Here is a 288358-nt window from a genome sequence, read left to right as displayed (position 1 = left end):
TGTTCATCGATTAGAAGGCCCTCGTCCAGGAAACCGACCACGTCCCATCATTGCAAAGTTTGAAGACTATTTTTGTAAGTGTGAAAGTAAACTTTTGACTTCTGTATTCTTTGTTGTCAAGGTTGTTGTTGTTGTTTTATTGTTATTCTATTTATTTATTTTTAGTTTCCCTTTTTTCTTTTCTCTTTCTCACATCTTAGATCGGTTGGGTGTGGGGCCACTCACTTATTGAGACAAATAACTTATGTATATGCGAATTGCTTGTGTATCCCCTCACTCACATTCTTGTCCTATAGACTTTTATAATTTACATAGTCAATCCCGTCACGCTTCAGTTGTGCAGCTGGGTCCACGACCCTTGTCCTGCATGCTTCTTCTCCTGTCCTTGTCCTGTTCTATCTTGTCCTGTCCTTCCCTCACAGGGTGTAGCAGTACAGCCACATGCAACACTCATATCTAATGTTTCATTGTTGTATATATGTAATGATTTACTTTTCTCATCCTGTTTACAATTAGTGCTTTGTCTTTTGTCTTTGTTTCTCTCTCCCCTCTAGAAACTTTGTTCTGTTTGAGATTCTGATTCTCAATAAACATCAATTATAATACTAAGAAGCCACAGTGGAAGCTTAAAAACTCCACTGTGACACAGTAAAACTGTTCCGGCATAGAAGGGATACAGATCTTCCATTCTGCTTGACCTAACACCCGGACGGAACCAACAAACAAAATAAAAAGCAGCTGCCCTTTTGCCCTAGACGAAAAAAGTGCTCTTTTTGCTGCAGCTTCATCCATCAATATTTAAAAAAATAAATAAAATAAAAAATTCCCTCTGTCTTCAATTCCACCCAGTGTTTTGATATTTGAGTGACATTTATTTGAGTCCTTGGGAGAATATATATGTTCCTGCTGTTTGAACAGGGTGTGTAGACTTTTTATATCCACTATAGACTCCCTTCACCTCCTTTGTTAATAGTTGTATTATTGAGTGTGTTGACAGAAATAAATACAGAAGGTAAATACAGTGTATCTTTGAGTTTTTTCTTCCATCCATCCATCCATTTTCAACACCGCTTATCCTGGTTAGGGTCACAGGGTGCTGTAGCCTATCCCACCTGACTTCGGGCAAAACACCCTGAACTGGTCGCCAGTCAGTCGCAGGGCACATATAGACACAGACAACCATTCACACTCACATTTCCACCGTCACTGAGTGGGAACCGATCCCACACTGCCCGCACCAAAGTCAGGCAAGTGCACCACTACACCATCAGCGACTCTTGAGTTTTTTCTTAATTATATGAATAAGTTTTGAGTACCTACCCCCCAAAATGTCTGAATGTCCTTGTCCACCATTATACTTTGAACAGTTCTGTTCGTGTAACTTATTTGTTTGCTCGTGTGGCACTGTCCTTGTATCTTTTGGTGTTAATGTCTCCTCATTTATTTGAAGCATGTGATGTTGGAAGATGTTTGATTTGGTTGGATTTGTACTTTTATCCAGGGCATAATGTGCATTTAACATATACATTCTTCCATGCTTCCATGCTTGCTTTTGCTTGTATCAACAACACCTGTTTACCTCTATTTGGCATACAGTATAATAAAACAATTATTTTTACATTATGATGGATAATGTATTTTTCCATGGCAGTCTTTTCTGACATCTCAGAGGTGTAAAAATGTCGGATTTGTAAAATTTTAACACCCAAGACTCACTTCCCATGCCCTTTTTGTGTTCAAATTGTTGCCATCACCACACATAGGTTGGATTTAATGCCCAATTCTGATTTAATGCCTAAGCATGTGGAGACGTCCACGTTGCATTTAAATAACTGTAAGTGTCGACACCGAGTCGTGACATCACAACAATTGAGACTTACATTTTTCATATATGTTCATTCATTTATTATGTCAGAGCTTGTAAGACCTTGAAAGGCTAAGTTAAACACTGTTCACTTACCTATTTATCTGTTCATCTAAAGGACATTATTATGCAGTGCAGGAATCAGAATGCCCACGTCCTCAGGTGTTTTTTAATAGGGCGTCCATAAATCTTCAGCTTCACGGTTGTGAACCCAAATGGGGGCTAAAGGGGTTGGGTTGATGGGTGTCACAAACCTTAAGGGGTTTTAGCCCTTCAGAAGTTTTAATAGCAGAGCTTGACTATTTCAGCGAAGTACAGGGGAGAAAAAAAAACAAGACAGAAGTAAATAAAAAAAACCATTCAGGATTATTTGTGTTTTAGAATTGTGCATTAAGAGGAACATTGTACACATTCCATAACACCGTCTGGTTGTTATTGCTACTGCTATGATTTTCTTGTATTACTTGTGCTTTTGCTTTTCTGTTTTGACAAAATAAACTTTGAATCTATTGAGTTGTGAAATACGTTTTGAGTTGAATTTGTTTTCCCTTACAAGGACATGGCCTACATGGGGGCTATTTTTGTACAGAATTTGTCACTGCAACCATTTTTATAGTCTGGTTTCTGGTTTGTTTGCCAATAATACAATTACTTCTGAAAAGTCAAAGCCAGTTTTTCCAAATTGTTTTGAATCACCAAAAGGGTACAAAAAATTTGGATGTACACATGCTGGGACATTTATTACCTGTAACAAGAATGTTACTGTATATGTTCTTCACCATTTGTTAGTTAGTTAGTTAGTTAGTTAGTTCGATAGATAGATAGATAGATAGATAGATAGATAGATAGATAGATAGATAGATAGATAGATAGATAGATAGATAGATAGATAGATAGATTGACAGACACAGACAGACTGAGTGAGTGAGTGAGTGAGTGAGTGAGTGAATGAGTGAGTGAGTGAGTGAGTGAGTGAGTGAGTGAGTGAGTGAGTTACTTAGTAGTTCTCCCCAGAAGACCTCATGGAGGTATTGGTAAAAAACAAAAAGTCTTCTCAGCTGTAACATCACCTTAAAGACCATGTAAAGCCATTGTTGTGTTTTTCAATGTGTTAAAAGATACACTATAGTGCCCAAATTATTTGCTCACATGCCTTGACTCAGAAATGAATTTAAGTGACATCCATTCTTACCCCATAGGGTTTCATATGACATTGGTCCACCCTCTGCCGTTTTAACACCTTAAACTCTTCTGGGAAGGTTTTCCACAATGTTTAGGAGTGTGGTTTTCCACAATGTTTAGGAGTGTGCTTATGGGAATTTATGACCATTTTTCAAGAAGCGCATTTGTGAGGTTACACACTGATGTTGGACAAGAAGGCCTGGCTCTAATTTATCCAAAAGTGTTCTATAGGATTGAGGTCAGGATTGTGCAGGCCAGTCAAGTTCATCCACATCAAAATCTCTCATCTGTGTCTTTATGAACCTTGATTTGTGCACTGATGCACAGTTATTTTAGAACAGGAAGAGGCCATCTCCGAACTGTTCCCACAAAGTTAATATTAGTTTTGAGCTCCAGTGAAAGGAACTCTGAATGCTTCAGCGTACCAAGAGATTTTGGACAGTCAAACAGTTTGGGGATTACCCCTTCCTGTTCCAACATGTCTCTGCACCAGTGCACAAAGCAAGGTCCATAAAGACTTGACTTGACTGGCCTGCACAGAGTCCTGCCCTCAACCTGATAGAACACCTTTGGGGTGAATTAGGGTCGAGACTTAGAGCTGGGCCTTCTCGTCCAACATCAGTGTATGACCTCACAAATGTTCTTCTGGAAGAATGGTCAAAAATTCCATACACACACTCCTGAACCTTGTTGAAAGCCTTCCCACAAGAGTTCAAGCTGTTGTAGCTGCAAAGGATAGACCAACATCATATTAAACCATATGAATTTAAATTGGGATAAAATCATATGTGTGTCAAGGTAGGTGAGCAAATACTTTTGGCAATCTAGTGTATGTGCTGAAAACATGCAAACAACTGAATTGTTGAGATATATCATTTAACATTTTTTCACAATTCACCATGGGAAAGGCTAAAACAGGGGCACCCTGACGCAACCAGGTCCCAGCGTGAGTCGGCCCTCCCCCACTATGTAAATATTGAGAGCCCTCAGTGGCAATTGCCACTTTCTTATTGATAATAACATCCCATTTCTACCACTTCAGCGTACAGTCGGCCATCAAGTTATGTCTACAACCTGATAAAATGCATGTTCCCCTAAGTGTTATATGTTTTTGTTTTGTTTTGGCTAAACTATGTGTTTTGGCGACAGTGTCTCTGCCATGTGCATGAAGTTCGGAGCAACATTCCGGCAAACCCGATGTCTCCCCTGCCACCCGCCAGCGGCTAGCTGCCCCCGGTCCAGTGCAACGGTGTCCAACTCGCCACAGTCGTGCCCCCCACGGGCTCTCACAAAGGAGACACAAAGATACTGTTAAGTGTTTATTACGTGTGCTAGCTCACAGGCTAACTGGCTAGCAAGCTAATGAGGGAGCCAGCTTGCCGGTACGGCATCGACTCATCCAAGAAGTCGCCACCTCACTTGTTTTTTTTGTCGCGTGTGCATACCCATTATAGCGACACATCACGGAAAGTTAACTGTTTAATAAGCACGGCAACAGTCATCTTGTGGCTGTGTAAGCCACACACACGTACTTGATTGACTGCTGAAGGGGAGCATTCAACGGACACACCCACACAGCCAGTCAACCGCTGGTTTTATTTTAATTTTATTTTTTATAAATTATTTGGGAGATATTTTATTTTATTTTATATTAGATTTTCCGGGGTCCTTTTCCTGAGTCTTTAAACTGCATTCAGCTATTTGCTGGAGTATTATAACCTGCTAGATATTCCAAATTATTATTAAATATTTCAATACAGGACAATGTTGGTTTATGTTGTGGCAATTAGCACTGATCCTTTTACTGCCATCCATCCATCCATTTTCAAAACCACTTATTGTGGTTAGGGTCGCGGGGTGCTGGAGCCTATCCCAGCTGACTTTGGGCGAAAGGCGGACTACACCCTGTACTGGTACAGGGCACATATAGACACGGACAACCATTCGCACCCACATTCACACCGTCACTGAGTGGGAACTGAACCCACGCTGCCTGCACCAAAGTCAGGCGAGTGTACCAATGCACCATCAGTGACTCCTAATTAAAATGTCAACCTTATTCTTTTTTTTTTTAATTTTGATTTTCTTTTCGCCTTTGATTCTGCTGTTGTCCAATAATAGAGTAGAGTACTCTCACATGGTTTGTAGTGATGCATTTCAGTTTGCTTCAATTAAGAAGCCAAGGGCAAAAATGTTTCTTGAACAACACACAAACTTTTTTTCTGGTTTGATCTTGTGTTGATCTCGACCACATTACTTGAAGTGGTGGAGTCTTTCAGAACATATCCGTGTGCGTGTGAGGAGGAACTTCTGGAACGTTTTAATGAATCAATTTCAGGAGCTCTTTGAGAGCCATAAAACAACAACCGGCTGTAACCATGCATAATTGTTTTGTGAGTGACTCAAGAAGTACCATGTAATTTAATTCCTTTGGTCGAGACAAGAGTACCAAACATAAGTGTCAAGACAGTCTTAAAAAGCTTCCCCAATGACTCAAAGACCTTAAGCATTCCCAGTGCGGAAAATTCAGAATGATAATTGCAGTTCCGACACAGAGATTCACTGTTAAAGGGCGTTCGTCTTCAGTTGTGCAACAGGATAGAAACACACAACCAGTATAGGGTGTGGCAGAAAGGACAGATAGATCTTTTTGAAAAACTCACAAAAGAATAAATTGTATCTGTATAAAATTTTATTGACATCAATGTGTTCGTATTTAAATAGCATTTCACACAATCAAGTGTGGAAAACAACATCCATCATGTGGTGTCCGTTTTAATTGATGCATTTCTGAGGATTGATGGAAGCTCGCTTCCACTTTCTCCAACATTGCTCTGTTCATTTGGTCTGTGGTCTTTGGTCTTGTTTGATCTGTGTTACTTTGACCTCCAAACATTACTTTGAGATGATAAATAACTTCTTTGTGCCTGAATTGCAACGAAGACACGTGCCTATCTGACGTGTGGTTTTAGCAGGATGGGGCTACGGCCCACACATCCACAGCATCAATTTTCAGTGACCACCTCATTTCCAGGTTTGTTGACACTCCTTGGCCCCCTTGGTGCCCTGATTTGTCCATGTGTGATTATTTTTTTGGAGGGAACCCCTCAAGGCACGTGTGTATGCGCATAGACACTGGATGAGTTGGACCCAAATCAACAGAACAATTTTGGAGAGAGTGGAAGCCATTTTCCATCAACACCTTCAGAAAAGCATAAATGAAAACAGACACCAAATGATGATTGTTGTTGAATGAATCTCGAATGACGAAAACCCTGACAATGTCTGACCTTCAATATAAGATAATGATAATATTAATATAAAAACAATATTAAAAATATGTTCTAATATGGATGATGCCAATGATTGATTTGTAGCTAAACTGAAAAACAAACAACCTTGTAGATATCCTGGAGCTCAAGGAAATGTCATATCAGTGACTTGTAAAATTATCTCCATGCATGTCGTTGAAGAGTGACCTGCATGCACGCACACACATGCACGCACGCACGCACGAATGCATGCACACGCACACACGCACACAACCCAAAACACACACACACCAGTTGAACTGTCTACTCTCACTGATTGTGAGTGGGTGTGTGGTATTTCAGGCACAATGCATTACGTCAGGAACTGAATATAGATACCTAAAACGTCCACCCTTTGGAAGTCCAGTGAGATTGATCACAACTGGTATCGCCCTTTTCGGACAAACAATAGTGCTACCAGTTACATAGAGAAAGATTTATAATACAAATTTGGACAAGGTAACCTGTAAGAAATATATTTAATCCAAATTGTAAGATTTGTTGGAATGTTACAGGCTTTTTCAATTTTTATTTATTAAAAAAAAATTGTCATGTAGCTATGTGCTTAAATAGCTGCTTCTTATTACGTTTCCTGTATTTCATTCCTGCCCTCTAGAGGTTGTTGTTGATGTCACTAACAGCTCTTGTTGGTCCTTTTATTTTTATTTTTCTAAAGCTTCCACAGTGTTTAGACATTAGTGGTTTCTTTCATCTTCAGGACAGTCATTGTATTGTTGTATTGGCTGTGACCAAAGGTTGTGTAATGTCTGTGGTCGATTTTCTATCTTTTCTAAGACTGACAATTACTTGTTTTTCAAACATAGACATACTTGCTCACATTAAAAATGTGAAACTTGTGACATCTCTCTAGTGACATTATTACCATACTCTTTGCTGTAGCTTCGTCTCTGCGTTATTTTCATAACTGTTATTAATCACTACTGGCCACCTACTGTAGGTGCTTGAGGACTGCACCATTTGTACAATTGTCGCTGTATCATAATTATCGCACAACTCGTCACTTTAAATTACTTGACAACTCACTGCATCATTTGCAGAATTGCAAATCAGCATTTCCACATTACTGGTACGCTGTGTTTTTATGTCCTAAATGTATATTTTATCCTAAAAAGCTTCTTTGCTGTCGTACTAGAGTGTCTCCAACTACCGGGGACAAATTCCTTGTGTGTTTTCAACTTAGCTAACAAAGATTCTGATGATTCTGATAAGCAATACCATAATTTCTCGTGAATAATGCGCACCCCCCCAAAAAAAATGTCAAAAATTAATGGTGCGCATTATACATAGGTATAGGAGAAAATGAAAGACTTTCCCATTTTAATGTAAATGTATGCCGCCATCTAGAGATTATGAAAAAGATGTTCATTTAAATATGCCGCCGCCACCTAGAGGTTATGAGAAAGGTGTACACTTTCATTCTAATATGCCAATGCGTCCTAGAGGATATGAAAAAGGTGTAGCCTACACTTTCATTCCAATATGACAGGGCTACATCCATCCATCCATGCATCCATGCATCCATGCATCCATCCATTTTCAACACCACTTACCCTGGTTAGGGTCACAGGGCGCTGGAGCCTGTCCCAGTTGACTTCGGGCGAAAGGCGGACCACACCCTGAACTGGTCGGCAGTCACTCGCAGGGCACATATAGACACGGACAACAATTCACACTGTCACAGAGTGGGAACTGAACCCACGCTGCCCGCACCAAAGTCAGGCAACTGTACCACTACACCATCAGTGATACAGGTCTATGTATGACTGCATAATATCTATAGCTGTGCTCCTAAGTTTACTTATGAAATATTGTTTTTCTGAATTGTATTTTTTTTTTTAAATACGACTGATGACTGAACAACAACCATCATTAATTTATTTATGGTTATGTTTTGTTTGATGATAATGCTTTTCTGAAATGCTTGACAGTTTAATTTCAAATGCATTAAAATAAAACTAAATGTGTTTTGCCTGGCCCTTCATGTTTTCTTTAAAGAATTGTACCCGTCATATAAATTCTGCCTGGGTAATCAAACATATGAACACAACTGTGAGTTTTCTCAAAGTAGGGCTGTGAATTTCAAAATAAGAGTAAGTAAATAAAAATAAAGTATTACGTGTTCAAATAAAGTGCTTAACTTCAGAATAATTATTTGAAAAAATTAACAAAATACAGATAATACTTCATGTTTGGATCCTATGGGTAGAAGCAAAATCATGCATTATAAAAATACATTATACATAGGTAGAAGAGTTTTTCCAGAATTTTGGGGGTGCGTATTATACATGGGTGTACATTATACACGAGAAATTACGGTAAATGTTGATCTCATCTCATATTGGTCTTTGGATCTTAAACCTACGTTTCCCCCTTCCCATGGGCTCACCACTTGTGGGAGGGGCCATAGGGGTCGGCTGCAGTGTGAGCTGGGCGGTGGCCGAAGGCGGGGACCTTGGCGATCCGATCCCCGGCTACAGAAGCTGGCTCTAGGGATGTGGAATGTCACCTCTCTGGCAGGGAAGGAGCCCGAGCGGGTGTGTGAGGTCGAGAAGTTCCGACTAGATATAGTCGGACTCGCCTCCACACACAGCTTGGGCTCTGGTACCAGTCCTCTCGAGAGGGGTTGGACTCTCTTCCACTCTGGAGTTGCCCACGGTGAGAGGCACCGAGCAGGTGTGGGTATACTTATTTCCCCCCGGCTCGGCACCTGTACGTTGGGGTTCACACCGGTGGACGAGAGGGTAGCCTCCCTCCGCCTTCGGGTGGGGGGACGGGTCCTGACTGTTGTTTGTGCCTATCCACCAAACAGCAGTTCAGAGTACCCAACCTTTTTGGAGTTTTTGGAGGGGGTGCTGGAGAGCGCTCCCGCTGGGGACTCCATTGTTCTGTTGGGGGACTTCAATGCTCACGTGGGCAATGACAATGAGACCTGGAAGGGCGTGATTGGGAGGAACAGCCCCCCCGATCAGAACCCGAGCAGTGTTCTGTTATTGGACTTCTGTGCTCGTCATGGATTGTCCATAACGAACACCATGTTCAAGCATAAGGGTGTCCACACGTGCACTTGGCACCAGGACACCCTAGGTCGCAGTTCGATGATCGACTTTGTGGTCGTGTCATCGGACTTGCGGCCACATGTCTTGGACACTCGGGTGAAGAGAGGGGCGGAGCTGTCAACTGATCACCACCTGGTGGTGAGTTGGCTCCGATGGTGGGGGAAGATGCCGGTCCGATGTGGCAGACTCAAACGTATTGTGAGGGTCTGCTGTGAACGTCTGGCAGAATCCCCTGTCAGAAGGAGTTTCAACTTCCACCTCCGACAGAACTTTGCTCATGTTCCGGGAGGGGTGGGGGACATCGAGTCCGAGTGGACCATGTTCCACGCCTCCATTGCTGAGGCGGCCGACTGTCGTCAAGCTGAAGAAGGAGTCCTATTGGGCCTTTTTGGCCTGTGGGACTCCTGAGGCAGCTGATGGGTACCGGCTGGCCAAGCGGAATGCAGCTCTAGTGGTCGCTGAAGCAAAAACGGTGAGGCCATGGAGAAAGACTTCCGGACGGCTTCGAGGAAATTCTGGTCGACCATCCGACGTCTCAGGAGAGGAAAGCAGTGCACCACCAACACTGTGTATAGTGGGGATGGGGCGCTGCTGACTTCGACTCGGGACGTTGTTAGTCGGTGGGGAGAATACTTCGAAGACCTCCTCAATTCCACCGAAACGCCTTCCCATGAGGAAGCAGGGTGTGGGTTGAGGCGGGCTCTCCTATCTCTGGGTTTGAGGTCACCGAGGTACTTAAAAAGCTCCTCGGTGGCAGGGCCCCGGGGGTGGATGAGATTCGCCTGGAGTTCCTAAAGGCTCTGGATGTTGTGGGGCTGTCCTGGTTGACACGCCTCTGCAACATCGCGTGGACATCGGGGACAGTGCCTCTGGATTGGCAGACTGGAGTGGTGGTCCCCCTTTTTGAGAAGATCACACTGCTCAGCCTCCCTGGTAGGGTCTCCAGCACCCCCTATTCAGGGGTGCTGGAGAGGAGGGTCCGTCGGGAAGTCGAATCTCAGATTCAGGAGGAGCAGTGTGGTTTTCGTCCTGGCCGTGGAACAGTGGACCAGATCTACACCCTCGGCAGGGTCCTCGAGGGTGCATGGGAGTTCGCCCAACCAGTCTACATGTGTTTTGTGGACTTGGAGAAGGCGTTCGACCGTGTCCCTCGGGGAGTCCTGTGGAGGGTGCTTCAGGAGTATGGGGTACCGAACCCCCTGATATGGGCTGTTCGGTCCCTGTACGACCGGAGTCAGAGTTTGGTCCGCATATCCGGCAGTAAGTCGGACTCGTTCCCGGTGAGGGTTGGACTCCGCCATGGCTGCCCTTTGTCGCCAATTCTGTTCATAACTTTTATGGACAGAATTTCTAGGCGCAGCCAAGGCGTAGAGGGGGTCCGGTTTGGTGGCCTCAGTATTGCACCTCTGCTTTTTGCTGATGATGTGGTTCTGTTGGCTTCATCAAGCCGTGAGCTCCAACTCTCACTGGAGCAGTTCGCAGCCGAGTGTGAAGCGGCTGGGATGAGAATCAGCACCTCCAAATCTGAGACCATGGTCTTCAGTCGGAAAAGGGTGGCATGCCCTCTCCAGGTCGGGGATGGGATCCTGCCCCAAGTGGAGGAGTTCAAGTATCTTGGGGTCTTGTTCACGAGTGAGGGAAGAATGGAACGGGAGATCGACAGGCGGATCGGTGCAGCGTCTGCAGTGATGCGGACTTTGTATCGGTCCGTTGTGGTAAAGAAGGAGCTAAGCCGAAAGACGAAGCTCTCAATTTACCGGTCGATCTTCGTTCCTACCCTCACCTATGGTCATGAGCTGTGGGTCGTGACCGAAAGAACGAGATTCCGGATACAAGCGGCCAAAATGAGTTTCCTCCGCAGGGTGTCCGGGCTCTCCCTTAGAGATAGGGTGAGAAGCTCGGTCATCCGGGAGGATCTCAGAGTAGAGCCGCTGCTCCTCCGCATTGAGAGGAGCCAGATGAGGTGGCTGGGGCATCTGATTCGGATGCCTCCCGGACGCCTCCCTGGTGAGGTGTTCCGGGCACGTCCCACCGGGAGGAGACCCCGGGGACGACCCAGGACACGCTGGAGAGACTACATCCTTCGGCTGGCCTGGGAACGCCTCGGGATCCCCCCCGGAAGAGCTGGATGAAGTGGCTGGGGAGAGGGAAGTCTGGGCGTCCCTGCTAAAGCTACTGCCCCCGCGACCCGACCCGGATAAGCGGTAGAAAATGGATGGATGGATGGATGGATGGAGTATTGTTCTGTAGAAGCTGTTTTATTTTTAGAGAAAATAAAATGTTTATTTCTTTCCATCTTTCAAAGAAGAAAGGTACTACAACATGGATGATACGTTTTGTCCATACCAAATACACCGCTTTAAACTCTTAGCCTAAATATGGAGTGTAGCCAGCAGTCGACATTTAAACACAAATATCATTGTTTGCCCCCCCTCGTAACTAGAAAAGCAACAGCAGCAAAAGTAAATCTGCATGGAAATATTCTTCATCAGATCTCATAAATCAGACCCCCATCAGACACACGTTCCCTTGGAAGAGAAGACCACCAAGGCAGCCGTTTTCCCACCACCCAGTAAATTTACTATAATGTGACTATTTTCAAATGAAGACTGCAATAAACACATGCCTGGCCGGAGTAAACAGTGCAGTCAACCCATCATCTCATTTAATCACCTTGGACCAAACTATCTAATTTGAAATCATAAATCAATATAATAATAATAATTTTGAAAAAGTGAAAAGATCAGAGTCATTGCTTGGAGCAAACCCGGCTGAACACACTATGTACGGGCCTTAATATGTCGGGGGATAAACGCTGTATTTGGCAACTGTTCAGTGCGGCCGCGGCTGCCATTCGTGCTTACATTAGGCAGGCATGCAGCAGCTGTGTGGTGCGCGTGGTGCGTTCAGGGACACGGTGTAAACGGGAGTGAATGTGTTCCTTGGTTCTTTTGTAATACAGTACATAATTGTAAAAATGGATTACTAGGAATATTATTTGTATCATAACGATTCACTTAAAATACTATTTGATCACACTGTGATAATATTGAATTTGTTTTGTAATATAAGAAAACATAAGATAAAATATTTTGTTAATATAGTCAGCCAGAGCTGCTAGGAATGCAAAGTTATCAATGTCCTTTCATGGGTTGCATGTTTTTGTGTTGCACATTAAGGACAAAAGTCCTGTTTTTGCTTGAATTCCTCATTTTAAAAACCACCATTCAAGTTATTCATTCAAGTTTTCCCTCGTGTTTTTTAGATTGTAGGGTGAAAGCTTCAGCTGGCTACTGGTGTGGACCGAATGCATGGCAACAATGGGAAAATGAAATGCCAGTATTTTGAGGGTAATATCCCTTCAGCAACATATTGAAAAAAAAAAAACTATAAACGAGTTCATCTTTGGACCGGTGAACTGAACTTTGAACTAGTTTGTATAGAAAATAACTTTACCAGCACTGCAGTGATGGATGCTGTCAAGTTGAAGAAGAAGTCCTATTGGGCCCTTTTGGCCTGTGGAACTCTGTAGGAAGGAAGCTGATAGGTACCGGCAAGCCCATCGGAATGCAGGTCGTCGCTGAGGCAAAAACTTGGGCGTAGGAGGGGCTTGGTGAGGCCATGGAGGAGGAAGAAGAGCACATCAAAATGTTGTATAGTGGGAATGGTAGCTAGAGCTTGACAAAGTGGCTGGGGAGAAGGACGTCTGGGCTTCTCATCTTAGGTTACTGCCCCACTGACCCAAGCAGAAGAAAATGAATGGATGGATGGATGGATAATGATGAATGGTGGATGGAAGTCACAGTTTCAACTGACCCGCAGGTTTACAGTATTGCTCTATTACAAGGCAAGAACACATTTATGTTAAATTATATCTTACCCCATGTGTTAATAAGTTATGGAAAATCAAATCAGTGCATTTTCTACAGGTTGCTGGTTTTAAATGAATCCCTATTATTGATGGTTAGAAATTTAGTGTTATATTCCATCATATATATTTGTCTCCACATTGTTGTACTGCTAAAGCTACTGCCCCCACGACCCCACCTCGGATAACCAGAAGAAAATGGATGGATTGTTGTACAGTTACTACAGTTAACTGCTCTTTTGTCTTTCAGCAACCGAAACTGATGTCCTAATCTATATATTTTATACTACTGAACAGTACTTTTGATCTCCACTTGAACATTGCACTCCTAGAGGTCAGTCCCATTTTTAGTTAACAGATTCTCCAATGGCAGAATGGGAGGCAGATCCTTCAGCTGTCTGGCTCCTCTCCAATGGAACGATCTTCAAGTTTTGGTCAGGAAGGTGTATTTTTAGGAACAGATTGATAGTTAGGGCCGGCTCAGTCTTATCCTGAATAATCCCTGATCATTCTGAACATGTCCAAAAGCGTTCCTCAACCTCAGTATTGAATTTATGCAGAAGAATTACTTACTGTTAGTAATACTGACTTATTTACTGATTATACTTATATTGGGTTTTATTTATGTGTTCTTTATTTGCAGTCTATCTATTATGAAGTAGTGTGTGGCGATATAAGGAGAAAGACCCATTAAGAGGAAGACACCAACCTGTCCTACGCCTCAAGCATTACAAGAGGTGTGGTTGCTTTCCGGAAAGAGGAGTGTTTGATGGCCAAATTAATAGCAAGCATCCATAATAATGTATCCTCAAGGTTTCCACCTCCTCCCTACCGGAGGAAATAAAGGTTTAATACGACACTGACTCAAACATTTGTCACAAACTCATAATCACATAGTAACACGCTGTGCATGGTACACATACTGTATGAACCGGTTCCTTAATAACACTACAATTTTATTATTATTTCAAAACAACTATGAAAAAATGTTAAAGAGACCTCTTTGATGTTTTTTTAAACACTCATAATGTTCTCTGTGTCTGAGCAACAACATTTAGAACAACAAAATAATACACTGGAAATATTCAGTATCTGGTTGTCTTTGGTGCCTCAGCAAACATGTTCACCCAAAGGCTAAAGCCATGCCCCATTCTCTATCACCTGTCTGACCTGCAGGCTATCACCTGGCCATCATTGCTCCTCAAGTAAAAAACAGCAACAACAACAACAAAAACTATACAGTACAACTGAAGGTTTTAAAATGTTTGAAGTCGACAATTTTGGATTGGTTTACAACTCCATCACTTTATGCTGAACATTTTTATTTTCATTAGTAGTCTTCATTCACGTGCTGATGTCATCTGCAAAGTATCCAAAGAGTACGGTAGGGATCAATAAAGTAGACTCTAATTTGCTTAAGTACGATTGTAAAACCACAGAAGTTGCCCGGAAGGTCTCTTCCTCTTGATGTTTTTGTGATTACTTTCTCCAAGAGGTTGAAAGGACATCAGGATGAGAGAGAAGAATGCAAGAAGCAGTCCTTGTCCTTTTATTGGTTTGTTACTTAGCATTATGTTTTGATGTTGCAAAATTATAATTTCAGATTTTTTCTTTAGCTATAAAGTGCAGTTCTTTTATGGTCTGATGTGGAAACACTTTTGTTGTCCAATACACACTACGAAGTAGCAGTGAAACTACATACTACACTGACATTTTTAAACCTTAAGCACAACAACACAATTATAAAAAATAAACTTTGTTTTGCCCATTTATAGTGCATTGACATATTATTTGCAGATGACACCCACCCGAAAGGGAAAATGTCTGATCTCTGGGAACTTAAATTATAACAATAGATGACGATGGGTATTTGTCGCAAAATGTATGTATTCCATATGCATACATCCATCGATCCATTTTCTGACCCGCTTCTCCTCACTAGGGTCGCGGGCGTGCTGGAGCCTATCCCAGCTATCCAATTCATGCATGTTTTGGGGATGTGGGAGAAAACCGGAGTGCCCGGAGAAAACCCACGCAGGCACGGGGAGAACATGCAAACTCCACACAGGCGGGGCCGGAGATTGAACCCCGGTCCTCAGAACTGTGAGGCTGACGCTCTAACCAGTCACCCACCATGCCGCCATATGCATACATTTTAACATTAAATATTATATTATGTATGATAATACTGCTAAAGTTTTGTTAAGAGCCCAGTGTTGACCCATTGATTGACAGAATCCCCTTTTAAGAAATAACGTTATGTTCAATATATCAACACAGAATGAACCAGAGCAGTTGTGTGGATTCAGTCAAACACCTTCAGTGTGCTGCATCATCATAAAACCAACACACAATCCTCTGGTTCAGATTAAGCGCTCACTGATATCAATCACGGTTTTCAGGAATGTTGGTGAATATGCAGCAATGGAAAGTGGGTCAAAAATTCCAAGGTTTTGCTGCTTTACCAGAAATAAGAGAGTTCCCTAGCATTGGGGAAAAAATTTCAAACCAAATGAAAGGTTGATGTTAGTCCTCCTGATGAAATGGATTTACATATGTAAAAGTATATTTACAAACATATTTTCACCAGGTCTCCTATCAATCAAATGTTAACAATTTAGCCCTTGGGCCCCCGAGATATTTATGTAAGGTCCTCTGCGCACCAGAAGTGACTGAACTGGACAATTGCGCAACAAATACAGTTGGTGATTCCCTCCCACACATCAGGCAATTGACCCTTGCACATATAGTACAGTATAACCAACTTGCTGCAACTGAAAAATTGCAATCCCTGGTGTTCTTATCCAGAAACAATGTTTTTAGACTCCACGTACACTGTAATCTATTATTTTAAACTACAGAGAACATGGTGTGATGGTCAAGGATGAAGTGGTTTGCCGTGGCCGCTATATCTATATTATAATATTACAAAGAAAGGAAACTGGCGAGAAATAAAAGGAAAGTGTATGTGGATTTTTGAGAGGCAGTTGGTTCCATTCATTGCTTGTATTTGTGCATTTCCCAAACATAGATCGTCCAACACTTTACTTTTTCATCCACAAGAACAGATACAATCATAAACATACGGCTGTTGTTTATGGAAGCGTATACTTGGTATGTGAAAGCTCATGTGATATGATATGATATGATATGGCATTACTGATCACCAGTATCCAAGTTTTTAATCATAACAAAACTAGTAGCTGACGGTCGGCCTCATGAAAACTAGTGACCAAACCCCACACACTGCGCGGCAGACAGTCAGTCCGGTTTGGTGTGTGGCGGGTCTAAAGCTGATGTTTTTACTCTAGAGCAGGGGTGTCAAACTAATTTTTGTCTCGGGCCGTATTGTAGTTATGATTTCCCTCAGAGGGCCGTTAGAACAGTGAAATGTTTAATCACCAAATCATATTATTACCATTACACAACAAATTGAGGGATAACTACTTTTGAAATCAGAAGACAAGGATAATAGTTTGTCCAAGTATTGTTTAGGTTACTGTAGAAGAAGGGTTTGGTAACAGAAAAATGCAATATCTTCAACATTATTGTTTATTATCATGACAATTTGAGTACAGATTTTAGCATAAATCACGGAAGTTGACGAGCATGATTTGCTTTCGCGGGCCACATAAAATGATGTGGCGGGCCCCATCTGGCCCCCGGGCCTTGAGTTTGACACCTATGCTCTAGCACCTCAAGGAGAGTTATCAACAAATTGACACTGACAAGCAAAGCAATTTAAAAATGTCTTTCATCAATGAGGTATGAATCTGTATATTTCAGTTCATTTCACTGTGACTTTGAAGTTATCATTGTTCATTGTTCAACAGAAACTTTCTCATATTTAGTCTGTGTCTGGTGTTAATCTAAACTGCTTGAACTGTCTTTGGTGGAGGGGACGGGCTTACCTGGGGGCCCAGTTAACACCATCATGCACACGCACACGTCTGCATGCACACACACGCGCACGTTTATTTTACTCCTTCCAAAAAAGGAGCTGTTGAGGCTGCTGAGATTAGGGTGCAGGGAAAAGAACAAGCAGCAAAAACACAGTGAAACCGTTCGACAGTGAAACAAGACACCTTACTTTGTCAGAGCAGATAACATGAGGCAAACATGCGACTCCATCACAGAGATGATGAGGGATGGGATTTATTAAAATGACTGACTACAGTCTTACTGACAAAATATCTACTGTATATAACTATATAACAATAATGAAAAATATACACAAGTAGCTGCTAAATATTTAGATATGTAATTACATACAGCAAAATCAATGTTTGGTAAGGAACATCTGTTCACGTTTGTTTTAAAACTGCTTCAAGTCTAGCATGCAGGTCATTCCCTGACCACAGACCGTTCCTTTCCAGCTCACTCCACACATATGGCGGAGTTCAAAATAGCACATGCTGGACTGACACAAAAATATTTAAGGGTTCAATACCTCAAAGCAGCAGGATTAGCAGTTAGAATTGACCAAAGTAATTACACAAAGCAGTGGCATGCAAAGGTGTATGGCTGCCCGGGGGAACACAAAGGGTTCAAAATACTTCTGTAAATAGGGGGTGGGGGTGGGGAGCTAACACTTAATGCCCAAATCCATTTGGATGTTCCCTCTGAGTTGGATGCCCGGGGCAACCCCCCATCCACCCCGCCCTTTGCCAATCAAAACCCAGAATCTTTAAAGTGTAATTATACAAAGTAAAGCACAAATGGATAATTAACAAGTCCAGTTAGGAAGCAATAATTATTGCAAATCAAGTTCAGATGCTGTTGTGCCAATGTGTCAGACAACAGTTGGAAAGGAGAGGCAATTAGCGTTGCAACCCGTAATAAGGAATGGTTTTACACGTGGTGGGCACAGACCATTTACCTCTTATCCTTTCTGGATCTTTCCTGGCTAGTTTGGATTTTTCCAGTTCTCTCACCACTTGTGGTGGTTTGAGCTAGTAGCTGCAGGACACAGAAGGTTTGCTGTGTCTCCCTGTACAGCGATGAGTGTGGAGGAGATAGCAGGAGACATGCCGGTTCCCCAAGAAAGGTGTAGTGGGGCCATTGGAGGGCAACAACCAAAGTAGCATGACCACTATTTGCATCTGCAAGAAAGAACAGGAGGTGCAGCAAATTGACATCCAGCAGGGGATTGTGTGCATGTTTGTGCCAATTTTGCCCAAACAATCAGAAACAGACTCCATGATGGTGGTGTGAGAGCCGGACAGCCACAAGTGGGGCTGTGCTCACAGGCCGGCTGTGTGTTATATTTTCCAGATTAGACACAACGTGGCAGATGAGAATATGGTTCACCCTGAGCACATGACCTGAGAGAGTCTGCAGCTGCAATGTCCTACAACATGACAATGCTGGTGGTGGGTTAGTGACGGCCTGTCGAGGTATACCCAGAATCGATTGCTGATGTAGTTCCTTTTGCCATGCTCCTAGGCATCCAACTTGGGGGGCATTCAAATGGGTTTGGGCATTAATCCCCCCAACACCCATTGATTTATTGTATTGATGTACTATAGAGCGGCACAGTGAGCAACTGGTGAGCACATCTGCCTCACAGCTCTGAGGACCGGGGTTCAAATCCCAGCCCTGCCTTTATGGAGTTTGCATATTCTCCCCGTGCCTGGCTGGGTTTTCTCCGGGCACTCCGGTTTCCTCCCACATCCCAAAAACATGCGTGGTTGGTTGATTAAAGACTCTAAATTGCCTGTGTTTCTATGTGCCCTGTGATTGGCTGGGGACCGGTTCAGGGTGTAACCCGCCTCCCGCCCGAAGATGGCTGGGATAGGCTCCAGTACGCCCGCGACCCTCGTGGGGATAAGCGGTACAGAAAATGGATGGATGGATGGATGGACTATACTTCGATCGGAAAAATTTTTCGCAGTCCAGCAGGTAGGGAACACTGAGCAATATTTCTAAGACTCTATCAGGGCAGATGTTAAAGTCCTACAAATAATTACAGTGCACCTATGAGCAGCATGAATGCAAGCTTGTCACTAAAAATGTCACGTCATCAAAGCATTGCATTTATTTTGAAATCAGTAATGTTTGATGGCTAAATTATCCACTTGGTTTTGGTTCACAATTCACATCAATCAGACTTGATGTGAATAATACTTTTACATTGCCAGGTTTTTCTGTGGCTAAGTCAGTGTCTCCCTCCTTTCAACAATGCCGCACATTTACTTATCAAGTATGGTAACTATTTTTGTCCTCTGCCCTAAGCAGTAGTAGACAACCTCTGATGATGAGAGGCGATCCTCCACTTTCTGGGAGAATCAGAGTTTTTATTACCTGCAGGAGGTTCAATTTATTCAGTTGTATGTTTTAGTTTCAATGCATCTTCCCAGCCACACCCCGATGTATTGTTCCAATGATGTAATCATAAAATCTTGGTGAGAATCCGCACATTGATTATGTCCTTTGGGCGTTGGGGTTGGCCAACCGACCTGGGTCTCTAGGCCTGCGTGGTGTCCTCTGGCCCCTATGGCTCCACAGGTAGTGCCTTTGAACTATCATGTTCCATACAGCATTCGACCAAGGCCTTTGTGCTCATTCAATCCACACAGCAACTCTTGCACACTTGCAAAAAAAAACAATTTTTCTGGGAGATTCAAATATTTTCAAAACACTCATATTATTATTAATAATAATGCATACAACTTATGTACCGTTTTTAAATGCATTTAAATATGAGATGTCACATTTAGCCCCTATTTCTCCCTATTTTTGGGAGGGTAGACACTTTAAGTATGAATTTGCTAATATTATATTATTAACCACTATTATTTATACAAGGCCAGAAGGAAAAGGGGAGCAGTTGCAGCTGGTGGAGTTTATATACTGTGAGATAACTCTTTGTTAAAATGTAGGCGGCACGGTGAACGACTGGTTGGAGTGTCTGCCTCACAGTTCTGAGGACCGGGGTTCAATCCCCGGCCCCTCATGTGTGGAGTTTACATGTTCCCCCCGTGCCTACGTGGGGTTTCTCCGGCACTTCGGTTTCCATCCGCATCCCAAAAAACATACATGGTAGGTTAATTGACAACTCCCGTAGGTGTGAATGTGAGTGCGAATGGTTCTTTGTTTATGTGCCCGATGATAGCTGGGATAGGCTCCAGCACGCCCGCGACCCAAGTGAGGAGAAGCGGCTCAGAAAATGGATGTATGGATGGATGTTAAAATGTAGCCATTTTCTAAAATCATTTAAGTTCATTTTTTCTTCATTAATGTACACAGCCATTAATGTGCACCCCATATTGACAGAAAAAAACGGAATTGTTGACATTTTTGCAGAAAAACTGAAATATCACACAGCCTTAAGTATTCCTACCCTTTGCTGTGACACTCATATATTAACTTGGGTGCTTTCCATTTCTTCTGATCATCCTTGAGCTGGTTCTACACCTTCATTAGAGTCCAGCTGTGTGTGATTATACGGATTGGACTTGATTAGGAAAGCCACACATCCGCCTCACAGTTCTTAGGACAGAATCAGAATCATCTTTATTTGCCAAGTATGTCCAAAACACACACAAGGAATTTGTCTTCGGTAGTTGGAGCAGCTCTAGTACGACAACAGACAGTCAATTGACAGAGAACACTTTTGAGACATAAAGACAATGAGAAAAACAGTCATGAGTAAAAAAAATTTTTTGACAATTGTGCAAAAGCTGCAAGTGCTCTAGTACTTAGAGCAGTTTGAATGACTAATATAGCAATAGTCCGGTGCAATGACCATTGTGCGAAGGGCGCCGAGACTTCAAGGAGTGTATGCAAGTTTAAAGTGACTAGTAGCACGATAATCTGGGACAATGTCGATTGTGCAAATGTTGCAGATACTCCTCAGTCAGTGTGCAAGTGGTGCTGATGCTACTCTGGCATGAGTGGCCAGTATTGGTCAACAACAGATATGCAAATAGGGCAGCGTGGCGAGACTACTACAGTGAGTGCACGAGTAATGTATAATTGGCCTGACAGAAACTCAAGATAAAAAAATTGGCAGCATGTTGCACCTCTGTTCAAATGGCAGGTTTTTGTGATCTTCAAAAATTAGAACAAGATAATTTAAAACTTTTTACCCCCACTATTAGTTAACCTATAACCTGGGCAATTCAATTAAAAATATGTATTTTTGAGAGGGCTAGGAAAAAATAAACAACTGAGATAACCTGGTTGAACAAGTGCACACACCCTCTTATAAATGGGCATGTGGCTGTGTTCCGAATTGATCATCAATCATATTCAAACTCGTGTTAAATGGGAGTTACCACACAACTGCCACCATTTACTGTAAAGTCCCTCTTATTTACCCAAAATAAAGACATTTTTGCAGTCACATCTTACTATGCAAGGCATGGTCCGTCACCTGGTCCGCATACTTTCACTTACGAAACATCAATAGTCTCAGTCCATCCCTCACTCCCTCACTGCTACTGTGCTTGTTCACAGCCTTGTCACTTCCCTCCTGGATTACTGCAACTCCCTTCTGTATGGTCTTCCCCATAAATCACTGCAAAAACTACAGTTTCTCCAGAACTGGGATTATCACAAGGACCCCCTCCTCCATTCACCACATTACACCAGCCAGCCTGGGAACAACTCTACAAGCTTCCTGTCCAAAACCACATCCAACATAATATACTGATCTACACCTGCAATACCATTAATAACCTCACCCCGCCATATCTTGCTGACCTCCTTCACTTTGCCATACTCTCCCGCTCTCTCATGTCTTAGTCCGCCCTCCACATCACCATCCCTTCTGCACGTCTGTCCACTGTGGGGACCCAGTCGGAGGTTCTGAGCACTCTGGAGAAGGTCTTCGTCCAGGATATCCCTGTACTTGGCCGGATTAATCTTTTCTTCGATTTCAACCAGTCTCCCTGTCCCTGCAGCTGAAAAAGACCCCCACAGGATGATGCTGCCACCACCATGCTTCACTGTTGGGACTGTATTGGACAGGTGAAGAGCAGTGCCTTGTTTTCTCCACACATACCGCTTAGAATTAAGGCCAAAAAGTTCTATCTTGGTCTCATCTTTATTAGTCCCACAATGGGGAAATTTGCATTGTTTCATCAGAAATTGTGGATAAAGGACATATAAATACGTGATATAAATAGCATGCAGGAGAAGATGTAATTAAATTTATTCTTCTTACATGTACTTCTTTTACAAGAAGTACATTGCACAAAATAGAAACAAAAACAATTTTCCATCCATAAGCTATCCAAGTCAGTCGATCAGCAATGGTATTTGTTTGTTTGCAAAAAAGAGTGCTGAGTTTTAATTTTGACGTTTGCAATCTAATTAATCTGTTTAAATAGATTTGCAGTTTTTGTTGTTGTTTTTTTTGTTACCAGGGTTGAAAACAGATTTGGCAAAGGCGAATTAATCCATAGACAAAGATATTTTGATGATGGAAAGTCAAAATCGCATATAGTGGCTCTTTGATTTAGACTGCAAATAAGTCCACCATTACAAGACTGATGTTATAAAAACATTAAGATGACAAATTTTGCAGTCATAAATTAGTAACGATAATGATTATGACTGTGGCACGGAAATGCTCCTGACAAAAGTTTGACAATAGATAAGTGGTACAGAAAATGGATGGAGGGATGGAAATTCAGACAAATTTGGACAAATTGTTATGGAAGTGGAATTTTTATAGGTTGGCAGCTTTGTGGATGAATGGATGAATGTTTAAGTAACAGTGGCGTCAAAGGAATTGAATCATAGTGGCACCATCCTTGTGCAAGTCGCCTGCTAACTGACACAGCTGGAAAACAAACAAACAAACAAATAAAAGCACACCACTTTTTGCCAACTTTGATTAATCGCTGGACTTCACCTCATTTCCCTCTGGTGTCCACCTAATTCCCTGAAGATCAAATACTTGTCAATGGTACTCCAAGGTAAATACCAAGAAATTTAAATTAGCATTGTAATTTTATTTAACCCGCGACCCTTGTGAGGATAAGTGGTACAGAAAATGGATGGATGGAATTTAGGTCAGTATTATTCTAAGACAATTTCAGAGGAAGAGGAAGGAAGAGGTCCTTTTGTAACGTGAACAAAAGCATTTAATGTGACCTGATGCACCAGATGATATATCATCTATCATGGTCATGGTCTATCATGAAGGTTTAAGCAGGATCTGTGAACTGTGTGCCTTGCTTGCAATTGTTGATTTGTTTCAACCACTCTTTAAAAAAAAATGGACTCACATAAAATATCAATATACTGAAACATCAGGTGGAAAGTAGTGAATAGAAATCAAACACCCACACAGTTTAAGACAGCTGGAAGTCATTATACCTACCCCCATACTCACCACTCAAACACAATTCCTCACTCTCTTACTTTGATGGTGAAAGACTGCAAGAACGTTTGGAGAATGTTGGAAAAACATTGTAAAAGCAATGTTGCGCTGACAGAAGAAACAATGGATCTGTTCTGTTTTGTGCCCGATTTATCTGATTTGTACATGCACGCACACACCCACACACAGACACACACACGCACACACACACACACACACACACACTTTGTTTTAGCCTCTCTAAAACTTAAGCAGTAGTGTTTTTGAAGAATCTGTGTGGTCTTGTTTAATAGACACAGTTTAATACCAGTGTTAGATGAAAGCAGAGTCAGTGTTAAAATTGTAATGAAACAACATCTGTCTGATCTGAGGAGTGGGGGACTTTTGTCTCGTAGTTTTTTTATTTGACTGGTCCCTATGATGATTTGTCTCAAAGGCGCTGAGCTTGTTGGATGCAGAATGAACCACTTGATGTTTCAGTGCACATCACTGAAAAGTCTTGGATTAGGTTCCATATTATGTGGCTCCTTCAACAAAACCCAACAGCCCCTCCTCCTTTGGGTTTATACATCTGATGGCATGAAAGCTCAGCTCCTCACTGCACCCATTTACTAGTCTATTTCGGAAATCTAAAGGCTCAAAAACAACCAGATTACATTTGTTTGTGACATATCTGTCAATTCACACACACCTATAATGTGAATGCAAAATAGAGTGCGCCCCCACTATTTTAAAGAGCTCGAGACCAAGCCCTGCTCTGAATAGGGAAAAATCCACGAGTTATTGCATTCCAAAGGCTTACAATTGCCTATAGATGCCACATTATGGCGGCAATGCACTACTTTTGTCTAAACCAAGATGCCACAAGATGGCAGTAAAGCAATACTTTTGTTGCTTTGGCCTCAGCACACAACAGCAGCTGAGTTTTTCGGTGAATAATGGGGGGTAGGTTTCACACAAAAAAAATCTGGAAAATGTGCATTTACAAATGCTTAGCCGCAAATATGTGGATGTTCACTGTACAGAGGTATGTGGGATTGACTGAAGTTTAATACGAGTAAAAGCACAATAGGAAGAAAAGACCAGTGACACCATGACAAATGCTTCATTTTGGACTAACAAGGTCACAGAGTTCTTATTTCAGCAGCCGAAAGAAGCACATAGGCAGCAGGAAAACATGTAATGGCAGGCTATTTGAAGAAATGACAGAACAAATAGCGAAAACAGCTTTAAAAAGGATGCCTAAGGAAATCCACATTAAGACTCCTGTCCTAAGTACAAATAAACGAAAACATGCGAGTCGAATAGCGGTAAGCACATACAAAAACCAAAGTTCTGACAAATGTGAAAAAAATTTCCATTTGTGTGTTTGTGTTGAAAATTCTGTTCTTTGTTCATAGAGGATGGTACAAGATGTTATGCGTAAAATTATGGGAGTTTTTCTTGACCCATGTAGCTCCTTTCAAAAAAGTGAAAGCTGTCATACAGGTAACTATCTAACTTACAAGATGGCACCTACCATGGTCGCCTCGGTAAGATGCTCTTTAGTATTGTCTATGTTTTTGTATTTTCCGTTCATCTTTGGAGTCTCACTTACACAAGGGAAGACTTGCTATACATTAGGGAGTCTACCACGGACTTTATTTCATCAACTTTTGCAAGTTGATGAAATATTTTCTCCGAGTTACTCACCGAGTAAGTTACACCGTAAGTTACTCACCGAGTTACTTATCTTGAGTTTCTGTCAGGCCAATTATACATTACTCGTGCACTCACTGTAGTAGTCTCGCCACTCTACACTATTTGCATATCTGTTGTTGACCAATACTGGCCACTCATGTGCCTGAACACCATCTGCACCATTTGCACAATTGACATTATCCGAGATTATCGCACTACTAAAAAATAAATTGCCGATTAATAAATTAATCGGCATTTCCATGTTACTTGTAGCCTTTTATTGCTATTTTTCTGCTGTGTTTTTTATGTCTTTATGTGTCAAAAGTATTTTCTATCAATTGACTGTCTGTTGTCGTAATAGAGGGGCTCCAACTACTTTTTGACATACTTGGCAAATAAAGATGATTCTGATTCTGATTATCTACCCCTCTGTGAATGAAAGAAAAACCCACAGTGATCATAGAAATATTTTTTTCCATCCATCCATTTTCTGTACCGCTTATCGGGAAATTTAGAGTCTTCTTCAGTCAACCTGGCATGCATGTTTTTGGGATGTGGGAGGAAACTGGAGTGCCCGGAGAAAACCCACGCTGGCACAGGGAGAACATGCAAACTCCCCACAGGCGAGGCCGGGATTTGAACCCCAGTCCTCAGATCTGTGAGGCAGATGTGCTAACCAGCTAACTTTCAATGCGACATGGCATGTTTCCGCTCCTTCCACAAATGTTCAATAGTATCCATCCATCCATTTTCTGAGCTGCTTCTCCATCCATCCATTTTCTGAGCCGCTTCTCGTCACTAGGGTCGCGGGCGTGCTGGAGCCTAGCCCAGCTATCATCGGGCAGGAGGTGGGGTACACCCTGAACTGGTTGCCAGCCAATCGCAGGGCACATACAAACAAATTGTATGTGCCCCATTTGCACTCACAGTCACACCTACGGGCAATTTAGAGTCTCCAATTAAAGCATGTTTTTGGGATGTGGGAGGAAACCGGAGTGCCCGGAGAAAACCCACGCAGGCACGGGGAAAACATGCAAACTCCACACAGGCGGGGCCGGAGATTGAACCCCGCCCCTCAGAACTGTGCGGCTGACGCTCTAACCAGTCGGCCACCGCCGGCTGTTCAATAGTATTTACACCCAATTCCAATGAAGTTGGGACATTGTATTAAACATAAATAAAAACAGAATACAATGATTTGCAAATCATGTTCAACATATATTTAATTGAATACACTAACTACAAAGACAAGATATTTAATGTTCAAACTGATAAACTTTATTGTTTTAGCAAATAATCATTAACTTAGAGTTCAATGGCTGGTACAACGAACTGGCGACTAGAAAGATTGAGACACGAGGTTAAATGCAAGGGGTAATTAGGGTGAACGAGGCACAGGTAGTGAAGATGCTCTCAGGAGCAGGTGTGTATGAGACAGGGGGAAGACAACAACCGGAACACACACCCATGACAGATATAGCAAAGCAGCCCCAGAACATAACAGAGCCTCCTCCATGTTTCACAGTAGAGACAGTAGTCTTTTGTTGGTATGCTTCATTTTTGATGATCTGTCAAGTGATGTGCCTTGCCAAAAAGTTCCAGTTTTGTCTCATCTGTCAATAAGACATTGTCACAGAAGCTTTGTGACTTGTCAACACACAGTTTGGCAAATTCCACTCTCGCTTTTTTATGATTTATTCTCAACAGTGGTGTCCTCCTTGGTCATGTCTCATGAAGTCCACGTTGGTTCAAACAACGACGGATGGTGCAATCTGACACTGAAGTACCTTGACCTTGGAGTTCACCTTTAATTTCTTTGGACGTTGTTCTGGGCTCTTGTGTTACCATTTGTATTATCCATCAATTTGTCATAAATTTTCCTCCTGCGGCCATGTGGAGGGAGGTTGGCTACAGTCCTGTAGCTCTTAAATTTCTAACAATATGTGCAACCCGAGTCGCAGGAACATCAAGTAGGTTGGAGGTCTTATAGCCTTTACCTTTAATGTGCTTGTCTATAATTTTCTTTCTAATCTTCTGAGACAACTCTCTCCTTCGCTTCCTCGAGTCACTGTTTAGTGTGGTACACACCATGTCACTAAACCACATAGTAATTACTTGTCACCCTTGAAATAAGCCTGCTGACGGATTGCAAGTTTGAAGACACCTGTAATGCTAATTAGAGGACACACCTTGTATGAACATGTCCCTATGGTCAAATTATTTTCAATCTTTTCTGGGGGTAGTGTCATTTTTGTCCAGGCCTGTTTCATGAGATTGTTTTTTAAAATAGTTCTGTTGAACAACAAGTCAAAAGCAATGTTAAATTTTCATTGTTTAACTTTTATATTTTTTTAAAATGTATTTTTACTCTTGTCAGATTCAAGTTATTTAAGTGACTACTGTGGGTTTTTGTGTCATTAACAGAGGGGTACCAACAATTGTGTGTGCGTGTATGTAAAAAAATAAAAATTAAATTAAATTAAAAAGAATATATATATATATATATAAATGGAATATAACACGAATATTATGGAATATAAATGGAATTAGTTCCAATGTCTAACACCACTGCGACGATATGGGAACATTTTGGATTCAAACCAGATATACATGGTCATCCTGCTAACACCAACGTGCTGGTATGTCAAATTTGTGTGAAGTCGCTACAAAGACAGCACAACTTAAAACATCAAAGGGACACAATCCATTTTAAACACAACCATCCCATCCAGTTTCTTCAGCTAGGAACAAAAAACGCTGTGGGACATTTCCCGTTTTCCGTCAGCTTGCAATTATGGAACCCTTTGCCTAACACTGCAAAAACAAACGTGACAGTTTATATGGTGCACGTATGCTCACAATATATACAGTATAGCAGAAATTCTCAACCAGTGTGCCGGGGCACATTAGCGTACCATGAGCGCTCTTCAGGTGTGCCATGGGAAATTATAAAATTTTACAGAATTGCTCAAAAAAATTATTTATTTACATGAAATAATTTTCCTCCTGCGGCCATGTGTAGGGAGGTTGGCTACAGTCCTGTAGCTCTTAAATTTCTGAATAATATGTGCAATTGTAGTCGCAGGAACATCAAGTAGGTTGGAGGTCTGATATCCTTTACCTTTAATGTGGTTGTCTATAATTTTCTTTCTAATCTTCTGAGACAACTCACTCCTTCGCTTCCTCGAGTCCATGTTTAGTGTGGTACACACCATGTCACTAAACCGCAGAGTGAGTACTTGTCACCCTTGGAATAAGCCAACTGACTGATTGCAAGTTTGAAGCCACGTACGGCTTGGCAGGTACGGAAAATGAATGAATGAATGATTGGCAGTACTGTATATTGCTTGTTAAGGCAATCATGGCTGTTTGTACCTCTGTGCCATATGTTTAGTATTTGTATAAGTGCAATTTTTGTGAACAGAGTCTGAGTCTGTTTAATTTATATTTTTTATCTAATATATTTTATATATTGTTTACATTACAATGGCAATGTTCATTATTCTTAGAATTAGAATTCAAAGTGAATTGTTCTTAAAAAGGATATACTTGCATTATTATGCTCTAATTTCATTATATCAGTGACATAAAAACATCTACGATACTATAATTTGTCATGACTGTTTTTGGGAAAATATATTGTCCTAAACACATGTAATATATTGAGAGACAGCAAGAGCAATGGATAACACCAAAATATTATACAAACAGTCTAAAAATAGAGTAACAACTGTAATAAAAATCTGCAATATAGCGGGACCGCGGAGCAAGAACTGTGATATAGTGTAGGATTACTGTGATAAGTTGTATGGACTCATTGTTCCCGGGTAGGGACTCATTGTTTCCATGACATGTGCATCCCCGGACTCACATAGTCCATCCATCCATCCATTTTCTGAGCCGCTTCTCCTAACTAGGGTCGCGGGCGTGCTGGAGCCTATCCCAGCTGTCATCGGGCAGGAGGCGGGGTACACCCTGAACTGGTTGCCAGCCAATCGCAGGGACTCACATAGTCTCAAGTGTAAAATGATCTATGTATAATAACTCACTACTCTACTACTCTACTTTCTGTACCGGTAGCTACTTTTATACCTTACACAGAGAGGTATTTACAGGTTTGTGTAGTGATAATATGCTTGGATCTTTATTTTATTTGAATTGAAAACCGGCAGGGTCCAAAACACTGAGTCACCACAGCTTTCTAATAAAACCACTCTTAAGCTGAAATTTATATGGCAGTAAAAAGGTTTACCAGTCCACATAGACATCAGCACACGACAGAGGCAGAAAGGTCTGGCTGAAGTACCAGTTTAAAAAGCCAAGTAAAGAGAGGACCATCAGAGTGAAGAAATATACAGTATAAATGATGGCATAGGTTTGCAACATTGTTGGTAGATTTAATTTAAAATGTATTTTACTTTATTACTATTCACCCCTTAACCTGAATGCTGTTGTCTGCTGGGCACATACTGCGTAGAGCGCTCAATAAGGAAGTAGGGTGACGAGATGAACAGGAGCGGTGAGATCAAAGAAGATACATATGTTACTAAATCCAGATCACCAGGCTCCATTTTCATACCATTTCGCTTTGCCGGATTTTCCGAATTTGGATTTAGAATTTGGAAATTGCATTTCTCATTGTTTCATGAAAGGTAATCCTTGTTCTACTGGCTGATGATGTTGATGGGAAAGCCCTTTACCACCTCGTTTTTGAAAAGTTTAATTCAGATGCAATTTTCTGTGGTTCTGACAAGATGTCATATTCCTTGATTTCAGCATCCAAAATTAGTTTCATAGGATTTTGACACTATTGAAAGGTATATCGACATGACCAACGATTATTATTATTGTTTTCTGTGAAGTTTGCAGTAAATCTGATGATTAGCTTGCCCTCGGTGTGGTCGGGAATGAGATGGCTCGAGCGGATGCTGCCATGCAAAAATCTGAAAATAGCCTGCTTGAACGTCACATTTTAGTCCCAACTAGTAAGGAACATGCAAGCAATTTTCTACCAAAGAGTCAAGGTTTCAGTCATAAATGTTCTAATGATTGACACTGGTTTCTGGACAAGTCAATTTGTGCCGATTTGTGACATAAAAAGTGGCATAAAATCCTTAATCATTATCAGACTCTCACAAAGTGAGGTTCATTTCATTCGTGTTCAAAATCTCTGTTCAGTGATACGGCACAAGAAAAAAAAGTTACAAGCATTCTACAACTAGTCAACAGTGCACACAGCTCCTTCGTGTTGTACTAAACCTTGTGTTTAGTGAACTTAATACCGAGCAATCATAGTGCGAAATGCCAATTTGCATCACAAAACTTGTGTGTGTAATGAATGAGCTCGTCAGCTTGCAATAGGCTATTGACACCACAGATATACAGTATGTAGGTAGATACGACACGCCCATTTTGAGCTCCGTGCCGATGACGATGCTAAGCTAGGGAGATCAAAGTCGACAGCGCACTCCACGTGTGTGGACGGCAAGAAAACCAAATGACCAAGGATGCCGGTACATTGTGCTGCATACAGTTGGGTAAAACGGCGTACAATTATGACAAGGAAACTGGGAGTCCCTTTTAGACTTAAAAAAAAATAATAATAATTTTTGTTTTTGCTTTTTTTCTTTCCTCCAAATGTTGTACATTGATAGTATACGCTTTGGCGTTGACAAAACAGTAAGCCTCATGGAAATCAGTTAAGAAATGAGCAAGATATGACTTAATTTCAGTGTCCATGCATTGCCTTCGATGGGAACAACAACCTCGCCCACATGGCCGCCACGTAGGCACGTCAGTTCGTCGAGTTGCTACAGTGCACTGACGTATCTCGTGTTCATATCTATGATTGACACAAATGGACATTAGCACATGATTTACTGTACATGCTAGGTTTGTACTACTAAAAGTTATGTCTATTTATAAAAGGAGCTTTAATTTCATGTTTGGCTTATGTTTACGATGGTCGCTAACAGTGTTCATTTTTACAATTTGAATGTGTATTTTGAAATGCTTCATATAAGATGTAGCTTTGAATGTGGTATATTTGAATTTTGCAACAATAAGGTTACATGATTACATTTTGAGCTATTTAAGATGATTTAGGTTCAGCGTAATGGAATCAAATGTTATTTTTATGTTGTAAGATGTCTGTGATGACAAATAGTGATTAATTTTACAGTGAAGGGCTTGCTCAAATGGTAAAGAAGATTAAATACACTTAAAAAAAAAACATCAGTATGAACCATGGATGATTTACCAGGAAGTAGTTACTGTACAAATAGTCTGCCCACACAAATTGTTGTATGATTGGGACTGAAAAAAGATAAAAAGTAAAGAGAAATAGCAACTTTACTGGATTTTACTCGGCATCAGATTATAACAAAGGTTCACAAACTGTAGTAACACCTTGCCACGACCGGAAAACTGGCAGGATGGATGTTTGGAAGGAGAGTAGAGAAGTAGTCATTGGGCTTAAAGAAGGAATCATTTAGTCTGGGGAAGGTACAATTCATAATGCAAAGCAGTTTGGATTAAAAGACAACACTGTTACTGTCAATGGCGATGGACAGAAAATGTTGAAGGAAACTTTGAGTCTGTGGTGACTGTAACCTGAAGTGCAGTGGAAGACTTCAATGACATCACCGCCTTCCAACTCCTGCAGATGTTATAGTTAAATTAAGGTTAACGTAAACAGGAAGCTCTGTCACTGTGTGACACAAAACGTTTGCTGACAGTGGACGAGGCCTCATGGGTGACCATCATGAGTGATCATCACAATGGTCTACCCTCGATCTTCCCATTTTTATATCTTCCTCTTTCAAGAGCCTTTCATTGACCCTTACAATACCAAACATCATTCTACGACTATGTGTGGCATATTGTGTCTCTTGATTAGTGTACTCGTCTGGCTCCACGTCTAAGCAATGAAAAAGAGTGACATAATTTAATCTCAAACCAACTAGTCTTTGGTTTTACGTGCTCTAAAAAGCATGGGAAAGAGTTTGGTTTTAAATGCTCTAAAAAGCATTTGGTTTTACGTGCTCTAAAAAGCATGGGAAAGAGTTTGGTTTTAAATGCTCTAAAAAGCATGGGAAAGAGTTTTTAACCTGTACTTAAAAACATGCACAACATGACAACTTATTCCATTTGTGTGCAGCATAATAGTTAAATGCTGCTTCACCATGTTTGCTTTGGACTCCGTGCGCCACTATTTTACCTGAGTCTGTCAATCTCAGAGCCCTTCTGTGTATTCCATTAGGATTTCATTAATGTATTTAGGACCTAAACCGTTTAGTGATTTATAGACCAGTAGCAGAACTTTAAAATATATTCCAAAGCTGACTGGAAGCCAGTGTAAAGACTTTAGAATTGGAGTAATATGCTCTGACCTCTTTGTTCTGGTCAGAACCCGAGCCGCCACATTCTGAACAAGCTGCAGCTGTTTAATGCTCTTTTTGAGGAGTTCAGTCAGAAGACCATTCCAATAGTCAAGTCTACTTGATAAAAGCATGAATGAGCTTCTCCTGGTCTGCTTCGCACATGCAAGCTTTCACTCTGGATATGTTCTTCAGATTGTAGAAGGCAGTTTTAGTAATTGATTTGATATGACTGTTGAAAGTCAGGTCAGAATCGATCAGAACACCAAGGTTTCGGACTTGGACTTTGTTTTATAAAGAGAGTGACTCCAGGTAGAACTATTAACATTAACCATTCTGACACCCTGTTGGTTTGCACATGACCCATCGCACTTGCATACTGTGTGACACAAATCAAGTAACAAATCTAAGACAAGCCATCACACTAGGGCATAGCGAGAAGACGTATCGCCTAGCCTTGAAGATGTCCGTGGCAGAGAGCTCAAACAGAAAGTCTCAACCGAGTACCAGCAGCGACTAGATTGATAATCAGAAAATCCTGCCAGCCCTTGTATAACTGGAAGAATTGTTCAAAATAGCTGGAACCCAAAACAACTTGTTTTGAATGCGCTGCAAACTCTGCAAATGAGAGTATCATGAGCTAATGGGTTTCAAAAACTCACCGTCGAATTTGAAAAAGCATATTGCGGTAAGATGAAAATGTTTTATTATCAAGGGGGAGAAGATTTGAGATTTGATATTTGACTTTAGCCAAATGTTATCTGAGTTTATCTTATGGCCAAATGCAATATTTTAAATTAATTGCACAAAATTATAGTTTTCATTGTGATCAGTTGATTATTGACAAAATGTTGTCGTGACCGAGTAACGTGCATGCACTAGCTAATTGTATATTTGCTACAGTATGTTTGCTCTGGCTGGTACATGCTATGGTTTCCTGGCTAGCAATAGGCTATGATTCAATGTTGCAAGTTTGTTTGGTGGGCTCTGTGTCCATATATGTCGCTGAAACAGACAACGTAATGATAATGACAGACAATGATAATTTAACATTACGGTCTTGTGGCCTTTAGAAAAATGTTGTTTTTTGGGGGGTTAAAATATTCGTCAGTCAACATGTAGTCTTTCCGCTGCACTGTGGCTTGTGATTGTGTTATCATTCCTGCACAGTGTGACTGCACCGTCATTGGCTACGTCACTATTTTTGCATAGAAATAAACGCCACGTAGGCATGGGAGGAGTTGGATCTTTTATAGAGTGTGTGTGTGTGTATATATATATATATATATCTGTGATCCATATTGTTGTGCCATCTCCTTGGCTACCAGTGTGTAAACAGCACCCAGAGTTGTTTGAAAGGCAACCATCCAACTGAATCGCACCGTATAATCCATCTGTAATGACTCCGACCCAGTTGCCAAAACCTCCCCCACAACTTGATAAGATGCCTTCTTCCAAGTGGCCCTGCTGGGGGAGACAACCACTAGAAGACACCTACTGGACCTTAACTTAATTAGCAGGTCCTCTCGAAATATTTGGTTTACAGTCATCAAAGACTCATTTTCTTCGTTTGAACTGACAATAGCCAAATGGAACAGATTGACAAATAGAGCAATGAACAATTTGCTGAAATATTCCAAATGTATGCCTTGATGTCTGCGTCAGTGTGTCAACTTTAAAGGTGCAGCTGCGAGACTTTGAGAACTGTTTGTCTTGGTTTGAAGCCAAGCAACATGAAATGTGATTGAACCATAAGTAGTTGATTTGCCAAGACTAAAGTTTAAACAGTCACTCTCTGCTTGATATATGAGGAAAGAATACAAAGTTGGGAGTATTTTATATGAAGATATGATTCTTACACCACTTTTATGGAAAGGTTCGTAGACTAAATTCGAGTCAATGGGCGTGGTCTTGTCCGGTCCTGCATCCACTTAGACATGCCCCCTGGGTATTTAACCTCTGTCTTCCGCCTCCTCGCTCTCTTTCTTGGGCTTGCCCTCTCTTGTGTGTGTCCTGCTTTGCTACTGCATCTTCTTCGTCAACCTCCTCACAGAAAGACCACTCCCAAAGACCAGCTGATCTACGTTCGTGAGTAACACAACAGTGGTTGCCAGACCGTACAAGATTAATGCCTGATAATTTGGGGTAAAATACTATCTCCACACAAATCCCAATTTTGGAGTAGATTAACAAGCTGCAACCTCCATCCATCCATCCATTTTCTGAGCCGCTTCTCCTCACTAGCGTCACGGGGTGCTGGAGCCTACCCCAGCTATCATCGGGCAGGAGGCGGGGTACACCCTGAACTGATTGCCAGCCAATCGCAGGGCACATAAAAAACAAACAACCATTCGCACTCAAATTCACACCTACGGGCAATTTAGAGTTGTCAATTAACCTAAGATGCATGTTTTTGGGATGTGGGAGGAAACCAGAGTGCCCGGAGAAAACCCACGTAGGCACGGGGAGAACATGCAAACTCCACACAGGCGGGGCTGGGGATTGAACCCCAGTCCTCACAACTGTGAGGCAGACGCTCTAACCAGTCGTCCACCGTGCCGCTAAGCTGCAACCTATTCACGCTCATTTTTAGCCTAGCGACAACACACTATGTCCTATTTCCCTTTTCGTACACCTATTTTTCTGTTTTTCACCATTATTCATGTTTCCTTTTTGTAATTAGACTTTGTGTGTTTCCCTACAGATCCCTTGTAGATGTCATTAAAAATTCTATAAAATTCCACTCCTTGTTGTGTCTTCAGTTTAATAAGCCTCCGTCATCTAGAAATCGTATTTCATAAAATGTAGCAACCTTTAGATTATGAGACTGATAAAAGGTTTGTCGTCGCTTTCTCCTAAATTGTATACATATAAAAAGTGACGTGCTGCCCTTTGTGAGATTTATAATGCTAAGCATCAAATTACGCTAAACCGGAAGCAACGCAAGTGTTACGGGTATTGTCCAATGTGCTTGTGACAACAAGCTCAGTGTGCGTGGGCATGTGCCTCGATGTGTGAGCGAGACGGGACTGCGCAGGTGTCGTGCCGGGGGGCTGTGTGAAAAAGAAGGAGTGCGCGCAGGTGCGAGTGTGTTCAGTGGCAAGTGGAGTGACGGCGACCGGGGAAGAGCAGTGATTAGAGGAGGACCAGTTGACGGTGAATGTGCAGAGGAGCTAATACAGCCATTCAAGCAGCAACTCGGTGCTCCATGCATTTATTGTTGCCGCCACCCCGCTCAGCTGTGCAACGAGAGAAGGGAGTTAACCCCGAGGAGGACAACCTCGGCCCTGGAGAAGGTGTCTCCCCTGCGTCTCCCGACCACGGTCAGGTGACCGTACCAGGAAAGGTTAATACAAGCATCGCTGCTTCGACTAATGTATTTCTTAAATAAATTACGTTTTATCCAAACGCCAATATACGCTACACATGAATCTAGTCTAATCTCTGTTTAGAGATATATAACCACTAGAGGAGCATTGGTTGGATGAGCGCATGCAAACCAAGCCACCATCTTGAACCGGGACTCTATCGGTCATTTCTTCCATTCACTTGGGTTGAGGTGAATTAGTTTAGCTCCAGTAAATTAATCCTAACTCGTTGAATTCTTTACCAATTTTCACACAGATAGGTCTGTTACAAACATAAGACATGCAGTTATGATACAAAACGTGGTATTTTTATAAACAGAGCTTTCATAAGAAGTTACTTTGCTTACGGTCAAACTGCACCTAATAAATGAAGATGCCAGCAGAGTATTGTGTGGCTTGCACAAATGAGCGCAATGCCGAGAGAAGCGCATGAAAAATTACCTTTCACAAGTAACTTTGATAAGTACATTTGTCCGTGTTTGTCCTTGAGAATTAATTTGAATGCAATTGAGATTACTTGTCCACCAGAGAGTGACATGCTAACAGCCAAAACAGGCTCACATTAGGCTCTGTATGCAGAAGCTATGAAATCTGAACAAGCTGCTATCTATACTGGGTCTCAAAGTTTCTTTTTTAATTCCATCCCTCAAATGGATGCAAATCAGTGAACCCTTTCACTCAAGGGTTGTATGACGATATTAGGGGAAAGTGTTATAATTTTTATATTATATTGTAAACATACATTTAATCCCTGCTTACATTTTTTTTTTTTACTTGTTTTAGGTTTCCAAGAGAAAAACATATTAGGAGGAGTCTAGGGTTTTTTTTCTCCCTTTTTTTTGTCCTCGGTATCAAAATGGTTTGTACTGTATGGCATTTTTTTTTTTTTTTTTTCAAGCTTTCCCGATTATGTTTTATAATTCCAATTGGCATTAGGGTCATATCATTTTTTTTCAAGGAACCTAAACCTAACAATGATTTGTTCTACAAGCAGCACCACACAGGCTATATTTGCATTAAAAAATTACCAACCAGGGAGGTTATTATTATTATTATTATTATTATTGCCCGAAAGGGTAACGTGAGTCCCCCTTCCCATGGGCTCATCACCAGTGGGAGGAGCCATAGGGGTCGGGTGCAATGTGAGCTGGGCGGTGGCCGAAGGCGGGGACCTTGGCGATCCGATCCCCGGCTACAGAAGCTGGCTCCAGGTACGTGGAATGTCACCTCTCTGCCAGGGAAGGAGCCCGAGCTGGTGTGTGAGGTCGAGAAGTTCCGACTAGATATAGTCGGGCTCGCCTCCACACACAGCTTGGGCTCTGGTACCAGTCCTCTTGAGAGGGGTTGGACTCTCTTCCACTCTGGAGTTTCCCAAGGTGAGAGGCGCCGAGCACGTGTGGGTATGCTTATTGCCCCCCGGCTCAGCGTCTGTACGTTGGGGTTCACCCCGGTGGATGAGAGGGTAGCCTCCCTCCGCCTTCGGGTGGGGAGATGGGGCCTGACTGTTTTTTGTGCCTATGCACCAAACAGCAGTTCAGAGTACCCACCCTTTTTGAAGTCCTTGGAGGGGGTGCTGGAGAGCGCTTGCGCTGGGGCCTCCATCGTTCTGCTGGGGGACTTCAATGCTCACGTGGGCAATGACAGTGAGACCTGGAAGGGCGTGAGTGGGAGGAACGGGCCCCGCGATCAGAACCCGAGCGGTGTTCTGTTATTGGACTTCATGGAAAAGCCGTGATATTGGACATCACGGCTTTTCCATAACGAACACCAGGTTCAAGCATAAGGGTGTCCACACGTGCATTTGGCAACAGGACAACCTAGGTCGCAGTTTGATGATTGACTTTGTGGTCGTGTCATCGGACTTGGGGCTGCATGTCTTAGACACTCGGGTGAAGAGAGGGGCGGAGCTGTCAACTGATCACCACCTGATGGTGAGTTGGTTCCGATGGTGGGGGAAGATGCCGGTCCAACATGGCAGGCCCAAACTTATTGTGAGGGTCTGCTGTGAATGTCTGACAGAATCCCCTGTCAGAAGGAGTTTCAACTCCCACCTCTGGCACAACTTCACCCACGTCTCGGGGAAGGCGGGGGACATTGAGTCCGAGTGGAACATGTTCCGCACCTCTATTGCTGAGGCGGCCAATCGGAGCTGTGGCCGTAAAGTAGTCGGTGCCTGTCGTGGTGGCAATCCCCGAACCCGTTGTTGTACAAGCTGAAGAAGGAGTCCTATCGGGCCTTTTTGGCCTGTGGGACGCCTGAGGCAGCTGATGGGTACCGGCTGACCAAGTGGAATGCAGCTTTGGTGGTTGCTGAAGCAAAATCTAAGGGATGGGAGGAGTTTGGTGAGGCGATGGAGAAAGACTTCCGGACAACTTTGACGAAATTCTGGTCCACCCTCCAGCGTCTCAGGAGGGGAAAGCAGTGCACCATCAACACTGTACTGTGGGGATGGGGCGTTGCTGACCTCGACTCGGGACGTTGTGAGTCGGTGGGGGAGAATACTTCGAAGACCTCCTCACACCCCATGAGGAAGCTGGGTTCTCTGAGGCGGCTCTCCTATCTCTTGGGTTGAGGTCACCAAGGTGGTTAAAAAGCTCCTTGGTGGCAAGGTGGTGGATGAGATTTGCCCAGAGTTCCTAAAGGCTCTGGATGTTGTGGGGTTGTCCTAGTTGACACGCCTCTGCAACATCACGTGGACAGTGCCTCTGGATTGGCAGACTGGGGTGGTGGTCCCCCTTTTTAAGAAGGGGGACCGGAGGGTGTGTTCTAACTTCAGGGGGATCACACTCCTCAGCCTCCCTGGTAAGGTCTATTCAGGGGTGCTGGAGAGGAGGGTCATTCGGGAAGTCGAATCTCAGATTCAGGAGGAGCAGTGTGGTTTTCTTCCTGGCCGTGGAACAGTGGACCAGCTCTACACCCTTGGCAGGGTCCTCGAGGGTGCTTGGGAGTTCACCCAACCACTTTGCATGTGTTGAAGAAGGCGTTTGACCGTGTCCCTCGGGGAGTCCTGTTGGGGGTGCTTGGGGAGTATGGGGCACCGAACCTCCTGATACGGGCCGTTCGGTCCCTGTACAACCGGTGTCAGAGTTTGTTCCGCACTGCCGGCAGGAAATCGGACTCTTTTCCGGTGAGGGTTGGACTCTGCCGAGGCTGCCCTTTGTCATCGATTCTGCTCAGAACGTTTATGGACTGTTATAACTTTTATCTCTGCTTTTTGCAGATGATGTGCTTCTGTTGGCTTCATCAGGCAGTGATCTCCAACTCTCACTGGAGATGCAGACTCTGTATCGGTCCGTTGTGGTGAAGAAGGAGCTAAGCCAAAAGGCGAAGCTCTCTATTTACCAGTCGATCTACGTTCTACCCTCACCTATGGTCACAAGCTGTGGGTCGTGACCGAAAGAACAAGATCCTGGATACTAGCTGCCGAAATGAGTTTCCTCCGCAGGGTGTCTGGGCTCTCCCTTAGAGATAGGGTGAGAAGCTCGGTCATCCGGGAGGGGCTCAGAGTAGAGCCGCTGCTCCTCCGCATTGAGAGGAGCCAGATGAGGTGGTTCGGGCATCTGTTTAGGATGCCTCCTGGATGCCTTCCTGGTGAGGTGTTCCGGGCATGTCCCATCGGAAGGAGACCCAGGGGACGACCCAGGACACGCTGGAGAGACTATGTCTGTGGGCTGGCCTGGGAACACCTTGGGATCCCCCCAGAAGAGCTGGAGGAAGTGGCTGGGGAGAGGGAAGTCTGGGCGCCCCTGCTAAAGCTACTGCCACTGCGACCCGACCTCGGATAAGCGGTAGAAAATGGATGGATGGATCGATGTTATCATAGAAAATAATCTATTACTACCACCTTTCCTTTCTCCCTGTGTTGTTACAGATCATGAATATTTGTGGAAATGTCAGTGTACAATTTTCAGTCAATGCAATTACTTGGTCCTGCCTTGAGCTGTTATGATATTTCCATTATCATATGAATAATTTAATTTTTATTTTTTAAGAGTGAACAAAACTCTTCTTTTTATCCCATGCTTTTAAATTATATTTCTTGCACTGTACGCTGTTTTATTTGTATTTATTTATTTATTTATTTACTGTTTTAAATGTTTATAAGATGGTTTTTTTCTTTGTTTTTAAATGCTTTTAATCATGTGAAGCACATTGAGTTACCTTGTGTATGAAATGCGCGATATAAATAAATTTGCTTTGCTTTGCTTCGCTTTAGGCCGCTGTCAATCAAGAGCTTTGTGACTAAGATTGACAGCTTTTTCATGGTAATTCCTGAACTGCAACAAGTGCAGCATTCTAGCTGCACCTATCGATTAAGTCAGGATCACTTGGAGCTGCTTTTTAACTCAATCAGGGCATCTGGTATGGAATAATAATATATAATATTTTAATAATAATATTTTGATCTGTCATCATTTCATCTGTCATATATTTTCCTTTTTGGTTTTTGGTTTATTTTAAAGATGGATGGAAGAACAACCCCACAGCAGGACAATTTTAGGCCATTTTCCGCCCCGTGACATAATGGTTGGATGTGGTGTTGAACCAAGCAGGTCAGGCAACGTGGTTGCGCAGGCAAGACTGCGTTCCTGACTGCACTGGAGATGTGCCCTGCAGCAGCTGAAGAACCTCATGAGCTTACATTTTCCTTTTGCTATCATCCTTGATCATGAGCGACTGTATTTACATGCCCACCCATTTTGGTCTTGTTGAAAATGCCTTGCTCTATATTTCCGGGTTTGTTGTTGGACAGACTTGACATGTGACAGTAGTCATGCGAGCCCGGTGACAGCTGCTGTGCCCACATCATGTGACGGGTCTTAGTTCGATTTAGGAATAATGGCGGTCTCGTGGTTCCCGCAGAAGGCACTGTCAAAGTAAATAGAGAAGCCGCGTCACTCTCCAGACCTCATCGGCACAAGGCTTAAAGGTCTCTGCTGTTAGTTACATTGTTCATGAAGTTATAGGCACCGAGGATGTCTTTCAATGTAAATGTACCGGTATCAATGTTTGAAATTGTAATCAAACCTGTTTCATTTTCAATTATATGTAATACTGTTCTATATTGTATTATTATTTATATTAATACAACATTCTTATGACATTTTAAAGTACTAGATATTATATACAGTATACTGCATATACAGTGGAACCGCAATAGAACAAAATAAAAGGGGCAGTGTCCGATATAGCCGATTGTCTTTTACATTGAAGCACTTTTTTTTAGGCCATATGCACCCATATTACTGTACAGTACAAAATTAGTGTTTTGTAGGTTTTTTCATGGCCTAAAACACCCGGTACAGTACAAAATTTTTGCAAATAAATACAAAAAAAAGCTTGAAAATGTTTGAAAGTTTCACATTTTATCCAAACTTAAACAACATATGTATACTTATTGACTTTATTTGCATGTGTGTTCCTTGTGTATAAATAACTCCCCTGTCAGAAGGCGTTTCAACTCCCACCTCCGTCAGAACTTTGCTCATGTTCCGGGGGAGGCGGGGGACATCGAGTCCGAGTGGACCATGTTCCGTGCCTCCATTGCTGAGGCGGCCGACCGGAGCTGTGGCCGTAAGGTGGTCGGTGCCTTTTGTGGCGGCAATGCCTGAACCCGTTGGTGGACACCAACGGTGAGGGATGCCGTCAAGCTGAAGAAGGTGTCCTATTGGGCCCTTTTGGCCCGTGGGACTCCTGAGGCTGCTGATGGGTACCGGCTGGCCAAGCGGAATGCTGCTTTGGTGGTCGCTGAAGCAAAAACTCGGGCATGGGAGGAGTTCGGTGAGGCCATGGAGAAAGACTTCCGGGCGGCTTCGAGGAAATTCTGGTCCACCATCCGGCGTCTCAGGAGAGGGAAGCAGTGCACCATCAACACTGTGTATAGTAGGAATGGGCCGCTGCTGACCTCGACTCGGGACGTTGTGAGGCGGAGGGGAGAATACTTCGAAGACCTCCTCAATTCCACCGACACGCCTTCCCATGAGGGAGCAGAATCTGGGTTCTCTGATGCAGGCTCTCCTATCTCTGGGTTTGAGGTCACCGAGGTGGTTAAAAAGCTCCTCGGTGGCAAGGCCCCGGGGGTGGATGAGATTCGTCCGGAGTTCCTCAAGGCTCTGGATGTTGCAGGGCTGTCCTGGTTGACACCCCTCTGCAACATTGCGTGGACATCGGGGACAGTGCATCTGGAGTGGCAGACTTGGGTGGTGGTCCCCAGTGTGGTTTTCGTCCTGGCCGTGGAACAGTGGACCAGCTCTACACCTTTGGCAGGGTCCTCAAGGGTGCATGGGAGTTCGCCCAACCAGTCTACATGTGTTTTGTGGACTTGGAGAAGGCATTCGACCGTGTCCCTCGGAGGGTCCTGTGGGGGGTGCTTCGGGAGTATGGGGTACCGAACCCCCTGATACGAGCTGTTCGGTCCCTGTCATCAAGTCGTGAGCTCCAACTCTCACTGGAGCAGTTCGCAGCCGAGTGTGAAGCGGCTGGGATGAGAATCAGCATCTCCAAATCTGAGACCATGGTCCTCGGTCGGAAAAGGGTGGCGTGCCTTCTCCAGGTCGGGGATGAGATACTGCCCCAAGTGGAGGAGTTCAAGTATCTTGGGGTCTTGTTCACGAGTGAGGGAAGAATGGAACGGGAGATCGACAGGCGGATCGGTGCAGCGTCTGCAGTGATGCGGACTTTGTATCGATCCATTAGTAAAGAAGGAGCTAAGCCGAAAGGCGAAGCTCTCGATTTACCGGTCGATCTACGTTCCTACCCTCACCTATGGTCACCAGCTGTGGGTCGTGACCAAAAGAACAAGATCCCGGATACAAACGGCCGAAATGAGTTTCCTCCGCAGGGTGTCCGGGCTCTCCCTTAGAGATAGGATGAGAAGCTCGGTCATCCGGGAGGATCTCAGAGTAGAGCCGCTGCTCCTTCACATTGAGAGGAGCCAGATGAGGTGGCTGGGGCATCTGATTCGGATGCCTCCCGGCCTCCCTGGTGAGATGTTCTGTTCACGTCCCACCGGGAGGAGACCCCGGGGACGACCCAGGACACGCTGGAGAGACTACATCCTTCGGCTGGCCTGGGAACGCCTCGGGATCCCCCCCCCCGGAAGAGATGGATGAAGTGGCTGGGGAGAGGGAAGTCTCGGCGTCCCTGCTAATGCTACCGCCTCCGCAACCCGACCTCGGATAAGCGGTAGAAAATGGATGGATAGATGGATGTATACTTAGTGACTGTATTTGCATGGTCACTGATGATGTAGTGGTACACTCGCCTGACTTTGGTGCAGGGAGCGTGGGTTCAGTTCCCATTCAGTGACGTTGTGAATGTGAGTGCGAATGGTTGTCTGTGTCTATATGTGCCCTGTGACTGACTGGCGACCAGTTCAGGGTGTAGTCCGCCTTTCGCCCGAATTCAGCTGGGATAGGCTCCAGCGTCCCGCGACCGTAACCAGGATAAGCGGTGTTGAAAATGGATGGATGGATGTATTTGCATGTATGTTCCTTGTGTATAAATACCTCCCATGATCAAACTCATGCGAGGGATTTGAGTCTGAACTAGGCATCGAAGGACGTGACATATCGTCTAATGAGGAAAAATCCGACCGTCTCAAATACCAGCTGGAAAAGACCAACCATAACAGCATGAAAAAGGACATTTTTGGCATTTCCAACCAGAATTATCATACAAACCAGATAAAAGGACATCAAACTTTATCAAAATTAAATAGAATAACAGTGATGGAAGAGGGCCTTTAAAAACCTTACTCTTATTATGGAGATATCTGCATATTTGAAATCAACTCTTGTTGACGACAGAAATGTTTTATTGTCCTGAATGAATCACAATTACGAATGGTGTAACGTGTTTATATCCTCCTCTATTACGTTCCACTTCAAATTTTAAAGGTTGAACAAGTGGCTTGCTTCATAGCTGTGTAGTATAAATATACGAAAAACATACTTTCTGAGGTCCTCTGTAAATCGAATACAGCAAAAGCCAAAATGCCAATAAGCCAAAAAGCTAAAATGTGTATCCTAAACCTTTGCATACTGAAACGATATCACTCACTTTATTAGTTCATTGTAGATATTCATATAGTGTAAGGTTAGGTTAGGGTTTAGGTCCCAATGTTGCGTCCAATCATAGCATTTGACTCTTTTATGGACCCCTGAAACATCAGCTTTCATTTCATACACCATTTCCTTACTGCATCACATTGTATTCATGCATCAGGCTTCTCTGATAACAACTCTACAAATACAAAAAACAAAAAACAAAACAAAAGAACCATTTGTTACACGATTACCTGCAGAGATGTGATGCCTCTTCACTTCGTGCCTCAGCTAGACAGGAACCGCTATCACAGAGACCTTTAAATCATACAATGTGTTTCCCTGGAGACAGGATGAGTATTTTTCGTCAAATTAATCTAACAGGATGAAAATAACCTTCATTATGGCTGTACAAAATACCCCAAACTGGAAACATCTTTCTGAGTGCAGAGTCATGGGTCACTGTGAAGAAATGGCATACCATGGCTAATGGAAAGAAGATTATACAGTACTGTAATTACTAAAGTTGTGATATAAGAGATAAGCGGCTCATAAAATGGATGGATGTAAGATGTTACTTTTGTGGGGTTGCTTGGTTTTTCTGTTGTGGTAAGGTTGACTTACATTAACTAGAAGCATGCCATCAATGCAAACTGACATTAACACCGGGTCTAGCAGGCTGCTATAATTCATAAAATTCAGCAACACCATTACTTGACCAGAAGTCTTGCCCTGTAGCAGTGCAATATCATTTGTGGTCATCTAATTCTGACTGCCCTGTTTTGGGTGGATGGTAACTTTTAGCTTGTGGCTCGTTCTCTGTCGTGCAAGGCGCTGAAGGATACTGCGGAGGAGCCGTGTTATTTTTACTGGCATGCTTTTATTTTGAAGTCCGGTTACAGGACGTGTCACGCCGATGTTACCTGAGTGTTGTCAGACGTTGCTGCCTTGAGGAGTTAATAAAAACTTGCTTTGTGAAATATGCCTTTCCGTCTGTTGGACCCTTTATACAAAATATGACAGATCTGACTGCATCCGTGTTATATCACAACTTTTGTAATTACAGTACTGTATAATCTTCATTTGGAGGGGGGCACAGGGCCAGCCAGTCCTCTGTTGACCCCCCCATATATTTTATGAGCGTAAATTAGAAATCTTCATTATTGGACTCTACATCACTACCAATTCTTTGAAATGTAAATAAAAATGTAAGAAAAATAACTTGATTTCATTCCGTTTCCAAAACTGTCCATTAGCCATGGTATACCATTTCTTCCCAGTGACCCATGACCCTGCACTTAGAGAGATGTTTCCAGTTTGGGGAATTTTGTACAGCCATGGTGAAGGTTATTTTCATCCTGTAAGATTAATTTGAAGAAAAATGCTCATCCTGTCTCCAGGGAAACACATTGTATGATTTAAAGGTCTCTGTGATAGCGGTTCCTGTCTCGCTGAGGCAGGAAGTGAAGAGGCATCACTTCTCTGCAGGTAATCGTGTAACAAATGGTTCTTTTGTTTTGTTTTTTGTATTTGTAGAGTTGTTATCAGAGAAGCCTGATGTATGAATACAATGTGATGCATTAAGGAAATGGTGTATGAAATGAAAGCTTATGTTTCAGGGGTGCATAAAAGAGTCAAATGCTATGATTGCACACAACATTGGGACCTAACCTAACCTTACACTATATGAATATCTCCAATGAACTAATAAAGTGAGTGATATCGTTTCAGTATGCAAAGGTTTAGAATACACATTTTAGCTTTTTGGCATTTTGGCTTTTGCTGTATTCGATTTACAGAGGTCGTCAGAAAGTATGTTTTTTGTATATTTATACTACACAGCTATGAAACAAGCCACTTGTTCAAACTTTAAAATTTGAAGTGGAACATAACAGAGGAGGATATAAACACGTAACACCATTCGTAATTGTGATTCATTCAGGAAAATAAAACATTTCTGTCGTCAACCAGAGTGGATTTCAAATATGCAGATATCTCCATAATAAGAGTAAGGTTTTTAAAGGCCCTCTTCCATTAGTGTTATTCTATAAAAAAAATTATAAAGTTTGATGTCCTGAGAGTGCTGGAGCCTAACCCAGCTATCATCGGGCAGGAGGCGGGGTACACCTTGAACTGGTTGCCAGCCAATCGCAGGGCACATACAAACAAACAACCAGTCGCACTCACATTCACACCTACGTGCAATTTAGAGTCTTCAATTAACCTACCGTGCATGTTTTTGGGATGTGGGAGGAAACCAGAGAGCCCGGAGAAAACCCACGCAGGTACAGGGAGAACATGCAAACTCCACACAGGCGGGGCCGGGGATTGAACCCCGGTCCTCAGAACTGTGAGGCAGACGCTCTCACCAGTCTTCCACCATGCCTCCCAAAAGTAACTTCCATCCATCCATCCATTTTCTGAGCCGCTTCTCCTCACTAGGGTCGCGGGCGTGCTGGAGCCTATCCCAGCTGTCTTCAGGCAGGAGGCGGGGTACGCCCTGAACTGGTTGCCAGCCAATCGCAGGGCACATACAAACAAACAACCATCCACACTCACATTCACACTTACGGGTAATTTAGAGTCTTCAATTGACCTACCATACATGTTTTTGGGATGTGGGAGGAAACCGGAGTGCCCGGAGAAAACCCACGCAGGCACGCGGAGAACATGCAAACTCCACACAGGCGGGGCCGGGGATTGAACCCCGGTCCTCAGAACTGTGAGGCAGACGATCTCACCGGTTTCCACCGTGCCGCCCAAAAGTAACTTGCTATACTAAATTGTATTTACTATTTATATGGGTTGCTGAAACATTTTGTATTCCTTTGACTATAATTTAAAATGATAATACACACATACACTATTGTCTAAAACACAGTTTCATCCTCCTCGCTCAATATTTAGCTTTCTCCCTTTGCTGCTCTCTGCCCGCTCTCTGAAAATCAATGTTCCAAAGTCCTCTGGCTCTCTTTCGCTACCTGGCTCTCTCAATGTTCCTTTATCGTGCAGAAATAGGACATAATCTGTTGTTTTCATTTCATTTTGAACTGTAGCCAAGAAGCCATGGAGAGGAATTCCCAAGATTTCAGCAATCCAGTCTTTAAATTACGTTTATTGTATAACAGGGCAGGCTACTGTTTCAGGCTTGCCTGATTTTGTGTTGATGTAAGGTTAACTACAGTTAGCTATAGAAGTTGGCTGAATGTGCTCCTCTGACAAGACCCCTGGCCCCAACCAGGCCCCAATCAGTTAAACTGGTCTAGAACTGCTGCTGATTCCTACACTTTCAGGCTAGTTAGAATTAACTACAATGCTCAGTACAGGGTGTTGCATTTTGAGTCAGAGTGTGGATACCAATTTAATTAGTGCATTACTACTACATAGAGTTTATAATAGTTTTTGACAAACTCTGGTTGACATCTGTACATATAAAAAGTCTATCCACTAATTGTTTTCTTAAAAAAAAAGAAGAGGCCAGATAATATTACTGTTGCACTTCCAAAGAAGAACTACTTGTACAATAAAAAAAACAAAAACAAAAAACTGAATGTAATCAATCCTTGGTTGCAGAAGCTGGCAGGGAAGGAGGCTGAGCTGGTGTGTGAGGTCGAGACGTATGGCTTGGGTCTCTGGAACCTGCCCTCTTCCACACTCTGGAGCTGCTCCTGGTGAAAAGCACTGAGAAAGTGTAAGCAAGCATACTTATTGGGCACTGACTTGGTGCCTATACGTTGGGGTTCACGTCGGTGGATGAGAGACACAAACAGTCTACGCACCAAACAGTTTAGAGTCCTTGGAGGGGGTCCTGCTATTGGAAACTAGTGATTGCCCTGGAGCAAGTGCCATACGCATCCTCACCTTTTTGCGTAGTTGTTATTTAAGTCTATTTTTCACACAGGAAAACCCTCGTGCCGGTGATAGGTCGATCGTCGGAAATTAAGGGCAGTCTTTCCGCCCTATATGGAACCTGCTTTCATTCCAGCATTACTATAACCCATGCTGATATATATGTACTGTATGCAGAGACCAACATCATCTTTCATTTACTTGTGAAGTAATTATGATTGTCTTTGTTTTGAAAAGTTACTAAATACTGCCACCTGCTGTCCATCTGATGTCATTACCACATAGTCATCTTATCTCATATTCAACATAAGAATTGAGGCATTTAATAATTTTGAGATTCAAGCGAGTTAGTTAGAATTAACTACAAGGCTCAGTACAGGATGTTGAGCTACATGTTACGAAACAAAGGTGCTGCTGTATAACAGCAACATACTTTCCAAATTTTCCAAGAATATTATAATATTATTTTAAGATTTTCAGTCTACCTGGCTCATGTGAAACCGATTACAGCATTTGCTAACACGTCCTTTCATCCATGCATTGTCTGTACCGCTTATCCTCAATAAGGTCGCAGGTGTGCTGGAACTCAAGGCTTACACGGGAGTGCATGTTGACACTTGCACCCTCCCGCTCTTGCAGAGGTTGATCCCACGCCCTAATCCCAAATGAGTGTTTAAAAAAAAATAAAGAATCCCACTCACTCCCACTCCCACAAAGATCATCCAACTCTCTCCCAAAACCAAATGTTGAAATAATAATCCTGCCAAATTTTGAGTATTAAAAAATCCCGCCAGTTGCAGATGTTTATATTGTTGTTTTTTGTTTTTTTTGTTTTGTTTTTGTTGTCATCGAGCAACATTAGCCCTATCTATTGGTCTCTCTCACACACACACACACACACACACACACACACACAAACATGCACGCGCACACAGAAAGACACACGCACACACACTCTCAATAAGTCTGTTCTTCATTTGGCCATTCTAGTGACAAGAGCAAATAATGTTCCTGTAGGGTCCAACGCATTTGTTGTTGGTTTTTGGGCAGTTAAAAATTGGTGGCAAGTGTGTGTGGACTCCCACATATTATTTTTGTATATTATTTGATGTTCATGCTCATATTTCACTCTCTTTTTTTTTTAATCAGAAGTTTCTCACAGCTTAGTCTATACTTGAGTATTTTTTTTTCACTGAGTACTTAATTACTCACACTCAAGTAAATATTTGGCGGACTACTTTTTACTTGAGTCATATTATTCTAAGGTGACAGTACTCTTACTTGAGTACAATATTTGGCTACTCTACCCACCTTTGGAGGCGGAGTACTCTCTGAATTGGTAGCCAGTTAATTGCAGGGCAAACAAACATTGACACTGACATTCACAGTGACATTCACGCCTACTCAATGTCCTCCGCCTCCCCGGGACGTGGGTGAAGTTCTGTCGGAGGTTGGAGTTGAAGCTCCTTCTGACAAGGGACTCTGCCAGACGTTGCTGGGAGGATGGCCTTTCATACAATGAACTCCTTAAGTGTGTTATGGAGCCTAGCGTTAAAGCCACCTTCTTGCAATACCGACTTGATTGGATGTGACATGTCGTACGGATGAACCCAACCAGATTACCTTCACTCATCAGAAGAAGAATCATCTTTATTTGCCAAGTATGTCCAAAACACACAAGGAATTTGTCTCCGGTAGTTGGAGCCTGGCCCTGGCAATACAATTGTAATTGTATTGCCTCATGCTCAATGGTGAACAGGAAACAGGAAAAAGACCTCTCGGAAGGCCAAAACTGCACTACAAGGACCAGCTAAAATGCTCCCTGAAGCGAGCTCGCATTGACTCTTGGGAACAACTTGCCACTGACAGAGCAAGATTTCGGATGGCACAGATCCATATGAGAGGGCCAGTAAACAACAGGATGAAGATAAACATAAACAAAGACTTGAAAAACTGAACCAGCCATGCCACCACAACTATAGGCTGGGCCTCCAAAGCCACTTCCGCAATCAACATCGCCGACAGATGGCAACATCCTAACTACAGACGAAACCAATGCTCTGACACGAGCTGGAGCCAAAGACGACTCCCTCATAGTTTGGCACCTTCAGATTCACCTTTTCATGTTTTTTTTAAAAACATTTTTCTTTTTCTTTTCTTTTTTTTCGGGGTTGCGAACCAATACACGATTGGCTGACTGGCCCACATGACCGAAAAGCCTGGGTTGGGAAGATTGCAGAAACAACTCGTAGTGCACCAAGTCCATCCCAAGGCTACGGCATAGCCACTACACTGCAGGCAGGCTAGTCTAGGACCCGCACTCTTTTACTACGAAGCCACACTGTTGTAACACATGCTGAATGTGGTTTGGCATTGTCTTCCTGAAATAAGCAGGGGCGTCCATGAAAAAGACGTTGCTTAGATGGCAGCATACGTTTCTACAAAACCTGTATGTACCTTTCAGCATTAATGGTGCCTTCACAGATGTGCAAGTTACCCATGCCATTGGCACTAACACAGCCATCACAGATGGTGGCTTTTGAACTTTGCGTCCATAACAGTCCGGATGGTTCTTTTCCTCTTTGGCCCGGAGGACATTTGAAATATGGACTCGTCGGACCACCGAACACTTTTCCACTTTGCATCAGTCCATTTTAGATGAGGTCGGGCCCAGAGAAGCCGGCGGCGTTTCTGGGAGTTGTTGATAAATGGCTATTGCTTTGGATAGTAGAGTTTCCAGCGACCAGTTCAGGGTCTACCCCACTGTTTGCCCAGAGTCAGCTGAGATAGGCTGTGGCACACCTGCAACCCTTGTGAGGATAAGCGGTATGGAAAATGGATGGATGTCTCATATTCATCTTTTGATCTGAAACCCAAATGTCTTCCGTATACAACAAAAACAAAGTAATTGAACTTGCCATGCCAATACTTTTGGAGGGGACTGCACAGTATATACAGTATATGGACACTTGGACTCAGCACCTCTGACACAGATTTCTGACCCAGGAGTTGGGCCTGATCCTAACTATAAGTGAGACAGGTAAATATTGTACTCTGGTAAACAATCTCCCCAACTTTTGAACTGTAAATGAGTCAGAGCAGCATTCAGGAAGCATAAAGGCTAAGGCAGATGTTGTGTAGCAATTAGAAGATTCCAATTTTAGAGACATTCTTGCACCAGATAATGAACCCGGATTTGCGTTTCATACTGTGTTATCAGTGAAAGAACTACTTACTTTATTTAGATGGTAGTATCCACCATGAGCACTATGTGAATAGGTGAATGAGGTAGCATTGTAAAAGCGCTGAGTACTTTGAAAGTACAAAGGCGTTATATAAATGCATCCATTACCCTTCACTTAGTAGCCTCTCTCCACAGATGTCGATCTAAAGTATGCTTATGGAATTAAGTGTGTTTCCGCCACTGATTGCCATTTGCTGAAAGCATTCAGTGTCTTACCGTCTTCTACCTTTAACTGGTAGACTAAAGGCCCTGCTAGTCTTATCGTGCATTGCCGTGCAACGGCGGTGTATATCTACACATTTATTCTGCGTTTGCTGGCTATGTTTACCAGCTAACCAAAACTATACTAGATTAAACCCCAATGTAATATTGTATCGTTAGATCTCCTGAACTGTATAGGTTTTGATATCACCCTGGCCAACAATGTGCCATTGCATCGATGTGGACATTTCCATGAACCTTATGGTTCTAGACTATTAACTGTCAAAATAGCATATGTAACCTACCAATCAAAACTTGTTTCATTATGTAGTGTTTGACTTCTTAGCAATGTGCTGCTCTCTTTATTTTTTTTTTGACAAAGAAGACATAAGAGCCTCGACTAACCAAGGGCTATGCCTTTTTATTGAGTTGATGTATTACTCAGTATTATTTATTATTCAGAAGAATTTTCTTAAAGCAGAGCAAAATATAAATACAGGATTCACGTCGGCTTCAACATTTTAAAATCTAAATCATATTGTTGGTGAAGGTTGTGGCAAGCATGTCTGCTTCACAGTCATATGCATAATGTATGAGGGGACAGGGGATACATGTCCCCTGCACATTCTCAGAGGGCAGTTTTGGTCCCCTGCAGTTTTTTACTGTCCAAAAACAATGTACCACGACAATAAACTGAGAGTCGACAAACACTAGGACAACGTGGAAAACCCCTGCCATTTACAGCAGTGCACTGGTCAACAGTGTATTGGCTGGCCCAATCACATCGCTGAGATGTTTTAACCACTGACGTGAGATTATCAGTTTTCCCCACCGGCCAAGAGCAGTGCACTGTGCAATGAGTCTCGAGGAAGCAGAACATGTTTGCATGTGTCAGCGCAATGCCGTGTCCTGCAAAGACAGGCAAGTTTCCTAATCCTTGCAGAAGAATCTTCTATGTTCATGAGACACCCGCCACCACCTCGTAACGTTACCAGCAGTCCTGAGTCTGCTGTGACTGTGACAGGTGGATGAGCAGCAAAGAGAGTGACCAAGAGTCTGCAAGGGGAAGATGAAGAAATTATAGTTCTAAGCAGTGAGTTCAGGAACAGGCACTCATGTCTGTCAAATATCTGGATATGGCCTTATGGATTTAAAAGCCTCTAGCCAAAGTGCTTTGCAAATGTTTTACCCCGATACCACAGGAAAATATGTTTGGCTCTCCAAGTTCCACCTTAAGGCCCAACATTAAAATACAATAGCATAAAATGAGGCACAGGTTTTATTCCTATAAAGTATATTTAATATTCTAAATCGCTGTAACATTATGTAATGTTGGGACATTATCACTGTGCTTAAATGTAGAAAATAAAAACTGTCCTTCAATTAAGATGTATTGCACATGAAGGTTAAGTAAAAAGTGTACCTAAATGAATGTTTGAAAAACATTTCTAAATGATTGCAAATGTATTGTACGAGATTAAAAAAAAAAAAAAAAAAAAGGTTCAAGCCACTGCGACATCATGCACAGTTTGAACATTTAATTCATTGTTTCTTTCACATACCACTGGAGCACAGGTGTCAAACTCAAAACCCGGGAGGCAGATTTGGTCCATCGCATGTGGTCCTTGCTTTGCAGGGCTTTATGTAGCCCTGCAAAGCAATTAAAGTGTCTACTTCTTGTTTCTTGCTAAATGGGTTTGTTATTTTCATGCATGTTTTTCACTTTTAACAGCTATGACAAGTGTTCAAATTCACTTCATTGTTAACAATATGTGTAACAATCAACTTCTGAGGCAATTTTGTGTATGAAATAATATGTTAAAATAACTATACCCCTGCGCTCAATAAAGCCCGCCCTCATACCACACTTTGAGAACCCCTGCTCGGGGCTGATGTTTTAGACATACTTTTTCTCTGGATGTTACCGTCAAGTACATCTGATTGATGCATTTAAAACTGTGGAAAACAAATAATCTGGGGGGGGGGGGGGGCAAAAAAGTAAAAAATGTTAAATTGTCCTCACCACCTTTCACATCACGGTTACGCCACTGTTCACAGTTGAAAAGTATTGGGTTAAATTATTTGCTTTCTTGCTTTTCTGTTTGGAGTTTGGCCATTCTCTCCGTGCTTGGTAGATTAATTGGCAAATCTAAATTGAATGCGAAGGTTTTTTTCCATTTATATGTGCCCTATGGTTTAATGACACGCATGCACACATGCGAGCGACACCTCCCTGCCCCCGACACACACACGCGCACATACACACACGCACACACACACACACACAGGGTAGCTCGATCATCCTCTTAGCCTGTAAGAAAGCACAGAATGTGTGGGTTTGACAAAAGGTCAAACCCACAGTAACTTCTACTGATTTGCAGTGGTCTCGCATACTGATTTTCTGTATGTCAGTCTTTGTCTGGAACTGTGGGGAAGCTGTTTGGACATCAGGACATCAAATCCGCAGATCTCACAAGGCTGTGGTAGGATGTTCTAGCCATGACATTTGTGCTTCCTTTCCAATGTTAAACCACCATGGTGTGGAAAAAAATAGTGACAAGCTTTTAGCAAATCCATGGCAACACACTCGATTCAGGTAACAGCGCCACCTAGTTAAAGCAGAACCCAGACTCCACCCAAAGTGGGAGAGTGCTACAATAATAAAAGCTTAAATACCCAAAGCAATGAGATTGGCTGCTATGAATTTGCATTTTTGACGATGGGTCAAAGATGGACTTTTGCTTTGTAGAATCTTTGCACAGTAGCAGCAATGGTAATTTTGACATATCCACCCTTGCACCTGAAAAGGCTGCATTTGTATTGTGACTGTGAGCCTTCAAAAATGGATGCTGATAGGCGCCCATCTTTGAAGATGGTTGGATGGAGCTGAGTGCAAACAAAGGGAAGATCCATCCATCCATTTTCCATACCGCTTATCCTCACTAGGGTCGTGGGCGTACACCGTGAACTTGTCGCCAGCCAATCGCAGCAAAGGAAAGATTTTTATTTCTCTCTTTTTTGCACCCAACCAGATTTAATCAAAAACTCAATGGTCAGGTTTTCGGCAAGCTCGGTGGGTAGCGCAGGGGACCCAAGTAAAAAGGCTGTTGTTGCTGCCTTTTCAGAAACAGAATCAGAATCATCTTTATTTGCCAAGTATGTCAAAAACCCACAAGGAATTTGTCTCCGGTAGTTGGAGCCGCTCTAGTACGACAACAGACAGTCAATTGACAGAGAATACTTTGGAGACATAAAGACATTGAAAAAACAGTCACTGAACAATAAAAAGTTGCTCGTAATCTGGTTGTGCCGGTACAAATTATTATTATTTTTTTTACAATTGTGCAAAAAGATGCAGAGTCCTCTAGCAATTAGAGCAGTTTGAATGACTAATAGAGCAATAGTCCGGTGCATTTAAAACTGTGGAAAACAGTTTGCAAAACTGTGGAAAACAGTTTGCAAAACAATTTGCAAAGGGCGCCGAGACTTCTTGAAATGTATGCAGTTTAAAGTGACTGGTAGTGCGATAATCTGGGAAAATGTTGATCGTGTAAATGATGCAGATACTACTCAGTCGATTGTGCAAATGGTGCAGATGCTACTCAGGCAAATGAGTAGCCAGTATTGGTCAACAACAGATATGCAAATAGTGCAGCGTGGCGTAACTACTACTACAGTGAGTGCACAAGTAATGTATAATTGGCCCTACAGAAATGTGAAAACAAACTCAAGACAAAACAAATTCAGCATGTTGCAATGGAATTGTAAGATAACTGTTGAAGAAGTTAATGGCAAGAGGGAAGAAACTGTTGGAATGTCTGCTAGTTTTAGTTAGCATTGTTCGGTAGCGCCTACCTGAGGGAAGGAGCTAGAAGTGCTGGTGACCAGGATGTGGATGGTCCAAGAGGATTTTGCATGCTAGTCTTGGTTCTGGCTGTGTGCAGGTCCTCAAGGGTGGGGAGGGGGGTACCGACAATCTTTTCAGCAGTTTTGATTGTCTGCTGCAGTCAGAATTTGTCCTTTTTTGTAGCAGCACCAAACCAGACTGTGATGGAAGAACACAGGACTTATTCGATGACCACTGAGAAGAACTGCCTCAACAGCTCCTGTGGCAGGCCGTGCTTTCTCAGAAGCCGCAGGAAGTACATCCTCTGCTGGGCCTTTTTGAGGACGGACTTGATTTTGGTCACCCACTTCAGGTCCTGAGAGACTGTAATACCCAGGATCTTGAAGGTCTCAACGGTTGACACAAGGCAGTTGGACAGCGTGAGGGGCAGCTGTGGAGAAGGATGCCTACTGAAGTCCACAATCATCTGTACAGTCTTGAGCGTGTTCAGCTCCAGGTTGTGTCGGCCACACCACAAGTCAAGCCGCTCCACTTCCTGTCGATACGCAGACTCGTCACCGTCTTTAATGAGGCCGATGACTGTGGTGTCGTCTGCAAACTTCAGGAGTTTGACAGCCGGGTGCGTTGAGGTGCAGTCGTTTGTGTAGAGAGAGAAGAGCAGCGGATAGAGGACACAACCTTGGGGCGCACCGGTGCTGGTGGTGCGTGTAGATTAGGTGGTGTCCTCCAGAGTCACCCGCTGTGTCCTGCCCATCAGGCAGCTGTAAATCCACTGGCAGCTGGCAAGGCGAGACGCTGAGCTGGAGAAACTTGGAGGAGAGGAGTTTGGGGATGATGGTGTTGAACGCAGAGCCAAAGTCCACGAACAGGATCCTCGCGTAGGTTCCCACGTCGTCGAGGTGTTCTAGGATGAAGTGCAGTCCCATGTTGACTGCATCATCCGCAGAACTGTTTGCTTGGTGGGCAAACTGCAGGGGTCTCCAGCAGGGGACCTGTGACGCTCTTAACGTGGTCCAGCATGAGGCGCTCAAAGAATTTCATGACTACAGATGTCAAGGCGACAGGCCTGTAGTCATTCATACCCGAGATTGCAGGTTTCTTGGGGACTGGGAGGATGGTGGAGCGTTTGAAACAGGATGGTACTTCGCACAGTTCCAGAGATCTATTGACGATCAGTGTGAAGTCTGGAGTGAGCTGGTCCGCACAGACTTTTGAGGCAGGATGGGGACACATGGTCTGGGCCTGCCGCTTTGTTAATCTTTTGTTGTTTGAAGATGCGTCTCACATCCTGTTCGTGGATGGTCAACGCAGGAGTCGGAGGAGTGATTGTGGTCGGTGGTGCGGCTTTGTGGGTGTGGGGCGTGACAGTGTCCTTTTCAAATATGCAGTAGAAAGTGTTCAAGTTGTCGGCTAGTGTACTATAGTTCTCAGCTTGGGGGGGGATCGTCGCTTGTAATTGGTGACCGATTGTAATGCATGCCAGACTGATTTAGAGTTGTTAGCGCTAAACTGTTTTTCTAACTTTACTGCATAGTTTCTCTTTGCTATGTTAATTTCTGGTTTCTAGTGCGATTATTCAGGGCCCTGTCCCCACTTCGATATGCGTCCTCTTTAGCCTGGCAAAGTTGCTTAAGTTTTGCAGTGACCCACGGTTTGTTGTTATTGAATGTGCAAAATGACTTAGTTGGCACACACACCTCTTCACAGAAACTGATATAGGATGTGACAGTGTCCGTATATTCATCCAGGCTGCCAGCTGAATTTTCAAAGACACTCCAATCTGTGCAGTCTAGACAGCTTTGAAGTTCTATCTTTGCTTCGTTGGTCCACCTTTTCACTTTTTCACCGTAGGCTTTGCACATTAAAGTTCTTGCTTCTATGTTGGTATTAAGTGAATTAAGCAGCGAGGTATGGCACGTATGCGTTATTTCGCGCAGTATAGTAGTGGTCTAAAATGTTATTTTCCCTGGTCGGACAGTCGATGTGCTGCTTGTATTTAGGGGGTTCGTGGTTGAGTTTAGCTTTGTTCAAGTCCCCGAGAATAATGAGGGGTGAGTCTGGGTGTTTTTTTTTTTATTTCTTTTACTTGTTCAGCGAGCGTTACCAGTACGGCGTTCGTGTTAGCTTGAGGCGGAATGTAAACAATGGTGAGAATGAAAGATGCGAATTCACGCGACGAGTTGAATGGCTTACAGTTCAGAAACAGCGACTCTAAATGCGGGCTGCACTGTATGCTGAGCTCCGTGATGTCCGTGCACCATTTTTCATTGATAGAGAAGCATATCCCGTCGCCTTTTGTTTTCCGCGATAACTCCATGACGCGGTCTGCCTGGTGAAGATGGAAGCCGGGAAGCATTACGGTGCCGTTTCATGCATTTCAATCCTCCTCTCTCTGTTTCCCTATTTCCTGTAACTGTTCAGTTACACTGTCAATAAAAGACACACTGTTGTGAGTCATCTTTGGTTGTTATATTTTGACATCGTTGCTGTTCTGTTTCCTTTGTTGCCTCTGTCTTTTTGTTTCAGGGCTGGGCGTGGCCAAGTGTGCTGAGCTCCTCACACAGCTGTCTCCCATTACTCATCACCGTCTGCATTTAACCTCCGATCTGACTTATACTTCTCACCAGAACATCCTCGTTACCTGCATGGTATTGGTCAGCTTTGCCTTCCATTCTCAGTTGTTCAAATTGCTTGCTTCAAGTTTTATTACCTCCCTTGGTTGAACTTTTGGTCTGGCTCCTAGTGCTCACTAGTGATTTTCATTTCATTACCTTGTTGGAATTTCGAGAATTTTTTCCCTGGCTTTTCCCAGGGACTTTTGTTTGGGGCATGGTGCACGACTGGTTAGCACATCTGCCTCACGACTGGTTAGCACATCTGCCTCACAGTTCTGAAGAACCGGGTTCAAATCCCACCCTAGCTTGTGTGGAATTTGCATATTCTCCCTGTGCTTGTGTGGGTTTTCTCCAGGTACTCTGGTTTCCTCCCACCTCCCAAAAACATGCGTGGTAGTTTGGTTGAAGACTCTAAATTGCCCGGAGGTATGAATGTGAGTGCAAATGGTTGTTTATAGGTGCCCTGTGATTTGCTGGGAACCAGTTCAGGGTGTATCCCGCCTCTCGCCCGAAGACAGCTGGGATAGGCTCCGGCATGCCCGCGACCCTTGTGAGTATAAGCGGTAGAGAAAATGGATGGATGGACTTTTGTTTAGACTAATGGCTATTTGTTCTTTTTCAGCCCCGACTTGAAGAGAGCTCAGTCGCTGCCATGCCTGGTCCTCAATTATTTTGATACTTTGTTTCTTTGTTTTATTAAATATTTATGTTATACTTTGGGGTCAGTGTCAGCTTTTCACATATCTTTTTCAGCTTTCACACAATCACAACCAAAGCTGTTGTTATTGTTACACTACAATGAGAAAGTAAAACCCTTAGGTGATGAAGTAGCCTACATGCTGCAACCACGACCTGTCGTGATGCATTACTCAATTAGACCATGCGAGGAATAACAATTAAATTAACAGTGTTATAGCGGATTCACCATTTTAGAGAAGAAGCACCAGCAAATGGGATGACCGTGGCTTAAAGTACGGCATACTCAAAGTACGGCATACTAATTTTTAAGTTGCCATTTCAGGTATGTCCACACACACACACACACGTGCCGGTTCAAGATTTTCCCCTGTATTCATTAGATCAGCCCTCCTTGAGCCGTCACCTTATCGTGGTGGAGGGGTTTGTGTGTCCCAATGATCGTAGGAGCTAAGTTGTCTGGGGCTTTATGCCCCTGGCAGGGTCACCCATGGCAGACAAAGCACGGCTCAAAGACCCTTTATGATGACGACAAACGATGGACTTGGTTTTCCCTTGCCTGGACGCGGGTCACCGGGGCCCCCCTGTGGAGCCAGGTCTGGAGGTGAGGCTCGAAGGCAAACGCTTGGTGGCCGGGCCTGCACCCATGGGACTCGGCCGGGCACAGCCCGAATGGGTAACGTGGGTCCCCCTTCCCATGGGCTCACCACCTGTGGGAGGGGCCATTGGGGTCGGGTGCAGAGTGAGCTGCGCGGTGGCCGAAGCCGGGGACCTTGGCGATCTGATCCCCGGCTACAGAAGCTGGCTCTAGGGATGTGGAATGTCACCTCTCTGGCAGGGAAGGAGCCCGAGCTGGTGTGTGAGGTCGACACAGCTTGGGCTCTGGTACCAGTCCTCTCGAGAGGGGTTGGACTCTCTTCCCCTCTGGAGTTGCCCACGGTGAGAGGCGCAGAGCAGGTGTGTGTATACTTATTGCCCCCCCAGGCTTGGCGCCTGTACGTTGGAGTTCACCCCATTGGACGAGAGGGTAGCCTCCCTCCGCCTTCAGGTGGGGGGACGGGTCCTGAGTGTTGTTTGTGCCTATGCACCAAACAGACGTTCAGAGTACCCACCCTTTTTGGAGTCCTTGGAGGGGGTGCTGGAGAGCTCTCCCGCTGGGGACGCCATCGTTCTGCTGGGGGACTTCAATGTTCACGTGGGCAATGACAGTGAGACCTGGAAGGGCGTGATTGGGAGGAACGGTCAGAACCCGAGCGGTTCTGTTTTTGGACTTCTGTGCTCATCACGGATTGTCCATAACAAACACCATGTTCAAGCATAAGGGTGTCCACACGTGCACTTGGCACTAGGACACCCTAGGTCGCAGTTTGATGATCGACTTTGTGGTCGTGTCATCGGACTTGCGGTCGCATGTCTCGGGTGAAGAGAGTGGAGGAGTTGTCAACTGATCACCAGCTGGTGATGAGTTGGCTCCAATGGTGGGGGAAGATGCCGGTCCGACATGGCAGGCCCAAACGTATTGTGAGGGTCTGCTGGGAACATCTGGCAGAATCCCCTGTCAGAAGGAGTTTCAACTCCCACCTCTGAGAGAACTTTCCTCATGCTCCAGGGGAGGTGGGGGGGGGGGGGCATCGAGTGGGGTGGGTGGGGGGGAGACATCGAGTCCGAGTGGACCACGTTCCGCGCCTCCATTGCTGAGGCGGCCAACCGGAGCTGTGGCTGTAAGATGATCAGTGCCTGTCGTGGCGGCAATCCCCGAACACGTTGGTGGACACCAACGATGAGGGATGCCGTCAAGCTGAAGAAGGAGTCCTATCAGGCTTTTTTTGGCTGGTGGGACTCCTGAGGCAGCTGATGGGTACCAGCTGGCCAAGCGGAATGCAGCTTTGGTGGTTGCTGAAGCAAAAACTCGGGTATGGGAGGAGTTTGGTGAGGGCATGGAGAAAGACTTCCGGACGGCTTCGAGGAAATTTTGGTCCACCATCCAGCGTCTCAATAGAGGAAAGCAGTCCACCACCAACACTGTGTATAGTGGGGTTGGGGCGCGCTGACCTCGACTCGGGATGTTGTGAGTCGGTGAGGAGAATACTTCGAAGACCTCATCAATTCCACCGACACGCCTTCCCATGAGGAAGCCGAGTGTGGGTTCTCTGAGGCAGGTTATCTCTGGGTTTGAGGTCACCGAGGTGGTTAAAAAGCCTCTGCATCATCGCGTGGACATCGGGGACAGCGCCTCTGGATTGGCAGACTGGGATGGTGGTCCCCCTTTTTAAGAAAGGGGACCGGAGGGTGTGTTCCAACTACAGGGGGATCACACTCCTCAGCCTCCCTGGTAAGGTCTATTCAGGGGTGCTGGAAGGGAGGGTCTGTCGGGAAGTTGAATCTCAGATTCAGGAGGAGCAGTGTGGTTTTCGTCCTGGCCGTGGAACAGTGGACCAGCTCTACACCCTCGGCAGGGTCCTCGAGGGTGCTTGGGAGTTCGCCCAACCAGTCTACATGTGTTTTGTGGACTTGGAGAAGGCGTTTGACCGTGTCCCTCGGGGAGTCCTGTGGAGGGTGCTTTGGGAGGATGGGGTTAACGAACCCCCTGATACGGGCTGTTTGGTCCCTGTACGACCGGAGTCAGAGCTTGGTCCGCATGTCCGGCAGTAAGTCGGACTCGTTTCCGTTGAGGGTTGGACTCCGCCAAGGCTGCCCTTTGTCACCGATTGTGTTCATAACTTTTATGGTAAATCGAGAGCTTCGCCTTTCGGCTTAGCTCCTTCTTTACCACAACGGATCGATACAAAGTCCGCCGGTCGACCTACGTTCCTACCCTCACCATAGCTCGTGACCGAAAGAACAAGATCCCGGATACAAGCGGCCGAAATGAGTTTCCTCCACGGGGTGTCCGGGCTCTCCCTTAGAGATGGGGTGAGAAGCTCGGTCATCCAGGAGGATCTCAGAGTAGAGCCGCTGCTCCTCCACATCGAGAGGAGCCAGATGAGGTGGCTGGGGCATCTGATTCGGATGCCTCCCGGACGTCTCCCTGCTGATGTGCGACCCGACCTCGGATAGCCATGCGACCCGACCTCGGATAAACGGTAAAAAATGGAAGAATGGATGTTTATTTATCACTATGGTGTAAATAACCAAAAAGGTATTCACATGAAAATGGTCAGTGGCACTAATACATTTTGTATGGCTTTATATAAAAAAAATATTTTATATTGTGTATTATTTGTTTATTTATTTCAAGGATAGCCCCTTGGGATGCATCATCTCATTTTCAAGGGGGTCCTTTCACAGAATCACCAATATACAAAATAAAGGTAAAATCAAAAATCATCATACACAAGTAAGAGAGACACACGCACACACACTTCATGTTCCCCAAAGCTCCGAATACCAGACCTCAACTGAGCACATACTGATCTCTGAGCTCTGGTCAGGTTCAATTTGACATACAGTACGACTCAGGACCAGTTTACACAAAACTTAATTTGCCCATTTGAGTTTACACATTTCAAAATTAAGTTCTATGATTTCTCCATTACATCTCAGCATATTCCTATCGATAAACTGGGGATCAACATCAACAAAAAGATGTTTTCATCTGCACGCTCCAAGTCTATTTATTAGATAGGTCCCAAATAAATATGCATTTAGTCAGCCTAGTGTCCGACATATTAATTAACCCATTCCATAAACAAATCACATCACAAACACCTCACTTTGTGTGGTTCCCAGGCCATGTCTCCATACAGAGCTAACTTAGAAGCATTTTTATGTACCCCGAGGAAAGATCTTATTGCTCTACATTGAACTTTTTCCACAGTGATTTTGTTTACCGTAACCCCAAACCCCAGCACTGTAATCCAACACCAGACAAACACAAGATTTGTACAGTGCAGTGTAGGTTTTGTAGCCCAGATAACAACAAGCCTTAACTTTACAATATTTATAACAGCACCTAGGGCTCTACCTGATGAATCCGGCAGAGCTTTAATCCCTTCATTAAATGTGAGATCCATCCATCGATCCATTTTCCGTACACGCTTGTTTTTTAAATTAAAATCATGAAACAATCTTGTCTTTTGTAGTTTTAATAATATCTTTGCAAAGAGAGAGACAGTCAAGAGAGGTTACAAGTTGCTTCATGTCTCTGCCCATCTCTGAGACACATATGGAAAAACAATGCCTTATTAAACCAAAGAAAAACTGGGAGGGAGATGAGGAAATAAGAAAGAAAGAAAGACCTATTCACCTTGAGAGAAAAGTGAGGTTGAAGACAGGATAGCAAAGGCAAGTGCACTAATCAGTGAATAAGAAAAATAGTTTTCTAACACAACTTTAAGGTTATTTACGTCACTGCTCTTGCATGCTGTACATCATTGTTGTCCTAGTTACCACGTTGCATCAAACTATTAAGCTACTAAGTACATTTGAAAAAGGCCACACAAAAACAAAGGACTATAGAAGTATTAAAATACAGTATATATTATATTTTGTCATTTTGCCATAACAAATCCCCCTTTTGATAATTAATCAATCAAACAGAATGAAAAATTAGTAAATAAAGATATGACATGGACAACATGTATGAAACAAACAACCTGGAAAGAAAAATATCCAGTTTCAAACCATTAATGTAGGTTTAAGCCACGGTCATCCCTTTTGCTGGTGCTTCTTCTCCTGCCACATTGTGTCCTTCCACTAGACTTTCCATTGATATGCTTGGACACAGCACTTTGTGAACAGCCAGCCTCCTGAGCTATGACCTTTTGTGGCTTACCCATCCTATGGAGGGTATCAATGATGGTGTTCTGGCCAGTTGTCAAGTCTGCAGTCTTCACCATATTGAACCCAACTGAGAAAATTGAACCAAACTGAAGCATTTTAATGACACCTGGGGAAACCTGTGCAGCTGCTTTGAGTTTAGTAGATGATTAATGTGTGACACTCAGTTTAAAACATTTATGGCCTGCAAAATTTGGGCAGATTTCTTCACAGTATTCAAATTTTTTGAATTCCTGATTTTGTGGATTTTATGAGCTGGAAGCCCTCCCTCACTTTCTTCATGTGTTCAATACTTTTTCCCTGTGTCAGTTCACATTTTTGCACACTTAATTTCTGAATTTATTTGTTCTACTTTCTTTGTATGTATCGATTACTTGGGTGGTTCCCAACATCTGGTGAAATGTTCAGCTCAATAGCACCTTTGGAAATATATTTAATGAGAAAAATGGTGACGTGTTAAATAAGTTTTTCAGCCGCTGTGTGTGTGTACTATATATAAATATAAACACATCTTCAAGTTCACAAAGGTCACAAAACCTGTTCTAAAACTCTTGCCCAAGTCTGTTGATGACTTCAGAGTACTTTTCTACAACTCTCAGGTGCATTAGCATTGTCTTTCAGCACCATCTGCACGGACGGAAAGTGCAGCACATTTTTTCTCTCTAAATTCACAGAGAAAATGTTCACATGAGCTAAATGCATTTAGAACATTTATCATATCAGCAACACTCTTACGTTTGGCTTGTCGCTCACAGTTCAAATGGCTGATTTGTTTGTTAAAAATGCAAGGTAAAGTGTCCACTCAATGTCCTCCAGCAGGAAGGTGTCTTCACCTTTGGATCGTGAACTCTTTGGTTTCTCTCAAAAGTGAAAAAACAAACCAAAAGGGAGTCATCACGTGCTGAAAGCTGATCAGTTTTCCACATAAGGCCTGCTGGTGAATGATGCAGTGGTAATGCAGAAACTTTGGGAACTGTGTGTCACCATTACAGGGAGCAATTAATCCTGTGTGTCGGCCGAACATACCACAGGAGCCCCATCTGCAGTCACGATTACCAGTTTTTCCAACAGCCCCTTTTCTCTGCAAAAAAAATCCTTCACTTCATTATAGATGTGAGCTCCCCTCGTACTTGTCTTTAAGAGCAGTAGTGTCAAAACAGAAATCAAACACCATCCGGACAAACACCATTAGTTGTGCTCTATTTCTGTTGTCCACAGACTTGTCACATTGGATGCTAAACCACCTGCACTACATCACGTCCCGGTCCAGCTTATCAACCAAGCCTGTTTTTGCATTTATCATGGTTGCTTCTTTGAACACCACCTCGTCCGAAAATGTCTTCTTTTTCTTCAGCAAGAAGTGTGCAGCTCTAAATGTGCCTTTGTTTATTTTCGGGGCATTTTTCAACCCTCTGTTTGCACAAAGCTGCCTTCAACTCACTGACTTGTTCGCTGCCCAGTGGGTAGTTAGCACGGAAGCTTGTGAGGTCCGTTCTGAAATAAATCTCTCTCTACATTGTGACACTTTGGCGTTGCCACAGTCGCTCCACAAATGAGACACATATTTTTTTCAATGTAGTAAAAAAGAACACATCCTGTCATTCACTGTGAAAAATTATGTTTTTGTTCTTTTTTGGGGAGGTTAAACGTCAACGTCGTCGTGCCTGCTAGCTTCACTCCACGAAGGCTACGGTTTGGTCAACCCGTTGGTGACTCCTGGAGTAAAGAAACGCGCTGGTCCACCAGCACCGGATCCACAAATTGCATTCAAAGTATGCCGTCCATGTGTCCTGCATTTCATATTCGTCATCGGAGCTAACTGCATTCTTCATCAATGCGGGAGTTGAGTGATCAACAACTAAGGATTGTCAGTTTGGTTGGGCCAAGCTAGCTATTACTGGCTGAGCCGCCTGTTCTGGACAGTCAGGTTCGGTGGCACTCTCATAAAGCAGTCATATTTCTTTAGAGTTTCACTTTTTGTATTCACTTGATTTACAGCTCAGCACACAGCGCTACTTGTAGATCTGCACGACTCTACTTACTTACTCCTACGTTATTTTTTTCTTCATCTCTTATCTATTTACTTCGGGCAGCCCTGGCCCAATGGTTAATATCATCACCTGCCACCGTGGGGGACCGAGGTTCAAGACCCTGACCAGACCATCTGCCAACATCCCCCGGACTCACGGCTGTGGTGTCCTTGAGCAAGACACTGATAACCCGAACTGCTCCCGGGGCGCTTCAGCTGCCTCCTGCTCCAGTGTGTTCCACTAACAAGTGTGTGTGTTCACTGTGATGAGTAAAATGCAGAGAACAAATTTCATGTGCATACATGCATGTTCATGACAATAAAGGTGATTCTTCTTCTTCTTTTACATAGTGCCCCTTGATGTTCAGATTGGGACGCCACAGTCGTATAAATCAGGGTCTTTAGAACAAGCTGACAAACTTGTGTTCCTAAGACTCAAACCTCTGAAACAGGTAAATTATTAGCACTTAAACCAGTTAAATGGTAGGCATACTTGAATGTTACTTGAAGCACTTTTTTTAATTGTATTTATTTGAATTCTTCGCATTTTATTGCATTCCTTGAAAACTGGTTATACTCCCAGATATTTTGAATTATATTTGGACACTGGATATTTGTGTTTATTTTCATTAACCTTTTATTATTTTTCAATGTGTTTTGTTACCTACACACAAATTAACTGAGTACACTCAGGTCTAATCAAAATGTTTCTTTTGCGACCAGAAAGTGGACTTATCCCACGTGACTGCTTAGGAAATAAGACTTGACAAATTACATCAGTAAGCATTAAAAATAACTTGATGCCATCATGGATAATAAATTGAATTATTCACCTTTGACAAACCATTATTTAAATCAATACACTAACTAAAGTTCTCGTGAAAGACATTGACTTGTTTGATCTCGTGTTGCACTTTGACACAGACTAGCCAAAGCCAAATTATTACAAAAGGGCAAATTTATTTAAAGCACATACATAAAAAAATAAGATTGATTTGATTCAATAATAAATAGAGTGCCTGAGCTCAGGCCCTTTTGTTACAATCAATACCCAGTTTCACAACACAGCAAAGGCACTACAGTATAGCATTTACCACAACCACCAACAAGTCAATGTGGCATTGATGACAGCAGGGTGGGAGCAGGACTCTTCATGATTTATGTTCATGCATGATGCGGTTGACTCGTGGTTAAGGCCCCACTGCAGCTGCTCAAGACCTGGATTGTTTCTCTGTTCAATAAACGAATGTGGGTACTAGAAGACCTCAGGGCATAAAACACCAAAGAAATACAGAGGTTTACAGAGATAGACTTAAAACACTCAATTTTTAATCTCTGCTTGCAATTCCAGGACTATACGATGCTCTATGAGTGAGACATTGGCATCCATCATAAAAAACGTTGGTCCATCATTTATTTTTTCTGCAATATCAAATCCTACCCTGTAATGAACAGGGGTCTCAATTATAAAACACTGTATATATGATTCTATCTATTAGACACAGATAAAGGATTTTGAAAAAGATACGTTTAACATAAATATAAATGCCTATCACTAATATTCCCCGTGATGATAATTAATTAGTTACAGTGGATATTAAAAAAGTCTACACACACCTTGTTTGATGTTTTTTGAGGAAAAAAAAATAAGACCAAGATACATCATTTAAAAACCTTTTCCACTCTCAGTGAACTGTAATATTCATTCATTTTCCGTACCGCTTATTCTCACTAGGGTCGCGGGCTTGCTGGAGCCAATTCCAGCTATCTTCAGCCGAGAGGCAGGGTACACTCTAAACTGGTTGCCAGCCAGTCGCAGGGCACATATGAACAAACAACCATTCACACTCACAATCACACCTACGGGCAATTTAGCGTCTTCAATTAACCTACCATGCATGTTTTTGGGATGTGGGAGGTAACTGGAGTACCCATAGAAACTCCACCCAGGCACGGAGAAAATATATGCAAACTCCAAACAGGCAAGGCTGGATTTGAACCTGGGTCCTCAGAACTGTGAGGCAGAGATAGAAACCAGTCGGCCGCCGTGAACGATAATACGTCCAACTCAATTGATAAAAAAAAGAAATGGGCCTAATTTCAAGATTGGAAGTCCAAATAAAAAAACTGAGACTATGTGGTTGCACAAGTGTGGACACCCTATTAGAAAATGGGATGTGTGTGTTCAGAATAAGCCAATCACATTCACTCTTGTTAAAGTGGAGTCAGCATGCACCTGGCACCATTTAACACTAAACTGATTAACCCCAAATAAAGTTTAGATGTTCTAGCAGTCAGTATCCTGGCATTTTTGTAGTACTGCAGTATAAGCCATCGTCTGCAGAGAGCTTCCACGGCATCAGAAGGATCTCATTATTCAAAGGTATCTATCAGGAGAAGGGTGCAAAATATTGGTTGTTTAGTACAACTGACAACAACAACGATCTTCCATCGTCTTCATCTGGGCTATGGGGTAGAGTAGCAAGGCCGACCCTTTATGTTACAAAGGAAAACATCTCAGTCTGGCTGCATTTTGTAAAAACAAATTTGAAATCTTCCAACGCATGTTGGAAAATGTGTGATGGGCCGATGACACCAAGGCTGAGCTGTTTCGGCCATATCTACACTGAAGCATATTGGTGGCAACATCATGCTTTGGGGCTGTTTTTCTTCAGCTGGAACTGGGGCCTTCGTCAAGGTGGAGGGAATTATAAACAGTTTCAAATACAAGTCAGTGTTAGCAGAAAACATTTAGGCTTCCTTCTGCTAGAAAGAAAAATAATCTCAGTTCAGGTCTACTAGAACTGGTTAATAAAAGGCCATTTAATTGGTGGCACATCTGTTCTGACTCCCATTTAACATGACTGAATTTGATTGGTCAAATCTGAACACATCCACATCCTCATTTGTAAGAGGGTGTGCACACTTGTGCAACCACATTATCTCACTTTCCCTCTTGAATAAATTTATTTTGTTCCCAATTGAGTTGTACAAATTAAAGATCATAAATGGTGGAAATTTGTTTTGAAATGATTTATCTTGGTCTAATTTTTTTCGTATCACGAAAACCTGCCATTTGAACAGGAATGTGTAGACTTTCATACCCACTGTACCAAAAAGTTTGTCTGTGGGCAGGGAGGGAATGTGATTGATCTAGACAATTTTTATTTGGTACCATATTTTGCTTTTGATTGAAAGGTATTGGAATTGACTATATTTGTTCTTTCAAGGCAAAACATTGTTTTAAAAATCAAAATAATTGAATTCATTGTAAAATTAACACTTCATATGAAGTTGAATGCAACATTACATAGGAGCAAATATACCAATCTTTTCCATGCTCAAAGTCAGCTTTGACCATCTTGTTTTTTGTAGCATACAGTATTCAACATGGTGAGGGTATTACGACTTAGTTTCACAAAAGCAACTAGAGTAAACCTCATGAAATTGTTCACTGAAGTGTTTTTAGTCATTTTGTTGTTTCATTGGTTACATGGTTGTATTTAGCTCTCTGCAATCCTATGTTAAATGCCATCGGACATCGGAGACAGTGCCTTTGGCTTGGCGGACATGGGTGTTCCATGGTACCCCTTTTAAGAAAGGGAACCAGAGGTTGTGTTCCAACTAGAAGGGGCTCACACTTCTCAGCCTCCCTGGTCAGATCTATTCAGGAGTTCTGAAGAGGGGACTCTGCATCGGACTGTCGAGTTAAAGACAGAGCTGAGGCGAAAGATGAAGCTCTTGATTTACTAGTTGATCTACATTCCCACGCTTACCTATAGACCAGTCTTACCGCATATAAACGACCGAAATTAGTTTCCTCCAATGGGTGTGCCAGCTCTTCCTGTAGGGTGAGAAGCTCGCTCATTCGGAAGGGGATCAGCTGCTCCTCCTCTGCATCGAGCGGTGCCAGATGAGGTCACTTACGCATCTGGTTAGGATGCCTCCTGGACAGCTTCCTGTTAAGGTGTTACTGGCACATCCCACTGGGAGGAGGCCATGACACACTGGAGAGGCGTTCCAAGGCTAGCATCTACCTACTGGGAATGCCCCCTGATCCCCCAAGAACTGGACAAAGTGGCTGGAGAGAGGGATGTTTGGTGTTACCAGCGTAAGCTGCTGCCCCCGCAACCTGACCTCACATCCAATAAGTGGAAGAGGGTTGATGGATAGTTGCTGCATTGAACTATCACTTTTCTAAAGAATCAGTCATGAACCCCTAAATAACCCCAGTTGCATACAATGGTGCTATATGGAACCAGGATTGCAATATAGAACTTCGGAAGTATTCTTTTTATTTATTTATTTTTTGAGTGGGATCACAATTATACTTTGTCTCTGACCTTTAGGAATCATTATTAGAACCTGTCCACTTTCATTGCAATTTTGTGCAACCTTTTTCCCTTTACAACATATTATTGGATGTTTTTCCTTGTAGTTCTTGTCTCCAGGATTACCATAAAAAATAATTAGTGAAGAATCATGTTCAAGAAATTATATTATTTGTACAATTAAAAATAATTATTGGTCATTACACTGTAGCTGATAAACAATAGATGATCAATGGGGAAAGAAGAACTACCGGTAAAAAATAGGATTGAAAGAAGGAAAAAGATGATTTCTTGCTTTTTTTCTGAATATTTGGGATTGGGGCCCAGCTAAATGTGAGAGTGATGGTTCATGTGTTATCCTGTGACCAAAGTATCCTTTGCTAGAAGATAAATGACTTTTTTACAATGCTGTTTAAGACCTCATGAACGTGCTAACATTTTCCTCAGCACCAATAGTTGGTTAATTGCAACTGTGGAATACTGTCTGGAAAACAAATACCACAATTGTCAATTTGTATATGAACTGTTACATGTATTAAGCTCAAAATTGTGACATGATTTTATGAATGTGCTTTGTAATTTTAAGGTGCACTCCACAAAACTGTTGTTGGAAGGTTTCAGTAGTTTACACATATCCAGTGAATCAGACAGTAATGCAAAATATACAGAAAACTTAACATCTCATGCTCTTCTCTCATACATACAGTATGACAGCTTCTAGACAAAACTAATGTGCATTGTGAGTTGGTCCCAGTCACTGCTGCTTTGTCTGGCTTATTACTTCACCTGTAAAGGCCTCTTTATACTCCTGTGCTCGTGTGGCTGACAATGCCCGCATTGCATCACGTGACCGACGCATTGGCCCGCGCGGCCCCTATGCGCCCCATCTGCGTCACTTGACGCGCACACGGCAAAATTTGTTGCTGTGCGGAGAAACCCGCGGACATCATCTCTTGTGATTGGTCCGTTTTAGTCACATGCTGTGATGACGTACTCAGCGTTCCCCTTGGTTCTACATACCATCTACGCCGCCGCCCCCTTGATCGATTTTGCAGCATAATTAAACGTATCAGCTGGTCATCTAGGTCCATTTGTTCTAGCAGACACTGTTCCATGGTCGCCATTGTTGTTGCTTTGTTCCTTGTTACGGAAAGTAAAGTAAAAATGGCTACCGGAAATGGCCAAAAAACACAGAGGAAACTCCACCCTGTGGTGTCTTAGCCAATAACAGCCGTAGCGACACCCCCAACTTGGAGGTGAACTGCAGTACATTTTCAAAACTGTGTGTGTGGGTTGCGCTTGAGTATAAAGGCAAACTGTGCGCGGGATAGCAGCAGTGACGTCAGCTCGGTCACGGCACCGAGCGAGTATCAAGAAGTCTTATGGAATATCTAGATAATCATTCTTATCATTCTTCACATGTGAAATTACCACATGAACATGTGGTACAGCTGCTGACACACAAATTTGTAGTCATTCATACCCTACCATAATAACCCTGATGATGAGTCCAAGAAATGTCTAGTTTTATGTGCGGCACCTACAGTACTGTGTGTGTGTGTGTGTGTGTGTGTGTGTGTGTGTGTGTGTGTGTGTGTGTATATATATATATATATATGGATCGATGCCACTGTGATGAGTAAAATGCAGAGAACAAATTTCATGTGCATACATGCATGTTCATGACAATAAAGGTGACCCCCCCTCCTTGTCCTTGTCCTTGTCCTGCGATAGGCTGGCAACCAGTTCAGCGTGTACCCCGCCTCCTGCCCGATGACAGCTGGGATAGGCTCCAGCACGCCCGCGACCCGAGTGAGGATAAGCGGCTCAGAAAATGGATGGATGGAGATTATATATATATATATATATATATATATATATATATATATATATATATATATATATATATATATATATATATATATACATATATATATATATATATATACACACACACACACACACACACACACAGTATATACACATGCAGACACACAGACACTCCCTGAAGCTAAAATATTGTCTAAATTAATTAAATTGGTCTTGGATGGATAACATTTCAAAGGTCTCAAAAAGAATGATGAATTAACCCGGGTCATGGGTTTGTATTTTACTAAATATGAAAATAGTAAATATTTTCGTAAATACTATCGGTCATAAGGCCTAAACATTTCCTCCAGTTTGACTGACCTCCACAACCAATTCACCTTTTTAATGTAAACTACCCCCCAAATGGCTCCGTGGTGCTTGCTCTGTGTCCTTGAACTTGGCTTCCAGTTATCAATGTGAGTACTGTCCACTGGATCATGTATATTTGAAATATCCCTGATTGTCAAAACAAATGATAACATACTGTAGTTTTCAATCACGTTTTAAAGCTAGTTCATTCAGTATCAATATTGGATCAGCCCAGTGAATCCTGCAAATGAGAGTATCCACCGTCTTGGTAAACTCATCACGATGATGTTAGCACAGGGGCTCAGAATGTCTGAAATGGGCTGTAAGCTTTATCATCATACTTGCACTTGGTGCTGGCCATGGCAGGAGATCAAATCAATATATGTGCGAACTCTGTCTCTCGTGAAAAAGTGTGTCTGACAGCATTGTTTAGATGTTCCTCTGGGCAGTTAGGTACTTGAGAGCAGCTGAGCCATACTTCCTGGACAAGTCCTGGTGGAACTCCTCTTTTAAGGTTTTCAGGCAGTTGCGGTAGCTAGAGCTAGAGCGAAACTTGGAGATGTCAAAGCTGGGCGCGTGGGGCATGTGGATCATGAAAGCATTTGGAAGAACCATAAGGTCATACTCCTGAAAGGAAGTAAAAATAATGTATATTAGTATCAAAATATAATTATATCTAATTGGGAACTTATTGGATTTTTGCCTCAATACTGTTTGTGTGTGAAACAAACTATACGTTTGTTAGTGGTAATATATATTTAAAATATTATAATACCACATTTTGTGACCAGCCTAGCAAAATAAAATAGCAGGCTGAAATGGCCCCAAACAATGACCATGGATTTTATGCAGCAATATAAGTACTGTGCACATGACATACTTTGTGCGTCGAGTACCTGTGCATCCAGCTCGATGATATGGGAAACTTTGTTCCAGCCAAAGCCCACAAAGCGCTGATCATATTCCGGACAATGTCGTTTTACTACAACATAAGGTTCAAAGTCTGGGTCCCAGTCAACCTTATATGGTGTGGTGGCTGTCCTCCATTTGGCATAGTTGGAAGGGGCGTGGCCTTTAGGCCACACATGATACCTGCAGATACAATAATTCATTAAGAAAAATTTGTTTGGAAATTAAAATTGTCTGATCAAGTACCAAGTTATGCTACTTACCAGGTTCCTCACCAAAAATGTTCTATATAGAGTTCATTGTATCTTTTTATTACGTTACTCCGACACTGTAGTCGAAGTTCCTGTTGGTTTCTAGAATGACCAGATGTGCAACTCAAGAGAAATCTTTCACCGGTCAGGCTCCTCTCCAGTGGAAACCTCCTCTATATTCTGAGGCAAATACTTCTTCATCAAATCTTCATCTATCCATCCATTTTCTTGCATCTGTAGGCCTAACCTGCTGAGATTACCCATGATGCAACAATTCCCTTATTTTCCCACCCCAACCCCATTAACTGTAACTGCACAGTCTTGCCTTGCCAATTTTGACGACTTAGGATCCCCACAATAATGCCGATGTTTATGAGCAATTATGAGCTGAGGTGGATACAAACTCAGTAAGATTAAATAAAGGTTATCCTCATTCAATGCGTATTTTTTTTAGTTTTGCACAGGTAATAAAACAAGTCACCAACTCATATTTGCTTTTTCAGTATTCAACATTGTGTTTTTTTTTACACTTCCCTCAGTTATAGAGAAAAAGCAGCTCAAGGGGGAGTATGAGCAATCCATCTTGCTCTTTCTCAATCACCTTTACACTATGAGGATAAATCGGAGCAGAACGCATTTACTAGTGCCCTTAATCAAAATATTCTATCCCCTCTGGATCTATGAAGAAAGCTACTCTATGTCTTAGTAGGCAGTGTGTGCTTCAATACATCCTATCAATAGAAAATAGAAAAATAGAAAGCGCGTCCACATTAAGTCACTCGAGATTGCACAAGTAAATTTGAGTCCACCATTATGCCGTCTTATTTAAGCAGAACTTGTCAACACCACCATTCAGTCTTGAAAGCAGCAATACACTATGTATTCACAACCTGAAATAGATGTGTTAAGGGGGCTTCAGAAATTGTTCCTTTCCTACCTTCCCTGGAGCTTAAACTGTTGTTCACAGTTTACGATGTGTACCTTTACATCTCGCCTCAGATGACTCCAATGACTAAACAGCAGTTGTTGTGATACCCAGTGTTTCCACTGTTACCTTGAAAAAGTAACTTTGTTACTTAAGTGATTACTTGAGCTTAAAAATAACTTAGTTACTTTACTGATTACTTGATGTCAAAAGGAACTAAGTTAGAAAAAAAGTAACTTTTTAGTTACTTTCAGCAGCTGCCAAGTGGCAGGAATATCACATATCCACAGTTCAATAAAAAGCATTAGCTTAACTGTACCTGTTACTTGGTAATGTACGCCACACAAGTTACAGAATGATGTCATCAACATGAACCAATAACTTAAATATTAGTGTAGTTGAAGGCACAGTAAATAAGCAACTTAGTGCAGACTTGACATGCCAACACAGTACAGTAAGTATCTAAACGTAAACAAGCACACCATTCTCAGTACACTGCCGATTGTGGGCCATGAAGGCAAGTGTGTGTGTGTGTGTACAGACACACACACACACACATTTCATTGCTCCCACCACAGTCATTTTGATGCGAATAGCAGGAAAACCTTTTTTTCTTACTACATTTCGTCAGCCATGCAGCACGTTAAACAGTAAACAGTGCGGACTCCAGACGAAGTTGAGAGTTCTCACTTTTCATTGTAAATATTATTTAAACTACGTATTGTTAGTCCTTCAGTGAGTCAGTCCTTATGCTCCGTGACTGATTTATGACCGCGTACAATACATTGCGAGTTTTACATGCCAGTTAAACTGTATTCTTAATGTGTATTCTTAAACAAAGTAACAACAATCAAATACACTTTTTACTTAGGAAAATAACAAAAATAGTGTGGCGACGGTGAAATCGTGCATTGCTTTTGCACTTTTATGGTACTGCACCGTCACTGTACATTGTGTAACAAACAATAACTTCCCAATCGCTTTTTTCTACGTGTTGAAAAAAGAGCATTCTCGGTTAAATGCTTCTGCACAGCTGGATTCCTCTTTGTACGAATCACCAACTATAAATCAGTATTTGGTGGTTGACATTGATGATGCTAAATTAACTATTGTTGGTTTGAAAAAGTAACTGTAGTCTAATTACTCTCCCGGGAAAAGTATCGTTACTTTGCTCGTTACTCAAAATAGAGGTTTTTCACTGGCATCACTAGTGGTACCCTAGCACACTGACTAGCAAAGTTGTAATGGGAATGAACATGAAAATCACAGAGACTTAATAATTCCACCATCCATATTGTCACCCAGAATGGAAGAAAGCCATTGGGTGAAGGGTATCTTTAATGTTGTGTAGCGGACACGCAACGCAATGCCACGCGGCACCCCAGCCTCGCACTACCGCCGCTCCCCGCTGAGGTAGACGATAACTGCTAGTGAGACGCAACGCCACACGCAGACTCTAAACGAATCAACGAGTTTTGGTGGAGAAGTCTTCCTTTGGTCTCACCCCGACCAACTCGCTGACGAGCGGGCCAGGCAGGACGCCCACCTCACCAGAGGTGGAAAGGACGCATCGGATGATCCCCGGCTGCAGTGCCTCCTGCAAGCGCTCCGAGCTACCCTGTTTGGGGGCCCGAGGTCAGTCCGGGGGAACGTCTTGCGAACAGAGACACCGAGAGACGTCCTGCCTGGGAACTCGTTGGCCTCCTGCTTTTCCTCCTTTTATACCTTCCTGCCTTCCGTCTAATCCACCTGTTCCCAGTGCGGACCAGGCCGGCCGAACACTCGGGAGCCTGACTCGGCTGCCTCAAATGTGTTCCAGACACCTAAGTCCAACATTGCGGTCTACTAAAAGTACGGATGAGTGCATATTAGGGTTTATATTAACGAGAACAGGAGTCCTCAGCTATACGCATTCACTACACGCCCATTCTGCTCATCTCACGTCACAGATCCCTTCCTTTGCCAATGTTCGTCTGTATCTTGTTTGTTTTGTGTTTGTCTGTGTTTTATCCTGTAGAAACCCCTTTTTATTATTAGATTTTCTATAAAATTCACCACTTGCATTGATTGTGTGTGTTTGGGTTCGGAACGAAACCTCTGGAAAGTCTCGAACTCAAAGTTTCTAAAGTGTAGCCACCTTCCGATATGGAACTGATTAAAAACTTTGTCGTCATTTTGCCTCAAGTTAAACGACGTGGTGCCCCTCATATATATCAAATATCTTGGTTTATGACGCTGTAATTTAAAATTACGATAACCTAACGCAGATGCCGCTTTCAACTCATCATTTCCTTCTAAATTAAGCACAATTCTTATTTCATCCATAATTGCGACACTTGTGATTCATTTATTAAAGCTACAACATTCGAAATCTGCCTCTCCATCACGTCTTCTACTAACAGTTAACTCCCAAACAATACCAGATGAAATAACCTCAACTTAATGTTAAATTTTATTTATAATGGAATACCTGGTACTTCAGTGTTTTGTCAAAATATGTACCATTAAAAACCATGCATTACAGCATTAATACTGTCTCTGAACATCAGCACTCACGCTGAACAATTCTGATTAACAGGTTAAAGGAAATTGAAGAGAACATTGCATCATTCAATACTAAGTATATCTTATATTCACATTTTGATACCTGAAGGTATAAAGTGTCCCCATGTCCAGCATGGAGAGTAGCTCTGCTTTGGATTTGGGGAAGGACAAGCGATAACGCAGTGTTTCGAAAGCTGGAACCACCAGAGCCTTCTTATGATTTGCCAAATCCAACTGCATGACAGTTTTTCTGCACAGAAAAAGAAAAACAAATATCAACTGGAAAGCCAACCCCATAATTTGCTCTTTCCACACACTTTAATGCAGACTGTCTTGACGTCAGGACTGTACAATATTGGCAGAAAAAAAATACATTGCGATTTTCTTTAACCCTATGATGTATATTGCAATGTTTATGAAAATACAGGTTAACACACACACGCCAATCTGCATGATGAATATCCATAACAGATCTTAATTAATTAGACCCATTTAATCCCAAAATTTTCCCAGACATTCAAACATAAAAATCAGGTGTCATTGGTAGCCATTTCAAGTAATCAATAATAATTATATATATATATATATATATATATATATATATATATATATATATTGAGAGATAGGTGAAAAAGTGTATTTTATGATCAGTCACAATTGTGACCAGTGTGATAGTATGCTGTGCACGCACTTAAAAGCTGTGAAAGTGCTTGCAACAAATGCGAACGATAAAGATCACAATATGTCAACATTGCTTTTTTAAAATGTTAATATAACATGCCATTACTTGCTTATTTTGTACATGTCAATATAACGTTTCAGTACAAAATTCAACGGAAAATATACATTCCACTCATGACATTCAGTCACACTAATGTCTCATGAACACAGTGCTACATTTGTTTGTGCAAACTATTTTGAACTACTCTCAGTCAAACAGTCATTACAGAACATAAACACAAAATTTAGATATTCCTGCATACATATGGATGACAAAAAGAATCATCCTCAGAGCTATCTGTCAATCCCATTGCCATATGTGTTGACTCAATTGAAGCTCTTTTCAAAGAAAACTGTACTGCTCTTCACCACTCTTTAACGACATCAATATTATTTGTGTATTGGCCCTTTCAACCATTTACATTCACTTTTATCTCATTAACTACTGTCTGTGATATTTTTTAAAGCACTCTCTGTGAAGTGATGCATTGCAGGCAGAGGTGGTCCGTTTCACAAAAACAACATCTCAGGAATCTATTGATTGGCCAGTGAGGGTGTTGGCCATATCTTGCCTAATCTTGCATTGTAGCAGAGAGTAGAGATCTCCTTCTGTGAGACAAAGCCCTTGTACCAAACCTCTGCATCAGAGACTGTGCCACTATCCTAAAGAAAGTAACCAGAGCAATGGTCCCGCTCATAACAAATCAGTAAAAGGAATGGCTATTTACGAGTGGACTGCTGAGAGACCATGAAAATAGGGGCCACTACCACTTCTTGGACCTGATTGTGATGCTGTATCTAGAGACCCGTTGGTCATGAAGATCTGCACCTCCCATGTGTTCATTATACTGTTTGAGGCTCTGTGGTTGATGGACTTTGTCAAAGGCATGTCGCTCTTTGTTCCAACTCTTGACGACTGTTGCAGTAAATTGCTTCCCCGTGTTTGGTGCTATAGTCACGGCATTGTTGTCTTTCCAGCGGACCAACAGCTTATCTGCTTGTGTTAGAACTTCTGAGGTTCCCCGGGGTAACTTCATAAATTCACTCTTTGGTTTGAAGGGAACATCAAAGAGCTGTTTTTTCCTCAATGTCCTTCAGCTCCCATAACCCCTCTTGGTCCTCTTGGTTCTTTTGTCTTGTCCCTGTGGTGGCTGGAGGACCTTGCCTCTTCAACAGTGGAGGGTGTTGGAGAAGGGGCACTGGGCAAGGTCAGGCCATCAGGACTGATAGTCTTCCTCGCTCCTTTTTTTATTTTTTAACACCCCATCGGGCTGTTTGGAATGACTTGTAGAGGCCATGCATTCGTCGTGGTAAGGTAGTGCTGGTGGGTTGGGGGAGGGGGAAGTTGTAATCAATGTTGTTCCTGTCATCATCAGTGCCCACAAGTTCAGAACATGCATTCAACATCCGTACTGGCAAATCTCCACCTCATAGTCCATACCAGATCCATCACTTTAACGATCACTGAAAATGGGATCTTTTTCATTTGAGGGGAGAGAACTGCAATGTTGCATGCCTTGGGCCATCACATACACCCAAAATATGAAAAACTTTACTCAAAGTGAATCTATAACATAGAACAAAGATAAGACTCAGAGCAAGTATTTTATATTTTTAGACGAATACGTGCTCCTAGCTACAATGTGCTATCCCACGGGTCACTATTGTGAGCATGCATATGTTTACTCATTCTGCAAACACAGCAAACACATTTGAGTAATTTCAAATATATATATCATTACTAAACACCCCAAACAGCATGTGTACAGAAAATATTTGTCCTAGCTTTATTTTAACATACTTTACTAACCTTTTATTTGGGGAGGTGTGAGGCAGCTATCCTCCTATCAAGGTGCAACCAGGAAGTAAACAGCTCTGGTCATGTGAAAATTTATTCCAAACATATGAAACTGCATAGTGCATATAAAAGGAGCTTCCCTAAATTGCTCAGTCATTCACAAGCAAAGATGGGGCGAGGTTCACCTCTTTGTGAACAAATGCGTGAGAAATAATCGAACAGTTTCAGGACAATGTTCCTCAACGTACAATTGCAAGGAATTTAGGGATTTCATCATCTACGGTCCATAATATCATCAAAAGGTTCAGAGAATCTGGAGAAATAACTGCATGTAAGCGGCAAGGTCGAAAGCCAACAACACCCAGAAACGCCGCTGGCTTCTCTGGGCCCAAGCTCATCTAAGATGGACTGACGCAAAGTGCAAAAGTGTTCTGTGGTCCGACGAGTCTACGTGTCAAATTGTTTTTGGAAATTGTGGACGTCAGGGCCAAAGAGGAAAAGAACTGGACTGTAAGCTGAAAACAGTCGGCGTAAGGCGGAAATCTGTTACGCTTGCAGGTCGAAGTTGCGCCTTCGCATCCTGGATCATCCAATCATAAATGTAATAGCATTTTAGATTGACGTGGTACAAGATGTATGGATAATATTTCATTTTTATCAGAAATACTATTTACAGGATATGTTTTTTATTGAATTGCAGCGTCTCTAATTAAGACAACGAACGGTTAATGTTGGCGTAATGACGTCAAAATAGTTCTCCACGTATGCGTTCACTTTGCGGAAATTCCGCCTACACACATTCAGCCAATCTCAGATGCAGCCGCTGGCCCGCTGTGTTTATGAATGAAGACAGTAGTAGGTGAGATGTCGGCGTGCAGAACCTTTGCTAAATAAGTAAACAAAGTGCTAAACAATCAAAAATTAAAATGGCTCCAAAGAGGAAGCACCTGATGAGTGGAAAGATCTGTGATGTGCTTTGTCTCTTATTATGCAAATGTCATTGACTGTGTGTCACTCAATGCAACTAAGGTAGGCACTGTATCTTTGTTGTTGTGCCTTGTGCTTGTGTTGCTCTTTATTACACTGACAAAAGAATGAGAAAGTGCTTGTGATAGCGTGAAAGAAGCAATCAAAGAAGTGATCAAAGAAATGCAGGAAATTGACTGGCGGAGCAATTTTTTTTTAATGACAATGTGATGTCGCACTTTCCAATTTTGTTTTCTGAACAGAAGAAGATGGATCCCTACATCAGTTTGTTGTGCCCAAAAAAAAAATGAATGAATGAATTAGAATTAGCGGCACGGTGGACGACTGGTTAGCACATATGGTTAGCACATCTGCCTCGCAGTGCTGAGGACCCGCCTCTCGCCTGAAGATAGCTGGGATAGCCTCCAGGACGCCCGCGACCCCTGTGAGGATAGAGCAGTACAGGAAATGGATGGATGGAATTAGAATTATTACCCGGGTCCTCAGAACTGTGAGGCAGATGTCTTAACCAGTCGGTCACCGTGTCGCCTTGAATCAGAATTCCCCTTGTGTTATATGGAAGAAAACTATTCTTCAATGATGTTAAAGTTTGTTAAAGTTAATGAGCAATAAACTGTTATGTTTATTTAGTGTTTTATTTCTTTATAATAGTGGGTTTTCACTTATTTCTATATTGCACTATATTTATTTTTAACGACACACACTGATAAAAAGGTAAGTACAGTATAACTTAATTTTGGGGCTGGAGTGGATTAATTGCATTTCTATTCATTTCAATGGGAAACGTTACCTCGGTTTAAGAACGTATTGGGTTAGGAACCGAGTCACGAATGAATTAGGTTTGTAACCGAGGTTCCACTGTACACGTTTTTATTTTTGCACATACAAACATACAAAAAAACTACAGACAGAAAGCCTGGCTTCATTTCCTGTTCTTGCCCTATGGCCAACTTGGCATTTTCTGCAGCATGGAGGAGCTCCCACCTCGGCTCCTGCAGCCCGTGGTGTCACCTCCGATGCCGCCAAAGAGTGCGCACACACCCACATGGGTTCGCGCCTCTCCGGCCAGTCGGCCCGCTCCTTAGTGAGACCAATATGAGCCGGCTGACTCAGCTGCCCTCCCGGAGACCCCGCCCCCTCATCTGACCGGTGATAAAGGCGAACGCGCTGCAATCCGTGGGCTGTCTGGTGAGCACAGTTTCTACCGCTTTCTCCCGCACCACCACACGCTATTAGGCTATGTCGCGGCCCACTTATTTTAAGAATCTGTGATTCGCAGTTTTGTTTTTTAATCTGCTTTCATGAGGTGCAAAATGCAAATTTTGACTCGCAAATTGCGATGCAAATCCGCTTATTTCGAGCCCTGTCGGAAAAAAATGTGAAAAAGTAAGATGTGACACTGACATGATGTCTGTGTCAACCAACCGGCGTTCATCAGCACAGCCCCCTCAAGCGTTCCGCGAATGTCGGGAGAAGACCCTAGTTGCTTAGAGGAACTGAAACAACCCTGGAGGAACATTTTGTACTGGGTAGTTTTTCGGGAGAAACACTGGGGAATTAAAAATACCAGGGTAGATTGGGATGTTTCTGAAAATATTCCTGCAGTGGAAAAGGCGCTATTGTCATTGTTATGACATATTTTCTCCACTTGGTGATGACTGTCTTCACTTTGTTCCATGGTAAATTTAATGCATCGAAAATTATTTTGTACCATTCTCCTGACTGATACCTTTGAACAATGAGATCCCTCTGATGCTGTACAAGGTTTCTTCAGCTTATGGCTTGTGCTATAAGATGTGACTACAAATATGTCAGTATATAATACACGATTATTTGGGGTTAATCGGAGGCACTTTATACGGTGGCAATTGCTGTGCTCCCATTTACAGTAACGAGTTTGTGTGATTGGTTAATTCTGAACACAACCACGTACACTATATAAGAGGGTGTGCACACTTGTGTAAGCACATTATCTCAGTTGTGTATTTTTGCGTCCCCTCTTAATTTTTTTTTTTTTTACAAGATACACGTTGCATTAATGGTGTTAATTAATGGTGTTTTAAAGTTTAAATTTTTCTCATTTTTATATATCACAAAACCCTGACACCTGAACAGAAGTATGTAGACTTTTTCTATTAAGTGTATATTATTAGCTGTGCGTACCCATCATTGTAGTGGAGTTATAGCTGAACTTCCTTCATACTTAGGGGGATATACACTGCTGAAGCTTTAAAGATTGAAGAGCAGCTGGTCTTACCTGAGGTAATCATAGAGACCATACATTGGTAAGAAGTCCACATCCGTCAGGAAAACGTAGGGGGTGTTTGCATTCTTCAGGGCAACATTCCTCACCAGGTTGACGGGGTAGAACTGGCCCTCCTTATAAACAATGTGATAGCCTATGTTCTTACGGTTTTTTAGGACCTCTGAGGCTTGAGCATAGCGTAGGAACTGCTGAGCTTCTGTGTCAGACATGTAAAGCGCCAAGCTGATGGGTCCTTCCCAGTGCTTGCAAATGGCCTCCAGCATCTGTAGCCTTCAGGTGACACAGATAAGAGAACCTTTTATTCAGACAGAGAATGCAGATAGGTTGGCTATATTAGCATGTCTAAGTGTGTATGGAGTAGCAGTGATGAGGACAGGAGTATTTTTACTAAGGCCCGCTGCACATTGCGCTATGTGGTCGAACCCGACCACATGACCCGGACCGGGCCATCGCAAAAAAAAAAAAAAAAAGAAGAAAAAGACAGTTGGCGACTCACACCCGCACAATGAGCCATTGGATATACAATGTATGGACGCCCTGAACAGCTAACCTGTATAGACGTTTGATGCTGCACATACAGTATCTTTTACTTTATCACTGTAATAGTTAAGGAAGAAGCAGATTACTACAGAGAGAGGACAACGGCGAGAATAAAAGCAAGTGTGGATATTTTAAAAGAGGCTGGCTTGCTCCCATTCATTTGAATGTACATGGCGTGGCACGTACCGCTCGCATACATTTTGGCCACAGGCTTCGCTATTTCATCCACAGGTATAAGTTATCAATATAGTTAAGTACTGTTGTAAAAGATCGGATCTACATCTTATCTGCATTTTGATTGGCTAGTGGCTTCATCGTGCAACTGTGATTCAAATTTTGAATTGCTGCAAAAGCAAAACTAGTGTCCAACTGATCCCCCATTCAGGAAAATAGTTGCAGAAACACTGCACTGATATATACTGCGTGACAGTTCAGTTGGGTTCGGTCGCATCACTCGGTGTGCAGCAGCCTTAAAGTTACCTCATTTAATTTATAGCACAACTGCACCCTCATTGGTCACTTTGCTACATACATTTGTATAGTGAGGTACAATGCAATACTCTCCTACTACTAAAGTACTTACTACAATGAATGCGAACACAATCACCAAAAAAGTTTATTTGGATATTGCTGTATAACAATGTATTTTATGGATTTTTATCTTTTTTTCTTGATATGCATGGCCCAAAGTTCTATCCAGATTTACATAACCATCTACTGTAATTCTAACTGGTGAAATGGCAATGGAAATGTTTTTAATGGGAGGTACCTATCCATGGAGAGTTGAGCCACGAGAGTGACATCATTCTCCTCCTCTGTCGGCGTATATTCATACTGTAGGAAGTAAAGATGGACTCTGTGAACGGTGAGTCGCTCACGGCGGAAGTCATAACACTGATCATCCTCATCCAGCTCCTCCAGAGCGGTCTGCAGCTAAAGAAAAAGAGACTTTGGTTGGAACGTTGTCAAGGTTTGTCGTCCAAACAAATACGTTGGAAGGTCTCTGCAGACATATTTTCATTTGGTATTCTTCTAACTGCTTTTGGAAAACACATTTGTTTTTATATGGTTTAGTGATCAGATTAGCTAGTGAGTTCCATCCTATATTACCTCTAATAGGTTATAGAAGATTTAAGGAGTTCTGTTCTGGGTTTGGGATCAGCTACAGTAGATTGGTTGAACTGGATTGCGTGGTTGTTTTCACCAGTTCCCACACCTTGTTCCACGCCTCCAATTAAGTCGTGTCTATCCAAACCTGCCCCCAAGCCACCTCGTTCAGTACCACCCGTTTTTCCTAGTGCACCTTCCCGAGTCCCTTTGCACTCTTGCCTCTCTTGTACCCTCTACTCCCAAAAATCAATGGCGGCAGGTTGAGGAATCAACTGCAGACCTCGTCCCGGCTCCCCGGCAGCTGCACCAGGCTCCTGTCCCGGCTCCGGCGGCGCTCGTCCAGCGGCCACCACCTGACCTTGCTGTGGCGGCGCTCGCCTCCGGAGCAGGGTCTGGCGGCGCTCGCCACCAGACCCTGTTGCCTGGCCCCTGCATTTGCTGTTGGGTTTGGCATCATGGCCGTCCGCCTGAATGGCCCTGTGAAGACCCTGGTGCTTGGCGTCCTGGCCGACCTCCTGAACTGCCCAGCCAAGCACCTCACCTTGGGTGGCCTGGACGGCCCTGAGGGGGGACTGTGACACTTCGCTACTGCTTCCTCCTTCCCCGTTCGCTCCTGCTTCCTTCTTCCCCGTTCGTGGTGCGTCCACTGTGGGCGCGATGCAGGAGTGGGGGTCAGAGCTCCTCAATGAGAGTAGACTTTGAACTCCGTAAAAGTAGTTCTGCATGTGTCGAGCAGGAAATACAGTGTTGTATCGTTCGCAAACGTTTCGTTCAAAAGAACAAATCTTTTCAGTAAACGTAATGAACTGAATTATCCATCCATCCATCCATTTTCTGAGCCGCTTCTCCTCACTAGGGTCGCGGGGGTGCTGGAGCCTATCCAAGCTGTCATCGGGCAGGAGGCGGGGTACACCCTGAACTGGTTGCCAGCCAATCACAGGGCACATAGGAACAAACAACCATTCGCACTCACAGTCATGCCTACGGGCAATTTAGAGTCTCCAATTAATGCATGTTTTTGGGATGTGGGAGGAAACCGGAGAGCCCGGAGAAAACCCACGCAGGCACGGGGAGAACATGCAAACTCCACACAGGCGGGGCCGGGGATTGAACCCGGGTCCTCAGAACTGTGAGGCTGACGCTCTAACCAGTCGGCCACCGTGCTGCTGAACTGAATTAGTTTATTAAATTATTTCGTTCTTTGAGCTCTGCCGCCGTTAGCAGGCCCACTCGGACTGGAAACAGAAGCGTTCAAGTCTCGACGTGTCAATTGAGACGCTCAGCTGCTGCGGCGGAGAAGATCCGGTCAATTTTCAAAATAAAACACATTGACACATGAATTGTAATACCACAGAAATTATATAAATTGGTCATTCTTTCTCTGAGGCCCGGGACACAAATGTCTCACGGCCTGGTACCGGTCCGTGGACCAGTGGTTGGAGACGAGTGATGTAAAGCACATTGAGTTACCTTATGTATTAAATGAGCTGTATAACTAAAGCTGCCAGTGCCTCGCCTTGAGATAACCTCCGCTAGTAGACAACGTGAAGAGGTTAACTCTCAGGCTAACACCACACCACCATTAGCTAGCGGCTAATTTGCCACATAAACCATAAACCTCTTGAAACATGGTTGCTAATAATATTGATAGGGAAATAGTGGTAAAAGTAATGTGATTGTGTGTGTGAGTGAGAGCGAGAGCGAGAGTAAAATTCAGTTTGTTTTATTGCAGGGAAGCCCGCACGTTGAGGGGATGGCTAGAGAATTGTGTGTGCGCGCGCGCAACAGCAAAGCATTCATGTCTAAATCTGGAGGGAAATAATGGCTGTTTAACTATTTGTGCTGCAACAGGATGAGCGGGCAGCTGCATATGAACACACGAGAATAATGGAAGCACCCACAATAGGTGACAGAGAGAACGTGATCCTTCCAGAGTCGTGTTGATGAGATGTTCAGCTCTCTGCTGGCACATCACACTGGTGACCTGCTGGTCAGTAGCTGCGTAGAGGATGAGCTACATCTGTACCTCAAGGAGCCAGTAATCGACAAGTGGAAAGGGTACCTACTCCAGTGGTGGAGGTGACAACTCTAACTCTATTAGATTTACTTGATAAAACTTTAGGAAACTATTTGCTTAAATTTGCAGTTAAGTCATAAGAGATGATGCTGGTCCTGGAAACTCCCTGTACTTTTTGTTTTTAAACTTTAAACAAAATAATAATAATAATTATTATTATTATTGAAAACTAACATTTCAATTATATAGACATTTTTGGAAAACTTTAGTTACTGTTGAAAACTTTAGGGAGTTTTCATTTATGACATGCTGCTGACCCTGGGAGCTCCTTTCACTTTTTGTTTGAATTTTAAAACAAAGATGCCTATTTTCTAAGATTAAAAAAGAAAACTAACATGTTGCAAATTTTAAAAGCTGTTTATAAATGTGCTTAAGGCATTTAAATTAAGTCAAGTGTTTCCTTTTTACCGTAAAACGCTCCAATTATCGGTTATCAACTTTCTTGACTACTAATACTAATGACGGTATCGACCATGAAAAGAAACATTTATGTATCGCTAGTCCATTTTCTCATTTGTTTCAACATGAAACAGGGATAAATAAGAAACCTCTCGTTTCGTCTCATGGTTGTCATATATACAGTATAATGTCAAATTAATATGTAATAATTTATGTGAAGACAATATTTATAACTTTTGATAAATTATGATTTTGACTTTTGATTTAAATATGTCCAGAAACACTTTACCCTACCTGCTGACCTGGTGCTGTGTGTGCACTTGCATGAATTCATCTAACCTGGATGCTCTCTGGGCTGGCCTGACTTGAGCAGCCAAACAGCTCCCTCCGCAGCAGGTTCCCATCATACTCCAAGAAGGTGAGATAAAGGTTTCTGAAAAACTCGACATGCTTATTCTTCACACGAAGCTTCTTTGGCGAGTTCCAGTGGATTACCTAAAATTACATGTTGAGACAGGGTATCACTCGGTCCTATATTGTGCAATATTATGCATCACCTATGAACAGACATGCAAACACCAAAGGCATGAAAAAAGGTGACAAAAAAAAAAACATTGTGTTTGGGTTCGCTTGATCCCCCGGCCCCCTGCAAAGAATTAGTTTTATTTTATTATAAATTAAGCAATCTGGAAGACTCCGAAGAGTACAATAAGGCAAAAGAATAAAAATGTCTTAATGGAAAAAAACATTTATTTACACCGCTCAAATACATGCTGATTTAAAAATTTAAGATTAAAATTAAATCTGCCTCATTTCTTTGCTTTTTTGTTCAGGCCTCCACACAGGTATGGGGAGAACATGCAAAGTCCACACAGGCGGGGCCGGGGATTGAACCCAGGTCCTCAGAACTGTGAGGCAGACACTCTAACCAGTCGTCCACCCACCGTGCCGCCAGCATGAACATCAATTTAAAAAATATATTTTTTTAAAAATTATAAAAAGTATATATATATAAAAACGTGAATGTGCAAATTATGTCGCGTGTGTGTGCGTGCGCGCAGTCAAAACTACAACAAAACATCACACAGTGTTTTCTCAAGTTGTAAGTGAGCTGAAATGTCCACGTTTGGGCAGACAGTGCCAGACAAATACGACAATACATGAAAGCTGTTGTTTTTTTCTCGTCTAAATGTAAACACGAGTAGCGCGCCGTTGCCTTCATGGTAACGACGACCTTCCCAACATGGCCGCCACGTAGGCATGACGATAAGCGGGGCTGGCTTAGTGTTAATACATATGCACGGGAAGCCCAATGGAAGACGTTGTGTGAGCTCATGTGACTTTCTTGTGTCGTTTGATTGGTGAACCTGATTTAAACCTCACGAGCAGTTAATTTGGATTGGCGCAAACAGCGCCCAACGCTTAAGTCAAAGCCGTAGTGTCACGCACCAAATAGTTGCTAAATAAGCAATAATTGATAAATAAAAGTAGCGAGCAACATTTAGATAATTGAAATGGAGTAAAAGTACCGTTACTTCTTAACAGCAGATGCGGCGGAAGTGTTTTTTCTGGTTTCGTCAACTCCTGTGACTTTATCCAAAGCAGTTCCCGAGCGCACAGGCGGAACCTCAGGCCGATGCGCTTGCATATTAGTCCGCCACAGAGTAATATTTACAATTACATCTGTGTGGATGTGTGGAACGGATCTAGCTGCCAGTGTTCAAGGAGAAAGAAACAGCCTACGTCGACGACAGCGACACCCCCCCGACACCGAAAGGCGACTGATTTCCATGTATGTATGAAAATAGTCAATGGATAAAAATTACACTGCAGTGATTTCCATAAACGTGGGTTACAAGTGTGGGGTTACAAATTAATTTCAAAGACTCTTTTGAATTCACCATTTTATATTTAGAAAAATTATCTACTAATGGAGGCACTTTGAGATTGTTGAAACTCTACCAAGAAATAGGCGTCTAGTAAAGAAACACTCATCAATGAGGTTACGAAACAACCCTTAATGACTGCCAAAGAGTTGAAGGCATCATTGGAAGGTGCTAACATCTCTGTCATAAGTCTACAATACAAAAAACATTGAACAAGCAGGGTATCAAAGGCAGAACACCATGAAGGAAGCCACTGCTTACTAAAAAGAACATTGTTGCAACCTGACGTTTGGGGGGGGAGGGGGGGGGATACAAAAATACACACACATTCACACACCACAGCGGTATTGGCAAAACGTTTTGTAGACTTATGAAACTATAATTGAATTATTTTGAAGGGAAAAAAAGTACTGGTGTAAAATTTGGCATTGCATATCATCATGATAACATCCCATCAGTAAAGGATGGCAAAGGAAAAATCAGAAAAACAAAATCCGCCTTTTGGAGTGTCCAATCAGAGCCCAGACCTCAACCAAAAAGAGATGCTATGGATTGACCTGAGGAGGGCCATACATGAGATGTCCACAGAATACAGTGGAGCTAATGCAGTTCTTCCAGTTCTATTGTGCCTATGCACCAAACAGCAGTTCAGAGTAGTCACCCTTTTTGAACTCCCTGGAGAGCCCTCCCGCTTGGAACTCTCTCATTCTGCTTGGCGACTTCAATGCTGACGTGGTTAATTTCAGTGACACGTGGAGGGGCGTGATTGAAAGCAAATCCCCCCCCCCCCCCCCCCCCCCACCAGTAGGTAGGTAAGAGGCAATAGGTGTCCTCACAAATATCAGTGATTCATTAAATACACTGGTTAACAAGTGAATTCCGACTCCTTGCATCTTTTACATTGTAGAAATCAAATGCTGTCGGGCATGAATTGTTCATCAGTGCTAATTGTTCATGTGTCTCTGATGTGCCGATTTATTATAACAGTTTCCCAGCATCACCTCTAAGTGTCGCCAAAGCACCAACAGCTGTAGAAACGTGCGTATGTATGCCAGCCATGAAGTTGGCGTGAGGCACCGCACATTTCCACGGTCATTTCACATCTGAACTTTGCTGTGAAAAAGAAAGTACGCCACGTTTTTGTGCGTACACACCTTTTGTGTTTTTGGTCTTGTGGAAAATGCACACTTTAAGAAAGCTTCAGTGACTGACCTCTTTCTTAGTGTTGTGTGAGCATACCTTGAGGTCGGAAACCTCAGTGTAGCACAGCTCAGAGCGAGTGTGATCAGACAGCTGAACATTCCAGAAGCAGGGCAACTGGTGGACCAAGACTGGGTTCTGCTTTATGAATGCATTGAAGATGTCCTAAATGTACAACATACAACTTGAATAAGAAGTCTAAAGACAGTACTATCACATCTCCTTCTAACATTAGACTAAACGCAAGAATAGATTTTGATTTTGGTTTTCCTCACCTGATCAGCCAGAGATGTACTGAGCATGCTCATTAACTCTTTCTCTGCTGTTAGACGCCACATCTGCTCCCATCTGATTTGTCGCAACCGCTCCAGGTATAAAAGAATGACACCTAATTTTGCGCATGAAATAATAGAAAATATGACTTTAAAAGCCTTATTTTTAGAAATCACTGGATAACAGGCTGTTAATAGTAATCATCGGTTACTGGAGACTGAAGATACACCATTACACCTGGTATCTTCAGGAGAAACTGCTATCTTATGTCAGGATCCTACCTGTGTTAAAGCCTCGGCCGAGTGCAGGCCACGGTTTGTGATTTTTCCACAGGTTTCCAAGGTACCAATCACTCTGGTTCTCCACAAGACCAATAACCTGTTTATCTGTGAATAAATAAGCCAAGATATAATCAACCAAGCTAGTGATCCAGACAGACACTTTAGTAATACTGAATGCTAAAATGCGTGATTAAATATTACACAAGATTAATCCAAATGTATTCAGCCCAAAGTAAATAAAAATTCTTATTTGGTAAAATAATAACAACCAAAAAGTGAAAACATTTTTTTTTTTTTTTTAAATGTGTTGTGGTTGCATCATAAGTGTGTAATTCGATGAAACACCTCTGTTACTCATCCAGAAACCTTGTTTCATCAATAAAACTCTTGTGCAGACAGTAACGTGAAGGTTTTTTTTATTTCCTTCTTCTTTCGCTTCAAGGCTTACTTCGGACGCACTAGCCAGTGCCTGTGGCCAGTTTTCCACTCAAACACTGGCGAGTGCGTCCTAACTACCGTAATGTCTCGTGTATGGTGCACATTGTTTCCCCCCAAAAATTGTCAAAAGTCAATAGTGCACATTATACATTGGTATAGGAGAAAATGAAAAAGACTGACATTTTATAAATGTATGGCGCCATCTAGAGGTTATGAAAAAGCTGTACACTTCATTACAATATGCCACCGCCCCCTAGAGGTTATGAAAAAGTTTTACACTTTCATTCTAGTATGCCACCGCCACCTAGAGGTTATGGAAAAGGTGTAGCCTACACGATCATTCCAATATGACAGGGGTATGTATGACTGCATATATGTACAATTGTGCTCATAAGTTTCCATACCCAGGCAGAATTTGTGAAATATATATATATATATATATATATATATATATATAAACAATTAACTATAAATGACTAAAAACTTTGTTAAACCCTGTCTGTACAAAATAACACAAAGATGCATTTTAATGCAGTCAATATGTGATAAAGTAATTTTAACTATAGCAATGCATTCAAATTTTCCAGGTGTTACACTAAAATACACCCTTTTTCTTTGTCTCTTAGGGGCAGTTTGGTGCAAAGCATACATGGAGCTACATGTGTCTGTAAGCTTACAAAAGAATAGAAGAACATTGAAATAGAACTTTTTGAAACGTGTTTTTCACAGATTAATCAGAATATATGCCTATGAATCAAATGCATTCGTTCATGCTATGTCTAAGGATACTAAGTATCCTTAGTCAGCTACTGGCTAAATAACATGTGCCGTTGTGGTTATGGTTAATAAACAGTTAACATTTATACCATCTGCTTCAGCTGAACTGACCCAAACTGCACTGCAATGTTTATCTGACCAACAGTACACCACACTTCAAATCATTGTCATATTTTTGTTTGGCAAATATATATATATTTTTTGTTATCCAAAATTCAAGATGCCTTACCTGTGAACTTTCTGAAAATGCCCCACAGCTCAGCAATATCAGTGGCAAATGTGATGTCTGTATCCAGGACAATAACCTTTGACAGGTCAGGTGGCAGGGCTTTGGTTAGAGTCAGCTTCATCAAGCCGTAAATACCTGAGTAATGCTTGTTTGGTATCCATGACACCTCAGACTGAAACAGAATAGTAAATCATTGGTTAGTTCGGATGCACTCACAGCAAAAGTACCAAACTTGAAGATGTTTGATGCCTGAAATACCAACTGTTTGACAAATGTACATACTCCATATTCAAGCGTGGTACATTTCCCTCAACAGTTCCTTCCCTCTGCCATGTTGGAAGAGGTGTGCTTGGGCAAATTACAGTTGACCACAGGCATGTGTATGCAACATAGACGTGACATGTAATATATATAGCATAATATAGTTGGTATTATGACTGGGTGAGTACTTGCTCTTCATGCATTCATGGACCATGGTTTTGCAATGGGGTTTATGACATGTGCTTCCATTATTTAAGACTAATCCAGTTCTTAGTGATGCGGACTTTGTATCGGTCCGTTGTGGTAAAGAAGAAGCTAAGCAGAAAGGTGAAGCTCTCAATTTACCGGTTGATCTACGTTCCTACCCTCACCTATGGTCACGAGCTGTGGGTCGTGACCGAAAGAACAAGATCTTGGATACAAGCGGCTGAAATGAGATTCCTCCGCAGGGTGTCCGGGCTCTCCCTTAGAGATAGGGTGAGAAGCTCCGTCATCCGGGAGGATCTCAGAGTAGAGTCGAGAGGAGCCAGATTAGGTGGCTGGGGCATCTGATTCGGATGCCTCCCGGACGCCTGGAGACCCCGGGGACAACCCAGGACACGCTGGAGAGACTTTGTCCTTCGGCTGGCCTGGGAACGCCTCGGGATCCCCCCGGAAGAGCTGGATGAAGTGGCTGGGGAGAGGGAAGTCTGGGCATCCCTGCTAAAGCAACTGCCCCCGCGACCCGACCCGGATAAGCGGTAGAACATGGATGGATTGCATTGCACTATGCTCCACTATTTGACCCGAGTTTATCGATCTCAGAGCCCTGCTTGGTTTTTATTCCATTTGCATTTCTTTCATGGTTACAAAATAACTCCTTTCCTCGAGGTAGGACCTGAACCATTTTAGGACTGTTCCATTTAGTCCCACCCACGTTTCCAACCTGTTCAGCAGTATCATATGATCCACCGTGTCAAAAGCTGCAATGAGATCCAACAAAACCAGAATTGACAACACCTCAGTATTCAACCTTATATCATTTAGCACTTTGATAAGAGCAGATTCTGTACTGTGATGAGTTCGGAGACCTAATTGAAATGTATCAAAAAGTCAATTTCAGTTCAAGAAATTACAGAGTTGATTAAAAATAACTTTTTCAACAATCTTGGCTATGAAAGGGAGATTGGAGATGGGTCTATAGCTTGCTAACATGGAAGTGTCCAGGGTTAAATTTTTTAGAAGAGGCTTAATGGCAGCTACTTTAAGAGCTTTAGGAAACTCACCTGACTGGAGTGAGTAATTGATTATGTGCTGCAAATCAGCTAGCACAGACTTCACAATAGCTTTGAAAAAGTCAGATGGTATTGAGTCATGACAGCTCGTTGATAATTTCAGCTGCTGAACCGTTTTCTCTACTGTTCTTTGGTCAACTGTATCAAATTCTGACATGGTAATAGAGTTTTTCCTGGTTGGCTTCAGATGTAGTATAATTTTGCTAATTTGTGATGATATTTAACCTAATGGATTGTATTTTTTACTAAAATAACAAGCAAATTCATTGCATTTATGAGCGGTTAGGAGTTCTGGAGTTATCCGATTCGGTGGGTTGTGAGCTTGTCAACCACAGCAAACAGAGTGCGAGCATTGTTGAAGTTCTCACTGATAATTTCAGAAAAGTGTTGCTATCTAGCCCTGACTAACTCTTGGTTAAAATTAAAAAGACTGTCTGTAGACGTCATAGTCTATTTGTCTTTAGAGGTCATAGTCAATTTGGAGTTTAGTTTTTCTCCACTTACGTTCTGCTTTCCTACACTTTGAGTTAGAGGTCTTTACCATCATAGTGCTCCTCCACGGTGTTCTCGGTCGCCTCAAGATTGTCTTAGTTTTAATAGGAGCGCCAGCATTCATGACATTTGAGATTTTACAGGTGAAATCATCCAAAAGTTCATGAACTCTCTCAGCATTCGCAGATTTTGGCACAGCTATGGTCTCCATAAACTTAGTGGCGGTACTCTCATTTATGTACCTTTTCTTAATAGACAGAGGTTGTCTGAACTTTTGGAAGAATCTGCAATTGAAAGAATACACAAAAATGGTCAGAAATAGCCATATCCTTCATGTCAATTGATAGAATTTCAGCATCCTCAGAGATGACCAGGTCTAAGATGTGACCTTTACTGTGGGTTGGACTCTTAATATGTTGAGAGAGGTCAAATGTGTCCAGTATAGTAGAGAGTTCTTTTCGATTTTTCTTCCCATGTTATTGTCAACATGAATGTTAAAGTCTCCCATTATGACAAAATAGTTGTAGTCAGTACAGATAACTGAGAGCAGTTCTGGAAAAATCCACCATTAATTTTCTATTGTATCTTGTAGGTCTATAAATTATTAAAACAATCACCTTTGGGTCACCTTTAACTAAAAAACTGAGTTATTCAAAAGAGGTAGAATCACCCAGTATAATTTATTTACACTGAAATAATGACTTAAAAATAACAGCAATGCCAGCGTCTTTTTTCCCTATGTGACACTTGTTCATAAAATTAACATTTGCTGGTGTTGCCTCATTTAAAATGGTATTACAGCTACTTTCTGTTAACCACATTTCATTTAGTAACAAAAAGTCCAGATCATAGGTTGTAATGATGTCATTAATCAACATTGATTTATTACCCAGTGACCTCATATTGAAAAGAGCTAGTCTTGCAGAGATAACTGGAGACAATGGTTTGATAGAGTCACATTTTATCCTCACTAAGTCTGTAGTTGTACTTTTTTTGTGCCATATTTCTTTGACCAACTTTCTTTCCCTTGTAATTACAGGGATAAAAAATGCCTGATCTCCATAGGGGTCTGACTTATTCTGGAAAAGATCCCGGAGATATCAGTCAGATTCACAGATAAGATTCTTCATGGGTGAAGGAGGGGCCCTTCACATTTTAGTGGATGGTGGTTTCAGGCGAGGGGGGATGGGAGGAGGATGTTGGCGTGGTGTGGGCTGGACTCCAATATTGACAATAGCCTTCACCCTGTCCGTCAGACCTAACATGGCATTTAGGCTAGTAGAGAGTGAGTTTTGCGTTGGGCTTTGCGCCAATGGGGCAGGGAGCGGTGTGGGGGATTTAAAGTGGTGGCTCATCTCATGTGTCATTCGCTCCTCCGATTGTTTGGATGACGCTGATGAATCCGTCTGCGCCTCGTGTCGCTTTATCTCTTGTTCCTCGGATTGTTTGGGAACAATTGCATCCTTTTGACCTACAGCCGTGTCAACAAGGCCAGTGTTTCCTTTTTGGGCCGCTTTGGGCTTTGCTCCCAGTAAATTCCAGTAAGAACTACTGTTTCCGCAGTCCACATCCATCCTCTTTGTTGCGCTAAGTGGCTATTTGTTAGCACACTTCTGCTCACCATTTTGAGACATTGGTAGAGTGGTTTCATTCTCTTGACTGTCCATTTACATCCACATACACTTCAAGACGGTGGATTTTCGTTTCCATCCTCTGCAGCAGTCCGTGATAGTCCTCAGTAGAAAAGGGAGGCATCTTGACTGCTGGTCTTGTTATTAATAGCAGGCTTATGCTAATTAGCAGGCCATGCTCACATAATGGTGAGAGGCTATCAGAAAATATTGGAATATGGCAACAACTGACTGTATCTACATAAAAAGTACAGTCCTACAGGTTAAAAAATATCCAGGAGTCGCTGCTTCTAATGTTTTTTTTTAGAAGAAAAACAAGCTTATCAGATAGAAAAAAATGCAAACAGAAGCGAAACCAAGCAGAGTGAGCAAAAAAGCGTCTGCACTGTACGAGAGCGAGAGTAGTCGTAAGTCATCCTCTTTTTTACGCTTCCATAGTTTCTGCATTGTGCGTACAGAGACTGCTTTGGACTTTGCATGCGGACCGCAGATGTGCACACTGTTCCATTCATGCTACATTTCAGGGTTCATGTCAGTACACGTTCCAAGCATGCGCATTGCTCCACGCATCCCCGTCGATTAACACGCTGGCATGCACATTTATGATCAAATGACGACCCCGCGTATGTGAAAAGAAACGGCTTCTGTGTTTGTTGTATTGTTGGATTGGAATACCAGTGGATCTCTTCATACAAGTGCTCCTCGAAGCAGGCATCCATCCTTCGGTATCTCCATCTTTATATTTAAATATAAACCGATACTAAGATAGTCATATGGCTCAAAACTCTTGGCGTGAACTACCCTAAACATTACAACAATGGAGATGTTTCTTTTCGTTTTTGTGAGGCAGGCACGTGGATTATTAATGCTGGAGCGTGTGGTGAGGATCAATGTGCATGTGTGGAACGCGTACCGATGTTAACCCCTAAATGGTCGGAACCGCATGCACATCTGCGACCCGAAGATCGGTGATATAATAGCTTCGCCCTATAATAGCCCTATATGTAATTGATGATAGATGGAGACACCGACGTCCTCACAAAAGAGTGTGGGATTGTCTATGCCCGAACTCTTGAGAATGGAAGACAGTCTACTATCCTGATTGGCCACATTGAGGTTGAACATGCCTATGCAGAATGTAATGTGCCTTTCCGTATTGATAATGATAATACAAAATGTTTTAAAAATTAACAATATATGAGTCTTGAAAATGTTTTTGTTGTCTTCTTTTAAAATTATATCAAAGAAATGACCTTTTTTGTCAGCCAGTGGTTGTTGCGGACAACCTTCATATTAACAGTATAATATTTTGCAGATATCGTAACTAAAGTTACTGTCAATATTGACTTCGTAAAAAACTATGGTATGCCAATATATTAGACTATGTGTGCTCCCCCCCCCCCCCCCCCACAAAAGAAAAAAATAAAAAAAATAAAAAATCATGTGCTGGTGCGACCAACTGAAAAAAGTTAAAAAGCTGGTCGCACCAATGCTACCACGGGAAACGTTAGTGTAGAGCCCTATTGAGCTTTTGTGCTTTGATAGCATTAGACTGATCAAAGTATTTCCTTGATATTTCATCTGTGCAACAGCCTTTCACAACATTGAGCATATTACAATTTCTAGTTTTTAGAACCATGGTTCATATTTTGGCTACCTTATTTATGTAAATGAGAGGGGCAAATGTAAGAAACAACTCTCAGTAGGATACAATGTGAAAACTACAACTTCAATCATAAACATATACACATCTCACACAAAACCTCAGTTTTGTTTATTGTCTCTGTGAAGACAAAAATTCTCTATAAAGAGTTCTGAGACAGATAAAATATTGAATTTACAGGCTAAACTGACGATTAATCTCCAACTAATCTTGAACATCCACTTATCAGACAGGTCCAACATTCCTCTGACAGAAAATATTAATAAGACAAATCTGATTTCACAGATAAAGGCTGTGACCGTATGTGTTAGTGTTATCTGAGCTGTGCCGTTTTTGTATTGATGTCTTCACTTTGATGCTCTTTTAAACCTGGTTGTGAAATGAATTTTGTTCAAGAAGACATTGGACAGCAAAGATTGTCTTTTGATATGATAATTGTAGTGACTCAGGCTTTCCTAACAGGGAGGAGGAGGCAAGGGCGTTGTAGAACAAGGGCATCGTAGAACTATTGGGACAAGGGCTGACACAGTTATGCGTGCCTGGCATACTCTTACCTTGAGTTCTTCTGCATCATAAAAGCTAACTTGCACAGATGGGACCATCCAGGACTGAAACAGGGAGCTCAAAATTTGGTTGGCCACAGCATCAGTGATAAAATGAAAGTGAAGAGGGTTTCTCCTGGAAATTTGAGACAAAAACTCAACTCAATTAGTTCAAAATCAATCAATCACATTTCTGGAAAAAAAAATACAGACAAGTTTGGAAAGTTGGAGCAAAATTGACTTAAACACTTGGCCGCCATTGACCGAAACGTATTTGCAGCTCATAGCAAATTGGCCATAAGTCATTGACAATCGCCCAATCATTAGAAAACGTTTATCTTCACAGCACATAAGCACAACCTACAGGAGGCGCCACGAATGGCCAAACCATTGAGTATATTTAGTGATTCTGGGTATATCACGAGCACAGATTTTGAAAGGATACTGTATACTCCTCTTCCGATAAGCTTGTGATGACCTTAAGTTTTTTTCAATTTCAGCTCAGCGTAGTTTCCAAAATGGTCTTTGCACCATAGAAGACTGCCATGGTGAATTTAATCTAATTTTCATAAAATTGTATACAATCGTGTCATATTAGCTTGTGGTGTTTTCAAATATCAGTCCTGAACTTGGTACACAGTCTTAAGGAGTGTCACACACATCTCTAAAATTTTATTTAGAAAACATGGTCGCCATTGACCAAAATGTCTTTAATGGTGTGAGGCTAACAGCTTTTTGGTCATAACTCATTAACCATTTATCTAATCATCACCTGTGTTGATTACTTCAGATCACAACTGAGGATGCCCTTCAAAGCATTTTGAATCCAAATCATAGGGGTCATCACAAATGGGAACAAAATAAAATTACCTACAAAGCAGTGTTTGAATCGTCCTTCGTTACTTGAGAGTGATTATCTTGAAATTTTACACTCAAGTCCATCTCAATACTCTAATACTCTAGAATAGTCTACATGCTGAAGGAGTACGCCAATGGTAATGGTTGCAGCAAACATTTGAAATATATTATTTTTATTTTATAACAGCTATCCGTCAATCCATTCTCCCAGCTGCCCACTAATGATCCCCATTACTAATTTTCTAAAAGTAAATAAAACATAACCCACCTGTGAAAGAGGACAGACTTGACTAGTGTCACCATGTCTCTACTGGCGTTGTGTCCAGCACAAACGGAGGCAACATGTATTACCTGTGGAGACATAAAACTGTAAATATTCAAGTCAGATTGGGCGATATGATCTAAAATTCCTATCACGGTTTAACTTAAATCCCTTCATGGTAACTGTATAAAATGTGATACAAGCTTCAGTGTAAAAATTATAATTGAAGCATTTTTTTTTTCGGCTGTTAGGTCAAGCAGGATGGAGGATCTGTTTCCCTTTTTATGCCTGGACAGTTTTACTGTGTCACAGTGGAGTTTTTAAGCTGCTGCTGTGGGTTCTTAGTATTATAATTGATATTTATTAAGAATCAGAGTCGATCAGTCGATGAGAAAAAAGTTTCTAGAGGGGAGTGAGAGACGACGACAGAAGACAAAGCACTAATTGTAAACAAGATGAGTAAAGTAAATTATTACATATCTAGAACAATGAAACCTTCGATATGAGTGTTGTATGGGGCAGTAGTGCTACACCCTGTGGGGGAAGGACCGGACAAGATAGAACAGGACAAGGACAGGAGAAGAAGCATGCAGGACAAGGGTCGTGAACCCAGCTGTACAACTGAAATGTGGTGGGAGTGACTATGTAAATTATAAAAGTTTATAGAAGGTTAGTGTGAGTGAGGGGATACCCAAGCAATTTGAATATTCATGAGTTATTTGTCGCAATAAGTGAGTGGCCCCACACCTAGCAAAAAAGTCCCAGGGGTGTGTGCCTGTGGACACATGCACGTGAATTGACACCATTTCGCATGCACAATGACTGATAGAAGTGTCCTGTAATTGCTGTGCCTTCACCGCGGAGGCTGAGGACCCCACCCAATCAATCGAGAGGCGGGATCGGGCCCAGGAGTCCACCCGAGAGCAGCTCGGCGGATGGGACTTGTCCCACACTTAGGGACACAGGGTGGTCTGCCGGCCCCACCGAGGTGCCCCAACCGGCCACCCGGAGGAGGCCGCGGAGACCCAATGCCACCGCCCCAACCAACCCGCACCCCGCTATCCCCCCCCCCCCCCCCAGGAGAGCCAGACGAAATCACTGCATGTAAGCGGCAAGGCCGAAAACCAACATTGAATGCCCGTGACTCTTCGATCCCTCAGGCGGCACTGCATCAAAAACCGACATCAATGTGCAAAGGATATCACCACATGGGCTCAGGAACACTTCAGATAACCAATGTCAGTAAATACAGTTTGGCGCTACATCTGTAAGTGGAACTTGAAACTCTACTATGGAAAGCAAAAGCCATTTATCAACAACACCCAGAAACGCCGCCGGCTTCTCTGGGCCCGAGCTCATCTAAGTTGGACTGATCCAAAGTGGAAAAGTGTTCTGTGGTCCGACGACTCCACATTTCGAATTGTTTTTGGAAATTGTGGACGTCGTGTCCTCCGGGCCAAAGAGGAAACGAACCATCCGGACTGTTATGGACACAAAGTTCAAAAGCCAGCATCTGTGATGGTACGGGGCTGTGTGGAAAACATGACCCTGTCCCAGGTTTTTTGGAATGAGTTGCAGCCATAAAATTCTAAGTTAATAATTATTTGCTAAAAACAAAGTTCATCAGTTTGAACATTAAATATTTTGTCTTTGTAGTGTATTCAATTAAATATAGGTTGAACATGATTTGCAAATCATTGTATTCTGTTTATATTTATGTTTAACACAACATCCCAACTTCATTGGAATTGGGGTTGCATGTGTGCCCAGATGTGCCTTGTGTTGTTTTTGTCAATCTAATAATAATAATGGTAGTGTCATGTTGCATTATCGGTTGGACAAAAATAGTTGATAAGATTAATCGAAAGAGCTTTTTCTGCATTCCAAAGAAACTGGAATATCATCGAAAGCTTTGAATCGTAGCAATTAAGCTGGAACCCACTGACGACGACCACGTTTACTTTCGACACTTAATATGGTAATCAAATAATGATTTTGTTTTGCAATATATTATATTATATATCATATTGTTCTGATTTGTTTTTTGTATTAATATCTTTGTCTAAGTGGAAGGAGACGAGCAAATTAAGAATTTCATTGTTTTTTCTATGCATATGACAAACATCTTGAATCTTTAATATTTTTCATATTAGACACAAATGGGAATGATGCAGGAGAAGGATGACGTGCTGTGGCGACCCCTAAAGGGACAAGCCGAAAGGAAAAGTGCGTGTGTGTACGTGTGCGTGTACGTGTGTGTGTTTTTGTGTGACTGTGTGTGCGCGTGCATGTGCATTTTCCTGCTTTCTTTTGTATGAACTGAAAATACGATGTTCATACTGTAAGATGGGAGTTGAAATTATCTTGAAGAACCCTATTTCTACTTGAATACCGTACGCAGTGATTGGTGATCAGATTTGTGTCTTATTTTTCTATTACTCTATTGCACCAGTTAATTTATTGCTATTTCATATAAATAAAATTCAATGACAAATAAAAGTCAGACAAAAAAAAAAGCAAAAAAATAATCTGAAGAATTTGCCATTAGTTTTACAGATGTTGCAATAATAGTGTACTGGTGTTCATTCATATTGAATTCATATTTGTCAATTGTAATGCTTAAAGTTTTATATTTATGTATCAATTTTGTATCATTTGTGTACGTATAAGTGGTGGAACTCCATCCATCCATCCATACACTTAACCAACCATCCCCACTAGTGTTGTGGGTGTGCTGGCGCTTACACTCTTGGCTAAGATTGTTGGTACTCCTCTGTTAATAAAAGAAAGACCCACAGTGGTCACATAAATAACTTGAATTTGACAAAAGTAATCATACATAAAAATGTTATGAAAATTAAACAATAAGAATCAGATATTTCTTTCGAATTGTGGTTCAACACAATTATTTTAAAAAACAAACTGATGAAAAACGCCTGGAGAAAATGATGGTACCCCAAGAAAAGATAATTAATAATTTGACCACAGGTACATTTTCAACAAGGTGTGTCCTTTAATTAGCGTAACGGGTGTATCCAAACTTATCAGTCAATCTGCCTATTTAAAGGGTGACAAGTAATCACTGCGCTGTTTAGTGGCATAGTGTGTACTACACTAAACATGGACCAGAGTAAGCGAAGGAGAGAGTTGTCTCAGGAGTTTAGAAAGAAAATTATAGACAAGTACGTTAAATGGAAAGGCTATAAGACGATCTACAGGCAGCTTGATGTTCCTGTGACTACAGTTGCACATATAATTCAGAAATGTAAGATCCACTGGACTGTAGTAAACCTCGCTATACATAGCCGCAAGAGGAAAATTTATGACAAATTGAAGAGACGGAAAATATGAATGGTAACAAAAGACCCCATAACAACCTCCAAAGAAATTAAAGGTGAACTCCAAGGTCAAGGTACATCAGTGTCAGATTGCACCATCCATTGTTGTTTGAGCCATAGAGAACTTCATGGTAGACAACCAAGGAGGACACCACAGTTTGGTAAACTGTGAGCAAGATAATTTCCCAAGCGGAAGTGATGTCAGACGCTGCTCCAGTCATGCAACGCTGTGTGCATTTGAGAGACGAACTCTTAACGCTTTTCCCTCGTGTACTTAAATTTTTACGTTTTACATTTCCCTTTGTTTTTACTTTAAGAGACTTGAATTTTTGAGAGTGGAGTAGCCCCGTTTTCAAAGCTCCTAGCCTCAGCCGCAACACTGCCAGACACCCCCAAGGCTCTTCGCCTCCGATACTCCGACCAAATAAACGTGAGTATGGACCTTCTCCTTCAGGGGCTTTCCCAGCGAGAGCGACGTGTCCGCCAACTAGAGCAGAACAGTTTGGTAACTGTAGATGTACACATGTAGGTTGTAGCCAACCTACTAGTCCTGTTAGCATTAGCCCCAAGTGGCTAGCTAACCGCAACGATCCTGTTCAGACGTAGAACAGATTCACTCCTTTAGCTAGTCCCATTCTTACTCAATCGACAGCCGCTTGCATGTTAGTCATAGCTGACTCCATCACAGTGAAAGAGTCCTAGGGGTGTGTGTCTGCGGATACATGCAAGTGAATTGATACCGTTTTACATGCACAAAGACTGACAGAAGTGTCCTGTAATTGCTGTGGCCGCACCGGGGCGGCTGAGGACCCCACCCAATCAATCGAGGGGCGGGATCAGGCCCAGGGGTCCACCCAAGAGCAGCCCGGCGGACGGGACACGTCCCACACCGAAACCCGATCCGACACCCTCCCGATCCCATACCAGTCCCCCGGGAACCCTTTGATATGTGTATGCGCCCAGATGTGTTTAGTGAGAAAAATATATACAGTGAATGGTGTGTGTGTGTTCTAAGTGCGTGATTAAGAGGTATGACTCCTGCAGGTCGGGCCCATTCGCCAAAGCCAAAGCTTTGCCAATCAATCATATGAGAGGCCATAATCTTAATATGATTGGTCTTTGCAAGACTTGGTTGTAACCAAAAGAGTTTTTACCACTTAACGAGGCGTCTCCCCAAACTTTGTGAGTTCACATGTTGCGTGTCCTAATAAGAAGAGGGGGTGTCGCCCTCATCTTCGAATCTGTTTTCAACCTTAGCACTTGCCCAACCATCAACTTTTAAAACATTTGAGGGCTCTCATTATATGATCTACAACACCTTTGCTGTTCTATCTTGCCGAAATCTATTGCCATCCCAAGCCCTTACTCTGGCTTTTTAGATGAATTCTAAGAATTTATTGCTGTCTTGGTCACCCATGCATACAATATATTATTATGTGTGACTTAATTATTCATATGAATTCCCCGTTGGAACTTCTTAGTGCAGCGTTTCAGACAATAATTGATACTTTTGGTTTCGAGCAATTAATACATGAACCGACCCATAATAACGGTAATACTTTAGATTTGGTTTTAACCCGAGGCATTGCAACCTCAAATTACTTCATAAAATTTTAAGTCTTGGCCCATTGCCATCTTAATGACCACAACCAAAACTATAGCTCAGCAATTGCCTCATTTCCTTCATATATGGGTACTACTGATAATCTCACAAATGATTTTAATGTGGCTCTGTGTAAAGCTCGCGACACTGTAGCAACAATAAGATTTTAAAAGCGTCTTCAGAAATGTACTCCTTGGTTCACAGATGAAACCAGAAAATTAAAATGTTAAGCTTGTAGTATGACTTTTTCCACTTTCTTTCCAGTATGGTAATTAATATTTTATTTTTGTGTCTGTCATCAGCTCTTACATTGGTTTGAAGACTAAAATTAACACTAAAAACCATCAGTGCAAGAGTTCAACCCACCATTTAACTTGTGCTGCCTCAATGTTGGCATAGATGTATTTTGTTTCACACACCCAATTGACTTCACTGAAGTTCCGCACAGTGTAGGCGGAGGTTCAGAGCGGGAGGGAGTACGTCAGACTTCTACACATTGTGAAAGCCTCCTTTGCACAATATAAGCTTTATTCAAGTGTTGTACTGAGGTGACTGGTCATTTATTTTAACATAGTTAACACTTTTTTTTGCCGCTGCCCTTTGGCACAAGCACGTCTTCGTGCGCGTTCTTTTTCGTTGGTTTTTGCCGCTTTTTCGTTGGTTTTCGCCACTTTCTTCTTCCGGGTCGGCGGACTAGCCATAGAAACTGACAACCAAAATTTTTAAAGTTGAATGATTCCGGGAAAACCGGAATGTTAGTCCCTGTTCCAATGGGTTCTCGATTCTTGAAGCCCAACCCTACTCTCATTTCAGCTAAAACTAATTGTTTTTCCAGAATAATTTGTCTGAATAAAAATAACCCTAAATCTTCCTTTTCCTTTCGGCTTGTCCCGTTAGGGGTCACCACAGTGTGTCATCGTTTTCCATGTAAGCCTAACTCCTGCATCCAATTGCCCTTATGTCTTCCCTCACTACATATATCAAACTTCTCTTTGGTCTTCCTTTAGCTCTCTTGCCTGGCAGCTCCATCCTCAGCATCCTTCCACCAATATACTCACTCTCTCTCCTCTGGATGTGTCCAAAGCTTCAAAGTCTGCTCTCTCTAATTTTGCCTCCAAAACATCTAACCTTGGCTGTCCCTCTGATGAGCTGATTTCTAATCCTATCCAATGTGGTCATGAAAGAACCTCAACATTTCATTTCCGCCACCTCCAGCTCTGCTTCCTGTTATCTCAGTGCTTATATATCTAATCCGTTCATCATGGCTGGCTTTACCACTGTTTTATAAACTTTGCCCTTCATCCTAGCAGAGACGTTTCTGTCACATAACACATCTGACACGTTCCTCCACCCGTTCCAACCAATACAAACAGGAAGGGGCTCAGGGCTGATCCTTAAACTCCTCTGTCACACCTCACCACTGTTTTGGTGCCCTCATAAATTTCCTTTCTTCTCACATACTTCTCTGCCACTCCAGACTTCAGCAGGCAGTACCACAATTCCTCTCTGGGTACTCTGATATAGACTTTCTCGAGCTCTACACAAAGACACAAAGTAGCTCCTTCTGACCTTCTCTGTACTTCTCCATCAACACCCTCAAGGCAAATTAATGCATCTGTGAAGAAGAATTACCTTTATTGTCGTGAACATGCATGCATGCACACGAAATTTGTTCTCTGCATTTTACCCAGTGAACAGTGAACACATAAACGTCAGTGGAACACACTGGAGCAGGGGGCAGCTGAAGCGCCCGGGGAGCATTTCGGGGTATCAGTGTCTTGCTCAAGGACACCACTTCCTAGGCATGAAACAATACTGTTGCTTTCAAATATCACCTCTGTCCTGAGTCTGTCCTTCACTACTCTCCCCCTTAACTTCATTGTGCAGCTCATCAACTTTATTCCTCAATAGTTCCCGCAGTAAAAAAAACAAAAAACGAAATACTTATTTGACACAGTAGCATTGCTAACCCAAAAGCAGCCTACTTCCAACAGCTCCTCCTTTTCATGCGATTTTTTTTTACAAAAAAAAAAAAATTGAGCTCTTTAGGAATGAGATTAAGGACACGTGCCTCAAGCCCAGTTGAATTATTCATCTTTGAGACTAATATGGGCACCATTGTGGCTCCTAATTCAGCTACTCTCTCTCATTTTGAGGAAATATCCCTTGTCACACTCACAAAACTCGTTAGTGTGGCAAAACAGACAGCATGCTTGCTCGAACCTCTTCTGGGGAAACTTGCTAAAGAGCTGTTTTTGATTTTAGGGCTTTCAATCTTAAATATGAAAAAATCGATCACTCTCCTCAGGCGATGTACCTGCAGCTTTCAAGATAGCAATTATTAGACCCTTACTTAAAAGATCCAACCTCGTGCTTGCTCCACCCTCTTCCTGGGAAACATGTTAAAGAGCTGTTTTTAATCTTAGGACCCTCAATTTCAAATATTACAAATTCGTCAGTCTCCTCCGGCGCTGTACCTGTAGCTTTCAAGACGGCTGATATTCAACCCTCATTCAGAAGACCCAACCTCGTCCCTTAGAGTCTTTGCAATTGTAGGTCTTCCATTTATTCCAAAAATTCCATCCATCCATCCATTTTCTTCCGGTTATCAGAAGTCGGGTCGCAGGGGCAGTAGCTTTAGCAGGGAAGCCCAGACTTCCCTTTCCCCAGCCAATTCATTCAGCTCTTCCGGGGGATCCAGAGGCATTCCCAGACCAGCCGGGAGACATAGTCTTTCCAGCGTGTCCTGGGTCGTCGCTGGGTTCTCATCCCGGGGAAACGTGCTCGGAACACTGGGCCCCTCGCGGATGACAGAGCTTCTCACCCTATCTCTAAGAGAGAGACCGGACACCCTGTGGAGGAAACTCATTTCGGCCGCTTGTATCCGGGATCTTGTTCTTTCGGTCACGACCCACAGCTTGTGACCATAGGTGAGGGTAGGAACGTAGATCGTTCGGTAAATTGAGAGCATCGCCTTTCGGCTTAGCTCCTTCTTCACCACAATGGACCGATAAAGTCCGCATCACTGCAGACGCTGCACCGATCCGGCTGTCGATCTCCCGTTCCATTCTTCCCTCACTCGTGAACAAGACCCCAAGATACTTGAACTCCTCCACTTATCTCCACGGATCTCATCCCTGACCTGGAGAGGCACGCCACCCTTTTCCAACTGAGGTCCATGGTCTCAGATTTGGAGGTGCAAATTTTCATTCCAGCCACTTCACAAACTGCTGCAAACCGCTCCAGTGAGAGTTGGAGATCACGGCTTCATGAAGCCAACAGAACCACATCATCTGCAAAAAGCAGTGATGCAATCCTGAGGCCACCAAACCAGACCCCCTTTAAGCCTCGGCTGCACCTATAACCTCTGTCCATAAAAGTTATGAACAGAATCGGTGACAAAGGGCAGCCTTGGGTGAGTCCAATCCTGACCAGAAACGAATCACTCATAGCTAGCAATGCGGACCAAACTCTTACACCGTTTGTACAGGGACCGAACAGCCCATATCAGGGGGTTCGGTACCACATACTCCCAAAGCACCCCCCACAGTACTCCCCGAGGGACATGGTTGAATGCCTTCTCCAAGTCCACAATACACATATAGACTGGTTGGGCGAACTCCCATGCACCCTCGAGGACCCTGCCGAGGGTGAAGAGTTGGTCCACTGTTCCACGGCCAGGACGAAAACCACACTGCTCCTCCTGAATCTGAGATTCGACTTCCCGACAGACCCTCCTCTCCAGCACCCCTGAATAGACCTTACCAGGGAGGCTGAGGAGTGTGATCACCCTGTAGTTGGAACACACCCTCCGGTCCCCCTTCAAAAAGGGGGTCCACCACCCCAGTCTGCCAATGCAGAGGCACTGGCCCCGATGTCCACGCGATGTTGGAGAGGCGTGTCAACCAGGACAGCCCATCAACATCCAGAGCCTTTAGGTACTCCGGGCCTTGCCACCGAGGAGCTTTTTAACCACCTCTGTGACCTCAACCCCAGAGATAGGAGAGCCCGCCTCAGAGACCCCAGACTCTGCTTCCTCATGGGAAGGCGTGTCGGTGGAATTGAGGAGGTCTTCGAAGTCTTCTCCCTACCGACGCACAACATCCCGAGTCGAGGTCAGCAGTGCTCCATCCCCATTATACACAATGTTGATGGTGCACTGCTCCCCCTTCCTGAGACGCCGGATGGTGGACCAAAATTTCCTAGAAGCTGTCTGGAATTCGTTCTCCATGGCCTCACCGAACTCCTCCTACGCCTGAGTTTTTGCCTCAGCAATCACTAAAGCTGGATTCCACTTGGTCAACCGGTACCCATCAGAAGCCTCAGGAGTCCCACAGGCCAAAAAGACCTGATAGGACTCATATTTCAGCTTGACAACATCCCTCACCGCTGGTGTCCACAAAGGGTTCGGGGATTGCCGCCACGACAGACACAGACCACCTTACGGCCACAGCTCCGGTCAGATTCCTCAGCAATGGAGGCACCGAACACTGTCCACTCTGACTCAATATCCCCCGCCTTCTCCGGGACGTGAGTGGGAGTTGAAATTCCTTCTGACAGGGGATTCTGACAGACGTTCCCAGCAGACCCTCACGATATGTTTGGGCCTGCCAGGTCAGACCGGGATCTTTCCCCACCATTGGACCCAGTTGACAGCTCCACCCCTCTCTTCATCCGAGTGTCCAAGACATGTGGCCGCAAGCCCGATGACATGACTACAAAGTCGATAATCGAACTGCGACCGTGGGTGTCCTGGTGCCAAGTGCACGTGTGGACACCCTTATGCTTGAACATGGTGTTCGTTATGGAAAAGCCGTGATGAGCACAGAAGTCCAATAACAGAACACCGCTCGGGTTCTGATCGGGGGGGCCGTTCCTCCCAGTCACGCCCTTCCAGGTCTCACTGTCATTGCCCACGTGAGCATTGAAGTCCCCCAGCAGAACGATGGAGGCCCCAGCGGGAGCGCTCTCCAGCACCCCCTCAAAGGACTTCAAAAAGGGTGGGTACTCTGAACTGCTGTTTGGTGCATATGCACAAACAACAGTCAGGACCCGCCCCCCCACCCGAAGTGGGAGGGAAGCTAACCTCTCGTCCACCGGGGACGTACAGGCGCCGAGCCGGGGAGCAATAAGTATACCCACACCTGTTCGCCGCATCTCCCGTGGGGCAACTCCAGAGTGGAAGAGAGTCCAACCCCTCTCAAGAGGACTGGAACCAGAGCCCAAGCCATGTGTGGAGGCGAGCCAGACTATAGCTTGTCGGAACTTTTCGACCTCACACACCAGCTCGGGCTCCTTCCCTGTCAGAGAGCTGACATTCCACGTCCATTGAGGCAGCTTTTGTTGCCAGGGATTGGATCGCCAAGGTCCTGGCCTCTGACCACCGCCCAGCTTCCACGTTTAAAAAACCAACTCTGTCTGCTATTCTTGTATGGAAGTCGGGGATACCTGGTAGATGCAATTTCTTTATAGTTTACTCACAACAGGCACACATATTTACACAGAGAATTGCAGTATGTGCAAATATTTTCAGAGTATTGAATGTTAGAGATACTTTTCCTACACATCTACACTGGAATTAGGGTATGGGAAGTTTCATTTTGCCTGAAGTGTAGAAATAGAACATTTTTAACGTTTTTTTTCCATCCATCCATCCATTTTCTGAGCCGCTTATCCCCACTAGGCTCGCAGGCGTGCTGGAGCCTATCCCAGCTGTCATCGGGCAGGAGGCAGGGTACACCCTGAACTGGTTGCCAGCCAATCGCAGGGCACATACAAACAGAAAACCATTCGCACTTACATGCACACCTACGGGCAATTTAGAGTCTCCAATTTATGCATGTTTTTGGGATGTGGGAGGAAACCGGAGTGCCCGGAGAAAACCCACGCAGGCACGGGGAGAACATGCAAACTCCACACAGTCGGGGCCGGGGATTGAACCCGGGTCCTCAGAACTGCGAGGCTGACGCTCTAACCAGTTTATCACCGTGTCGCCGTTTTTTTTTTTCCATTCATCTAATTTCAACGTGTTTTAGTCCAGTGTTTTTTTTCTGTATTATATTATTTATTAGGCATAGAGCCATAACGATACAAGTATAGCTTGTGTTTAATGGGGAAAAGACTGTTTATTGTTTATTTATTACAAATATTATTTTTTTACCCCAATATTTCAAAATAAGGTTTCCCTGTGGTCAACCTTTTATTTATTTATTAATTTTTTCTCTCAGCCGTTAGCCTTCATCTCTCTCAACACACACACTCTCAAAACTGTAGAAAATAAAGTATGGACACTCTTTTAACTGATCGCATTGCTCGGTCCTTGGTTAAATCCTTGGTTTATTTCTTTCTTTATTTCCATCCATCCATCCATTTTCTGAGCCGCTTCTCCTCACTAGGGTCGCGGGCGTGCTGGAGCCTATCCCAGCTAACATCGGGCAGGAGGCGGGTTACCTCCTGAACTGGTTGCCAGCCAATCGCAGGGCACATACAAACAAACAACCATTCGCACTCACATTCACACCTACGGGCAATTTAGAGTCTCCAATTAATGCATGTGTTTGGGATGTGGGAGGAAACATGAGTGCCTGGAGAAAACCCACGCAGGCACGGGGAGAACATGCAAACTCCACACAGGCGGGGCCGGGGATTGAATCCCGGTCCTCAGAACGGTGAGGCTGATGCTCTAACCAGTCATCCACCGTGCAGCCTCTTTCTTTCTTTCTTTATTTTTTTTTTTAAATGCGGGATCTGCGGCACTTTCCCAACTTAGTCAGCCAGTCACCAGGGAGCGAATGCTTCATTGAGCTCCCTCACAGCACTATGCAGCAGTAGCCTCTCAGTGAATCATGACTAGAGAAGCAAGTACAACCAAAGATTGGAGCTAGCGGCTCAGAAAGGGATCAATATCTGTTTTTTGGACATGTTTTGATTCAAAGCAAGAGACTTTAAACAAGAAAGCCATATATTAAGAGTGCAGCAGGGTTGTCTGCCCTACTAGGTAGGGAACACAACTGATCTGTTCAGCCACCTGGGGGAAAAAAATGGCAGAAAAACAGCAAAACACTGGACAAGGAACATGTGGTCCCCTTGAGCAATTATTTCACCAAAGTGGCATGAAATACACTGTATGAACAATGACTCTGGTCAGGTCATCCTGCAGTCGAAAAGTTTCAGCAGTTAAGCTAGCCCAAACAACGATTGTTCATACTAAGCATTACGGTAACATGCCGGCAACGCGCCCCAGTTGTCAATTTCAAAATAAAAGCCTAAAATGACATTGATGTCCAATGTATTGGCATGGATATCCATCTATCCATCCATTTTATGTACCGCTTATCCTCACTAGGGTCGTGGGTATGCTGTAGCCTATCCCAGCTAACTGCGGGAAGGAGGCGGGGTACACCCTGAACTGGTTGCCAGCCAATCGCAGGGCACGTATAAACAAACAACCATTGGCACTCACATTTACACCTACGGGCAATTTAGAGTCTTCAATTAACCTACCATGCATGTTTTTGGGATGTGGGAGGAAACCGGACGAACTGGAGAAAACCCACACAGGCACAGGGGTAACATGTAAACTCCACACAAGCAAGGGCAGGATTTGAACCCCGGTCGTCAGAACTGTGAGGCAGATGTGCTAACCAGTCGCCCACCATGCCGCCCATTGATATCCAATGTATTTAACATATGAAGCTTTTATTTTGAAGTTGGCCCTTGAAGCACAGCAGCGTGTTACCGTAATGCACACCATTAACAATCGTTAATCGTCGGCTGCCTTGAGTTCAACTGGAGGCTGGCCTTATGATAGTAAATGATAAATGACAAATGATAGTAATTTTGTATATTTTATTAACTTTATCATTCTTTAGTTTTTATTTTTTTTAAGTTTTCCAAGTTCCCTCCCAGATTTGTGCGTTTCCAATTGGAATTTAATTCTCTATCAGATCTACCAAATTAATTCACAATAAGAAGAGCAATAAATTTGTTAGCATGTACAATGTTTTTTTTCTTTGAAGCCTCAAATTGGAAAATATTTGGAATTGATTTTCGTGTTTTACTGTGCATTTTATTTTCTACTTATTGTCTGGTAATTTATTTTTCAATAATGTTATATATTACACTGATCACTCTTGTAATTAATACTTAAATTGTATTTTTAGTCTAATACGCAGATGTTCTTGCTGCAAATTGTTTATGAACATTGAAGTGTTGTATTGTTTATTCACTCAATAATAATACAAAAAAAAAGAATTATTACTATCACCACAAATGTACACTTTTAGCTTAATGTTTCAAGTGGGATTACATTGAAGTCAAATATAATCAACATTGTTCCGCTTCACAAATTTGCAGATGCAAAGTCGAGGGCGACTGGTCTATCCCAAGCCCCCGTTCCACCCCGCACCACACAGCGCATATCTGGAGTGACTCGAAGACATTGTTGGGTTGATTACTTTGGAAATGTAATTGGCTACGATTACAAGTTACACAGTTGAAAATGTAATAGTAGTGTAACTACTTTAATTACTTTCTGAAAGTAATATAACCAATTACATTTCATTATATTTTAATTACTTGTCATAATTTTGCACAAATTCTCTCAACTGTTAACCATTTTCATATTTTAAGACCTGATAGTGTTAAAGCCGTAAGCAGTACTTAAGGTTACACAAAGACAATACAATAAGACTACACAAGATTGAACTTCATTAGCTCTTTTTTTAGTGTTAGAACTGCTCCACAAGTACACTTACTGTAACATTTTTCATTGCCTTAACAACATTTATAAACTTTCACACTGAAGGCTTTCAACAGTCAATGCAAATTAAAGCACTTTCTCTGTAAAATTACACACACAAATCTAACAGATGTCCACACAATATACATCAGTCATTGTGGATATTAGCTTTAAGGTCATATTAAAGAAAAGACTGTCATATGTTTGAGTTGCTTCATAACATTATTCTTGTATCAGAAATGATATGAAACTAAAGCTGACTTTGTCATCGTCATTTAACCTTCTAAGCCTGAAAAGACACACAAGGTTGGCACTTCTTCCCCATTTTATTGTCCTATGGGTGCTTGCTGTTACTGGTAGCCTATGACATGGTAGGCCTATGTACCTGTAAATATGTCCTCAGGTTTGGCATTAACTGTTTCGACTTCGACAGCACCCTCATTCTCACCAAACACTCTTTGCGCTGCACTAATATGTTTGGGCCCTTATCTTTTGTCTGTATCAAGTATTTACTGTATTTTCAAACCATGACCGTCTTGTGCACCGGCGACAAACTTGCAGCCGACTGCCGTAACAGCGTATCATTGAGAAGCCGATTGAGTAGCACGGCAGAATGGCACGTGACGAGAGAGAGCCAATCACAAAGCGGCAGAATGGCACGGTCTCGTTTTTAGTAAAGTATTTCCATAAGCTTAAGGCACCGCTACTAGTTTGTTGCACGGACCCATCACACTCCTCATCTGGTGCTTTCTGTGAGGCGTCCATGTTATTAATGCAAAACACATGACTGGAGATTTGAAGTCCAACGATCATTGGTAAAGTCTACACATCAAATGGTTAATTAGTCAACTCGCTGGTTCACACCTAACGACGGTACAGCATGACTGAATTGCAACACCTACGTAGTTATGAAACCATCACATTTGTAATAATGTCCGCAAATCAAACAAGGTTGACACTAAGCACAGCCACCCAGGAGACAAGCCTGATATGTTTGGGAAAAGTAAATGATTGTTTCTTTACCTCACACTTCTGGACGGTAGGCAATCTTGGACAATCAGTGTTGTTGTTCTTCTCCTCTGCTGTGTTATACCCGTCCTCTGGTACAGTGTCAGCAGAGGCGCCCCACTGCTGGTTGCCATAGTTTCTCTCAGCTGACTGGGTAGCAGTGCTTTGTGACTGGCTAAGCTGTAGTCTGATCTGCCTGTTCTCTTCTTCCACCTCTCGAACCCGTGACTCTAGGATGGCTCGTTCCAAGAACAGAGAGGCAGGTGTGTCCGCCAAACAGGGAGGAAGGAACAGGGACCGACCGTCTGTGGTAGGGCACAAATAAAAGATGAAGACTCAATTTTATTTTGTTTACACACTGCCCTTGGTTTTCGATGATGGTCAAAGGGACGACAACAGCATGGCATAACCGTGTCTATATTTTGCACTGGTTGCTAAGCTACTGACTGCACATCTGCCTCACAGTTCTGAAGTTCAAATCCGGCCTCGCCTGTATGGAGTTTGCATATTCTTCCCGCGCCTGCAATTTGGCCCAAATCTTTTGCTCTTGTCACTCAAAAATAACTTCGCCACCACTTCTCTTATTGGATGTGACGTCTGTCATCACGGTAACTCTGCGCCTGAATTGAACAGTTTTCAGTTGAATCAAGTTCTCCTTTGAGTGGCACACACCAAACTCCTGTGCCGCCAGCCGACAAAGCACAGCATTGCGCCCTTGATTTGCGGCAGCACATAGACAATGAATGGGTTGGACGACAGCAGATTGCTCTGTGCTAAGTGCAGTTTGAAAAGACCTTTACACTCCATCCAAATCAGAGAGTATGCTTAGTCACAGATTTGTGTGGTTGTTTTTTTTCCTGGTCCAAAATCCATGAGCGGGTATGCTTCCCTTTTTTTCTCTACACATTATGAAAAAAACAAGCCAACCGAAATGTGTCAACCAAACCACTGTTTGTCTCAATCGTCAGGAAGGAGTATACCGTTGTTTAAGGAATAGGGCTTGGTGTTAGGGCTGTCATGATTGAGTCTTTTTAGAATCGATTATCTTGACCACCAATTATTTTGTACATGCAGTTTATTATCATTTCTGAGGGCTGGAATTCTATCCTTAAACTTCATTGTATGGTATAAACTCAGTACAGAATTTGAGACAACAAAAATCAGCCTTTGCTAAACGGTTAGCATTTGCAATTAGCATTAGCGCGCTAGCGATTACCATTCTAGGTTTAAAAAAAAAAGGTCACTCATACTGTACATCATGTTCTATGTCCATTACACATCTAAGAGTGTCTTTAAAAAATCACAGTGGCCCAACACTGTCAGTCTCCACTAAATGTCCATGTGAAAAACTGGTTCAGGCGCCACAAACATGGTTTCATGAGGAGCTTTTTTTTTTCTTTTTTTGGTCCCAGCGGACCTAATTTTTCAAGTCAACTTAGCAGAGTTATTGGATTTTTTTTTCCCCCAGCCCTACTTTGGTGTATGGACTAGTATGTGAAACAGTGCCATAAAACATAACATGTTGACAATTAACTGTACGGACATTTATCAGGGTACAGTACACCAGCAAACAGCCAAGTGCATTTTACAGGGAAGTCTTTGGCAAAGTATCTGAAGGTGCTGAACATCCTTGGTCTGTTTTTCTCTGTTTGCTTTGTCACTGATTAGTTCGAGTGGAGTATATGTGTACGCTACAGCAAATGTATTTAAACATTTTTTAGACCGTTTTTTACCTCCTCAAGTGTCTTAAGGAGCTGTTACACTATTATTCTGCATGACACTCACCGCAGGGTAGGGCGCAAGGAGGATGGCGCATTCAAACTCACCATATTTGTCGCTGGATCAGAGATTATTCCAGTTCTAAAGTCTCTACACTGACTCCCAGTCAGCTTTAGAATATACTTTAGAGTTATGCTATTGATCAATAAATCACTAAATGATTTCGGTCCTGAATATGAAAAAAAAAAAAATTGATGGAATATGTGGAGCACAGAGTCCAAAGCAAACATTGTCAAGCAACCTTTAGCTGCTATGCTGCACACATTTTAGAGCAATTCCACTTTTAAGTGATCTTTCTTTCATCCATCCAACATTTTCAACACCGCTTATCCTGGTTAGTGTCGCAGGACGCTGGAGCCTATCCCAGCTGACTTTTGGGCAAAAGGCGGACTACACCCTGAACTGGTCGCCAGTCAGTCGCAGGGCACATATAGACACGGACAACCACTCGCACTCACATTCACACCGTCACTGAGTGGGAACTGAACCCACGCTGCCTGCACCAAAGTCAGGGGAGTGTACAACTACACCATCAGTGAATATCTTTCTTTCACTGTATGTATTTCTAAAATCTTTATATTATATATTTTTCTTCTTTGTTTTTAAATGTTTTTAAGATGTATTTTTGTCTTTATTTTTAAATGCTTTTAATCATGTAAAGCATAATGAGTAATCTTGTGTAGGACATGCGCTAAATAAATACATTTGCTTTGCTTTGATGGTTGCAAAGAGACCGAACAGGAAGTAGCGCAGTTCCTTTTCCGCTTGTTTGGACGTAAGAAGGCAGCAGCTCCTGAATATACTGTCGATTTGTTACCGTTGCAACGAAAACCCCTGGCTTTTCTTGTAATGAGGAGGAGGAGACGACGAGCAGCAGCATGATAAAGGGAATGGATTCAGTCGATTATGAAGGCATGGGAGGATCTCGTGGAATTCGGGCTACGGCTATTTGGAGACTGCTTTAAGGTTTACTTTTGGCTTCTTCAGGTTTCTCAATGATTTTTTTTCACTGCAGCCTAAAATGCTGCCAAAATATATTGCTCTTTTCCTCTTTGAAATCACTCTGCCACCATCTCTCTTTTTTCTCTCTTTGCCTGCATCTGTTTCTTCTTTTGCTCTGTTGTTCTCACCTGAACTCGTTCAGTAGACAGCTGTATTCATTTTCACACCCTCTTTGCACATTCAGTATATACTGTTATTTGTATGCAGTTTGCTTGTTATTTATTAACTTACAGTAATTATAAAACTCCAGCATATAGAACTCATTGATTAAATGTTTTAGAGTGTATATTGCACATACATAGATATTAAAAAGAATTGTGCGTCTACTTTTGCGAACTATTTAATGAGGGTAAATAAAGCAATCTATATTTGAGAGCAACATGAGATGGAGAGTAAGACCCAGGAAACTGTCAGGCACACATAAAAACTTATTTCTGATGCTACATGGTCTATAAACATTGCTATAGGCACTGTGAGCTAAAATGGCTAATGTGAATAAATACTAATACTGTGAACTAACGCCACTTTTAAATGTTGGGTGAATGACTGATTCTTGGAGACTTTCTTCTCCCAATTTTCGTCTGTCTTCTAAATGTGTGAAAGAGAATAAAATAAACAGTGGTTAAGTCTAACTGTGCCCATTTGGTGTGTAATATCAGACATGCACACATAGACATAAAAGGGAGCTTGAGCCACAGTCTTTTTTCTTCTTGAAGAAAAAGTGCTCTTTTTTGTGGGGCGTTTTTTTTTTTTTTTTAAATGAATCTCTCTCTCTTAAATACTTCTACATTCCTGCTTTGGCACAGCTTCCCTGTCAAATAAATATCCATCCGCTTTCTCTACTGCTTATCCTCACTAGGGTCACGGGTGTGCTGGCACCTATCTCAGCTGACTTTGGTACACCCAGAACTGGTCACCCGCCAATCGGAGGCCTCAAATAAATATAAATTAGAAAATATTCCATTATCTAATAAAATATTCCATTCTAATCTCTGGAGGGAGGTCCGGAGATGACGCTCAGTGGGCTCTGTAAGACGCTCCCCCCGCCCGTCCCCTTTTCCTGCAGCGTGGCTGCGAGCATGCAGAGGCAGAGACATGCAACAGCAGACCCCAGCCAAGACACAGTTTTGCTTTTGTTTCTGGTGTTTTTACTCTTGGAGGTGAGTGGTGATGAAGGAAGTTCCCAAGTTCATAAAGGACAAGACCAAATATAGTTAACGTGTGTCTTCCTACCGTGCACATATGAGCTACTAATTGAAAGGCTTGATCTGGCTAAGGCGAGGAGCATGGGCATACAGGTTTATGTACCGAGACACTACAGGTGAATGCAGTTAGGTGTATCGAATTATGTCATGTCTAAAACACCACATTGATAGGTAAATTGTGAACTAAAAATTTTATCTACTTTTAAATTCATTAAGATGTGCTAATTTGCATTGATTTGGAACTGCTAAGGCACTGCAGGGATAAAGAATGAAGGAAAACAAATCACCACAGAACTTATATATTCCCCTAACGTTTAAATATGTAGAGGAGTTTGTTTAGTGAATTAAGGAGAACTCTACAGATACACTGACAGGGCAGTTAAACAAATGACACCGAAATGTGTATTTTGGGAAGTTTCGAAATGTGTATTTTGGGAAGTTTTCTACTTTTTGAGTGAAAGAGAGCATAGATCCATAAATTTTAATCTCAAAATGTCTACATGAAAACACAATTATTACCCGAAGAGTCAGGTCTTAAACAGCTGTGACATAATTTTGATAATGGGCTACTCATCTTAAAATTATTTATTCTACTAGTTTGTTGTTGTTGAAATTTATCAATACCAATACAGACAGACAAACCCTCCTTCAAATGTCAAAGGTACACTGAACATAATTTGTGTTGCACTCATACAAACCCAATTCCAATTAAGTTGGGACGTTGTGTTAAACATAAATAAAAACAGAATACAATGATTAGCAAATCATGTTCGACCGATATTTAATTGAATACACTACAAAGACAAGATATTTAATGTTAAAACTGATAAACTTTATTATTTTTAGCAAATAATCATTAACTTAGAATTTTATGGCTGCAACACGTTCCAAAAAAGCTGGGACAGGGTCATGTTAACCATTGTGTTACATCACCTTTTCTTTTAACAACATTCAATAAATGTTTGGGAACTGGGGACACTAATTGTTGAAGCTTTGTAGGTAGAATTATTTCTCATTCTTGCCTGATATACAGCTTCAGCTGTTCAACAGTCTAGGCTCTCCCTTGTCGTATTTTACGCTTAATAATGCGCCACACATTTTCAATGGGAGACAGGTCTGGACTGCAGGCAGGCCAGTCTAGTACCCGCACCACACTGTTGTAGCACATGCAGAATGTGGTTTGGCATTGTCTTGCTGAAATAAGCAGGGGCGTCCATGAAAAATACATTGCTTGTATGGCAGCATATGTTTCTCCAAAACCTGTATGTACCTTTCAGCATTAATGGTGCCTTCACAGATGTGTAAGTTACCCATGCCATTGGCACTAACACAGCCCCATACCATCACAGATGCTGGGTTTTGAACTTTGCGTCCATAACAGTCCGGATGGTTCTTTTCCTCTTTGGCCCAGAGGACACGACGTCCACAATTTGAAATGTGGACTCGTCGGACCACAGAACACTTTTCCACTTTGCATCAGTCCATCTGAGATGAGCTCGGTCCCAGAGAAGCCGGCGGCGTTTCTGGGTGTTGTTGATAAATGGCTTTTTCTTTGCATAGTAGAGTTTCAAGTTGCACTTACGGCTGTAGCGCCGAACTGTATTTACTGATATTGGTTTTCTGAAGTGTTCCTGAGCCCATTTCCCATAGCTAATGTATTCCGTGTAGGAACCCTAATAATCATTCTGTTATATTACAAAAATTGACTCTGCATTTGAATATTGTCATTTTTATTATATATATATATATAATTTATAACAAAAGTTGAGGAAACAATGGTGGCAAGCTTTTGCATGCTACATAAAATGAAGCAGAGGGCTGTTCTCCAGTCATTACATGAAGCAATCATGGAATTAATTTTTTTTAATAATTGCACATACTGCAGTGGGTATTTTGGGGAAAGTTAAAGCACCTTCAACATGCCACTGTTGATGAAAAAAAAAAGTTATACAATGAAAAATATCACTTTGTCACGACACCCACACAGTTAAAAAGTCAAAAGTTGTATTATGAAAATATTTGAAGATTTAACCAGATGTGACTTCCCGAGAATAAGTTAGAAAGGCAGTTGTGCTGCAGGAACTGACTGCATCCTAACAGCATGTTTGTGGATGTTTATATGTGAGTGAGGAAAGATAAATCCCCTTTCTGATGATACTATTGTGGTTCAAATTACGATACAGTGCTGACCACGTGGTCTTAATATCTGCCAGTGATATTGGAATGGAAACTCGAACGCAACTGAGTGGGTTCCATAAATTATCAAAATTGAACAGGAGTAGGGAAATTGACCTGAATATCATAAGGATGTTTTCTGTTCTCAAATGTGTCATTCTTCTGATTTGGTGCACACCCAAATTATAATAGTCACTAATATTCAATACTCTCAAACGATTTGCATATCCTGCACTTCCTTGTGTAATTTGTACTCACTCTCGAGGCTTCCAGATAGCAGGTAGAGCCCGGTAATCAGCACGATGGTCATTAGTGACACTACTAAAAGCTTCAGGCGTCCACGGCACAGCAAGGTCATGATGGGATGGCAACTGAGAGCTATGAAGGTCGGAGGTCAAGGGTGATGGGTTAGAAAGAAGAGCGTAGATGGCAACTCAGGTAGGGTGCATCTTTTCATCTGGGAATGAGAACAAGAAACATAATTTTAAACCATATTAAACACAATATAATTTGTGGCATTGCTTATCCACACTGGTATTGGCCAGAATTATTTTCACTTTTTTTTTTAGAAAAAAAATCACTCTAATCTTGGTGGAATTTGGAAGGCCAAGTTTCCAATTCGAGTCTTTTTAAACAAAAACCCTGTGTATCACTGGAATTCCATGGCTTGAGAAATGGGCGGACGTGGTTGCACTTTCCAGTGAATTAAACCTCAATTACTTCCTGACATTTATCTTTTAAGCTGTGTGCTCAGTGAGAGTACAGTATTTTCACAATTTTTTTTTTTTTTTTTACAAGGGAGAGAATATAGAGCTAACATGACCAATCCTTGACATCTCGGGTGACATCACTACAGTAAAGTTCAAGTCGTTGAACAGTCGCCTTTGAACGCCAAGTGCTGGACCACCTCAAGAGCGTCACAGGTCCCCTGCTGGACCCCCTGCAGTTTGCCTACCAAGCAAACAAGTCTGTGGATGACGCAGCAAACATGGGACTGCACTTCATCCTAGAACACCTCGACGGCACAGGGACCTACGCGAGGATCCTGTTCATGGACTTCAGCTCTGCGTTCAATACCCAAACGCCTCTCTTTCAAGCTTCTCGAGCTCATCGTCTCGCCTGGCATCTGCCAGTGGATTTATAGCGTCCTGACGGGCAGGACACAACAGGTGAGGCTGGGGGACACCACCTCATCTACACGCACCACCAGCACCGGGACGCTACAAGGATGTGTCCTCTGTCCGCTGCTCTTCTCTCTCTACATGAACGACTGCACCTCAACGCACCCGGCCGTCAAACTCCTGAAGTTTGCAGACGACACCACAGTCATCAGCCTCATCAAAGACGGTGATGAGTCTGCGTATCGACAGGAAGTGGAGTGGCTGGAGCTTTGGTGTGGCCCACACAGCCTGGAGCTGAACACAGTATTAGACAGAAATGTCTAATGCTCAAAGCTGTGATAGCAAAATCCATCCGTCCATCCATTTTCTACCGCTTATCTGAGGTCGGGTCGCGGGGCGGTAGCTTCAGCGGGGACGCCCAGACTTCCCTCTCCCCACTTCATCCATCTCTTCCGGGGGGATCCCGAGGCATTCCCAGGCAAGCCGAAGGATGTAGTCTCTCCAGCGTGTCCTGGGTCGTCTCCGGGGTCTCTTCCCGGTGGGACATGCCCGGAACACCTCACCAAGGAGGCATCCGGGAGGCATCCGAAACAGATGCTCCAGCCACCTCATCTGGCTCCTCTCGATGTGGAGGAGCAGCGGCTCTACTCTGAGATCCTCCCGGATGACCGAGCTTCTCACCCTATCTCTAAGGGAGAGCCCGGACACCCTGCAGAGGAAACTCATTACCACAACAGATCGATACAAAGTCTGCATCACTGCAGACGCTGCACCGATCTGCCTGTCGATCTCCTGTTCCATTCTTCACTCACTCGTGAACAAGACCCCAATATACTTGAACTCCTCCACTTGGGGCAGGATCTCATCCCCGACCCGGAGAGGGCACGCCAACCTTTCCAGACTGAGGACCATGATCTCAGATTTGGAGGTGCTGATTCTCATCCCAGCCGCTTCACACTCAGCTGCAAACTGCTCCAGTGAGAGTTGGAGGTCACGGCTTGATGAAGCCAACAGAACCACACCATCTGCAAAAAGCAGAGATGCAATACTGAGGCCACCAAACCGGAACCCATCTACGCCTCGGCTGCACCTAGAAATTCTGTCCATAAAAATTATGGACAAAATTATGTCCCCCGCCTCCCCCGGAACATGAGCAAAGTTCTGTCGGAGGTGGGAGTTGAAACTCCTTCTGACAGGGGATTCCGCCAGACGTTCCCAGCAGACCCTCACAATACGTTTGGGCCTGCCACGTCGCCCCGGCATCTTTCCCCACCATCGGAGCCAACTCACCACCAGGTGGTGATCAGTTGACAGCTCCGCCCCTCTCTTCACCCAAGTGTCCAAGACATTCGGCCGTAAGTCCAATGACACGACCACAAAGTCGATTGTCGAACTGCAACCTAGGGTGTCCTGGTGCCAAGTGCACGTGTGGACACCCTTATGCTTGAACATGGTGTTCGTTATGGACAATCCGTGATGAGCACAGAAGTCCAATAACAGAACACAGCTCGGGTTCTGAATGGTGGGGCCGTTCCTCCCAAACACGCCCTTCCAGGTCTCACTGTCATTGCCCACGTGAGCATTGAAGTCCCCCAGCAGAACGATGACCCCAGCGAGAGGCTACCCTCTCGTCCACCGGGGTGAACCCCAACGTACAGGCGCCTAGCCGGGGAGCAATAAGTATACCCACACCTGCTCGGTGCCTCTCACCGTGGGCAACTTCAGAGTGGAAGAGAGTCCAACCCCTCTCGAGAGGACTGGTACCGGAGCCCAAGGTGAGCGTGGAGGCGAGTCAGACTATATCTAGTCGGAATTTCTCGACCTCACACACCAGCTCGGGCTCCTTCCCTGCCAGAGAGGTGACATTCCACGTCCCGAGAGGCAGCTTCTGTAGCCGGGGATCGGATCGCCAAGGTCCCCGCTTTCGGCCACCGCCCAGCTCGCACTGCACCCGACCCATATGGCCCCTCCCACAGGTGGTGAGCCCATGGGAAGGGGGACCCAGGTTACCCTTTCGGGCTGGGCCCAGCCGGGTCCCATGGGTGCAGGCCCGGCCACCAGGCGCTCGACTTCGAACCCCACCTCCAGGCCTGGCTCCAGAGAGGGGCCCCGGTGACCCGTGTCCGGGCAAGGGAAACCTGAGTCCATTTTTTTTCGTCATCATAAGGGGTCTTAGCAAAATCAAAACAAATATAGAACACATAAACACAAAACAACTAAAATAAACATGTATTGTTTTTTCACCAACTTAATCATGATATTAATTATGCAAGAAAATAATTACTTTCCTGCTGAAAAAAGCCCATATTTTAAGAGGACGGAACCCCAACTAAGCTCTTTAACAAAGAATAAATGAAAGCAAAATGGTGACCCTGCATTGTCAATAGGTTAATCAGGAACATACAGCATCGTAATCAAGAGGTAAAAGCATGCCTTTGGTCCAGTGGACTAAGTTCAAACATCCTCTTTTGCACCACGATAATTACAGAATGGATTTACATTCCTGATTAAGGGAATAATGAGCAGCAATACCTTGTGTTTGAAGACAAGAGTTAAGTGCAGAGCAAACGTAATGTACTCTAAGGATGTCATCCATATGATATTTAACCGTATACGAATTATTTTCTCTTCCTATTGATGGGTTCCATTAATCACATACCATAAATTAAAATAGGACCGGAATAAAGTGTTTTCTACTGAACCAGGCGTCTTGTTTTCATTCAGATTATAAGAATTAAACTGACCCATTGGACTGTTTGCATAATCCTTTTTAAATTGAAAATATAAATTATATTTTTGAAGCGGAAAACAAAAGCTTGTATCATGCAATCACTTTGACCTTAATCCAACACCATACAAAACATGCATGTCTACAAATAAGGATTTTGGAGTACTGACATAGTCAATCTTCAAATCTAAAAAGTAGAACGCTCTCTTACATTCGGTGACCTCCATGTTTGAGCAACTTCCAAAAGTATTTCTCTTCCTGCCAATCCCACATCTGTAGCACAAGCTACAAAAGTAAAGAAAATATTTTTAGTCCTCCTTTTTATTTTATCCTTTTATTTATTTTAAGTATAAAATGTGAGAAATTATGTCATTCCATCCGGGGAGAACATACAAACCCTACACAGGCGAGACCAGGGTTTGAACCCCGGTCCTCAGAACTGTGAGGCTGATGTGCTAACCAATCGTCCACCAAGCCACCTGTGGCAACCCATTAAAATTTTTTGCTATTCGTGTCGGGGTTTCGCCACTAACCTGCCAATAGTGGGGGTTCAGAGAGCTTCTATACTGGTTTTTAGTAAGTACTTTAAGGGATCTCCGTTTATTCCTCTCTTTATTTATTTATTATTTCAGAATGGTGGATGTGTATGTGTTTTGTGCTGCAACGGTTTTGCTGTGCAACAGGAGGGGTTTGAAATACTCCTGCTTATTTTTTTATTTTCTAATTATTCTAACGTTTATTGAAAATGCAGCCGAGTATTGGTGGGTGGATCGATCTAAAATATCGATAGTATCGATACCAAGTCAGTATTGAATCGGATCGATACTAGCGTGAAAATATTGATACTTTCGTTTCGCTTTCACCCTTGCACGCACTCTTTGGTTTCATCAAATCTACTTGCCGTTTCTGTCTCTGCCTTTTTGTACAGTCCTCCTGTGGGAGAGGTGGGTGACCTTATTTCATTCAGTTTGCAATCCTGAACCATCCTAACGTTTCTTTGTTTATTTAAGATGGTTTGTTACTGTTCTATTGCTTCTGGAAAAATGTTATGATCATAAAGTATGTTCTATTTACCAATACATTTGTCCGAATTCTTTTCTGGGTGTTAAATATGGAATAATAAAAAATGAAACGTCACAAAAATACTTAAAGGTCATGAACAATTGATATTTACCCATTTGATGATGCATCTATTTTCCATCCATCCATCCATTTTCTGAGCCGCTTATCCTCACAAGGGTCGCGGGAGCATCTATTTTAATTTTTGAAAAGTATCCGTATCGGCGATAGTGCGTCTGTATTTACTTGGTATCGAATAGATAGCAAAATATGCAGTATCGCACACCACTAGTCACGAGGCGCACCCAGGCCAACCAGCTCGCCAAAGGATGTGCGAATGTATGTGGTGCCTTAAAAATCTGCCGGGGAAAGTCATGGCAGGACAGAGAGCAGGCCGGAGTGCCGGAACACCTGGCCGAGTGTCCTCCCCAGCCCGACACTGCCCTTCCCCCACTGACGGGTGTATGATGCATTAAAACTGGAGGACCGGCAGGGGAGAGAAGGGGGTCGACCAGACCGGAGACCAGCACAGATGTGCCAATACGCCCCAGATGTGCCGTCCGCCCCATCATGCCTCTTGCCAGCCCCCCCACGGGACCCTGAATGAGATGTGAATGTGCCCAATGTGCGAAATACGTACAGTGTGAATAATAAAAATGTGCAGCGTGTGTGAAGTAAGAGGCTAGAAGACGACGCGCTTCAAGGTTCACCGTTTTAATGAAAGGTGACTGATTTTTACTTTAAGTTATCCATGTGCTTATTACGTTTGGCAGAGATATTTTCTAGTCTTATACACTCTATGACAAGATTTTGCCATTGGCTTGTTTATCTTTGCAGTTTAAGAATATTGTTTTTTTTTAGCGATTGCTAGAATTACAAGTATTGGTTGAGCATGTTTATTTGGAAGATCAATACCTTTTAAATCAATCAATCGACAAAGATTAGGAGAACTTGGAATCCTACAGTTTTAAATTTCTGTGTAACTAGTGACCAGAACCGCTGTACAGGTGTACAATGCCAAAGAGCATGAAAATAAGTGTCTGGAGCGTTTTAAGGAAAACGAGTTCACATATTTGATTCCCAATAACCCATTTTATGCATACTATATTGTGTCATGTGTGATCTATGGAGTACTGTGAAATTGATTAGCTGTAAATTACCCGTTTTTGTCATTGAGAATGTTTTTCTACAGATATGTGCCCAGTAATAAATGTCAGTCGACACTGAGAGGTCTTTTTCCCATATTGCCATTGGTAAATGTATTAAATTAGTACTCAATTTGTATACTTTTGAAATAATTTTTTTTTGTTTTGTGGGAGTAGTTCTGTTGTTTTCTGAACAAAGGTTCAGAAAATGTCAGAAAGTTCTGGAGTATTCACGTGGGTTGAGAATCTTTTTAGGATTGTTGTTCTTACTTTGTAGTATTGAAGGATGATACCGCCTCTAATTTGAAATTTTTTGAATAAGCTTTCACGTGACATGAATACATTATTTTTGAATAAGTGACGTAGGCGGTCAATTCCACTTTGTTCCCCTGTGCTGGTGTAAAGGGGTATATTGTTAATATCAACATTGGGATTGTGCCAGATTGAGGAGGAATGATATGGTGCTGACTGTGATTGTGTGGTTTCTAGACTTTTCCACCAAGCTGATAAAGTGGCTGCAATAATCGGATTCTGATAACAATCGTGGCGCTTGAGACTTGTGCTGATAAATGGGAGGTCTGAAATTTTGGCGCTATTACAGTCTGTCTGTTGTAGTTCCAACCAAGATTGTTGTTCAGCATTTGGATGTCACCATCTAATGAGGTACTGTATTTGGCTAGCTAAGTAATATGGTTTGAAGTTGGGTCCGTCAAGTCTCCCTTCCGTTTTACCTTTCTGAAGGGTAAATAGGCTAATTCTATTTGACTTATTTTTAGAGTAAAAAAATGTAAATGGAAGAGTCTGCATTTGGAACCAATTTAACGTGGGTTTGAATGGGATCATTGAAAATAAATAGTTACTTTGAGGCAACATTTTCATTTTTACTGTACCTATACGCCCTAAAAGTGACATAGGTAGGCTGTTTTAAATCATCAAAAAAAAATTCCAGTCGAGGTATCTGATTTAGATTATTTAACTCTGTAGGTTTTGCTGATATATTAATGCCTAGATATTTGATATCGCCCTTTTGAAATAGGAAACTTTGGATTGTGGTCCACAGGATTCTGTGAGTTAGTCGTTCGAGGGAGTAGTGTTGATTTTGACCAATTGATAGCATATTCTGATAATTGCGAAAATGTCTTAAAGAATCTGCGTAAAGATTGATTTTGTGTTCTGACACAGGAGTGCAGATACATTTAATACAAACGTTCTGCCGTAAATAGCGCAAATAGCAAGAATCAACAAAGCTGATTCTGATGTATTAATAACCAATGGGTTACATAAAGTAACTTTAACATAACTTTTAGTTGAATAAAATAAATAAAAAATACTGTATATTAGAAGATCATGAAAAATTACTTCAATAAAATCAATCACAAAAAATATATTTAAATTGCAACATAACCACTGCTTAACTTAAACATAAGCATATTCTACATTTGAACAGAGTAAACAAAAAAATAAATTAGAAAACCGTGAAAAAAATAACATCAATAAATAATAAGTAGAAATTATACTTTTAAAGTGCAAAATAAAGTTCAATTCAGGTATTTTTTTACTGTCAGTATATGGTGGGAACAGCATTTGCTTTCTACGCATGTGCGGCAATACACTTCTTGATGCAACTGGGCTTGATCGATGTCTGTGTGTGCGTTGTTGGGATCGCTGTTCCTGCTGTGCAGGTCTTGGCCTCTGAGGGGCAGTGTGGTGCATACGATGAGATAGACACTTGCAGTAACAAAGAAAGTAGAACTCACGATCGAATATTGTAAATGTAACCTGTTTATCACAGTTTGAAGAATATATGCCAGAGAGTATTGTTATATTGCCTGTTTGTATGTGTTTATACAGTGTTTATGTACCAGTATTAATTATTTTGAGATAGATTAGTTCTGCGGGTTCAATGCTAATTTTTGTTAACTCGTCACAGGTGTTTTTCATTCATTGTTTGTTAACTTTGAGCTAGTGATTTTTGTGAAAGAAAGAAACCAAGTCTGTGATCTAGTTGAGAATTCAATAGGTGTACCGTATTTTCACGACCATAAGGCCCACTTAAAAGTCTCACATTTTCTCCAAAATGGGCGGGGCACCTTATAATGCGGCGTGCCTTATGTGTGCACCGAGTTCCAACATCTATCAATGTTGTTGTGTGAGGAGCGCTCCGCTTGACTGTTTTTATTTATTTATTTATCTTTTTTTTTTTTTTTTTAGCATTTCCTGCCGACACGCTGCTTATACAGAGGAAAATCGGACATGGCTGAGGACAGCATGCGGACATAATTGGGGAAGGGTGCGTGAAGGACGACGCTAAAGCCACGCCCCCAGTAGGTATATAGCGCCGGGGTGCGCATTGTGCAAAACAACATCGGTTTGGCTAAAGACCCCCAAAAATGGCAGCTACGAAGAGACACGCTTACGAAGCACAGTTTAAACTGCAAGCTATCAGTTACGCGGAGGAACATGGGAATCGAGCAGCCGAGAGAGAATTCAAGATCAACGAATCCATGGTTCGCAAGTGGAGGAAGCAGGAAAACGAACTTCGCCAAGTCAAGACGACAAAGCTGAGTTTCCGCGGAAAAAAAAGAAAAACAAAATCGCGGAAACAAGGAGAAGTGACCCGAGTTGGAAGACCAACTCGAACAATGGATTAATGTGCAAAGAACAGCCGAGAGAAGCGTCTCAAGTCACCATACGACTGGGTCCATTAACTCTGCCATGTGCAGCAAATGAGGAAGCTTGCCATCATTTAGGGAGGCTTGACGAACCGCTGGACATCCGTGTAAACCGGGCGTTCAAAGTGAAGTGAGCGGCATGGGAGCCATGGATGACAGATGGGGAACACAGCTTTACTAAGACTAGGAGGCAGCGCCGGGCAGGTTACGCCACAATTTGTGAATGGATTGTGGATGCTTGGGCTAACGTGTCTGCTTCCACTGTTTTTCGAGCTATCATAAAAGCCGGCATCATTTCTGAGGAGCCGCACGGCAACGAGACTGACTCCAACCTGCCGTGTTTGATTGAGAACTTTCCCAGCTGTTCATTTCGAATACAGAAGATGAGGACTTTGATGGATTTGTGGATGAGGATTGACCAAAAAAATAACGTGAGTACATGGTTAAATACTCAAATAAAATACAACCGAAATCAGTTTTGCTCCCGCTGGCTTTTTAAAAACATTGTTTTAGCGTGCATGCATGCTACCTTATGTTTTAAGCTAGCGTATGTTTTACCATGCCTGCGCCCAATAATACGGTGCGCCTTATGTATGGTTAAATACAGAAATAGACCCCGTAAATGAGACTGCACCTTTGAATACGGTGCGCCTTATGGTCGTGAAAATACGGTAATTTGTTATGTAAGTTTAGTTTTACAGTCAACTTCAACTGGAGTGTTAATAAATGACTTTAAGCAAGCAACATTCACTCTTACTCCCTGCTAGTATGTTAGCACCTTAGCAACCTGTTGTTGTGATCACAAGAGATCGGCATATCGAATGGACTGCTTGTATAAGAGTGGTAAAATCAGAGGTTGTAGATTCAGTCCGATCCGATCTTATACAATCGAATACTTTTTTTTTTTTTTTTTTTTTATGACATCTGACCGATTTTAGATGTCAAAGATCGGATCAGGACACCCCTACATCTTAGTCTGCAAGATGATATCTCTAAGTTTGGGAATGTTCGATAATTTCATAATTTATCTCTTTCAACTATGATTATCAGTGAAAATGACGAAAATGTTGGAATATTTCCCTACCCAACAGAGGCAGAATTTGAAGACACCAACTTTTTCATCCTGTGAGCAAGCCCTCTGAATTAAAGACAATTCAGTCAAGTTGAACTACAACAACGGCAACCCATTTCTCTGTCCCCTCACAATAAAGGAAAACACCAACACTTCCACCACTCTAGTCTTCAGCGATGATGCTCCCTCTGATAATTGATCACAAAACATCTAACAACAAATGAAAAGTTGATGTTACCTGGAAGGTAAATACTGTATAGTTATAACATGGAAGACTGAATTTTAAATGGGGTATTTTTCATTAAATGGAATGTGAAAAAAAGGGGGGGGGAAATTCATATTCGACTCTCTTTTTGCCAGAGATACGGCCACAAGCCTGCCATGCAAGAAGTGACCTTTGTCCTTACCTGTATATTTCCTCGCCAACACTTTGTATTACTTAACTCCAACATGTGGTTACATGTTCAGTCAGCTGCAGAAACAGAATCATGATCTGCCTCCTGCTATTTAAGTTCATTTCCAGAGTGTCTCAGACTCAAACAATAAAAAATAAACGTCTTTTATTTTGCTCTCTGAAGGCTTTCGTCCCACTTCTACAAACTGTCGCTGCCTCATGCTCTCATTTCCTTTCCTCTCCAGCACTCCTCCCACTCCTCCACCTCAAGCACAAACATGCTAGAAATCGCCTCCACTTCCAAGGGGAGGACTCTGATTTCAGCCCCTATGCCTCCCTCCTGTTCTCATTTAAACTCCTCTGACAAATGGGAGGAGACTGGTGGAAAAAGGAGAAACAACAGGGAGAAAGGAGTAGTGTCACCTTGCATATTGTCAGCAATACAAGAAGTGCGCTTTGTGGGATTTTTTTACAGCTCTGGTATGCGAAGTCTTTGAAAAACAAAACCAAAGGCATTCAGTTGCTGTAACGTGTGCAGGGGTCTAACAAATTTGTCTTTGTAGAATTCTTGCAAAGCCTTGCTCCGTCTCACATAGAGGCTAAAGAACAAAATGGTACCTTTTCACCTGAAGTTAAAATATTCTGGTAAACCTTTAAAAGTAAATGCACTTAATTTATCCATCTACCTTTGCCAAGCGTTTAAGGGCCGTCACACACCAAGCAAATGCAACTCAACTGTTGCACAGTGTGCGCGGTTGTGCAACTAGTTTTCATGACTCGCCGACCATGGGGAACTATTTTTTTGTGATGCAAAATTTGAATTTGAAGTGAGCGGCAAAGTCGCAAATATAACGGCCAATCAAAAAATGCCGTTGTAGCACATGTTCTTTCACAAAAAAACAACAACCACAAAAGAAATTATGGGTACCAAGTGAAATCCAGCAGAATTAAAAGTTCACAACTGAGATAATGACATATATATATATATATATATATATATATATATATCCCCATGAATTTCTTGCTCTTGTTCCAGTCGCCAATTTCTCATCAGTGTGTCCTGATTCCCCTACACCTGACGCGGACCTTGTTGACCCAGGCGACGTTCAAACTCCATGATCTACATGGATGACATCAAGCTGTATGCCAAGAACGAGTGTGAAATTGATTCCCCGATCCAACTCAGAAGGATATACAGCAATGACATTGGAATGTCATTCGGAATAGATAAATGCGGGTGAATAATATCACAGGGGGAGCCAAGCACAGTGTTGGGCGGGGCCTGACCCCTCAACCCTAGAATCACCACTGTTCCTGGCTACTCAAGAGGTGCAGCACTGTTTATGCTGCAATTTGTCCTTGCATTCATGCATGTGTGTGATCTGGGCCTCTGTGTGGTGTGCAACATACAGTAAAATATACAGCAGAGTGTGATCTGAATGACCACTTGGGGGAATTATCTGAGTATCGTAAAAATAGCTACACATACTTCAGTATACATTTGCAGTGGTGGGGTAGTGGTTCATGTTGCTGCCACTCATGCAGACGATTCCCGGCTCATGCCTCAATGCCCAGCCACGGCCAGTCCCAAGCCTGCATAAATTAAAAAATAATCGGTGAGTTTGGTCAGGAAGGGCATCTGGCGTAAAAACAAATAAATTATTATTATTAGCATTCTGGCGACACCTGATGGGAAAAAATGAAAGTCAACAACAACATATGTTCGTTTTCAGAGCAATGTTTAAATTTTTGCTGTGTGAATTGAATGGGGAAAGTAGCACCGTCTGGCGGACATGTATCAGAATAAAAAAAATACAGATAATACAGCAGTCCAAATTGAAATCTCTATTGCCTTAGTTGATGTTGAGATAAATGTCAGATTAAAAATTGCATTTTAGGACATTTTCTTGTGAAGAACAAAGGTGACTGTTTTTGTGTAGGTTTGACATTACAGGCTAATTTAAAGAACAGAGATAAAAATTTCATTTTAAAAAGAGAATACTTAAAAGCTTAAATCCACAACATTTTTTGTTAAACAAAATGAAACAAATCACCCAAGCCAATTCTAGAGGAGATGACAAAATGCTGATTAAGCTAACAGTTCCTCTAACATCTTGCTGTATTCTTCATTTCCCACACTGGCCCAGTTGATGGCACACCGAAAATGACGGCACGGAAATGAGGCATTTTGCCGAGCAATGGGTGGAGCGTAATTGTAAAACGCTCACTAAAAATATTATTTTGCATTTCTGTAGAATAAAATAGTCACAGAATAATTACTGTGTAAATGAAAACAATAACAATTGCCACAAATGAACAACATCTGCCTCTTTTTGAGGCGCCGTTGGCCGTGGGTGGTCACGATCCAGCACTCCTCGTCCTTACTGATCTGATATTGCTTTTGCTGATCTCATTTCTTTTAACGTGTGTGTAACTTAACTTGCCAGTGACCCAGCGATGTGGTTTCCGATAACTTTTATCCACTTGATTATAACGTTGAGTGTCGTAATGCTGCTGCCGCTTCACCGCCTGTCATAACATGCCTGTGTATCGTTTGCATGTTCTCCCTGTGCCTGTGTGGGTTTTCTTCGGGTGCACTGTTTTCCTTTCACATTCCAAAAACATGCATAGAAGGTTAACTGAAGACTCTAAATTACCCGAAGGTGTGAATGTGAATGATTGTTTGTCTACGGTATATGTATATGTGCCCTGCGATTGGCTGATGATAAATTTTGGGAATATCCCGCCTCTCGCCCAGAGTTAGCTGAGATGGGCGACAGCACGCCCGCGATCATGGTGAAGATAAGCGGTACAAAAAAATGGATGGATGGATCATATATTATATAATTAATAAATTCAACCTATTGTATAGTCATTCAAACACATCCCAATTGTCTTGAAAATAAAAACAAAACTGAATGGGAACCTATGATCATATGGGTCAAATAACTATTCTCAAACGCTTTTTCGTGATGCATCATTACAAAAATAGTCTGCATTCAGAGTGCATGCTTTTTGCACTTAAAGTTGCTAGTCCTTGTTATGTTTCTGCTAATGTGGTGAGTCACATTCTACTATTTTTGTCACATCAACATTGCCAAAATTAAGGTTCCCGCCTGCTGTGAAGCTGTTGACTCTACTGGCCTGAGGTCTGTTAATTTGATTCATCAAGCTTCTTCCTCTGATTTGGCTGGCAGGTGAGGAGGTTCAAAACTCATCAAATCCCCTCTTGTCTCAAAGTTCAATGAACTGGAGAACTGCAAAAATATTCTTTAATTGCGTTTTTTTTACATGTTTTGAAGCTTTAAAGACCAGGAATATGTAGTGGAGTGCACTTTTCTTTTTTAAATCCAAAACCTACTGTTGAAATAAACTAACAGTCTGCCATATGCGCTCTCTCTGCGCAGAACTCTATGTGACAATAGATAAGAACTCCTGCCATCATGCCCGCTGCGTCAATGTATGGCCTGGAAATTATGCCATATTCAACATTGCCGCTATGTAGGCACGAGCACGTCTGTTGGCTGGATCTAGTCATGTTGTATATATGTGAGGAAATACGTGTGTCCCGGTCTCTGTCTGTACTGCGTGCAAAGGGGGGACAGCTGTGGATCGCCCGCCCCACGTCGACAAATCGGTTGAGTGGCATACACTTCTCCTATGCGGCATCAGCGAAGCTTTTCACACCACTGCGCCAGTCAACAACAACGGCCAATTCTGGAACTAACAGACTTTGACAACACTGGTTTAAGTGATATCTAGAAAAAAAATTTCGACACGTTCTGTCCAGGTCCGTTACTTACGATGTAAATCGGGGTCCGTTAAATCGAGGTTTCACTGTACAAAAAAAGTGGTGCTCAGCGAATTTGCTCACTCAATATATTTTGGAAAAATGTCAGTCAGTCACAGAAACTGGATTCTGTTTTTATGGTGTGAGGACTAAAGGTGGAGCCATACATCACTTTTACATATACTTTAACAAACATGTCCTCATGGATTAATGGGCTCAGTTTCTTAAGAGATTCACATGCTTCAAGTGCATCTTTATGAAACTAAAAATCTCAGGTTGAGATCTCCTAGCCAAGCCGGGGCCCCTCCACAAGTGACTGTATTAAAATTATGTCCAAAGGTACAAATACTAAAATATATGTACAAATAAAGAACAGAAACTAGGGCTGCACGATATGTTTTTTTTTTTTAGTATCGTTATTGCGATGTTCGACAGGGCTGCGACGTTGGTGTAGTGCAATATACAGTGAATTGACTTTTAAAAGTGACCAGTAGAGGGACATTTTTGGACATGTTAATAAGTTTAAAGGAGTGTACACCTGCCGCATTTCCTATTTTGCTTTTCAGAATGAAACTTGGCAGGCACGAGGTGCATTCAGGGACAGTGTGGAAATGCGAGTGAATGTGTTCTTTTGTAATACAGTACATCATTTTAAAAATGGATCACTAGGAAAATTATTGTTTGTATCAGAATGCTTTAGTTAAATCACTGTAAAATCACACTGTGATAATATGGAATATCGGATGAGAAATTATTTTGTTAATGTAGTCAGCCAGAGCTGTGAGGAATGCAAAGTTATCAATGTCCTTTCACCATTGATCCTGTCATAGAGTGTTGCGTTTTTTTTTTGTTTTTTTTTTTTGCACATGAAATACGAAGGTCCTGTTTTTCTTTTAATTCCTCATTTTAAAAAACAGCATTCAAGCAATGAGTTTTTCCTCATGTTTTTGAGATTGAAGGGTGAAAGCTGTAGCGGGCTAATAGCATGGACTGAATGGGTGGCAACAATGGGGTTACTGTACTCCAATAGTAACCCCCCCACTACCCCACAAAGCCCTGAGAGAAATGGTCAAATGCCATTCCAAGTCCACAATACACGTGGATGGACTATGTAAACTCCAGGATTTAATTCAAAGATTTTGATTCCTCTCCTTATGGGAATGTTATAGGACTTCATTCCACCTCAGGCTTTTGTATGAAACATGAGAAGACAATCATTAACTCCACAGCAGAGTTACTCATAGAGGCAAATCAATAGCCTATTGTACACAGTGCATAAGATTGCCATAAATGTGAGCCTAAAACCCTCATGCTCCCTTGCTAGTTTTCACAGAATTGATCGGCAACGACAAACACTGCCCCATCAAATGAGTTCAAATAGCAATTATTACCGGAAGTCTGTAAACGTCAAGTGGCTATGAGCTAGTCATGTTGCTATTTGGCGTTTTCCATTGACTCATAAACTTGATGGGTCTCTGTTAGTACAATAACTCTTAGACTGACTAATTGGTTTAACATTCTGTCACATCTTCTAATCTTGTAGAAGGGTTCGGCTAAAACAGCAGTAGTTAGGCTTCGGTTGGAATTATTCAATTCTATCCCCACCCTAGACATTCCAAACTGTACCAGAGTGAAACAAAACAATCTGAACTGCTGAAAGAAAACATCATTCAGTGCCATGAGAATAAAATCGATGCGATTAATCTGTCAGTGTAAAAGGCCTAAAGTCGGAATAGCCCTAGTTTCCAGAAAGCAATAGTGTTTGTTTCAGATTATAATTGTTTATATTTGCATTATTAAAAATGTTTATGTTGCAAATTTTGCCACCCTATGACCAGGGACCAAAGGGCGTGGCAACACACATTGATTGGTGGACACAGAATCAATAGTGCGACACTTCCTAGAAACGGGAAGATCAAATGGGAAACAAAGTTTGCCTTTGACAAACAAGGTTGAAGGTCCACCAATGTTTTGTGTTCAACAACACCCAAACAAAAGGCCACTAATATTAGAATGACATATTACAGCATTATAATTATGATGCGGAATGTGATAAGAAGGATTCCATAATGGCAATATTGTTGAATATCTGTATGAATGGGGGGGGGGGGGGGGGGGGCAAAAGAGAGAGTAAGCGAGTCAGAGGATTTGGAGGTTAAGAGATTAGCCATAATAATGAGCAGATTTCCCCACGGGATCCTTGTCTCCATTTCTACCAATCACTACTGATGGAGATTAATCTCTAAGACAGCAGCAGAAGGAGGTTGGAGGAGGAATGTTATCAGGCAGAGATAGTGAATCCCGTTTGAATTATATGTGAGGAATATCATGCGTTAATAATTCTACAAACAATCATAAAATTCTTCTTAATTAGAATCACATGATAACTTCCTCACTCTTTGTTCACCAATACCCCAAACCCCTTCAATCTTCTCCCTTCATTTCTCCAGTCAACAAAACAAAGATAGCAGATGGTATCATGAGAGAACCACATCCTTTACTCACCAAGGAGAAGAACACAAGGCTCAAGAAAGTGATAAACTATTGGTGTTTTCATAAGCAGAATTAGTGTTTTGCGAAGATTTGATTAATTCATTCATTTGACCAAAACATTTATGGCTGTTTACATGCTCATAATAACATCTCGTGCAGATAACTCAAATATATTAGTCGATCCAGTTCCACAAACGTGGGAAAGAATGGAATCAATGTAAAGTGAAATCCCAATATCCACAAATCCAAGTGTCATTGAGCCCCCCATCATGATAATAATAATAACAACAACCACAATAGATGGGACTTATACTGTATAGGGATTTTCACAATACTCAATCGCTTTGGAGAAACTAAATAAATACCCAAAAATATATATAATAAAATAAAAACAAATGAGTGACTAGGGATGGGGAAGGACACATTGGGGGGGGTAAGAGGTATAAGGGAGTGAAAGCGGTGTTGAGTAACTGAGTTTTGAGTAGTTTTTTTTAAGGTGTTGAGTGAGGAGGTGTCTCGGATGTTTTCTGCATTCCAGAGAGTTGGGGCTGCAATGGAGAAGGCACTGTCTCCCCAAGTTTTGTACTTGGTCCAGGTGGAGGGAGACAGGAATTTGGCATCAGCAAAGCGGTGGGTGCTGGTGGAGATGTGGCAGTGGAGGAGGTCAGGTTATATTTGCCTATATTAATAAATACAAATACACCAATATTTATTATCCCAAAAGAATTCAATATCACCTTCAAGTAATTTTAAAACATTACCCATAAAAATAAATTACAGCTAGTTTGATTTAGAAAGAAATACACCAAAAGTGCGAGGACATTGGCATTTGTGTCGCCACTTCACAACCTGTAAACATATCAATTACTACTTTCCGATTAGCCAATTTATTACCTTTTTAACTCAGTGATACATAGACACTAAACATTGTAATACATGGATTTCAAATGGCTCTTTACCTTCAGATCTGTTAGCACTAACTGTACCTTTGTAGATTAGCCAATTTTGCGGCGTTACAGAAAGAGCAAGTAGGTTAGTTTTTCAGCGAAACATTGAACAGGATCTTGACGCTGTGTATGAGTATACACAAAGAATGTGAGTCATTTGTACAATATTCGTAATGATCTGATTGTCATCCATCCATCCATCCATTTTCTGAGCCGCTTCTCCTCACTCGGGTCGCGGGCATGCTGGAGCCTATCCCAGCTATCATCGGGCAGGAGGCGGGGTACACCCTGAACTGGTTGCCAGCCAATCGCAGGGCACATACACACAAACAACCATTCGCACTCACATTCACACCTACGGGCAATTTAGAGTCTTCAATTAATGCATGTTTTTGGGATGTGGGAGGAAACCGGAGTGCCCAGAGAAAATCCACGCAGGCACGGGGAGAACGTGCAAACTCCACACAGGCGGGGCCAGGGATTGAACCCGGGTCCTCAGAACTGTGAGGCTGACGCTTTAACTAGTCGGCCACCGTGCCGCCCTGATTGTCAATTTGATGAAACTGAGATTGACAGTATTTTTTTCTATTACAGAACAGTTGAAAATATGATATAATTGACCTCCTTGTGAATATTAGTCCAGCGTGATAGTTTATTATGTTCTGATGAACTGTTTTAGATTTCTTATTCATATTGTGAAACGGCACAAAGCATAAACCTTTTCTCTAGTTGTCTGGTGCTTGTTCCAGTAATCAGTGTCAAATTGTTTTTGATTAACCATCTGAGGGGGAAAAGCTATACAGTGAACCCCTACTGATTGAGATGAGAATACAAACTAATCAAACGTGAAGCTGAGGCGAAGTAGATGACCCTTTAAGCAAATCACATGACCTCAAATATTCCTGATGTGTCCAGTCAGAGATGGAGTGCAGTGGAAGGTCAGAGGTCATAGGATTTGGAGTGGGGGAAAAAGCAAGCAATTGTGGGTGAGTGCCCGTAGGCCTTGTCAGGTCATTTCTCTACAGAGCGGGGGAGGACACTGTGTTAAGTGTGCATCTACAGCTATATGCAAAGCACATCAATCAAATAGATTACACAGGTCACACACCCAGACAGAGACACACAGAAAGACAGACACGTTAGGTGACAAAGTCAAAATAATTGTGTTCACAGGTTAGTGTAGCCACATCTCTATATATGAACTATACATACAGATTGGTCTGAACACTGTTTTGAGTTTACATTGTTGTCCCATCGTATATGCGAGGGGATTGTCGGTATGTAAAGAATGAGCACACATCTATTGGCGATACTGTGGACTGGTGCCTTGTACACTATTACAGGGCATGATCCTAACATTGTCCTTCCCCTAGTTAGATGTATAGGTTGATATCTTCGTGCTGGTGTGCACATAATCCCTACTCTCCCTTGGATCCAGTTGCTTGATAGATGGCCACTTGCTTGCATTGAATTTTCTGTACAAATGGACATCATTGCTCACAGGGGCATGACTGGACATTACATATACTACTTATACGAGTGAGTTGCCGCTCTATATATCCTACTAGCTGAATATTTTGAATACCGTTATGTGTATAGTCAGTGTAAAAAATGGCTTGTAACATTTGTTACCTGAGGCCTGGTGTTTTGCATTTGATTGTTCTGGTTTGGTTCGAGAAGACGTTTCAAATTGGAAAATATCTAGTATCTCTGTCGACAACGGGCTGCCTTTAAAATACCCAATCTCGTGACATTTCTTTAAAAGGCAAGAAAAAAATGAAAATACTGACTGAAAAGGTTGAAGGGTAATCTTCTATATTTGCATTTATTTTGGGTAAAATATTAAAAAGTTAATAGGAAACCATATATTTAATGGCTTATTATTAATAACTACAATAAGTTGGTCAATTCTAGTTTACCATCTTAAACATTTCCACTCATATACTTCGCTGCAAATTTCCAAGGAAAAAGATAATGGAGCATAGAGTAAACATTGGCACAGGAGGAATCGAAAAAGAAATTATTTCTCAACAAATTCACAGATGTAAATCCCAGTAGTGCAATAAGTGACAGGAAGCAACAAAAAAGCTCTTCAGTCACAGTTCAAACTCTGCCGGGAAACTGAACAAATCAAACAGCATAGAGAGAAATGTGAGGACAAATGGTGTAGAACAGATATCACAGATAGCTGATCTGTTACAGCAGACTTGGGCAAGGTACAACCTGTGGGGCATATCCGGCCCGCCCACGGTCTCTGACCGGCCCATGCAGTGTTCATGAAGACAAAATAAAATGTGCACTATGCGGTGCCTTTATTTTGAAAGTGCTGTTTTTTATTTTGTTGTGCATGCGTGTGGACGGTACACGCAAACAAAAGCTACGACTTGTGTCTGGAATGTTGCCAACTTAGCAACATGTTCGCTCTCCAGTATTTAGTGACTTGTTCGCCCCTCTGGCAACTATTTTTCAAAAACGAGACTAGCGACAATGCCAAACATGGTCTCGTGTTAGCAACATTCTTCTTTTCTGCACAGTGGAAGAAAGAGGGCCAGGGCATCTTGCCCTGATAATTTGCATATCAATAGTGTCATAGACCGTACATATTGGGTGTTTTAGCATCATTGTATTATTATATATCTCTGCCAATAATATAGTTACCACTTTATCCAACAATTTATCTGTCCTTCCGTCTGTTTATATTTTGATTAGAAACTCCCACTTACAAACGGCCAATATGAGTTTGTGAGAAAATGTCAGCAGACTTTAAAAAGGTTTTTTAAAAATAGTAAACAACATCGATTTTTGTAAATAGTTACACAATGTTAATATGTATATATGGGTCATTTTTATATAATTTGATCATTAACAATAAAGACACGTTTAAAAAAAAAAAAAAAAAAAAATGTTTCATGTCGCCTTGGTTTTATATGAGTAAACGTCTCCCATGCTGAAACAGCACGCTTATAGACCTATTTTCAAAATGTTATTAATGATTTAAAATGTTAGGCATTCATATGAAACACATGCGCTCCCTAGTATTGTCTTTGTTTTTGTGTTTTTCGTCCATCTTTGGAGACCTTACACGACTCACTTACACAAGGGGAGACCTGCTAACCATCAAGGAGGCTATTCCGGACTTTCTGTCACCAACTTTCGAAAATCCGCTCAGTTTTTTCCCCGAGTTACTCACCGGAGCGGCGTCCGGGGTTTTCGGCGCATGGAGGCGGAAGCGGCGCCACAGAGGAAAACGAGCCGGCATTCAGGTGAAACTCCGCAAGAGAGGACACAGATTGGCGTTCCCGTCGATCCACCTCGCGAATGTACGCTCCCTACCCAACAAAATGGACGAGCTTCATCTTCTGTTAAAGACCAGTAAAGACTTCGGACGTTCCGCGGCCATGTGCTTCACGGAGACCTGGCTTTGCGACGCTGTACCCGATGGCGCCGTCATGCTTCCCGGCTTCAACATTCATCGAGCGGACCGCGACATGGAATCATCGGGGAAAACGAAGGGCGGCGGGATATGCCTCCATATCAACGAAAAATGGTGTACGGACGTCACGGTGCTCAGCACAGACTGAAGCCCGCATTTCGAGTCGCTGTTTTTGAACTGTAAACCATTCTATTCGCCACGTGAGTTTGCATCGTTTATACTGGCTGGAGTCTATATTACACCTCAAGCTAACACGAACGCCGCATTGCTAACGCTCGCCGAACAAGTCAACGAAATTGAAAATAAAACACCCGGACTCACCCCTCATTATTCTCGGGGACTTTAACAAAGCTAAACCCAACCACGAACTCCCTAAATACAAGCAGCACATCGACTGTCCTACCAGGGAAAATAATACTGCTACACTACGGTAAAAAACGCATACCGTGCTATACCTTGTGCAGCCCTGGGCTCGTCTGATCACTGCTTAATTCACTTAATACCTACGTACAAGCAAGAACTTAAATGTGCGAAGCCTACAGTGAAAACAGTCAAAAAGTGGACCAATGAAGCCAAGATGGAACTTCAAAGCTGTTTAGACTGCACAGACTGGAGTGTCTTTGAAAATTCAGCTGGCAGCCTGGATGAATATACGGACAGTGTCACATCCTATATCAGTTTCTGTGAAGAGGTTTGTGTACCAAAAAAATCATTTCGGACATTCAACAACAACAAGCCGTGGTTCACTGCTAAACTTAAGCAGCTTCGCCAAGCTAAGGAAGATGCATATCAGAGCGGGAACAGGGCCCTGTATAATCGAGCTAGAAACCAGCTTACTAAAGAAATTAAAATTGCAAAGAGGAAATCTTTATTTGCCAAGTATGTCCTTGTGTGTCCAAAACACACAAGGAATTTGTCTCCGGTAGTTGGAGCCGCTCTAGTACAACAGACAGTCAATTTACAGAACACTTTGGGGACATAAAGACATCGACAAAAAACAATTGTGCAACAAGATGCAGAGTCCTCTAGCACTTAGAGCAGTTCGAATGACTAATATTGCAATAGTCCAGTGCAATGACCATTGTGGAAAGGGCGCTGAGACTTCAAGGAGTGTATGCGGTTTAAAGTGACGAGTAGTGCGATCATCTGGGACAATGTTGGTTGTGCAAATGTTACAGATACTCCTCAATCAGTGTGCAAATGGGGCAGATGCTACTCTGGCATGAGTGGCCAGTATATGCAAATAGTGCAGCATGGCGAGACAACTACAGTGAGTGCATGAGTAATACATAATTGGCGCCACAGAAATGTGACAACAAACTCAAGTCAAACATTTCCAGCTTGTTGTAATGGAATTATAGGTTAGGTGTTTAAGAAGTTGATCGCAAGAGGGAAGAAGCTGTTGGAATGTCTACTAGTTCTAGTTTGCGTTGATCGGTAGCGCCTACCTGAGGGAAGGAGCTGGAAGAGCTGGTGACCGGGGTGCAGACGGTCCGAGAGGATTTTGCCCGCCCTTGTCTTAGTTCTGGCAGCGTGCAAGTCCTCAAGGGTGGGTAGGGGGGTACAGACAATCCTTTCAGCAGTTTTGATTGTCCGTTGCAGTCGGAGTTTGTCCTTTTTTGTAGCAGCACCAAACCAAACTGTGATGGAAGAACACAAGACTGATTCGATGACCGCTGTGTAGAACTGTCTCAGCAGCTCCGGTGGCAGGCCGTGCTTTCTCAGAAGCCGCAGGAAGTACATCCTCTGCTGGGCCTTTTTGAGGACGGAGTTGATGTTGGTCGCCCACTTCAGGTCCTGAGAGATTGTAATTCCCAGGAACTTGAAGGTCTCGACGGTTGACACAAGGCAGCTGGACAACGTGAGGGGCAGCTGTGGCGAAGGATGCCTCCTGAAGTCCACGATCATCTCTACAGTCTTGAGCGTGTTCAGCTCCAGGTTGTGTCGGCCGCACCACAGCTCCAGCCGCTCCGCTTCCTGTCGATATGCAGACTCGTCACCGTCCTTGATGAGGCCAATGACAGTGGTGTCATCTGCACACTTCAGGAGCTTGACAGTCGGGTTCGCTGAGGTGCAGTCGTTCGTGTAGAGAGAGAAGAGCAGCGGAGAGAGGACACAACCTTGGGGCGCCCCAGTGCTGATGCTGCGTGAGGATGAGGTGGCCTCCCCCAGCCTGACCTGCTGTGTCCTGCCCGTCAGAAAGCTGTAAATCCACTGGCAGATGGCAGGTGAGACGCTGAGCTGGAGAAGCTTGGTTGAAAGGAGTTCAGGAATGATGGTGTTGAACGCTGAGCTGAAGTCCACGAACAGGATCCTCGCGTAGGTCCCTGCACTGTCGAGGTGTTCTAGGATGAACTGCAGTCCCATGTTGACTGCATCATCCGCAGACCTGTTCGCTTGGTAGGCAAACTGCAGGGGGTCCAGCAGGGGACCTGTGACACTCTTGAGGTGGTCCAGCACGAGACGTTCAAAGGACTTCATGACCACAGATGTCAAAGCGACAGGCCTGTAGTCATTCAGACCAGAGATTGCAGGTTTCTTGGGGACTGGAATGATGGTGGAGCGTTTGAAACAGGATGGAACTTCGCACATTTCCAAAGATCTGTTGAAGATCTGAGTGAAGACTGGAGCGAGCTGGTCCGCCCAGACTTTGAGGCAGGATGGAGACACATGGTCCGGTCCTGCCGCTTTGTTAATCTTCTGTTGTTTGAAGATGCGTCTCACATCCTGTTCATGGATGGTTAACGCAGAAGTCAGAGGTGTGGTTGTGGTCGCGGGTGCGGCCGGGTGGGTGTGTGGAGCGAAACTGTCCTTTTCAAATCTGCAATATAAGGTATTCAAGTCGTTGGCTAGTGTGCTATTGTTCTCAGCTTGGGGGGATCGTCGCTTGTAATTAGTCAGCGATTGGAATGCATGCCAGACTGATTTTGAGTCGTTCGCGCTAAACTGTTTTTCCAACTTTGCTGCATAGATCCTCTCAAAATGGCTGCCTCATCCTGGCACTTCAGCTCACAGTTCCCTCTGATGTATTGCAACGACATAATGAGGCTGTCTCCAGTGGAATTAATGGTAAAGACAGCTTGACAGTTTGTATAAAAATAAAAAAATAAAATTAAAAATTAAAAGAAAACACACAAAGGATATCTGAAGACACTAACATATATTTGTAATGGTAAAGACATTTTGAGATTAAATGTTTGGAAAATTTTAGTTTGTAATTGAAGTAATTGTTAGAAACAGTGAGGACCTTTTCATCAAAAGGCCATAATTGTACAAGGAAGAAAATGGCAATAATCTGAATACTCATATCAATAAAATTAACAGATTTTCAAAAGGAAATTCATTCATTTATTTTCTATTATTGATGAAGTTATATTAAAATGAACAATATATGTAATTTTGATGACTGCTTATAATTTTGTTAAGGTTTGTATTTCCTAATTAAATAAATACAGTATACTGTATACCATATCTGCACAGGTAACACTTTATTGAAACAAGACAATTCAATGCTTTACATAAGTACATTTAATTAATATAGACCACAGTTGAAGTTAGCATGTTGCTGCAGCCATTGACTACCATTCCAGTTTCTCATTTGGTCCCGTTGGACAACTAATTAGCCACCCCGGGCCTAGGTGTTACCACTGTTGTAGTGGGCTTAGCTCACCTCCCCTTTAATTGTCCCAATAGTTAATAAGAGTGTTTTATAAGGTGAAAATGTGTAACAAAGTGTAAAATAAAAATAAAAAATTTAATTGGTGCACTCAGGTGTATAATAGTACAGCCGATATTTATTTGCCTGTGCCTTTCAGACAGAATTTGATGAAGCTCAACGACACGTCCAAAGTGTGCTTTTTCACAGCAGTTGCGACTTGCCCCAGAATGATAATTACACACATGGAAATATCAGCACGACAGTGACAATTGCTTTCAACACAAAGGACCATGGACAGTGAGTTTGTGATGTTAAACTTCACACTGTGGTTGTGAAAGACTGTATGACATCAGTATTGAAGAGCAAATGTGTAAATGTGTCTGCAGTTACAGAATGTGAGAAGAGGAAAAAACATCAACAAAAAGAGTCTTGTGTTTATTTAATCCTCCCTGGCTTGCAGTCTAAATTGTAGCTTATCACTTCTGCCAAATAGATCGCAACAAGGCCACACGATGCTTTTTAAAAATTCTGTGAAATTGCACCCCAAGGTCCAATGCCTGCCAAATTCTCAGAGAGCTGTCCATCCCGCATGCCGAGGCTCTAATCTGGATTCACATCAAGAAGAATACAGGGAGAGCAAAGGCTCCCACACCCGCACCACAGGGAGTTTACCAACTGATAGGGTTATTTGTGTGCTTACAGCCCGCTGAAGGGTCAAGGAGCATAGCTAGATTGTGACTAAACACGCCCTAGGAGAGGAAGGGTCTCTGTTCACCCTAGACAGAGCCCTGCTCTCTGTGATTGTGGGCAATGCCTTCTCTTTTGTTCTTACATAGATTCTATACAATTGTGAAATATACTCTATACACTGCTGTGAAAAAGTATTGGCCCCCTTCTCGAATTCTTATATTTTTGCATGGTTTCCCCACTTTAATGATCAAGCACATCAAACACCGACGGGCAATTTTGAGTCTCCAATGAACCTACGGTGCATGTTTTTGGGATGCGGGAGGAAACCAGAGTGCCCGGAGAAAACCCACGCAGGCACGGGAAGGAAATACAAACTCCACACAGGCGGGACCAGGATTTGAACCCCGGTCCTCAGAACTGTGAGGCAGATGTGCTAACCAGTCGTTCACCGTGCTCATTTATATAGGGGGGGGGGGGGGGGGGGGAACTATTCAAAGTTCCCTGGCCCTCTGTGAAAAAGTAAAAAGTAAACCTAATAATTGGTTGGGCCACCCTCAGCAACAACTGAAATCAAACATTTTCTATCACTGGGAATGAGTCTTTCACATCTCTGTGGAGATACTTTGGCCCACTTTTCATTGCAGAATTGTTTGAAATCAGCAAAAATGGAGGGTTTTCGAGCATAAGCGGTCTTTTTAAGGTCATGGTAATGAAATTTAATCAGATTCAAGTCCGGACTTTGACTAGACCAATCCACTTGTTTTTTTAAGCCATTCAGAAGATGACTGACTTAGATGTATTACAATGTTTAGTGTCTTTGTATCACTGAGTTAAAAAGATGACTTGCTGGTCAGTTTTGGATCATTATCCTGCTGGGGACCTAAGTGCGCTTTAGCTTGAGGTCAAAAACTGATGGCTGAACATTCTCCTTCAGGATTTTCTGTTAAAGAGCAGAATTGATGGTTCCATCAAACACAAGTTGTCCAGATCCTGAAGGACCCAAGCAGCCCAAGACCATCACAGTACCAATACCATGTTTGACTGATGGCATTGTTAAAAAGATGACTTGCTGGTCAGTTTTGGATCATTATCCTGCTGGGGACCTAAGTGCGCTTTAGCTTGAGGTCAAAAACTGATGGCTGAACATTCTCCTTCAGGATTTTCTGTTAAAGAGCAGAATTGATGGTTCCATCAAACACAAGTTGTCCAGATCCTGAAGGACCCAAGCAGCCCAAGACCATCACAGTACCAATACCATGTTTGACTGATGGCATTGTTATTTTTCTGAAAGGCTGTGCTACATTTACGTCAGATGTAACGAGATACACACTTTTAAAAAAGCGCAACTTTCATCTCGTCGGTCCATATAATATTCTCCCAAAAGTCTTGGGAATCATTCATATATCTTGGTCTCATGAGACCAGAGAGTCTTATTTTTCCACTATCTTGGCATACTTCAGGTGTTTTTTAGCAAACTCCATGCGGGCTGAGGAGAGGCTTCCGTCGGGCCCCTTTGCCATAAAGCCCCGATTGGTGGAGGGCTGCAGTGATGTTTGACTTTCTAGAACTTTCTCCCATTTCCCGATTGCATCTCTGGAGCTCAGCCACAGTGATCTTTGGGTTCTTTTTTACCTTTCTCACCAAGGGTCTTCTCCCCCAATTGCTCAGTTTGGCCGGACGACCAGCTCTAGCAAGGGTTCTGGTCGTCCCAAACATATTCCATTTCAGGATTATGGAGGCCACTGTGCTCTTAGGAACCTCAAGTGCAGCAGAATTTTTTTTTTAACCTTTACCAGATCTGTGCCTTGCCACAATTCTGTCTCTGAGCTCTTTAAGCAGTTCCTTTGACCTCATGATTCTCATTTGCGCTGACATGCACTGTGAGCTGTAAGGTCTTATATAGACAGGGGTGTGACTTTCCTAATCAAGTCCAATCAGTATGTTCAAACACAGGTGGACTCCAGTGAAGGTGTAGAACCAGCTCAAGGATGATCAGAAGAAATGGACAGCACCTGGATTAAATATGAGTGTCACAGCAAAAGGTCTGAATACTTAAGGCTGTGTTATATTTCAGTTTTTCTTTTTTAATAAATCTGCAAAAATATCAACAATTCCGTTTTTTTCTGTCAATGTGCTGTGTGTACATTAATGAAGGGAAAATGAACTTAAATTATATTAGCAAATGGGTGCAATATAACAGAGTGAAAAAAATAAGAATTTATTGGGGACTTAAATTTAAATTAATGCATGTTTTTGGGATGTGGGAGGAAACCGGAGTGCCCGGAGAAAACCCACGCAGGCACGGGGAGAACATGCAAACTCCACACAGGCGGGACCGCGGATTGAACCCCGCTCCTCAGAACTGTGAGACTGACGCTCTAACCAGTCGTCCACCGTGCCGCCTTTATATCTATAAAATCGGATTCTTAAAACAATTGTGGCATTTGAGACTTGTGCTGATAAATGGGAGGTCTGAAAGTTTGGTGTTATTGCAGTCTATCTGATCTGGCTCCTGCCAAGATTGTTGTTCAACATTTGGATCTAACCCTTTAATGAGGTACTGTATTTGGTTAGCTAAGTAATCGTGGTTGGAGTTGGGTGCGTCAAGTCCCCCTTCTGTTTTACCTTTCTGAAGGTAGCTAGACTAATTCTATTTTTTATTATTTTTAGAGTAACATTTTAAAATGGCAGAGTCTAGCGTTTGGAACCATTTTAATGTGGTTAATATTAGTCTTTTGCCATATTGTTATTGCCAGTGGTTTGATGAATAGTACGAATAGCAGCACGACAACTTCTAAAGAACTGCAAGACTCCTTTGCCTCAGTTAAGGTCAGTGTTCATGACACAACAATAAGAAAGAGACTGGACAAAAATGGCATCCATAGCAGAGTTCCAAGTCGAAAACCACTGCTGTTCCGAAACAACATAAAGGCTCATCTTACTTTTGAAATAAAAAACATCTCAATGATTCTCAAGACTTTTAGGAGACTATTATGTGGACTGACGAGATGAAAGTTGAGCTTTTTGGAAGGTGTGTGTCTTGTTACATCTTGCGTAAATGTAGCACAGTATTGAGGTCCAGACTTGAATCCGATTGAAATGCAGTGGCATGACCTTAAAAAAGCCGTTCATGCTCCATATTTGCTGAATTCAAACAATTCTGCAAGGAACAGTGGGCCAAGATATGTCTGTAGAAATGTGAAAGACTCAATGCCAGTGATAGAAAACATTTGATTTTAGTTGTTGCTGCTGAGGATGGCCCAACCAGTTTTTTGGTTTAGGTGGCCATCACTTTTTCCACACAGGGCCAGGTAACTGAATAGTTTTATTCCCCCTTAATAAATGAAATCCCCATTTAAAAACAGAATTTTAAGTTCACTTGGGTTATATTTGTCTGATATTTACATTTGTTTGTTGATCATTTGTTAATCAAAAAAAGTGCAGAAACTTTGCAAAGAGACTGAGAAGGGGGGCCAATACTTATATACTATGAATATTATTGTATTATTAACTATGATTTTGGTCCTTCAATGGCTTGATGTCAGCTCCTACACTCTTATGAGCTATTTGCCTTGTCATCATTATTTTTGTCCAAACAAATGTATCTTCAGTTGTACCTGGCATTAAAAAATATATATAATGAAATCTGACCAGTCAGACCATGCAACTGCACCGCTACACTGCCGGCAATTGCAGAGCAACCAAGTCTGTTAATTGCTCTTCCCAGCTCGGCATGCACATGCACACAGACACACACAGAAGTGTCCCTCCACCCTTTTAAGGCATTTCTAATTTGATGGAAGACAGGCAGTCATTGGCTGACCTGTAGGCTTTTTGTGTACTCGCCTTTAAGACACAATTGGAGCGATGTCCCGTTAAATAAATAAGAAAATAAATAAATAAACAAACTGGTATCTCGCTATTTCTGACGTCAAACTACCTCAGTTCGGTACTGGTATCTGTACTTGGTGCAACACTACTCTGAGTGTTATTTATTTTTTTATTTTTTGTGACATTTAATCCAGAAAGGCAGTTGACGGACTCTGTGAACACATGAGAGGTAAAACTATTTAATAGATGAAGCTTGGAATGAAAGACAGAAACATCAACGCTAAACAGAGATCTCCATTTAATTTCCATCCATCCATCCATTTTCTGAGCCGCTTCTCCTCACTAGGGTCGCGGGCGTGCTGGAGCCTATCCCAGCTGTCATCGGGCAGGAGGCGGGGTACACCCTGAACTGGTTGCCAGCCAATCGCAGGGCACATAGAAACAAACAACCATTTGCACTCACAGTCATGCCTACGGGCAATTTAGAGTCTCCAATTAATGCATGTTTTTGGGATGTGGGAGGAAACCGGAGTGCCCGGAGAAAACCCACGCAGGCACGGGGAGAACATGCAAACTCCACACAGGCGAGGCCGGGGATTTAACCCGGGTCCTCAGAACTGTGAGGCTGACGCTCTAACCAGTCGGCCACCGTGCCGCCCATTTAATTTCTAATTAATATAAATACAGTTACATTAGGGCTTGTGGAAGTGACAAAAATGTATGTGTGTTTTGTAAAAATTCTTCTGGGTTGGAGTGAAAGCATCTCTAAAGTATTGTGGTACATTTTGGGATTCATTTTGGGTCTTTCACTGAATTCCCTCGCTGAGGGTTAAACACGTCAACTTACTCCCTACATTTTTTTTTATCTTCTACTTGACAAAGAGCTGGGCAAAGCAGCTCCAAAACTGTGTCTTCAAAATCCACATTTTTGTGTGTAATCAATCATGATGAAAAGTCACTCTAATCGGATGTTGAGATGTACAGTACAATTTCAGTACAAATCTGTCTACACATGACATGAAAATAATTTTCAACTGGAGATGTGATGTCTCAAAGATAAGACTCCATCCATGACAAATTGGTAAAGAATGTGGCCTGTTATCGAAGGGACCAAGGTATGACTTTCTTGATCCTAATTTCTCCCTGGTCTCTTTGTTGCTATTTATATGTACTACTGTGATTGGTTGAATGTAGTATATTTTCATTTCATAGAAACATTTGCTTATGAAAATGAAATGTTTCATTGCTTTTCCATACCACATCCAAACTAGGGTCGCGGGCGTGCTGGAGCCTATCCCAGATATCTTTGGGCGAGAGGCGGGGTACACCCTGAACTGGTTGCCAGCCAATCCCAGGGCACATATAAACAGACAACCATTCACACTCACAATCACACCTACGGGCAATTTAGAGTCTTTGATTGACCTACCCCCCATGTATTTGGGCTGCGGGAGGAAACCGGAGTACCCGGAGAAAACCCACGCAGGCACGGGGAGAACATGCAAACTCCACACTGGCGAGGCCGGATTTGAACCCTGGTCCTCAGAACTGTGAGGCGGATGTGCTAACCAGTCGTCCACCGTGCCGCATGTTTGTAATCTTAATTGAATAAAAACATCAATATTTCTTGGGATTTCGGATGTAGATTTAACGTAGATCTAATCTTATGTCTAACTACTCACGCTAAAAACACTCAAATCCATTATGCATGCTTGATTAACAGATCAACTTTCTTACTGCATCAGTAGCTTGCCTGACTTTCAACAGAGTATTTGGATCGAGTGCTGAAGAATAATGACGTTATCACTGTGTTGCTTCAACCTTCATTTAGACAGCCCTGCGATTGCCCAGCAGCAACGATGCCAGATGAGATTTTAAACAGACAGCTCCAAGTGCATTTGTGACTGAAGACAAGCTACAAGGAGGCTGTGGTATGTTTATATGGCATTAGAAACATCATGCCTAAAACTTGCTCTTTGAGATGCATTTCAAAACAATCCACCTGCAATTTAATTAAATTCTTCATAGTCAAGGTAATACAGCCATAGTACTCTGAGAACACTTGTCTGATCTCAGAAGCTAGGGAGGGTGAGGCCTGGTTATACAGTACTTGGATGGGAGATAAGCTGGGAACACAGATGCCGCTTGCCAAACTACTGGGGGGGGGGGGGGGCAAGCCAGCCCAATTCCGTGCCAGCCTTGGTAAATAGGGAGGATTCACACTGCACACTCAGGCAGTTTGTAGCATCACAATATCACAACATTAAAACTCTGAACCCTCCTATAGGCATGTAACATACTCATGCCAAAAGAAAAAAAAAGTTTGCTCTATTTACCCTTGGATTAACCTACTCAAACACCACTCCTGTCCCTTGCTATTTCACCTCACTTAAGTGTGAGATTCACAAAAATCAAAGCTATTTGTGTAGAACTTGTTGACATATCTGTAATCTATCTTGAGCCTACTGTGTAAGTATATAATTGTTTGCTCTACTGTAGCTGCTAATTGTTTGCACTTGTATCCTTCCTCTGATCCTTGGTAATTGTATCTATCGTTCTTATTTGTGTACCAGCAAGAATGGATGAATGAGTATTCTTGGTAAACAAGTTATTTTCAAAGGTTGCCAATGTTGTTCCGTTTCTTGGTGTTAAGTGTTATTTAGATGTATTTTAGCTAAACAACAATTATATGTGCCCTGCGACTGGCTGGCGACCAGTTCAGGGTGTACCCCGCCTCTCGCCCAAAGATAGCTGGGATGGGCTCCACGCGCGCGACCCTAGTGAGGATATGCGGTACAGAAAATGGATGGATGGAACAATTCATTTAGCTGCCACACCTCTTCTTGGGTCGGCAATTTAGCTGTAAAGCAGCTAAAGAGTAGGATTCTATTGATGCCAGAACAACACAGGAAGTCACGAATCTAAACCATAACAAACCCACTTATCCACAGCATAAATCCACCTCTCACCATGACACACACATGAGCAGAACAGTATGCGTGTGGGCACAAAGAGGTGAGCTCGCGCACTGAAGACCTGAGTCACTGCCCACATACAGCTATAAAAATATCTATTTTTGTGTTTGTTTTAAACAAAAGACAATATACATAAAGACATTCGTATCAAATTAACATGGAAAACAAACTCCGCCAAGATTTGCACTGAATTTCAGTTCATTAATTTTGGACACACTGCTTAAAATCCCTTTATAATCCCATTATTTCCCCCAAAAAAGTATTCAAGTTCCCTGTGGTCTTGTAGAAACAAAACTCCAGTGCCACCCTCACTTAACATTACACTTCCACAACGCTACAGTGTTTAAGTAAGGCCACAGTGTGATTTTTCTCTTCGGCTGATATAAACACCAGTAGCCCACTTGACTGCTCCAAACAGAAAATTTAAGAGTTTTTTTTTTTTTATTACTTTTTCTGGAGCATTGACACAGTGACGTCAAAAAGTTCATCCAATAGGAGCAGGGCTGGCGAAGTGATTTGTGAGTGCTATTTTGGCAGATGTGTACTGTAACGGCAAGAGGAAAATTCAGGAAGGCATAATAATTACGGTGTCCCACTATCCCGAAGTTTGGGCCAATAGAAAAATGATATACAGAGGCGTCTTTGTGGGAGGCTTTCAAACTCTCTTTCAAAGCTCCCTGTTCAGCCTGAAATACACCTTGAAGCGCTCTTCCTGGAACCAGAATGCTCACGAAGAAGTTTATACATTGAGATGCTGCCGTGAAATTAGTATGGGATATTCCAATTCCCTTTTTTATTTTTATTATTTAATTTTTGTTTCTTCTGCGTCACCTCCTCCTCCTGAAAATAAGAAAAGTGAGGGCTTTCTTTTCAAACAATGACAAATATATTGTAGAGTTGCGGTCCACTCAGCGGTGAAAGCCTCCAGACTTCCGTTGAGGCTGTTACAGCTTCAAAAACCACCACATTCAGGCCCATCCGGGAGATGGGCTACAACTGTCGGGTTCCTCGGGTCAAGCCACTTCTGAGCCTGAGCCAACGTAGGAAGCCTCTCAACTGGGCCAAGAAGAACAAGGACTGGATTGCTGGCCAGTAGTCCTAGGTCCTCTTTTGCGATGAAAGTAAAGTGTGCCTTTCATTCGGGAATCAAGGTCCAAGGGTTTGGAGGAAGACGAGGTGAAGAACAGAACCCAAGCTGCTTGAGGTCCAGTGTGAAATATCCACAGTCAGTCATGATTTGCGGTGCAACGTCTAGTGCAGGTGCTGGTAAACTCTGCTCATTCTTAAATCCAAGGTCACCGCAACTGTCTACCAGAATGTTTTGGAGGATTTCATGATTCCTTCTGCTGTGAATCTGTATGGAGATGCAGATTTCATCTTCCAACAGGACCTGGCCCCTGCCCAACAAAACCTGGTTTGATGCCCATGCCATCACAGTGCTTAACTGGCCAACCAACTCGCCGGATCGAAACTCCATTGAGAAACTATGGGGTATTATCAAGAGGAAAATTAGAGACACCAGACCCAAAAACAAACAGCAACACACACAAACAACTGACAGCAAGCATCAAGGAAATCTGGACTTCTGGACATAACTCCCAGGCGATGCCACTGGCTGATTGCCTCAACGCCATGGCACATTGAGGCAGTGATGAAAGCGAAGGGATTCCCAACAAAGATTGTAACGCATCCTTTTGAAAGTACCATATTTTGATTGATTTAATGTGACCCTAATTTCTTTTTTTTTTTTCTACAAAAACTGACAAATAAATGATTTCTTCACAGTATTCTCATTTTTTTAAATTCCTGATTTCGCAGGTTTTATGAGCTGGAAGCCCAAATTGTGTAAAAATAAACAAATGAATACTTGACATTTTTGAAATTATGGACCCTGAATCTATAATCTATGAAAATTTAACTTTTTGAATGGAATTATGGAAATAAAAAACGTTTCCAGGATATTAAAATTTTTGGGAAAGGGTCTGTATGTGTCACTTATTCTTATACTACAGGAAGATATGAAGTGACAAAATAACAATAATAATAACTTCTCGACCTCACACACCAGCTCGGGCTCCTTCCCTGCCAGAGAGGTGACATTCCACGTCCCTAGAGCCAGCTTCTGTAGCCGGGGATCGGATCGCCTAGGTCCCCGCCTTCGGCCACCGCCCAGCTCACACTGCACCCGACCCCAATGGCCCCTCTCACAGGTGGTGAGCCCATGGGAAGGGGGACCCACGTTACCCTTTCGGGCCGTGCCCGGCCGGGCCCCATGGGTGCAGGCCCGGCCACCAGGCGCTCGCCTTCGAGCCCCACCACCAGACCTGGCTCCAGTGGGGGGCCCGGTGGCCCGCATCCGGCCAATGGAAAATCAAGTCCATCGTTTGTCGTCACCATAAGGGGTCTTTGACTTTTGAGACATAAAGTCTTTATTTACCGATTAATCAGCAAGTAGCTAGCATCTATTTGTCATGAAACTAGAAATGGCTACTTATATTTGTGTTTGAAATTGCTTCACAAGAAATGTTTGAAGACAAGAAAATGCGGTTTCCTGCTGTATGCACAAGGTAAATTTAATAAAAATAATGTTATCTAAAAGAGGAGACCAATTGGTCTTTCATTAGTAAGTGAAATGTAAAATTTCCTCGTGTATTCATAATTGCTCTTTAACCAAGCAAAAATATATTTTAGCCTATACTTGATTATTCCGATAGAATTGTCAGCATAATTGATTACTAATTATAGCACCACTGGATACAAATTCGTATTTGTGACAGGTCTGTTTAATGTCATTTAAGTCATAGCACAACATTTTCATAGAATAACTGAAAACGTACTATCGATCGGTTTTGAAGGGGGAATAAACTATGCCCCCCTGCTTGACAATTGGCTTTGAAGGTGCAAAGATTTTGATCAGCCCCTAATTTTCTGATAAATGGTCAATGCCCTTGTTTGTCAAATTTGTTTTGATAAATAAAAAATATGGATTTTAAAATATATTAAATATATAAATGCAGTAAACTTGTATATATATATATAGATTGGCTGGTGACCAGTTCAGCGTGTACCCCGCCTCTCGCCCAAAGATAGTTGGGAGAGGCTCCAGCAGGCCCGCGACCCTAGTGAGGATAAGCGGTACAGAAAATGAATTAATGACTGAATATATACTGGTGTATATATATATATATTGTTTTTAAAATGACTCGAAACTCAAGGTGTAGGACTTGCGAATTGACTCGGGACTTGAGAGCAAAGACTTGAGACTTACTTGTGACTTGCAAAGCAACGACCACCTCTGGAGCATGGCCCTTCATGCATAACTCAAGGTGTGTGATGCTAACTAGCAATGCCATTCGTCCTCAAAAGAAACCACAAAAGAATGAAACTGGAACCGCTCCTCCTCTCCAACATGCCTATTGGCAACATGCTATAGTGATTTGTATTGCTTTGCATTTCCACAAAATGTGTTTGTGATTGAGTTGAATGTTTCTATATGCACTGTAAGAATAGAACAGTCATCTTTATTGTCATGACATACATGCATATTGAAATGTGACCTCTGCTTTTACCCCATCACAGTCGTGAACACCGTTGGTGGCACACACAGGGGCTACTTTGGTGCACGAATAACAGCTCAGAGTATCAATGTCTTGCTATCCACACTTGCCAAATCTGATGTAATGTTGCCCACATTCTCTTCACATTTTACCTTGGGGGTTCACGGTGGAAGGCCCACATGGCAAAGGCTGCCCCAGGATGAGATATTTCTAGGTGTGTATGTGGTGCAGATATACCCCTTGATGTTGCAGGTGGAGTTGAAAGTTAATCATTAGTTGATTGGCAGCTTTTGGTGAAAGGGGAATGTGCTAATAGGATTCCCAATACATATTTTTGACACGCATGTTAAAGAGCAAAAATTAAAGGCTGGTATATCTTAAAAGAAGGTAGTTTATGTTGTACATTTCACACAACTGGACACTTGTGATACAAAATAAGCATTCTGCAGAAGGTATTACCATTGTTTGCTCTTGGCTCTTGACTATTAGAGATCTACATAACTCTCCGTGCATATATTAATATCTGAAACCAAGCAAACATTTACAAAAGGCTATTCGGGCCTGGTTCTTGCCCTTTGAAATACCTTGGTCCTCCTGAAATATTTAACAGACTCTCTTCAGCCTTCTTTATCTAAGTCAGTTCCTGGCCCACACTCTGACTCAGCATCTGAAGAAAGCAGGATTTTGCTTGTGTTGCTCTTTCCATTTGCCATTTGTTAGAAATGTCATCACAATAACACACAGATGATGTGGAAAGATTTTGACTCAGCGAGAATGTATAAAACATATCTCAGCAGAGCTGGGTTACAATGTTTAGCATAATCAAGTATGTAACACATTTCTGTCATACCAGTTTTAAAATTAAAAGGATTATATTCTGTACATCATGAAATAGGTTTCACCCAATATCTCTTTCTTTCCTGTGATGGTGATATATTGTATTCATAAACTGCAGTGTGTTCATGTGTCCTGTTGTTGATGTATCTGTGTTTCCTTGTTTTAAAATATTGTGAAGTGCACTGGGATGCCTCAGTGTGATTTTGCACTATTAAAAAAAAAAAATTAAAAAAAACTTGAAACTCCCGAGCACCTAATTTTGATGTTGTTGATTAGGTTTAATGTAGCTACATAATTTAGTTTTATCTTTCAATAAAAATAGACTCCAATATGTCTAGCTCCAACCTTGTACTTAACCAGTTTAGTACCCCAAGGGAAGGGTGCCAAAATGTCTGTTAGACATATTTTAGTAGTTATCATTTATTTTGCATTAGTAGCTTGCATTAGTATTTTGCATTAGTAGCTTGCATTAGTATTATGGACAATATTTAGATAGAAAGATGTCTCGCCTTCAAGAAGATGACTCAGCAACATTTGATGGAAGGGCGCCTTGACCAAGGACGTGATCGGATGTGGTCGGGGACGGGACAGGTGTCGTCTGGTCCTATGTTTTGTGTTGTGTCTTAATGCTTAGAACATTATGTCTTGTAGAACCCTCCTATTTTCAAATAAATGTAGGAGCGACGGGGGAGATTGTTTAGAGCGTGTTGAGAGGCTGTAACCTGAACAATCTCCCATGCGCCCTCCTCATGAGTAAAATGACCAACGTCTTCATTGCTTTTGTGTTTATTCATTATAATGTTTGGTAAGATAAATCCAACAATGTCATACAGTACCAAGCAGTTATTTTGGTGCCTCCTTACAACCACTCACAAAAGAGGGAATGCAAAACCTGCTGAACATAAAAAAAAATCGAAATAAAAATATTTTAAGAACAAACCTGCTGCAGTCAGACTGACTCGCAGAGGTGAAACAGAGTGGATGACAAGTCTATTCTTCAAGCATGACTAGGTCCATCATCTGAATTTATAATGCAGTCTACAAAACAGAATATAGTTAACTGAAAAAGTATGTCAACCAAAATGACAGTGAACTGCCCAAATACCAATGAATAACAACAATTATATCTTTGGTGTGTGACTAGCATCTGATTTGTGTATACGACTCATTGCATCTTGAGGCAGTCTGGTTCAGTGCCACTACAAAGAAGGACAGTTTGGGCCTGCAACAAACAGAAGTGGACTATTGAAAAAGGTTTTGGGCATTATAAAATTCCAAGATCAAAATATCTTTAAAAGGTAACCTTTCCATTGAGATTTTGTTTCAAACTCATGAAACCACTCATAGACTGGATAAAATAAACATGACATAAATTATATAAACAGCAACTCAATTAGGTGAGTCAAACACCTTACCTTTAAGTATCGTGGCCGAAGGCTAGCAACTGAAATATACTCGTCTCCAGCAGCTCAGTGTGCCTTCCTCTGAGCCAACAACCAGACTGCCTCGATTACGCTCTTACAATTGATCTTACTATGAAAGAGGACAAAAGACCATGCTTGGAAGAGTCGACACCTCTCTTGAGGATGCAACACCTCATCCTAACTCCAATACCTCCTCTTCCTAATCCTCTATTCACATTACCCGGCAGGAGACCCAGAATCCCCGCACCCCCGACTAGACACACCAATTGAGGCTTTTAAATGGCAAATTGAGGAGCTACATGTTGCAACGCCCAAGATAGACGTCAAGATAAAAATCCTAGTACTTCTATTTAGGCACCGCAACTCATCTTTTACAACAACTCAAATTAGCAACTATTAAAATCATACAATTAGAGAAATAATTGAAAAATACAAAATTAATTTTAACACAAGTTTAAACTGTGTTGCATTCTTTGGCTCAAGGAAAATTGTAAATGCACATAACAGGAAGCCTCTACAGATCAAGTGCTGGATATGGTCACAAATGGACAAATATGGACCTTAATTGTCTGATGAAGGTATCTGATTTGGACAGGATTTGTGTGACTGGATTTCAATACATAAACTCAACAGTGTTTTTTATTCTGCTTCTGCAAAGTGGTTTACATGTATTAGTGGGAGATGGAACAGTTGCCACAGTAACACATTAAGATGCTGAGGTATACTGAAAGTAAAGATGTTTTATAATTTTTTTTACCCTTTACTTTAAAATTGACTTTAAAACCCTGCCTGAGCCTGTCACGGTTGTACTGGCTTCATTGTAAGTTAATTACACATTTCCAGTGTCAAAAACATCTACTACGTGATAGTACAAGATATGATTTGTAGTTGTGATTCCAAGCGTGCTGCACCCACACAGTATGGGTGATGAAAACCACTAATGGGTAACAGTCTTACCTTTATCAGAATCAGAATCATCTTTATTTGCAAATTATGTCAAAAACACACAAGGAATTTGTCTCCGGTAGTTGGAGCCGCTCTAGTACAACAGACAGTCAATTTACAGAACACTTTGGAGACAAAGATATTGACAAAAAATAATTGTGCAAAAAGATGCAGAGTCCTCTAGCACTTAGAGCAGTTCGAATGACTAATATTGCAATAGTCCAGTGCAATGACCATTGTGCAAAGGGCGCTGAGACTTCAAGGAGTGTATGCGGTTTAAAGTGACGAGTAGTGCGATCATCTGGGACAATGTTGGTTGTGCAAATGTTACAGATACTCCTCAATCAGTGTGCAAATGGAGCAGATGCTACTCTGGCATGAGTGGCCAGTATATGCAAATAGTGCAGCGTGGCGAGACAACTACAGTGAGTGCACGAGTAATACATAATTGGCCCCACAGAAATGTGACAACGAACTCAAGTCAAAAAATTGCCAGCTTGTTGTAATGGGGTTTATAGGTTAAGTGTTTAAGAAGTTGATCGCAAGAGGGAAGAAGCTGTTGGAATGTCTACTAGTTCTAGTTTGCATTGATCGGTAGCGCCTACCTGAGGGAAGGAGCTGGAAGAGCTGGTGACCGGGGTGCGGAGGGTCCGAGAGGATTTTGCACGCCCTTGTCTTAGTTCTGGCAGCGTGCAAGTCCTCAATGGTGGGTCGGGGGGTACCGACAATACTTTCAGCAGTTTTGATTGTCCGTTGCAGTCGGAGTTTGTCCTTTTTTGTAGCAGCACCAAACCAGACTGTGATGGAAGAACACAGGACTGATTCGATGACCGCCGTGTAGAACTGTCTCAGCAGCTCCGGTGGCAGACCGTGCTTTCTCAGAAGCCGCAGGAAGTACATCCTCTGCTGGGCCTTTTTGAGGACGGAGTTGATGTTGGTCACCCACTTCAGGTCCTGAGAGATTGTAATTCCCAGGAACTTGAAGGTCTCGACGGTTGACACAAGGCAGCTGGACAACGTGAGGGGCAGCTGTGGCGAAGGATGCCTCCTGAAGTCCAAGATCATCTCTACAGTCTTGAGCGTGTTCAGCGCCAGGTTGTGTCGGCCGCACCACAGCTCCAGCCGCTCCGCTTCCTGTCGATATGCAGACTCGTCACCGCCCTTGATGAGGCCGATGACAGTGGTGTCATCTGCAAACTTCAGGAGTTTGACAGTCGGGTTCGCTGAGGTGCAGTCGTTCGTGTACAGAGAGAAGAGCAGCGGAGAGAGGACACAACCTTGGGGTGCCCCAGTGCTGATGCTGCGTGTGGACGAGGTGGCCTCCCCCAGCCTGACCTGCTGTGTCCTGCCCGTCAGAAAACTGTAAATCCACTGGCAGATGGCCGGTGAGACGCTGAGCTGGAGAAGCTTGGTTGAAAGGAGTTCAGGAATGATGGTGTTGAACGCTGAGCTGAAGTCCACGAACAGGACCCTCGCGTAGGTCCCTGCACTGTCGAGGTGTTCTAGGATGAAGTGCAGTCCCATGTTGACTGCATCATCCGCAGACCTGTTCGCTTGGTAGGCAGACTGCAGGGGGTCCAGCAGGGGACCTGTGCCACTCTTGAGGTGGTCCAGCACGAGACGTTCAAAGGACTTCATGACAACAGATGTCAAAGCGACAGGCCTGTAGTCATTCAGACCAGAGATTGCAGGTTTCTTGGGGACTGGAATGATGGTGGAGCGTTTGAAACAGGATGGAACTTTGCACATTTCCAAAGATCTATTGAAGATCTGAGCTGGTCCGCACAGACTTTGAGGCAGGATGGGGACACAGATGAAAATGGAATTATGGACAGATGAAAATGGAAAAATTATATCTACCATAGTTTTTCGTGTATAACGCGCATTTTAAAAAAAATGTCAAAAGTAAATGGTGCACATTATACATGGGTATTGGGGGAAATATATAATGTATGCCGCCATCTAGAGGTTATGAAAAAGCTGAACAATTTCATTCCAATATGCCACCGGCACCTAGAGGTTATGGGAAAGGTGGAGCCTCCACTTTCATTCCAAAATGACAGGGGTACGTATGACTGCATAATATGTACAGTTGTGCTCATAAATTTACATAATCTGGGAGACTTTGTGAATTTTTTTTTTTTTTTTTTATATAAATACAACTGATGACTGAACAACAACCATCATTAATTTCTTTATGGTTATGTTTTGTTTGATGATAATGCTTTTCTGAAATGCTTGACAATTTAATTTGAATCCCATTAAAATAAAATTAAATGTGTTACGCCTGGCCCTTCATGTTTTCTTGAAAGAATTGTACCAATCTTACAAATTCTGCCTGGGTAATCAAACATATGAGCACAACTGTGTTTTCTCATTTACAAAATAAAAGTAGGGCTGTGAATTTCAAAATAAGAGCAAGTAAATAAAAAGTATTATGTGTTCAAATAAAGTGCTTAACTTCAGAAAAATTCTTTGAAAAAGCGAACAAAATACAGATAATACAGTAGGTATGAGCTAGCAAACCCGTGACCCTAGTGAGGATAAGAGGTTCAGAAAATGTTACATAAAGTAACTGTGCCGTACAGATCTTGACCTCTGAGGGGCAGTGTGGTGCACACAATGAGATATATTCTTGTGGTAACAAAGAGAGTAGCTGTCACGATGAAATACAGGTATTGTTAAAATAACTCGTTTTTCAGAGTTTGAAGAATATATGCCTGAGAGTATTGTTATATTTCCTGTTTATCTCTGTTTATACAGCGTTTGTGTACTAATATTATATGAGAGATAAGTGCCGCACGTTAGATAACCTAACCCTAATTTTCTTTTGCTCGTCAATGGTGTTTTTCATTCATCGTGTGTTAGCTTTGAGCTCACAATTTTTGTGAACAAAAATGAAAAAAGAAAGGAAGCCTGTGATGTATTTGAAAATTCATTAGTTGTAATTCTTATGTGTTTTTAGTTTTAAAGTGAACTTCAACTGAAGGTACAAGGTATTTTTACTGTCAATTCTACAATATGTGTAGCATACAGAGAGGGTTGAAATTATGGTACTCAAGGACCCACGGTGCTACAAAAGAATATTAAAAAAAGTATAAATAATAAACAGCCGTATAAAGAAGCTAAATAAAACTATGGTATATACAGTATAAAAAGTATAAATTAAATGTGCCAATATCACGATTGGGAGACATGTGAAACATAGTCAAAGTCTGAGTGCGAGGGGATGATGACATGATGACATTTACAAATTTGAAGTCAGTGTGGGGAGTTGTGCGCGTGTGTGTGCATGCCCATGTCCGTGGGGGTTCAAAGTTCAGGTGGGCAGAGGACAAGAGAGGTAGAGGGGCAGAGCGGGCAGAGAGTTCAGCTTCCTGAAAGCCTGATGAATAAAACTGTATTTAAGTCAGCTAGTCCTGGCCCGCAGACTCCGCAGTCTCCTCCCTGATGGCAGCAGAGGCTGTGTGATGGATGGGTGACATCCCCCGCTATGCGTAGGGCTTTGCGGGTGAGGCGGGTGCTGTCAATGTCCTGCAGTGTGGGAAGAGAGGTTCCAATAATCTTCTCAGCTGCCCTCACTATGCGGTGGAGAGTCTTGCGGCAGGATGCGGCGCAGGATCTATACTACACAGTTGGTCAGGATGCTCTCAATGGTCCATCTGTAGAGCGAGCACATGATGGGGGTCGGGGCTCTGGGTCTTCTCAGCTTGCACTGGAAGTAGAAATGCTGGTGAGCTTTCTTGGCCAGTAATGAGATGTTGCTGGTCCAGGAGAGGTTCTTAGTGACATGCATTACCAAGAACTTGGTGCTGCGCACCCTCGTCACCGCAGTACCGTTGATGTTCAGGGTGCATGCTGGGAGTGCACTCTCCTGAAGTCCACAACAATCTCCTTGGGTTTTTCCACATTCAGGGAGATTATTGTCCGTGCACCATTGGCCAGGCGGCTCACCTCACTCCTGTTGTGTCTCCTCCCTGTTGCTGATGAGATCCACCACAGTTGTGTCAACTACAAATTTGATGAAGCGGTTGGAGCTGTGTATCGGTGTGCAGTCATAGGTCAGCAGAGTGAAGAGGAGGGGACTCAACAAACATCCTTGAAGAGCCCCCGTGTTAAGGGTGATGGTGCTGGATGTGTTGCTGCTGACCGGTAGTGCCTGGGTCTCCCTGTCAGAAAGTCCAGCAGCGATGTGCACATCGAAGTGTTGAGTGAATCTGTGAATCAGTTGTTGGGGGATGATGGTATTGAAAGCTGAGCTGAAGTCTATGAAGTGTCAATAAATGACTATCAGCAAGCAAAATTCACACTTACTCCTTGCTACTATGGTAGCACCTTAACAATCTGTTTATGTGATCACAAGGGATCTGCATGCCATCCGGGGGCTGCTTGATAGAAGTGCTGGAGCGGAGAATGGAATGGACTGCTAGTATAAGAGAGGTAAACTCAGAGATTTCAGATCCAGTACGATTCAATCGGATACTACCACTACTGACATCAGACCTACACCTGATCTTAAATATCAGATCGGGACACCCATTATAAGTTGAATGCTGTCAATATGTTTTTGAGTGATGGAAAGTGGCAAGACTGTAAATCACTTCAAATATAATGGCAGTCAATTAGCTGTTGGTCGATTCAGCCACTGTTTTCGTGGTTTTCATTTGCTTGGTTGCGATTTTTGTTTTTTTTGCTTAAGCCCCTGCCTCCATAAAAATCCCTGCATGTGCCTGCCCAGTACAATACATGATGGGGACTCATTCAAAGCAGGAAGACTCCAGCATCAGCATGCACATTGTCATTTGTCATAAAAGTTGTATTTTGTTGGTGTTACGTTTTACACAAGTTAACATTTTGGACACTTGTATACAGGTAAGAATGTTAAAAATATAGATGTGCGAGACACACTTGTGACCTTTTCTGAGAAGTCCAACCACAGGTTAATTAAATTGAAACCTGCAGGTTGTAATAAAAAAAATAAAAATAAAAAACTGGCATTTTTGTTATTGTCCACAGATTTAAGTTTATCCTTTCAAATGGTCCTCTTTTGATTAAAAATGTGGATTAAGTGAAAAAAAGCTTCCAAATTATTTTGATAGTACACTGGCTTGTATTGTGTAGTACAGCCTATCTCCAATACTGGAGACTATGCATAACATATGGTGTATACATAAAAAAAAAAATAATAATAAATATACTGGTTGACAATACTGGAGGTTATGTCTACATGTTGTCTATATACAATTATAAACAATATATCTGCATTTTGTATTTTTACTTTTTCAGCTTCTAACTGGATCTCTGTGACATGACATTTGTGTCCCTCTCACAAACAAACACGTGCGTGCGCGCACACGCACACACACACACACACACACACGGGAGCATCGTGAATGATTAGTGAGCAAAATTATAGCTCACGTGTGCAGGTACGTGCTGTATTTTCATCTTGCGCCACTGCAGCTAAAAACAGTGGCCACAATTTATGGGTTTGAACCTAATCCAAATGCATATTTTATGCCACGTGTTCAACTCTTGCAGCAAATGACGTGTGACGTAAGCATGACAGTTTTATGACATTGTACCCCCCTCAATCCTCCCACAGACACACACATTTGCTCCAGTCAAACAAACTGTGACCTCTCTGCCTGACCGCTTGTGTCAAATTTAAAAAATTTGTTATTCAGTACCTCAATCATTATCAGACATTACAGTAAATATTTCTGTAGCATTTTCCATTCATCAATCCATTTCCTGAGCAGCTTCTCCTCACTAGGGTCGCGGGCGTGCTAGAGCCTATCCCAGCTATCATCGGGCAGGAGGCGGGGTACACCCTGAACTGGTTGCCAGCCAATCACAGGGCACATACAAACATACAACCATTCGCACTCACATTCACACCTACGGGCATTTTAGAGTCTCCAATTCATGCATGTTTTTGGGATGTGGGAGGAAACCGGAGTGCCCGGAGAAAACCCACGCAGGCACGGGGAGAACATGCAAACTCCACACAGGCGGGGCCGGGGATTTAACCCGGTCCTCAGAACTGTGAGGCTGACGCTCTAACCAGTCGGCCACCGTGCCGCCATGTAACATTTTATCATTCTTAATTATCGCACAAATGTAAACATTAATTAACCATTGTAATACTAATACATCTACACAAAACCCTCTTTAAACACTCTCACAGAGGTAGCTTTAAGCAAGGAACTAAACACCCCAGTTGCTCTGGGGCTCTATTGCTCTGCTCTATACACCCTTCTTCATCAACCAGCCACAACATGACAACCTGTATAATATGATTGTCATGAGTATGAGTACAACCCAAACACAGTACACCAGACCAAAGTAGTCATTGGAGATGACCTTTAATATCCAATGTGACAGTTTCAAAAAACAACAGATAAATAACAAAGTCTCTGTAGACTGAAGGGCGCAGAGTACTGGACAGATCATGTTCCATAATGCACTGGTAGCACAACAGGGACACATGAAAACCCATTTTAGTGTATCTGCAAAGGTTTTTTTTAATCACGTCTACATTTTGTCCAGGCATGCATTTCGGTGTTTTGGGAGCCCAAAGCAGATCCTTTTTTAAAAAGAAATAAAAAATAATAATAATTATTTTTAAAAAAAATTTAAAAATCAGGTCCCATAGTGGATAAATCTCAAAATGCTGCCCTCGCGTTTCCATGTATGCAAAACAGGCATCATGGCCCGGTTGTGATGGTGCACGAACACTAACAACATTAACATCATCAATGGTGGATTACCCCTGTTGGATTTGTGCTGTAGAAACTCCTGAGTGTGATATGGCTTTTCCAACAAAATCTCTGCAAAAATACAATCTACACAAATGTGTTCTTTATTCCTCGCTTTGTGTGAGTTTGTTTACGTCACGTGGCTTCTTATTTTATGCTTTTGGTTATTTTCCGTGGCAACATAACAGTGCCACACAGGTCTGGCATATATACCACAGTGTTTTAGCGTTTTTTGTCTGGGACCACATATTTCTTGAAACGATTCCATATTTAGATCAGCTCCGTTTCCGTGTCGACATAGCCTAAGCTTTGTTGCATTAACTGATGATGCCTGCTCGGATGAGAGGTGAAACGTCTTCTACGACATAACACTCCAGTTGCGATTGATTCAATATGCTGAGAAAGTTGTATGTCATGTGCGATCACTCATGGGTCTACTCATTCATTTCCCATACCGCTTAGCCTCATTAAGGTCGCGGGTATTCTGGAGCCTATCCCAGCTAATTGCACCCCAAACAGGTGGACAGCCAATAGCAGGGCACATATGATGGAAACATTTTATATATTATTGCATAAAAACACATTGTTGCTGTAACTGCATTAAGATGATAGCACCCTTGTTCACTGGAAACAAGAGCAGTTTGGAAAAGTACTACAATGCACATTCAACAAGGAACAAAGCCCCACACCTCCAGGCACTGACCACATCTTGATAACAAACAATTCCTTAAAAGGATCTTGGAATGTGATACCACCTACTCAAGTTTTAATAAAAAGAGCTGCGCAAGTACAGGCACCTCAGAGGAGTTGGGAGAGATAAGCGCGGTGCTTGTTCTTGTAGCTGCTCTCACTTTGCAAAGTTGCGTAACTCAAGTTGTGATTCTTACTTCTGTCTCCTTCCTTGGTGTGAAGGTGTTGGTTAAAATAATCCTGACAAAATATAAACAAACATCCATTCACACTCACATTCACACCTATGGGGCAATTTTGTTTCCAATTAACCTACCATGCATCTTTTTTGGGATGTGGGAGGAACCAGAGTACCCGGAGAAAACTCACACAGTCACAGGGAGAACATGCAAACTCCACACAGGCGAGTCCGAATTTGAACCCAGGTCCTCAGAACTGTGAGGCAGATGTGCTAACCAGTCGTCCACCATGTCACCCTGGGTGTACTCTGCCTCTAAATCAAGTGGGACCAGCTCAAGTTTCACAGTGACACAATGGTACGGTGGCCTGGAAGTGCAAAAAAATATAACAAATTGTGAAATACATTTACATGTCAGAAAACAAATTAACAAAAGCCAAAACACATTTCAGAAAACAAATTAACAAAAACTGAAACACTTTTACAAAAGACGAAACAAATTACGTTTGAGACAACCCGGAAAGGGAACGTCCCATTTCACAGACGAGAGCCGCTTTTGTACGACAACAGACAGTCAATTGACAGAGAACACTTTTGAGACATAAAGACATTGAGAAAAACAGTCACTGAGCAATAAAGGGTTGGTAGTTATCTGGTAATGCCGGTACATTTATTTATTTATTTATTTTGACAGTTGTGCAAAAAGATGCACAGTCCTCTAGCACTTAGAGCAGTTCGAATGACTAATATTACAATAGTCCGGTGCAATGACCATAGTGCAAAGGGCGCCGTGACTTCAAGCGAGTAGTACGATAGTCTGGGACAATGTTGATTGTGCAAATGTTGCAGATACTCCTCAGTCAGTGTGCAAATGGAGCAGATGCTACTCTGGCATGAGTGGCCAGTATTGGTCAACAACAGATGTGCAAATAGTCCAGCGTGGTGAGACTACTACAGTGAGTGCACAAGTAATATATAATTGGCCTGACAGAAATGTGACAACAAACTCAAGACAAAGAGACGAAAAATTGCCAGCATGTTGCAATGGAATTGTAGGTTAGGTGTTTAAGAAGTTGATTGCAAGAGGGAAGAAGCTGTTGGAATGTCTGCTAGTTCTAGTTTGCATTGATCGGCAGCTCCTACCTGAGGGAAGGAGCTGGAAGAGCCGGTGACCGGGATGTGGAAGGTCCGAGAGGATTTTGCACACTCTTGTCTTAGTTCTGGCAGCGCGCAAGTCCTCAAGGGTGGGTAGGAGGGTACCGACAATCCTTTCAGCAGTTTTGATTGTCCGTTGCAGTCGGAGTTTGTCCTTTTTTGTAGCAGCACCAAACCAGACTGTGATGGAAGAACACAAGACTGATTCGATGACCGCTGTGTAGAACCGCCTCAGTAGCTCCTGTGGCAGGCCATGCTTTCTCAGAAGCCGCAGGAAGTACATCCTCTGCTGGGCCTTTTTGAGGACGGACTTGATGTTGGTTGCCCACTTCAGGTCCTGAGAGACTGTAATTCCCAGGAACTTGAAGGTCTCGACAGTTGACACAAGGCAGCTGGACATCGTGAGGGGCAGCTGTGGCGAAGGATGCCTCCTGACGTCCACGATCATCTCTACAGTATTGCGCGTGTTCAGCTCCAGGTTGTGTCGGCCGCACCACAGCTCCAGCCGCTCCACTTCCTGTCGATATGCAGACTCGTCACCGACCTTGATGAGGCCGATGACAGTGGTGTCATCTGCAAACTTCAGGAGTTTGACAGCCGGGTGCAGTCGTTCGTGTAGCGAGAGAAGAGTAGCGGAGAGTGGACACAACCTTGGGGCGCCCCAGTGCTGATGCTCCGTGAGGATGAGGTGACCTCCCCCAGCCTCACCTGCTGTGTCCTGCCCGTCAGGAAGCTGTAAATCCACTGGCAGATGGCAGGTGAGACGCTGAGCTGGAGAAGCTTGGAGGAAAGGAGTTCAGGGATGATGGTGCAGAACGCTGGGCTGAAGTCCACGAACAGGATCCTCGCATAGGTCCCTGCACTGTCAAGGTGTTCTAGGATGAAGTGCAGTCCCATGTTGACTGTATCATCCGCAGACCTGTTTGCTCGGTAGGCAAACTACAGGGGGTCCAGCAGGGAACAGGATGATACTTCGCACAGTTCCAGAGATCTATTGAAGATCTGAGTGAAGACTGGAGCGAGCTGGCCCGCGCAGACATTGAGGCAGGATGGGGACACATTGTCTGGGCCTGCCGCTTTGTTAATATTTTGTTGTTTGAAGATGCGTCTCACATCCTGTTCGTGGATGGTTAACGCAGAAGTCGGTGGTATGATTGTGGTCGGTGGGGCGCATAGGTGGGTGTGGGGTGTGAAAGTGTCCTTTTCAAATCTGCAGTCGAAGGTGTTCAAGTCGTCGGTTAGTCTACTATAGTTCTCAGCTTGGGGGGGATCGTCGCTTGTAATTGGTTAGCGATTGTAATGCATGCCAGACTGATTTAGAGTTGTTAGCGCTAAACAGTTTTTCTAACTTTACTGCATAGTTTCTCTTTGCAATGTTAATTTCTGGTTTCTAGTGCGATTATTCAGGGCCCTGTCCCCACTTCGATATGCGTCCTCTTTAGCCTGGCAAAGTTTCTTAAGTTTTTGAACCATGGTTTGTTGTTATTGAATGTGCAAGGTATTCAAGTCGTTGGCTAGTGTGCTATTGTTCTCAGCTTGGGGGCGATCGTCGCTTGTAATTTCATTGAATACACTACGAAGACAATATATTTAATGTTTAAACTGATAAACTTTATTGTTTTTAGCAAATTATCATTAACTTTGAATTTTATGGCTGCAACACGTTCCAAAAAAGCTGTTTGAACATTAAATATCTCGTCTTTGTAGTGTATTCAATTAAATATAGGTTGAACATGATTTTCAAATAATTGTATTCTGTTTTTATTTATGTTTCACCCAACGTCCCAACTTCATTGGAATTGGGGTTGTATATACAGCATCAAACGCCTATACAGGCTCGCTTTTCAGGGCGTCCATGTGAACAATAGCTCAATGTGTGGGGGTGCGTCGGCAACTCCTATATTTCTGCGATGGTTCGGTCCAGTCGGGTTCGACCACGTTGACACAGTGTTCGACAGGCTTTAGGGTTAATGGCATTTATATTAACGCCGCCACACTTAATAAGTCACATACTTCCTACCATCTGGAAGCAGTGGAGCGTGTTCTACCGGGATACAGCAGCCAATCATAGTGCAGTGGCGCGTGTCCTGGAGCCAGTGATATTGGATCAGGAAAATGCGCTAGATTCCTAATACTGTTGGACGTTCCCTTTCCGGGTCAATTGTAATTTGTTTTGTCTTTTGTAAAAGTATATCTGCTTTTGTGAATGTGTTTTCTGAAATGTAAAATTGTTTCGGCTTTTGTTCATTTGTTTTCTGAAAAGTAAAAGTATTTCGACTTTTGTTCATTTGTTTTCTGAAATGTAAGTGTTTCAGAATTTGTTATATTGTTTTGCACTTCCAGGGCACCGTACAATGCAGACTTATTCAACCTAACTTAACAAATTTACTGTGACAACACTTATTTCATTTGAAAGAATCTTATTACATAATAGAGAAGCATCAGCCGGGAAAACTAGCAAGTGCGGTGAAAAGAAGTACTTTATTTGCAGTTCCACATGATTAAAATGGTAAACTGTGTAATTCTCTGCCACCCTCGTTTCCTCGAAATAAACAATGTATGTTAGTTTAACAATTTTAATCATGTCCAACCGATGTACATGTTCAAATTAAGTAAGTTCAAACAATTTGTTTTCCACTGTGCTAATCAAACTAGGGTTAAATTAAAAAACAAGACACACATACAAAACTGCAAGAATGTTACATTGGAGCCCACTGGCAACAGTTTCCGTTAAACACAAAACTGCATGCTGTGATTGGGTGGCGACCAGTTCAAAGTCTACCCCACCTCTTGCCAGAGTCAGCTGGGTTAGGCTCCAGCATGCCCACAACCCTAGTGAGGATAAGCAGTATGGAAAATGAATGGATGGACAAAACTGGATGTAGTATGTGTGTGGTTTAATCTGTGACAACAATTAGCATGCCACCGACTCAAGTCTCCTTCTGCTTGGTCATACACATTATTTACTTCTCATAGTGACCACAGGCTATGAATATACTGTAACTGCCGTCAGGTGGGGTTAATGTAAAAACCATTAGCAGTAAGAGAAATCTGAGCGGAAAGATGGAGGAGGTAGGGTACATGGAACGGTCACCAGTCAATCATATGACCAGTGATGGCGGTAACGCTATACTCACTCAAATATTACCGCTATTTGAGGTAACAAGCTATGTAATGTGTTACTTTTCATAAAATAGTAATCAGATTATAGATGTTTTTTTTTATAACATCATGCATTACTATATTGAATAGAAAACACACTTCATCATTGATGAATAAAAATTTAACCTCAATTTAGGCAATTACAGACAATTGCCACCAGTTCACAGCAGAGACTAACTTGGGGCATGTCAATGAACACATCATTCACTGACGGTGTATGTTGTAGGTTTAAACCAACTGTCAGCCTTTGTTTTACAGACAAATAATAAAACACCATTCTTAACTATTCCGAACTTTAAGGCACACAACTGTACATTATGAAATTTTTACAAACAAAGTTGTGATGCATTCTGGGAAGGATCACACATCCTCCCATCCAGGGGAGTGATGTCCCGTATGCACCAAGTCATGTTTTCAAGATGTGGACATCTTGCGTGGACAAGCAGTCAGTCAACAATCGAGAAAGGAGAGAGGCTCATGTTTTCAAGCTGTTAACAAGTTTGTGTCAGCTAAAGATTAAATGTTATTGAGTTATGTTGTATACTCTGCTGTCGCCAAAGTGTTGTATAGCTTCAAAAACACACAAAAACTTCAATGTTGAAGAAACATTTTAAGTTGCGCGGTTACAATCAAGGTTAAAGGGAAATTCCCAGACATAGATACTGTAGAACAATATGACACTTTAGGGAAAGTTAACTATTTATTAGGTTTTCTAGCTAACTAGCTAGCGAGCTAAACAGCTAAACAGCTCGCTCGATCGTGGCGACATTGTTTAAAACAGAGGTTATTAACTGGCGGACCGTGATCTGATATTCATTTGCACTGACAAGTGGCTGGATTGCTGTTTGATTATTGATATATTTTAGGTGTTTTCTTGGTTTTCATGCCTTTTTGCACCTCCCTTTCTTCATGCGTTCAATACTTTTTCCTCCGTGTCATTTCACATTTTTACACACAACGTAGTTTCCGAGCCTTTTTGTTCTACCTTCTTTGTATGTATGGATTACTTGGGTTGTTCCCAACATCTGGTCAAATTTTCAGGTCAAGAGCACCTTTTTCTCCTGGCACTACGGTTTCCTCCCACATCCCAAAAACATGCATCGTAGGTTGATTGAAGACTCTAAATTGCCCGTACGTGTGAATGTGAGTACGAATGGTTGTTTGTTTATATGTGCCCTGCGATTGGCCAGTGACCGGTTCAGAGTGTACCCCGCCTCACCCCCGAAGATAGCTGGGATAGGCTCCAACACACCCATGACCTAAATAAGGATAAGCGGTGAAGAAAATGGATGGATGGATAAAAAAGTATTTATCTCGTGTCAAAATGACTTTTTTGTAAAAAAAATAATAATATTAATAATTCTCAAACGCGACTGTTAAAAATTGACTTTCAATAAAGTATTGGCAAAATAACTAATAGTTACTGAGTTCCTTTTTCATGGTAACTGTCGCAACACTGCATACCACCCATATAGACAGACAACCATTCAAAGCTATGAGCAATATGAAGTCTCCAATTACCCAGCCTGGACAGTTTTTGGACTATGGGAGAAAAGTGAGACCTTTTTCAGTTGTGTATATGCGCAAGGGAATAATCTATAGTGTGTGAGACCGTTTCAGTTGTGTGAGCGTGTGTGAGTGTGTGTGTGTGAGTGTGTGTGTGTGTGTGAGTGAGTGCGCGCGTGCGTGTGCGTGCGTAAGCATTAAAATCAGTCCTGCGTAGAAAGCTTTTGTGTGAGGTAATCCTGACCCTGTCGGCCACTTACTAACCTACAGACACAATGACAGGTCATCCATCAAAATCCAACAGATTTTGTCCGTTCTAAAGATATGAGCAAAGTTTTCTTTACTGAAAGTCAAAGAGCGAGAGGCTGCCATCTGCTGCAAAGAAATACAATATTAATAATAATAATAATAATAATAATAAGTATTATTATTATTATGAAACTCACCTTTGCGCGTTGCTCAGGGATTTTACCCCCAGTGTTGCTCCATTTGGCTACACAGAATTTCTAAGCCTTTCACAGATCCATTCCAAATCACGACTAACACTCTTCAGGCGCGGGGTGTAATTGTTTCAAATCCAGAAATTGTGTGCATACTTGTATGACGTGCGTTGACAAATATAAAACGGTCCCCCTGAGATGATACAAACACAACCGCACGTGTTGGTAGCGGAGCAGAGACTGACTGAACTGTGTTAGAGCTTGGAGCGAAGAGGCTGAGTCCAAATGCAGGTGTTGTTGTTGTTTTTATGCCTGAGTTGGAGCAATGCGGAGGCTGCTGTTGCTGCGAAACCGTCGTTGGTTCACACATTATCTGTTGACGGGGTTATCGCACTTCATTCTCTTGCCGCTGTGGTACTCCTTCCAAAACTGAAGCAGATAGAAGCTGTGCCCTGCTCTCAATACCACCACCACCACCACCACCGCCTAACTACAAGCCCCACCCACACATAAAACGTAGCCAATAGCAGGGGCTGCCTGGTATTTCCCCCGCACCCTTCTCTCTCTCTCTCTTTCAAAGAGCACCCCACCACACGCACCCCCAGCACGCACAGATAACACTGGGAGGAGAGACGTGACTGGAGTTATTTTCCACCGAGTACACTTTTTTATCCATCCATTTTCTGAGCCGTTTCTCCTCACTAGGGTCGAGGGCGTGCTGGAGCCTATCCCAGCTATAATCGGGGAGGAGGCGGGGTACACCCTAAACTGGTTGCCAGCCAATCGCAGGGCACATAGAAACAAACAACCATTCGCACTCACATTCACACCTACGGGCAATTTAGAGACTTCAATTAACCGACCATGCATGTTTTTGGGATGTGGGAGGAAACCAGAGTGCCCGGAGAAAACCCACGCCGCACGGGGAGAACATGCAAACTCCACACAGGCGGGGCCGGGGATTGAACCCCACTCCTCAGAACTGTGAGGCAGACGGGATCAACTATAATGCATTTTGTTTGCTTTACATTCATTTGTAAGTCATGTTCATCACAGCACTCGATAAATCTTTCCATTCAAAATATAGGACCTTCTGTTCTTTGTCAAGACTTATGACTTTTCCATCCGAATATTTTATTATAAATTGGACAGATTCACACGTGTATAATTTAAATAAGAGGGAAGAGCTAACAGTTTCCTGCTGCACCACAGTACTACATACTCGTTCTTCAACAACGCATAATTAAATCTGACCTGTTGCCTTTTTTATATAGGAAGAATACCATTATATGAGAAGTGGATTTAGATTAAGCTCAACAAATCTACGGACCAGAAGATCAGAATAAGTAGTATTAAATGCTGAACTAACATCAATAAAGGTCAGCCTGGCATATGCTATAGGGTCTCTAAGTGTTTCAAAATGAGATGTGCTCCATTAACTATTGCATCAGATGTACTGTGATTCTTTGAATAGGCAAACTCATCTAAATTGGTCTAAATGCCCAGTCTCCTTTCTGAGTTCCTCCATCATGATTTTTTTCAAGTGGTTTTACTACATTGGAGGTTATGGCTACTGCCCTATAATCATTATTTTTGACTGGACACATTTGGAACAGGCACTCTAGAGGACTGCTCCTTACACTTTCAAACTATTTCCAAATGTACAGTTGAAACCAGATGTTTAGATGCATTATATAAAAAGACAGATATGCTGTTTTATTCACTGTCTGACATGAAATCAAACTAAACTTTTCCTCTTTTAGGTCAAACAGAATTACCAAAATTATTTCCATTTGCTGAATGCCAGAATAATCAGACAGGAATCTTTGGGGGACAATTTTGTTCTTCTTCAAAGTCAGACGTTTACATATAGTACGTCTTATTAGTATCTGGCACTATTACCTTTGAACTGTATGACTTGAGTCAAACATTGTGGATATCCTTCCACAATAGTTGGCGAAAATTTTGGCCCATTCCTCTTGACAGAGCTGCTGTAAATGAGCCAAGGTTGTCGGCCAACTTGCTTGCACATGCCATTTCAGGTCTGCCCATAAAATTTCAATACGATTGAGATAAGGGGTTTGTCATGCCCACTCCAAAACATTGATTTTTGTTATCCTTAAACCGCTTTGTTACCAGTTTGGCACTATCCTTTGGGTCATTGTCTATTTGGAAGATCCATTTACGCCCAAGCTTTAACTTCCTGGCTGATGTAACAAGATGCTGCTTCAGTATTTCCACATAATGTTCTTTCCTCATGATGCCATCTATTTTGTGAAATGCACAACCCCACAACATGATGCTTCCCTCTTTTTCCTCCAAACATAACGATGCTCATTAAGACACGTCTCCAAAAATTAAGGTATTTGTACCGGTGTGTATGTGCAAACTGTAATCTGTCTTTTTGAAGTTTCTTTTGGAGTAATGGCTTCTTCCTGGCGTAGGGGCCTATCAACGCATGTCAGTACAATACTTGCTTCACTGTGGATAGTGACACTCTTACCGGCTTCAGCCACCATCTTCACAAGGTCTTTTGGTTTTGGTCTTGGGTTGAAATGCACATTTCGGACCAAAGCGTGTTCATTTCTGGGACACAGAACCAGTTTCCTTCCTGGGCGATATGATGGCTGGACATTCCCATGGTGTTTATACCTGCATTTAATTGTTTGAACAGATCAACATGGCACCTTCAGGCATCTGGAAATTGCAGGCAAAGATGAACCAGACTTGCGCAAGCTCACAATTCTCTTCCCGATGGCTGATTTATTTTGACTTAATTTCCATTATTTTACACAAAGAATCAGTGTGTTCAGGTATATCTTAAAATCCATCCACAGGTGTGTCTCTAATGAACTCCAATGTTGTCAATAAACCTGTCAGAAGTTTTCAAATACATGAGATCATCATCTGGGTTATCCCAAATTGCAGTACAGAAAATGGATGCATGTTTAAAGGCATTTTAATCTTACTGTATGTAAACCTGTTAGATATATTGTAGAAGTTATCATTTATTTGCTTAGCTTGCATTAGTATTATGGACTGTTTAGAAAGAAAGATGTCTCGCCTTCAAGAAGATGACTCAGCAGGAATCATCTGAGAGAAGGACATGGCCGGGACGTGGCAGGTGCCATGTTTTCACCTTGAAACCCTACCCTTAGTGTGTTGTGTCTTGTAGCTTAGTACGTTATGTCTTGTAAACTTAGAAACCTCCCTATTTTCAAATAAATGCAGGAGCGACGGGAGAGATTGCTTAGAGCGTGTTGAGAGGCTGTAACCTGAACAATCTCCCATGCGCCCTCCTCATGAGTAAAATGACCAACGTCTTCATTCCTTTTGTGTTTATTCATTATAATGTTTGGTGAGATAAATCCAACAAAACCTCTGACTGTTACTAACAAGATGGCGCCTAACCGAGTGGTCGCCTTGGTAACACGCGCTCAAGTATTGTCTATGTTTTTGTCTTTTCGTTCGTCTTTGGAGACATTACCCGACTTTCTTACACAAAGGAAAACTTGCTAAACATTCGGGAGTCTACTCCGGACTTTCGTTCACCAACTTTCACAAATCCACAGTTTCTTAGTCCCAAGTAGCATCAAAGCTGAGACACAGACATGTGGTTTCTCACCTGGTTGCTAAATTAATTAACTTTCACCACCAGCCAGCCTGAAGAGTCTCCCCAACAAAGACTTCTCTTTCCCGCTGTCTTTAGAGACATTTGCCCATCCGGGCTGGGACAATGGACGGCTTAACTAATCACAATCTTCATTGGACTTGAATGTGATATAATATTTTTAAAACTTTACATGAACGGCACTAGTGATTGCATTTCTGCAAATTTGAATGTCTGATGTCAAATCTGTTTGTCAACTGAACCGGATGAAATGTTCACCCACGCAGCACACGTCCGCTCCGAACGTCTTGCGAGCAGCGACACCCGGGCTCCGGCCGTCCTGCCTGGGAACTTTTTGTGCTCCTTTTTCTTTTCCTTCCTCCTTTCCGCCAAATCTACCTGTTCCCCCAGGCGGACCGGACCGGCCAAATATTCGGAAGCTCGACCCGTCTGCCTCACTTGTGTTCAATACATGTCAGTCCAACATGCATGTTACAAAAAGTACAGATTAGTGTATATTTGGGTTTACATTAACGAGAACAGGAACCCCCAACTATAAGCGTTGTCACTACACGCTCATTCCACCCTCACATCACCAGTCAGTCCCCTTTGCCAGTGTTCGTCTGTCCTTCGTTTTGTTGTTGTTTCCGGCATTTTTTTCCCTTGTAGATTCTTATGTTAGATCTCATTAAGTTTTCTATAAAAATTCACTACCGACATCAGTTGTGTGTGTTTGGGTTTGAGAAAAAAAAACCTCTGGCTTTCTAGAACTCTTATCTAATTCATTTAGCAACCTTCAAATTATGAGACTGAGGAAAAAAGGTTTGTCGTCACTTTGTCCTGAAGTTTTATCCGTCTAAAAAGTGAAATGGTGCCCCTTTACTAGATAAAATAGTTTATTTTAACGATTAAACTAAAAATTACGCTAAAGCGGAAGTAACACAGGCGTCGCTTCCGGCTTATTCTTTTTCTCCTAAATTAACAATTAACGATTTTATTTAACTCATATACGCTACAGAGTGGTGCAAGCCCGTGTGAGGAGATACCCAACCCAAACAACCCAAACACACAAAACTCACAATATTTTGCAATAAACCTAGACGGCAGCCGCCATGGCAGGGTCATGTTTAGGCACGTTCCATGCTTTCCATGTGAGCTATGTTCATTATCTATGTGTGAGCACAGTCTGTAACCATAACGACCAAGTTCCGAGCACTTAATGTGAGAAGCTAAGATTAGCCCTCCCGTGAAACCAGAGTGAGTTTGTTGCACTGCAAATGTTATTTGGATATCCGTGATTTGTGCGCTGCATGTTTTGAACTGTGGGAACATTTCCTACGCAAGTTCTGTTTGAAAGGGCCTTCGAGGATCGCAAACGGGTCATGAATTCTGAGCGTTTGTACGATTCTTGTCTTTTTTCCCCCGTCGCTTATGTCGAAATTGCCCACTTCAAAGCTAAATTGGTAGAATTATCCGACTGACCGTCTAATGACCAAGTGCTTGAATTACGGGCCGAGCATCAGCGAGCAACTCTTCTGCTGCGTCAAGCGTCCGGTGACATCCAGTGGCTCACCGAACTCACCGAAACGCTCAAAGCAGAACGCTCCAAAGAGATGGAACCCTCCTACGAGCTCAAGACACAGATGGCAGTCCTGGAGACGGAGCTGTCCCGCCTCCAACAACAGCTGAGGACCAAGAGGATGACTTAGCCCATGTCAGGCGGGAGCTACAATTAGCTCAACAGCTGTCCGCCGACTCTCTGACTCATCCGATTGCTCTGGCCCCTGCTACAGAAAGCCTTGGGCCATCTCTCGCCAGAAGTGTCAGAGAGCCCTACAAAACATCTCCAACCTTTGGGCCGGAACCCAGCTTCAGGGGGCGCCACGCGACCTCCTCACGGGTGGCGGCCCCACCAGTTGCAGCTCACCTTTTTGACTCACCCCAGTCTCTCCCTCCACCCAGCGCCGCTCCAGGTATTACTCTAAAAGACTTAGACAAAGTTGCACACAACATTCTGAGGTTTGAACCTAAACCGAATTGGTCACACGACACAGCCATGTACCTTAGAGACCTCGAATTCCACCTTAAATGATTCCCTTCTGCTACTACGGACAACAGACTGTACCTTACCAAAGGTACGTCGAGCCGAGAAGTAAGTAGTTTAATTGAACGACAACCGGCTCATGTGCTGGCCGATTACCCGGCCCTCTGCCAAGCATTGTCTCAATAATTTGATGACCCAGAGGCCGCAACCAGCTTATCTGCAGCCCTCACAGTTAAAGAAGGAGACTTGAGACACCCCAAGCTTATTACTGTCGGTTGCGTAAAGCGTACTTTGGAGATTTAAATGAGCCGAATATGGAAACCGGAGTACCCGGAGAAAACCCATGCAGGCACGGGGAGAACATGCAAAATCCACACAGGCAAGGCCAGATTTGGGTCATCAGAACTGTGAGGCACATGTGCTCATCAGTCGACCACCATGCCGCCCTGAACGGTTGTTGATCGGTTAAAATTTCCCATCAGAGCCGTCACCCAACGTGGAGTTACATTACCCAACCCCCCGAAGGAGCGACCTGTTGGGACTCAATAGGGCCGTCGCATAGGGCTCCATTCAAGCCAGCACCAGTCCTCATGTAACCGCGATATGGATGTAGCAAAACATTACTTTTCTCTATAGTGTAATGCAAAGCCAATAATGTTTAAGAAATGTTTAACATTACAGATGAAAAGACACAGGGTTTACAAACTGTATATCATAAATAATTCAGAGATGAGTGAATGGGGAAAATGACAGACAAGAATACCTTTAACTCAGCTGGGAGTCAATTGCCCACAAACACACTCATCTTTTAAACACAAACAAGCGCACAGACACAGTAAACCAGATCCAGATGAATATTCATGGTGAGGATGAGGTTCCTCAAGCACAATCATATGCAAATAGCCCATATGTGCTGCCTTTCAAAAGAGCCATCTCACAGGTATAGAGTGGACAATGCAGAAGATAATACAAGGTCAGGTCTCTGTTGATGCATCTGTGATTCAGTTTGAGATGAAGGTTAGCATCTGAGAGAATATGTAAACACACATTGACAATATATATACACACACACACACAAAACGTGTAATATTAAAGATGGTTATTAAAGCTTGTGCTAGGACATCTGACGGCTCATCAAATATTTAAAGATATGGTGAAGCAGCAGCCACATGAAATCTCTAGCACGTACAAATGTATGAGACGAAAACTGAAAATAATACTGTCACAGAGTCTGCAAAAAATGAGCTCTTCGGCGATTGAAGTTTCATTGCAAAAGTGTTAATGAAGACTGGGATTGGAAACCGAGGTATTGTGTATGAGTGGTTAGATCCTGGCAATAAGAAGAAAGGCGACAAATTGGAGAACTGCACAGAGTAATCTCAGTCTGTCAGAGATGTCAAATGCCAGTCACTACACACTCGCATATCAGTACCACATACAACACAAACTAACACAGCTAAAAGAACCAAAGACGAGTCGCTGAAGTGCTTCTTTAAGAATGAGAACTAAAGACTCAATAAATGCATTTAAAAATAATTTAATGGCACAAAACTAGCTTGTATACAACAATAACATAAAAGGTGCGTATGATGTATTCATGAGAATATTCAAGATACTATATACAATAAAAACTGTCCTATAAAACCAAAACAAGATCACCTGTGGATCACAAAGGAATTAAAAATGCATGTAAAAAGAAAAACACATTTTATAGAGAATTTATTAAACAGAGAACCAAGGAGGCAGAAAATAAATATAAAAACAAGCTAACAACTGCAGTGTAATAAGAACATATAAGAAAGAATACTCTGCGATTGGCTGGCAACCAGTTCAGGGTGTACCCCGCCTCCTGCCCGATGATAGCTGGGATAGGCTCCAGCCTGCCCGCGACCCTAGTGAGGATAAGCGGCTCAGAAAATGGATGGATGGATGGATGGCTGGCAACCAGTTCAGGGTGTACCCCGCCTCCTGCCCGATGATAGCTGGGATAGGCTCTGGCACTCCCGCGACCCTTGTGAGGATAAGTGGCTCAGAAAATGGACGGATGGATGGATGAAAGAAATAATACCATCATAAATTATTAGCTGATAATAAAGGTAATGTTAAAGGTATGAGGAAAATTCAAAATAACATAAAAATGAGGATTATCCGAAATATTTTATTATAGACAATACTGAGATACTAATGATATGAACGAGGTGTTTCATTGTTTTAATTAATTCTTAGTCAATGTTGGTTCTGATATAGCTAATATATTCCTGATGTACGTAGGAACATCAGAGGAACCGCGTGTTGGTCTTATCCATGTTCCTTACAGCAGCAGAGGAGAGGGACATTATTAAAATTGTCAACCCTTGAGATGACTATTGTGAAGAATGTAATTTAGGTAATTTCAAAACCATTAACAAATTAACTTCGGGCGAAAGGCGGACTACACCCTGAACTGGTCGCCAGTCAGTCGCAGGGCACATATAGACACGGACAACCATTCGCACTCACATTCACAGCATCACTGAATGGGAACTGCACTTCCGCTGCCCGCACCAAAGTCATACGAGTGTACCACTACACCATCAGTGACCCATTAATGGAGTCAATAAAGGAAATTACTGCTTCATTGGAACAAAAACTGTACAATTGGAATATTCATGGTAATAAAATGGTTTTTTTGACATAATCAACAACAACATCTTACTCACGAAATTAGAGCGATATGGTATCAGGGGAAGGGTACTGGACTGGATGAGGAGTTATCTGACTGACAGTAGACAGTTTGTGAAGTTAGCCGATTCTTATTCACCATGATTGAGCATTCCTTGTGGTGTCCCCCAGGGAGCAGTGTTGGGCCCCAAATTATTAATTCTCTATATTAATGATTTATGTAAGGCATCAAGCGCTGTAATTTGTCGTCTATAATGCACATTTTTTTATCCCTCAAAATTGTCAAAAGTCAATAGTGCACATTATACATAGGTATAGGAGAAAATGAAAAAGACTTTCACATTTTATCAATGTATGCCGCCATCTAGAGGTTATGAAAAAGGTGTACACTTTCATTCCACTATGCCACCTCCCCCGAGCGGTTATAAAAAAGTTGTACACTTTCATTTCACGTATGCCAACTAGAGGTTATGAAAAAGGGGAAGCCTCCACTTTCATTCCAATATTAGAGGAGTACATATGACTGCATATATGTACAATTGTACTCATAAGTTTACATACCCAGGCAGAATTTGTGAAATGTATTAGTTTTTTTAAATATGACTTATGACTGAACAACAACCATCATTAATTTCTTTATGGTTATGTTTTGTCCAATTATAATGCTTTTCTGAAATGCTTGACAGTTTAATTTGAATCCCATTAAAATCAAATTAAATGTGTTTCGCCTGGTCGTTCATGTTTTCTTAAAAGAATTGTACACATCTTACTAATTCGCCAAATTTGCCTGGTCGTTCATGTTTTCTTAAAAGAAATTTACACATCTTACAAATTCTGCCTGGGTAATCAAACATATGAGCACAACTTTGTGTTTTCTCATTTACTAAATAAATTAGGGCTAGGAATTTCAAAATAAGAGTAAGTAAATACAAATAAAGTATTATGTGATCAAATAAAGTGCATAACTTCAGAATAATTCTTTGAAAAAACTCACAAAATACAGACAATACTTCATGTTTTGATCATATGGGTAGAAGCAAAATCATGCATTGTAAAAATGCATTATAAATAGGTTGAAGGGTTTTCCAGAATTTTGAGGTCAACTTTGGGGGTGTGCATTATACATGGGTGCGCATTATACACGGGAAATTACGGTATGTTAAAATTGATACCAATTTGTGTATGAATAAATATATATATATTATTAATATATAAACATGTTCATACATATACACATATACAAACACATACAGCGGCTGAAATACGTATTTAACACGTCACCATTTTTCTCACTAAATATATTTCCAAAGGTGCAATTGACATGAAAATTTCACCAGATTTTGGAAACAACCCAAGTAATCCATACATAGAAAATCAAATAAGATCAGAAAATAAGTTATGTGTAAAAATGTGAAATGACACAGGGAAAAAGCATTGAACACGCCAACAGGTATTTATTTAATACTTTGTACAAAATCCTTTGTTTGCAATGACAGCTTCAAGACGCCTCCTATATGGAGAAACTAGTCACATGCATTGCTTTGGTCTGATTTTGGTCCATTCCTCCACACAAGCAGTCTTCAAATCTTGAACGTTCCATGGGCTTCTTTTATGGACCTTGAGTTTAAATTCTTTCCATAGATTTTCAATTGGATTCAAGTCAGGTGATTGGCAGGGTCATTCTAGCAGCTTTATTTTTGTTCTTTGAAACCAATTGCGAGTTTCCTTGGCAGTATGTTTTGGATCATTATCCTGATTAAATGTCCACCCACGTTTCATTTTCATCATCCTCGTAGATGGCATCAGATTTTTAATAAGAATGTACATTTTCTAGTGGTGGGCAAGTGAAGCCTCATGAAGCACTGAGGCTTTCCTAACAATTGTCCTGAAAAACATTAAAAGCTTCAAGGCTTCAGTGATGGTGACATCTGGTGGACAACTGAAGCCATAGCAACCACTAAAGTGCACGACTGAAGCACTGGCACTGTTTCCCATGTCAGCAATTAAAGTTCAGTGAAGTCTGTATAGTCATCCAGGTGTTTTGTTCATTCTTACCAAATAATAATTATATCATCATTACAATAAAATATGCAGATGCTCTCCCCCATACTCTAAAAAGAATAAATGAAACGCCATGAGCTGAAAGACTATGAGCCAATGAAAAGCTTCGAAACATTTCGACGTTCAAAGGCTCGAAGTCATCGATCACGTGACACTGGTGTTTTGTCAATGTGAAGTTTACCAGTACCATTTGCTGAAAATCAGCCCCACACCATCATGTTCCCACCTTTGAACTTGGTATGGTTTTTAGGGTGATGTGCCATTTCTCCTCCAAACGTGGTGTGCATTATGGCATCGAAACACTTCAATTTTGCTCTCATCCGACCAAACTAAATTCTCCCAGTATTTAACTGGCTTGTCTAAATGCTGTTCAAATGCAGCCCCATGGGGGGCACTGTTTTCTTTGTGACAACAGTACATGCTAATTCCAGGTATTTTTGAAGCTCTCCACAGGTGATCCTTGGCTCTTGGAAAACACTTCTGATTATTCTTTGCACTTCTCTGTTGTGAGTAGCACCTGATCGAGGTAAATGTATGGTGATATGATTGGCTTTCCACTTACGTTTTATGGCCCCAACCGTGCTCACTTAGATATGCGCCTGTAACATTATGTTTTGCAACAATTACTTTACGAGTCTTGAGACAGTTCTTTGCTCATGAGATGTGTCTTGACACACACCTTGGCAATGAGACCTTTTTGTAGGCCATCAACTGGGACTGAACCAGTTGATATTCATTTGCACTGACAAGGGGCTGGATTGCTGTTTGATTATTGATAGATTTTAGGTGTTGTCTTGGCATTCCCTGCCTTTTTGTACTTTTTCCCTGTGTCATTTCACATTATTACACACAACTTAATTTCTGATCTTATTTGCTCTACTTTCTTTGAATGTATGGATTACTTGGATTGTTCCCAACACCTGGTGAAAATTTCATGTCAATAGCACCTTTGTAAATATTCTTTGTGAGAAAAAGGGTGACGTGTTAAATACTTATTTCGGCCGCTGAACATAACACATGGTGACAATAAAACCTCATTTATGTGACAATCAATCACCCTCATTCCTGTATCTGTAAGAAATATTTTTCTATAGGTGTTTTTTGAACGTATGTGTGTGTGTATGTATATATATATCCATCCATTTTCTGAGCTGGTTCCCCTCACTAGGGTCGCAGGCGTGCTGGAGCCGATCCTAGCTATCATCGGGCAGGAGGCGGGGTACACCCTGAACTGGTTGCCAGCCAATCGGAGGGCACTGTCATGAACGGAACAGAGGCTAGGACCCAATAATGCAAGACTCCAAAACAAATGGACAGTTTCCAAAAAGAGAGGTTTAATAGACGGGCATAGGTCGGTACACGGGCAGGCAATCCAAGAAGGGCAACAGTATCCAAGAACATGAGGCAAAGAGGCAAGGTCGATAATCGGAACAGGGTCAAAGTCTTACTGTGAGTCTGTGACAAGGAATGCTGGAACGTGACGACAAGGTACAACGAACTGGCAACGAGAGGGAATGAGACACGAGGTTAAATACAATAGGTAATTAGGGTGAAGGAGGCACAGGTGGTGAAGATGCTCACAGGAGCAGGTGTGTGAGAAACGAGAGAGGAAGACAAAACCTGGCACACACGCACACACACACACGACAGGCACATACAAACAAACAACCATTCGCACTCACATTTACACCTACGGGCTAATTAGAGTCTCCAATTCATGCATGTCTTTGGGATGTGGGGGGAAACCGGAGTGCCCGGATATATATTTTTATATATAGGTCGCAATGGTGCTGGAGCCTAGCCCAGCTATCATCGGGCAGGAGGCGGGGTACACCCTGAACTGGTTGCCAGCCAATCGCAGGTGTGTGTGTATATATATATATATATATATATATATATATTTGAGACTATGTGAGTCCCTTGATGCACATGTAATTGAAACAATGGGAACAATGAGTCCCTTCAACTTATCATCACATAGTACAGATACAGTAATCCTCCGCTACAGTGATGGTTGTTGCTTCGCGGTCCCACTATATTACAGATATTTATTTGTACAGTATTTTTGTGTTGTCCATTTCTCTTGCTCTCTCTCAATATACCGGCATCACCAGATAACTAGCAACCCATTACTGCTCAGTGACTGTTTTTTGGGGTTTTTTTTTTGTCAATGTGTTCTGTAAAAAAAGTGTTCTGTAAATTGGCTGTCTGTTGTCATACTAGAGCGGCTCCAACTACCGGAGACAAATTCCTTGTGTGTTTTTGGACATACTTGGCAAATAAAGATGATTCTGATTCTGATGTTTCAGCCTGCCACAATCCTTTGCAATTAGTTCCACTCTGAAGAGTTGCTGTCTGAGAGAGGCATTTTTTTTAATAGCTGATGTGACGAGCTGCTAGTTTTGTTGTCAACTGAATCAATGACAGAAAGCGTGCAGTTGTTTACTGTTTCCGACTCGGTAAAAGGTATCATATATATATATATCACAGGGCACCAGTTTAATATTTGTTGCGTTCGGCAAGAGAAAATACAAAATATGAATACTTCTCAGTCCAATCCCCCTGGAATTTTCAACATCCAGTTTTTAGCTTTAAGAGAGACATTTTGAATTTTGGTGAGAATCAGTAGATCCTTTGTGATGACAATGTGCAAGCAGCTATTTACAGCAAGTCCACTTGGAAGAATTTGTCATTATATGGCTTTTGTTTCGCCATGATTTTATTAATCACTACAAACTCACACGTGACAACACGTTACATGAAATTAAAATAGTAAATTCTGGCAGTCAGCAGTTGTGGAGTGTGTGGTGTGTATGCAGAGCTGGTGCATAAGCACCACATGTGCACATTTCTTGATAAGAGCCGCAGCTGCTGCATACCTCTCGCACTCAGATGCACGTGCTACTATTGATTCTCACAAAACACTCGTGTGTAGTAGTACCTTTCTTTCGCCCCGTACTCGTTGGTACAATATTGCAGCGGCAGTATAAGTTTTGTTAGACATGTCCAAATGAAACGATAGTTTATAGTTAGGAAGTGCCAAAGCAATGTCCATCTTTAGTCACGTAAGAGCCAAACTACCGGTGCCAAACTGGATGACATAATGAGAAAACGTCTTGTCTTGTAATGGTTCCTAGACAATTTCAAAGACATTGCATCACTAAAGAGTGTTACAGTAGCTAACAGTCCCCCATTGAGATTCTGCACCTCCTTCGGCTCATCTAACTGAATAATGGCACTGTTCAACGACTTGACCATGGAAGAGTCCACAAAACAGTCATCTGCCTCGGAGTCAATCAACCCAGTTACTTCCACACTTCCTCTATTGTACAAAATGACCCCTGGAAGCACCATTCTTTTTTTTTTTACCAAGGACAGTTCTTTCACAGGTGTAGATCCTCATGGTTCAGATGAGTACTCACAGATATGGGAACCTCCAGCCAGTGTAGCTACGCAGGTTCTTTGTGGGTTGATGCCCACAAGAGTAGACGGTTGTGACGTACCAGAAGACTTAAAACAGTTGTTCACCTGATGCCCTGGCAAACCGCAGTAGAGGCAGAGACGTGCGCTCATCCTCCTAGTGCATTCGGCTGTGGTAAGTGGGATACCGCCCCACTTGCACAGGCCCGTTCGTTCCTCTAGACTGCAACCTCGTAGAAGATGCGATGCTCCAGGCCCATCCACCAAGACGATTCCACCGCCCCAGCTCCTCCAACAGGAACACCTTGGTGCTCAGCTGCTTGCGCTCGGTCCCGCAGATGGTTGTCCACTCGTATGGCGAGCGTAACGCAGCATCATCCACCCTGCTCTCGGTAGCCAGGATGCGAAAAGTAAGAATAATCTGCCACCGAGAGTATATCTTTGGGGAAAAAAATCCAATAGGCGGCTGCCTGCTTCCTGACCTTTAATAGGATGATCAAAAACCTTTCATCTCCGCGACAAAGGTAGACAAAGACGTATGCACAGCTGGACACCGGTTGCTTATTGTCATAGCCCATGCCCATGCCATGTTGTCGTTATAAACACAATTTTAGAAGAATCAGGCACGTAAGTAAGGGATTGCTGATCAAAAACGAGTGATCACTGGTGCAAACATTGTGCACACCTACCCTTTTCGCTGGAATTACGAGCAGGATGAAGATAATTGGTCTCACGCACCCCTGACTGAGTGGCAGACAAAGGTACACTATTCATCATGATACGAGTAATTATTTCATTTGTGTTAGAGGACGCCGAACCCTGATCAAGACGCAACCCGATGTTATCAACACGAGAGGCCTCTGAATTAATGGCTTTCATAATCTCATGAAAAGAGCGGTCATCCTGACCCACGAGGGTCAAAACAAAAATCTATCATTACAAAAACTCCCTACTGAAAATCACAGAAGTACTGCAAGAGAAAACCAATTTAAGTACTTCTGGTAAACCAAATATACTTTACAAAACGGAAACACAAAATCACAGTAGTTCTTACACAAACCTTAAGTACTACTAGAAACTGTGAGACTGGACGCGACAGAAACAGAGCAGGAGACTCAATTATGGCAGATAAGCAAAACAACAGCACAAGTAATTCCTCCAGCATGGGCCACCTTTGAATACACCTGACAGCAAGTTGCTGGCATGTGGACCTGGTGACTCTGCCCACATCTCCTTCCTAGGCAACGCTGCATGCAGCGAAAGGAACCCAGGTAGCAAAATCTAACTGGCCCGGATGTGGGGCGGATGTGCTTCAAAATTCGGGCCAAATCCGTATCCAGTGTGTTTTTGAACAATGGGCCGGATGCGGAATGGACTCATTTCCTGGATCTTGGCTAACTTTGGGCCAGAACTGGCCCCGGAGCAAGAACAAAATGTTCATGTATGGCCCAAATACGGCCCACATGCGTTACCCAGAAATTAGATCCTGATCAGCTCTGAAAACACAGTGGAGTCTGGTATGTACGGTCCCACAACGAGTATGTGGCAGTGTTGAGTTGAGCTTCATAGAGCTCCAGACGTCACGTGACGAGTCAGTACCTCACCAATCATGAACCTCACGTCACAAAATATATATACATATATATATATATATATATATATATATATATATATATATATATATATATATATATATATATATATATATATATCCCGGCCCCGCCTGTGTGGAGTTTGCATGTTCTCACCGTGCCTGCGTGGGTTTTCTCCGGTCACTCCGATTTCCTCCCACACCTCCAAAACATGGTAGGCTAATTGAAGACTCTAAATTGCCCGTAGGTGTGAATGTGCATGCGAATGGTTGTTTATTTCTATGTGCCTTGCGATTGGCTGGCGACCAGTTCAGGGTGTACCCCGCCTCTCGCCGGAAGATAGCTGGGATAGGCTCTAGCACGCCCGCGACACTCGTGAGGATAAGCGGTACAGAAAATGGATGGATGGAGGATGGCTATATTGCACCGGACTATTGCAATATTAGTCTTTCAAACTGCTAGAGGACTCTGCATCTTTTTGCACAATTGTCAAAAAAAATATATATATATATACCTGCATTACCAGATAACTAGCAACCCTTTATTGCTCAATGACTGTTTTTTGTCAATGTCTTTATGTCTCAAAAGTGTTCTGTTGTCGTACTAGAGCGGCTCCAAGTACCGGAGACAAATTCCTTGTGTGTTTTTGGACATACTTGGCAAATAAAGATGATTCTGATTCTGATATGTGTGTCTGCCATACTTTAATATATCTAGTCAATATATTCAAACAATACTTCATTGAAGTTTCATTTAAGTGACATTTATCTACAACAGTATCATTACATTGCACACATTATCATGATAAATGCTAAAACCTGTACACAGCAAATTTGAAGAATACGATATTTTAATCGTAACAAAAGGTTGAACATTTTTATTTGTAAACATGAAAATTAAAGTGGTTCAAGTAAGCTCAATTTTGCATGCACTCATTGCAAAAACTAAAATCTTGCCAAGAATATTTGTCCTTGTTATGTTGAGCAAGTGTTTTTGTTGTTGTTGTTGTTATTACAAGCAAAGACTAAAATAAAAATAAAATTAAAAAACACCACAGGTTTTATATCTTAAGTAAAAACTTGCCTGAGACAAGTGAAATTAATCATGAAAACAGGGTTTTGGATAGTAATGAATCTTATTTTAAATGTAATGAGAAAACTGTCTAGGAATGAGACTTTTAGAAATAACGCACTTGCGTTAAAATTAAAATTTACTGTTCCCAAACAAGATAGACACACCATTTTGAATCATGTGAACAACGAGCCTTTTATTGTTAGCAAAGACGTAAATGTCATGATTTAGCTTCCGCGAGCGACCAATGCTAACTACGCCCAACATTTTAGGTAACTGAGCCCAAACACTACTGCGAATGAAAGTTAACTGTAAAACGTGCCGATAACTATTTATAGCACGAGTATTGTGTTAAATAAAGCACTTTTAAGAGATGCTTCTTCCCGATGCTCTAATGTCGCCAAACGTCGAGTGCTTGTATTTACTGAACCTACTCGTACTTGTTTTCAGTAACTTCATGCGACAAACGAAGTGCTAATGCTAACGCACTGTTAAAATTGAAACAGGACAATCATATGCCAACAACCAGCTTTATTGTTAGCAACGCCGTCAATTTGTGTTGTGTATTTACTTTTCAGGTTAGCTTACGTGAGCAATGCTTAATCGTAGGCCCGGCATGTTAGAAAAGTCTACTCCGAATTAAAATTACCCGTAATTTTTTTGTATATGGACCTTTTTGTTATCTATCACAGAACCAATTTTGTATGTCACTTGGCAGCCATAATTACATGATTATATCGACTTTTGTTTTGAAATGAAACATCCGCTCTTAATGAGCGGATGTTTCATTCTGTTTCATTCTGCTATAATCAAGTAGCCTATCTTTCAGAAGTGGAATGTTTGTATAATAACAGAGGGAGTTTCTTTTCATCATTATTTTAACTCTACGGAGGCTCCATGAATTTTATTTTTCTCATACCTTGGCACCAGGGGAACTCCGTATAAATCAAAGGCATCAATGTCTATTTTTATTTATTTTTTTAGCTTTTATTTTGAAATTGGCCATTGTACCGCGTTGGCAGCACAGAGTGTAAACAGATTTAGACAATGGCTTGACTTTTCTTTTCAAGTGGAAGCTTGCCTGACCGAGTCTTTATTTGGAGTTTACTGGTGTTTGTGTTGTCTTTTTCAGCACATGGTAAGCAAAAAAAAAAACCGCAGATTCAAATGTTTTTCTTTCGTGAACTAATTTTAGACGTAGCTACATGTGTTGGAAGTTGATGCTTACGATATGAAGTGGCGACTTAGTAAACATGGGTATACGTGATATAGCTGTGACTGTCTAGCTCTACGCACACATTATATCCAATATCTACTGGACACATTAGTTGTCTTTTTTTACGCCATATATTGTGACATAAAGGTGTTTGACAATGTGTGCAGAAACTGTGCGTTTACACGACGTATCACAAACAACTATTGTACCCTTTTTTTCAGATAGTGCGCACATGCGCGTGCAATTATACTATAGCGTAATTTTCACATCTGTGAACAATATTCCCAAGTTTTGGTTAATCGGTAACCATACTTAGTTTGCACTTTTTCCAGTCCTCCAGGAAATGACTGTCAGTGTGTAGAACAAGCCATAAATGGGATCGCACTGTCGCACCACAGTTTAAGTTCCCAATCTGCCTGACACAGCAGAGAATGAATATTGCACTTAGTTTGCAAGAATGCACTTTGTTGACAGTGGTGCGTAGTAAGATGCTTATGTGACCTCTCTCCAGACAAGCAGACACTGGATCTTAATATTTTATGTATCGTATTATTTATCATATTGTTTGTTTTTAATTACTTAACCACACAACAAGTGACTACATCCTATTCCATCCTGCTTCAACATTTCTTGACCGATTCAAACCATTCCAACTACTAAATAGTTTTCTGATTCCCCAAATTTCCACATTACTCAACTTCCAGTTTTCCCCCACATTTTACATTTTCTCACTATAAAATACCCACATTTTTCCCACATTAAGACAAATTCTACATTTTTCATTGCTTCCACATTTTTTGTCCTGTTTTAATGGTCTGTTTTTTTGTTCCTGTTTTTATTTACATAATTGTTTTACTTTGTTTGTCTTAATTTAGTTTTACATGTTGGTATTGTACCTGTACTGTTTACTTATCCGTACAACACTTTTTTTGAAAGTACTCTATAAATAATAATAATTGTTGTTGTTATTGTTATTATTTTCTAAAAAGTGTGATTCTATAATCATGCAGATTTATTTATTTTATTTTTTATTTTGTGCAAAACCAGGTCAACTGTCTTTGATTTATGTCTGAATTAGTTTTGGATCAAGTTGACTGCAAAAGGAGCACTGTAAATATTCCCAAATGTTAGTGTCATATATTGGTAAAATTAATCCAATGAAATAAATCTCTACCTAGTTGATCTAAAGAGAGCTGATATCCTGGCTGAATGATGAAAGTTAGAAGCTCAAATTTGACTGTTCTCATTGTAAATGTTTAAAGTTGTATCAATTGGGCTTAAAAAAAAATTGTTCGCTGGACCAATAAAAGTGGAACTGGACATTTCCTAATGTACTCTGATATCTCGTAAGGTATGCAAAAACTGTAGTACATTTGAAGATATATCCAGGCCATGTTACTAAATTTAAGATATTAATGCACAAACCCAACTCCCTTGACCTTTATCAAGCCGTTGTAAGCCATAGTACGTTATATGGAATGTAACATATTGCACAGTTTTGTTTTGTGTGTCTCCTCCTAGATAGAAGATGAGTGAGGACGCATTTGAGGTCCCAGAAAGGACAGAGTACCGTTACCTGGTACAGGAGGAGGAGGAAGAGGAGGTGCAGTATGTTCGACACAGACATTACATCAGCCCCTTCCTGGTGCTCTCCAGGCGCTGCATTTTGCTCATCTGCCTTGGGGTGCTCGCTCTCCTTGTTTTGGCCACTTACCTGGGGTATGTAGCCCAGACACTCCCACCCGGCCTTGTCCAAGTGACCACTGACTGTGGCGAATACAGAGGAAGACATGTGAGTTTCAGTTATTTGATGATTACTTTATTAATGGAATTATTAATATAAAACAAATATTTGATCTGTCCTCTTAAGCTGGCTATCATATCAATAAATCAAACCTCTATTTGTATAGCATCTTTCATATTTAAAAAGCAACACAAAGTGCTTCAGAAGGCAAATCATAAGACACAAACACAAAGCTTTCACTCACCCGCAGTCTCGCGAGGCCCTGCATCACCCAACATCCGTGAGTAAAAATAGTTACAGTAAGAAAAGATTATTAAATACATAACATAGCTATTAAAACATGGTTCAGCACAGAGTGGAGTGAAGAAGCGCCGTCAGCAAGCAATAACATACTGTATATCCATTGGTGGGTAGTAACATGCTACATTTACACCATTACATTTACTCAAGTAACATTTTGGATATATTGTACTTGTCAGAGTAGTTTGAATGTACCATACTTTTGACTTTTACTTGAGTATTGATGTTCAGAAGAATCGATACTTTTACTTCGTTAACAATGATCGATGTCCCGTTCGCGACTTTTATTTATCCATTATTGCGTGTGCAATCTTTTTTTAGACTTCTTGTACGACTTCTGCATAGGCCCCCGTTGCGCCAATCCAACGTAATCACTAGTGTCATTTGACTACAATTCACCAGTCAGACAGCACAAGGTCCATGACACATGACCACACACAAAGCATTTGCAGGCTAATCAAAATGACTCCTTTTGGGAAATGAAACAGGCACGCGAGTGTTTACTTTACAGACTCAGAAAAACAACAGCTTTAGTCTTGCGTCCGCTGAAACGTGGACATTTCAGCCCACTTCTAACTTAACAAAAAAAATGCAGTAAGTTGCAGATGTTTCTATTGTTGTTTTGGCAGTGCATTTAGCAACATTAGCCTTATTGTATTTATTTATTCATAAGACACTGTAAAACATGCATTTTGGGGATATGTACCAAACTGTAATCTTAATCTCTCTATCTCTCTCTCTCTCTCTCACACCCACAAACACACTATCAATAAGTCAGTAAATGGCTTCTTCATGAAGTCTTCATGAAGTCGTTTATGTGAATAAAGCAAATACTGTTTCTGTGGGGCCCAATGCATGTGTTGTTGGTTTCTGGGCACTTAAAAATTAAAATGGTGGCAGGCGTCTGTGGACTCCAATATATTATTAATTTTTATTTTATTTGACAACCGTGCTCTGATTTAAAATATATGTATAGCTTTACCAGTTACGAACCAGTTACTCTTGAGTTGAATAGTTTCTTTACTGGGTACTTTCTTACTCACACTCAAGTAAATATTTGGAGGACTACTTTTTACTTGAGTCATATTATATTAAAGTAAAAGTACTCTTACTTTAGTACAATATTTGGCTACTCTACCCACCTCTGCATATAACATCTGACACATAAAATCAGGGCACAGTAGCTGCTTCTAAAGGAACATACTGGGAAAAGGATTTTCCCACAGGTACAGTGGGTACGGAAAGTATTCAGACCCCATCTGGTGAAATTTTCATGTAAGTAGCACCTTTGGATATATATTTAGTGAGAAAATGGTGACGTGTGAAATACTTATTTCAGCCGCAGTAAATAGCACCTACACAGTGGGTACGGAAAGTTTTCAGACCCCCTTAGATTTTGCACTCTTTATGTTGCAGCCATTTGCTAAAATCATTTAAGTTCATTTTTTCCACATTAATGTACACACAGCACCCCATATTGACAAAAAAAACTGAATTGTTGAAATGTTTGCAGATTTATTAAAAAAGAAATATGACACAGCCGTAAGTATTCAGACCATTTTCTCAGTATTTAGTAGAAGCACGCTTTTGAGCTAATACAGCCATGAGTCTTTTTGGGAATGATGCAACAAGTTTTTCCACACCTGGATTTGGGAATCATCTGCCATTCCTCCTTGCAGATCCTCTCCAGTTCTGTCAGGTTGGATGGTCAACATTGGTAGGCAGCCATTTTCAGGTCTTTCCAGTGATGATCAATTGGGTTTAAGTCAGGGCTCTGTCTGGGCCATTCATAAACAGTCACAGAGTTGTTCTGAAGCCATTCCTTCGTTATTTTAGCTGTGTGCTTTGGGTCATTGTCTTGTTGGAAGGTGAACCTTCGGCCCAGTCTGAGCTCCTGAGCAATCTGTAGAAGGTTTTCGTCCAGGATATCCCTGTACTTGGCTGCATTCATCTTTTCTTCGATTGCAACCAGTCTCCCTGTCCCTGCAACTGGGAAACATCCCCACAGGATGCTGCTGCCACCACCATGCTTCACTGTTGGGACTGTATTGGACAGGTGATGAGCAGTGCCTGGTTTTCTCCACACAGGCCACTTCGAATTAAGGCCAAAAAGTTCGATCTTGGTCTCATCAGACCAGAGAATCTTATTTCTCACCATCTTGGAGTCCTTCAGGTGTTTTTTTTTTTGCAAACCCAATGCGGGCTTTCGTGTGTCTTGTATTGAGGAGAGGCTTCCGTCAGGCCACTCTGCCATAAAGCCCCGACTGGTGGAGGGCTGCAGTTATGGTTGACTTTCTAGAAGTTTCTCCCGTCTCCTGACTGCATCTCTGGAACTCAGCCACAGTGATCTTTGGGTTCTTCTTTACCTCTCTCACCAAGGCTCTTCTCCCCCAATTGCTCAGTTTGGCCGGACGGCCAGCTCTAGGAAGGGTTCTGATCATCCCAAACGTCTTCCATTTCAGGATTATGGAGGCCACTGTGCTCTTAGGAACCTAAAATTCAGCAGAATTTTTTTTAACCTTTGACCTCATGATTCTCATTTGCTCTGACATGCACTGTGAGCTGTAATGTCTTATATAGACAGGGGTGTGGCTTTCCTAATCAAGTCCAATCATTATAATCCAACACAGCTGGACTCCAATGAAGGTGTAGAACCATTTTAAGGATGATCAGAAGAAATGGACAGCACCCAAGTTAAAAATTAGTGTCATAGCAAAGGGTCTGAATACTTATAGCTGTGTGATATTTCAGTTGTTGTTCTTTTTATTAAATCAGCAAAAAGTTCAACAATAACGTTTTTTTCTGTCAATATGGGGTGCTGTGTGTACATTAATGAGTAAAAAAATAACTTAAATGATTTTAACAAATGGCTGCAATATAACAAAGAGTGCAAAATTTAAGGGGGTCTGAAAACGTTCCGTACTGTTTAGGTGCAATTTACAGCGGCTGAAATAAGTATTTCACGTCACCATCTTTCTCACTAAATATATATCCAAAGGTCCTACAGACATTAAAATTTCACCAGATGTTGGGAACAACCCAAGTGAGCCATGCATACAAAAAAAGTAGAACAAATAAGCTCAGAAAATAAAATATGTAATAATGTGAAATGACTCAGGGAAAAAGCATTGAACACGCCAACTGGTATTTATTTAATACTTTGTACAAGAAGAAGAATCACCTTTTATCGTCATGAACGTGCATGCATGCACACGAAAGCTGTTCTCTGCATTTTACCAATCACAGTGAACACATACACATGTTAGTTGAACAACATCCCCCATGAGTCTGGGGGATGTTGAAGGATGGTCCAGTCGAGGTCTTGAACCTAGGTCCCCCACCGTGGGAGGCGATGATCTTAACCATTGGGCCACGGCTGCCCAAACGCTACAAAAGCAATGGCAGCTTCAAGACACCTCCTGTATGGTGAAACTAGACGCATGCATTGCTATGGGGTGATTTTGGCCCATTCCTCAACACAGGCAGTCTTCAAATCTTGAACGTTCCGTGGGCTTCTTTTATGGACCTTGCGTTTCAGTTCTTTCCATAGATTTTCGATCGGGTTCAAGTCAGATGATTGCCTGGGCCATTCTAGCAGGTTTATTTTGTTTCTTCTTTGAAACCAATTGAGAGTTTCCTTGGCAGTATGTTGTGGATCATTATCTTGCTAAAATGTCCACCCTCGTTTCCTTTTCATCATGCTCGTAGATGGCAGCAGATCTTTCTCAAGAGTGTCTCGGGAAATTTGCCCATTCATCCGTCCTTCAATAATGTGAAGTTTATCAGTACCATTTGCTGAAAAGCAGCCACCCACCATCATGTTCCCACCTCCAAAATTCACTGTTGGTATGGTGTTTTTAGGGTGATGTACAGTGCCAATGCGTGGTGTGCATTATGACATCCAAACAGTTCAATTTTGCTCTCCTCGGACCAAACTACCTGTATATTCTCCCAGTATTTCACTGGCTTGACTAAATGTTGTTCATCAACATTTAGTCAAGCCAGTGACTTTAAATGAGACAGCTTTCTGCTCTTACCCTTCATGAGAGCTGTCTTGACTCACACCTTGGCAATGAGACCTTTATGTAGGGCATAAATTAGGACTGAAACATATGATATTAATTTGAACTGACAAGCGGCTGGATTGCTGTTTGATTATTGATAGATTTTAGGTGTTGTCTTGGCTGTCCATGCCTTTTTCCACCTCCCTTTCATCATGTGTTCAATACTTTTTCCCTTTGTAATTTCACAGTTTTACATCCAACTTAATTTATGAGCGTATTTGTTCTACTTTCTTTTTATGTATGAATTACTTGGGTTGTTCCCAATATCTGGTGAAAATTTCAGGTCAATAGCACCTTTAGAAATATATTTAGTGAGAAAAATGCTGACATGATAAATACGTATTTCAGCCGCTTTAAATCTAAGTTATTATTATTGTCTTTGAATAGTTTAGCAAAACATAATGGCTAGTGTGCTAACCAATGTAGTAAAGTAAAAAGTAGTCTTCCAAATAATTGAGTAGGAGTAAGAAAGTACTCAGTGGAAAAAAATACTCAAGTAATGAGTAACTAGTAACTTCTGATTTAAAAAAAATAAATAAATAAAAAATCAGGGCATGAACGTCATCCATCCATCCCTTTTCTGAGCCGCTTCTCCTCACTAGGGTCGCAGGCGTGCTGGAGCCTATCCCAGCTATCATCGGGCAGGAGGCAGGGTACACCGTGAACTGGTTGCCAGCCAATCACAGGGCACAGATAAACAAACAACCATTCACACCTAGGGGCAATTTAGAGACTTCAATTAACCTACCATGCATGTTTTTTGGGATGTGGGAGGAAACCGTAGTGCCCGGAGAAAACCCATGCAGGCACGGGGAGAAAATGCAAACTCCAAACAGGCGGGACCGGGGAACCCCGGACCTCAGAACTGTGAGGCAGACGCTCTAACCAGTCGGCCACCGTATGAACATCAAATAAAATAAAAATAACGAAATAAAATGTGAAAGTGCAAATTCTGATATTTCTGAACAGTATGAGTGAGCATTTCTCCTTTGTCGAGATAATCCATCCCACCTCACATGGGTGTTATATCAAGATGCTGATTTGAAAACATGATTATTGCACAGGTGTGCCGTAGGCTGGCCACAAAAAAGGCCAGTCTGAAATGTGCAGTTTTATCAGACAGCACAATGCCACAGATGTCGCAATTTCAATTGGCATGCTGACTGCAGGAATGACCACCAGAGCTGTTGCCCGTGAATTTAATGTTCATTTCTCTGCCGTAAGCCGTCTCCAAAGGCGTTTCAGACAATTTGGCAATACATCCAATCGGCATCACAACCGCAGACCACATGTAACCACACCAGCCCAGGACCTCCACATCCAGCATGTTCACCTCCGAGATTGTCTGAGACCAGCCACCCGGACAGCTGCTGCAACAATCGGTTTGCATAACCAAAGAATATCTGCACAAACTTTCAGAAACCGTCTCAGGGAAGCTCATCTTCGTCGTCATCGTAACTGAATCGAGTGGGTGAATGCTCCCTTTCGATGACGTCTGCCACGTTGGAGAGGTGTTCTCTTCAGGGTAGATGGCAGACAGCATGTGTGGCGTCGTGTGGGTGAGCGTTTTGCTGATGTCAACGTTGTGGATCGAGTGGCCCATGCTAGCGGTGGGGTTATGGTATGGACGGGCATATGTTATGGGAAACGAACACAGGTGTATTTTATTGATGGCCTTTTGAATGCACAGAGATACTGTGATGAGATCCTGAGGCCCATTGTTGTGCCATTCATCCACGACCATCACCTCATGATGCAGCAAGATAATGTACAGCCCCATGTTGCAAGGATCTGTACACAATTTCTGGAAGCTGAAAACATCCCAGTTCTTGCATGGCCGGCATACTCCCCGGACATGTCACCCATTGAGCATTTTTGGGATGCTCTGGATTGGCGTATATGACAGCGTGTTCCAGTTCCTGCCAATATCCAGCAACTTCGCACGGCCATTGAAGAGGAGTGGACCAACCTTCCAAAGGCCACAATCAACAACCTGATCAACTCTATGCGAAGGAGATGTGTTGCACTGCGTGAGGCAAATGATGGTCACACCAGATACTGAATCATTTTTGACCCCCCCAGACCCCTACAATAAAGCAAAAACGCACATTTCAGAGTGGCCTTTTATTGAGGCCGGCCTAAGACACACCTGTGCAATAATCATGCTGTCTAATCAGCCTCTTGATATGTCACATGTCATATGAGGTGGGATGGATTATCTCGACAAAGGAGAAATGCTCACTAACACAGATTTAGACAGATTTGTGAACAATATTTGAGGGAAATGGCCTTTTGTGTATTTAGAAAAAGCTCATGAAAAATGGGAGCAAAAAAAAGTGTTGCGTTTCTCTTTTTGTTCAGTGTAGATCGCACAAGGATAATTGATAATTGAGCAATAATTGATAAATAAAAGTTGCGAGCGGTGTAAAAGGCCATAACGTAATTGCGCATGACATAATAAATTTGTCATTTTAAAATGACAAATGAAGTACTTAACGTATAACGCAATAAATTTTGGCCACTAAGGTAATAAATAGTTACGTTATTTGCTGGTTATTACTTGATTGGCTAGGTTAAATAAACAGAGCATTTTTTTACAAGTGTAATAACTGAGCCCAAAACCTAATAATAATATACTAATGTGACTTTATTTAAAATTTTACTTTTGGATATAACTGTGAAAATGCAAGCTCGTCTCCATCTGTGTGTCTCTCTCGCTCTCTCTCACCCCGTGTATTTGTCGATTTAACTTGATGGTTAGCATGTTCTCAAGTCCTGTCAGCCTTTCAAACTATTTCCAACTGTAGTGGATCTTCTAGGTTTCGGACTTTTATTACCTTATTGGCCAGTTATTATGTTATGGCACTATTACATTTTGAAAAGGGCAAATGTGCCCTTTTTAAAATGTAATAGGCTCATAATATAATTTCATATTATTTATTTCATATTATTTGCAAATACAGTACAGGGTTGGCAATGGGTCATAAACCTGTTAGCCAATGTGGCTAAGCAATATAAAAATCTCCAAGCCACATGTGTGTCGTTAACCACTAGATTACATGTGTTTATGTGGCTAAATCTTTAGTCACACAGCCAGTCCTCATCACTGGGAAACTGATACACCTTTCACGATGTGGGCCTTTGAAAAAAATATTGCGATTGCGATTAATCATGCGATTTTTGGGGAGGAAGCTTCCATCCATCCATTTTCTGAGCCGCTTCTCCTCACTAGGGTCGCGGGGGTGCTGGAGCCTATCCCAGCTGTCATCGGGCAGGAGGCGGGGTACACCCTGAACTGGTTGCCAGCCAATCGCAGGGCACATAGAAACAAACAACCATTCGCACTCACAGTCATGCCTACGGGCAATTTAGAGTATCCAATTCATGCATGTTTTTGGGATGTGGGAGGAAACCGGAGTGCCCGGAGAAAACCCATGCAGGCACGGGGAGAACATGCAAACTCCACACAGGCGGGGCCGGGGATTGAACCCGAGTCCTCAGAACTGTGAGGCTGACGCTCTAACCAGTCGTCCACCGTGAGGAAGCTTATCTCTATTCACTAGGCTTTACACAATCAGGAATTTTGGGGCCGATCAGCAAGTTTACAAAAACGATAACCGATCACCGATCCGATCACAAGATGGAGCACTGTGTCTATTTAAATGACCTGTTCATTTACTGTATATACTTGTGTACTTAATTGCACAAAAAATTATATTTACAATAAATAATGTGTCTTTGTTCACCTATTAATGCCAGTCAAGCATAGTGACAGACAGAACAAATGAATGGTCTTCTATGAGATGGCAGGAAGTACATACAGTAATTAATGTATCCACTTTTTGTGACATTTTTGTTTGTTGGTGTGCCGTGAGATTTTTCAATTGTAAAATATGTTCCTTGGCTCAATAAAGGTTGCAAATCACTGCTGTAGTCAGATCGTGTATTCTAATCAGTCAGGTCAAACCAACATTACAACATGACAGAAATAATGGGTGCTAATTTACTGTAATTAAATTATGCATTTAATTACAGTAAATGCATGTTCGCTTACAACCGTTAGTGTTAGCACTAGCTTGCTAGGCTACATAACGTTTTGTTGCCTGCTTGCAAGTGGTATCGTATTAAAAGTACGTGAACATACCTCAAGCAAGCTTTAAACGAACGTCCTCTCCCGAGCACCGGTGACCACCAACACACGGTTTTCCCCATTTTGTTCTTACAAACACACGGCGCAATCCATTGTTGTTGTCGTCGCCATGGTAATGAGTGTATCCGGTTGCGTTTGAGTTGACAAGATGAAGCCCAGTGATCGTAAAAGACGGGATGCGGTGGTATCAGAATACAAGATTTCATTGCAGTCGTCTTACATAGGGCAATCGTGAAAGACCAAACTTGTCTTGTAGTCTGATCCATGCATTACATGTCTGTCTCAGACGTGTTGTCTGTTCCACACCGCCGACATGTTTTCTTAAAAATAACTTAATTGGTGGTCAGATATTTACAGTACTGCGTCAAAAGACACGTGACAAGGCTACAAATAAACTAGCTTTTGGATTTGAATATACTGTACACGACGGCGACGTGGAGTAAATGTCTTTTGCGGAGCCGATGAAATGACGTCATTGATCAGAACGGCGCATTATGACATTAACGCCGATCAGCCGATCAGCATATGATGCTAATTATCGGCCGATACCGATCAGGCCAATCAGATCGGTGTAAAGTCTATTATTCACTAAACACAAGAAATAAATTATTCTATGAGTATGACCAACACAACATTGGATATACTCAACAGATAAACGACTCTTTCCTGTAGGCCAGGCCTAAATATTATGATGAATTGATAAAAAGAACAAATCTTTATTTTACTATTGAATTGTAAAAACAAAAACCTTAAATCACAGAAAATGGATGGATGGATATATATATATATATATATATATATATATATATATATGTAAGGTATATATAAATTGTCTTTTTTTAAATATTTTATTTGCGGCCTCAAATCCAGCCTTCCTGTGTGGAGTTTGCATGTTCTCCCCCGTGCCTGTGTGGGTTTTCTCCAGGTACTCCGGTTTCCTCCCACATCCCAAAAACATGCATGGTGGGTTTCCTCCAGCCTACCCCCAGTATTCAATTTACATTTAGGGTTACATGTAGGGTTTATAAAGCTTGCACTTGATGAAGTGATACGATTATACAGTCTTAAAATGTAAGTAATTTACAATTAATGCAATTGGGACATCCTTCCTCTGCGAAAATATCCTCAATAGACTGTTTTGGGACCATAAATTCACAATGACATACTGTAAATGTAATTCTTACTTTGCAGAAAAATGGGGCCTACTCCTTTAAGGGCATGCCATATGCTGCTCCGCCAGTTGGTAACCTGCGTTGGGCACCTCCTGCCGACCCAGTGTGTAGGGAGGGGGTTACCGATGCTAGCCACTTTCGCAGCATGTGTCCTCAAGTGCGACCGTTGTCAAGTACAGGCAAGCTGATGGGCCAAGAGGACTGCCTCTTTGTCAACGTGTGGACACCAACACTCAAGACGAACTCAAAGCTTCCCGTCATGGTCTGGATCCATGGAGGCTACCTACACATGTTCAGTGGTGGAGAGCAAGGCTACTCACCCACAGAGAAGCTTGCCGCAGAAACTGGGATGGTGTACATCAGCTTCAACTACAGACTAAATGCATTTGGCTTCATGGCTCTGGAGATACTAAGGGAAGGCTCTCTCAAAAACACTTCAGGTCAGTTTTGTTTATTTTATTTAAAGTATGGGTTTCTGATTCCATGCAAATAGTTTGAATGATGTCTTGTCAGAAAGCCTTCAATATTGTATGTCACTATTTTACATTGTGTTGGATTAATGAAGCAAAGTAATTGTCAGGCATTTTACATTAAAAACCTAATATAAATATGCACTTGTGTATGGTGTTGACAGGGAACTTCTTGTCTAAGCCACTCTTAGCTTGAAAGGAGCAGCTAAATTTAGTTCAAAATGATTTTTATTTCTGACTTGAAAAATGGGACACTGGAAAGAATCTGCCTCTTTCTCAATAGGGAATTATGGCTTCATGGATCAGATTGCTGCATTAAAATGGGTACAAAGAAACATCCACATTTTTGGAGGAGATCCTGGAAAAGTTACCATCTTTGGGCAGAGTTCAGGTATGAAAACAATACATTTAGATTTTTTTTTCATTGACCAGTCTTATTGATATATTGTCCAAAAAAGATGCACAGTGTCTTAAAAAATATTTTGCCCCTTCCTGATTTCAGATTTTTTTTAGTTTTTGTTTTGGACATTTATCGTATTTATCAAAGTGTTTCGGATCATCAATTTTAATATCTCACAAAGACAACTCAAGTAAATACAAAATGCAGTTTCTAAAAAAAAAAAAAATTTTATTAAAGGTGAAATAATCCAAACCTAACTGGCCTCATGTGAAAAGGTGATTGCCCCCACCCCTTTGTTTTAAGATAAGATAATTGTGATTAACCACAGTTTTGGAAAAGCTGAATTAAAATTCTTTGGCCACACTTACCGGCAGATTTGTTGAATGAAGAAGTTACTTAATTAAATAGTACATGTCAGACAAAGTGCCCTCGGCTAATGGTCAAGATCTAAAAAAGAAATGCATCATGCCACAAACCAAAGAAGTTCATGAACAAATGAGAATGCTTTTGGAGTCCAGTGAACCACGATCAGAGCCGTAATCCACAATAGAAGAAAACTGGGCGCAGTGGTGCACTCACAACCATTAAAGAGACCAGAAGTCATAGACAGCGAAGAAGGATGATTATCATCAATGAATCATCAATACTCATCAATCATCAATACATTTGTCAAGCACTGTGTATACAGTAAAAACATGAGCACACACTGCAAACACCACACAGAAATGATTGAATACAATTGGATGTAACTAGATTAATATAATAGGATAACAGACATACACAATATTGTCAAAAGTATTTGCTCACCGACCTTGACACATATATCAATTTAAGTGACATCCCATTCCTAATCCATAAGGTTCAATGTGACGTCGCTTCACCCTTTGCAGCTATAACAGCTTCAACTCTTCTGGGAAGGCTGTCCACAAGGATTAAGAGCGTCTTTATGGGAATGTTTTTACCATTCTTCCAGAAGCGCGTTTGTGAGGTCACACCCTGATGTTGGATGAGAAGGCCTGCCTCACAGTCTCCATTCTAATTCATCCCAAAGTTGTCCTATCGGGTTGAGGTCAGGAATCTGTGCAGGCCAGCCAAGTTCATCAACAACAGACTCTGTCATTCATTTCTTTATGGACCTTGCACTGTACACTGGTGCACAGTCCCGTTGGAAGAGGAAGTGGCCAGCTCCAAACTCTTCCCACAAAGTTGGGAGGATGGAATTGTCCAAAATTTCTTGGGATGCTGGAGCATTCAGAGTTCCTTTCACTGAAACTAAGGGCTCCGGAAAAGCCACCCCACACCATAATACCCCTCCACCAAACTTTTCACTTGACACAATGCAGTCAGACAAGTACCGTTTTCCTGGCAACCACCAAACCCAGACTAGCCTATCAGATTGCCAGATAGAGAAGCGTGATTCGTCACTCCAGAGAATGCGTCTCCACTGCTCAAGAGTCTAGTGACGGTTTACTTTACACTGCTACATCCGACGCTTTGGCTTTGCATTGCACTTGGTGATGTATGGCCTGGATGCAGCTGCTCGGCCATGGAAATTCATTCGATGGAGCTCTCTGCCCACTGTTGTTGAGTTAATCTGAAGGCCACATGAAGTTTGGAAGTCTGTAGCGATTGACTCGGCAGAAAGTTGCCGACTTCTTTGCACTATGCGCTTCAACGTCCTCTGATCCCGGTCAGTTTGTGGCCTACCATTTTGCGGCTGAGTTACTGTCATTCCCAAATGCGTCCACGTTCTTATAATACAGCTGGCAGTCGACTGTGGAATATTTTGGAGCTAAGAAATTTCACGACTGGACTTGTTGCTCCTGAGAGCGACCCATTCTTTCACAAATGTTTGTAAAAACAGTCTGAATGCCTTGGTGCTTGATTTAATACACCTGTGGCCATGGAAGTGATTGGAACAACTGATTCCGATTATTTGGATGGGTGAGCAAATACTTTTGACAATATAGTGTAAGTGCTTACTTAAATATTATGTGTAAGGTTCCTGATTCCAAACATATTACAGAGAGCACAGCTCTCCACCAAGGCTGAAAAATCTTACACATGTTCATCTGACATGACCATAATATCCCACTCAAGTCTTATCTGGTCTACCATAACGTCTGGTGGATCTCTGCCATGGAACATCACTTATGCAAGCATGCTGCATTGGGAAATGTTGAAATCTTTGATCTGCACCTTTATCCTACTCAGCAAATTTAGTTAATTGTTATTTGGTCATGCACCACCGTCTCTACCAGGTTTTTTTGGAACTCGGTCATGTAGTTTGATTTTGAGCGTAAAAACAAACTAAATGTGACAATCAAGACTGATAGTAGGACCGATTTAGAGTTTGATTCTATCCATCTAAAGTCAACAAAGGTCAGATTATCTGACGTTTTCTAAAATATTATCTATACTCCAACCATTTAGGAAGGGTTGGGGCAGACAATCTTTAATGTTTTTTTGTTTTTTTTAACCTGTCCTGTTCAGCTGCATGGCCTTGCAGAATGGTGGATCTGGATGCCTTTTGTGCTGGAACAGTTTTGCTGTGCAACAGGGGAGTTTGAAATACTCCCTCTGCTTATTTTGTTTTAATTATTCTGTTTATTTAAAACACAGACAAACAGAAAACGGTTTAACTAGGGGACAGACAGAGGGACAAGGGGACTAGGGGTGAGAACCACAGCAGAACAATAGTTAGACAGTCTAGATATTTGAGCAGATGTAACTTTACAACAGTCAAATCGTGTTCTTCTTTGTGGATGGGGGTGGGACACCCGGTGAGGACATGCAAAAACTAACCAAGAGAACAAGATGAGAGAGGACAGAAAAGGGCAGGACAGGATGTGGGAAATAAGCAAGGCAGTGCTACTGACGAGTAGTGTTGTGGGATTCTTATTAGTGTTTAAACATCTGTAAGAACCTTTGAGTTAATAACATATAATTAATATAACGTTATTAACATTATTATTAAATAACGTGTTGTTATTAGTGGTCCCAGCCCAAGCAATTAAAAGCTATAGCTGGTCTATTATTAGTGAATGAACACCATCTCACATGCATGTTAGTCTACTGGTGTACGGAATTGCTGAGGCGGCACATTAAAGGAAGGCTGGGCCCGGCCCGCTCCACCCACAAGGGGGGGCCAAGCCAGCGAGCCCGTCCAGCGGGGGACCAACCAGGGGGACTCCACCTACTCCCCAGGACCCAGGGCGGTCCGCAGCCCAACCGAAGCGGCCCGCCCAGTCACAAAGGGAGGGGCACAGACAGCGGACCACCGCCCCCCACGCCCAATCTCCCCCGACGTAGCGCTCCCCCACCAGTCCGGAGAGCATGGTGGCAATCTTAAATGTTAAGCATCCTCAATAGTTACTATTGAAAATCCTTATGTGTGGTCGGCACAGAGGTCAGCCGATCCGCAGACGCTGTGATTGTCACGTGAAAGGGAACAGCAGCCAATTATGAAAGGACCTGAAGCTTGTACTGTTTCTGTAATTTACAAATGGAGGAGCATATGCTTGTGTCTCCCAAGTCATTCACTACAATTAAAATGACAGGAAGAGTTTTCCTCTGAAATGTAGTCACCAGATAAGTTAACAGCCTAGTTGTTCCCATTTCTTCTTCTACTTTTTCTTCTTCTTTGTATTTTCTGTCAGTCTGGCTGCACCAAGCTTCCCCTCACAGGTCAGTGCAGGTATCACGCCAGATTTCAAGTTTGGGTGAGGAGACTCGTGATTGTCAGGGGAATATTATTATGTGTGTGGGTCTCGAGTACCCCTTGTACACTATAGGAGCAGTTTCAGCATCCTAAATGAACCCTTGTCACTGTATTTTATCAGTTTTTAACAAATTTCCTTCCGAAAACCAACCACTCAATTCAGGTTTACTGTTATGACATGTTTTTCTTCTCTGTAAGGTGGAACCTCTGTATGGACCTTGATGATGTCACCTCTTGCAAAGGATCTCTTCCATGGGGCAGTGGATATGAGTGGCTCATATGTATATAATGCCACGCTGGAACAGGCTGAGTCGGGCAATCTGGTCTTTCTGAAAAACACAGGCTGCAAGGACCTTTCATGCCTTAGAAGTCTCTCGATTAAACAGATATTACAGGTAGAATTTTTGTTTTATTATTTTCTAAATTTAGCAGGTGACAGAAATTCAGCGAGAAGCATTTTTTAAATTATTTCTTAGTACCATAGCTTTTTTATCTGATATTAAATAACGTGGTCTACTTGTTTCTTTTAAATCTTTGAAAAAATAAAAGCATAGTAAGTAAAATAAGGTCATACGGTATGTCCGTATGTATGTCCATGACTGAACATACAGTATGTAAATTTCTCTCTGGGTAACAAATTTTAGACTGAAATTGAAAATGTGAAAATCCATTTACATCCAGCCACAAATTACCAGATGCAATTATCTCTTAACACTGTAAGAATAAAAGTGTACGACTCACTTTTGTGACAGGCTGTCCCATGGCAGCAATACCCCTCTTGGGGTGCCGATGAGCTGACTGACCTTCCAACCAGAGGGCACTTCTGTGGCCCTGTTGCAGTGGTGGACGGGTATGTCCTTGAAGCGGCACCCTTTGAGATATGGGAAAAGAAAGGAGCCTACAATGATGTTGCCTTTGTCATTGGGACAACTGAGCAAGAAGTGGACTTCAGGTGAAGTTTAATCTTGTTGAGGTTCAGCATTTGTCTCTTGTAACTGTGATCAAACTACTGTTTCCTCTGCAGTCCGCCAGCAGAAAACATCTCCATGTGGACATGGGGCGACTACACGTGGTTTGTGACAGGTAACTACATCCACAGAGCAGCTTGATAGCTTGAGTATGCAGTCAGTATCGTAATTTCTTGTGGATAATAGACTGTTAGGTATAATGCGCATCCCCAAAGTTGACCCCAGAAATCAAGAAAAGTCTTCTGGCAATACATAATGTGCACAAAGACTTTCTATCCAATCATATCAAATTAGTGTTTATCCTCTTTTTTTTTAGATGTCTAATGAAAATTTCAATATGCATTCAGTTGTGAGAATAGTAATAAGGTTATGATTCATTTACATATAAATATTGAGGCGGTGGAGCACCTGAATTTTATATTACCGTAATTTCTCGTGTATAATGCGCACCCATGTACAACCCCAATTCCAATGAAGTTGGGATGTTGTGTTAAACAAATAAAAACAGAATACAATGATTTGCAAATCATGTTCAACCTATATTTAATTGAATACACTACAAAGACAAGATAGAACTGATAAACTTGATTGTTTTTAGCAAATAATCATTAACTTAGAATTTTATGGCCGCAACATGTTCCAGAAAAGCTGGGACAGGTGGCAAAAAAGACTGAGAAAGTTGAGGATTGCTCATCAAACACCTGTTTGGAACATCCCAGGTGAACAGGCTAATTGGGAACAGGTGGGTGCCATGATTGGGTATAAAAGGAGCTTCCCTGAATTGCTCAGTCATTCACAAGCAAAGATGGGGCGAGGAGTAAATAGTGGAACAGTTTAAGGACAATGTTCCTCAATGTACAATTGCAAGGAATTTATGGATTTCATCATCTACGGTCCATAATATCATCAAAAGGTTCAGAGAATCTGAAGAAATCACTGTATGTAAGCGGCAAGGCCGAAAACCAAAATTGAATGCCCGTGACCTTCGATCCCTCAGGTGGCACTGCATGGAAAACCGACATCAATGTGTAAAGGATATCACCACATTGGCTCAGGAACACTTCAGAAAACCAATGTCAGTAAATACAGTTTGGCACTACATCCGTAAGTGCAACTTGAAACTCTACTATGCAAAGTAAAAGTCATGTATCAACAACACCCAGAAATGCCGCCGGCTTCTCTGGGCCCGAGCTCATCTAAGATGGACTGATGCAAAGTGGAAAAGTGTTCCGTTGTCCGACGAGTCCACATTTCAAATTGTTTTTGGAAATTGTGCACGTCGTGTCCTCCGGGCCAAAGAGGAAAAGAACCAGCCGGACTGTTATGGACGCAAAGTTCAAAAGCCAGCATCTGTGATGGTATGGGGCTGTGTTAGGGCTAATAGCATGGGTAACTTACACATCTGTGAAGGCACCATTAATGCTGAAAGGTACATACAGGTTTTGGAGAAGCATATGCTGCCATCCGAGCAACGTCTTTTTCATAGACACCCCTGCTTATTTCAGCATGACAATGCCAAACCACATTCTGCACGTGTTACAAAAGCGTGGCCTCGTAGTAAAAGAGTGCGGGTACGAGACTGGCCTGCCTACAGTCCAGATCTGTCTCCCATTGAAAATGTGTGGCGCATTATGAAGCGTAAAATACAACAACTGAGACCCGGATTGTTGAACAGCTGAAGCTGTACATCAAGCAGGAATGGGAAAGAATTCCACCTACAAAGCTTCAACAATTAGTGTCCTCAGTTCCCAAACGTTTATTGAATGTTGTTAAAAGAAAAGGTGATGAAACACAGTGGTAAACATGACCCTGTCCCAGGTTTTTTGGAACGTGTTGCAGCCATAACATTCTAAGTTAATGATTATTTGCTAAAAACAATAAAGTTTATCAGTTTGAACATTAAATATCTTGTCTTTGTAAGGTACAGGAAGTCCTCGATTTATGAACGAGTTCCGTTCCTACGCTGGCGACGTAACACGAATTTCCGCATAAGTCCAATTTCACCGTTAAAGTTGAAATTTACGGCAAAATACTTCTGTTACGGGTATTGTCCCACGTGATTGTGAGACTAACCTCAGTGTGCGCGCATGTGCGTCGATGTGTGAGTGAGACGGGACTGCGCAGGCGTCGTCCGGCAGGACTGTGAAGGAGGAAGGAGTGCGCGCCGGTGCGAGTGTGTACAGTAGCAAGTGTAGTGACGGCGACCGGGGAAGACTAGCGATTAGTGGAGGACCCGTTGACGTTGAATGTGCAGAGGAGCTAATAAAGGCATTAAAGCAGCAAATCAGTGCTTTGTGCCATTATTGTTGCCGCCACCCAGCTCAGCTGTACAACGAGAGAAGGGAGTTAACTCCTGCGTCTCCCGAGCGCGGTCAGGTGACCGTAGCAGGAAAGTTTAACACTTTGTATAAAGAAACTAAAATACATTAAAATAAAAAAATAAGATGCTGTACTTACCATTACTGCTGAGAGTGTGAAAAAAGGAGGGCGAAAAAGGCAAAGATACTCCCGGCGCACAAACACAGTCAAGCACTATGCACTAGCTAAGCAGAAACACAAGGGTGCTGGGACAAAATGGCGGACCAGGCACGGGCGTCGTAAGGTTGTAGCTTCGTAGGTCGAGGGCGTCGTAACTCGAGGACTTCCTGTATTCAATTAAATATAGATTGAACATGATTTGCAAATCATTGTTTTTATTCATGTTTAACACAACGTCCCAACTTCATTGGAATTGGGGTTGTATAATGCGCACCCACAAAGTTTACCTCAAAATTCTGGAAAATCCTTCTACCTATGTAAAATGTATTTTTACAATGCATGATTTTACTTCTACCCATATGATCAAAACATGAAGTATCTGTATTTTGTTAGTTTTTTCAAATAATTATTCTGAAGTTAAACACCTTATTTGAACACACAATACTTTCTTTTATTTACTTGCACTTATTTTGAAATTCACAGCCCTATTTTTTTCGTAAATGAGAAAACACACAGTTGTTCTCTTATGTTTGATTACCCAGACAGGATTTGTAAGATGTGTCCAATTCGTTTAAGAAAACATGAATGACCAGGCAAAACACATTTAATTTTATTTTAATGGGTTTAAAATTAAACTGTCAAGCATTTCAGAAAAGCATTCTCATTAAACAAAACATAACCATAAAGAAATTAATGATGGTTGTTTTTCATTCATCAGTCGTATTAAAAAACAAAAACAAAATAATATTTCACAAATTCTGCCAGGGTATGTAAAGTTATGAGCGCAACTGTACAAATATGCAGTCATACGTACCCCTGTCATATTGGAATGAAAGTGTAGGCTACACCTTTTTCATAACCTCTAGGTGGCATACTAGAATGAAGGTGTACAACTTTTTCATACCCTCTTGGGAGCGCTGTCATAGTGGAATGAAAGTGTATAGTTTTTTCATAACCTCTAGATGGCGGCATACATTGATAAAGTGTTAGTCTTTTTCATTTTCTCCTATACCCATGTATAATGCGCACTATTGACTTTTGACAATTTTTGGGGGGGTAAAAAATGCGCATTATACACTTAATACGGACATACAGGCAAGAACTTAAATGTGCAAAGCCTACAGTGAAAACAGTGAAAAAGTAGACCAATGAAGCAAAGATGGAACTTCAAAGCTGTTCAGACTGCACAGACTGGAATGTCTTTGAAAATTCAGCTGGCAGCCTGGATGTATATACGGACAGTGTCACATCCTTTATCAGTTTCTGTGAAGAGGTTTGTGTACCAACAAAGTCATTTCGCACTTTCAACAACAACAAGCCGTTGTTCACTGCCAAATTAAATTAACTTCGCCAAGCTAAGGAGGACGCATATCAAAGCGGGGACAGGGCCCTGTATAATCGAGCTGGAAGCCAGCTGAGTAAAGAAATTAACATTGCAAAGAGGAACTATGCAGCAAAGTTGGAAAAACAGTTTAGCGGTAACGACTCTAAATCAGTTTGGCATGCATTCCAAAAGCTGACAAATTACAAGCGACGATCCCCCCCAAACTGAGAACAATAGCACACGAGCCAACGACTTTAATACCTTCTACTGTAGATTTGAAAATGACACTTTAACACCCCACATCCACCCCACCTCACCACCGACCACAATCACACCTCTGACTTCTGCGTTAACCATCCACGAACAGGATGTGAGATGCATCTTCAAACAAGAAAAGATTAATAAAGCGGCAGGCCCAGACCATGTGTCCCCATCCTGCTTCAAAGTCTGTGCGGACCAGCTCGCTCCAGTCATCACACAGATCTTCAATAGATCTCTGGAACTGTGCGAAGTACCATCCTGTTTCAAATGCTCCACCATCATTCCAGTCCCCAAGAAACCTACAATCTCGGGTCTAAATCAGAATCAGAGTCATCTTTATTTGCCAATTATATCCAAAACAGCACACAAGGAATTTGTCTCCGGTAGATGGAGCCGCTCTAGTACGACAACAGACCGTCAATTGAAAGAGAACACTTTTGAGACATATAGACATTGACAAAAAAAAACAGTCACTGAGCAATAAAGGGTTTCTAGTTGTCTGGTAATGCTGGTACATTTTTTTTTTGACAATTGTGCAAAAGATGCGGAGTCCTCTAGCACTTAGAGCAGTTCGAATGACTAATGTTGCAATAGTCCGGTGCAATGACCATTGAGCAAAGGGCACCGAGACTTCAAGGATTGTATGCAGTTTAAAGTGACGAGTAGTGCGATAATCTGGGACAATGGAGATTGTGAAAATGTTGCAGATACTCCTCAATCAGTGTGCAAATGGAGCAGATGCTACTCTGGCATGAGTGGCCAGTATTGGTCAACAACAGATATGCAAATAGTGCAGTGTGGCGAGACTACTACAGTGAGTGCACGAGTAATATATAATATAATTGGCCCCACAGAAATGTGACTACGAACTCAAGTCAAAGAATTGTCAGCATGTTGTAATTAAATTGTAGGTTAGGTGTTTAAGAAGTTGATTGCAAGAGGGAAGAAGCTGTTGGAATGTCCGCTAGTTCTAGTTTGCATTGATCGGTAGCGCCTACCTGAGGGAAGGAGCTGGAAGAGCTGGTGACCGGGATGTGGAGGGTCCGAGAGGATTTTGCACGCTCTTGTCTTAGTTCTGGCAATGACTACAGGCCTGTCACCTTGACATCTGTGGTCATGAAGTCCTTTAAACGTCTCTTGCTGGACCACCTGAAGAGCGTCACAGGTCCCCTGCTGGAGCCCCTACAGTTTGCCTACCGAGCGAACAGGTCTGCAGATGATGCAGTCAACATGGGACTGCACTACATCCTAGAACACCTCATAGTGCAGGGGCCTAGGCGAGGATCCTATTAATGGACTTCAGCTCAGCGTTCAACACCATCATCCCCAAACTCCTTTCCTCCAAGCTTCTCCAGCTCAGCGTCACGCCTGCCATCTGCCAGTGGATATATAGCTTCCTGACGGGCAGGACACAGCTGGTGAGGCTGGGGGAGGGCACCTCATCCACACGCAGCATCAGCACTGGGGTGCCCCAAGGTTGTGTCCTCTCTCCACTGCTCTTCTCTCTCTACACGAACAACTGCACCTCAACGCACCCAGCTGTCAAACTCCTGACGTTTGCAGATGATACCACTGTCATCGGCCTCATCAAGGACGGTGACGAGTCTGCATGTCGACAGGAAGTGGAGTGGCTGGAGCTGTGGTGCGGCCGACACAACCTAGAGCTGAACACGCTCAAGACTGTAGAGATGATCGTGGACTTCCGGAGGCATTTCTTATGTATGTATGTAAACAAAAAATGGGAAACAACCCTATTTTCGTTTTTTTATTTTGATTTACAATATGTAAACAAAAAACGGGAAACAAGTTGTCTCCCGTTTCTTGTTAGAAAATTGGAAATTGAAAAACGGAAAACAAGCCTTTATCTGATGTTCTATGAGTTGTTTCTTTAACATGAGTCAAGAAATAAAATACGTCCATAATTGTTTTTCTCACGCTTTCTTTATGCGGCTTTGCCTTGACCCGGAAGACGTTCTTCTTCTGCTGCTTCTTACTCTGAGATCCACCTTCGGACATTTCTCTCTGAAAGCCTGTAACAATTTCAAAAAAAAGTTATGCCATTGGTTTCTATCTCCACTGTCAAGTTGGCATAGCCGTCTAAATCAGAATCAGAATCATCTTTATTTGCCAAGTATGTCCAAAACACACAAGGAATTTGTCTCCGGTAGTTGGAGCCGCTCTAGTACAACAGACAGTCAATTTACAGAACACTTTGGGGACATCAAGACATTGACAAAAAACAATTGTGCAAAAAGATGCAGAGTCCTCTAGCACTTAGAGCAGTTCGAACGACTAATATTGCAATAGTCCGGTGCAATGACCATTGTGCAAAGGGCGCTGAGACTTCAAGGAGTGTATGCGGTTTAAAGTGACGAGTAGTGCGATCATCTGGGACAATGTTGGTTGTGCAAATGTTACAGATACTCCTCAATCAGTGTGCAAATGGAGCAGATGCTACTCTGGCATGAGTGGCCAGTATATGCAAATAGTGCAGCATGGCGAGACAACTACAGTGAGTGCACGAGTAATACATAATTGGCCCCACAGAAATGTGACAACGAACTCAAGTCAAAAAATTGCCAGCTTGTTGTAATGGAATTATAGGTTAGGTGTTTAAGAAGTTGATCGCAAGAGGGAAGAAGCTGTTGGAATGTCTACTAGTTTTAGTTTGCGTTGATCGGTAGCGCCTACCTGAGGGAAGGAGCTGGAAGAGCTGGTGACCGGGGTGCAGACGGTCCGAGAGGATTTTGCACGCCCTTGTCTTAGTTCTGGCAGCGTGCAAGTCCTCAATGGTGGGTAGGGGGGTACCGACAATCCTTTCAGCAGTTTTGATTGTCCGTTGCAGTCGGAGTTTGTCCTTTTTTGTAGCAGCACCAAACCAGACTGTGATGGAAGAACACAGGACTGATTCGATGACCGCTGTGTAGAACTGTCTCAGCAGCTCCGATGGCAGGCCGTGCTTTCTCAGAAGCCGCAGGAAGTACATCCTCTGCTGGGCCTTTTTGAGGACGGAGTTGATGTTGTTCGCCCACTTCAGGTCCTGAGAGATTGTAATTCCCAGGAACTTGAAGGTCTTGACGGTTGACACAAGACAGCTGGACAACGTGAGGGGCAGCTGTGGCGAAGGATGCCTCCTGAAGTCCACGATCATCTCTATCGTCTTGAGCGTGTTCAGCTCCAGGTTTTGTCGGCCGCACCACAGCTCCAGCCGCTCCGCTTCCTGTCGATATGCAGACTCGTCACCGTCCTTGATGAGGCCGATGACAGTGGTGTCGTCTGCAAACTTCAGGAGCTTGACAGTCGGGTTCGCTGAGGTGCAGTCGTTCGTGTAGAGAGAGAAGAGCAGCGGAGAGAGGACACAACCTTGGGGCGCCCCAGTGCTGATGCTGCGTGTGGATGAGGTGGCCTCCCCCAGCCTGACCTGCTGTGTTCTCCCCGTCAGAAAGCTGTAAATCCACTGGCAGATGGCAGGTGAGATGCTGAACTGGAGAAGCTTGGTTGAAAGGAGTTCAGGGATGATGGTGTTGAACGCTGAGCTGAAGTCCACGAACAGGATCCTGGCGTAGGTCCCTGCACTGTCGAGGTGTTCTAGGATGAAGTGCAGTCCCATGTTGACTGCATCATCCGCACACCTGTTCGCTTGGTAGGCAAACTGCAGGGGGTCCAGCAGGGGACCTGTGACACTTTGAGGTGGTCCAGCACGAGACGTTCAAAGGACTTCACTTCAAAGCCATGTTTAAAAGTCCCAGAAAATGGAGACTTTTAAATAGATGCACAAGCTTGTTATCAACAGTGAGGAGCCATAGGCTAACTGACCCGCCTGCGTGGTATCCTTGTATGGGAGGTAGTCATACCCATAGAAGGCACATGGAATGTGCGGACGATTTTGACCTCTCTAGCGTCACCGTCAGAGAGCTCATATCTTCCGGATCAAGGCAAAGCCGCATAAAACAAGTTTGACGAAAAAAAATATGGTCTTATTTTATTTCCCAACATGTTAAATAAATACATAATAGAACGTTAGATACAGGCTCGATTTCCATTTTTCAATTTCCAATTGTCAAACGAGAAACATCAGATAAACACTTGTTTTCCATTTTTCATTTTCCAATTTCCAAACAAGAAACAGGAGACGACTCGTATCCTGATTTTTTTTTAGATACATCAAAATGAAAAAACGAAAATAGCATCGTTTCCCGTTTTTTGTTTTCCTACATTAGAAGGAAAAACAAATGGCTGCAAAGTACAAGGACCTGTCTTAATAACCCCCAAAATCAAACTCTTCTGATGGACTCTGAATTAGGAATCAAAGGACGTGACAACGCTATCGAGCAGATGCCAAGCTGTTTTCCATATTTAACTTAGGGAAGATGAGCGATCCAATCAGAGCAAAACTCTTTAAATATCGCATAATAATTAGAACTCGGTCTCAATTGCCAGGCGGAAAAGACCAACTCGAATAGCTTGGAAAATAACATTTTAAGCATATACAGCCAAAGTTATCATGCAAACCTGATAAAATGACATCAAAGATGATCAAAATTAAATAGAAAAACAGTGATGGAAGAGGATCTTCAAGGCACACTGTTTTAATACTATGGTCAGCAAACACAGTTTCATGTAAAGGTATTTGCACCCTTCTCAAATTCTTATTTTTTTGCATAGTTTCCCCATTTTAATGTTTAATTTCATCAAACAAATGCAAATAGACAAATATAACCCAAGTGCTGTACATATAAAATGCAAGTTTAAAATGGTGATTTTATTTCTTGAGTAAAAAAAAATGTACACAGCTACCTGGCCATGTGTGCAAAAATAATTGACCTAAATCATGAATTAACTGGTTAATCACATTTTTTTGGAAAGCTGAGTTCATTTTCAATGATCACACCCAAACCCAATTTCCTCCAGACCTGTTCAATCAGGAAATCACCTAAATAGAACCTGTCTGACAAAGAGAAGTCGACCAAAAGATCTCAAAAAGCTGCAACAAAATACCACAATCCAAATGAGAACTAAAGTAACTGACATCCATTAGTCTGGAAAGGGACATTTCGAAAGCTTTAGGACTCCAGTGTACCATGGTGAGAGCCATTATACACAAATGGAGAAAACAGTGGTGAACCTTCCCAGCAGTGGCCGGCCAACAAAAATGAGCACAGTGACGATTCATCCAGAAGGTCACAAAGGAACCCAGGACAACATTTAAAGAACTGTAGGCCTCCCTTGCCTCAGTTAAGGTTAAAGTTAAAGTTCATGACTCAACAATAAGGAAGAGACTGGGCAAAATCTCCACCCATGGCAGAGCTCCAAGGTGAAAAGCACTGCTAACCCAAAAGAACACAAAGGATCGTATTACTAAAAAAACAAACAAAACAAAAAAAAACATATGAATGATTCCCAATAATTTTTAATATTCTATGAATTGATGAGACGGAAGTTGACCTGTTTGGAAGGTCTCATTGGTGTAAATGCAACACATCATTTTCAGAAAAACATCATACCAACAGTCACTGATGGTGTAGTGGTACATTTGCCTGACTTCGGTGCAGGCAGTGTGGGTTCAGTTCCCACTCAGTGCTGGTGTGAATGTGATTGCGAATAGTTGTCTGTGTCAATGTGTGCCCTGCGACTGACTGATGACCAGTTCAGGTTGTAGACCGCTTTTTGCCTGTAATCAGATGGGATAGGCTCTGGCATCCCGTGACCCTGAACAGGATAAAGCGGTATTGAGAATGGAAGGATGGCTCATACCAACAGTCAAACATGGTGGTGGTAGTGTGATGGTCTGGGGCTGCTTTGCTACTTGACATGGAAGTAGGCCTGGTGGATATATCGATTGCAACAAAAGATACTGTAGCAGCACAGCAAACCTATTCCTGCATCGAAAACATCAGCATCCAGCCGAGTGGGAGAAATGTCAATGTCTTAACAAGGGGAACGGGAACGCTACAACGAACAAACTCCCGCTAAAAAGCAGCTTACTGTGGTGGAATCATTTATCGAAGGCATCGCGTATGATATGAAAATGGGCACGGTGAGCGCAATCACTCAAGCAACCGCTTTGCTCAAAGTTATGGCCCACATCTACGACAGCGGAAAGACTGTTTTTCCACTTGCTGAAAACTGTAGTTTCCAGGTATGGACTAAAAAACTATTCACGCTGACCTGCATATTTTTTTGCTCTTTAGTTTAAGGTCCCAAGATGCCACCCAAACGCTCTGTTCCTTCTAAGTGGGGGTATAGCTAGAGTTTGTCTCCAGCTACAGTATCTGCTACCTAGCCGCAAGAATTTTATTGAAGTTGCATTACCCTATTTGTACAACAGTACTCGTGAGAAAATCAGCTGAGAGCTGGAGGGCATGTTGTTTTATTCTGTTACGACAGAGGTGGCCCAATAGAACCATGCAGCCATACACAAGTTTAAATGTATAAACGATATAGACAGCAAGCACCGACCTCATGTCCTACCCCTCAACCAAAATGTCATGTTTATTTTGTCCAGCTATTCAGGGATACAAGTGGCACTCAAAAAAGTTGTTACTTTGCACATTATGAATTAGTTTTGGAGTGGATTTATTATTTCTTTGCATAAAATGTGCTATGCTACATTTATGTTTTCAGAAGTATTTTATTCAAAGACAGATGTTTTGCACTTTAATTCCAGAAGAGAAGTAGGGTTTAGTTTTTCATAAAAGAAAAGCAAAACATTTAGGGTCATTTGCACTTACTGCTTTCTTAACAAAAAGTAAACTCGGGAGGAAAAAAAAGTAACAAAAAAGTTAGCAAAACAAAATTGGAAAAAAACATGAATCGAATTTTTGGGGAAAAAAAGTATGAGATTTTATTTTTACCCTACCTGGACTTGGACTACCTGGACAGACTTGCTGTGATTATTGGAACCATGAATTCTGCTCTTTGCTCAGAAAATCATGTGGGGAGAATGTTCCACCACCAGTTCTTGACCTCAAGCTGAAGTGCACTGTGTGTTCTGCAGCTGGACAACGATCCAAACCACACCAGCAGTTCAACTTTTGAATGGCTTTCAAAAACAAAATGAAGGCTTTAGGGTGGCCTAGTCAAATCCCGGACTTGATTATGATTGAAATGCTGCGGCATGACCTTAAAAGGCTGTTCATGCTCGAAAACCCTGTAGTGTTGCTGAATTAAAACAGTTCTGCGAGGAAAAGTAGGCCAAAATACCTCCACAGAGAGGTGAGACTCATTGCCATTTATAGAAAACGCTTTATTTCAGTTGTTGCTGCTGCGTGTGGCCCAACCAGTTATTAGGTTTACGGGGCAATTGCTTTTTCACACAGAGCCAGGTAGCTTTGGAATATTTTTTTCCCTTAATAATTAAAATCACCATATAAAAACTGCATTGCATGTTTACTTGGGTTATCTTCATCTGATATTTATTTACATTTGCTTAATGATCTTAAACATTGAAGGGGACATATTTTGCCAAACAAACTTTTTATAGTATTTGGGATGTAATATTGTCTTTATGGTACCTCAACATGAATCCATACCGTCCACGCATTCCTGAGTCCCAGACGTTTTATTGTCGATAGGCCTGAAATCAGGTCACTTGAATTTCTCGAGCTTATCTACGTCACAAGAGAAAATGTCCACCTAGCTCTCTACTCCCGAGCCAGCACTGTCAACATGACAAACACTTGTACTCTCACAAGTGGGTCGTCTACACGGAGGCAACCAATCAGAGTAAAGGGGGTGGTCTGAGCCAAATATTGACAAAGCGGATACAAAACTGGGTTAAACAGAAGTAGCTGTCCGAGAGGCCTTTTCTGGACACACGTATGACAAAACCAAAGTGTTTTTTTTTTAAATGAAATTGACACTTATACTAAGTCCATGTTCGAGAGTCACTCTATGGAGGTCTAAATAGCCAAAATACGGGAGGGACATTTAAAGTAGAATTGTGGCAAAAATGTATGGAAAAAAATAATTTGAGAAGGGAACACATACTTTTTCACAGCTCTGTAGTTTTGAGTCACACATTCTGTACACCATCACCTCTGAAATGTACAACGTACATGGCAAAACATTATGTTTTACTATTTGTGTTGACTGCTTTCTTTTGTTTCAGTGAAGGGTGGAGGATACCTCAATTTGAGTAGGAACTAGAACTGAGTCGGAAATTGAGTTATTTGTTATGTGTATTACATGTCTCCTTTCAGAGAAACTGAAGTCTTTTAGTGAGAATCTTCCAAAAGCGGCATTGGCGCTTTATCCCTCCTCTGACCCCTGCCCCACCACAGACCGCTGTCCAGAGAGAGCATACACGACCATGGTTTCTGACATCAGAGTGACATGCCCCAACAATGATCTAGCCCAGAGGGCTGCAGGTAAATTATCTTCCTTGAAAATTGGTCTTCAAACTAAACTTAAAAGCATAAATATTGAGGCCATCCAAAATGCAGATCCAAGATGGTGCCTACCCGTGTGGATGCCTCGGTTACGTGCTCTCTAGTATTGTCTATGTTTTTGTGTTTTTCGTTTGTATTTGGAGACATTACGTGACTCACTTACACAAGGGAAGACTTGTTAAACATCAGGAAGTCTACCTTGGACTTTCTTTCACAAACTTTCGCAAATCCGCTCAGTTACTCACCGGGGCAGCTACTGCGGTCTTTGGCGCATGGAGGCGAAGGCGACACCACAGAGGGAAACGACCCAGCATCCAAGTTAAGCTCCGCAAGAGAGAATACAGATTGGCGTTCCTGTCGATCCACCTCGCGAATCTACGCTCCCAACCCAACAAAATGGATGAGCTTCATCTTCTGATAAAGACCAGTAAAGACTTTAGACGTTCCGCCGCGCTGTGGTTTACGGAGACTTGGCTTTGTGAGGCTGTCCCTGACGGCGCCGGCTTTCATCTTCACCTGGCAGACCGCGTCATGGAGTTGTCGGGGAAAACAAAAGGCGGCGGGATATGGTTCTATATCAATGAAAAATGGTGTACGGACATCACGGAGCTCAGCACACACTGCAGCCCACATTTAGAGTTGCTGTGTTTGAACTGTAAGCCATTTACTCGCCGCGTGAATTTGCATCGAACGCCACACTGCTGACGCTCGCTGAACAAGTAAACGAAATTGGAAAAAAAACACCCAGACTCACCCCTCATTATTCTCGGGGACTTTTAACAAATCTAAACTCAACCACAAACTCCAGAAATACAAGCAGCACATTGACTGTCCTACCAGGGAAAATAACATTTCAAACCACTACTATGCCATGGTAAATAACGAATACCGTGCCATACCTCGTGCAGCCCTGGACTCCTCTGATCACTGCTTAATTCATTTCATACCAACATACAGGCAAGAACTTAAATGTGCAAAGCCTACAGTGAAAACAGTGAAAAAGTGGACCAATGAAGCAATGATATAACTCAAAGCTGTTTAGACTGCACAGACTGGATTGTCTTTGAAAATTCCGCTGGCAGCCTGGATGACTATACGGACACTGTCACATCCTATATCAGTTTCTGTGAAGAGGTGTGTGAACCAATAAAATAATTTTGCACATTCAATAACAACAAACCGTGGTTCACTGCCAAACTTAAGCAACTTCGCCAAGCTAAAGAGGACGAATATCAAAGTGGGGACAGAAACCAATTGACTGAAGAAATTAACATTGCAAAGAAAAACTATGCAGTCATGTTCGAAAAACAGTTTAGAGCTAATGACTCTAAATCACTTTGGCATGCATTACAATCGCTAACCAATTACAAGCGACAATCCCCCGAAGCTGAGAACAACAGTAGACTACCCGACGACTTGAACTCCTTCTCCTGCATATGTGAAAAGGACACTGTTACACCCCACACCCAGACAGCCGCACCACCGACCACAATCACTCTTGCGTTGACCATCCACGAACAGGATGTGAGATACATCTTAAAACAACAAAAGATTAACAAAGTGGCAGGCCCAGACCTTGTGTCCCCATCCTGCCTCAAAGGTCTGCGCGGACCAGCTCGCTCCAGTCTTCACAGATCTTCAATAGATCTCTGGAACTGTGCGAAGTACCATCCTGTTTCAAACGCTCCACCATCATCCCAGTCCCCAAGAAAACTGCAACCTCGGGTCTGAATGACTACAGGCCTGTCACCTTGACATCTGTAGTCATGAAGTCCTTTGAACGTCTCGTGCTGGACCACCTCAAGAGCGTCACAGGTCCCCTGTTGGACCCCCTGCAGTTTGCCTACCAAGCAAACAGGTCCGCGGATGATGCAGTCAACATGGGACTGCACTTCACACCCCGACGCCGTGGGGACCTACGCGAGGATCCTGTTAGTGGACTTCAGCTCTGCATTCAACACAATCATCCCGAACTCCTCTCCTCCAAGCTTCTCCAGCTCAGCGTCTCTCCTGCAATCTACCAGTGGATTTACAGCTTCCTGATGGGCAGGACACAGCAGGTGAGGCTGGGGGTCACCACCTCTTCTACACGTACCACCAGCACCGGGGCCCCCAAGGTTGTGTCCTGTCTCCGCTGCTCTTCTCTCTACACAAACGACTGCACCTCAACGCACCTGGCTGTCAAACTCCTGAAGTTTGCAGGTGAAACTACTGTCATCGGCCTCATCAAAGACTGTGACGAGTCTGCGTATTGACAGGAAGTGGAGCGGCTGGAGCTGTGGTGCGGCCGACACAACCTGGAGCTGAACAGGCTCAAGACTCTGGAGATGATTGTGGACTTCAGGAGGCATCCTAAGCCAAAGCTGCCCCTCACGCTGTCCAACTGCCTTGTGTCAACCGTCAAGGCCTTCAAGTTCCTGGGAATTAGTCTGTGAGGACCTGAAGTGGGAGTTCAACATTAACTCCATCCTCAAATCCCTTTTATGCCGGAACGGTGTTACTGTGTCACAGTGGAGTTTTTAAGCTTCCGCTGTGCTTTCTTAGTATTATAAGTGAAGTTTATTGAGAATCAGTCGAACAAAACAAACAGACAGGAGTTTGACAGCCGGATGCGTTGAGGTCGTTCGTGTAGAGAGAGGACACAACCTTGGGGTGCCCCAGTGCTGATGCTGCGTGTGGCTTAGGTGGCCTCTCCCACCCTCACTTGCTGTGTCTTGCCCGTCAGAAAGCTGTAAATCCACTGGCAGATGGCAGGCGGGACGCTGAGTTGGAGAAACTTGGATGACAGGAGTTCAGGGATGATGGTGTTGAACGCTGAGCTGAAGTCCACGAACAGGATCCTCGCGTAGATCCCTGCACTGTCGAGGTGTTCTAGGATGAAGTGCAGTCCCATGTTGACTGCATCATCCGCAGACCTGTTTGGTCGGTAGGCAAACTGCAGGGGGTCCAGCACGAGGTGTTCAAAGGACTTCATGACCACAGATGTCAAGGCGATAGGCCTGTAGTCATTTAGACCCGAGATTGTAGGTTTTTTTGGGGCACTGGAATGATAGTGGAGCGTTTGAAACGGGATGGTACTTCGCACAGTTCCAGAGATCTATTGAAGATCTCTGAAGACTTAAGCGAGCTGGTCCGCGCAGACTTTGAGGCAGGATGGGGACACATGGTCTGGGCCTGCCACTTTGTTAATCTTTTGTTGTTTGAAGATGTGTCTCACATCCTGTTCCTGGATGGTTAACACAGAAGTCAGAGGTGTGATTGTGGTCGGTGGTGCGGCTGGGTGGGTGTGGGGTGTGAAAGTGTCCTTTTCAAATCTGCAGTGGTCGGTATTCAAGTCGTTGGCTCGTGTGCTATTGTTCTCAGCTTGGGGTCCTCGTCGCTTGTAATTGGTCAGCGATTGGAATGCATGCCAGACTGATTTAGAGTCGTTAGCCCTAAACTGTTTTTCGAGCATTACTGCATAGTTTCTCTTTGCGATGTTAATTTCTTTAGTCAACTGGTTTCTCGTGCGATTATACAGGGCCCTATCCCTGCTCTGATATGCGCCCTCCTCAGCTTGGCGAATTTGCTTAGGTTTGGCAAAGAACCATGGCTTGTTGTTATTGAATCTGCGAAGTGACTTTGTTGGCACACACACACACACACATCATCACCGAAACTAATATAAGATGTGACAGTATCTGTATGTTAATCCAGACTGCCAGCTGAATTTTCAAAGATACTCCAGTCTGTGCAGTCTAAACAGCTTTGAAGTTCTTTGCTTCATTGATCCAGTTTTTCACTGTAGGCTTTGCGCATTTAAGTTGTTGTATATTGGTATTAAGTGAATTAAGCAGTGATCAGACGAGCACAGAGCTGCACGAGGTATGGCACGGTATGTGTTATTTAGCGTAGTATAGCGGTTGTCTAAAATTTTATTTTCTCTGGTAGGACAGTCGATGTGCTGCTTGTAATTCGGGAGTTTGTGGTTGAGTTTAGATTTGTTAAAAGTCCCCGAGAATAATGAGGGGGTGAGTCTGGGTGTTTTTTTTCCAATTTCGTTTACTTGTTCAGCGAGCGTCAGCAGTGCGGCCTTCGTGTTAGCCTGAAGTGGAATATAAACACCGGCGAGACTGAAAGGTGCAAATTCACGCGTAGATTCGCGAGGTGGATCGACGGAAACACCAATCTGTATCCTCTCTTGCGGAGCTTCAATTGGATGCCGGCTCGCTTCCCTCTGTGGCGCCGCCTCCGTCTCCATGCCCCAAAGACCGGGGTGGCTGCTCTGGTGAGTTACTCAGGGAAAAAACTGAGCGGATTTGCGAAACTTGGTGAAAGAAAGTCCGGCGTAGCCTCCTTGATGGTTAGCAAGTCTCCCCTTGTGTAAGTGAGTCATGTAATGTCTCCAAAGACAAACGAAAAACACAAAAACAATACTAGAGCATGCTTAACCGAGGCGTCCACACAGGTAGGCTCCATCTTGAATTAAATAAATAAATAAAACTAATAGAAGTAATGTTTGGTATATATGAAACAAACATTTTACAACTCAATTATTTTTCCACTCAGACTGTTACTGTTGACTCGCATAGCATAAGCGTGAGCTAGGAGTAAAAGAATGCTTTAAAGACAGACAAAGTTTGGAATAATTTCACACAATAAGCTAAAGTGTAATGTGCCAATTCCAAAGTACAACTGGCTTAAGTTACACAACTGCAGGTCTGCGGGAAAGTAAACATCATGAGCTAATTGAATATGGCCTACCACTGCTGGTTAGAATAAATTGTAATCCATAACAGGTGGTTTGGATAGAGGGAGGATGGAAACAGCGCTCTTTCAATTGCTTGATTGAACAAACAACAAAATACAGTAAACACAAGCATATTCTTTGCCGACCTATGACGGCCACAACTGAGGTCAATCAGTCAATCTGCAAACAAAGTGGCTAAGGCTAAAGATAGTAAACAGCCGACCATCTGTATGTCCTCATACGCTAATTTTCATGTCACTCAACAGACCAGGCCCGCCTCTTAAAGGCAGGTACACACTGAACGTAAATGTAGTGTAAATGATTGGTCGCTACGTCGTGGATTTTGTCTGTTGTGGGGGTGGTCTGGAATGTAACCACCACGATAAACGTGGGATTACTGTAGTCATAATTTGGCATCATATTTTACCACACTTTAAGGAGCTCTTGGCCTCTGAAATACTTTTAAACATTTAAATTTCCACAGGGACCTGACAAATTTAGAGGAAAGCATACAACGCAAAGTCTGAAAGTCCTCCGTTTTATACATTTCACTGCATATACCTTGTCTTTTGATTAGTTTATTTATCAACAAATTATCTAATGGAACATCATTTTAATTTAAAAAGCCAGTATGCATCCAATGTCACTAAGTAGAATAATTATAATTATAATTATTATAACTATTATTTTCATAATAGTTTTGTTTTTGTGTTTATGAAACTAGTATTCTCTGGAGTGCATAATTTATCATTATCATGTGAACTCTGTACTCTGTAAAGACTATAATTTTTTGGGTCGGTGTATCACTTAATAATGGCATTTTTTGGTGTAGGATTCTTGTCTCGCATTAACTATTAGATGCATTTTTGTTTCTGCAGCTGCCCTTCAGAGTCCTGTGTATCGCTATGTGGTTACACACACACCTTCTGGAGCCGTCAACACGACAAGTTCTCTGATGCCGTTTCACAGCCGCTTCTCTTTCCACTGCTTGGATATCATGGCTTTCTTTGGGGGACTGGAGTTACTTTTGGAGGGACCACTCTCTGATCAGGACAAGAGTTTCCAGGATCTCCTAACACAACATCTTGTGTACTTTGCCAAAACAGGTAAATGTTATTCTTTGTCAATGTCTTAAACCAGAATCACATTATTCACGGTGTAGAGTAGATCACCATTACCAAGGACAAGAGAATAAACAATTTAAACCTTTTATGGAGTTTTATGGAAATATGGATTCGGAAATCGATTGTAGATAATACTGTATGTTTATTCTTTCATCGAGACTGCGAAATAATGTTCAAATGTGTGTTTCTTACAGGTAAGATGGTGGAGGAGTGGTCACCTTACCCATCATCCATTGCCCTCCTGTCCAGCAAGCTTTTGGTTGTCAACAAATACTCATCTGCTCGCTGCCAGTTGTGGAAAGAGAACGGCCTACATGCCTATGCATGGATAAACTGATCATACGTTAGCATTCATTTGACCAAAGACTTTTGAAAAGCCGTTCAGCTGTCATTTGCTTGGCCACGGGTTTAAAAACTTGCTGTGAAGGGAATACACTGTATTCTTTTTGATTTACACTTAAGATATGTCACTATATATTTTTTTGTTAACAGCAACCAGTCAGTGGTGAGTGGGCATCTATCCATTCTCTCCATGGTGTTGGGGCCGATCCCAGCTTACTTCATGTGAAGGGCGAAGTAGACCCTGAGCTGGTTGTCGCAGGGCACATATAGACAGACAACCATTCAGATGTGTTGAATGTCTTACACTTTGAAACAGGTTGCTAAAACAACAAGAAAACATCAAATTTAGGATTAACCCAACGTTTTCAGCCCCAGACCCAAATTGGAAAATGTCTTTTGTCAATGTGGTTGTCATGTCTGCCTCTGGGATCAGATATCGACTCCGGCCTTTCTGTGGCTTTTCAGTGGAACTCTGGCATCCTCCCACATTCAATAAACTTACCTGCTAAGTTAATTGAAGGCTCTAAATTGCCGTTAAGTTTGAATGTGAGTGTAAATTGTTGCTTGTCTATGTGTATCCTGTGATTGACTTGACAAATCAAGGGTATACCCAGTCTATTACCCAAGAGTCAGCTGGGTTGGGCTTCAGTTTTTCATGCCTCTAAGTAGGATAAATTGTATAGAAAATGGGTGGATGGATGGTCCCTAAAATGTAAAAAAAAAAATTTTTTTATATTGCTCAGACCATGTCTAAGTCCAGACACCAGGACCAGCTCATTTTGTATTTAATAAGGGTATTGTCTGTTGCTACACCATGGCCAGAGCCGTGACAATCTTCCACTCATGCATGGATTGCTGCATCGTCCTCTTACGCACAGTATCCATGTATCCATGCGAGAATGTCAGGGGAATAAGAGGGCTGTAGACAAACCCACAGCGGTGCAGCCCACCCACTCCCAGATCCACCGGGGTGCGCTGGTCTGCAAAAAGGACCAACACTGGTCTAACCCGCCGCTGGCACACAGTTGTGCCGCCCGCCATTCCGGATTTATGCCAGTCATGAAAATAGGTTTATTAAGCTGCGATTGGCTGGCGACCGGTTCAGGGTGTACCCCGTTCAGGGTGTACCCCGTCTCCCGCCCGAAGATAGCTGGGATAGGCTCCAGCAGCCCACGACTCTAGTGAGGATAAGCGGTCAAGAAAATGGATGTTTGTTATTTCATGAAGACAAAGTTGAAATGTCTGTCTCTTACAGGTAAGATGGTGGATGAGTGGTCATCTTACCCATCAGCCTCCATAAATTCAGAGCTAACCCAGCATACTTCAAGCGAAAAGCCAGCTGAGTTAGTCTCCGTTTTTCATGGCTCTAAGCAGGATAATTTAATAGAAAATGAGTGAATGGATGGTCTCTAAAATGTAAAAAAATAATATTTCTTTCCATACATTGACTTTCCTGCAATATCTTGACACATAGCATTTTATTTTGGGTTCCCACCTTAGTTTGAGATCGGCAGACAGGCAGGTAGTTGTATACCACTAGTATTTTTCCTTCCCCCTCATAACGTACTTTAAAGTAGCGGTCCCTGCCTTTTTTTTTTGCACCAGAGACCGGTTTCATGTAAAGACCTATTTTGACGGAACGGCATAGAAAACAAATACTGTCATTAAATATGCACGATCGCGCGGAATGTCGTATTTAGTGGGAATCCTGCGCTTGTTTCTTTTCAATGAGCTGGTCCCATCTTGGGATAACCTTTTTTTCTCTCTCAGTAAACTTCCACAGGGGTTGTCATTTAATGCCAGGTGCTTGGGCTCCATGTGCCGAGGCAGTTTCGATGGCTTCATTGCCTCAAGTTACATAGAGCAGGTTTGGTGCAAAAGTCAACTGGGTCAACTAGTAATAAACCCGTACCTGCCAATTTTGTCTCCTAATTCCAGCATTTGTTCCCATTGGAAGTTGTTGGCTTTTCTTCTCTCATTATTTGGCCTGTTTCCCTTTTCGAATAAGTTTTTCAAAATCCATCCATCCATTTTCTGTATCATCTCTAGGGTCGCGGGCGTACTGGAGCCTATCCCAGCTATCTTTGGACGAGAGGCGGGGTACGCCCTGAACTGGTCGCCAGCCGATCACAGGGTACACACAAAACAATTTTTTTAAAAGTATTTTTGCTATCATATCACGTGACCGAGATGAGCGATTTGATGGAGGCACAGGCAGAGTTTCAAATTATAATTGTGCATCCTGGTAGTAGGAGACTCCTGGCTTAATATTCAAAGACGGCCAAAGAGGGGGTCTCGCAGATCACAGAGATCATGTAAATTCCACACCGGAATGGCAACATAGAGTTGAGCGGAGAACCTTCTTATTGAAATGCACTAAATTCAACTGATAATCAATCAATTTTCTATGCTGCTTATCCTCTTCAGCGTTGCGGCAAGCTTGAGTTTATCCCAGCTGACTTTGGGCAAAAGGTTGACTACACTCTGAAGTGGTTGCCAGTCAGTAGTTGGCCATAAAAAACACAACTATTCACTCTCAGAATCATCTTTATTTGCCAAGTATGTCAAAAACACAAAATGAATTTTTCGTTGGTAGTTGGAGCCGCTCTAGTATGACAAAAGACACCCATTTGACAGAAAATACTTTTGAGACATAAAAACACTGAGCAATGAAAGGTTACCGGTAACATTTAAACCGTCAATGAGTGGGAACTGAACCCATACTACCTGCGTTGAATTCAGGCAAATGGGACACTACACCATCAGTGACTCAACTGAGAATATGTGGTGTAACTAATTCCTGAAGGGAATTTGTCACTTGAGGTTGGGTTTATGATTGTGGATTTTTATTTAAAAATTTTTTTTTTAGTTGTATATAAAAATTGGATCGACAATGTTTTTTTTTTGTTACAATATTGCCCTCATTAACAAATGTCTATGTAACAAGAACAAGACCACTGAGACGCTTTAAACTTGTTTTTTCCACATGCTTGCATTTTTTTTTCTTTTTTTCTTTTTGTTTTAGATTTTCTGTGATGTGTTGTTTTGTATACGTGATATGTTTTCACAGATTGCGTGATTTGCTGATAGAGCATGGGGGATTTTGAGTGGCACTAACCATGTATCCTCTTATATAACCAGTCTGTATTGACGAGAAGTGAGAAATTTTAACGTTTGATGCTTAAATCTAATTGTTTCTGAGTTTAAAATTACTGCATCAAATGAAGGATTTGTGCTGACGGGGAAATTATAAGGTTACGGCAGGTTTAAGGCATAAGGCAGGTTTCATTTTATTTTTCCATTTTAAATGAGATATGCATTTTTTTCATAATTGAAAACGGATTCCAGGTTGAAAACAGATCCCAGGGGTCGTCACTGTTTTTGTTTTTGTTTTTTTTGAGGCAATGACCCTCCTCATACATTAAATAAAAATCAACCACACCCGACATGAGCACTTGGCAATGGAGGCAAGCAAAAGCTCCCTCTCAGGAAATTAAGCCAGGTCTTTTTTTTTTGTGTGTGTTTGCATTTGATTGTGTATTTTCACTGGTGACATCAGCCCTTCATCACCAAGCTCAGATGTTATATGGCAGATGCTGTAGACTAATTTTTTGAGGAGGTATTCTCAATCGTGTAGTCAGGACTTTTTCATCAAGCTCTGATGTATCCGGCACATGGTGCAGACACATTGTCAGACACTACCGAGACCCAATTACATTAGCATATAAGAAACGAAAAAGTACAATTTCCAAAATATTTCCCCTTTAAAGGAATGATTGACCCACGAGATAACACACAAAGCTGTTTGCACTAATTCCTAACTTTGTTTCTTGTGTATCATTCTTTGCACTTTCCTGTCAATAGATGCCATTGTACATGTATTGGATTCTATTTGCATAAACAAGTGAGTGAAGTGTGCTATGAAGCTGTTATTACCAAATAAAACAATTTCAGAGTATATGGTGTATTTTTCATGGAAACAGGGATTTAATTGTATTGATGCTATTCCACTTTATACATCATATCTGATTTTCAGTTCACTGATAAGTGCTATTGCAGTGTTTGTTTGACAATGAATACTAAATGTGAGATGTACTCAATTTTCATCCACACAGATTGACATAAAGAAAATATTGCACTGCACGAAAAACAACCTGTAGAATTTACCCAGTAAATGTACAACCCCAATTCCAATGAAGTTGGGACGTTGTGTTCAACAAATAAAATCAGAATACTATGATTTGCAAATCATGTTTGACCAATATTTAATTGAATACACTACAAAGACAAGATATTTCATGTTCAAACTGATAAACTTGATTGTTTTTAGCAAATAATCATTAACTTGGAATTTCATGGCTGCAACACATTCCAAAAAAGCTGGGACAGGGTCATGTTTACCGCTGTGTTACATCACCTTTTCGTTTAACAACATTCAATAAACGTAAGGGAACTGAGGACACTAATTGTTGAAGGTTTGTAGGGGGAATTCTTTCCGATTCTTGCTTGATGTAAAGCTTCAGCTGTTGAACAGTCCGGGGTCTCCGTTGTCGTATTTTATGCTTCATAATGCGCCACACATTTTCAATGGGAGACAGGTCTGGACTGCAGGCAAGCCAGTCTAGTACCAGCACTCTTTTACTACGAAGCCACGCTGTTGTAACACGTGCAGAATGTGGTTTGGCATTGTCTTGCTGAAATAAACAGGGGCGTCCATGAAAAAGACGTTGCTTGGATGGCAGCATATGTTTGTCCAAAACCTGTACGTACCTTTCAGCATTAATGGTGCCTTCACAGATGTGTAAGTTACCCATGCCATTGGCACAAACACAGCCCCATACCATCACAGATGCTGGCTTTTGAACTTTGCGTCCATAACAGTCCGGATGGTTTCCAAAAACAATTTGAAATGTGGACTTTTCCACTTTGCATCAGTTCATCTTAGATGAGCTCGGGCCCAGAGAAGCCGGCGGCGTTTCTGGGTGTTGTTGATAAATGGCTTTTGCTTTGCATAGTAGAGTTTCAAGTTGCACTTACGGATGTAGCGCCGAACTGTACTTACTGACATTGGTTTTCTGAAGTGTTCCTGAGCCCATGTGGTGATATCCTTTACACATTGATCTCGGTTTTTGATGCAGTGCCACCTGAGGGATCAAAGGTCACGGGCATTCAATGTTGGTTTTCGGCGTTGCCGCTTACATGCAGTGATTTCTCCAGATTCTCTGAACCTTTTGCTGATATTATGGACCGTAGATGATGAAATCCCTGAATTCCTTGCAATTGTACATTGAGGAACATTGTCCTTAAACTGTTCGACTATTTTCTCACGCACTTGTTCAACCTCGCCCCATCTTTGCTTGTGAATGACTGAGCAATTCAAGGAAACTCCTGTTATACCAAACAGGTGTTTGGTGAGCATTCCTCAGCTTTCTTAGTCTTTTTTCCCACCTGTCCCAGCTGTTTTGTAACGTGTTGCAACCATAAAATTTTAAGTTAATGATTATTTGCTAAAAACAATAAAGTTTATCAGTTTGAACATTAAATATCTTATATTTGTAGTGTATTCAATTAAATATAGTTCGAACATGATTTGCAAATCATTGTATTCTGGTTTTATTTATGTTTAACACAATGTCCCAACTTTATTGGAATTGGGGTTGTAGTATAACAACAGCAACTTTAATTTGGTACATTTAAATCATATTTTGAATAAATAGTACATTAAGTCAACAGCTGTGAAATACTGACATAAATTAAATAATGTTTACCTTATATTTCTGATTACATCACTGTCCAAAATCATTTTTACAGTGATGTCGAGTGGTCACCCCTGACCATGCATATACCCTAAAAGCACGAAATGCTTTTAGGGTATTTTTAGGACAACATTTTGTGCATTAACGCACTATTAATTAAAGATAATTATATAATGTCTGGTACAGCTAAGGGTGCTTTGGAGTTGCTTATCACTGACCTTGAATGTCACTCCACCACCTCCAGCTTCTAACTAATACAGTGGAACACAATCTGTTCCATTTTCCAGTCAATCACAGATTTGATACAAAACTATAACGTAACAAAGTATTCTGTACGTTGAACATTTGTGTCCCGTTGGGGGGGTGGCAAAATGCAGGTGATTCAGGTGTTTTCTCTGAACCTCTTTCTTTTCGAATTCATTGGTTGATTGTGGAACAACAAACCGTACCAGGGAAACTTTTTTTTTCTGTTCAGAAAAAAATAAGAAAGTGGGATGTCATAATGTCATTTAAAAGATTGCTTGCTGTTTTGGCCAATTTGCTTTTGATATATATTTTTTTATTATTATTGCCTCTCGCACGCGATCACCAGCAAACGCCTTCTCTTTTTTTTTTGTCAGTCTAATAAAGCGCAAAACAACAACAACAACAACAACAACAACAAAGATACAGTGCCTATCTTAGTTGCATTGCGTGACGCACTGTCAATGACGGTTGCAAAGCACACAGATCTTTCTGCTCATCTATGAAAGGTTCTTCATAACACTATCTTTAGCAGTTTCCCTTTTTATCTTGGGTACCATTCTGATTGTTTAGCCCTTTGATTACTTTTTCAAGAAAATGTTCCGCGCAATGTGAGCACACCTCTTTCAGTCTTCATTCATAATGTGGCAGCTGCTGGTCGCATCTGATTGGCTGAACGTGCGTATAGGCGGAACTTCCGCCGAGTGAACGCTTCGGTAGAGAGCTATTTTGGCGTGATTACGCCAACACTGTATGCCCTTTGACTGACTGGCGACCAGTTCAGGGTGTAGTCCGCTTTTCGCCCGAAGTCAGCTGGAATAGGCTCCAGCGTCCCGCGACCCTAACCAGGATAAACGGTGTTGAACAAGGATGGATGGACGCCAACACTAACCGCTTGTTGGTTTAATTAAAGAGATGCTACAATTAAATAAATAACATACATTCTGTGAATTGCATTTTTGATGAAAATAAAATGATTTCCAGACTTTTTTTTCTGCCACGTTATAACATTAAAGAGCAATAAGAACATGTAAATACATTAACTATTTAATGATAAACAAAAAAGTTAATACAACAGTGACAGCCTTACTTGATGTGGAGACAATTGAATATTGAATACATCTAAGGCTGGAGCTTGATGTTATAGAAATTACAAATGTGTCCATTATGTTTCATGTTTTACTACTTACACTTATTCACGGAACATATTTTTCTTAAAAAAGTAAGGAAACTTTTTGATGAACTGTCAAACTACTGAATGCTCAAATAAAATGAGACAAAAGGCAAATGCTGCTTGGTCATTGAGTAAAATCCAGATGAAATCTTCCGTCGCTAAATCAATCTCTTTCAAAAGGCGAAGCGGCACATATTTGCAATAACTTACTAACTTTAACATGGAAAACAGATTCAAATTTAAAGAAATGCACAGTTAATATTATTAAAAATGAGAATACCAAGTACTCCCAACCCTTGATACTGTTGGGGGAGGAGCAAATGTATTGATGTGACTCCAGAGAACACTGGAAAATGTCAAAACGACTAAAACTGGAAAAAAACGAGGAAAATGGGAGAAAGGGAGGTGAAATTGTTGCTACTTTTGGTTTGTCCCATTAGGTGTCGGCAGTGACGATCTCAAATGAAGAAAATGAAAATGTTCCATTTTAGATTTGAAATGGTGTGGCATGTTATTTGATAAAAGACAGGCGATGTTTAAAACTACTGCTAAAGGAAATCTGGATTTGGACGCCTCCCGCGCAATGTCCAATGGTGCCACGCGGCGGCGCTGTTCTCGGCACCTTTCCTTTCCTCGTGTGTTCGCCTATGGCGCGTGTGTGTGTGACAATGCGCCTGTGCTGTCGATCGAAACCTATGGTTTGAAAAAAATAAAAGACGCGAGGCTATTGTTGTCAGCCACTCAGCCAGGTGCTCGCTCTCATCGAAGAATGCCCAGAGAAGTCGGAGTTGTGTTGCTTGCACGGATAGCGCAGAATTCCAACACAAAAAGACGGTAATGACTCCACTCGTTTTCTCCCCCTGTGTATATCTACGAATGTTATTAAACTACTCCCGATAAGATTGAAAGGATACGTTTGCCATCGCTCCGGTTTGCATCGGATGCTGCGGGTTTGTTTACCATCAGAATGCTCTGCATGTTCGTACGTAGCTGTCTATAGGAATCTATTTTAAACCAAGCATCAAGAAGATGTGAGAGAAAATGAAGGGGGGGGGGGGGGCAATCTAATCACAATCAAAAAAAAATGTGGCAAACTGGATGTTAATGTTTATTCTTACTGAAAGGGTGAAGCTGCTGCTGGGCCTGCTGTGCTGTTATGTTATGTTACAGTAATGTACAGTACAGTCGCTCATATATGTCAAGATGGGAGAGCTTACAGTATCTTCAATTTTTGGTCAGTTTTGTTTGTAAAAAGGATGGGGTGGGAAAGACGTTCTACTGATTTATTCACGATTTGATTGTTTACAATTGTGTTGTGTGGCCACTTAAAAATCGAAATCGTTAGCTTGAATAAAGGGAAGATATGAATGTTTTAGACTACAAAAAAAAAAATCAGAGAATGTGCATCTGCATCGAGAGTTCCATCATGTAGGTTTTGTGTTATTCCTCAAATCCTTTAAAAATTATCAGATGATGAAATGCGGGCTGACGTTTAAGATGTGGTCTGAAGCAGTGTTGTGAGGTCCCCAGAAAGTGAGTAGATTCTGTCCTGATCTTGACAGACACTGAGCCTCCACACACATCCCACTAACCGCTCTCCATTGCACACATTTCTGTCTGTCAAAGTCAGAAAGCTTAACCGAGAAGTAATATTAAGTAAACCTTGGCCTTTTGCCCAAAATGTGAAAATGCATTGGTAGGAAACTATATTTGTGGATGAAAAGTGTTTATTGGAGTCAACAGTCTCAGTTTCTCAATTCAGTCTCAGCTGGTCCCACCTAAAATAAGAACAACATGACCTGAGCTTGTGTATATCCACACTGACTGACAGTATGGTATCTCCTGCGGGCATCCTGATGGCAATCCTTCCAACACCATCCATCCAGCCATTTTCTGTACCGCTTATCCTCACGAGGGTTACGGGCTGCTGGAGCCTATCCCAGCTATCTTCGGGCGGGAGGCGGGTTACACCCTGAACCGGTCGCCAGCCAAGATATTTAATGTTCAAACTGATCAATTTGATTGTTTTTAGAAAATAATCATTAACTTAGAATTTTATGGCTGCAACACATTCCAAAAAAGCTGGGACAGGTAACAAAAAAGACTGAGAAAGTTGAGGAATGCTCATCAAACGCCTGTTTGGAACATCCCACAGGTGAACAGGCTAATTGGGAACAGGTGGGTGCCATGATTGGGTATAACAGGATTCCGTCATTCAGTCATTTACAAGCAAAGATGGGGCGAGGTTCACCTCTTTGTGAACAAGTGCATGACAAAATAGTCAAACAGTTTAAGGACAATGTTCCTCAACGTACAATTGCAAGGATTTTAGGGATTTCATCATCTACGGTCCATAATATCATCAAAAGGTTCAGAGAATATGGAGAAATCACTGCATCTAAGCGGCAAGGCCGAAAACCAACATTAATTCCCGTGACCTTCGATCCGTCAGGCGGCACTGCATCAAAAACCGACATCAATGTGAAAAGGATATCACCACATGGGGTCAGAACACTTCAGAAAACCAATGTCAGTAAATACAGTTCGACGCTACATCCGTAAGTGCAACTTGAAACTCTACTATGCAAAGCAAAAGCCCTTTATCAACAACACCCAGAAAGGCCGCCGGCTTCTCTGGACCCGAGTTCATCTAAGATGGACTGATGCAAAGTGGAAAAGTGTTCTGTGGTCCGACGAGTCCACATTTAAAATTGTTTTTGGAAATTGTGGACGTCGTGTCCTCCGGGCCAAAGAGGAAATGAACCATCCGGACTGTTGTGGACGCAAAGTTAAAAAGCCAGCATCTGTGATGGTATGGGGCTGTGTTAGTGCCAGTGGCATGGGTAACTTACACATCTGTGAAGGCGCCATTAATGCTGAAAGGTACATGCAGGTTTTGGAGAAACATATGCTGCCATCCAAGCAACGTGTTTTTCATGGACACCCCTTCTTATTTCAGCAAGACAATGCCAAACCACATTCTGCAAATGTTACAACAGCGTGGCTTCGTAGTAAAAGAGTGCGGGTACTAGAGTGGCCTGCCTGCAGTCCAGACCTCTGTCCCATTGAAAATGTGTGGCGCATTATGAAGCGTAAAATATGACAACAGAGACCCTGGACTGTTGAACAGCTGAAGCTGTACATCAAGCAAGAATGGGAAAGAATTCCACCTACAAAGCTTCAACAATTATTGTCCTCAGTTCCCAAACGTTTATTGAATGTTGTTAAAAGAAAAGGTGATGTAACACAGTGGTAAACATGACCCTGTCCCAGCTTTTTGGGAACGTGTTGCAGCCATCAAATTCAAAGTTAATTATTATTTGCTAAAAACAATAAAGTTTATCACCTTGCAGATTAAATATCTTGTCTTTGTAGTGTATTCAATTAAATATAGGTGGAACATGATTTGCAAATCATTGTATTCTGTTTTTATTTATGTTTAACACAACGTCCCAACTTCATTGGAATTGGGGTTGTAGTATAACAATTTGCAGCCACTTTAATTGGGTAAGTTTAAATAATATTTTGAGTAAATAGTATCTTAAGTCAACAGCTATGAAACACAACGTCCCAAATTCATTGGAATTGGGGTTGTACAAACCCAAACCAGGATGGCTGAAAATCCTTTTAGATATTTGGTAATTATGTGAGGGAGTTTGATGTGTAAATTTCTATGATAATCCAGATTCATTTCAGATTTTATATAGTCACGTTAAAATAGCTTGCAGAATTGGTCAAACCCACAGACAAGGAAAAGATGAGCAATGGAGTTCATGGAAATATTCTGAATATGTGATGCAAGAGAAAAGAAAAATTCAATGCTACAACATTGCATGCAAATGTGTGCACCAAATAACAAAGAAGCTGAAGCAAATTTGAGAGAACAAGGCAGGCGAATGAGGTAACTGAACAATGAACAACGCATCTGACAGGCTTGAACAATGGATAAAGAACAAAGTGTTGAAAATAAAGTAAACGTAAGTACATGTGAGAAATAATATAAATAAAAATAATAGGAATAAAAATAATAAATGATAATAATACTAATAAAAATAATAAACAAAGCAAGTAAACAAAGTAAAAATATAACCAAAAATGTTAATAATCTAACCCTAACCCTAATATACAGTATTGGGCAAAACCAAAGTTTTCAAGAAATCTCTTCTGGATCCCATAGGAATGTTACAATTTTCATAACAAACAAATAACACCCATGTTTAAGTAGACATCAGGAAAAAAGCACCTCGAGTAGCCAGGATGTAGACTAGCATTTCTCCGACTGCATCCACTAGTATCCATTTATTTTTTTGTCCTCAGCGTGTTTACAAAGATAAGTAATCAAACTGAAAGACAGTGAGTGAAGACATTTCTGTGCAGATTTTTTCAACCCCTGAATTTTTATTCAGAGAACTTTCCAGCTGGTGACTGAATTATGTAATTGTTTTTGTGTGTGTGTCAGTTGTAAAGCCAGTGTTTCACTGAAATTCATAAGTGTTAATGTCAAACTGCTGTCTTCTGCTCTCTCTCAAAGTGGGCGTCCACCCTTTTTAGTGGAATTAATGCCAGAGTTCTGCTCTGATTTAGTGCTTATACCACATGCAGATGGTTCTAATATATGCTTCAGAAGAAAACTACAGCATCATTTTAAAGTTGGTGGAAGATTGGCCCGCTTTAAGTTGTTTTATATACAGTACTATGTTCAGTTGGTTTTCTTTCATATATGAGGAGTATGCTCCCGGACCTGCTCATATGGCCGGGCCTTCGGATAAGGGCCTTTAGTGAATTAGTTTCATGTATGTAAGTCACATTTAATTTAATGTAATGTGAGCCTGATTGGAACGTGTCAAATGTGAGCTGAATCAAAACATTACCCATAATTAAAAATAAATGTTTGTCAGGTTTCTGCAGTTTTTCTCTTGGGTTCCAATCCCAGTTCGGCAAATGAGCAAAACCTTCTGAATTCCAGGTGCTAACCAAATCCAGTAAAAACTGGTAAACTGTCTGTCCCAATAAATGCACCCAGACTAATACAAGGGTAAAAAGAAAAATTAATAACACCCCAATGTTTTTAACATTTAGGTTACCTTCCTTAACTGTAGGTAATAAGCAACAAACAACACAGTTGAGTATGATGGAATGTGATTGTATAGCTCTGTAAACAACCACCATAAACAAAATAAAAAATATGGACAGGTAATAGATGAGTACCCCTGGCTGAACCGTATCCGTAGTGTTTTTCACAGCCAGTCTGCCAATGCCCCCTCTGCCGGTCAGTCACGGCCACCTATTTAGAGTTTTGCTGATGACTCACTCATTCCCCGATTGTTAGCTACGTGCCAATGCAGGCCTCTCTGACACTTTTCCCTGGATTGTACTTCTACTGCTATTGAACCTCAAACCTCGTTGTTTTTCCAGAAATCCCGTTAGTCATCTTGCCCTGAGCACGAGTTCTGCCTTAGCATGTTTTCCTGTCCCTGTGATTGTTTGGTGTTTTGCTACAATGACAACGAAGTGTGAATTTCCTCATTTTGTGGATTATGGAGCCTTACGTGACCTGTCTCCAAACCCCTTACCAAATTTTGGAAACTTTGTCAGGGCTTTGAAGTTTACTGCCTCCAAAAACCCTTCCCAATCTTCTTCTGGACATTGACATTAACTACTTGCTCTTTATCTGGACTTTGAAGTTAACTGCATTGCGACTTACCCATTTGTTGCTGGACTAGTTGTAGTGATTATTTGGATAAGTTTGGATTCAGCACATCAAAATTGTGCTCAATCCGCAAAAAAAAAAATCTTAGACAACAATTTGTCGTAGACCAGTATAATAAATTCTGATTAAATTTATATTCAGTTTCCATTTTATACAACTACCGGAACATTGCTATGGCGAAATGCATTTTGATAATTTACAAATCATACCATTGACCATTCTGTTTCATCACAGAAATGTGATTGTTTTTCAGAAAAATCAACTGTTATTCCACTTTCACACACTTTTCACAAACAAATATATATATATATATATATATATATATATATATATACATATACATATATATATATATATATATATATATATATATATATATTGTCTTGTGTTGTTGCATGTCAAGATTGGCACTGATGGTACTGCCATAAATGGAAAGCTGCACACAGAATGCAGATTAAGCAGGGTTAATACCCTGATTCTATTGTTTGGGGATGATTTTGCATGATCCATTTGGTTGTGGCTGGGATTTGTTTGATCGGGAAAGTGGGCCCCACATAGATGTTGAGCTTTCAGAGCCACTGCATCACATCACGCTATGAATGGCTGTTTTCTTTGCTGGGGACCAACAACGCAGTTAATTCGCAGCCCATTTTTCTTGTCTGTTCCATTCCCTACTCTATGCCAAGAAAACAATTATCGGCTCTTCTTATTGTTCTGAATCCTTCCAGGAGTGCATGAAGGCATGGCAGGGAATGCTTAGGGGATTGATTCGACTCGAGGGATTGCTTCGAAGGGGAAAACTTGTAGTTTGTATTTGAAATTTGTCTTTCCCCTGGTATGTTTGTTTCTACTTAGAAATAAACTGACACACTCAAGAGCCCAAAGTGCTTTTGATTGTTTAAATGTGGTCTTGGGTGTCTTAAGTGCTGTTAAAATTGGTAGATCCAAATTTAGTTCACTGATAAAGCTGAAACACTTTTCAAATGATAGGCATGGTGCCCTTTCTTTGGTTTAGTGAGTCATAATACATTATGTAGAATAATAATGCTAAACGCCTTAAACCACCTAAGTTACTCTGAAAGACAAAATTGACAGTTATAGAATAATTGCTTTTGAGCTTTTTCTCTTAATACATGGAGCCTAATACTCTAAGGTTTTGCTTTCGCTTTTTATTTCTGTCTCTTACTGATTTTGCTCTCTTCTTTACAGATATTGACATGAGGAAAGACATTGAGACATTAATAGCTGAGGAAAGAGCTGACATCATTTTGAAATATGCTACGGTGAGTCGATGCCTTAAAGCATAACATAAATTAAATTCTGTATTTGGTTCACATGAAATACAGATCTAACCCAACATTTTCTATAGTATTTCACTTGAGACCATTTTAAAGTTATGGATAAACTACAGTGGAACCCTTCCTTGAGCCGTCATCTCATTGTGGTGGAGGGATTTGTGTGTCGCAATGATCCTTGGAGCTAAATTGTTAGGGGCTTTATGCCTCTGGAAGGGTCACCCAGGGCAAACAGGTCCTAGGTGGGGGACCAGAAAAAGAATGCTCAAAAACACTCTTTGACAATGACAATACATGGATGTGGTTTTCCTCTGGAGCCAGGCCTGGAGATGGGGTTCGATGGAGAGCGCCTATTGTCCGGGCCTGCACCCATGGCGCCCGGCCTGGCAAAGCCCGAAGAGGTAACATGGGTCCACCCTCTCATGGGCTCACCACCTGTGGGAGGGGCCAAGGGGATTGGGTGTGGATAGAGCTGGGTGGCAGCCGAAGGCAGGGACCTTGGCGATCCGATTCCCGGCAACAAAAACCGGCTCTAGAGACATGGAATGTCACCTCTCTGGCAGGGAAAGAGCCTGAGCTGGTGTACATCCATCCATCTTCAGTATTTATCCTCATAAGGGCCGCGGGCTGCTGGAGCCTATCCCAGACATCTTCGGCCAAGAGGTGGGGACACCCTGAACTGGTCGCCAGCCAATCGCAGGGCACATATAAACAAACCATTCGTACTCACATTCACACCTATGGGTAATTTAGAATCTTCAATCAACCTACCATGTTCTTGGGATGTGGTAGGAAACTGGAATACCCTGGGTATTCCAGTTGTGGGTGTGCTACCACCTATTTTAGCGGACTTGGGGCGGGATACGGGGTACACCCTGAACTAGTTGCCAGCCAATGGCAGGGCACAAATAGACAAACAACCATTTGCACACACATTCACACCTACGGACAAGTTACTCTTCAATTAACCTACCATGCATGTTTTTGGAATGTGGGATGAAACCAGACTACCTGGCGAAAACCCACACAGGCACGGGGAGAACATGCAAACTCCACACAGGAAGGCCGGATTTTAACCCGGATCCCTAATACTGTGAGGCAGATTTGCTAACTGGTCATCCACCGTATTTGCAAAAGATTCCGCTGTGTACAAGAAGTTTGTCCGCAACAAGCAGTGGCAGACAAAACAGGTCAAAGGAATTAAAAAACAAACAAACAAAGGCTTTACTGAGAGTATATTTGATAATTTGTTCAACTCAAAGGGGCCAGCTTTTATAGTGAGGTCTCCTAACCTTCTTCCCCTGGGAAAACCACTTATTTGTTAGCGTTACCACAACCAAATGATTGACATACAAATAAAAACACTGGAATAAGTGTACCACCACCATACAAAAGTATCGTTTATGATTATTCACACTCTTTTTCTAATCATTTACTAGCAAAACAAATCAATTTACCTATTTAAAATCATAGTCCAAAACAGAACATGTATAAATAATTATTACTGCAATTACTGCACTTTATTTTAATGATAGTTTGTTTTCCTAGGCGGCACGGTGCCCGACTGGTTAGACCCTCTGCCTTACAGTTCTGCAGACCGGGGTTCGCCTGTGTGGAGTTTGCATGTTCTCCCCGTGCCTGGGTGGGTTTTCTCTGGGCACTCTGGTTTCCACCCACATCTCAAAAACATGCGTGGTTGGTTAATTGAAGACCCTAAATTGCCCATCGGTTTGAATGTGAGTGCGAATGGTTGTTTGTTTGTATGTGCCCTGCGATTGGCTGGCAACCAGTTCAGGGTGTACCCCGCCTCCTGCCCGATGATAGCTGGGATAGGCTCCCGCACTCCCGTGACCCTTGTGAGGAGAAGCGGCTCAGAAAATGGATGGAAGGATTTTCTTCCTATACAATACTCTTTGAAGGAGTCTGGGCTTTTTAACTTTGCACGTCTATGCTGTAAACAGGGTTTAGATCGATCGATCGATCGATTGATCGATCGATCGATCGATAGATAGATAGATAGATAGATAGATAGATAGATAGATAGATAGATAGATAGATAGATAGATTTGTTAGCTTTGATAGCTTCATAACAAAGTTATTACAACCTTTTCACTTTTTGTTATAATGAGTGAAATGAAAAAGAGACAAATTAAGCAGGCACTTTCGGTTTTATTCCTGTGACAAATGTAGCAGCATTGATAATGATAATGTTGTGTATAAAAAATAATAGCCGGAGGTGACTTGCAGCGGGAGGAGATTACGGGCTTGCTGGTCTTTAAAAGGTAGGTGCAGGCTAGCTAGCTTGCTGCCTCCAGATGAGTTCACAATTGCCATTTAAAATGAATAAGTGGCGGGCCAGCGTTAATATACTGTAGGTACGTAGTGGCCACTCCACTGGCCAGACACAATGTCGTACTAGCCTGTCTATGATGCGCATATGTGATCTGTATGTACGCAATGGTGTTGTTGATAATAGCGTCTCCTATCTGGAAGAAGCAGTCAATTATGTTGCAGCAGGCAGCCAATCACATTGCAGTGGGTCGCTTTTAACGCCAAATGGAATTCATAACAATGATTGAGACGCTTGTGACGCTTGGATGAGAAGAGAACAAACTAGTGTGGGCGTGCGCAGGTGGATGCATTTGTTTCTCCAGAAGGAATTTACAGTAGTTGTATAATATGTTGTGCATCTGATGGGAGAATGAGGACCAAGAGTATTATTTAATATGACATATGAAACAGATAAAAAGTAAATGATTAGGCTATATATGACTATTCAACGAGGTAAAACAACCTTCTTTATGTGTTCAAATGATGCTGGTCCTGCAGCAATGTTTCAACAAACTGAACAGTGGTCAATCAGCCATAAATCACATCAATGTTAATTTTTATCCTCAGTATACTAGAGTGACAACAGTATCCTCTCGTATTTGTTTCAGAACAAATAGATAGATACAGTAAGTAGACAGACAGACAAACTTAGAGATGAATAGATAAATTAGTAACTATTTAAAAAAAAAAAAAGTTGGATTGCTCATCAGGGTGCTTGGTGGTTTTACAGAAGCTAATGTAGAGATGAAAGATGGGGAGTGAGGTTAAATTTAGCTCAATGTCTGACTTGTGAGGGGGGTGTGGTGGAGGGCTCTGCTCTGTCTAGCCATAGCAACAGCTGTGACACACTTTACACTGATTGACTTTCACAGATTTCTGGCTAAATTCCCAGTGAGAGAGATTAATACATTCTAATGCAGGTATCCAGTTGGAGCACAGCTGGAACAAAATAAAGCTCACAGCATGTGACTGTGTTCGTCTAAACTAACTGCTAACCTTCTTTTGCATGTCTCCCTCTGATACATCCTGCTCAATAGATACTTCTATCCATCCATCCGTTCTCGATACCGCTTATCCTGCTCAGGGTTGCGGGGCTCTGGAGCCTATCCCAGCTGACTCCGAGTGAAAGGCAGACTACACCCTGAGCTGGTCGCCTGTCAGTGACAGGGCACATATAGACACGGAGAACCATTCGCACTCACATTCACATCGTCACTGAGTGGGAACTGAACCCCTGCTGCCCACACAAAAGTCAGGTGAATGTACCACTACACCATCAGACACTTAGATATCTGTAATGCCATAAAAATACTCCTGACAAAACTAAAAATGAATATATTTTAATTCATCCACCATGAGTGTTGACTGCATAATATCAGAATATAATTGCAGGAAAAACCCTATTCCTTTTTGCATTTTTACAGAATGTGTTTGACCTTTATTTTATTGTTTTTCAGAAAATTAGGCCTCAGATGCACAGAAATGTAAATTAACATTGTAAATATGACTGACACAACGTCTTACTTGGATGGCTTCATTGGCTTCTTCACGTGATATGTATTGCTGTATATATTACATGTATGTTCTTTATTAACCTTTTGAGGTAAATTAAGGCACATTTTTATCCTGGTATTAGTCAACATGGCTATTTTAAGGTTGCCAGCACTCATTTATTTATTTATTTATTTTAAACCAAAACAAACAAATCCACTGTGTGACAGACCTGTAGAGTGCTTGTGAATAGAGTTGACATAGTTTCATTTTGGCAATTTAATGTTGAAAGTAGCGATTGTAAATGTAATTTACTATAGTAAAGCCCTTGGCTGAAATGCCCGAAATCACTCACTAACCACTATATATTGCACTGTACAGTGGTTACGCCATTTTATAGTAGTGTCCGAATGCTTAGTGATCAAATTCAGAGCACTATATGTAGCGCACTCAAAATTTCCCACAAAGCATCGCAAAACGTAGTGACCAACCGATGGTCACTCACTGAGTCACTCACCATAATGCATTGCCTATTCAGAGAAGAAGAAGTAGAAGAATGGCAGGACTAGATGCGTCGCAGACGGTGGGAGTGAAGTGAATTTTTCGTATTAATGTAACTTTTCAACAAGGCTTCGATTGTTGGGATTTTTATAGCAACATACAGTAACAGTTTGTTTTAATATTGTGCAGCAATCTTTTTTTTTTTTTTACCCACAGCCTACTACTTTGTTATTGTGTGACAACTGTAACATCTTTAACTGAGCGTCGCGTAGTGTCCAAAACTGTTATGATATGGAATCAGATTTGTGAGCTCACTACATAGTCCACAATATAGTAGAACAGGTCCTAGGTGAGGGATCAGACAAAGCACGGCTCAAATAACCCCTTATGATGATAAAAATAAATGGACCTAGTTTTCCCTTGCCCGGAAAGCCGAGTGTGAAGCAGCTGGGATGAAAATCAGCACCTCCAAAGACCTGAGACCTGAAACCATGGTCCTCAGTTGGAAAAGGGTGGAGTCCCGTCTCCGGCTCAGGGAGGAGATCCTGCTCCAAGTGGAGGAGTTCAAGTATCTCGGGGTCTTGTTAGGGAAAAATGGAGCGGGAGATTGACAGGCAGATCGGTGCAGTGTCTGCAGTTATGCAGACTCGGTAACGGTCTGTCGTGGTAAAGAAAGAGGCATGACTGTGAGTGCGAATGGTTGTCTGTTTCTATGTGCCCTGCGATTGGCTGGCAACCAGTTCAGGGTGTACACCGCCTCCTGCCCGATGACAGCTGGGATAGGCTCCAGCATGCCCGTGACCCTAGTGAGGAGAAGCGGCTCAGAAAATGGATGGATGGATATATATATATATATATATATATATATATATATATATATATATATATATACACACGCACACCAAAATATATATTTGTCATGGGTGTGTGCTCCGGGTTTTGTCTTCCCCCCCTGTTTCACACACACCTGCTCCTGTGAGCATCTTCACCACCTGTGCTTCGTTCACGCTAATTACCTATTGTATTTAACCTCGTGTCTCGTTCCCTCTCGTGGCCAGTTCGTTGTACCTTGTCGTCGCGTTCCAGCAGTCCTTGTTTCCACGTCACAGACTCACAGTAAGACTTGACCCTGTTCCGATTATCGACCTCGCCTCTTGGCCTCATGTTTTTGGATACTGTTGCCTTTCTTGGATTTCTTGGATTGCCTGCCTGTGTACCGACCTATGCCCGTCGATTAAACCTCTCTTTTATACATATATTTTTTTTCAGGCTTAGTTTGATATATGACATAAACCTGTAGGTATGCATGTTTGTGTCTCTAGGGCAGACGGGGTGGGGTCGAGATTGACCCATGGGAAGATGCTGACTACAACCTCTATAAAGTTATCGATCGCCTCGGCTTCATGCAGTAAGTCCATTTTTAATGGTCTGTTAGCTGAGGTAATATCTTTCTCTTACATGTTTGAAATAATCTCTTCCTCCTATTTATTTTTTTCACAGTGAAGATGAGCTCCCTGCACCAACTGCAAATGAAGAAAAGGTACAATGGTGTGCAAGGTTGTGCAAGTTATCATGTATCAAGTTGAAGTCGCCCTGTGAAATATCTGGCTTCTGACATAGTATCAGAGGCAGGTACCAGAGGCAGAAGGGCGTCTGTGTGTAAGGAATGTGTGAAGTTTAACCCCCGAGACTCACTGCTTTGTGTTGATAGTTGGCACCGATGTCCCCACCCATCGAATTATCTGAATGTGCAAATCCGCAATGGGTGTGTGAACATGCACATACTGTAGCTCTTTGGTCAGTTGTGTCTGCAACTAAAAGCTAGCTTTACTGTTATAACCCTCTGCTGTGGAAATGTACTGGGGAAAGGCAGTTTGAGTAGTAACAGGAAAAGTAATTCCTTATGTTCAGTTGCTTATTTTATTGGGGTTTTTTTCACAGGTGAAGCAACTGGAGGTAGAGAGAGCAAAGAAATGGCTGAAGATGGTAAAGAAGTGGGATAAATACAAAACCAGTGACAGGGTGAGAAGCAATGAACACCTCCAAAAGAGGAATGATGAGAGAAAAGTATGTCTAAGCCTGAAAGACAATGGGCTCACATTATAGACTGAATATACATAAAAACTAGCGCTAAATGCTGATTATCATGGTAAGACATAGTTTATTTAGAGATGCTTTGTGCTATTATCAGTAGGTTGTTTCTCTTTTGATATTTTTGACATGATCCATCAGTTATTTACTCATGTCTGATAATCTTAGCTAATCACAGATCCCTTAATACAGTACATCTGTTAAGATTGCTTAACTTTATTGCTGTGGACCCTTTCAAAACATTGACAGTTCAGTTATTAAGTTACTCATGTCTCACTAGAACTTTTGGCTTTGTATTTGCTATATTTTTACGATCCTCACCTTCATGCTGTCAGATGGTGAAACGGGTGTACAAAGGCATTCCTGTGCAGCTTAGAGGTCGTGTCTGGTCTCTGATGTTGGATGTGGAGAAGACTAAAAAGGACAATGAGGGCAAATATGAGGTAAACGTAATCATAATGTGAATATGCAAAAGAGTGCGTGTGCGGTCTATATATTGGTAATACACTCCACAAAAGAGAAAAAAAATATTTCTTTATTGTTGGCAATGACTGTAGTAGTGAAAGCAACAGCAGAACTTTTTACCTTTTTAAAATGATGGAAAAAAATAGGCATTGATATGTTCAAGAAAAAAAATTTAGTGGATCAATAGATCGTAAACACCAGAAGGACACCTGTGTTTTTTTGTTTCATCAATATTTATCTGTTCCCCATAAGAGACATTCAATAGGTGCTGTACTGTGAAAATATTTGGACATTTCATTTGTGTGGATGCCTATATTCAAGCCAGTATTGTTTCTGTAAATATTATGCTTAATGTTTAGGTCACAATTAAATAGGATGCAGTCAAGGCTGTTCACCATTTTATAGGAATTACTGGCTCTTGCATAATCAAACTGGAACAACTTAGAGGTGTGGCATTCATGTACAGTGTCATTACTTGATTCATGTCACATGGAATCACAAACATACAGGTATGAACATTTTCCCAATGATGTTGACAACGAATTTGTGGGCTTGCAGTGCTTGCACAAGATTTAGTCTGATTCCAAAATCACTCATTCACAATGCCAGCATTATTTGTCAGGGACTTGCTTGTCTAAGGCTTGTCATAAATTAGCAACAATTTGGACAATACAATGTCCGTTGTCTATGCTGAAAAGGTGTGATGGAACAGTTTGTAAACATTTGAGTATTTTAACCTACCCGGAATGTCCTAACTGCTTGTTATCCTAGAAAATGAAGGAGCAAGCAAAACAGTACTCATCGGAGATCAAACAGATTGACCTTGACATCAACAGGACCTTTCGCAATCATATCATGTTCATGGATCGCTTTGGAGTCAAGTAAGTATCAAAATTACTTTAATTAAAAAACAGATAAATCAACAAAAGGATAACCTAAAAAGACAACTCATCACAAAATGTTAAAGTAAATAGTCTGCCGTATTTGTTGCGTTTCTTTTTAATTTGACCATCATCATAACTTATTTTTCTATGTTACATTTGCTGGTCAGTTACCTTTTTCATTTCCAGGCCACATGAATTCAGATTTAATGTACAGTGTCCACAAAAACACTCCCTGATTTTAAAGATATACCTTTATTGTAATATTCTTTCACACTTACTAGCTTTAGATGCATGATTTCACGCAGTTTTATTATTATTATTATTATTATTATTATGTGGAATTACAGGCACTCAATGTGTCTAGCTCTATTCACTCTCTGCAGCATATCCCGAGTGATCCCGAGTACTACTTCAGTTGTACAAACTTTCAGGTCATCCAGTGTTGCAGGAAGTGGGAGTCCATAACTCTTGTATCTAGAAAGAAAGACGTCACAAGCCATTAGGTCCGCTGAGATTGCAGGCCACTTACACAACACCTGATTGTTTTATCCAGCACAGCCCATCAATCTGTTTGGCAGGTGCTCATTGAGAAATCTCCTTACAGCAATGGCAGTGCGTCATCTCGCAGAAAAAGATAGTTGCCACCACCAGCAGGTAGTTGTGAAAACGTCCAATTGATTAGCATCTCTCAGTAACTTTCATTTTCTTTTCATTTCAACGTTATTTGAAAAGGAACCGATGCTACAACAGAGAATTGAGGAACAAATCTCTAATGTACAGCATCACAGTATTTATAGCTAATGCTAATTTCCAATGCCTGTCCCTAGAAGGGCTTTTAAAGTCATATAAAAACAGTTGAAACAGTCAAATTAGAAGTATACACATTTAAACTTGACCAGTTCATTCCTCAAATAAGAAGAGGCCATAAATTGTATCAAGGTCTGATAGACTAAAAATAAAAAGTAAAGAAGCAGGAGTTGAGACGGCATCGAGGGACTCCATATTTACCAATTCATTTGAATTTGTTTAGATATCATTGCGGTCTGTGACTCTTTTGGTAATTGTATATAACGTTTGAAGACACATAATAAAAAAAACAAAAAACGATTGGCTATTTGATTTGCGTTTTAAAATAAAAAAAACTAAATAGAAAAACATTTCATTTCTAAAATGAAAATAGAATATAGCATGGGACACAAATAGAAAAATGGCCTGTATATTTGTTTTGGATTGGCGGAAGTTGTCACCGACAAGAACAGTGCTCATGCTAGCTAGGGTGACAGCGTGGTACCTGCACATGCCAACCGTTAAAAAACAATGAAAAAGAACGAGGGGGCGCAATTATCTTTGTGGAGCAGTTGTGGAATGAATCAAATTAGTGGTGGAGATGGAGATGGAACATTATATTGTCTTCATTTGACTTACCGTATTTTCACGACCACAAGGCGCACTTAAAAGTCATACATTTTCTCCAAAATGGACATGGGCGCCTTATAATGCGGCGCACCTTATGTGTGCCCTGAGTTCCAAAATGTGTAAATGTTGTCGTGTGACTTTAATGAGCGCTCCGCTTGACTGACTGGGAGCATTTCCTGCCGACACGCTGCTTATATAGAGGAAGGCGGACGTTAAAGGGGGAAGGGTGTGCGTGACAGAGGACGCTAAAGACACGCCCCCAGTAGGTATATAGTTCCGGTATGTGCATCGGTTTGGCTTAGGACCCCCGAAAATGGCACCTATGAAGAGACACGCTTACGAAGCACAGTTTAAACTGCAAGCTATTAGTTAGGCGGAGGAACGTGGGAATCGAACAGCCGCAGCTGCGAGAGAATGCAAGTGGAGGAAGCAGGAAAACGAGCTTCGCCAAGTCAAGAAGATGAAGCTGAGTTTCCACGGGGGAAAAAAAAAAATTAACGTGGAAACAAGGCGAGGTGGCCGAGTTGGATTAATGAGCAAAGAACAAACGGGAGAAACGTCTCTACAGTCACCATTCGAGTGAGTCCAATGTGTCGTGTTATATTCTATTTTTGTTTTAGAATTTAAAATTGAAAATCAATCCCTTATTCAACTTTTCCTTACTCGCTTCAGACAGGTTTTTCTATTTTAAAACGAAAATCAAATAACCAGTCGTTTTTTCCATTTTTAATATCTGTCTCCAAAACACGGTCCCATTCCATCATGAAATCAGGGAGTGTTTTTTTTTGTTTGTTTGTTTTTTTGTGGTCACCATGTACATTTGAAACCTCACCATGAACTAAGACGGAGAGCGAAAAGCAGGCTATGTTTTGGACAGCAGGTTTGAGTGGAATCTGGTGCTCTAACAAAGTGCCGTCATTGTAAGAGATCGCAGCCCTATTTGGAAGAGGCACTGGAAAATAAGGAGCAGCAAATAGTCACTGTATTTAACTGTGTAATGTACATTTAAATAATAAAAGTGCACTGTTAGAGAGCGAAGGCTTGTCTTCTATTCTTGAAGGAATATTCTGTGGCCACTTTGTAGTTAATCGATTAAGGTCGCCTCACTGTAGGTTTGGGCGGCGAGGGTTAGTCTGATGTCCCAATTTATGGTTTAGAATCTCTATATTGCAGATACAGATGTCATCTGTTCTGCAATAAAATGAATTCCACAGTGAAGTAAGTGCTAAAGAAGGAGCAATGGTTTGCAGCCATGAGGTTTTTCTGATTGTGACTACAGCAGAAATTACAAAGTACCTGAAAGTAAACAAGTACAAAGAAAAGCAGTAGCTGTTACTGAGAGCTCATCTTGCCATTTTGCCTTGCTCCTTTTTTTTTTTGGATGGGTTACCGACTTGCACGGTCTTTTGAGGTTGAACACAATGTTTCTGGGATGTGGTCAACCTCCCATATGTTTGCACTTTAAAGCATTTTTTTAAATTTAGCATTGATTTATCCATGTAAGACAATTGAGAACAGATTCTCATTTGCAATGCTGACCTGGCAGTAGAAGGCAGAGTAAAACAAAGCAAAATTGTGAATTTATCTGAGAAATCTATACATCTCTTTATTAATATATATATTATATATATATATATATATATATATATATATATACACACACACACACACATAATTTAGGTGTGCAGTTTTGGCTTCCAGGCAATGGGCACAAACTTATGTGCACAGAACAATACAAGGTAAAAGTACTGGTAACTGACATTTTTCTATCCCGATTCTTCCTTTGCACTTGTCTTCCTTTTTTTTACAGACAGCAGTCTCTCTTCAATGTTCTGTCAGCATATTCAGCCTACAACACAGTAAGTGGCAGCTTTGCCTACTATACATCACAAAAACCACTCATGTAGAATTTGAACTCATTAAACTTGAAATAAAATGATTAAAATCTCTATGAATTTCATATCGACAGTATTTCCTGAGTGGGATTATTAGACACACACTGAAATTGTATGTAACCCGAAAATGACGAGATACATGACAAAAGTATATCACCACATAAGACAAACTTGATGTTGCACTTTCCTAAAAAACAATGAAGGTGCTACACATTATTCAATATTTCATTATTATAGTGTTTACATTATTTTGCTGACCTGAGAATGTTTAATTCATAATAAAAATTTACAGTGGGCTGTTTACAGTTATGTTTATTTTTAAAATAATTAAATTGATTTATTTTTATAAAAGAAAAGCAGGTTTATTATGTTTTTAACGTTCATTTACAGTGGAAACTTTAGCCACATGCTTTGGAGGTCTTTAAAACACAGAGAAGAAAAATGTGCACCCAGACTGTATAGCCATGGTTGTACACATAAATGTTTGAAGTCTTCAATGAAAAAAAGTCTCTTTTTTTATAACCACTCTTTTTCTGGAAGGCTGTCGGGTGGTATACAGTAAAGGGGCTGGCTGAAGGAGTAATGGACCTATAAGGGATGTCAAGAAATGTGAAAATTTAGCTTGATGAACAGAGAAAGGCAGCACGGTGAACGACTGGTTAGAGCGTTTGCCTCACAGTTCTGAGGACCAGGGTTCAATCCCTGGCCCTGCCTGTGTGGAGTTTGCATGTTCTCCCCGTGCCTGCATGGGTTTTCTCCGGGCACTCCGGTTTCCTCCCACATCCCAAAAACATGCATGGTAGGTTAATTGACAACTCTAAATTACCCATAGGTGTGAATGTGAGTGCAATGGTTGTTTGTTTATATGTGCCCTGCGATTGGCTGGCAACCAGTTCAGGGTGTACCCCGCTTCCTGCCCGATGATAGCTGGGATAGGCTCCAGCACGCCTGTGACCCTTGTGAGGAGAAGCTGTTCAGAAAATGGATGGATGGATGAACAGAGAAAATTGATAGAGTAAATTATACACAGTAAATGTTATTCTATCCCACATTTTCACAATTAAATTTTCAAATTACAAGGTATTTTACCTCCTGTCACATTTCTTCATCAATCCATACTAGACTTTAGATACTAGACTAGATCGGCTTCATCTGTATCGATAATTAGTTTTTTATGCTGATCGACTGATCGGCTTTAATGTCATAATTCACCATTCATAATTTTATCGGCTCTGCGGCCGATAATTTGTATTTTATGATGATCGACTGATTGGCTTTGTCATAATTCACCATCCTAATTTAATTTACTCCGCGTCGCCATCGTGTACAGTATATTTGAATACAAAAGCTAGTTTATTTTTAGCCTTGTCACGTCTCTTTTGATGTACTACTGTAAATATCTGACAGCGAATAAAGTTATTTTTTTATACAACACGTCTGAGACAGACATGTAATGCGTGGATTAGACTACAAGACAAATTTGGTTTTACATGATTGTACTATGTAAGACTACTGCAATAAAATCTTCGCATCCTGTCTTTTACGATCACGGGGCTTTATCGTCAACTCAAGCGCGGCCGGATACACTCGTTACCGTGGCAATGACATCGCGCCGCGTGTATTGTAAGAACAAAATGGGGAAAACCGTGTGGTGGTGGTCACCGGTGCGCGGGAGACGACGTTCGTTTAAGGATTACTTGAGGTATGTTCAGGTACTTTTAATACGATACGGAAGCAGGGAACAAAATGTTATGTAGCCTAGCAAGCTAGTGGTACCACTAACGGTTGTACGTAAACATGCCGGCGTTACGTCGAATCATGCTATAAAGTTTTGGTATGTGTGAAGTAATTTAATTTCAATAAAGTAATTCAATTACAGTAAGTTAACACCCATTATTTCTGTCATGTTGTCATGTTGGTTTGACCTGACTGATTAGAATACATAACCTGACTAGAGGAGTGATTTCCAACCTTTATGGAGTGAAGGCACATATTTTACAATTGAAAAATCTCATGGCACGCCAAGAAACAAAAATTTCGCAAAAAGTAGATACACAGTAATTACTGTATGTACTTTCTGCCATTTAATAGACGAGCATTTATTTGTTCTGTCTGTCACTATGCCTCACTGGCATAAATAGAGGAACAAAGATACATTATTTCTTGAGCAGTTAAGGAAAATCTTATAATTTCCCACGGCACACCTGATGATCGCTCATGGCACATTAGTGATGTGCCACGGCACACTGGTTGGGAATCACTGGACTAGAGAATACTTTTGAAGATACTCAGTATACAGTACACAAGTATATAAAGTAAATGAATAAGTCATTTAAATCTACACATTGCTCCATCTTGTGATCTGATCGGTGATCGGTTATCGTATTTTTAAACTCGCTGATTGTGATTGATGATCGGCCCCAAAAATCCTGATCGTGTAAAGCCTAATCCATACCATTCCAACTCAAAGTCTCACATTGTACATTTTAACAATTCAAAGAATTATGAGTTTCAAATGCAGCCCTACGTGGGGCACAAGTCAGTGGAAACTGTAGGCCGGTCCTCAGCTCGGATGAATGCAAAGAGTTGCGTCAGGAAGGGCACCCGTATTAAAACTTTGCCAAACAAATATGAGCGTTCATCCAAAGAATTTCATACCGGATCGGTCGTGGCCCGGGTTAACAACGTCCGCCACCGGCTCTGTAAACCTGCAGGGCGCCGTTGGAAATTCAGCTCCCGTGGGTCAAAGTCGAAGAAGAAGAAGAGGTGGAAAACGGGTTCTTCGACAGAGAGAGAAGAAAGCACAGAGTCTGGAACTGAATGTGGGGACTTTGAATGTTGGGCCTATGACAGAAAAATTTCGGGAGTTGGTTGACATGATGATTAGGAGAAAGGTTGATATATTGTGTGTCCAGGAGACCAGGTGGAAAGGCAGTAAGGCTAGAAGTTTAGGGGCAGGGTTTAAATTATTTTACCATGGTGTAGATGGGAAGAGAAATGGAGTCGGCGTTATTTTAAAAAAAGAGTTAGCTAAGAATGTCTTGGAGGTGAAAAGAGTATCAGATCGAGTGATGAGGCTGAAACTTGAAATTGAGGGTGTTATGTATAATGTGATTAGTGACTATGCCCCACAGGTAGGATGTAACCTAGGGGTGAAAGAGAAATTCTGGAAGGTGCTGGACGAAGTAGTTCTGAGCATCCAAGACAGAGAGAGAGTCGTGATTGGCGCAGCTTGTAATGGACATGTTGTTGAAGGAAATAGGGGTGATGAAGAAGTGATGGGTATGTTCGGCCTCCAGGTAAGGAACCTCGAGGGACAGATGGTGGTAGACTTTGCAAAAAGGATAGAAATGGCTGGAGTGAACACTTCCAGGAGAGGCAGGAACATAGGGTGACCTACAAGAGCGGCGGTAGAAGTACGCAGGTGGATTACATCTTGTGCAGACGATGTAATCTGAAAGACATTACTGACTGTAAGGTAGTGGTAGGGGAGAGTGGGGCTTGACAGCATCGGATGGTGGTGTGTAAGATGACTCTGGTGGTGGGGAGGAAGATTAAGAAGACAAAAGCAGAGCAGCGAACCATGTGGTGGAAGCTGACACAGGACGAGTGTTGTGCAGCTTTTTGGGAAGAGGTGAGACAGGCTCTTGGTGGACAGGAGGACCTTCCAGAAGACTGGACCACTACAGCCAAGGTGATCAGAGAAACAGGCAGGAGCGTACTTGGTGTATCTTCTGATAGGAAAATGGAGAAGGAGACTTGGTGGTGGAACCTCAAAGTCCTGGAATTCATACATGGAAAGAGGTTCGCTAAGAAGTGGGACACTGAAAGGACTGAGGAGAGGAGAAAGGAATACATGGAGATGCAACATAGGGCTAAGGTGGTGGTGGAAAAGGCCAAACAAGAGGCATATGATGACATGTATGCCAGGTTGGACAATGAAGAAGGAGAAAAGGATCTGGGAAGAAATGGGAAGGATGTGCAGCAGGTTAGGGTGATTAAGGATAGAGATGGAAATGTTTTGACTTGTGCCAATAGTGTGCTGGATAGATGGAAAGAATACTTTGAGGAGTTGATGAATGAGGACAATCAGAGAGAAAGTTGAGTAGAAGAGGCAAGTGTGGTGGACCAGGAAGTAGCAATGATTATTAAGGGGGAAGATAGAATGGCAATAAAGAGGATGAAAATGGAAAGGTAGTTGGGCCTGATGACATTCCTGTGGAAGTATGGAAGCATCTAGGAGAGGTGGCTGTGGAGATTTTTGACCACCTTGTTCAACAGAAATCAAGCAGCGGAGAAGAAGCCTGAGGAATGGAGGAAACGTGTGCCGGTGCCCATTTTAAGAACAAGGGTGATGTGCAGAGCTGTGGGAACTGTAGAGGAATAAAGTTGATGAGCCACACAATGAAGTCATGGGAAAGAGTAGTGGAGGCTAGACTCAGGACAGAAATTAGTATTTGCGAGTAATGGTATGGTTTCATGCCTAGAAAGAGTACCACAGATGCATTATTTGCCTTGAGGGTGCTGATGGAGAGGTACAGAGAAGGTCAGAAGGAGCTGCATTGTGTCTCTGTGGATCTAGAGAAAGCCTATGACAGAGTACCCAGAGAGGAACTGTGGTACTGCATACGGAAGTCTGGAGTGGCAGAGAAGTATGTTAGAATAGTACAGGACATGTATGAGGGCAGCAGAACTGTGGTGAGGTGTGACAGAGGACTTTAAGGTGGAGGTGGGACGGCATCAGGGATCAGCCCTAAGCCCCTTCCTGTTTGCAGTGTGGATGGATAGGCTGACAGATAAGGTTAGACTTGAGTCCCCGTGGACCATGATGCTTGCAGATGACATCGCGATCTATAGTGAAAGCAGGGAGCAGGTAGAGGAACAGTTAGAAAGCTGGAGGGATGCACTGGAAAGGAGAGGAATGAAGATTAGCTGAAGTAAAACAGAATATATGTGCATTAATGAGAGACGTGGAGGGGGAAGAGTGAGGCTACAGGGAGAAGAGATAGCGAGGGTGGATGACTTTAAACACTCCAGAGCAATGGTGAGTGTGGTCAGGAAGTGAAGAAACGAGTCCAACCAGGTTGGAACGGGTGGTGCAATGTGTCACGTGTGTTATGTGACAGAAGTGTCTCTGCTAGGATGAAGGGCAAAGTTTATAAGACAGTTGTGAGATGATGTACGGAGTAGAGACAGTGGCACTGAAGAGACAACAGGAACCAGAGCTGGAGGTGTCAGAAATGAAGATGTTGAGGTTCTCTCTAGGAGTGACCAGGTTGGATAAAATTAGAAATGAGCTCATCAGAGGGACAGCCAAGGTTAGATGTTTTGGAGACAAAGTTAGAGAGAGCAGACTTCGATGGTTTGGACACATCCAGAGGAGAGACAGTGAGTATATTGGTAGAAGGGTGATGAGGATGGAGCTGCCAGGCAAGAGAGCTCGAGGAAGACCAACGAGAAGGTTGATGGATGTAGTGAGGGCAGTTGGTGTTAGAGAGGAGGATGCAGGAGATGGAAAAGGATGACACGGGACAACGGGACAAGCCGAAAGGAAAAGAAGAAGAAGAAGAAAGACTGAATTATGAGTTTCAGTTCATTGTTCATTTCTCCAGACATTTCATTCTCTAGTTATTTTATTATTATTATTATTAAGGAGGGTTTGTAAGCATTGTTATGATGCCATTCCTGTATAGTGTAAATTAGTAACACATGTTGGAAAGTGTAAGCAAGGAAGGAGAGGGGATGTTTGAAATTAGGTTCACTTCAGCTGTTGGCTGCAACTACTGTGCGCAATGCCACAAAAACATGTTGGATTTGGTCATCCTGAAGCTGTGCTGCACCATCAGGCTTGTCATGAGCCAAAAGCTGTGGAAACCCCACTATGTAATTGTTTTCACTTTGTCCTCTGGTCTGCAGGAAGTGAGCTATTGCCAGGGCATGAGTCAGATCGCTGCACTGCTGCTCATGTACATGAATGAGGAAGATGCCTTCTGGGCTCTGACACAGTTGCTGACCAACCAGAAACACGCCATGCATGGTGAGACGATGTTTTGACGACGCATGCGTTTTGTGATGTGCTCCCAAGAATAATAGGAAATAGTAATTTTGAAGTCTGTTGTATGTTGCTCTTGAGGTGTGCAGGGCAGTGCAACTTCCTGCCGGGTGTGCTGCTATTGCTCTTTCAAATATGGTTGGATGTAATTAAACGGTTTCTCTACTGTCTTGCCTTACCCACAACTCACCCCATCCCCATTACCCTCTTCGTCAAGGATTTTTTGTTCCCGGGTTCCCCAAACTTCAGCGATTCCAGGCACATCATGATCAGATCATTTCCAAACTGATTCCCAAACTAAAGAAACATATGGTGAGATGTGAGAGTGTTATGTAACAGTACAGACACAGTGGAGTGTACAATGTTTCCATGCTATAAATGATAAGATTACTGGTTTAACATTCGGGTGTTTCTCTGCAGGATAAGGAACAGATGTCTGCAGGAATTTACAGTACTAAATGGTTCTTACAATGTTTCATTGACAGGGTGAGTAAACTGACCAAAATACGTTATAGTGAAGAAATTATCCAGACGAGCTTATTAACTCATTAATTCATCAAACAAGAGTTTGTCTCGACCCTTTTTCCTCCCCATAATCTTAATACTTGAGTCTTTTTTAATTCTTCAAGATGTTTTGGACAATTTGATGCTTACATCATTGTGGGAACAGTTTGGGCAAGGCCTTTTTCTGTTCCAGCATGACAGCAAAACTTGACCTCAAGCCCATCAAATACCTTTAGTTGAATTAATTCTGATTCTGAACAAGAACAGAGATAGTGAGACATCTGGCACTTTTCACCTATTAATTGCTAAGTGTACATTTTCCAGTGGTCCATTGCAAATCCGTAGTCAGAGTAGCTTTTAAAAAGGTGGTATCCTTTCAGCAAAACCCCAGTGATTAGTTTTTTTTTTTATCTCTGGAATATTGCATCATAAGCAATATGAACTGTTCAACTAGCCCAAACCAATTTAGGCCCAGAATCCTGTGGTGGTGGTTTGGCACCGTTGGGCCACTGTCAGCACTTCTCTTTCCCACTGAGTCGTCTCTCTGCTTAGATTGAGTCTGCGGGCCTCTGAGGTTTGAAGCAAAACCAAAGAAATCGCCTGATTTTGGCCAGAAGGAGAACCCACAAATTCAATAACCCTTAGTGATGATGTGATTTTTGCAGACACCGTTTACTTTGACCCTTCGTCTATGGGATGTTTTCATCCTGGAGGGAGAGAGGCTCCTCACCGCCATGTCTTACGCCATCTTGAAGATACACAAGAGTAAGATGTCAAACAGCTTGCCATTATTATTGTCAGCATTTTACCACACTCTTAAATGTAGCTGATTATTTTATCTTCACCTCTTATTTATTTCTCTAACTACAGTATTTTAAGAAAACGCCTTACTATGGTACATCTTTAACTAATTAACAGTATGACGAATTGAGATATTATTAGCCAAATAAAGCAGCATAATAAACATTCAGTAAAAAAGCTTCACATTTGATTGCGCATACTGTAGCAGCCAATCACCAGGATTAGTTTTGATTATTATCACAAAATGAAGATGTGATGGAGTTTAGGAAGAAAGTTGTAATCACATTGTAACCTGAGTACAGATTTGACTTTAATGATAATAATGAAATTAGAAGCCATTCATATGCAGTCCAATATATTCTAGGTATTCAAAAATAACAGTTCCATGTAAGTGAATCACAACAGTCACGCTAACATAGCCAAGCTTCATTATTACAGACATGCAAACACCAAAGGCATGACAAAGGTGACAAATAAAAAAAACATTTTAGGGGGGGTCTGGGGGGGGATCCCATTTTATTTTGTATATTTTTTTTATTTTTTACATAAGCAATCTGGAAGACTGAAGAGTACAATAAGGCGAAAAAAGAATCACGCAGAAAAACTTATTTTCACCGTTGAAGTCCATGTTGATGTTCAAATTTAAGAATAGCATCCCCCTCTTTAAGCACTCTCATTCTGGAAAAGGAATGACAAAAATCATTCATTTTTCACTATTACCAACTTCAAAGGCTAATCCCAAATGTATCCTCCAGGAAAATATTAAGTACAATATTTTTCTGTTTTTATTGGCCATTTCTGAATTTGATGTTAATTCATTCAGTGTTGTGATATAATCCTTAACATCGCTCCGTCGATTAATACATTTAACATTAACATCCGTAAACTAATTTGATAATTGTAGGCGCGTTTCCGAATTAATACAAGATGTACTAGCGGATCAAATCTTGTCGCAGATGTTACGTGTGTTTCGCAGTTCTGCTGGGACCCCAACCAGAACCATGACCCGCAGCACCTCAACGCGAAAATGCAAAAGACTAGTGCAACAAATACGACACTGGCTGATCTGATGAGCAAAAATGTTGCTTAAACATAAGAGTAGCAATAGAGGATGTCCGCTCCAGAGGGCGGTAGAGTAGCCAAATGTTGTACTCAAAAAATGTTGTAATCAAGTAAGAGTACTGTTACTTGACAATAATGTAACTCAAGTAAAAGTAAATAGTAGTCCTGCAAAAAATTACATAAGAGTAAAGGGTACACAGTGAAATTATTACTCAAGTACTGAGTAAATAGTGAGTAACTTCTTTTTTTTTACCACAGCAAGAACATCAATTAAAACATTTTTTAAAAAATAATTAAATAAAAGTGAATGTACAAATTCTGATGTTGTGTGTGTGTGCGTGTGTATGCACAGTCAAAACTACAACAACATAATCTGCAATTTACTGCATGGTGTTTTCTAAAGTTATAAGTGAGCTGAAATATCCACGTTTGGCCAGACGGTGCCAGACAAATACTACAATACATGAAAGCTTTTTGTTGTTGGTCGTCTAAATGTAAACAAGAGTAGCGTGCCGTTGCCTTCATGGTGACGATGACCTTTCCAGCATGGCCGGCACATACGCATGACAGTCAGCGGGGCAGGCTTATCTAGTGTTAACATATGCACGGGAAGCCCAATGGAAGACGCTGTGTGTGTTCATGTGACTTTCTTGTGTCGTTTGATTGGTGAACTAGTTTAAATAATTGATGGCTTTTTTGTCGCTTAAAGGTTGGGTGAGTGTTGGTTTTACACGCGTTGCCCCATATTTCCACACATAAATCATATTTGGCAGTAAGAGTGTACAGTGTGTATAATGACTTCTTATTCAAGACATCCTTGGTTTTATGAAGAATAACTATGGTTTTTGACATGTTGGATTTCATGTTACATACATGAGACTTCCAACGTAGTTTATCAGCAATTATTACTCCAAGGAATTTATTTTCAGACAGTCTTTACAATGTTAAAGTGTTCAAGTGTTTTATCTGAAAATAGAGACAGAGTCAGCTCAAACTGTTAAGTGGCAAATGACTTTTAACTAAATCTTTTTTGTAAAGCTAAGGTGAACTGGAGCAGAGAATTTTTTTTTCTGGGCTTATCAATTTAAAAGGAGTCTGAAACAAATGCAAAGTTATCGCATTTGATAAGTATAAACCATTTGTGTTTTGTATGAATAAACTTCACATAATCCTACGTGTGTATATTTGCACAGAGCGTCTCTTGAAGATGTCTTTGGAGGAGCTCCGAGAGTTCCTGCTGGACGGAATTGCTCAGACCTTTTTTTACAGCGACGACATAGTCATTGAACAGCTGCAGGCCTCTATGATTGAATTACGGAAGATGAAGCTGGATCTTCCTCAACCAGGTACATAACTGCTCAACTCAATGCTGACTGATTCTGTCTTGTTTTAGTGCAGCAACAACGTATGCACTGAGCATTACAGCATGTCATTAACCTACTCAAACGAAGCTGTCATGCAAGCTCTACACAGAAAGACCTGAGGCAACACATATTCGACCTGAAACTTTTTTTTTTTTTTTTTTTTTTTTAGTTCTAACCAGTCCAAATGTGCTCCCCTCACAATATACTGTATTCCACTTGTTTTCTCAGGGAAGCCTGAAGAGTTGCCACGTAAGCCTTTGGGCCAAGAGCTGCTGGTGCTGCCGAGTCCACTGGAGCCCTCCAGAGGAAAGGGCTCCTCAGCCAGTGGTTGTCCCAAAGCAGGACTCGGCCTCCACATCATATCCAACCAGCCAGATTCCATATCTCCAGACCAGAGCCCCTCCAAAGACATCAATGATCTACATCCTGTTGGTGATGAAGAGGTCCCTCTTCCTTCTCCAGACCCCATCATTATCCATAGTCAGGCCCTGTATACCTCAGATGACTTCCCACTTACTGGTCCACCACCTTACGAGCCCCCAGGGTGCCAGGCACCCAGAACTGCTGATCGCCTCTCACAGTCTTATGAGTGGAGGGTTGAGGTGCAACCTGATGACTCAGGACTCCCAGATATCCACTCTACTGACAACCACACTCTTGCGACCGTTAGCACTGAGGGATCCTCCAGCAGAGTCCTGAGGACTCTATCAGCCCCCATAGTTCTTGCTCAGTCAGAAAGTGAGATGACAGCAGAGATAGGGGAGGGTAGTTCCCTGTTCCAACTGTCGGATTCTCTCTCCTCCAATAGGACTCTGAACCAGGATCGGCCTTGAACACTTTATGCCCATTGTCTGACACCAGCTCATTATTGGTACTCTCCATGTACATAAAATTTTACCTGCCTTGTGCACATGCTTTGCTGTGTGAAAAGGCTAGCACTAGGTATGTTCGCATCACATTCTGCGGTGGTGTTCCCCATACAGTACTATTATCGCATACAGTATCTTAAAACCTCAGCTATTTACTATGAAGCAGAAGGAATACATTAGGCTATTTCAGGTTCAACCCTAATATCTCAGGGTCACACCCATGGTTCACACTTAAGAGACATTGATGCTTAGGTGTTGTAAACATGAAAATAACATTGACTTGCTGATGAGTAAACACTATATTTTGCACATATGCGGACACACACACAGACACACACGCACAACTACAAATGACTATGCGTGCCGGTCATTTTTACAGTGTCAGGTTTGCAGCTTAATGATATGTAGTAGAGAAAAGCTTATCAGCCCCACAAAATTATGGGGCTTTGAAGAGGCCCTCTGGTTGTAATGCACTTGCTTTTTCATGCAAGCCTCTGGGATATATGATGCGCTTGACCCAGATTTGGTCTTTGTCCTTCAGGATTCAAAGTGTTTATTGTCATATGAACTTTGTAGTAATAGATGAATCAGAGGTCAAGGGGATGCCCGAAACTTTTTTAATTGCAAAAACATGGGGGGGAAAAATGTTTTCTTGTATATGATGCTGATCAAGATCAAAGACAGATTGCTAATGTTCATGTAAACATACTAATATCCTGTTTAGCTCAGTCTGATTGATTAGTCAGATTATCAGTGTCGGGCAATTATTTAAAAGGTGGCATTTCCAGTTGCAGGACCAATCATTTTCAAAATCATTTGACCAAATTAAAGGGTGATTTCATTATTTTTTATTAACATTTGATCAATGAAAATACTGTAAAATCAATTTCTGTTATTAAGCTCACTTATCAGTTTAAAAATTGAACACTTGTGATATGATATCTGCATGAACAGCTAGGGTATAATGGTATGGGGCTTTCTGGAGGCAGCATCTGTTTTCTTGCTGATCTACATTGTGCACCTACAGTCAACCACAAAAATGAATGTAATGTGACTTCACTTCAAGTTAACATTAGGCACTCAATCTGGCAAGATTAGTTTTAACAAGTTAAATCGTGGTTTGGGGAGGTCTTTGAAATTCTTCAATTACTGCAATTAATACATCCATCCATCCATTCTCCGTACCGCTTGCTTATCCACACTCGGGTTGAGGGTGTGCCAGCAATTGAAAGTTGTGTTAATCAAAAATGTCAATTTAGAACTCATTTTTTAACCTAGTCAGTTACAGGTAGAAGATTCTTGAAAGGTGTGCTCATATGGGAGTTTAAAAAAAAAAAAGAGAAGCTTTTAGAGTGACAAGTTCCGCATTTAAGAAGAGATACCTATTTTTAATGATTTATTTGGTCCGTATTTGAAACTTAACTGACAGACAACCTAAAAATACCTTCTTCCCCATGTATTCATAAGAAATTAGGATAATTTTTCATATTCCATTGTGAACTCAAGAACCACATTAAGCTTTATGTCATGCTTTTTCAAGGAGAGAAGAACTGAAACAGAGGCATAGCCCTTATTAAATAAAAAAAAAAAAAAAGGGAAAACGTTTGCTTGCCCTTTTAACTTCTTGTACTGATATCTTGATGCCTTATTTGGAGCGATATTGCTTCTTCTGTGGTCATTATGAATGAAACACAATAACAGAAGAGGATGCACAATAAGACAACAACAAAGTTGAACTTGAGGTCTCTGCCATGGTAAGATGGCTCACTGTTAAAGTTGCACCCAGTGAAACTTTTTACTCACTAAAATATTGTTTTACTCTTTAATTACCTGATTCCATCAATACTCGGAATATTTAAATGGGGAGCACTCATTTTCATTTTTTAAGATGATTTTTTTTTAAAATTATTATGATTATTTATTTATTTATTTTACATTGCGTTACACGCCTTTGCTCGTAACAAGGATGTTTAGATTATTAGTGGACATGTTAAATATATAGGACTAGCAGGCCTTCAACTGTTTTCATGGAAAAAAGTTAAAAAGCTGACATCTTGTGCTTGTTTTTGCTTACGCGCAGTTTTAGCGAAGCGGCGGAATAGAACTCTGCTGGCCATAATTGTCTTTCCATTTCATATCATGTACATTGAAATATAAAGTGCATTTTTATTACACGTATAATGTTGTTAAACTCTGATTCTTAAATATTAAAACGTTTGCGTACAGTCTGTGTGTGGTGGTATTGTCAACTAAATACTGATTTATGCACCGACGGGAGAATGTGGTCCACAGTGAAGATTAAGTCAAATTAAACTGGAACTGTTTTTATCCTGGATAGGGGTAAACTTCTGTTATGACTCAGATGACCAAAAAAACAAAACAAACAAAATGCCTTATGTTAACAACCTGCTTCCTAGCTACTGTAGATGTGTACGCACATTTTGGACATCATTAGATAAAGGGCGAGAAGAAAGTATATAGTTGGCGTCCTGTTGCAGCTTTCACGTTTTTAGATAGCTATATATATATATATATATATATATATATATATATATATATATATATATATATATATATATATATATATATATATATATATATATATATATAGAGAGAGAGAGAGAGAGAGAGAGAGAGAGAGAGAGAGAGAGAGAGAGAGAGAGAGAGAGAGAGAGAGAGAGAGAGAGAGAGAGAGAGAGAGAGAGAGAGAGAGAGAGAGAGAGAGAGAGAGAGAGAGAGAGAGAGAGAGAGAGACGAGCTAAAAAGCAATTCAGATTCTTTAGTCATACACAATGGAAATTCACTGTTCCTGAAAGCAAGTTTCCACAATGAGAACAACACAAGGCTGGGCATCATCCTGGTTGGCTTGTGCCAGTCACACTTTTCACGTAGCTCCTACCCCTCCTTGGTATTTTTTGTTTGTTTTTAATGGTTTAAGCCATCAGTTTTTTTCCCATCAGTTTTTAATCCATCAAGGAGGAGACTACAGAGTCTGCGGGGCAAGACTAGCTGACTGAAAGACAGTTTTATTCATCAGGCTGTCAGGAATCTGAACTCTCTGCCCGCTCTGCCCCCTCTACCTCTTCTGTCCTCTGTCCATCTGAACTCTGAACTCTGACGCCCCACATACATACACATGCACACACACACGTACACACATGCACACACACGCACACACACACGCACACACACACACACACACACACTAGATTCAGGGTTGCACCAGCCACTTTAGCAGCATTGGCGTTTAGTCATTTAATTTATAAATATCTTATTTGCCTTTATTCTCTGACCTTAACTATGTTGGACACGTCATCTGATCATTGATATTGCACATTAAATTAATGTTTTATACCAGATATACCATAGTTTTATTTAGATTTTTATATCGATATTATTTGTACTTTGTAGCCCCGCGGGCCCTTGCGTACTAATTTCATTCCACTCTTTCGCATATTGAAGAACTGACAATAAAAGACCTTGACGTTGATTTACTGTATATACTGTCACATGTGGGGAGTAGCTGGACCCAAGAGCAGCCGGAGGCGGATGTAAAATGATGAACAGTTTATTAAGGAAAGGTTATGGAGGTGGTCCTGTATGTGTTGGCAGGCGGCGGCGTGGACAGGTGGCAGGCAGTGGACAGAACAAAATGACGTGGGTCAAGAACACAGGGGAGCACTGGGAACGAGGAGACACAAGAGTTAACAAGGAAAACGAGGAACAGTATAAGTTACTTGACATAAGGTGGGCCGTGGTACCGCTACGAGAGGCTGCAATACTTTGGCGAGGATTTCCGGGAACAGGCAAATGATCTATAATAGTTAATAGTTAATGTTGAGGCTAATTGCTCAGAAGCAAGTTATCAAGCAAGTACACAGTGCTAAATAACGGGAGGCAGGGGAGCTATTTATAGAGGTAGGAACAAGTCACTATATGAGAGTTGCAAGCTTCAAGTTTCAAGCAAGTTACTGTGGCAAAAATTAAGCAAATCCAAACTGACGAAGTTTAAAGCACGTTAAGTCATGTCGTTACTGGATTTAGGCAAGCTGTAAGTCAAATCAATCACAAAATTGAACACAACATACAGTATATTGGAGTGAAAATGAAATGTTTTTTCTTCAGTCGACTGGTAATCAGTGTAAGGTTTAACCCAGTCAATCAGGAGGATGTGCGTCTGAGTGCTGGCCCTCCCTGCCTCTTTGCTCTGTTAGGCCTGCCGCACACCACGCGAAGTGCGCAACCCGATTGGATCAGCCCAACACAAAAAATTGACAGTTGGTGATTCACACCTGTACATGAAGCAATTTTTTATATATTGACGTCCTGCGACATTACACGACGAGTCTTTATAGCCTTTTGAGGCTGCCCATTCAATGTATTGTACTTTATCACATTTATTAAACCATAAAAAGAGTGTTTATTAAGGAAGAAGTGGGTTGCTATAGAGAAAGGATGTGGGTGAAAATAAAAGAGAGTGCGATACAGTGGGAGGAAAAAGTATGTGAACCATTTCTTAAATGTCTGCATAAATTGGTCATAAAATGTGGTCAGATTATCTAAAAGAGTCTACTTAAACTAATACCAACCAAACAATTATGTTTTCATATTTATATTGAAAATAATATGAATGTGAGTGCGAATGGTTGTTTGTTTCTACGTGCCCTGCGATTGGCTGGCGACCGGTTCAGGGTGTAGCCCGCCTCCCGCCCGAAGATAGCTCCAGCAGCCCACGACCCTAGTGCGTAAAGAAAATGGATGGATGGATGGATGGATAATATGTAAACATTCACAGGACAAGGAGGTAAAAGTAAGTGAACCCGTGGATTTAATAATTGGTTGACCCTCTTTTGCCAGCAATAACCTCAACCAAACATTTGCTGTCGTTGATCTGACATACAACGATCAGGATGATCTTTGACCATTCCTCTTTAAAAACTGTTGAAGTTCAGCAAGATTCCTGGGTTGTCTGATGTGAAGAGCTCTCTTGAGGTCATGCCACAGCATCTCAATCGAGTTGGGTTCAGAACTTTTTATATAAACTTGTTCAAACCTGGTTGAGGTCAGGATGTTGACTCAGCCACTCCAGAAGACATTTTTCTTCTTCTGAAGCCATTCTGTTGTTGATTTGCCTCTGCTTTGTCCTGCTGCAATGCCCATCCATTCGAGCTTCAACTGTTGGACAGATGGCCTCTAGGTCTTCTGCAAAATATCTCGATTGTGAATTTTTTTTTCCCATTGATGATAGCTGTCCAGGCCCTGAGCTAAAAAGCACGCCTATACCATGATGCTCCCTCCACCATGCTTCACCATGCTTAGTATAAGGTTTTGTTGGTGTGTTGTGCCATTTTTCCTCCACACATGACGTCGTGTCCCTCCCAAACAATGCAGAATATTTTGCCAGTAGTGCTGTGGAACATCCAAGTGCTTGTTAGCAATCTTTAAACATGAGGTAATGTTTTTGTTTTTTTTCAACAGCAATGACTTCTTTCTTGTTGTTCTCCCATGAACTCCATTATTGTTTAATATTCTACATATGGTAGACTTGTCCACAGAAATGTTTATATGAAGATCAGACCACATTTTATGGCCAACTTATGCAGAAATTTAAGAAATTCCAAAGTGTTCACATACTTTTTCATCCCACTGTATATTGGGAGGCTCAGCACCACTCCCATTCATTGAATATAATGGCGCGGTACGTACCGCTTGCATAAATTTTGGGAACAGAGACTGCAAGCTTCGCTCCTCTATCCACAGGCACATATGCAATTATAAGTATAGTTAAGCATTGTTGTAAAACACAGCATACTTTATATAATGTATATTAATAACTCGGTTCCCAGTCGCTTAAAACCCAGAAATGTATTTTTAGCGTATATGAGAGTTTATGTGCATTTTGATTGGCTGTAATCTGCGATGCTGACATTGCACAACACCAATTAAAATTTTGAATTGCCGGAAAACTAGTGGCCAAGTGACCGGCCACTCATAAAAATCGTTGCACTGTACACTGTGTGAGAGTCAGTCAGGTTTGGCCGCAGTCTGTGGCAGGCTTGAGTCAACATCTCCTTCTTAAACTTTAATGACTTTATGCCATTTTTTAAAATCATATTACATCTTAAATGCCAAATTTGAGTGTATACAGCAGATGCCATGGAAGGAGATATAATGCACATTATGAACTTTTACTCTACTGCCAAAACAATCAAAGAGGGCAGTGAAACCTTCCACTTTGTTGTTGTAATCGTCTAACAGTCTATTGTCCCAACAATAATAAGGTTATAGGAATGTAATAATATTTATTAACATGATAAAACCTGTAAATGTATGTTACATACTGTATGAGGTGAGTCAGAAAAGACTCACAACTGATGTCGCAATATAATATCTGAAATCCACACTACAAACCTTTTCCACTTCAATGTAATCACCCTGGATCTCTTTGTAGATGTGCTGGTTGATTGTCAGGCCCCATGGCAAGAACTCGCAATGGACAATGCTGCTCATATTGAAGAATGTGATCAATATGACTTTGACTGTCTTGTTTCCTTGGGCCTTGACGACATTGGACTCTTCCACTGAAACCTCTGGCATTTCATCTCCGGCTCGTACTGGAAGATCCATGACTCTTTACCTGTGTGATGACTCTCCCTAGCCCTAGCAAGTCTTGTCTCATTGGTCGTATCATCTCTTATTCTGCTCATTGCTTGACGAGCTGACACAGAGGATATGTATGTAAAAACGTGGGAAAAAGTTCAATGGCTCCAGAGAGCTGAGTTCACAATTATATATACTCCAGAGCATTTATAATGAAGGGGAGAACCCCAAACACGAGTCCTCGAACTTTTCTGACACACCTTGTATGTGTGCAACTAAAGAAGAAAGAAAAACACTGATTTAAAAGCCTCACTTGTGGAAACTATTTAACCTTATGTTATTGGAACATATGACGAATCTGTGAAGCAATACATTTTTTATGGGACTCTTAACAGATTATAGGTGTCCATTTATAACCATGCATTACTAGGTAGACTGTATTCTTAATTTTGATCTATTTTTTTCATAGTAAAAGCTCATAGAGATTTGTTTTTATTCATCTATTCCAGATCAAACATTAAGTAAGAAAACTCATTAAAATACACAACTCTGTGTGCGTGTGTCAATGCGTGCGTGCATGCCCATGTGTTTCGAGGGAATGGCTCCTCTGATGTACGCTGCTTCTGCAGGAGATGAGCCTCTGGTGCAGATGCTGATAGATGCTGGAGCTAACCTGGATCTGCAGGTAGAAAAGAGCTGATGCTCTGTTCCTACAGATTCTTACTGTACAAGTGGAGTAATGTCTGAGAGGTCTGCACTGTGGCTGTTGTACAGGTCCCCAGTTGCTCTGCCAGACACCCATCATTCACCCCAGCAGTCGACACTGGGTGACTGTTAACTTGCTTTGCTCCACGATCACCTGTCTGTCACTCAGGTCCGATTGAATTGGGTTATCTACTGTATAAAAAAAATCACGGTTCACCAATTGCCAATTCAGTACATCCCAGATATTTCTTATAGGTCAGTTTAGTGCAGTTACTTACCTGCACATCACTGATAGAGTTCATTTTATAATTGATTTTATTGTGTCAGCAATGGCTTACAATAGGTCAACTGGGTTCATATTCCTAGCAGAAAAAAAACAACCTTCCAGTGTAATGTACTCTGAATATTACAGAGAATATTCTGTAATATTACAGTCAGAGTAATATGAAATAAATTTAAAAATACCAACCTTAGCCGAACTAATAGCTAATGCACACACTCGTAACAATATCAACAGGAACAAATGCAAGTAAAGAGCAACATTTACCTTGTTTTCTATAACTACAGTATTCTAGTTAAAACATCACCACAATGAATTCAGGGTTCCATAATGTTTTTCACTGAATACATTGCCAGTACCGTCAGTGTGAAGAACGGGGTCAATGCTTAAGGCAGGAAAACATCTCACGTCATTCAAGCAACGCACACTTGCCTTCAGTAACCATGAGCTTGTGTAGAGTGTGTGGATGGTGAGCTCAAGTGGACAAAATAAATATCTGCACCTTTCTAAAGCATCAGATAATGCCATTGAATTGCAAATATGAAATATTTAAGCATATGCAATATATAATAACTAATTGGTTGCACTCTAATTGTGTACTTTCTGGGTGGAGTAACCTTGAAGTGTGGGCATTCCTACTAACGGCCTAGCGCATATTCTGCCTTCATCTTAAGCACCTTTCTTTCGCCGCACTCTGGAGGCTGTAGTAAGTCAAGTGCTGTCATGATCTGTGCCCTGCAGTTCCTCTTTTGGAGCTTGGGTGGCCCTTTGGGCTCAGGTGTCATGAACGGAACAGAGGATAGGACCCAAAAATGTACGACTCCAAAACAAATGGACAGTTTAAAAAAGAGAGGTTTAATATACGGACAGAGGTCGGTACACAGGCAGGCAATCCAAAAAAAGGCAACAGTATCCAAAAACGTGAGGCAAAAAGGCAAGGTCGGTAATCGGAACAGGGTCTAGTCTTACTGTGAGTCTTTGAGATGGAAACAAGGAATGCTGGAACGCGACGACAAGGTACAACGAACTGGCGACGAGAAAGAATGAGACACGAGGTTAAATGCAAGGGGTAATTAGGGTGAACGAGGCACAGGTGGTGAAGATGCTCTCAGGAGCAGTTGTGCATGAAACAGGGGGATGACAAAAACCAGACACACACCCATGACATCTGGAGGAATGGAGGCATTGGCTGGAGGAGATCGTTTCTCCATTCATCATCTGAACCGACCACAAGAATCTTGCCTATCTCCATTCTGCCAAGCGTCTTAACCCCCGGCAAGCTCGTTGGGCCCTTTTTCTCAGTCGTTTCAACTTCAGCCGCTCCTTCCGCCCTGGTTCATGTTCAACAACACTTCTGGTGGTCCCGTCTGGCTAAAGACACCCGAGAGTTCATCCTAGCCTGCTCCGTCTATGCCCAAGGTAAGGCTTCGCATCAAACCCCTGCTTGTCTGCTATGCCCCTTACCCATTCCGAGCCGCCCTTGGTCTCACATTTCCCTGGACTTCGTTACCAGCCTACTCCTCTCTGAAGGTAACACCATCATCCTTACCATCACCAATAGTTTCTCCGAGTGTGTCCATTATGTACCCTTCCCCAAGTTGCCCTCTGCTTTTGAGACCACGAACCTTCTCGTCCTTCATGTATTCAGACTTCACGGCATTCCTATTGACATTGTCTCGGACCGAGGCCCTCAGTTTTCCTCCCACGTCTGGAAGGAGTTCTCCAAGCCGGTGGGGGCAGCAGCCAGCCTGTCTTCCGGCTACCACCCGCAATCCAACAGCAAGATGGAGTGGGCAAATCAAAACCAAGAGTCTGCTCTTCACTGCGTTGCATGCAATCCCGCCTCCTGGAGAACATCTCTCCCATGGGTGGAATATGCCCTCAACTCCCTCACCAGCTCCGCCACAGTTATGTCTCCCTTCATGGCATGTTGTGGTTTCCAACCTCCTCTGTTTAAGGAACAGGGGCATACGGTGGTGGTTCCCGTGGTGAGGGAGCACCTTTGACTTGTCCAATCCGTTTGGAAGGATGTCAGGGCTGCCCTTACTCGTTCAGCCAAAAAAAATAAGCAACTCGTGGATCTTCATCGCTCTCCCATGCCAGCATACAAGGTGGGTCAGATGGTTTGGCTCTCATCCCGTGACCTCCCTCTCCAAACTAAATCCTGTAAACTCAATCCACGCGTCATTGGTCCCTTTCCTATCACAAAAATCATCAATGCCACCTCAGTACAGTTAAAACTTCCCCTATCGCTCAAGATCGATCCGACATTTCATGTTTCTCTTCTTAAACCTGTCTCCACCAGTACCCTTAGCCCTCCGGCCATACAGTTTCATCTCAGTTTCTCCCTGTGTTCCTGATCCACATCATTCCGCCTATCCGCGCCACTGCCTGCCAAACCACCTAGGACCACGTCCATTACCTTTCTTCAATAAACTATTCAGCATTTTACATCTGTCTCTGCCTGCTCTTGGGTCCAGCTACTCCCCATACATGACAAATAATGGCTCGAGCACATCAATGCAAGCCTGACATAATTGAAAGATAGCAATTAGATGGTGTAGAATATGTGCGTCTCCACTAACAACACAAGGAGGCCAAATGTCAAAGAGTTGCTAACAATGTCCTCGCTTCATTCTGGTAGCTATTGCTGGAGGCCAGAACGGATGTGGAGGGTGGAGTCCTGTTGGATGGGAGGGAGAGCTCTGCTGAGACCGCTACAGCTGGTTGCTGCTGCGGGTACTGCATTAATTTAGTGTAGGACTTTATGTCCTAAAACGGGATATAAATGTTCTTCTCATTAGTACAGTGGCAAGAATGTTTTTAATTTGAAGACACATTGGAAAACAAAAGGCTGTGGATAATTACAATATGTACATGCAATTTCCTAGCTTTTATTTTTTTTAAGAAATAAAAAAAGTTTATTATCACCACATTAGAATCACATGAATGATGCAATTAATGGTTTTATTCATGGAATTCCATTGCACATCTTGAAGCCACTGATGACTCTGATAGATATCTGTACTGCAATTACGATCAGTACAAATAATCTATGTGACGATATAAATGCTGTTGCGACTGTCTTGCTGGGAACTAATGAGTATCGGCTCTGTACCAAATATTGAGTGTTACGTCTTGCTAGGTTACTACGAGATGGTGAGCAGTAAGCAGATCCTTTGATGACATGAACTGCTTCAGCTATGCGGCTGCACACGGACACCCTTGAGACATTTATCTTTTTTATATATACCCTTGTATCGAAATCAAAATGGCGCTACTTAAGTGATTTACCACCACATGGTTTCCATGTGAAACTAAAAGCAATACATCACACCTGATGTCTATAATAAATGAATGAAAGGATTAACTCCAACTACAGCAAAGGAAGGAGGATATCCTTTATCTGGAAAAGATCCTGGCTGAAGGAGTGGAGAATGGGGTATCCTGTTTCAGAGTGCCCAAACGCCATCCCAAGACTTTGTGAGGCCAGGATGAAAGCCCTTCAGCAAGCAGCATACTACAGCGCTGAGCATGGCTACCTGGACATTACCATAGAACTACGAGAGATGGGTGAGCATATGAAGTTAAACTCTGGAGGCTAAAGACCTGAAAGCTTTTTTTTTGTAGTTATTTACTTTTACTCATTTGTCCTGTACATAATAGATCCAAGTACATTTCTAGACAATGATCTCTAAAATAGTTGTTCTATCCACCAGCAAATGGGTCAATATCACTAAAAAGAGCATTTCATGTTCTCATCAGTCACTCAGTCATGATGAAAATGTAGCACAATAATGAATCGAGTCTGAGGTCTTATTATGAGTGGCCAAACATTTGCATCAATGTCTCTTAAAATATATTTTTCATTTTACTATATACACACACACACACACACAAAAACACACACACACACACACAGGCACGGTGATGGACTGGATAGCACATCTGCCTCACAGTCCTGAGGACCGGGGTTCAACCTCACCTGTGTGGAGTTTGCATGTTCTCCCCGTGCCTGCGTGGGTTTTCTCCGGGCACTCAGGTTTCCTCCCACATCCCCGAAACATGCATGGTAGGTTGATTGAAGACTCTAAATTGCCCCTAGGTGTGAATGTCAGTATGATTGTGTTGGATATATTGTAGAAGTTATCATTTATTTGCTTAGCTTGCATTAGTATTATGGACAATTTTTAGAAAGAAAGATGTCTCGCCTTCCAGAAGATGACTCAGCAGCAATCATCTGAGAGAAGGACGTGGCCGGGACATGGCAGGTGTTGGTGCCATGTTTTCACCTTGAAACCCTCCCCTTAGTGTGTTGTGTCTTGTAAACTTAGAAACCTCCCTATTTTCAAATAAATGCAGGAGCGACGGGAGAGATTGTTTAGAACGTGTTGAGAGGCTGTAACCTGAACAATCTCCCATGCGCCCTCCTCATGAGAAAAAGAAACCAGCGTCTTCATTCCTTTTGTGTCTATTTTTTATAATGTTGGGCAAGATAAATCCAACAGATTGCTTGTTTGTTTCTATGTGCCCTGCGATTGGCTGGCGACCAGTTCAGAGTGTACCGCGCCTCTTGCCCGAAATATAGCTGGGATAGGTTCCAGCACGCCCGTGACCCTGGTGAGGATAACCGGTACAGAAAATGGATGTATATATATATATATATATATACATTCATTTTCTCCATTTTCTGTACCGATATATATATATATATTTTTATATATTATGTCCTTTTATCAGGTTTGCAAGATAATTTGGATTGAAATTGCCCAGGATGCCCTTTTTTGAGCTATTCTAGTTGGTCTTTCATGGCTGGCATTTGAAAAAGGCCGGATTTCTCATTAACATTAACCATGTAAATAAGCTTTGCTCTGATTGTATCCCTGATCTTCTCAATTTAAAATATTTATTTATTTATTTATTTAAAAATAATAATAATATGGAACTGATTGGCCGCTGGCAATATTTCGGCGGCCAAGGGTTAATGGTGACGGATCATTCGATGTGGGATTTTACTGTCATTGTGAAGCAGAATTCACCAACCGTTGGCTTACTCTCCCACTCATTCGGAACTTCAGCGGAAATGACAGTTAATGACTCACAACCCCACAAAGGAGGGGAAATGGGTAAGATAAAAGAGAGGAGGATATTTTGAGAAGCTGATCTTGTGCCCCATTCACTCTCTTGCGCACATTTTGGCGAAATTGACCGCAAGCTTTGCTATTTAATCCACAGTTAAATTATAAATTATAATTATAGTTAAGTATTGTTGTAAAACACAACACATGTATTCTTTTATATACTGTATTTGCACGGCTTTGCGGCTGGTGCCCGGTTGCTCGCTCCAAACCCGAAACTGTACTTCAAGCATTGTGTGAAAGCTTAATTTACAAAGTCATCCTCCACGAAATGGGACCGAACACAGCATAATTTTGGTTCCAAAATGCTTAGTAATTTCTCCCCAAATAAATTGAAGCCATTTGTTCCTCAACTCCTCTTGAGTTTGACAGTTGACGCAGTTTAAGCCTTGCACAACACGCAGCTGTGTTGTCAATCAGCCATTTTTCCTGAGATGATTGGGCATATAGCAACCACGAAGTGGGCAGGTACTTGAACATAGGCGAAACAACAACCCGTCAGCGATTTCAAATCTTGTCGTTTGCAAGCAAAAAAGAGCTCACAGACTCATTTTGACCTGTTATAAAAAAGAAGAAAACATTTTTTATTTTGACGGCATGGGACCTTGAACTGAAAATTTATTTAAAGTTAAATGGAATTTCTGCTCAGCGTATTTCCTCGCCACACCTGCAATATTAAATATGCTTAGTTTTCCCCTTTATTAAAGATTGCAAAACATTGTTTATAGGTTATTTGATTTATCACTCTAACTGTCTGAATTCCATCTCTAGGACTATGTGATAACTAAAAGGATGGCATCTGTTCTTTCTCAATGCTACGGCTTTTCTGCTATTCCTGCTATCCCGCCAATGGACGTCACATGGTCAACACAGCTACTGCAGGTACCACCTCACTGCAAAGCTATTATCGGAAATTTAACAAAGGATTACATGTTGCCCTTGTCCTTGTTAATTTCCTGAACAACAATGAGATGTCTGATGTAACAGTGGGTACGGAAAGTATTCAGACCCCGTTAAAATTTTCACTCTTTTTTATATTGTAGCCATTTGTTAAAATCATTTAAGTTCATTTTTTTCCACAATGTACACACAGCAACCCATATTGACAGAAAAAAACGTAATTGTTGAAATTTTTGCAGATTTATTAAAAAGGAACAAACTGAAATATCACACAGCCATAAGTATTCAGACCATTTGCTCAGTATTTTGTAGAACCACCCTTTTGAGCTAATACAGCCATGAGTCTTTTTGGGAATGATTCAACAAGTTTTTCACACCTGGATATGGGGATCCTCTGCCATTCCTCCTTGCAGATCCTCTCCAGTTTTGTCAGGATGGTGAACGTTGGTGGGCAGCCATTTTCAGGTCTTTCCAGAGATGTTAAATTGGGTTTAAGTCAGGGCTCTGGCTGGGCCATTCAAGAACAGTCACAGAGTTGTTCTGAAGCCACTCCTTCAGTATGTTCGCTGTGTGCTTAGGGTCATTTTTAATGTGACCCTTCGGCCCAGTCTGAGGTTCTGAGCACTCTGGAGAAGGTTTTCGTCCAGTATATCCCTATACTTGGCAGCATTCATCTTTTCTTCGACTGCAACCAGTCTCCTTGTTCCTGCAGGTGAAAAACACCCCCACAGCATGATGCTTCCACCACCATGCTTCACTGTTGGAACTGCATTGGACAGGTGATGAGGAGTGCCTGGTTTTCTCCACACATACCGCTTAGAATTAAGGCCAAAAAGTGCTATCTTGGTCTCATCAGACCAGAGAATCTTATTTCTCACTATCTTGGAGTCCTTCAAGTGTTTTTTTTTTTAACAAACTACATGCGGGCTTTCATGTGTCTTGCACTGAGGAGAGGCTTCCGTCGGGCCACTCTACCATAAAGCCCCGACTGGTTGAGGGCTGCAGTGATGGTTGACTTTCTAGAACTTTCTCCCATCTCCCGACTACATCTCTGGAGCTCAGCAACGGTGATCTTTGGGTTCTTCTTTACCTCTCTTACCAAAGCTCTTCTCCCCCGATTGCTCAGTTTGGCTGGCCGACCAGCTCTAGGAAGGGTTCTGATCGTCCGAAAAGTCTTCCATTTCAGGATTATGGAGGCCACTGTGCTCTTAGGAACCTTAAGTTCAGCATAAATGTTTTTGTAACCTTGGCCAGATCTGTGCCTTGCCACAATTCTGTCTCTGAGGTCTTCAGGCAGTTCCTTTGACCTCATGATTCTCATTTGCTCTGACATGCACTGTGAGCTGTAAGGTCTTATATAGACAGGTGTGTGGCTTTCCTAATCAAGTCCAATCAGTATAATCAAACACAGATGGACTCCAATGAAGGTGTAGAACCATCTCAAGGATTATCAGAAGAAATGGACAGCACCCGAGTGAAATATATGAGTGTCACAGCAAAGGGTATCAATACTTATGGCTGTGTGATATTTCAGTTTTTCTTTTTTAATAAATCAGCAAACATTTCAACAATTATGTTTTTTTCTGTCAATACGGGGTGCCGGCGGCACGGTGGGCGACTGGTTAGAACGTCTGCCTCACAGTTCTGAGGACCGGGGTTCAATCCCCGGCCCCGCCTGTGTGGAGTTTGCATGTTCTCCCCGTGCCTGCGTGTGTTTTCTCCGGGCACTCCAGTTTCCTCCCACATCCCAAAAACATGCATGCTAGGTTAATTTAAGTCTCTAAATTGCCCCTAGGTGTAAATGTGAGTACGAATGGTTGTTTGTTTATATGTGACCTGCAATTGGCTGGCAACCAGTTCAGGGTGTACCCCGCCTCCTGCCCGCAGTTAGCTGGGATAGGCTCCAGCACACCCGCAACCCTTGTGAGCATAAGCGGCTTGAAAATGGATGGATGGATTTACCATACGATATTGTATTTGTTTTCTGAAAAGCGTTCATTAGTTCAGTTAACAACATTCCACTGTTACATTACACTATTTTTACAGTACATTCGGTACATTTTCATCCACTCTGGCATGCAGTGAGGTATAAAATGTTGCCAATCATTTTTTAAAATATTTGATATTATAAAGTAAGTACAGGTTATTAATGTGAAAATGTCTCCCATGTCTGAGGGAAGGGTTGTAAAATATTGTGTAAAAACATACAATGCATTGATTCCCAACATAATACGGAAACATACGCTTCTGTTTCATGAAACCCGGGATGAACTAATCTAAAGGCACAGTATGTTTGGCACAAACCAGCACAAATGGATGAAAGGTCACCTTAGCGTAAGCATGGTTTCTTATTCTTCTTTATACTTTTGCAAGAGACAATTTGGCCCTTTATATGTCTGCTCAGCTAAATGTTTCATGTTTTGCAACTGAATCTGAGTGTAGTATATGTTTTAAATTTGAAAGTTCTTATTTATTGGTGCTGTTGCCTTTACAATATAACTGGAAGGTATAAACTTTTTATATCGATTATAAAACATCGATAATTTGTTGAATTTTCATGGACTGATAACTTAATACAGAAAACTGTTTTGTCATGTCAGGTTCCGACATATGCTCAGCAACTCCCTTGACATCATCCACATCAGTCACATGACCTACAGCACTTTTCAGGTAGACAGTGATTTGCTTTTGTGTTTAGTCATTGATTGTTATTGACTTACTGTACCTGACTAGCCAGATAACATGCAAAAGAGTTGTGTGTACTGTATCTCCACAGACGATAATGACATCTTTCTATTATGGGGGGACGGAAGGACTGATTGTCTCACTTTCTGAAGCCAGTAGCTGAGCATTTAGCCACTTCATTGTTGCCACGCAAATGTGTTTTCTGATGGTAGAATTAAACTGACAAAAATTATAATAATGCTATCTATTGAAACGCCCAAATTTGTTTAAATTTTTTTTATTCCTTTATCAAAACAAAAACGGAAGTGTTACATATTGTCAGCTTTTGTATCCTTGTATATATATATATATATATATACGGTATATAGCGCATTTCATACACTAGATAACTCACTGTGCTTTACATGATTAAAAGCATTTAAAAACAAAGAAAAAAAACAGCTTATAAACACTTTAGACAGAAAGAAAAAGAAAAATACAATTAAACCAGCGTACAGTCCAAGAAATATCATTTAAAAGTGGAAATGGTCCAAAAAGCATGAGGAAAAAAAGAGTTTTTAACTTTTTAAATATGGCATTGACCAACAGCCATAAAGTACAGTCTTAAGCCTAACTTAAGCAGTAGTTTAGAGGTGAAGGAAGAGATCCTGAGTGATAAAATAGGTAGTAACACCTTAGTGTATGTATTCATATACAGACGTCACCATCAGTATAATGAATGTGTGTTTGTCTTTACAGCACCACAGAGCAGCTGACCTCGGCAGGTTTTGTGAAGGATTCTTCCTAAAGAACATGGATCAGCTACTGGGCAGGGAGGGCTTCCATCGCCTGCTTCTTTGTGATGGAGGTCAGGCGCAGTTCATTACAAGGACACTGTCAAAAAAGTGTTAAAAGATGTTAATAGTTGAATGGGAACACAACATAACGTGATGCTGGAGTCTTACTGCTTGTGAATGTGATTCTGCTTACTCATGTAATTAGCGATGTGTATTCCTCTCATTCTCCACACTTTTTTCTCTCGACATTTACTGTTGGTCCCTTTCAGGCTTGTCCTTCATTAGGAATAAAAAGCCGATAAAAAAAACAAGCAAATATTACTAATTTCTTGCTTGCGGGTACGCAGACGTCTTGATTGAATAGTGGTTGGACTGAAAAAGTTTTTAACATTTTTCACCCTCAAATCTGGTCTAATTCAGAATTGTACAAGCTCAGGGGTGATTGACTTGAGAGGCTACTTCCACTGTACAGTTACATTTTTGTTTTTAATTAACATGTATGACACGTCTTTATTGTTTGCACATTTGTATAATGGACTTTGAATTGATTCTCAAATCTCACACTTTTAAATGAACAAATAAGCCTACATTATACTATTAAGGCTGGGTGGGTTCTTAACGTGAGCTAACAAGACTACGGACATCTACAAAAAGTTAGTCTCTGTAATGTGAAAATAAATAGGTCTTATGAATATGACACACCACAGAAGTGTTGTTAACAACCTTGTCAAGTTTGAATGATCAAAAAAATCAAGTACATTAAAGGATGCTCCAAAATCGTGAAAAATCAAGCTGTTCACAGATGGTGTGGGCGTGTCCATTGAATACAGTGAAACCTCACCTTGCTCATCTGTCAATGAAATACCACTGCTACGACCCAGAAAAAAACGATGCTTTTTCGTCTAGCATCTTTCTTAGGCCTACACATAACTACATGTTTGAGCTGTGGAAATATCCGCTTAAAGCCTCCAGTGGCTGGAATGTAACCCACCTGTCTTGCAGCTTTTCCACGTCACACCTTTCAAAGCGGTCATGCCAGCATAAAGCCCCTGACCACACGCTGGCTGTCATGTCACTTTTTTTTCCCCTCACTCTTTTGCCATCTCTACATGACGTGCATGCACTCATTGCCGAGAACAAGGCACTCTAAAGCGGCCACGCAAGCCCGAAGCCCCGATCAACATGTTTGCTGTCAAGTCCGACTTTTTTCTTTTTTGCCCTTGGTCTTCCACCTTCTCTCTGCAATGTGACAATGACGCACTCTACAGTGGTAATGGCATCCAGAACCCCTGGTCCACAGGCTGGCTGAAAAGTCTTACTCCCCCCCCCCCCTCCCTCTTCCAGCTTCTCTCCATGACATGCTTGTACTCAAGGCTGATGTGGTGGTCAAAAGTGGCCACGCCAGCACACTATCTGAAAGGAAGATGCATATTTCGGGGTGTGGGCATAGCTTGCTAGATCATAGTCGTAATTTACAGGGGTACACGGGGGGACATGTCCAATACACTTTTTAAGAGGGCTGTTTTGGTCCCCTGCAGTTTTTTACCATCCAAAAACAATGTAACACAATAAATAACAGAGACAGGACAAGCACAAGGACCAGACGGAAAACTCGCGCCCATAACAGCAGTGTGAATGACACTTGGCTGGGCCAATCACGTCGCGTAGAAGCATTAAAACGTTGACATCAGATGATACATTTGCCCTGCCAAGCAAGCAGTGCACTGTGCAATGAGTCTTGAGGAAGCAGAATCAATGTGTGCGTGTGGCCTCCTCCTAAGAGAGGCAAATTTCCCAATCCCCGATATGTTTGCAATGCAGCCACCGCCACAATACTGAGGCCACCAAACCGGACCCCCTCTACGCCTCGGCCGCGTAAAAGTAATGAACAGAATTGGTGACAAAGGGCAGCCTTGGCGGAGTCCAACCCTCACCGGAAACGAGTCTGACTTACTGCCAGCAATGCAGACCAAACTTTGACAATGGTCGTACATGGACCGAATAGCCCGTATCAGTGGGTTCGGTACCCTATACCCCCGAAGCACCCCCCACAGAACTCCCCGAAGGACACGGTCGAACACCTTCTCCTAGTCCACAAAACACATGCAGACTGGTTGGGCATTAAGAGTCCAACCCACACTCAAGGTCACATCTTAGACCTGGTCATCTCTAAGGATGTTGAAATTCTATCAATTGACATTAAGGATATGGATATTTCTGACCATTTTTGTCTATTCTTTGAATTATAGATTCTTCCAAAAGTTCAGACAACCTCTATGTCTATTAAGAAACGGTACATAAATGAGAGTACCGCCACTGAGGAGGCCATTGCTGTGCCACAAACTGTGAATGCTGAGATAGTTGATGAACTTTTGGATAATTTCACCTGTAAAATCTCAAATGTCATGAATGCTGTCGCTCCTATTAAAACTAAAACAATCTTGAGGTGACCTAGGACACCGTGTAGGAGCACAATGATGGTAAAGACCTCTAAATCAAAGTGCAGGAAAGCAGAATGTAAGTGGAGAAAAACTAAACTCCAAATTGACTATGACCTCTACAGACAAAGTCTTTGTAATTTTAACCAAGAGTTCGTCAGGGCTCGACAGCAACACTTTTCTGATATCATCAGTAAGAACTTCAACAATACTCGCACTCTGTTTGCTGTGGTTGACAAGCTCACAACCCCCCCGAATCAGATATCTCCAGAACTCCTAACAGCAGATAATTGCAATCAATTTGCTTGTTATTTTAGTGAAAAAAATACAATAATTCAGGTTAAATATTAGCACAAATCACCAAAATGATAACATTATACTACATACATCTGAAGCCACACAGGAAAAACTCTATTACCATGTCAGAATTTGATAAAGTTGACAAAAAAACGAGAGAAAACAGTTCAGCAGCTGAACCCATAAACGAGCTGTCTTGACTCAATACCTTTTGACTTATTCAAAGCTATTGAAAAGTCTGTGCTAACTGATTTGCAGCAAATAATCAATTGCTCACTTCAGTCAGTTTCCTAAAGCTAGTACAGTAGCTAAAAAATAGAACGCTGGACGCTTACATGTTAGCAAGCTACAGACCCATCTCAAATCTCCTTTTCATAGCCAAGATTGTTGAGAAAGTTATTTTTAATCAACTCAGCAATTTCTTGAACTTAAATTGACTTTTTGACATATTTCAAGGTTTAGGTTTCTGAACTCATCACAGTACAGAATCTGCTCTTATCAAAGTGCTAAATGATATAAAGTTGAATACTGACTCAGGAAAGGTGTCAATTCTGGTCTTGTTGGACATCAGTGTGGCTTTTGATACGGTAGATCATAATATACTGCTGAACAGGTTGGAAACGTGGGTATGACTAAATGGAACAGTCCTTAAATGGTTCAGGTCCTACCAGGAGGAAAGGAGTTATTTTGTAACCATTGGAAGTGTTCAATCTCATCGCATGGCAATGACCTATGGGCTCCCTCAAGGCTCAGTTCTTGGACCCCTCCTGTTCAGCCTGTATATGCTACCCTTGGGTAAAATTTTTCAGAACTTTAATTTTGACTATCATAGCTATGCAGATGTCTCCAGATGACTACAGTTCAATTGAGGTGTTGTGTCACTGTCTAAAACCGATAAATATCTGGATGAGCCAACATCTGTATCGGTCCGTTGTGGTAAAGAAGGAGCTAAGCCGAAAGGCGAAGCTCTCAATTTACCGGTCGATCTTCGTTCCTACCCTCACCTATGGTCATGAGCTGTGGGTCGTGACCAGAGTTTCAACACCGCTGCGTTACAATCTGAAATGTATATGGTTCGTTGCAGACAGGATGGCCGGATAATCGCCTATAAACTCCCCTGTGCCGGTGTACCTAATGAGGTGGCCAAAGGGAATGAAAGAAGTTCATTGTCATAGTGAAACTCGTGTAATAGTGATTCACTACAGACTACACACACTCAGTCAGATATTTCATCACGTTTTTAAATATAGGTTCATCTCAATATAGTAGAATATGGTTGAAAAATCGATTTTTCTTCAGTACTCATAGATTGATTTAACACTGAAGCACTTTTCAAAGGGCAAATTCCAGCCAAATTTGTACATTAAAAAGCACTTCTTATCACAAATTTCTTCCATCCATCATCCATCCATCCATTTTCTACCGCTTATCCGAGATTGGGTCGCGGGGGCAGTAGCTTCAGCAGGGATGCCCCGATTTCCCTCTCCCCAGCCACCTCATCCAGCTCTTCCGGGGGGATCCCGAGGCGTTCCCAGGCCAGCCGTAGTCTCTCCAGCGTGTCCTGGGTCGTCGCCGGGGTCTCCTCCCGGTGGGACGTGCCCGGAACAGCTCCCCAGGGAGGCATCCAAATCAGATGCCCCGGCCACCTTATCTGGCTCCTCTCGATGTGGAGGAGCAGCAGCTCTACTCTGAGATCCTCCCGGATGACCGAGCTTCTCACCCTATCTCTAAGGGAGAGCCCGGACACCCTGCGGAGGAAATTCATTTCGGCCGCTTGTATCCGGATCTTGTTCTTTCGGTCCCACAGCTCGTGACCATAGGTGAGGGTAGGGTTAGGCTGATTTCTTGGATTAATTATTTCTTTTGACCTTGTATTTTAGTTTCTCAATATGGGGATTTTTTTTATTTGCTGTTTTATAATCCTCAAAATTATACATCTTTTAAACGTGAAATACTTCACTCTGAGTGTGTGCGGTGCATCTATATAATTGTACTTTTTGAATTGAACTACCTCATTAAAGATTTACACGAGTCACGTGTGAGCATAATTGACGTGTGCGTGAGCATGATTGACATGAATGCGTGAATGCCAGTGAAGTGTGAGTGAATGTGATTGACATGGACGCGTGAATGCCTGTGACGTGTGTGAATGTGATTGACATGCTCGCATGAACGCATTTGAGTAGTGTTTATGAGAGCAAGACTCGTGAGTATGAGAGTATTTGACTAGTGTTATAAGAGTGTTTGAGTAGTGGTCATGAGAGCAAGACTCGTGGTATGAGAGTATTTGACTAATGTTTATGAGAGCATTCGAGTAGTGTTTATTAGAGCGTTTGAATAGTGTTTATGAGAGCAAGACTCGCACGTATGAGATTATTTGATTAGTGTTTATGAGAGTCTTTGAGTAGTGTTTATGAGAGCGTTATAGTAGTGTTTATGAGAGCAAGACTTTCAGTCGTGCGTATGAGACTATTTGACTAGTGTTTACGAGAGAATTGACTCGTGTTTGAGTAGTGATTATGAGAGCGTTGAGGTTGAGAAGATCCGACTAGATATAGTAGGGCTCGGTTCCACACACGGCTTGGGCTCTGGTACCAGTCCTTTTAAGAGGGGTTCGACTCTCTTCCACTCTGGAGTTGCCCACGGTGAGAGGGGCCAAGCAGGTGTGGGTATACTTATTGACCCCCGGCTCAGCCCCTGTACATTGGGGTTCACCCCGGTGGACGAGAGGGTAGCCTCCCTCCGCCTTCGGGTGGGGGGACGGGTCCTGACTGTTGTTTGTGCCTATGCACCAAACAGCAGTTCAGTGTACCCACCCTTTTTGGAGTCCTTGGAGGGGGTGCTGGAGAGTGCTCCTGCTGGGGACTCCATTGTTCTGTAGGGGGAATTCAATGTTCACATGGGCAATGACATTGAGACCTAGAAGGGCGTGATTGGGAGGAATGGGGCCCCGATCAGAACCCGAGTGGTGTTCTGTTATTGGACTTCTGTGCTCACCACGGATTGTCCATAACGAACACCATGTTCAAGCATAAGGGTGTCCACACTTGTACTTGGCACCAGGACACCCTAGGTCGCAGTTCGATGATGGACTTTATGGTCGTGTCATCGGATTTGCGGGCTCATGTCTTTGACACTCGGGTGAAGAGAGGGGCGGAGCTGTCAACTGATTACCACCTGGTGGTGAGTTGGCTCTGATGGTGGGGGAAGATGCCGGTCTGACCTGGCAGGCCCAAACTTATTGTGAGGGTCTGCTGGGAACGTCTGGCAGAATCCCTTGTCAGAAGGAGTTTCAACTCCCACCTCCGGCAGAACTTCACCCATGTCTTGGGGGAGGCGGGGGACATTGAGTCCGAGTGGACTATGTTCTGCGCCTGCATTGCCAAGGCTGCCGACCGGAGCTGTAGCCGTAAGGTAGTCAGTGCCTGTCGTGGCGGCAATCCCCGAACCCGTTGGTGGACACCAGTGGTGAGAGATGCCGTCAAGCTGAAGGAGTGCTATCGGGCCTTCTTGGCCTGTGGGACTCCTGAGGCAGCTTATGGGTACTGGCTGGCTAAGCGGAATACAGCTTTGGTAGTTGCTGAGGCAAAAACTCAGACATGGGAGGAGTTTGGTGAGGTCATGGAGAATGACTTCTTGACGGCTTCAAGGAAATTCTGGTCCACCGTCCGGCGTCTCAGGAGGGGGAAGCAGTGCACCATCAACACTGTATATAGTGGGGATGGGGCGCTGCTGAATATTTCGAAGACCTCCTCAATTCCACCAACACGCTTTCCCATGAGGAAGCAAGAGTCTGGGGTCTCTGAGGCGGGCTCTCCTATCTCTGGGGTTGAGGTCACTGAGTTGGAAAGGCCCCAGGGGTGGATGAGATTCGCCCGGAGTTCCTAAAGGCTCTGGATGTTGTGGGGCTGTCCTGATTGACACTCGTGGACATTGGGGACAGTGCCTCTGGATGGGCAGACTGGGGTGGTGGCCCCCCTTTTTGAAAAGGGGGACCGGAGGGTGTGTTCCAACTATAGAGGATCACACTCCTCAGCCTTCCTGGTAAGGTCTATTAAGGGGTGCTGGAGAGGAGGGTCCATCGGGAAGACAAATCTCAGATTCAGGAGGTTTTCGTCGTGGCCGTGGAACAGTGGACCAGCTCTACACTCTCGGCAGGGTCCTCAAGTGTGCATTGGAGTTCGCCCAAGCAGTCTACATGTGTTTTACGGACTTGGGTAAGGCTGTGTCCCTCAGGGAGTCCTGTGGGGGGTGCTTCGGGAGTATGGGGTACCGAACACCCTGATACGGGCTGTTCGATCGCTGTATGACTGGTGTCAGAATTTGGTCCGCATTGCCGACAGTAAGTCGGACTCGTTTCCAGTGAGGCCAAGGCTGCCCTTTGTCACCAATTCTGTTCATTACTTTTATGGACAGAATTTCTAGGCGCAGCTGAGGCGTAGAGTGGGACGGGTTGATGGCCTTAGTATTGCATCTTTTCTTTTTGCAGATGATGTGGTTCTTGTTGGCTTCATCAGGCCGTGATCTCCAACTCTCACTGGAGCAGTTTTCAGCCGAGTGTGAAGCCGCTGGGATGAGAATCAGCACCTCCAAATCTGAGACCATGGTCCTCAGTCGGAAAAGGGTGGCATGCCCTCTCCAGGTTGGGGATGAGATCCTGCCACAAGTGTAGGAGTTCAAGTATCTTGGGGTCTTGTTCACGAGTGAGGGAAGAATGGAACGGGAGATCGACAGGCGGATCGGTGCAGCGTCTGTAGTGATGCTGACTTTGTATCAGTCCGTTGTGGTGAAGAAGGAGCTAAGACGAAAGGCGAAGCTCTCGATCTACCGGTTGATCTACGTTCGACCCTCACCTATGGTCACGAGCTGTGGGTCGTGACCGAAAGAACAAGATCGCAGACACAAGCGGCTTGAGTTTCCTCCGCAGGGTGTCCGAGCTCTCCCTTAGAGATAAGGCGAGACACTCGGTCATACGGGAAGGCCTCAGAGTTGAGCCGCTGCTCCTCCGCATTGAGAGGAGCCAGATGAGGTGGCTCGGGCATGAGAGGAGCCAAATGAGGTTGCTCGGGCATCTGTTTAGGATGGCTCCTGGACGCCACCCTGGTGAGGTGTTCCGGGCATGTCCCACCGGGAGGAGATCCCGGGGACGACCCAGGACACGCTGCTGAGACTGCGTCTCTCGGCTTGCATGGGGACGCCTCAGGATCCCCTCGGAAGAGCTTGAGGAAGTGCCTGGGGAGAGGGAAGTCTGGGCTGGCGACCCGACCTCGGATAAACGGAAGAAAATGGATAGATGGATTATTACTATTATTATTATCTATTTGTGGCGAGGCTAGCCCTATTTTGTGTCATCCACCAAATGTTTTTTATTCAAGGTCTAAAACGTTTGATACAATTTCAAAAGGGTACTTTCCAAAATTAGGTTATGGGCTCAGCCCACGCAAAGTACTCGACCGAGACACACCCCGTGTCCACTCAAATCAAACAGTTTTAATAAACGTTCACCCAGCTCCAAACTCAACAGATTTATTTCCTTTAGCACTGAAGTTGTTCACAGTAACGTCACAAGGGAAAACATTGCCAGTGGAGCTCCTGCTCAGTAATGTTCCGAGTCCATTTGGTGTGCTCTGGATTCCCAATGTAGAAAAGGAGGAAAGCGGACAATGAAAGATATTGCTTTAAAATTCTCTCTGATTAGACAAACAGCCACAGAGCTGACTGTGTCACCTGGTCATCAGCGAGGTCCCACGTGGAGAGACATAAGTAAGGAAGATGAATTGTGTGCTAATGGTTTGCACAGTCAACCAAAAGGTTCAAGGACAGTGATAAAGAATGAATAAATAAAACAAAAGTACATTGACAACATAAAAAAGTTAAAAGAGAAGCGGCAACAGGAGAACAAGTCCTATATCGACATGCAAAGAAAAGATAAATGCTGAACATGCAAACAACCTCAGGAGGTCAAAGCTAACAAGTAATCCTCCTGAATGTGTAAACAAGTTTGTAAGTAAACATGTCCTATTTACAGGATGATAGGTTGGTAAGATTTGAGTCATCATACACACTGACAATTAGCAACAAAGGGAATGTTCCTTTCAAAGAGCTACATCTACATTCTTGAATTATTTCCCCTGAATATATATTACAAGGTTTCTTTCACCCAAAAACAGAAAAAGAATGAATCCCCAAAAAAGATCTCTGTGACCAAATAAATTAAACAAATAAATATGGCAAAAGCAAATAATTTGACAAAACAGTTTCTACATATTACATATAAATAAGTGAAAATAAATTAATAACAAAAATAAATTACAAAAATAGACACACCGGTTCAATCTTGTCTTAATCTTGCAGTAGATAAAAAAAAAACTAAATGTTTAAATGCAGGGCTGAAATGTTCTGATACACTCAATAAAAGTGCTAAAAAAATGCGATGTGTCGTCAGTGAGGCCCAGTCACACCAGGTCAAGGCAAACAAACAATGCATTACAATTCCCGTCTCATTCCACAAAGTATGTGCAAAATAATACATAATTTAATGCTCATAAATGATAATCAAAATCTGTGGTCTTCTGTTTTTTAATTACTGATTTTAGAGTGCTGATCTTAAAAACTCCCAATTGAAAAATAGTAGTGGGGTTGCAAAACCAGATCGATAAGCCAACTGGTAAATTGTAGTGCAAATGTTGTTTAACCGCTTTGATAGCTGATTGAATATGTTTCCAAATCATCTTTTTATCCTCAAACACCATCTTTGTAATAATCGGTCAAATAATGCTTTAATGCTTTATTGTTATTGTTTTGTGTTTGTTTTTTGTTTTTTTTTAAGTTTCCGATATGGCCAGGCCTTTACTAGAGAGAACAGAATGTTTCCGAATAAATCTAAAACATGTCACAACAACAGTTTATGTACCTACAAAACAACATTTAGTCTGTACAACAGAAGAACATTCATTTATGCAACATCTGGAGCCCCGTACATGTTTGGGGCTACATTTTAAACAAATGACCCAAAGCTTAAAAATCCTGTCATTCACAAAGAAAGAGAACTCGATCAAGAATCGCAGCCCGCATAGTTGTTCATCTCTCCATTTGTCTCTGCTTCCTTGCTATCATTGTGTGCAAGTCATTACATCCCGCATGTTATGTGTACATAGGCGTGTTTTTATGTAGGTATACACATGGAAGGAACTGAAGCAAAAATAATGTAGAAGAAGTGTGCGAATTGACAAACATCACTGTCTTAAGGCTTTTTTTTTCTTTTTACAACTCTTCTAGAAGAGTTTGGTCTGGTGTGACGAAATGGACTGAGAAAGGGCTTGAAGAGAGGAAAGTGGAGTG

General features: G+C 42.1%; 3 protein-coding genes across 21 annotated transcripts in view; 1 reads left to right on the top strand and 2 right to left on the bottom strand.

Moving 5' to 3' along the window:
* Positions 1 to 71652: 71652 nt before the first annotated feature.
* LOC133399208 (xylosyl- and glucuronyltransferase LARGE2s) lies at positions 71653 to 172429 on the bottom strand. Of its 6 annotated transcripts, none has more exons than XM_061670556.1 (16): positions 171989 to 172429; positions 131000 to 131103; positions 119578 to 119776; positions 113174 to 113463; positions 98476 to 98558; positions 97362 to 97485; positions 91487 to 91658; positions 90043 to 90147; positions 89764 to 89876; positions 89528 to 89653; positions 86742 to 86897; positions 83586 to 83749; positions 82268 to 82546; positions 76609 to 76755; positions 72773 to 72968; positions 71653 to 72503 (listed from the first exon to the last, which is right to left on the bottom strand). In XM_061670556.1, exons 3-16 carry the CDS (start codon positions 119675 to 119677, stop codon positions 72306 to 72308), a joined length of 2253 nt encoding a protein of 750 aa, XP_061526540.1. In that variant the 5' UTR covers positions 119678 to 119776; positions 131000 to 131103; positions 171989 to 172429; the 3' UTR covers positions 71653 to 72305. The 6 variants fall into 6 exon arrangements, with proteins under 6 accessions (XP_061526540.1, XP_061526545.1, XP_061526542.1 ...); XM_061670561.1 differs by having other exon boundaries at positions 89528 to 89629; XM_061670558.1 differs by lacking the exon at positions 131000 to 131103.
* Positions 172430 to 189487: 17058 nt separating this feature from the next.
* Positions 189488 to 262546, top strand: si:ch211-71n6.4 (USP6 N-terminal-like protein). Of its 5 annotated transcripts, none has more exons than XM_061670554.1 (14): positions 191432 to 191449; positions 239387 to 239460; positions 245118 to 245203; positions 245296 to 245335; positions 245737 to 245817; positions 246222 to 246329; positions 247123 to 247232; positions 250462 to 250510; positions 256463 to 256583; positions 256816 to 256910; positions 257019 to 257084; positions 257768 to 257867; positions 260159 to 260311; positions 260558 to 262546. In XM_061670554.1, exons 2-14 carry the CDS (start codon positions 239395 to 239397, stop codon positions 261160 to 261162), a joined length of 1680 nt encoding a protein of 559 aa, XP_061526538.1. In that variant the 5' UTR covers positions 191432 to 191449; positions 239387 to 239394; the 3' UTR covers positions 261163 to 262546. The 5 variants fall into 5 exon arrangements, with proteins under 5 accessions (XP_061526535.1, XP_061526536.1, XP_061526538.1 ...); XM_061670553.1 differs by lacking the exon at positions 191432 to 191449 and adding an exon at positions 233123 to 233301; XM_061670555.1 differs by lacking the exon at positions 191432 to 191449 and adding an exon at positions 242841 to 243059 and having other exon boundaries at positions 239396 to 239460.
* A 23705-nt stretch (positions 262547 to 286251) lies between these two features.
* Positions 286252 to 288358, bottom strand: part of LOC133399205 (serine/threonine-protein kinase BRSK2-like) — a 156399-nt gene continuing 154292 nt past the window's right edge. For all 10 annotated transcript variants that reach the window (XM_061670540.1, XM_061670541.1, XM_061670546.1 and 7 more), the window contains one exon: positions 286252 to 288358. This exon is cut by the window's right edge. The gene's annotated coding sequence lies outside the window, so the exon portion shown is untranslated.

This window comes from Phycodurus eques, chromosome 2, assembly GCF_024500275.1.
Source record: "Phycodurus eques isolate BA_2022a chromosome 2, UOR_Pequ_1.1, whole genome shotgun sequence".
Lineage (NCBI taxonomy): Eukaryota > Metazoa > Chordata > Actinopteri > Syngnathiformes > Syngnathidae > Phycodurus > Phycodurus eques.
Note: the sequence above shows the minus strand (reverse complement) of the source record. Positions and strands in the feature narration are given on the sequence as shown.

Coding starts and splice junctions, on each gene's coding strand:
- LOC133399208 (XM_061670556.1), bottom strand. CDS start 119,677: ATGACCTTGCTGTGCCGTGGACGCCTGAAGCTTTTAGTAGTGTCACTA. Junction 86,898..89,527: donor CTGAGGTTTCCGACCTCAAG/GTATGCTCACAC, acceptor ATGTAATTTTAG/GTAATCCACTGGAACTCGCC. Junction 72,504..72,772: donor TCATCGAGCTGGATGCACAG/GTACTCGACGCA, acceptor ACTTCCTTTCAG/GAGTATGACCTTATGGTTCT.
- si:ch211-71n6.4 (XM_061670551.1), top strand. CDS start 191,186: ATGAGTGAGGACGCATTTGAGGTCCCAGAAAGGACAGAGTACCGTTAC. Junction 201,949..205,876: donor CATCTTTGGGCAGAGTTCAG/GTATGAAAACAA, acceptor CTTCTCTGTAAG/GTGGAACCTCTGTATGGACC. Junction 219,079..224,706: donor TCTAGCCCAGAGGGCTGCAG/GTAAATTATCTT, acceptor TTGTTTCTGCAG/CTGCCCTTCAGAGTCCTGTG.